The sequence below is a fragment of the Tachyglossus aculeatus genome, chromosome 5 (genome assembly GCF_015852505.1).
Source record: "Tachyglossus aculeatus isolate mTacAcu1 chromosome 5, mTacAcu1.pri, whole genome shotgun sequence".
In the NCBI taxonomy this organism is placed as follows: Eukaryota; Metazoa; Chordata; class Mammalia; order Monotremata; family Tachyglossidae; genus Tachyglossus; species Tachyglossus aculeatus.
The window spans coordinates 86,946,583-87,201,058 of NC_052070.1; the positions used below are offsets into that span (position 1 = coordinate 86,946,583).

Genomic DNA, 254,476 nt, shown 5'->3' on the forward strand with positions numbered 1-254,476 from the left:
AACCAGCCCACGTTGCACTCTGCCCTTCTCCCTGGGGCAGGTCAGAGGCCCTCCCCTGCTCCCCCCTGCTCCACAAAGTCACGCTGGTGGAGTAGTAAGGCAACCTGATGACCACGTACTTGGGAAATAATAACAATGATGGCATTTATTAAGCGCTTACTATGTGCAAAGCACTGTTCTAAGCACTGGGGAGGTTACAAGGTGATCAGGTTGTCGCACAGGGGGCTCACAGTCTTCATCCCCATTTTCCAGATGAGGTCACTGAGGTCCAGAAAAGGGAAGTGCCTTGCCCAAAGTCACACAGCTGCCAAGTGGCGGAGCCGGGATTTGAACCGATGACCTCCGACTCCAAAGCCCGGGCTCCTTCCACTGAGCCAAGCTGCATTGCACTCACAGAGGTTCCCGCTCGCAAACTAACACGGACAGAGTTTTTCAAATCATGTGAAGGAGGGAGACAAGCCACGGTGGAGGGGGGCAACCCTCGAACACTAACACAGACCGAGTTTTTCAAATCATGTGAAGGAGGGAGACACAAGCCACGGTGGAGGGGGGCGACCCTCGAACACTAACACGGACAGAGTTTTTCAAATCATGTTAAGGAGGGAGACACAAGCCACGGTGCAGGGGGGCGAGGCAGGAAACCCTGGGCAAAGCAGAGGCACGAAGGGGAAAATGTAGATCAGGTGCCATCGGCAGCCCAAGCAACTCCAAGTCACTCCAAGTCTTGGCAGTTCGGGAACTCTGTGTACCCGAGTCTCTTAAATCCCAATTTCCTCCCCAGCGGGGGCACCATCCTTCTCAGAAGGGAAGATAAGGGGTATACGGCTCCATGCTGGGTGGGGGTCGGAGGGAGCGAAAGGAAGGAAGGAGGAAAGGGTGCAGCTCGGTCCTCCGTGTTTCCACTCCTGCCCCTTCTGCTTTTCCTGCGAGGCCCCCCGCGGTGAGGGGGAGCCGGCCACTGAGGCATCTGCCTTCAGCTCCTCTAGCTGTGGATGGGAACGACGGACGAGTCGCGAAGCCTCTGAAGGAGCTGCCTCCTCAGGTCGTCCTCCTCTACTTGCCACCAGCGGAAGCCGTCGCCCCGCACGCCGGGGGGCTGGTGCGGGGCTCCCGAGCTCCTGTGGGTCACGGCCACCAGCACGTTCAGGCAGAGGCCGTCCGCCCGCTCCTTGCCCAGGTGCTGCAACCCCAGCACCCCCAGGGTCTCCACCACCACCTGGGACGGCACCAGGCACTCCTGCAGCAGTCGCAGCACGGCCGCCGCCACGCCGCCCCGTTGCTCTGAGGGGGTCGTGCCACAGGCCGTGACGGGCAAGTGGGGGCCCCCCGCGGTGCCCGCCAACACCCACGCATTCTGAGCCCCGGCAAAGACCGCCACTAGCCGCTGGAAGATGCCGCTACAGGGCAGCTCTTGGGGTAAGGTGGCGGGGTGGTCGGCGTGCTGGTGGTAGCGGGCACCCAGCTCAATCAGGGGCAGGATATCCTGGGCACGCAGAGGTGACGGCAGTGAGGCTCGGGGGTACCAGCCGGCCTGTAGAGACTCTTCATCTGCCTCAGCGGGGGTTTTAAGCAGCCCGCCTGGGTGGAAAAGGGAGGAAGGGAGCAAAAACTAGTCTTGGGGAGAGGGAGGCCCTGTCTGGCCCCACTCTGCCTGATTTGGTCCCATGCCAGGGGGTCCCCGGGGCATCCAAGTGGGCACCTCACTCATAGAGCCCACCTTGGGGAGCAGTGGGGAGAGATGGCCAGTGCCCACCGCCTTCCAGCCAAGGGAGCGGAGGAGGAGGATGGTGCCGAGAGCTTAGTACGGTGCTCTGCACAGAACAAGTGCCCGATAAATACCACTGACCAAAGCAGGTGGGGGGGGAGAGGTACCTGTAGGGCGAGCGAGGAAAGCAAAGCGGATCCAACGGGGACCTCGCTCCTCCAAGGCCAGCAGTGTCAGTGGCTGGCAATCCAGCCCTGTCTCTTCCTTCACCTCCCGCTTCAGGGCCTCCAAGATGGTTTCCCCTGGCTCCATTCGCCCAGCAGGCAGATACCAAGAACCGTGGCACTCTCTTTTAGCTTCCTGGATCATCAGCACTTCATCCTGGGGAGACAGAGAAAGACAGAGCATCCCCCAAACCCTTGCAAGAGGAGGTCAGGTGTCGACTGTGCATCCCCCCCGTCTCCGGAGAGGCCTAGAGTCCCAGTTGTCTCCTGCGGATGGGGAGCCTTCTGCTCCTACCCTGCGCCTTGCGAACACGTTAAAATGATCACCATCTCCCTAAGATGGATTTTCCTAGTGCGGAGCGGGTGGAATGGGTTGAGGGACTGCCCCCCTTTTTTAAATGGTATTCGTTAAGTGGTTACGGCGTGCCAGGCACTATAATAATAATAATGATGATGATGATGGCATTTATTAAGCGCTTACTATGTGACAAGCACCGTTCCTGACTTGTAATAATAATAATGGCATTTATTAAGCGCTTACTATGTGCAAAGCACTGTTCTAAGCAGTGGGGAGGTTACAAGGTGATCAGGTTGTCCCACGGGGGGCTCACAGTCTTAATCCCCATTTTCCAGATGAGGTCACAGAGGCACAGAGAAGCTAAGTATTTATTTGTTGAGCGCTTACTGTGTGCAGAGCACTGTACTAAGCGCTTGGGAAGTACAAGTTGGTAACATATAGTGACTTGCCCACAGTCACACAGCGGCCAATTGGCAGAGCCGGGATTTCAACCCATGACCTCTGACTCCAAAGCCTGTGCTCTTTCCACTGAGCCACGCTGCTTCTACTGTACTAAGCGCTGGGTAGATACAAGTTAATCAGGTTGGCCCCAATCTGTGTCTTAACCACCGTTTTACAGATGAGGTAACTGAGGCACAGAGAAGTGAAGTGACTTGTCCAAGGTCACACAGCAGACAAGTGGTGAAGCCGGCATTAGAATTTAGGTCCTTCTGTCTGCCAGTCCCGTGCCCCCTCCACTAAAACTGTAAGCCCCCTGAGGGCAGGGAGGTAGCTACCAAATCTATTGTAGCGTACTCTCCCAAGTGTCTCTGCGTTACAGCAAACGCTCAATAAATACCCTTGATTGATTGATTGGTTCCAAACATTCCTGATAGTGGTAGAGGTAAAAAAGTAGGTGGGTTCAGTTGGGGGTGCGGGGGGGGGGGGGGGGCGTGGGTGTGTTAGGGGCTGGGCCAGCACTTTGTCTAGAAGGGAAAGACTGTCTAGAAGGAGGCAGGGATAATTAATTGCTAAAAAAGACTGCCAATCCTGTACCGGTTCCCCATCATCCTCCAAGCCAAGCAAGAGCACCTCGTCTCCAAGGCCTCGGGGGCAAGATTCCAGGTGCGAAGCCCAGGTGGTTTAGCAGGGAGGGGGGACAGGGCTGGCTGGGCTGTTGTTGGTCAGGGGGGAGCTGAAGTTTGGGCCCCGGGGGGCCCAGGAGGGGCAGCAGGGGCCATGGGGGTCCTGGCGGCCTCTCACCCGCTCATTGAGGAAAACCGCCAGCACGATGTAGCAGACGCTCTTCCGGATCCGCACCGGTGGGATCTCGGTAGGTCCCGAGTCACAGCCTCGCACCTCCAGGCCCAGGCCCCCCAACACTGCCCTCAGGGCCCCCGTGGGGCCCGCCGAGGCCATCCGCACAGACCCTGCGGACACGGGGAGACCTTCAGGGCCAGGGCCAGGGGCGCTGGGAGGGAAGGGAGAGCTCAGGGAAGAGGGCGATCAGGGCAGAGGCTATGGAGGGAGAGACAAAGAGTGGCAGAAAAAGAGAGATGGTGAGAGGGGCACAGGCAGCAGCAGAGACAGAGACTGGCCACGGCAGAAACAGACAGGCCAGAGACAGGGGCAGAGGCAGGCAGAAGCAGAAACGGGCAGAGACAGGAGGAGAGACAGGGGCAAAGACAGGAACAGGCTCAGGGGCAGGGGCAGAGACAGGAACGGGCCCAGGGGCAGGGGCAGAGACGAGAGCAGACAGAGTCAGAGACAGGAGTTAGAGACAGGGGTAGAGGTAGGAGTAAAGACTGGGGCAGAGATAAGAGTCAGGGATAGGGGCAGAGAGAGATGGGAATTAGGGACGGGGCAGAGATAGGAACAGAGATGGGCAGAGACAGGAGCTAGGGACAGGAGCAGAGATAGGAATAGAGAAGGAGCAGAGACAGGCGTTATAGAGGAGAGATAGGAGTTAGAGATGGGGCAGAGAGAGAAGTAGAGACAGGGGCAGAGATAGGAGTTAGGGATGGGGGAGAGGCAGAGATAGGAGTAGAGACAGGGACAGAAATAAGAGTTAGGGATGGGGCAGAGATAGGAGTGGAGACAGGGACAGAGACAGGAGTTAGAGACAGGGCAGAGATGGGAGTTGGGGACAGGGGCAGAGATAGGACTTAGGGAAGGGGCAGAGATGGGAGTTAGAGAGAGGGGCAGAGATAGGAATAGAGACCGGGGCAGTGACAGGAGTTAGAGACAAAGAAGAGATAGGAGTAGAGACAGGGACAGAGATACGAGTTAAGGACTGGGGCAGAGATGAGGGATTCGGGCAGAGATAGGAGCTAGGGACAGGGGCAGAGATAGGAGTAGAGATGGGGCAGAGATAGGAGTAGAGACGGGCAGAGATAGGAGCTAGGGACAGGGGCAGAGATAGGAGTTAGGGATGGGGCGGAGATGGTAGTAGAGACAGGGGCAGGGATAGGAGTCAGGAATAGGAGCAGAGATGGGAGTTAGAGACAGGGGCAGAAATGGGAATAGAGACCGGGGCAGAGATGGGAGTTAGAGACAGGGGCAGAGATGGGAGTTTAGGATGGGGCAGAGATAGAAGTAGAGACAGGGGCAGAGATGGGAGTTAGGGATGGGGCAGAGCTAGAAGTAGAGACAGGGGCAGAGATGGGAGGTAGGGATCGGAGCAGAGATGGGAGTTAGGGATAGGGGCGGAGATGGGAGTTAGGGATAGGGGCGGAGATGGGAGTAGAGACGGGGCAGAGAGAGGAGTTAGGGACAGAGAAGAGGTAGGTGTTAGGGATGGGGGCAGAGATAGGACTAGAGACCGGGGCAGAGATGGGAATTAGAGACAGGGAAGAGATGGGAGTTAGGGACAAGAGCAGAGATAGGACTAGAGACCGGGGCAGAGATGGGAGTTAGGGATGGGGCAGAGATAGAAGTAGAGACAGGGGCAGAGACAGGAATTAGAGACAGGGAAGAGATGGGAGTTAGGGACAAGAGCAGAGACAGGACTAGAGACCGGGGCAGAGATGGGAGTTAGGGATGGGGCAGAGATAGAAGTAGAGACAGGGGCAGATATAGGAGTTAGGAATCGGGGCTGGGATGGGAGTTAGGGACAGGGGCAGAGATGGGAGTTAGGGATAGGGGCAGAGATGGGAGTAGAGACGGGGCAGAGAGAGGAGTTAGGGACAGAGAAGAGACAGGTGTTAGGGATGGGGGCAGACACAGGACTAGAGACGGGGCAGAGATGGGAATTAGAGACAGGGAAGAGATGGGAGTTAGGGGCAGGTAAAGAGATAAGAGGACGGAGACAGGAAGACGGCGGGGCCCGGGGGCCAGAGGGAGACGGAAGGGTGGGCGGGGGGGATGGAGGGAGGGGCGGAGCGATGGGAGGGCGCGGATCCAGGGATCCAAGGATCCAGGGATCCCGGGATCCCGGAATTCCAGGATCCCCGCTCCCCTGCTGGCCCAACTCACTTGGCGCCGCTGTCGCGCTGGGCCGGCGGCGGCGGCGGCGGCGGCGGCGAGCCCCCGCTTCCCATTGGTGGAGCGTCCCCCGGCCTCGCCCCGGATTGGTCGAGCGGCGGGAGGGGGCGTGGCCTGAGGCTCTTAAAGGAACCCGCCCTCCGCTTTGCGTAGACGTCATGACGTCACGGCGAGGCCCCCTGGGGCCTGTGCCAACCTCAGCCTCTCCAATCAATCAATCAGTGGTATTGATTGAGCGCTTACTGTGTGCAGAGCACTGGGCTAAGCGCTTGGGAAGTCCAAGTTGGCAACATAGAGAGACGGTCCCTACCCACCAGTGGGCTCCCAGTCTCCCCCTAACCCTGGCAGAGCCCCCGCAGGATGGATGGGCAGGGCCCTACTGAGGGAGTGGCAAGGGTGGCGAGTAGCTACTCGCCCCTGGGCGAGTTGGGGCAGGGCACCCCTCGCCCTGCAGCCTCTGCCTTGGCCTCCACACCTTGTCCCAGCTGTGGCAGTCCCTGGGGGGAAAAATGAGGGAGCTGTGCCAACTCCCATGCCCACCCCAGCAGCTGGTAAGGCCTAGCAGTGGTTTCCGGGGTGCCCAATTCCCCCCACTTCGTTGGGAATTGCAGTCCTTCCCGATTTTACTTCCCAAGCGCTTAGTACAGTGCTCTGCACACAGTAAGTGCTCAATAAATTCATTCATTCAATCGTATTTATTGAGCACTTACTGTGTGCGGAGCACTGTACTAAGCGCTTGGGATTAATTTATTGAGCGCTTACTGTGTGCGGAGCACTGTACTAAGCGCTTGGGATGAATTTATTGAGCGCTTACTGTGTGCAGAGCACTGTAGTAAGCGCTTGGAATGAATTTATTGAGCGGTTACTGTGTGTGGAGCACTGTACTAAGCGCCTGGGATGAATTTATTGAGCGCTTACTGTGTGCGGAGCACTGTACTAAGAGCTTGGGATGAATTTATTGAGCGCTTACTGAGGCGGAGCACTGTACTAAGCGCTTGGGATGAATTTATTGAGCACTTACTGTGTGCAGAGCACTGTACTAATTGCTTGGGATGAATTTATTGAGCGCTTACTGTGTGCCGAACACTGTACTAAGCGCTTGGGATGAATTTATTGAGCACTTACTGTGTGCGGAGCACTGTACTAAGCGCTTGAGATGAATTTATTGAGCACTTACTGTGTGCAGAGCACTGTACTAAGCGCTTGGGATGAATTTATTGAGCGCTTACTGTGTGCAGAGCACTGTACTAAGCGCTTGGGATGAATTTATTGAGCGCTTACTGTGTGTGGAGCACTACTAAGCGCCTGGGATGAATTTATTGAGCGCTTACTGTGGCGGAGCACTGTACTAAGCGCTTGGGATGAATTTATTGAGCGCTTACTGTGCAGAGCACTGTACTAAGCGCTTGGGAAGTACAAGTTGGCAACATATAGAGTCAATAAATACGATTGAATGAATGATTTAATAATAATAATGATGATGGCATTTATTAAGTGCTTACTATGTGCAAAGCATTGTTCTAAGCGCTGGAGAGGTTACAAGGTGATCAGGTTGTCCCACGGGGGGCTCACAGTCTTCATCCCCATTTTCCAGATGAGGGAATGAGGCCCAGAGAAGTGAAGTGACTTGCCCAATGTCACCCAGCTGACACTGTTCCTGACTTGTAATAATAATAATGATGATGGCATTTATTAAGCGCTTACTATGTGCAATGTGTTGTTCTAAGCGCTGGAGAGGTTACAGGGTGATCAGGTTGTCCCACGGGGGAGCTCAGTCTTCATCCCCATTTTCCAGATGAGGGAACTGAGGCCCAGAGAAGTGAAGTGACTTGCCCAAAGTCACCCAGCTGACAATTGGCGGAGCGGGGATTTGAACCCATGACCTCTGACTCCAAAGCCCGGGCTCTTTCCATTGAGCCACGCTGCTTCCCACGCTGCGCATTTAGACTGTGAGCCCGCTGTTGGGTAGGGACCGTCTCTAGATGTTGCCGACTTGTACTTCCCAAGCGCTTAGTACAGTGCCCTGCACACAGTAAGCGCTCAGTAAATACGATTGAATGATTTGCTAGCTGATGTGCATACCCACTTCCAAATGCACACCTTACGATCTGGCCCCATATTTCAAAGAGCAGCAGCCCTCCAGCCTCATTTGTTAAGCGCTTACTATGTGCCAAGCACTGTTCCTGACATAATAATAATAATAATAATAATAATGGCATTTATTAAGTGCTTACTATGTGCGAAGCACTGTTCTTAGCACTGGGGAGGTTACAAGGTGATCAGGTTGTCCCACAGGGGGCTCACAGTCTTAATCCCCATTTTACAGATTAGGGAACTGAGGCACAGAGAAGTTAAGTGACTTGCCCAAAGTTACACAGCTGACAATTGGCAGAGCTGGGATTTGAACCCATGAACTCTGACTCCAAAGCTCTTTCCACTGAGCCATGTTGTACTTCCCAAGCGCTTAGTACAGTGCTCTGCGCATATTAAGCGCTCAATAAATACGATTGAATGAATGATGACGGTGTGGCTCAGTGGAAAGAGCGTGGGTTTGGGAGTCAGAGGTCGTGGGTTCTAATCCCGGCTCCGCCACTTATCATCTGTGTGACCTTGGGCAAGTCACTTAACTTCTCTGGGCCTCAGTTACCTCATCTGTAAAATGGGGATTAAGATTGTGAGCCCCACGTGGGACAACCTGATCAGCTTATGTCCCCCCCACATCCGGGTCCTTAGAACAGTGCTTTGCACATAGCAAGCGCTTAACAAATACCATCATCGTTATGATTATGATGGGAACCCCAATAAAACTATCCCACACTTCGCCTCTCAGGCCCCATTGGCTTCAGCTGGAGACCCAGGATTCGTCAGTCTGGACCCGGGGCCCAAAATCCCGCTCTAATCCCTGACACCTGCTTGACTCACTTAAATTACTTCCACTTTCCGACGGCAGCGCGGCCCAGGGTTGGGAAATCCGGACCCTGCGCCCCGAATCCCGCTCTAATCCCTGACACCTGCTTGACTCACATGAATTCCTTCCACTTCCTGGGCCTCAGTAGTCTCATCTGTGAAGCGGGGATGATGACTCCCAGCCTCCTCCTTGCCTCCTAGGGATGATGTGAGGAGAGATGAGATCATGTCTGGGAAGTGGTTTGAGCTCCTCGGGGACAGGCGTAAGATAAACACGAAGTTGCACAAGAGGCTAATTGCCACAGCGTCTTCGTCCAGTGGCGATTGCTCCGGACTTGCTCGCCTCACGCCGCCGCACCAAAAGAATTCCAAGATAACACACCCACCCTTTCTTGCCCGGTTCTGGACACTTGGCGAGCGCCCGATTTCTGAGATTGATGGTATATAGCGTTCGCCAACCGGCTGCTCTGCCCTTGCGTGCAGATTTTGCTGCTGAACTCAGCAAGACGAGGCTGAAAAACCCGGCTAGATGTGCAGGGACCAGCCCAGGTCGGTGACTCACTTGAGAGCTGCCCTTGGTCCCATTCCCAGGTTCGGCGGTTAGCTCCCACATCGGTCCTAATCAGAATGATCTTTTTCTAGTCAGGACGTAGGCAGGGCTGGAGGTCTGGGCCCGGAGGGGAGGATCAAGCTAAACTCCTTTTTCCTGCTCCTTTGTTGAAGGCCGGAGGTTGGACCTCAGCGGAAGGACCTTCCCCGTTGGAGTCTCCCGTGGAGAGATGGGTGATCTTCAGGGCTGTTGGGAGTGATGAGGCATCAATCCAACTTACCACATTAAGGACTAGAATTCCTCGCTGTCTTCATCATCGGCGTTCGCCGGAAGTGGGTAAGTGCTTCCTAGATACCTAAATGAGGATTTTACCCCCGTGAAGTCGTCAACGGGACGAGGGCAGAGGCCCTTCGCCGTCTCCTCCGCTCAGCGTTGTTTGGCTGAGGGATCTTGGAGGTGAGGGGGTCCCAAGGAGATCGGCAGTCGTGGCCCGCTGGTCCTCCCCAGCGGGTCCCCTCACCCCCGGCGGATCCTCTGGTCGTTTGTCTTGGGCGTCCCAAAGGCCTCTCTGAGAAGCTGAATGTTCATCTGCTTTCCGCATAACCAACAGGTAGGGCATCCTTAATAGAGTGCCCAACGAGCACCGGGATAGGCAGAACCAGAGACAGATGGGCCGAAGCCCAGAGACGGAGAGAATTGCGTGCTGAGAGAGAGAATTGGTGGCCCAGGAGAGATCCCTTAATGGAGGGGGAGGATTGGAGAGAGCCGCCGTGTAATGTAATAGCAAAATAGATCTGGGCACAGACAGATGGACGGGCATTCTGTATGAGACGCAAGTCGTGATGATAACAATGATGATGATGTCGACTCTGCCGATGATGGATTGGATCCAGTGCCTCCGCAACGAAGCAGCTTGCTCAGTGTTACCAAACCACTGTGGTAATAACAACCGCCTCTTGACCGTGATCAGAGTAATTATTGTGTTTTTTCGATGTCGGGAATATATTATATGTGAAGGATGAAGTCCAAAAATCCCGTCTACCCCCGCGGCAGGTCCGCTGTCAGAGAATACGCAAAACAAGGGGGGAAGCCCCCGTCCAGTCTAAATGAGCAGTAGAGGGACCGTTTGGAGGAGGACAGAAGCCTGAGGTTAATTTCCGGCGAAAAACATGAAAAACAATCCACAGCCAGTGTGTTACGGGGTTAGAGACACGGAGATGAACAGAACCCAGAGGATGAATCTGCGGAGGCAGATTAAGTAGCAATAACCAGAAACAGGCACCCAGACAGGTTGGCAGGGAGCCTAAGGGAGAGAAGGGCAGATGAGCAGGAAGGTCTGGTTAAGCCACTCACCCAGAGCCGGGACTCCCTCCGCCAAGCCAGCTGGGAAAATAACTTCCCATAATGCCAGACCACTGGGCGGAACTTCCAAGAGCGTCTGGGAATTATCGCCGGCTCACATTGGGTCACTGGGACCGGGTAGAGCTGGAGCGGCCGGCTGACCCCTAGGGAAGGGCAGATTCTAGGTGACTCTTGGTCAGCAGGCAGATGTCCGAGCACAGTTTGGAGGTAGCCTGACCGCTCCACCTATCTGGCCACGCTGCAGATCTTGCCGAGGCCTCAAGAATTAGGGAAGCAGAGCTGACGCCGGAGAGTCGGAAAGGTTGTGGGGATTCTACTCCAAGGGGCCAGGGCAACCTGCCCTGCCCCGTGGATCCCCTAAAGCCAATCCAGCTGGGGCTTTGCTAGAGTGGTGTTTGTGTGTATGGGGGGTGGCCGGTGGCTACCTCGGGTCAGGGGTGAAGTGGTGAAGAGGGCAAGGGATGGCCAGGCTGCAGCCCCGTTTCCCACGGTACCGCCTTCTCGTTCCCAGGGACCTTGGGGAGAGGTATGGGAAGGGCGCTTCCCGGTCTCCTCCATTGCCTCTCTCCAGTCGGACAGCTGAGTCCAATCCGGACCCGCACTGCAGAGCGAGCTACGCCAACCATCCAGACAGGGTTTGCAAAACAACCAATTTTAATGGAAACTGGCGGGGGCGGAAGGGGCTGTGCCACCCGGGGTGGAGGGGGTCCCCATCCTCCCATCCCTGGTCTGCCCTTTTCCCTGGCCCCGATGCCCCTCTGGAAAGTGGGTGGAGTCAGGGAGCTCCCGTGCCCGGCGCTGTCCAGTGACAAGGGTGACAGGAGGTGTGGCCGTCCCAGGGAGAACAGCAGCGATGGGGAGACGGGGACCAGAAAGCTTGTCGTAAGGGGTGGAGCGCAGCAGGCAAGAAGGCAAAGAAGTGGGGGGCGATGGAGCTCAAGCCGGGCTGATTCCCCGAGGGCCCACGTATCCAGGAGGGATGTTCGTGCTACCCCTGACCCGGTTCGTTCTTCTCCGGTGCAGGCGGGTGGAGCGTGGGGCGAACTCCCACCCGTGGACAAGGGCAGACCAGGTCAGCCTCGGGAGAGTGGTAGAATGAGAACAAGCATCAGCATTGGCAGGAACGTGGCTACTGACGCTGGGGCGCAAAGCGAGGGACCCCGGAGGACGGTGCCCCCCTGGCTTGGGCCCTGAGGAGTGCCCACGGAATTGGCAGGCCCGTCCTGAACCGCTAAGCAGCTTCCCCTGAGGGTGCCCAGAGGGTGAGCCACTGGGAGCGACATCCGGCTTACGTGCTGCTCCTCGCCCAGTCCCGCCTGGGCCTCCCGGACGGCTGGGTTCCCCCTAATTGCAGTCCTGTAAGGTGACCACGGCCTCCTTGACTGCTTGGAACATGGCCCGGTCCATCTGAAAGAGGCAGCGAGAGATCAGTTGTCACTCACTCCTGCCCTGGCTTTGGCATCCAAGGCATTTGGGCCCCTCTGCAGGGGCAGCAAACATCACAGAGAGGTGCTGGCTAGGCTTGCCCGCTACAACTCCGCCCTCCCTCTCTTTACCCGGCAGAATTACTTCTTCTCCCTCATCGATTCCACACCCATTGCCCCCAACAATTATTCCAGATCATTAACTCACTCCTGAAGCCGTCAGGGACCCCTTTCGCCCCTGCGTGCTGCCTTGGAGTTTTATTGTTTCACCGCTCCATCGCCAGTCCCCTCTTCCCATTCACATTCTTAGATGGTGAGCCCCTCGAGGGCCGGGGACCATGGCTAATTCCCACCTCCATATACTTCCCCAGTGCTCTGCACACAGTGATTCATAAATACTCCCACCACTAACAACCTTGCCTACGACTTATTGACAAAAATCAAACCCATCATTTCCCCCTCGCCTCCCCAGTCAGTCAGTAGTATTTATTGAGCGCTTACTGTGTAGGGATCAGTGTACTAAGCCCTTGGGAGAATACGATTTCAGAATAAACAGACACATTCCCTGCCCACAACGAGCTTACAGTTTAGCCCTCTCCCATGCCCACATCCTTGCTTCTGTCCTTCCCAGCTGGATTCCAAGAGGAAATGGCCTCCTTCCCCCATCTGCGCCTCTGACCCCATCCCTTCTCACCTCCTGAAAACACTCGCACCCCATCTTTTTCCCTCCCCGACTGCCCTCTTCAACGACTCATTCCCCATTGGCTCCTTCCCCTTGGGCTTCCAACACGCTCACCTCAAACACCAAAAATGTCATCCCCTCTAGCCTGTAAGCTCATTGTGGGCAGGGAATATGTCCACCAACTCTGTTATGGTATACTCTCCCAAACGCTTAGTAGAGTGCTCTGCACACAGTAAGCGCTCAGTAAATACAATTGATTGATTTTCTCTATGGATCTATTGGACCCTCTTGCTATTGCGGCGTTTCCGTTCAAGCTCCTTGAGCGGGTTGCATCCACCTACTATCTCCGCCTCCTCCTTGACCCTCTATAAGCTGGTCTCTGCCCCCTTCCTTCCCTTGCGACTCTTCTCCCCAAGGTCACCCCAGCTTTTCCTTGCCAAATCTGAGGGACTCTACTCCGTCCTAATCCTCCTCGACCTCCCGGCCACCTTCATCTCTGTGTACCACTCCCTTCTCTCTTTTTCCTTATGGCATTTGTTAAGCGCTCAGTACGTGCCGGGCACCGTACTAAGGACTGAGGTAGATCCGGGCTAATCGGGTTGAACACAGTCTATGTCCCATGTGGGGCGTCGCGGTCTTAATCCCCATTGTACGGGTGAGGTAACTGAGGCACAGAGAAGTTAAGTGACTAGCCCAAGGGCACGCAGCAGATAAATGGCGGAATTAGAACCCAGGTCCTCTGGCTCGAGGCCCATGCTCTTTCCACTAGACCTTGCTGCTTCTCCTGGAAACACTACCTGACATTGATTTGACTAACACAGTTCTCTCCTGGCTCTCCTCCACCCTCTCTGGCCTCTTCTTCTCCATCCCATTCAGCACTTCTAGAGGTCCCTCAGCGCTCAGTTCCCGGTCCCCTTCCCTTCTCACTCTATACTCTCTCCCTGGGGGAGCTCATCCGCTCCCACAGTTTCAGCTCTCACCTGTATAACGAAGACTCCCAAATCTGCCTCTCTAGCCCTGATGTCTCACCTCTGAAATCTCACATTTCCTCTGGCCCCCAGGACTTGAATGTCCCGCCTGCACCTGAAGTTCAATTTGCCGAGACTGAACTCCTCCACCTGTCTTGCCCATCTCAGTTGACAACACTGCCATCCTCCCTGCCTCTCAAGCCCAAAAGCTTGGGGTGATCCTCCATCCCTCCCCGCCTTTCCACTCCCATAGCCCCACGTTTGGCCTGTAGCCAAATTCTGTCATTTCTCTCTCCACAACATCTCCAGGATCTGCCCATTTCTTCTCCGACCAAATGGCCACTCTCCTGGCTTAACTAACGAATCAGCGGCGTCACGAGTCACCCTGCTTCCAATCTCTTCTCTCTCCAGGCTCCGCTTTTTAATCAGTGGTATTCATTGCATGGCACAGTATATAGAGCTTGGGCTGGGAGTTAGAAGGTCAGAGGTTCTAATCCCAGCTCCACCACTTGTCTGCTTTGTGACCTTGGGCAAGTCACTTCACTTCTCTGCGCTTAGTTACCTCATCTGGAAAATGAGGGATTGAGACCGCGAGCCCCACATGGGACAGGGACTGTGTCCAATTCGATTTGCTTGTATCCACCCCTGTGCTTCGTACAGTGCCTGGCACATAGTAAGTGCTTAACAAATACCATCATCATTGACTACTTATTTTGCGCAGAGCACCGAACTGAGCACCCAGAAGAGTACTCTCCAGTTGGTAGTCATGATCCCCGCTCTCAAGGGAGTTTATAATCTAAATCTATAATATAAATCTCATATAATCTCTCTGGATCATTTTTCTAAAATGTCATTTTGTACCCATCTCCCCACTCTTCTAAACCCTTTAGTGGTTATTCCATTTCTTTCAGCATCAGACAAAAACTGCTGACCATTGACATCCAGCTCTTCCCCTCCTACTTATCCATTCTCTTCTCCCACTGGGCCCCAGCTGCCCCTCTTTTTTCCTCTCAAGCTAATCTACTCACCAAGTCTCATTGTTGCCTCTCCCTCCTGAAATTCTTCCTTCAAACCTTTCCTCCCAGCCTGGAATTCCGTCCTCCTTCATCTGCCGAACTACAGCTCTCCCATCTTCAGAGTCCTTTTGAAATCTCTCCTCCTTCAGGGAGACTTCCCTGATTAATGTTCCTTCTCTCTGGGTCATCTTCCCCCAACCACCACCTCAGCGCTTCTGTGCAATTCTGTACATATTGACTTACATATCCTACTATTTAAATGCTTCCTCATCTACATAATGGTTTTTCTTCCAAGTTATTTCGCTTCCGTCTCCTCTGCTAAACTGCGAGGTCTTGTGGGGAGGGATCGCATCTCCGCACTTTACTGTACTTTCCCAGGCACTTAGTACCACGTTCTGTTCACGGTAGGTGGTCAATAAATACCTGCCAACTCCCACACCCAGCCTTGGGGAAAACACAACATCACACTCCCCGTCCAGCTGGCTTGCCAAGACTCTCACAGGCTTCAACGCTCACCTGGGCATACAACTGGCGGGCTTCGGGGGGCAAGCTGGGAGCCTGATGGCAGAGCTGGCTGGAGAGGGCAATGCTCTCGGGTGACAGGAAATACTGGGTCACACTGACCGTGCTCACAAGGCCTTGGACCTGTGTCAGGGAGAAGAAGGCTAAGAAGGGCGAGCACCCAGCCTGTCACGGTGAGAAGCCACTATGGGGACTGGACTGAGGAAACTTTGAGTTTGGTGAGAGAGAGCGGGTCCTCTCCTCATCATGTACCACCTCATACTGGAAGCCAAATGGCAGGAACAGCAAGTGTATGTTTTAAATAATTCCTGCACAGTGGGCGTTCTGTAGACATTGGCTGCCACAACCTGCGGATGCCTTGGGATTAGCGGACACGAGGTCCGATACACCAGGGAAGGTGGATGCGGAGGTCAGAAGGATGTGGGCGTGTTTGTTGGGGGTGGGAGGGGGTGCCTCTTCACGTAGAGAGGGCCACATCAGGCCTTGGTGCACAGGACTGAAGGAAAGCAGGGCTGCGCTTCCTCCCCAACAAGAAACCCAGGCCCACGCACACCCCTCCGGGAAACTACATCTGGTGTTGAGACCCCTGAGCGTAGCTCCAAGGAAGGGCCCTCCCCCCGTCATATGCCACCACAGACAGGAAGCCCTAATGGCGTGAACAGCAGGACCGTAAGCCCGTTACGGGCAGGGGATGCGTCTGCTGATTCTGTTGTGTTGTACTTTCCCAAGTGCTTAGTACAGTGCTCTGCACAGAGTAAGCACTCCATAAACACCATTCATTGATTGAAAAGCAGATGCTCTGCATGGTGTCTATGCTGAGTGTGGGCATTCTGAAGACATTTGGCTGCTGCATCCTACGGATGCCTTGCAGTCTGAGGGCAGGAGGTCCAGAAGCTGGGATATGAGCGTGCTGTGGGGAGGGAAGGTGTCTCCACCACATAGAGAAGGCCACAACAGGGCTGCGCTTCCTCCCCAACCCGCCGACACCCTCCCCCCCACCCCCGGTCACCCCTCCAGAGAAGCCGCACCTGATGAGGAGCCCCGGCAGGCACTATCACAGCCTCGCCGGGCGACTGCAGCAAGGTCCAGCCATTGACACCCCACTCCTCCCGCAGACGTCGCCGCAGGCCGGCATCCAGGTAGCAGCTCCCGGGAACCCCTGGGTCCAGAGTGCTGGCCCCAGCGGGGCACACCTGCGGGGAGATGGACCGTCGGGTGGGGAACTGGGGGGGCGGGGGGCCGCACTTCGGGAAGGGAGACAAACCGAGGGGGTGGGAGGCTCAGGTTAGGAGAATGGGGGTGGGAATTGAAGGAGGAGGAGGAAGGAAGGAGGACGAAAGAGAGAGAATGGAGGAGGAGAAGGGAAACAGGAAGATCACCTCTCCTCATCTTAGACCTGGACCCTGGACCAGGCCTAAATGCTCTTCCCCAACGGGTCGGCCACCTCCCCCACATCTTGGGGGGCATTCTGTGGGGGTGGCCAAGGGGACTGGGATTGAGCGGGGGTCTGTCTTATCTCGTCCGTGAGAAGCAGCATGGGTTAGTGGATAGAGAATGAGCCTGGGAGACAGAAGGACCTGGTTTCTAATGCCGGCTCTGCCACATGTCTGCTGTGTGACTTTGGGCACCCTGACTTCTTCTCTTAACTTCTCTGGGCCTCAGTTACCTCATCTGTATAATGGGGATTGAGTGTGAGCCCCATATGGGACAGGGACTGTGTCCAACCTGATTAACTTATATCTACCCCAGTGCTTAGAACAGTGCTTGGTACATAGGAAGGTGCTTAACAAGTAATAATAATAGTAATGATGGCATTTGTTAAGCGCTTCCTATGTGCCAAGCACTGTTCTAAGTACTGGGGGGTTACAAGGTGATCAGGTTGTCCCACCGTAATGATAATAATGATGATAATAATAATAATAATGTGAAACCAGTTCAGGGGCAAAGCTAATGGAGAGTTGGGGGTGCACTCTGGTAGGGGCGTCTGGGGACTTGGGGTGGAACTGCAAAGCCAAGGCAACCGAGAGCCGTATCAACCTCCATATCTCACCCCCTTCTTCTCTTCTGCTTGGGCTCCTGGGTCTCTCCATTGCTGGTCCTTGCTTGCCTTGGCAATGGTCCCTTTGGCCTGCCCAGCCCCACCCCTCAGTTGAAATGCGTGCCCCTCTAAACCCATCTCTTCCAGGCAGTCTACGCTAATTAATGGGAAGAGAGGGAAGGAGTGGGTAGGATGTGATCCAAGACAAAGCATGGCCACACGTGGGTGTGTCGGCTGAAAGGTTTTCCGTCAACTGGCTCTTCTTTCCCATCTGGTCTCTTCTCCCATTCTACCCCACTTCACCCATCCCAGCTCTCTTCTGTTTATTCTTGTAAATAATATTCATTTATTCATTTAGGCCTGTTGTTGACTCCTATTCTCTAATATTCCTAACCATGATATATTCACAATAATGATAATTGTGGTATTTAAGCGCTTACTATGTGCCAAGCCTGTACTAAGCATCGGGGTGGATACAAGCAAATTGAGCTGGACACAGTCCCTGTCCCATGTGGGGCTCACGGTCTCAATCCCCATTTTACAGTTGGGATAACTGAGGCTCAGAGAAGCGAAGTGACTTGCTCAAGGTCACACAGCAGACAAGTGGCGGAGCCAGGATTAGAACCCATGGCCTTCTGATTTCCAGGACCATGCTCTTTCCACTATGCCACGCTGCTTCATCAATTTACGTCTTTGATCTCCTCCCTTTTAACTGTAAGTCCCTTGAGGGCAGAGATCCCATCTTTTGCTGCCTTTATACATTTCCCAACCAAATCCAGTTCTCTGCCCCATGAGGCCCTCAATAAATATTCATTGATTCATTCATTCCCTAGTATCATCATCAATCGTATTTATTGAGCGCTTACTATGTGCAGAGCACTGTACTAAGCGCTTGGGAAGTACAAATTGGCAACATAGCTACTGAGTGTGCAGAATGTGATACTAGTTCCTTGGCTGAGTACAGGAAAAGTACAAGAGGAGGCCTCTGTCCTTGAAGGGCTTATGATTTACTGTTGCCAGTGATACATATATGCCCTCATAGAACTCCTTTTCCATCTCATTCATTGAAAATTATCCTCTTATCCACCCCCCCGGAACACCCAAGAGAAAAATGCTCATTGCACCTCAGTGACTGTCCACCCTAGGGTGCTGGGTCCTCCCAAGGTAAAGATTCTGAACATTATCCGGGACTCTAGGCAGTCGGTCAACACTAAGAAGGCAGTCCGTGGCGAAGGAAGAGCTAGGGATTCGGAGGGCAGAGAAAAGGGACTGGTTCTTGATCAGGCCAGGCTGCCCCACGCTTACCATCTGGAGGAAGCGGCGGATGCGTTGGGTGTCCTGTGCCCGGTATACGTGCCACACCATGCCAGCTTGACTTCCTGGAGCCCACAGTTCCTCCCCATCGGGTGATGTCAGGAGCTCTGAAGGTGTGTGGGAGAGAGAGAGAGAGAGGGAGGAGTGGGTGGGAGTGACCTTTCAGCCTCTGTCCCCTCCCCCCTAATTGCTGCAGACACCCACCTTTCTGGGCACGGTGCCAGCCAGGGAGGGATGCTTCTGCGTGGACCAGGATGTTGACAAAATCCGTCACCTCCACGGACAGGTTCTTGGTCCCCAGGTGCCCACGCTGAGGGCTCACACCTAGCATTTAAGCCGGCAAGGATCAGGACCCAAGGAGTGTCCCGAAATGCACCCCAGGCAGGAAATCGGGGCCGGGTGGGAGCGCCAAACCCAGTGGGAGCCTCCCAGGTGGACAACACAGAAGCTCAGAGAGCAAGTCAGTGTATCCTTGGAGGAGCTGCATCAGATACAGGGATCTGGAGACCTGAGTGAGAGGGGTAGGACGGATCAATCAATCAATCAATCAATCGTATTTATTGAGTGCTTACTGTGTGCAGAGCACTGTACTAAGCGCTTAGAGGGATGGGATGGGTACGGGCAGGGAAAAGAGGGCCCAGACTCACCGTAGGCCGCACAGAGCCGTGGCTCCAGCCAGCGGCGGCCAGGGCCGGGGAGGAGGTAGGATGCCAAGTTGAGCTGCCCGTGATGGCCGCAGTACTCCGGGAGTGGCAGGCTGGCAGCCAGGTTCTCCGCCCTGGGTGAGAGGGCAGGAGTCCATCACATCCGCCCCGCCTATCCTGAGCCTTTCCCGTCCCCACACAGACCCGCGAGGTCCTGACCCGGAGAGACACGGAAGGAGTGGGGCGGGCTTCGAGGAGGTGATGGGTAAGGGGAGAGACGAGGGCAACGAGGGGGCAGGTAGTCTGTGGGCTCCGCGCCTACCTGCCCGTCTCTGGATCCCCCAGATCACTCTCCAGCATCAACAGGGACCCCTCGTCTCGCTCCAGGTGCGCTGGGGGAGGAAAGAGCCAGTCGGAGGAGGAGGAGGAGGAAGGCGTTCACTCAGGCCCCTCTGCTTCTCCGACCCGCCCCGGCCTCCCAGTCTCACCCTTTCGGGGTACTCACCCTCCAGGCGAGCAAAGCCATCCCAGAACGTCGTGCTGCCCAGGCCGGATGGCCGGGGGGGCCCTCGGGGGCTCAGCGCCTGCACTTGCCCCCCCGGGGCCCCCGGGGCCCCCAGAGCCTCCGGCCCCCACAGACTGCCCCGCAGCGTCCTCTGCAAGCCCGACACCAGCACTGGCTGTGAGGGGGAGAGAGAAGGGGTGGGAGGGACCTGAAGCCAGTTTTGGAGTAAGGGTCGAAAGTGGATGGCAGGCTGGAGATTGGGGGCGAGGGCAGGCAGCTAATACGTTGTTAATATTTTGTTAATATGTTTTGTTTTGTTCTCTGTCTCCCCCTTCTAGACTGTGAGCCCACTGTTGGGTAGGGACCGTCTCTAGATGTCGCCAACTTGTACTTCCCAAGTGCTTAGTACAGTGCTCTGCACACAGTAAGCGCTCAATAGATACGATTGAAGGAAGGAAGGAAGGCGGCTGCATCTCGGGGAGAGCCGAGGGCGCGGAGGGAAGGAGCGGCAGGGGTGAGGGAGTTCCCACCTGTCCCTGCCTCCAGTACTCCTGGAAGAGGTGGTAGCCCTGTTCGGGCCGGGGCTCCTGAAGCCAGAGCAGACCCCCGCGCTGAGGCTGGCCTGGAGAGGCCCGGGGGGTGGCAAGCCCCAAACCTCCACGCAGTCCTGGGGCTCCCCGCAGCCCCGGCCCTAGGGCCTTCTCCTGGATCTTCCTCTCCACCACCTGCGCGATGATGCTGTCCAGGATGTTGGTGATGCGGTCGTCCTACGAGACGGGGACGACACTAGTCTCCTCCCCCGGCTCCTTCCTCCCCACCATGCTGGCTCTCCGAGCTCAGATCTTCCATCTCCCGGGTGGATGTTCTCTGTCTCTCCGCCGCCCCTACCCGCACCCCCCCCAACCCCCTCACCGGCTCTTCCTCCCTACAGCAGGCACTCACGCTAGACAGGGCCGGGGTGACGGGGGCGAAGGCCATGTGGACCCGGTTATGGCCCAGGCAGAGTTTGACGGCCGTGGAGGCGAGCAGCTCACAGAGCGAGGAGCACGGCAGTGGATCTCGAGGCCTCTGCTCCTCCCCTGGGGGCTCGGTCGAGTCTGGGACCTCTGCGGGGGGTGAGCAAAGTGGGGGCCTCCTGCAGAGCATCCCTCCTGATGGTTCCCTGCGGCCTCCCGCAGCCCTCCCAGTTCTCTGCCCATCACACATAATGATAATGTTAATAATAATGTTGGTATTTGCTAAGCGCTTGCTGTGTGCGAAGCACTGTTCTAAGCGCTGGGGGGGAATACGAGGTGATGAGGTTGTCCCACGTGGGGCTCACAGTCTTCATCCCCATTTTACAGATGAGGGAACTGAGGCACGGAGAAGTGACGTGACTTGCCCAAGGTCACACAGCAGACATGTGGGGGAGGCGGGATTCGAACCCATGACCTCTGACTCCCAAGCCTGCGCTCTTTCCACTGAGCCACGCTGCTTCTCTACACATGCACATACATACACACATACGTGCACGCACGCTCGCATGCATGCTGTAGAACCACTTCGCCACTCTGCCCAGGGCCGCTTCCCTCCACCCACCCTGGTTTTGGAGATTTGGGCTGAGAGACGGAGAGAGCCTCATCTCCCCCGACCCCGACTCACGACACAGGGGATTTACCTTCTTTGATTCCCTTGGTCCTGTCAGCGTCTCCATTGCAGGAGGACTGGGTGGTAGGGGGTCTACTCCGCACTGCTTCCTTCTGCCAAAAGCCACCCACATAGACGTCTTAGAGATGGGGTAAGAGAACAGACTCGCCCCACCAATCCGCTCTCCCTTCCTGTCAGTCGGTCATATTTATTGATTGCTACTGCGTGCAGAGCACTCAGGAGAATACAGTGTAACAATACACAGACATATTCCCTACCCACGACAGCCTTTCGATCTAATTCATTCAATCGTATTTATTGAGCGCTTACTGTGTGCAGAGCACTGTACTAAGCACTTGGGAAGTACAAGTTGGCAACATATAGAGACGGTCCCTACCCAACAGTGGGCTCACAGTCTAGAATGTTCATCTGTTTTCCCCAGACTAGAAGATGAGAGCTTACAGTTTAGAGGGGGGACTTAGGGTATCCACCCCCGGTCCGGAAGGCAGGAGCAACAGCGTGGTTTCACTCTCTGCTCCAGTACTTATCAGGGGCCACTGGTCCACCCTCCTGCCCAGCTCCAACCCACCTCCCCTGCGTCCTCTACCTGTTTTCCTCCCTTGATGGGGGCCCATGCCCGGGCATCGACTTGGCAGGGGCAGTATCCTCGCAGATCAAGCCTGGCCCGGGCCTGATGCATCGCGGTGCCCAGCTCGGTCAGAGCTGTGGGGGAGAGCGGAGGTTTGGCTCCCGGGTCCGGGGATGTGGAGGGAGAAGGAGCCAGAGGGGTCCAAGATGTGGGGAGGGGCGTGGGGGTGAGGTCCCTCGAATTTCCGGCCCAGAGGGGCACCTTGGCATGGGAGACGCCTGGGCGTGACATCACACCACCCCCGGGTCCCCCACTTCAGAGGCCCTTGTCCTTCTAAAATGCTCACCCCGGCCAGGGACAAACTGGGTCAAAACCAGTGAGCGGGTTCCATGCTCGGAGCCGTGGGCGCAGCCTTCCTGGGGTCGCTCCGGCTGGCCTGGGTAGAATGGGAACAAAGAGCCCAGGTCAGAAATCGAAGGAGAGCAGCCGCCGAGGGAACCCAAGGAGAAGGGGGACTTCTCTTGGGGAGCCTCCGAACCCCTCTACTGGCCCCATACTGGTCCCCAATTCAGAGTTGAAAGTGAAAATGCGGCCCCGCTACCTCCCAGATGGAGGAAGCCGTGGCACAGTCATGAGAGGGTGGGCGGGATGGGAGGAGAGAGAGTGGGTTGGGGAGTTTCACTCTCCCCAGTCCCACCCCTGACTGACGGGCCGCCGGGTGATGGAGTGGCTGTCAGGGTCTCAGCACAGAGAGTCGAGCCCTGCAAGGACAACAGGCTAACCCCTTTTAGGCCCGGATTCTTATGATTTGACACATTCCTCTCCACGCCCAACGAATCAACAGTTTTTAAGCCAGATGAGCTTGGGAGGGGACTCTGGGTTGCTTTTTCAGTCAGGCCCCAAGCCCCTCCAAAGTCTCGAGCGCCTGGTTCAGCCCAGCCCCATAAATACAGGCCTGACTTGGTTAGGTTCGGGGCTACCCCGGGGTTCCAACTCTGCCCCAAGTCGGACTCTGGGACCGCGGACCAGCCCCTCCCAGCGGCTCACGTCCAGACTCGGTGCCCAGAGAGCCTCTGCCGTGCGAGGCGGGCGGCGGAGGAAGTTGGAAGGCCCGGGTGGCACAGAGCCGCCCCGAACCTGCCCCGGCCCTGACCCCCCAACTCCTTACCTGGTCTGTCTCCGGTCTTTCCGGCACCCCCGCTCCTCCCGCAAGCTGCACACAGCCGGTAGCTGCAGAAAGGGCAACTCCAGTGGGTGTTGAAGAGACTGTGCCGGCAGCGGCCGCAGCAGTGGGTGGCCCCAGAGTCCTCCTGGTGGATGGGCACTTCTAATGTGACCCCCCAGAGAGAAGGAGGAAAGTTAGAGTTGGCCCTCGTGGAATCGTGGAGGGGATGGAGGGAGCGGGGGAGAATCCCTTCTCTCTGGGCTCCCCCTCAATCAACAGCATTCATCAAGTGTCTGCTGGGCACTGTACAGGGTGCAGTTAGAATTAGCAGAGGTAACCCCTGCCCTCAAGAAACAGCCTAGTCGGGAAACACACAACGCTAAATTTCAGAGAGGGGAAAAGTGCTAGAGGGCCTAAGTGCTCCAGCAGGAGTATTGAAATGTTCAGGAGGTGTGAAGGCTCCGGCACGGTAGTTGGGGGAACGTAAGGTGAGGCGGAGAGAAACGAGTCGGAGAAGGCTCCCCGGAGGAGTCGTGATCTCAGAAACGATGAAAACGGGAAGAGCTGTGGTCAGTGGGACGTGAAGGGGAAGGGAGTTCTGGCCAGTGGGAGGATGTGAGCAAGAGGTCAGCAGTGAGAGAGACTAGAACAAGGCCCAGGGAGAAGGTTATTTGGGGCAGAACAGAGAGTGCGAGCTGGGGTGCAGTGGGAGAAGAGAGTGGGTAAGGAGGAGGGAGAGAGCGGACAGTGTGCTTTCAAGCTTGATGCAGAGAGGCATGGGTAACCACTGGAGGCTTTAGACGAGTGGGGAGGAGTGTGTAGAACAGTGTTTTGGAAAAATAATCCAGGCAGCAGAATGAAGTCCGGACTGGACAGAGCGAGACTGAAGGTAGGGAGATCAGCAAGGAGTCTGATGGAGTTAGTCACGCTGGGGGCTGGGGTCTGACGAGTGCCTGGACCAGCGGGGTGGCTGTTTGGACAGAAAGGAAGGAGTGGACCTGGAAGTGAAGTGGAGAAAGAACCAACAGGATGTGGTCACAGACTGAATGAATATCAGAGTTGAAAGAAGAGGGAGGATCATGTCAAAGTTATGGGGTGTGGCTTAGTGGATGGAGCACAGGTGTAGGAGTCAGGACATGGGTTCTAATCCTGGCTCCACCACTAGTCTGCCGTGTGACCTCACACATGTCATTTCACTTCTCTGTGCCTCAGTTTACTCACCTGTAATAATAATAATGATAGCATTTATTAAGCGCTTACTATGTGCAAAGCACTGTTCTACGCACTGGGGAGGTTACAAGGTGATCAGGTTGTCCCACGGGGGGCTCACAGTCTTAATCCCCGTTTACAGATGAAGTAACTGAGGCACAGAGAAGTTAAGTGACACACAGCTGGCAACTGGCCGAGCCGGAATTTGAACCCATGACCTCTGACTCCAAAGCCCGGGCTCTTTCCACTGGGCCATGCTGCTTCTCACAGGGAATAAGACTGTGAGCCCCATGTGGGCAGGGACTGTATCCAGCCCAATTTGCTTGTATCCACCCCAGTGCTCAGCACAGTGCCTGGCACATAGTAAGCGCTTAATGAATACCACTATTATTATCATCATCGTCATCATCGTTGTTATCATTATCATTATAATTGCAGGGTGGAGAGCTTGAGAGGTGGTGGTATTGTCAACTGTGATGGGAAAGTCAGGTGGAGGAGAGGATTTGGGAGGAATGAGGAGTTTGGTTTTGGACCCAACAAGCTTGAGGTTCTGGTGGGTTATCCATGTTGAGGTGTCCTGGAGGCGGGAGGAATTTTTTTTTATAGGATTTGTTGAGCACTTACTACATGCCAGGCACCATACCTGACGCTGGGGTAGACACAAGCTAACTGGGTTGGACGCAGTCCCTGTCCCACATGGGGCTCACAGCCTCATTCCCCATTTTACAGATGAGTAAACTGAGGCGTAGAGAAGTGACTTGCCCAAGGTCACACAGAGGGCAAGCGGCAGAGCCGGGTTTAGAATCCAGGTCTTCCGGCTCCCGGGCCTGTGCTCTTTCCACTAGACCACATGCAGATTGCGGAGGAGAGAAGGCAGTGTCAACAAGGTTGATTTGGGAATCATCTGCGTAGAGGTGGTAGCCGAATTCTTGGGAATGTATAAACTCCCCGAGGGAGTGAATGTAGATTGAGAAGAGAGGGGGACCAAGAAGTGAGTCCTGTGGGACACCCACAGTTAGGGAGTTGGAGGCAGAGGAAGAGCCAGCGCAAAAGAGCTCGAGAAGGATCAGCCAGAGAGGTAGGTGGGAGGAAAACCAAAGAGAACTGTGTTGGAAAAACCAAGATTAGACAGTGTTTCTAGGAGAAGGGAGTAGTCCACAGCATGGAGAACAGCCGAGAGGTTGAGGAGGAGGAGTCCGTTCTATTTGGCAAGAAAGGGGTCATTGGTGACCTTGGAGAGAGTGGTCCCGGTGGAATGACTGAGGCGGAAACTGAAAAGAGAAGAAGCAGAGGCCACTGGTGAATATGACTTGTTCCAAGAATTGGGACAGGATTGGTAAGAGGGAGAATAGAGGGGTGACCAAGTGATGCAGTAGGGTTCAGAGGCCTTATTTTTTTAGGGTAGGGGAGATGTGGATTATTTGAAGGCCAAGAAGAAGGATTATCAGAAAATGAGTGATGGAAATTGGCAGATCCAGAGGGAAGAAGAATAGGCACGAATGTTTTTTGGAAGTGAGAAGGGATGGGATCGGAGGCACAGGTGGAAGGGCGAGATTTTGAAAGCAGGCAGGTGATCTCCTCTTGAAAGGCGGTGGAGAAGGAGCTCACACCTGATGGTCATCAAAATTGTTGGCCAAATCATCAGGAGCTAATGGAGGAGGCAGGGCACTGGGGACTTCAGCGGGGAGCTAAAGGTCTGCAGTAACTGGTGGGGGCAGCGATCGTGGGAGTTGAACCGGGAGGCTTGTTGCCGAGTAGGGGAGAGGACCGGGTTGTAGCAATTAAGAGTGTGGGCAAAGCAAGGCTTCACCGGAGGCCGTGGGGAGGCCGAGGAAGTTGGCTGTGCACTCAGCATCTCCCCAGGAAACTCATCTGCAACAGCGTGGCCACCACCCAACCCTGGTCAGGGCCAAGAACCTTGCTAGGGATGCAACCGGGAGAACCCTGGCTGCAGAATACCCCGCTCCAAGCCAACCTTACAAAAAGTTTCCTCCCTTCTCTCCCTGGCTGCAAATGCCCCTCATCCCAACCCTAAAGGAGACCACCACTCCTCACCCCCACCCCAGAGGAGGCCGCCACCCCTCACTCCCACCCCAGAGAAGTCCGCCGACCCTCCCCGCCCCCATCCCAGAAGAGGCCACCACCCCTCACCCCTGCCCCAGAGGAGGCCACCGTCTCTCAACTGGCTCCTGGTTTTGTGAATTCACCTATCCCTGGCATTGACCCATCTCTATAGGGACACTCTCCCCACTCAGCCGTCCCCCAAGCACCCCGCGAACACCCAGAGGTTCCAGGATGACCTCTCGATGACCTCCACCCCCTGCCCCCGCTCCTGGTCACCCACAGCCCTCAGTTACGTCAGTAACTCTCCCGACTCGGCGGCCCAGGGAAGGGTCCCCTCAGCTCACCTTCCCTCTGGGCCCAGGCCAGGGTCTCCCGCTCCCGGCGCAAAAGGCGACACAGACGGTCCCCTAGGCTGCCCAGCAGGTACTTGGCAAGACCCCACCTCAGCCTGGTCTCCGGGCCAGGCCCTTCGCCCTCCTCGGGGCTGCCGGCTAATCCCTCTGCCAACCTGCGGGCAGAGGAGAACGACCAGATGGGAAAGAATCCCAGGAAGGCATACCGGGGATGGGGCACAGAGAGCAAAAGAGACCCAGACCCACCTCCTGACATTGAGAAAACAGCAAGCCGGCTCCGCAGAACCTTCACCCTCCCCTGGCCCACGGGCACAGCTAGGGCAGCGGGAGACTCCCGTCGGGAGAGCCGTGCACGGCACGCTCTGGAGTCCAGGACCCCGAAGCCCGGTCCCGCTGTCCGGTTGCCCTGCGAGAACAAGATGGTCTGTAAGACAGCCGCTCTCCAGCCCACAGCCCCGTTCCCCAGCCCAGCCCAGGGAGCATTGAGGGGCCACTCTCAGCCAGCAGGTATGAGGCAGGCCGGAAGAGGTCAAAGGGCCTGGGGGCCAACTGGCAATATCAGGTCAGGGGGCTGGGAGAAGAGGGGAGGGCTAGGAAATGAGTCCGGACTCAAACGTGGCGATCCAGCCGGCGAAAAGATCGGATAGTTCCAATGTGGGAGTAGCAATACCATTGGCGAAGGGATGTGACCGTCCCAACGTGGAAATAACGATCCTGTAGGAGAGGACGCCCGCGGTCCCAGAGCAGGTAAGACGATGTGGGAGAGGCCAGTGTCCCAAGTCGGCTGAAGCGATCCGGAGGGTGAAAGAGGATGGGCAGTTCCAAGGCGCGCGCAGCGATCCGCGTGGGGGAGAAATGGAAGAGTCTCCATGTGGGTGAAGCGATCCAGAGAGACGGGTCAATGGGTAGCAGATGAGGCTGAAGTGTTCCAAAGCATCCGTAATCCGTCAGGGGCAATGCAGAGTCTCAATGTGAGGGGCCAATGTGAGGGGTCGGGAGTCCCCTAAGTGGAGGACTCTCAACTAGCGAAGAGAACTGCGAGTTCCGAGCTGCCCACGTGCCGGGCCCCGGCCAGGAGACTCAGTAGGAGGGGCTGGAAGATCCCAACACGGGGATAGAGAGAGAACTTGAGCTGAGGCGAGACTAGGCCCAGGATCAACCCAGGAGGGCAGTCACCACACAGAAAGGCTCCACTCCCTCAGCGTGAGCCCAGTGAGATAACCTACTGCCACTGGCTAGTTCTCAAGAGCAGGCCCAGTGACCTAGCGGGTCAAGACGGCGGAATGGCCCTCCCCGAGAGAGTGGGGTGCAGTGCTGAACGGTCCGGGCAGTTCCAAGAGAGGCAGAGTGATCCATTTGGAAAACAGTTCTGGCGCCGGCGTAAGAATCCACCGGGAAGGGACCTGCTGAGTGCGTGACGGGGTCGGTGCTCCCCGCTACCTCGGCCCCTGCCCCTGCCTCCCCCAGCTCCAGCGGTCTCTGTTTCCCATCCCTCCCACCACCCAACCCGTCAGCCTCCTCACCTCTCTGGCCGCCGGATTCCTCCACCACCGCCTTGCTTCCCGTTGTTGGTCCCGGGGCCTCCTGCCAACCCTCAGGCCCCTGCCCCTTTCCGCCCAAGACCCGGGTGGCGACAACAGGGAAAGGGCCAGGGGGTCGTTTGAGGGCTGGACTTCCAGCCGGGCCCCCCACCTCGGGGCTCCCCTCCCTCTTGAGAGCCCGAAGTTGGGGGCCAGGGACCATCTCCTCTCCTGAGCACCCGGCCGGGCACCCAAACTGCTCGGAGTGCCGGGTGAGCCACGTCTTCTTCAGTTTGGTGTGATAGCTCGGGGGGCAGGCCCCGGCCCCGGAGTGTTTGCCCGCTTCCTCGCCGGAGCCCCCCGGCCCACTGGCGCTGCTCTCGGTGCCCACGCAGCACCTCCCGCAGCAGCTCGGACCCCCGTCTCCGGCAGGTGGGTGGGATGCGTGGCGGCCCGCCTGAGAGGCTGGCTGCCCAGAGGAAGGGCATGCTGACCCAGAAGGCGATCCCGGTGGTGGGTACCCCGGACTCCCATTTCTAGGCGTGGTCCGGGCAGGGCCGAGAGCGTGGGCCAGGCCTGGAGGGCACGTGGGCCAGGAAGACTTGGAGCTGGCATCTGGCTGCCCCAGGAGCGGTAAGCGCGAGTTCTGGTCAGCGCCGGCCCCCGGCACCCCGTCCTTCCCGGTGGTCAGGGCACGCTCCGCTTCCCCGGCTCTGGGAAGATGCCCCCCAGGGGCTCTGCCCAGCAACCCGGGTTCAGCAGTGGCCAGTGGCTCCTTTGCCAGCTGGGGGATGCCTAGATCCTTGTGATAAAATCCCTAAGGGAAGAAGAAGGAGGGTAAGGCTGGGCATCGGCTCTGCCTCTTGAGAAGGGGAAGTTGATCGGGGTGGGATAGAGGGCAATCTACCCCCTGGCAGGTTCGACCTCCCAGGTGCAGCTGGGCCTGGGTGCTGCCAGAGAGCGGTCAGCACGAGCTGGGGGCACTAGTTCCCGGCTCTCTGTCCTCCACTGTGGCTTGGAGTGAGATAAGGGCCAAAAAAGGGGAAGAACAGAGGGTTTACCTGGGGATTGACCCCAAGCTTACGGTTCTCAGTAGAGGACTCTTGGTAGGGAACCGTGGCCCAGCACGGCCTCTAATCTGGATGTGGTCTTTCTGCCCAGAAGGCCAGGCATGGGGGCGGGAGGGAGAACTGGGCGGGTCACGATCTTGGGAGTCAGAAGGTCATGAGTCCCATTCCCAGCTCCACCACTCGTTTGCTGGGTAACCTTGGGAATATCACTTCACTTCTCTGAGCCTCAGTTACCTCATCTGTAAAATGGGGATTGAGACTGCGAGCCCCACGTGGGGCAGGGACTGCGTCCAACCCGATCGGCTTGTACCCACCCAGTGCTTACTACAGTGCCTGGCACATAGCAAGTGCTTAACAAATACCACAGTTAATGAAAACCAGTGGCCTGAGGTACCCAGACCGCTGCCACAGATGGGGGCTGTTCCTTCCCAAACACGGAGCAAGCGGCTGCCCTTGCCCGGATCCCTCCCCGGGCTCATGTGGGCTCTGCTCCCGGGCAGGCCAGGCCACAGAAAGACCGGGGCCCGGGCAGCTGAGGGCCCAGACAACCCAGGGCCCGGTCACTCACCTTGTTCCCTGAGCTGAAGGCCAGAGGGCCCTTGGGCTGAATCCCTGGATATGCCCAAGGGTAGGGAGCCAGAGGCCAGTCAGAGTGGTGCTCAGGTGGCAGGCCAGGCATCAAGTAGGGAGGCAGGCAGGTGGGCACCCAGAATGGGGTATGCTCCAAGAACTTGGCCTCCAGGAGGAAGGGGCAGTGCACGGGCCGGAAGGCCAGCGGGTCACTTTTTGGGGGGCCACCCTGCTCAGGAGGCAGGAGTCCATAACGAGGTGGGCCGGGCTGTCCGCAGAGTGCCAGCTGGTGGGCCACTACTGCCTCCTTCCACCGCAGACCCTCTTTGCCCCCCAGCCACCCGGGCTTCCCCTCCCCATTCCGGGTTCCCTCGCCCCCCCAGAGGGGAAGGGGGTCCTTGGATCCCTGAGGAAAACCGGGAAAGAACCAGGAATCTGAGCTTCCCGGGGCCCCCCTCCAGAGCGGGGCGGGCTCCCCCAAGCACAGCGGCCCACAGTTCAGGGTGCCAGCCCCCTGCCCCATGCCGCTCTGTGATGCCCGCTTCTCCCAGCTGGGCGGGTCCTGGGGGTAGCTGGGCGAGGTCTCCATGACGTGCCCGCCCTCATGGGGCTCTCACGGGGCTCCCTGCAGAGAAACACCAAAGGGTGGATTCAAGCGCCTGCCCTGGGCACCTCTTCCTGGCATCCGGGAGGCCCCGCCCCGGCGGCACCAAGGCGGCACAAACCGGTAGGGCAGGTAAGAGCCCACGCTGGGCCCTGAGCTGCCCGCCCACACACCGGCCCAAGGTTCCCTTCCCAGGCCAGAAGATGCCCCTGCGGTGAGACCGCCCCCCGGAACACGTTCCCTTGGTGACCCCCTGGGCACCAAATTCTCAGCTTCCTGGACAGTCCCAGATGGATGGAGGGAGACAAATCCAGGAGTGAAAGAGAGGGCTGAGACATCCCCCTCCATCCTTCTCCCCTGCTGGGTCCCAACTGCCCCACGCCGGCCCGTCTAGGGGGTGGCCAGGACAGTGCCAGCCAGGCTGGCATGACCTGGGAAGGAATGTGCTGCGGACTCCTGGGCACTGCAGGCGTCCCAAGCGTCATGGGCACTCTCAGTCTGGCACCTTGCCTGGCACCCCACGCCCAGCAGAAGCTCTGCCTCTCCTTGGCTCCGGCAAACTATTTAGAGGGCGTGGGGGACCCACTAGGAGGGTCCTGGCAGGAGGTTAATAATAATAATGTTGGTATTTGTTCAGCGCTCACTATGTGCAAAGCACTGTTCTAAGCGCTGGGGTAGATACAAGGTAATCAGGTTGTCCCACGAGGGGCTCACAGTCTTTATTCATTCATTCAATCGGATTTATTGAGCGCTTACTGTGTGCAGAGCACTCACTGTCCTAAACGCTTGGGAAGTACAAGTTAGAGACGGTCCCTACCCATAAGCGGGCTCGGAGTCTAGAAGGGGGAGACAGACAACAAAACATATTAACAAAATAAAATAAATAGAATCAATATGTACAAATAAAATAGAGTAATAAATGCATACACACATATATACAGGTGCTGTGGGGAGGGGAAGGAGGTAAGGCGGGGGGGGGGATGGAGGGGGAGAGGAGATGAGGGAACTGAGAAGTGAAGTGACTTGCCCAAAGTCACACAGCTGGCAAGTGGCGGAGCCGGGATTTGAGGTTCTCCCTGTGGCTTCTCTCCAGCCCCAGGGAACCACCCTGGGTGGGGCCGATCTCCCGGGGACCATCCTTGGAAGTGAGGGGAATGCCAGCGGTCTCCCCACCGTCTCCCCGGAAAGCAGGTCCCAGCTCCCGGGGAGCCCAGCGGAGGGAAGTTGGCCTCCCTGAGGGAGAAACTGAGGCTGGCTGGGCCTAGTGTATCCAGGGACGGTGGCAGAAACCCGGCCTTGAGAGTCAGAGGTCACGGGTTCTGATTCCGGCTCCGCCACTTATCAGCCGTGTGACCTTGGGCAAGTCACTTCACTGCTCTGGGCCTCAGTTCCCTCATCTGGAAAATGGGGATTAAGTCTGCAAGCTCCACGTGGGACAACCTTCTCTCTACCCCCGCGCTTAGAACAGTGCTTGGCTCAGAGTAAGCGCTTAACAAATACAGTCAGTGGTAGTGTGGGAATGGGGGTTCTGAGACCCGGCTCTTGCCTTCCGTGACCTCAGTTCCTTTAAGTGACTTCGCCTCTCCAAGCCTCAGTTATCCGCGTCGCTGAAATGGGGCAAAGCCCTGGGCTCGCTCCGCCCTTCCCTTCCCTCCTCGGACCTCGAGTCCCGGGGGGGGGGGGGGGGGGGGGGGCGCGTTGGAGCAGCGTGGTTCAGTGGAAAGAGCGCGGGCTTGGGAGTCAGAGGTCATGGGTTCGAATCCCGCCTCCCCCACATGTCTGCTGTGTGATCTTGGGCAAGTCACTTCGCTCTTCTGTGCCTCAGTTCCCTCATCTGTAAAATGGGGACGAAGACTGTGAGCCCCACGTGGGACAACCTCATCTCCTTGTATTCCCCCCAGCGCTTAGAACAGTGCTTTGCACATAGTAAGCGCTTAACAAATACCAACATTATTATTATTATTATTATTATTATTATTATCATTATTATGACCCCAGACCCGGCTTAGCGCTAGCGCAGGTTTCGACCCGTCGGCGACGTTTAACCCGATGCCAACCCGGCTCCGACTTCCAGGGCGCATCGAGTCGGGGGGCGGCCCGGGGGCTTCCCCAGAGCCCCGACACCTAACCACAGGCCCCATGACGACGACGGGATGCACTAAGCGCCTACTAGGAGCAGCCGCCTGCCCTAGTGGCCAGAGCCCGGGCTTGGGAGTCCGAGGCCGTGGGTTCTAATCCCGCCTCCGCCACTTGGCAGCCGTGCGACTTCGGGCGAGTCACTTAGCTTCCCTGCGCCTCAGTTCCCTCGTCCGGAAAATGGGGATTAAGAGGGTGAGCCCCACGTGGAGGGGCTCTGAGAACAGCGCTGGGCCCCTAGTGAGCGCTTAACGAATGCCATCATTATCATTATTAGTATTAGAACTAATACTATTAATACTAATACTATTATTAGAACAATGCTTGGCCCATAGAAAGCGCTTAACGAATACCGTCATTATTATATCTCCCCCAGCGCTTAGAACAGAGCTTGGCCCCTAGTAAGCGCTTAACAAATACCATTATCATTATTATGATGCTTGTATCTCCCCCAGCGCTTAGAACAGTGCCTGGCCCCTAGTAAGCGTTTTAACGAATACCCTCATTATTATTACGACTGTATCTCCCCCAGCGCTTCGAACAGCGCTTGGCCCCTAGTAAGCGCTTAACAAATACCCTCGTGATTATGATGATGATGATGATGATGATTATATCTCCCCCAGCACTTCGAACAGTGCTTGGCCCCTAGTAAGCGCTTAACGAATACCATCATTATTATGATTGTATCTCTCCCAGCGCTTCGAACTGTGCTTGGCCCCTAGTAAGCGCTTAACAAATACCATCATCACTATTATTATAACTACTGTATCTCCCCCAGCGTTTCAAACAGTGCCTGGCCCCTAAAGCGCTTAACAAATACCCTCATGATTCTGATGATGATGATTGTACCTCCCCCACGGCTTCGAACAGTGGTTGGCCCCTAGTAAGCGCTTAACAAATACCCTCATGATGATTGTGATGATGATGATTGTATCTCCCTCAGCGCTTAGAAAAGTGCTTGGCCCCTAGTAAGCGCTTAACAAATACCGTCATGATTCCGATGATGATGACTGTATCTCCCCAGCGCTTCAAACAGTGCCCGGCCCCTAGTAAGCGCTTAACAAATACCATCATCACTATTATTATTATTATGACTGTATCTCCCCCAGCGCTTCAAACAGTGCCCGGCCACTAGTAAGCGCTTAGCAAATACCCTCATGATTCCGATGATGATGACTGTATATCTCCCCAGCGCTTCAAACAGTGCCTGGCCCCTAGTAAGCGCTTAACAAATACCCTCATGATTCCGATGATGATGACTGTATATCTCCCCAACGCTTCAAACAGTGCCTGGTCCCTAGTAAGCGCTTAACAAATACCCTCATGATTCCGATGCTGATGACCGTATCTCCCCAGCGCTTCGCACAGTGCCTGGCCCCTAGTAAGCGCTTAACAAATACCCTCATGATGATTGTGATGATGATGAAGATTGCATCTCCCCGAGCGCTTAGAAAAGTGCTTGGCCCCTAGGAAGCGCTTCACGAGTACCGTCATGATTCCTCTCTATATGTTGCCAAGCGCTTAGTACAGTGCTCTGCACACAGTAAACGCTCAATAAATACGATTGATTGATTGATTGACTGTATCTCCCCAGCGCTTCGAACAATGCCTGGCCCCTAGTAAGCGCTTAACAAATACCCTCATGATTCCTCTCTATATGTTGCCAAGCGCTTAGTACAGTGCTCTGCACACAGTAAACGCTCAATAAATACGACTGATTGACTGTATCTCCCCAGCGCTTCGCACAGTGCCTGGCCCCTAGCAAGCGCTTAACAAATACCCTCATGATGATTGTGCTGATGATGATGATTGCGTCTCCCCCAGCGCTTAGAAAAGTGCTTGGCCCCTGGGAAGCGCTTCACGAGTACCGTCATGATTCCTCTCTATATGTTGCCAAGCGCTTGCACACAGTAAACGCTCAATAAATACGATTGATTGATTGATTGATTGATTGTATCTCCCCAACGCTTCGAACAGTGCCTGGCCCCTAGCAAGCGCTTAACAAATACCCTCATGATGATTGTGCTGATGATGATGATTGCGTCTCCCCCAGCGCTTAGAAAAGTGCTTGGCCCCTGGGAAGCGCTTCACGAGTACCGTCATGATTCCCCTCTATATGTTGCCAAGCGCTTGCACACAGTAAACGCTCAATAAATACGATTGATTGATTGATTGACCGATTGACTGTATCTCCCCAGCGCTTCGAACAGTGCCTGGCCCCTAGCAAGCGCTTAACAAATACCCTCATGATGATTGTGCTGATGATGATGATTGCGTCTCCCCCAGCGCTTAGAAAAGTGCTTGGCCCCTGGGAAGCGCTTCACGAGTACCGTCATGATTCCTCTCTATATGTTGCCAAGCGCTTGCACACAGTAAACGCTCAATAAATACGATTGATTGATTGATTGATTGACTGTATCTCCTCAGCGCTTCGCACAGTGCCTGGCCCCTAGCAAGCGCTTAACAAATACCCTCATGATGATTGTGCTGGTGATGATGATTGCGTCTCCCCCAGCGCTTAGAAAAGTGCTTGGCCCCTGGGAAGCGCTTCACGAGTACCGTCATGATTCCTCTCTATACGTCGCCAACTTGTACTTCCCAAGCGCTGAGTAGTAAGCGCTCAATAAACACGATTGATTGATTGGTTGATTGATTGACTGTATCTCCCCAGCGCTTCGAACAGTGCCCGGCCCCTGGGAAGCGCTTACCCTGGTGAGGCTTCCGACGCTGGGGATGGGGATCACCACCATCATCATCAATCGTATTTATTGAGCGCTTACTGTGTGCGGAGCACTGGACTAAGCGCTTGGGAAGGGGATGCCGTCGGAGGGAGCTGGGGATGGGAGGGAGGGTGGTACCTGCGGTGGCTGGAGGCGCGCTGCCCATGGGCCGGCCGTCGGTCGGTCGGTCGGTCGGTCGTTCGTTCGGTCGGTCGGTCGGTCCTCGGGGCGGGCCCCCCGCTCTAGGGCCGCAGGTTGGAGGGGTCGGACTCCGGGATCTGCAGGATGCGGCACACGGCGCGGATCGGCCGCACCAGCTTCTGGGCCGAGGCCGTGGGCTGCGCCATGGGCCGCCGGGACTCCGTGCTGCGCCGGGGAGAGCCGCGCCGGGGGCTCGGACCCACCGATCGACGGACGGACGGGCGGACGAGGACGAGGAGGACGGGGAGGACGGGGAGGACCACCACCAGCACCACCACCACCAGGAGGAGGAGGGCGGCGGAGAAGGTGAGGAGGACGGGGGCACGGCGAGCCCAAGGGCAAGGCTAGTGCTCGGGGGGCGCAGAAGGGCTGCCAATCGCCATCGCCAGGCGCGCAACTGGAGAGCCGGGAAAGCCGGTTCCTCCTCCTCCTCCTTCTCCTCCTTCTTCTCCTGCTTCTCCTGCCGCCGCCGAGCCCTAAGGGGGAGGGGGGGAGGACGGGACAGCAGCCCGTGAGCCCGGCGCCCCGCCCGGGCCTGCCCCCGCCCCCGCCCCCGGGGCGTCCTGCCAACGCCCGGGCCATGCCCCCGGCCGCGCACCGGGGAGAATCAGCCCTTTGTTCCGCCCCCCCCCCCCCCGCCCCCCGAGAGGCTCCCCAGCCGCCCTGCCCTCCCGTGGGCACGGACCCGGAGCCTGCCAGGCGGGCAGCTCCCCCGCGCCCCGGTGCCAGCTCGGGAACTGGAGCAAAGGGCGAAGAGGGCCGGGCCGGGGGGTGCCAGGGCGGAGCCGGCCCCCCGGGGGGCAGGGCCGGGGCTGGCGAGGGCAGCCGGCCTCTCACAGGGCACGGTGGGGGCGGTCGGGACCCTCCTGGAGGCTGCCCCGAACCCACTCTTCGGGGTCCAGGCGCGCACCACCTTCTCCCCCCCTCCGGGCCCGGGGGTCCCCCTCTCTCCCTTCAGCCCCCCACCTCTCCCCTGCCCCTCGTTGGGCACTCGGGTGTTCGCAGCGGCCCCCGCCCAGTCCCGGGAGGAACAGAGGAAGAGGCTGCCGGGGAGGAGAGGAGGAGGAGGAGGAGGAGGAGGAGGAGGAGGACCAGCCCAGAGCCAGGGCGTGGGAGAGGAAATAGGAAAGTGAACCCCCCCCCCCGCCCCCCAGGAAGGGGCTGGGCTCCTAGGCGGGGTGCTGAGTGAGCCCCAGACGTACCCGCCCCAGACAGATTCAGACACACACAGACAGATTCAGACACACACATGCCACCCCCGCGCACAGACAGGTACGGGACCATCCGACGCGCTCACACGCCCGGGCGGGCACGGCCGGCCGAGCCGGGGAGCCTTTTCCGCACTTCCAGCACTTTGCTCCACCTCTTCCCTTCTCGGGGTGGAGGGCTGGGAATGTCCCTCCGCCCTGCCCAGGGCTCCCCCGGGGGCAGGGCCAGACGGGGCTGGAGTCGCGAACCCTTGGACGGCCGGGTCGCGGGGGCCGCCCGCTCGCCTGGAGAGCCCGGGGAGGCAGGGGGAGGAGAGAGAGCCAGAGGCTGGGCCAAATGCACATCTCCGATCAGGAGGTGGAGGGAGTAGGGGAGGTGCAGGGGGAGCAGGGGGGGTGGGGGCAGGGCGTCCTGCTTAGAACAAGGGTTTCCGCACCAGAGCTTGTTGGCCGTTGATGCCAAGTTGGGACTCTGTCCTCTACCCACTAATGTGGCTTCAGGCCCCTACCTTCTGAACTAGGGTGGACTAAGACCCCTTCCCTCTGAACTAGGGAAGGATCAGACCCTTAACTTCTGAATCAGGGCAGGCTCAGACCCCTCCCCTCTGAACTAGGGCAGGCTCAAGCCCGTACCTTCTGAACTAGGGTGGACTAAGACCCCTTCCCTCTGAACTAGGGAAGGATCAGACCCTTAACTTCTGAATCAGGGCAGGCTCAGACCCCTCCCCTCTGAACTAGGGCAGGCTCAAGCCCGTACCTTCTGAACTAGGGTGGACTAAGACCCTTTCCCTCTGAACTAGGGAAGGATCAGACCCTTAACTTCTGAATCAGAGCAGGCTCAGACCCCTCCCCTCTCAACCAGGGCAGGCTCAAGCCCGTACCTTCTGAACTAGGGTGGACTAAGACCCTTTCCCTCTGAACTAGGGAAGGATCAGACCCTTAACTTCTGAATCAGGGCAGGCTCAGACCCCTCCCCTCTGAACCAGGGCAGGCTCAGATCCTTAGCTTCTGAACTAGAACAGGATCAAGTCCCTACCCTCTGAACTAGGGTGGATGGAGACCACTACCCTCCGAACTGGGGCAGCCTCAGCCGCCCAGCCCCTCAACTCGGGCAAATTTAGGCCCCCACTCTCTCAACTAGATAGGGCTGCCTCAGGCCTTTAGCCTCTGACATAGGGCAGGCCTGGTCCATTACCTCCTGAACTAGAGAGGGCCCAGGGCCCTACCCTCTGAACTAGAGTGGGATTAGACCCTTACCCTCTGAGTTAGAGCAGGCTCAGACCCCTAACCTCTGAACTAGGGCAGGCTCGGGCCTACTAACCCTAACCTTGGGTCTGGCTCCCTGGGGGTTGGCGGAGCGGAGGGGGCCCCTGGTGCTCAGCTGCTTTCACTGAATTATTCTGTGACCGTTCTGAGCCACTTTTGGAACTAGAGATCCCACCTCCCCTGGGCACCCCGCGCCTACACTCTCAGAGCTGTAAGCTATAAAGAGAGCTTCTCTGGGAGGAGGAATGGTGGGGTTTGCACACTGGAAAGGAGTGAGTAGGTGGTGCAGAGCTTGACTTTGGGGGTTCCCCGGGGTCCTTGGGACTCACTTCTCCGATCCTTAGGGTGAGTCAGAGTTAACCCCCCCCCCCCCACCATCCGGAGAGGAAGGACGATGGAGGCCAGGCCTCAGGAGCCAGTTACCTCACTGCTGCCCTCCCTTTACAACTTGCGTCCCTTACACAGGGATCTTGGGCGCAAGCAGGCCTCTGCAGGGGCAGGGAGGTGGAGAGGAGGCAGTAAGGTGGGCAGAGTCTCCCCCAGCGGAGTGCTCTTCCAACTTCTCCTTCCTGACACCCATCCCACCCTCCTCACTCTTAGCGTCCCTCCTGTCTTCACCACTGTTCCGACACAGTCCAAATCTTTAGAGGCAATAGTTCCTTGCCCGGAGACAGAGGAGCTGTGGGGCCACTCGGCATGTGTCCACACGCGCGTATACACACGCACACACAATGGACACACCCAGGCCCCCACAGACAGACAGCTACAGGCCAAGGCCCGTTATGGCTACCAACTCGGGCTCGCTAGCCCAGGGACCATCAACACAAATAGACCCCCCCTTAGTGTCCCCTTCCATTCCCCCTTCGACATCCTCAAACCCTTCCTTACCTGAGCCCCTCGTGCTCCCCTCTGTCGGAGCCGACCCCGGCCCACTGTGGGCGGAGGGGGAGGGAAAGGGCAGGGGAAGCGGCCCTGCAGAGACAGGCCAAGCTGCCACTGATCTGGGCAGGAAAGGGAGAGCGGGGAGGAGGAAGGGGGGGGCACCCACGTCAGAGCTGGGACTGCCGGGCGGAGGGCATCCGAGGACATCCCCTCCCACACACGCGGCTGTCTGGGCACCTAGCCCTGCTTCCCCAGCCCCTCCGTCCCCCAGACAGCCGGGGCTGGGCTCTCTGTCCTAAAGGACAGGGGAGGGGAGAGGGCAGGGCACCCCAGCGGGGCAGGGGAGTGGATTCCAGGGGACGAGTGCTGGTCCAGGAGAGAGTGAGCAGCTCTGGAACGAGCCCCACCGTGCTTATCACCCGCTGATCTCTTGAAACTCAGCTCCCCTTTTCTCTCCGCCCGCAACCCAGCTAACCCCCTCCGACCCTCCGCCACCAAGAGTCTATCCTCGGGAACTTGGTCTAGAAAGATGCATTTCTCAGGTGCAGCACTCAGGGTCTCCTACCCCCTTTTCCAGGGCTCTCCCTGCAGCCTTCAACTCCTCCCCTGTGGCCTTCATCTCTCCCCCTGCGGCCTTCATCCATCCATCACTCAGATGGAGGGAATCGGCCCGTCTCTCATCACCAACAGGGGGCGCCATCCTCCCGGCCCTGCACTTGGTAGCCGGCCGAAGCCCGCCCGGGAGGCCTGGGTCCCTGGCATGAGGGAGGGGGAAAGGGAAGACAGGAAAGACGGTACCCTTTGGGAAGGCGCACCTGGATGCCGACAGGGTCGAGGCTGAGTGAAAGAGAGAGGCGAATTACTTTGGGCAGCTATAACTACAGCGGCGGGACCCCGAGCGAGATACTAAGAGACGGGGGAGAAGGGAAAGGAGTTGAGAGGAAGAGAAAAAGGATGGGGAGAATCAGGTGGGGTGAAGGCGAAAGCGATGACCGTCCGCAAGCCAGTCCTGTTCCACCCAATCCCCTCGGGCTCCGGGACTGGCCAGTTCCTGGCCTCTCCCAGGTGGTCAAGGCCTACGATTAAGACTGGGAGCCCCATGTGGGACCGGGACTGGGCCCACCCGGATTAGCTTGTATCTACCCCGGCGCTTAGAACAGTGCCTGGCGCCTGGTAAGCGCTTAACAAATACCACAGTCGACATCATTATTTGTGTCCAAGATCATGGCCCCGGGGACCCAAATATCAGGGGATCAGGGAGATGACACCCTGTCCTCCCCACGCCATGTCAGGAAAGAGCGTAGCCCTGGGAGTCATAGAAACTGGGCCGTAATCCCAGCTCCCCCTCTTTTCTGCTGCGTGACCTTGGGCAAGTCACTTGACTTCTCTGTGCCTCAAGTACCTCATCTGTAAAATGGGGATTGAAACCGTGAACCCCATGTGGGACACGGACTGTGTCCAATCTGATTAGACCGTATCTACCCCAGCCATTAGTACAGTGCCTGGCACATAATAAGCACTTAACAGATACCATCAACATAAAATATCATTTTAAAAAAAAACACTCATTCGGGGGGAACTGGATTCACTGGAGGTTAAAAACGGCAGGAGGCTATTTGGTCACTGGCTTCTGACTAGCGCAAGGGAGAAGGACAAGGAGGGAGGGATAGCAGGAGGGAGCTAGACGAAGAAGAAAAGGAAAGAGGGAAATCAGAAAATAGGAGTGGCGAGAAGGGGTTGAGAGAGGACATGGGAGGATTTAGGGGAAAGAAAAGGATGAGCTGGCAACTCCCACCTCTAGACTGGAAGGGGAGTAAGGGAAGCCAGGACCACCAGAATGGGGGGCTGAAAGGGGCCATGGCTGCACCCCCTCCACCTCAGGAATACCCTCTATAGGTGTCAGGACAGATCCTCCCTCAACCCCGCTACCTCCACCATTGCTGGTCAAGAGGAGCCTTAGGTGGGTCAGGAGAGAGAGCCCCTGCCCAGAAGCGAGAGTCTGAGGAGGGCGCAAAGAGGCACCCGAGTCTAACAGGGCCTTCGATCAGGCCACTGCCAGAATCCACCCCTTCCTCTCCAACCCCAAAAGCCACCTCACAGTCTAGGCATTTGTCATCTCCCAGTTTGACCTCTGCATCAGGCTCCCTGCTTCTTGTCTCTCCACTCTCCAGTCCAATCCCCCGACTGCTGCCCGAACCGGCTTTTTAAAACACGGTCCAGCGCAGGCCTCCCCACCTCCTCAAAAGCTTCCAATGGTTGCCTGCCCCTCCCACGCCAAGCAGAGATGCCGGACTCTTGCTTTCAAGGCAGCTCTCAGTCAGCTCTCTCCCTCCCACCTAAACCTCGCTCTTCTCCCACTACAACCCAGCCCACACGCTTGGTCCCTCGCAGGCCTATTCCTTCTTCTTTTCCGTCATTTTAGTTTCTTGCCTCCCCACTAGATTGTAAATTCTTGGAGGACAGGGATCATGTCCGAGTGGATCGTACTCTCCCGTGCGTTTAATCCAGTGAGGACCGGGTATGCAGTAGGTGCTCAATAAACATTATTCATTGACCGATTCCATCCAGGCCTTATCCACCCCAACGAGACCTGTAACTGATGGTTTTATCTACGGGAGTAACACAAGTAGGGCATAGATGGATCCAAGTTAGCCTGGTAAACGCTGCCTGGGGGAACAGGACTTTACTACTCTGCAGCCAAGTCAGTTGAGGAAGCAAGCACACCTGAAACCCGGCAGATCAGCCACCAGCCGAGAGGACCCCAATCCACTTTCCAGATGCCAAGGACTGTGAGCCTGATCTAACCCAGGTGGTGTGAGAAGGCCCCGGGATGCCTGGATCCCGGTTCTTCTGGGTGCGAGTCACTTTCGGTCAGCCTCCTCCGCCTCCCAGTTCCGAGCCCTCGCCCCTCCATGGCAGTGGGCAGAGAGGCATCTCTCCTGGAAATGGCTGAAATTCTTGGAGGGCAAGAATCTGGCCTCACCTGGCAGGGCAGAAAGCCACCAAGTCAGGGCTCCCTGCCTAGCGGGAGTGGGTGGTGGCATTGGGCTTGACTCCAAGAGTCTCCCTCCACTCCCACCCTCGGCCCGGGAAGGCCTCCTAAGCAGCTTGGCAGGATTAGGTGGCCCACTGCCCTGCTCCCCGCTAATCGCCCGCAAGTGCCGGCTAATCCCTGTCACCGAAGGTCAAGTCGCTCCCATCCTGGCCTCTCAAGCCCCCAGAGGAACTTGACCACGTTTGAGGTCCCCTTATCCCGCCCGCTGACTCCTCCCTGCGCTACAATCCGGCATCGGGCTTCTAAGAGAAGCACTGACTCTGGGTTCAGGCCCCCGTGGCCCCGCCTCCCCCTCTTGGGCCTCACGCTGGGAGCTCAGGACAGACCTTGGCTTCCGGCCAGTGGCCATCCAGTCGCCTAAGTCCCTTGGCTCCCACGGGGACTACCGATGCCAGCCGCCCCTAGGGCCGGCTGTGTCCGTGAAACACACGGCCCAGGCGTACGCAGGTTTCCCAGCTTCTTTTCCCTGAAGTTAGACCGACTCGGAGCCGGTGAATCTCAGCCTTTTGGCTCCTCTGCGATGCCCAAATCTGGGGAAGGGTGGCAGAAGGCAATACCTCGGAGGATGGGGATGGCGGTGCCCTGGTCTAGGACCCAGGATAGGGGGGCACGTGAGGGCGGGAAGGTCAGGGCAGGTAGGGCCGCGGGGAAGAGAAAGATGACCAGGAGCAGGCTGAGGCTTAGAGATATAGGAGGGATCGTATCCGGCCCGGGGATTAGAAATAGAAAATCCAGGGCAGAGCCGGGGTGCGGGGTGGGGTCCCGGGGTGGGCAGAGAATCAGGCTGGATCTGAGAGGCTAGTCACTCTCTAGACGCCAGCCAACTGCTGGGCTTAAACCCCGGGGGAAGGGGAGCGGCCACGAACCCGGAGAGCTTAGAGGCCCAGAATGGGCTTTCTTCCTGCCGGGGACATCCGGCAGGGTGGAGTTTGAGATAACTAGCGTTAGTTGCAGCCATGCCCAAGTTCTTTCCCCTGGAGTTCCCTAGGGCCCCCCAATCCCTGGCCAGGGACAGGGGCTCCGGGCTGGGCCAGCTCCAGCCAGCTCAGGTTGCCATCCAGTGGCCTCTGGCTAGGAGTGCTGGGCGACTAAGCTCCCAGCAGCAGCAGGGCGGTGCAGCCATGCAGGCGGAGCACAATCCCTGGGGCGGGCAGGGTGCCAACCTCCCTCTGGGCAACAAGTATCCCGGGGAGGACCCGGGCTCACTGAACAATCAATCAATCGATCGTATTTATTGAGCGCTTACTGTGTGCACAGCACTGTACTAAGCCCTTGGGAAAAATACAACAGAGTCGGTAGACACATTCCCTCCTCCTTGCTCCGAGACCCAACCCCCTACAAGGGTGCCCGATGGAAACATCGCGGCCTGTTGGGGAAGGAGCTGCTGAGACCAGGAGATGAACGAAAAGACAAGACGGAAGAAACGGGGATTAAAAAAAATCCATGAATTTATTTATCAGAAGACAAAAATCCAGTTAGTCATTCACACACTGGACACACACAATGAACACACACACATATATATGCATACGCACGCACACACAAAGGTGTAGAAGGAGGACCAGTCAAGTATCTGGGGAACAGGAAGGAAACCAGGGGCAGAACGGACAGAGCTGGACCTGGGAAGAGAGATTGAGTTGCCAGGAGCTGGAGGACTGCTGGCACCACGCTGGAATTGGGGTTCACGTCTCCCATTGCCCTCAGGTGGGAAGGTGGGGAGGGAGGAAGAGAGAGGGTGCCGGGAGAGTGGGTAAGGAAAGGCAATAAATAGCCCCCCCCCAAGGAAAGAAGCTGTGGGGGGAGAGCTGCTTTGGTATCATCGGAGCCCTTGGTGGCCCGTGAGAACCCCCCAACCCCAAAGGGCCGGCGGAAGAAATCAGGCGGCAGGGACCTGGGGGATTAGAGGCTGCGGGCTGACCTGTGGCAGGGAAAGAAGGGGGCCTGGGACTCAATTCCCTGCTGACACTCCAGGGCAGGAGTTGGGGTTCCCTCAGGCTGTCAGAGGCCAGGGGTAGCCCGGGGATCAGCTAGGGCTGGAGCCACTGCCCCGGAGAGCCGGGAGTGGTGGGGACGGAAGCGGAGAAGGGGGACGGGACACAGACATCGGGATGGTCAAGAGCTCAGAAAATCTGCTTCACACCATCAGAGAGAGACCACCTCTTTTTGCCCAATCCGGTCCTCCAAGGGCCTGCCCCGGGCTGCTGAGGGCACACAAGAAGCCAAAGGAGGAAGAGGAGGAAGGGCACAGGATACCCTCAGAGTAAGAGCTAAAACCGGATGGAGCTAATTGTCCAGTTCTGACGGGACCACCTTTCTCCGCGTCCGACTCTTCAGGGAGCGTGATGTAGTCTGTGGAGAGAGGATGAGAGAGACAGAGAGAGTGTGAGTGTGAGCATGTGTGTGGGGTGTATTTGTGAGGTGGGGGTGGGGGGCAGGGCACAGCTCACACCGGCGGTGCCCGGCCCCACACTCGCCCCCTTCCCCGGAGATCAGGCGGGGCCTGCAGTGCTCACCTCTCTCAACGTGGGCTTTTTCTTGCCCACCCGCAGACTCTGGCTCCGGGCCAACGGCTTCTCCCGGGGGCGGGGTGGAGGTTGGGAGGAGACCTCAGAGTCCGACCAGCATTCTTCCTCGGAGTCACTGTCCGGCCCGAACCGCAACCCTCGCGCGTGGTATCCTGACGGGGCGAGGGGAAAGAAGGGCCCGTCATCGGCGGGCAGAGGGATCCCGTATCAAGGAATCCCACGCGCCCCTCTGCCCCTTGAGCTCGCTTCAGTCTCAGAAAGACCCCGCAGACCCCGGACGTCGGGAGACGAGGCCCGCTCCGCTCCGGCCAAGGGCAGCCCCCGGCCCCCACCCGCCGCCCGGCCCTCCTACCGATGGGAGGTCTTGGGTCCGGCTCCTGGTCCTCCAGGTACAGCGGATCCCGGTAGGCGGGGACGGGGTCACTGGGGATGGTCCGCAGATCCTGCATGGAGAAGCTCCGCAGCCGTCCGGCCAGCGCACCCTGGCTCTGTGGGAGGGAGAGGTGCTCAGCCCGGGATGGGGGGCCGTGGGGAGGAGGGCCGCTCCCAGCCCTGGTTCCTCCCGGCAAGAGAGGAAGGGGGAAGAGGGAGTAATCTGGGGGACAGGGAAGGTGGGCCGTGGGAGCTACGATAGGGAAGGGGCGCACGCCTGTCCTATTTTCACGTCCCGGAGCCGAGGGGGTCCTGACGAGAAGGCTGGGGACTCCCGTGGGCCAGGGCGGGCGGGCGGGCACCTTGGCGGCAGCCTGCACAGCAGCCGAAGCGGCAATGTTGAGCCCCCGCTTTCCGAAGCTCAGCACGGTCTCATAACTGCGCTCCTTGGCCCGCACGATATACGAGTCGATCTCCTGCAGCACGGGGAAGGCAAGGGTCATCGGTAGAGGGACCAAGGTGGGGGGGTCTCCGCTGCTTGGCATTCGTCCCTCCCTCCATTCCCTCCAGGCAGGAGATCACGGCGGGGGAGATGGTCAGCCCTGCTCCGTTGCCTGCAGTCCCTGCCCTGTTGCTTTTAATTTGTTTCGCTTTTTACGGTATTCGTTAAGCGCTTACTACGCGCCAGGCACCGCACTAAGCGCTGGGGTAGATCCAAGCTGATCAGATTGGGCACGGTGCAGGTCCCATACGGAGCTCACGGTCTTAATCCCCGTTTTACAGAAGAGGTAACTGAGGCCCAGAGAAATTAAGTAATTTGCCCCAGGTGTCACAGCATACAAGTGGCAGAACTGGAATAGAAACCAGGTCCTCCCGACTCCGAGGTCCGTATTCTTTCCACTAGGCCACGCTGCTTCCTGCTTCGTGTAACTCCATAAATGAGCGTCCACTATAACCTGGGTCGTCCTCAAAGAAGCAGCTGTCCTGTTGGAAAGCAAACGGTCTCCTGGGAATCAAGAGACCCGGGTTCTAATCCCGGCTCCTCCCCTTGCCCGTGGTGTGACCTTGGGCAGATCACTTAACTTCTCTGGACCTCGGATTCCTCATCCGTAACACGGGAGTAAAGTGACTGTGCTTCCTCCCTCTTTGTGTCTGTTTTGACAATCTAGCACAGTGCTCGGGCTAGAGTGAGCAGTTGAATACCACAACTATTGTCCACTCCGCTCAGGTCCCGCCCTCTAGGCGCTTCCAATCTAAGCTTTAATCAGAAACCCTGCTCTGCCCTCTCCCATCAAATTCTGTTGCTCTTTGCCTCCATTCCCCCCACCACCCCCGGCCCATCTCCATTTTAGGGAGGTCACACCTAATAGTTTCCATTTTCTCTTCGCCCCGGCCCACCCGCCTCCCTTTCCCCGCCCCCAGTCTGCGCCTCGGGTACCTTCTCCCGGCGAGCCAGGGCTGGGTGCACAAACTTGCGATAGAGCAGGCTGGCGCCCTTGGTGTAAGGGGACAGCAGCCACACCACGAATGCCATCTTGATCTCATAGTAGAAAGGGAACCTGTCGGGGGGCCGAGGAGGAGAGCCGGTGAGCCGACGGACACCTGGAGCCCTGCGCCTCCCCCTGCCCCCCGACCCCACAGCCCCCGGTCTCTACCAGGAGATGAAGATGTCTGTGAAGGTTTCGATTGTCATGAAGAGGGCAAAGACGATCCAGTACATCATCCAGCGGACCTAGCGGAGGAAGGGGCGGGGGACGGTGGCGGGGGGTGGCCTGCTCCCCTCCCCCTGACCCCCTTCCCCTCCTTCAGCCACACCGTTCCCACCAGCCTCAACCTGGCAGAGAGATCCCGGGAATCCCACCCAGCGGCATTCCCCCAGCCCCGCCTCGGTCAGCCCCTCGTCCCGCAGCCATTCCCGAGCGGTCCCTGCCTTCGGGAGGGGGGCAGTGCCCATTTACTCGACCCCCTCCGGGGTGACTGGGGAGGAACGAGGCCGCCCACACACAGAACACACCCAAGATGGGGACAGGGCCAGAAACCCCGGCGGGTCCCACCGCCGGCCCCCAGTCGCCCGCACCCGGTGGCCCCCGTCGCCACCCCGGGCTACTCACGTATTCCCGAATGTTCTTGGTCTTCACAGCCTTATATGAGGCATAGGCAGGATACAGCATGCCAAATACCAGCCTGGTACAGGGGGAGGGGCACAAAGAAAAACCCAATAAGACCGAGTCAAGTGGGGAATGAGGTAGGGGATGGGCACTCGGGCGGGCTGATGGACGGGACGGGCCCCTCAGAGGAGCCCTGGGTGGGAACCCCCGGGTCCCCCCAGCCCTGTGGCCTCTAACTGGCAGAACTCCGGCTTCCTGCTTGCTCAACAGACACCTGAGTCAGCGCCCTCAGGAACCTCTCTCCACCTCTTACTAACATCCCCAAGCCTGCCCCAGCCTGCCCCAGCCACCCACGGGGGGCAAGAGAGGGGCAGCACAGTTCAGGGAGGGGAAAGGAGGCGACCATCCGGGCACGGGAAGCGTCCAAACTAGCGGTCCCTCAACCTCCTCACACACTCGGCTTCACCTAGACTTTGTAAGGGAAATAACAGGGGGCCGGGAGGCGGCAGACCCAGGTTGATGATTATGGTATTTGTTAAGCGCTCGCTATGTGCCAAGCACTGTTTTAAGCGTTGGGTTCTAGGTCCAGCTGTGGGACCCTGGGCAAGTCACATCACGTCTCTGGACCTCTGTTTCCTCATCTGTATAATGCGGATGAGACACCTTCTCTCCCCAGCCCCACGGGGGCCAGGAACAGCGTCCAAACTGACTATTTCTGCATCTACCCCGGTATGTAACACAGTGCCCTGGCCCATAGAAATAATTTAATACTATTACGATGATGAAGGCCAACCCTGGATTTCTAGGGCCCCAAACTGAGAATGGTGTGAGCCCGCTGTTCGGTAGGGACCGTCTCTATATGTTGCCAACTTGTACTTCCCAAGCACTTAGTACAGTGCTCAAGCGCTCAGTAAATACGACTGAATGAATGAATGAATGGTGGGCACTCTCGGGGGGCGGGGAGGGGGGATTTGTCCCCTATATCCGTAAAGGTTACGTAATCCTGGTTCTAATCTCGGCTCCGCCTCTAGTCTGCCGCATGACCTTGGCCAAGTCACTTCCCTGTGCCTCGGCTACCTCATCTGTAAAATGGGGATTAAGATTGTGAACCCCACGTGGGACGGGGACCGGGTCCAACCTGATTGCCTCGTATCTACCCCAGCACTTAGAAAAGTGCCTGGCACACGGTAAGCGGTTAACAAATACCAATAAAAGTAAAAAAAAAATAGACAGGAGGAAGGGAGGTAGGATTGACGTGGCTGCCTGGGCAGGAAGCTGGCACGTGGTCCCTCCAACCACAATGTGCCATTCTCCCTTCCTCGACTTCCAGCCTCCCCCACATCTGTGGTAACCCCCGAGTTGGGCCGGGGCCAGGACTCCTGGCCCTCAGTGGCCCTTGGGGTTATTCTCGGGGCCTGAATTTCTTGGACCGGGGTGGGTGGGTGTCCTGGGGGGCATCACTTGGATGAGGGCTGGTGGCGGGTCCCTTCCAGAGTCCGGCCATGCCCTAGGGGAGCGGATAAGAATAGTAGTAATTATGGTATTTGGTAAGCGCTTACCATGCGCGAGGCAGGGCACTAAGCGCTGGGGTGGATACACGCAAATCGGATCGGACACAGTCCCTGGCCCACACGGGGCTCACGGATGAAGGTGGCGGGGGGCGGGGGGATGAGAGAGGTGGCCGGCCGGGTCCTGTGGCTCAGTGGAAAGAGCCCGAGCTGGGGGGTCAGAGGTGGTGGGTTCTAATCCCGGCTCTGCCGCTTGCCTGCTGTGTGATTTTGGGCAAATCACTTAACTTCTCTGTGCTTCAGTTCCCACATCAGTCAAATGGGGATTAAGGCTCTGAGCCCCACGTGGGACAACCTGATTACCTTGTATCTCCCCCAGCATTTGGCCCATAATATACGCTTAACAAATACCATTATTACTATTATTATCGTATTTACCCCAGTGCTTAGAACAGTGCCTGGCCCACAGTAAGCGCTTAACAAATACCCTTATTATTATTACTGTATCTCCCCCAGCACTTCGAACAGGGCCTGGCCCCTACTAAGCATCTAACAAATACCATTATTATTATTATTATTACGACTGTATCTCCCCCAGCACTTCGAACAGTGCCTGGCCCCTAGTAAGCGCTTAACAAATACCATTATTATTATTATGGCTGTATCTCCCCCAGCACTTCGAACAGTGCTTGACCCTAGAAAGCGCCTAACAAATACCCTCATTATTATGACTGTATCTCCCCCAGCACTTCGAACAGTGCTTGACCCCTAGTAAGCGCTTAACAAATACCATTATTATTATTATGGCTGTATCTCCCCCAGCATTTCGAAGAGTGCTTGACCCTAGTAAGCGCTTAACAAATACCCTCATTATTATGACTGTATCTCCCCCAGCGCTTCGAACAGGGCCTGGCCCCAACTAACCGCTTAACAAATACCATTATTATTATTATTATTATTATGACTATCTCCCCCAGCGCTTCGAACAGAGCTTGGTCCCTAGTAAGTGCTTAACCAGTACCATTATTATTATAACTGTACCTCCCCCAGCGCTTCAAACAGGGCCTGGCCCCTAGTAAGCACTTAACAAATACCATTATTATTGTTATTATGACTGTATCTCCCCCAGCACTTCGAACAGTGCCTGGCCCTAATAAGCGCTTAACAAATACCATTATTATAATTATGGCTGTATCTCCCCCAGTGCTTTGAACACTGGTTGGCCCCTAATAAACGCTTAACCAATACCATTATTATTATAACTGTATCTCCCCCAGCACTTCGAACAGGACCTGGCCCCTAGTAAACGCTTAACAAATACCACCATTATTACTATGACTGGATCTCCCCCAGCGCTTCGAACAGGGCCTGACCCTAGTAAGCGCTTAACAAATACCCTCATTATTATGACTGTATCTCCCCCAGCACTTCAAACAGGGCCTGGCCCCTAGTAAGCGCTTACCAAATACCATTATTATTATTATTACGACTGTATCTCCCCCAGCGCTTTGAACAGTGCCTGGCCCCTAATAAGCGCTTTAACCAATACCATTATTATTATGACTGTATCTCCCCCAGCACTTCGAACAGGGCCTGGCCCCTAGTAAACGTAACAAATACCACTATTATTACTATGACTGTATCTCCCCCAGCGTTTCGAACAGGGCCTGACCCTTGTAAGCGCTTAACAAATACCCCCATTATTATGACTGTATCTCCCCCAGCACTTCGAACAGGGCCTGGCCCCTAGTAAGCGCTTTAACCAATACCATTATTATTATGACTGTATCTCCCCCAGCGCTTTGATCAGTGCCTGGCCCCTAATAAGCGCTTTAACCAATACCATTATTATTATGACTGTATCTCCCCCAGCACTTCGAACAGGGCCTGGCCCCTAGTAAACGCTTAATAAATACCACTATTATTACTATGACTGGATCTCCCCCAACGCTTCGAACAGGGCCTGACCCTAGTAAGCGCTTAACAAATACCCCCATTATTATGACTGGATCTCCCCCAGCACTTCGAACAGGGCCTGGCCCCTAGTAAGTGCTTTAACCAATACCATTATTATTATTATTACGACTGTATCTCCCCCAGCGCTTTGAACAGTGCCTGGCCCCTAATAAGCGCTTAACCAATACCATTATTATTATGACTGTATCTCCCCCAGCACTTTGAACAGTGCCTGGCCCCTAGTAAGCGCTTAACCAATACCATTATTATTATGACTGTATCTCCCCCGGCGCTTCGAACAGGGCCTGGCCCAAGTAAGCGCTTAACAAATACCATTATTATGGCTGTATCTCCCCCAGTGCTTCGAACAGTGCCTGGCCCCTAGTAAGCGCTTAACCAATACCATTATTATTATGACTGTATCTCCCCCAGCGCTTCGAACAGGGCCTGGCCCCTAGTAAGCGCTTAACAAATACCACTATTATTACTATGACTGTACCTCCCCCAGCGCTTCGAACAGTGCTTGGCCCTAGTACGCGCTTAACAAATACCCTCATTATTATGACTGTATCTCCCCCAGCGCTTAGAACAGTGCCTGGCCCCTAATAAGCGCTTAACCAATACCCTCATTATTATGACTGTATCTCTCCCAGCGCTTCGAACAGTGCTTGGCCCCTAGTAAGCGCTTAACCACTACCATTATTATTACAACTGTATCTCCCCCAGCGCTTCAAACAGTGCCTGGCCCCTAGTAAGCGCTTAACAAATACCATTATTTTTATGACTATCTCCCCCAGCGCTTCAAACAGTGCCTGGCCCTAGTAAGCGCTTAACAAATACCATTATAATTATTATGGCTGCATCTCCCCCAGCGCTTCGAACAGTGCTTGGCCCTAGTAAGCGCTTAACAAATACCCTCATTATTATGACTGTGTCTCCCCCAGCGCTTCGAACAGTGCCTGGCCCCTAGTAAGCGCTTAACCAATACCATTATTATTATTATTATTATTATGACTGTATCTCCCCCAGCGCTTCGAACAGGCCCCTAGTAAGCGCTCAACAAATACCATTATTATTATTATTACGGCTGTATCTCCCCCAGCGCTTCGAACAGTGCCTGATCGTAGTAAGCGCTTAACAAATACCCTCCTTACTATGACTGCATCTCCCCCAGCGCTTCGAAGAGGGCCTGGTCCCTAGGAAGCGCTGAACAAACCCCCTTTTGAAGGTGATGATTATAGTTATGCTGATGATGACTACTCACACCACCAAGCGGCAGATCATCCAGGACACCATCCCGCCGGCTGGAGGCCCGGAGTGGGGTGGGGGTGGGACCCCTGGGCTGGTGGGGAGGGGGGGCTGGTGGCCGGGCGACCAAGGACCAATCTGGGCGACCAACTTGAAAGTTGCACTGAACAGCAGCTGCCCAACCCCAGGGCTCCGGCCCACTGCGCAGGCGCCAACCGCCGCCAGGGGGCGCGGCTTAAGGACCTTACAGCACCGCCCCCCCCCGGCAGGAGTTCGCGCATGCGCCACCCAGCGCCACCTAGCGGACGGCGCCGAGCGGCAACCGGGGACAGGAGGTAAGGAAAAGTTGAAGAAGGGATGGAGGGTGGGGGAGAAAGGGAGGATCAATCAATTAATCAATCAATCGTATTTATTGAGCGCTTACCGTGTGCAGAGCACTGGACTAAGCGCTTGGGAAGTCCAAGTCGGCAACATATAGAGACGGTCCCTACCCACCAGTGGGCTCACAGTCTAGAAGGGGGAGACAGGGAACAAAACCAAACATATGAACAAAATCAAATGAATAGATATGTACAAGTGAAATAAATAAATAAATAAATAGAGTAATAAATATGTACAAATCAATCAATCTTACTGTGTGCAGAGCACTGGACTAAGCGCTTGGGAAGTCCAAGTCGGCAACGCATAGAGACAGTCCCTACCCATCAGTGAGCTCACAGTCTAGAAGGGGGAGACGGAGAACAAAACCAAGCATACGAATAAAATAAATAGAATAGATAGGTACAAGTAAAATAAATAAATAAATAACTAGAGTAATAAATCTGTGCAAACATATATACATATATACAGGTGCTGTGGGGAAGGGAAGGAGGTAAGATGGTTGGAGAGGGGGACGAGGGGGAGAGGAATCAATCAATCAATCAATCGTATTTATTGAGCGCTTACCGTGTGCAGAGCACTGGCTAAGCGCTTAGGAAGTACAAGTCGGCAACACATAGAGACAGTCCCTACCCAACAGCGGGCTCACAGTCTAGAAGGGGGAGACAGACAACAAAACAAAACATATTAACAGAATAAAATCAATAGAATAGATAGGTACAAGTAAAATAAATAAATAAATAACTAGAGTAATAGATATGTACAAACATGTATACATATATACAGGTGCTGTGGGGAAGGGAAGGAGGTAAGATGGGGGTTGGAGAGGGGGACGAGGGGGAGAGGAAGGAAGGGGCTCAGTCTGGGAAGGCCTCCTGGAGGAGGTGAGCTCTCAGTAGGGCCTTGAAGGGAGGAAGAGAGCTAGCTTGGCGGATGGGCAGAGGGAGGGCATTCCAGGCCCGGGGGACACACAATATAATCACAATTATAATTTAAAAAAAGTCCAGGTCATTCATTCATTCATATGTATTGAGCGCTTACTGTGTGCAGAGCACTGTGCTAATAATAATAATAATGATGGCATTTATTAAGCACTTACTATGTGCAAAGCACCGTTCTAAGTGCTGGGGAGTTTACAATAATAATAATGATAATGGCATTGGTTAAGCGCTTACTATGTGCAAAGCATTGTTCTAAGCGCTGGGAGGGAATACAAGGTGATCAGGTTGTCCCACGTGGGGCTCACAGTCCTAATCCCCATTTTACAGATGGGGCTCAGAGAAGTTAAGTGACTTGCCCAAGGTCACACAGCAGACACGTGGCAGAGCCGGGATTCGTACCCACAACCTCTGACTCCAAAGCCCGGGCTCTTTCCACTGAGCCAGGCTGCTTCCCCATAATAGTGGCGTTTATTAAGCGCTTACTATGTGCAAAGCACCATTTTAAGCGCTGGGGAGGTTACAGTGTGATCAGTTTGTCCCACGGGGGGCTCACAGTCTTCATCCCCATTTTACAGATGAGGGTACTGAGGCCAGAGAAGTGAAGTGACTTGCCCAAAGTCACATAGCTGACAAGTGGCGGAGGCGTCATTTGAACCCATGACCTCTGACTCCAAAGCCTGGGCTCTTTCCACTGAGCCACCATGCTTCTCTAAAGGTGATCAGGTTGTCCCACCGGTTGGGGGAAGGCTCACAGTCTTCATCCCCATTTTACAGATGAGGGACTGAGGCCCAGAGAAGTGAAGTGACTTGCCCAAAGTCACACAGCTGACAGTTGGCAGAGTCGGAATTTGAACCCATGACCTCTGATTCCAAAGCCCGGGCTCTTTCCAGGGACCCACGCTGCTTCTCAATTTGGGGGGAACAAGTTGGCAACAGCAGGCTCACAGTCTAGAAGGGGGAGACAGACAACAAAACAAAACATATTAACAAAATAAAATAAATAGAATAAATATGTACAAATAAAATAAATGAGTAATAAATACGTACAAACATATATACAGGTGCTGTTGGGGGGAAGGAGGTAAGGCGGTTCATGTCTCCCCACTCCTCAAGAATCTTTTTTTGATGGCATTTATTAAGCGCTTACTATGTGCTAAGCGCTGGGGAGGTTACAAGGTGATAATAATAATGATGATGGCATTTATTAAGCACTTACTATGTGCAAAGCACCGTTGGGTAGGGACCGTCTCTATATGTTGCCAACTTGTACTTCCCAAGCGCTTAGTCCAGTGCTGTGCACACAGTAAGCGCTCAATAAGTGCTTTGCCATAGTAAGCGCTTAATAAATGCCATTAAAAAAAATAAGTACGACTGAATGAATGAATGAAAGCACTGTTCTAAGAGCTGGGGAGGTTACAAGGTGATAATAATAATAATAGTGATGGCATTTATTAAGCGCTTACTATGTGCAAAGCACTGTTCTAAGCGCTGGGGAGGTTACAAGGTGATAATAATAATAATAGTGATGGCATTTATTAAGCACTTACTATATGCAAAGCACAGTTCTAAGCGCTGGGGAGGTTACAAGGTGATAATAATAGTAATAATAATAATAGTAATAATAATAGTGATGGCGCTGGGGAGGTTACAGGGTGATCAGGTTGTCCCACAAGGGGCTCACAGTCTTCATCCCCATGATGATGATGATGATGGTATTTGTTAAGCGCTTACTATGTGCGAAGCACTGTTCTAAGTGCTGGGGAGGTTACAAGGTGATAATGATAATAATAGTGATGGCATTTATTAAGCACTTACTATGTGCAAAGCACTGTTCTAAGCTCTGGGAAGGTTACAAGGTGATAATAACAGTGATGGCATTTATTAAGCGCTTACTATGTGCAAAGCACTGTTCTAAGCGCTGGGGAGGTTACAAGGTGATAATAATAATAATGATAGTGATGGCGTTTATTAAGCGCTTACTATATGCAAAACACTGTTCTAAGCGCTGGAGAGGTTACAAGGTGATGGTGATAATAATAATAATAATAGTGATGGCCTTTATTAAGCACTTACTATGTGCAATGCACTGTTCTAAGCGCTGGGGAGGTTACCAGGTGATCAGGCTGTCCCACGGGGGGCTCTCAGTCTTCATCCCCATGATGATGATGATGATGGTATTTATTAAGCGCTTATTATGTGCAAAGCACCGTTCTAAGCGCTGGAGGGATACCAGGTGATCAGGTTGCCCCACGTGGGGCTCCCAGTCTTCATCCCCATTTGACAGATAGGGTAAGTGAGGCCCAAAGAAGTGAAGTGACTTGTCCAAAGTCACACAGCTGACAATTGGTGGAGCCGGGATTTGAACCCATGACCTCTGACTCCAAAGCCCGCGCTCTTTTCCACTGAGCCACGCTGCTTCCCTCCCTCCGCACATCCGCCAAGCTAGCTCTCTTCCTCCCTTCAAATAATAATAATAATAATAATAATAATAATAATAATGGCATTTGTTAAGCGCTTACTATGTGCAGAGCACTGTTCAAAGCCCTACTGAGAGCTCACCTCCTCCAGGAGGCCTTCCCAGACTGAGCCCCCTCCTTCTTCTCCCCCTCCCCACAGCACCTGTATATCTGTATATATGTTTGTACATATTTATTACTCTATTTATTTTACTTGTACATATCTATTCTATTTATTTTATTTTTGTTAATATGTTTGGTTTTGTTGTCTGTCTCCCCCTTCTAGACTGTGAGCCCGCTGGTGGGTAGAGACCGTCTCTAGATGTTGCCGACTTGGACTTCCCAAGCGCTTAGTACAGTGCTCCGCACACAGTAAGCGCTCAATAAATACGAGTGAATGAATGAATGAGCCGCCCATGGTCGCCCACCCACCCCCGCATCAAAGAGAAACTCCTTACCGCGGGCTTTAAATAACAATAGCGATGGCGTTTGTTAAGCGCTTACTAGGGGCCGAGCACTGTTCTAAGCGCTGATGATAATGATGAGGATATTTATTAAGCGCTTTATGCTGAACACTGTTCTAAGCGCTGATAATAATGATAAGGGTATTTGTTGAGCGCTTACTTTGGGCCGAATACTGTTCTAAGCGCTGATGATAATGATGAGGGTGTTTGTTAAGCGCTTACTAGGGGCCGAGCACTGTTCTAAGCGCTGATAATAATGATGAGAGTATTTGCTAAGCGCTTACTTTGGGCCGAGCACTGTTCTAAGCGCTGATGATAATGATGAGGGTGTTTGTTAAGCGCTTACTAGGTGCTGAACACTGTTCTAAGCGCTGATAATAATGATGAGGGTATTTGTTAAGCGCTTACTTTGTGCCGAGCACTGTTCTAAGCGCTGTTAATAATGATGATGGTATTTGTTAAGCGCTTACTGTCTGCCGAGCACTGTTGTAAGCGCTGATAATGGTGATGGTATTTGTTGAGCGCTTACTAGCTGCCGAGCCCTGTTCTAAGCGCTGATAATAATGATGATGGTATTTGTTAAGCTCCCTGTGCTGAGCACTGTTCTAAGCGCTGATAATAATGATGAGGGTATTTGCTAAGCGCTTACTAGGTGCTGAACACTGTTCTAAGCGCCGGTAATAATGATGAGGGTATTTGTTAAGCGCTTACTAGCTGCCGAGCCCTGTTCTAAGCGCTGATAATAATGATGATGGTATTTGTTAAGCTCCCTGTGCTGAGCACTGTTCTAAGCGCTGATAATAATGATGAGGGTATTTGCTAAGCGCTTACTGTGTGCCGAGCACTGTTCTAAGCGCTGTTAATAATGATGATGGTATTTGTTAAGCGCTTACTGTCTGCCGAGCACTGTTCTAAGCGCTGATAATGGTGATGGTATTTGTTGAGCGCTTACTAGCTGCCGAGCACTGTTCTAAGCGCTGATAATAATGATGAGGGTGTTTGCTAAGCGCTTACTAGATGCCGAGCACTGTTCTAAGCGCTGTTAATAATGATGATGGTATTTGTTAAGCGCTTACTGTGTGCTGAGCTCTGTTCTAAGCGCTGATAATGATGATGGTGTTTGTTGAGTGTTTACTAGGTGCCGAGCACTGTTCTAAGCGCAGATAATAATGATGAAGGTATTTGTTGAGTGCTTACTAGGTGCCGAGCACTGTTCTAAGCGCAGATAATGATGAGGGTATTTGTTGAGTGCTTACTAGGTGCCGAGCACTGTTCTAGGCACAAATAATAATGATAAGGGTATTTGTTGAGCACTTACTAGGTGCCAAGAGCACTGTTCTAAGTGCTGACAATAATAATGAGGGTATTTGTTAAGTGTTTACTGTGTGCCGAGCACTGTTCTAAGCGCTGATAATAATGATGATGGTATTAGTTGAGCACTTACTAGGTGCTGAGCACTGTTCTAAGCGCAGATAATAATGATGAAGGTATTTGTTGAGTGCTTACTAGGTGCCGAGCACTGTTCTACGCGCAGATAATAATGATGAGGGTATTTGTTGAGTGCTTACTAGGTGCCGAGCACTGTTCTAAGCACAAATAATAATGATAAGGGTATTTGTTGAGCACTTACTAGGTGCCGAGCACTGTTCTAAGCGCTGACAATAATAATGAGGGTATTTGTTAAGTGTTTACTGTGTGCCGAGCACTGTTCTAAGCGCTGATAATAATGATGATGGTATTAGTTGAGCACTTACTAGGTGCTGAGCACTGTTCTAAGCGCAGATAATAATGATGAGGGTATTTGTTGAGCGCTTACTAGGTGCCGAGCACTGTTCTAAGCGCAAATAATAATGATAAGGGTATTTGTTGAGCGCTTACTAGGTGCCGAGCACTGTTCTATGCGCTGACAATAATAATGAGGGTATTTGTTAAGTGTTTACTGTGTGCCGAGCACTGTTCTAAGCGCTGATAATAATGATGATGGTATTAGTTGAGCACTTACTAGGTGCTGAGCACTGTTCTAAGCACAGATAATAATGATGAAGGTATTTGTTGAGTGCTTACTAGGTGCCGAGCACTGTTCTACGCGCAGATAATAATAAGGGTATTTGTTGAGTGCTTACTAGGTGCCGAGCACTGTTCTAAGCGCAAATAATAATGATAAGGGTATTTGTTGAGCGCTTACTAGGTGCCGAGCACTGTTCTAAGCACTGACAATAATAATGAGGGTATTTAAGTGTTTACTGTGTGCCGAGCACTGTTCTAAGCGCTGATAATAATGATGATGGTATTTGTTGAGTGTTTACTAGGTGCCGAGCACTGTTCTAAGCGCAGATAATAATGATGAAGGTATTTGTTGAGTACTTACTAGGTGCCGAGCACTGTTCTAAGCGCAGATAATAATGATGAGGGTATTTGTTGAGTGCTTACTAGGTGCCGAGCACTGTTCTAAGCACAAATAATAATGATAAGGGTATTTGTTGAGCGCTTACTAGGCGCCGAGCACTGTTCTAAGCGCTGATAATGATGATGAGGGTATTTGTTAAGCGCTTATTAGGTGCCGAGCACTGTTCTAAGAGCTGGGGTAGATACAAGGTAATCAGGTTGTCCCATGTAGGGCTCACAATCTTAATCCCCATTGTGCATATGAGATAACTGAGGCCCAGAGAAGTTAATCAATCAATCAATCGTATTTATTGAGCGCTTACTGTGTGCAGAGCACTGTACTAAGCGCTTGGGAAGTCCAAGTTGGCAACATATAGAGACAGCCCCTACCCAACAGTGGGCTCACAGTCTAGAGGACTAAGTTAAGTGACTTACCCAAAGTCACACAGCTGATAAGTGGCGGAGTCAGGATTAGAACCCATGACCTCTGACTCCCAATCCCGGGCTCTTTCCCCTCCCTAATCAGCTCTCCCCATCTCAGGATGGCACCTGGAGGGTTTCCAGGACTCCACCACTCTCGGCTGCGAGAGGGAGGGTCAAGGGGAGGCCTACCCATTCCATTCCTCGGTTGGCCAGTGGCTAGTGAGGGAAAGGCAATCTGCTATGAGTCCAGCGCTCAGAACAGTGCTTTGCACATAGTAAGCGCTTAACAAATACCAACATTATTATGATGATGATGAGTCCAAACTCACCTGTGCCGGGCAGCAGCAGCATGGGAGAGAGTGGAGGGCGGAGACCCGTGAGCCCACTGTTGGGTAGGGACCGTCTCTATGTGTTGCCAACTTGGACTTCCCAAGCGCCTAGTCCAGTGCTCTGCACACAGTAAGCGCTCAATAAATATGATTGATTGATTGATTGACTGCGCAGAAGAAGGCAAAGGTAAACCATTTCCGTATTTTTTACCAAGAAAACTCTATGGATAAACTACCCGAACGACCGCAGCTGGAGAGTGGGGCATTTGGGGAGATGTGTGTGTCCGTGGAGAAGCAGCGTGGCCTAGTGGAAAGAGCTTGAGGACCTGGGTTCTAATCCCGCCTCTGCCACTTGTCTCCTGTGTGACCTTCCTCCCTTCAAAGCCCTACTGAGAGCCCACCTCCTCCAGGAGGCCTTCCCACACTGAGCCCCCTTTTTCCTCTCATTCCTTCAATCGTATTTATTGAGCGCTTACTGTGTGCAGAGCACCCATCCCCCCCACCCTACCTCCTTCCCCTCCCCACAGCACCTGTATATATGTTTGTACAGATTTATTACTCTATTTTACTTGTACATATTTACTATTCTATTTATTTTGGTAATGATGTGCATCTAGCTTTACTTCTATTTATTCTGACGACTTGACACCTGTCCACGTGTCTTGTTTTGTTGTCTGTCTCCCCCTTATAGACTGTGAGCCCGTTGTCGGGTAGGGACCGTCTATATGTTGCCAACTTGTACTTCCCAAGCGCTTAGTACAGTGTTCTGCACAGAGTAAGTGCTCAACAAATACAACTGACTGAATGAAGGAATGAGTGACCTTGGGCAAGTCGCTTAACAGAGAAGCAGCTTGGCTCGGTGGAAAGAGCCCGGGCTTGGGAGCCAGAGGTCAAGGGTTAGAATCCTGGCTCCGCCACTTGTCAGCTGTGTGACCTTGGGTATGTCACTTAACTTCTCTGAGCCTCAGTACCCTCATCTGTAAAATGGGGATGAAGACTGTGAGCCCCACGTGGGACAACCTGATCACCTTGTATCCCCCCCAGCGCTTAGAACAGTGCTTCGCACATAGTAAGCGCTTAACAAATGCCATCATTATTATTATTATTAACTTCTCTGTTCCTCAGTTTCCTCATCTGTAAAATGAGGACGAAGAATGTGAGCCCTAGTGGGACAGGGACTGTGTCTGAGCCGACTATCTTGGCTGTACCCCAGTGCTTGGCACATAGTAAGAGCTTAACAAATAGCATAATTATTATCATTATTATTATTAGGGAGTCACTGTAGGTCACAGATGACGTGACAGCATAAGATAAGGATCAGCTCACCCTCTCCTATCTTACCTCACTGATCTCCTACTACAGCCCAGCCCACCCACTTTGCTCCTCTAATGCCAACCTACACACTGTACCTCAGTCTCATCTGTCTCAACACTGTCCCTACAACCTCCTTCGGGTCTGGGACTCCCTCCCCTTTTATATCTGACAGACCACCACTCTCCCCATCTTCAAAGCTTTACTAAAATCACATTTTCTCCAAGAGGTCTTCGCAGAAGCCCTCATTTCCCCTACTCCCTCTCCTTTCTGGATCTGTGTCCTGGAGGCCCTCGATAATCACGCCCCCCCACAACCCTACAACACTTATGTTCAGGTACGTAATTAATTCTGATGTCTGTCTCCTCTTCCAGACTCAAAGCTCTTTGTGGGCGGGGAATGTGTTTACCAACTCTGTTGTGTCATAATCTCACAAGTGCTTAGTACAGTGCTCGGTGCAGAGTAAGCGCTCAATAACTACGATTAATTGATTGCTTGATTGGAAGGCAGGGGGGATGAGGGCTGTGAGCCCACTGTTGGGTAGGGACTGTCTCTATATGTTGCCAATTTGTACTTCCCAAGCGCTAAGTACAGTGCTCTGCACATAGTAAGCGCTCAATAAATACGATTGATGATGATGATGATGAGGGAAAGAAAAGGAGGGGGGGAGAAAGAAGAAGAAAATAAGAAAGAGGGGGAGAGGTGAAGGAAGGAAGGAAGAGAGAAAAAGCAAGATACAAAAAACAAAGTTCAGGTTTCTCCTTTCTTCAGTCTCAGCAGCTGAATCGCCTTACGGCTCAGAGTTCCCTTTCTCCTTTCTCTCAGCGCAGTAATAATAATAATAATGGCATTTGTTAAGCGCTTACTATGTGCAAAGCACTGTTCTAAGGGCTGGGGAGGACACAGGGTGATCAGGTTGTCCCACTTGGGATTCACAGTCTTAATCCCCATTTTACAGTTGAGGTAACTGAGGCCCAGAGAAGTTAAGTGACTTGCCCAAAGTCACACAGCTGACAATTGGCAGAGCCGGGATTTGAACCCATGACCTCTGACTCCAAAGCCCAGGCTCTTTCCAATAAGCCACGCTGCTTCTCTGTAGCAGGAAGCAATGGATGGCGGTTGGTTTATTACTAAGAAAGGGACATTATAACCTTTCTACCAGCCTACCCTCAGTAGACTAGCCCTCCCAAAAAGGCAGGCACCTGACCATCCAGAATATGGGGCTCCATCTTGGGTAGTGCCCAAGGCTATCACTGAGGGCTTTTGGTTTCTGGGCTTGTCGCTAAGGTCTCGCTGCCACGAAGTCCATGGGGCAGGAAGACTCCCTGTGCCTTTCTCCCCTTTTACCTTTAAAGTCTAAGACATTGCTCCAATTTGAACAGGGAGTTGCTTGGAGACTCTACCCCCTACTCTTTTCCCTCATCCTCCCTCAAAATTTCGGTCTTAAGCTAGAAAGCTGTCCATCTGAGAGATGGACTTGGTGCCCTCCTCTTTTAGTGCCTCCGTTTCTCCACTCTGAAGAATGGGGGGAACGGGCCCTTTCCTCCCATCCGATGCACTAGGACATGCCAAAGGCGAGTGAGATCGTGTTTCCGAAGGGGTGTCCGCTTCCCAGAGTGAGGCCAAGATAAACAGAATCATTAACAGTTTTCATTAAAGTAATATTTAACGCCCACCTAGGGCCTGTGGGTGGAAGAGCTAATGAAGGGGAAGCAGCGAATGCTGCTCATTGAAGGGGCTACGTAAACACGCATAGGAAGGATCACACCATTAACATTAATTATCGTTATCATTTTTATTGGTATTACTGAGTGTGAGAAACAGCTGGGAAATAGGGGGAAACTGACCAGGGGGCCTGACATTCCACCGGCCTCGTACCGGGCCAATATCACCGACTAAAGTAGCCGAGTGCTCTGACCGAGCGGCCTTGTTGCCGAGCCTTGAAGTAAACTCTCCAGAAAAGTTTTCCCATCCCAAGCCGACGAACCCAGACTCTCTCATCTTATTCTAGAATATGGCATAGTTGGCTGCGTCCTCAAGCATCGCAAAAATGGAGATTTTTTTTTTACTGTATAAAATGACTTGAATTCAGAAGGATGAGGGGGGTGGGGGATGGGTGTTCACGTGTCCCTTTGGTTGAGGCCAGGGCAGTGGACTCTGCCTTTCCGAACCGTCGATCCTGAGGCTGTTGACACAGTTGCCCGGATACCCTGGCGTTGCTAAGCTCCCCCGTGGTGGCCCAAACAGTCGGGCAGGCCTGCAGCGGGCCCCCGGCTCCCCTCGGCCGTTGGAAGCCGAGCCCGGGACTCCACGGAGAAACAGCGGGCAAGGTGGCGCTTGCCCTCCTGCCTGGCAGCGTGTGCTGTTGCTTTGGGGTGTTGGCCCATTTCCCTGGCCACCCCCTTCCCTAGAAGTACGAGGTGCGAGGGGACTAGTCGGGCACGAGGCTTCGGGCAGGCCGGCGGGACCGGGGAAGACGGCCGACCGGAAATAGCGTGTGTGGCAGGGGCGGGAAACTGGGCAGATAGGAAGAGGAGGGGCAAGGAAGCCGAAGAAAGAGGTGCCAAGGATCTGGCGGGACCATCTAGGGGTTCTGGTCGCTCCCAGAAGATAGGAAAGGTTTGTGCCGAGGGTGTGTGGCTCATGGGGCCGCAGTCCTAAACCAAGGCCCGGGACCTTAAGAAACGTGGACAGGGATTTATCCTGGGCCCACGAATTGCTGAACTGAGCATGTTTTAAGTGGCCCTCAGCCCTAAGAATGGGGCCTGGGTATTGGGGATACAGGGCTGAAGGTCTCCCCTAGGTCCGGCCCTTTCCCGGACTACCTTGGTTCCACTTGGACCACGGGCATGCCCTCCACTCTTTTCCCACCCCCTCCCTTCCTATCCCCTAACTAGCTCCCTCGGCCTTCGTTCAACCTTCCCCACCGCTTCAAGTTTCCTTTTCATCTCCTAGAAGGCACCTCTTGGTCTCTCTCCCAGCCCCAGTCTCACGAGTCGCCCCTCCTAACCCTGTCAGTGCAGGAAAATGCACAGCAAACCCCGTGAGTCAGGCCCAGGCGTTGTCAACGAGTCACGGGCATCTGGGTTGCCACATATGAATTCCTCCTGGCCCGAAGTTTGCCAGCCTCCAGGAAAGACAATCTGGAAGGTATTTCCATTCCTAGCTCTGGGATTGATGGGATGCTAGAGGTTTAGTAGAGGCTTAGGAGAGACTGCTGCTGTTTTCTGATGGTGAACATCATCATCATCTTCAACGGTGGCATTTACTGAGCGTTTAACTGCGTGCAGAGTGCTGTACTAAGGGCTTGGACGGGGACAGAGCAGTGTGTCACTTCCCCGGCTCAGTGAGTACCCCTGAAATTGCCAGCTGGGCGAGGGAGCGTTAGTAGGAGGCATGGGACTTTCAGGAGTAGACGACTGCTCCCCAAGTCCCTCCAGAAGTGGACAGGTCTCTGTGAGGGCCCCTCTGCAGTGCTCTGTATTCTCATTCCTCAGCAGATGGCAGCCCAAGCTTTGCCCTCGAAGCCTCCAGAAGACTGCCCTCCTCTCCAGCCTGCCGCAGACCGTTTTATTGGGGCATCCTGGGGGTGAATGGGTGGGTGGGTAGATAAAGGAGTGTGTATGTATATGTGGGAGGGAGATATTGATAAGAAATGGCACGGTGGGATGAGACCAGGACATATTTCCAGGTCAAGACCTAACAGAGGTGGAAATAGACCCCAGAATATCTACAGCTGTCCCCCTCTCGGCTCTCCCTCTCACTCAACATAGAGCCGTTCTGCTCTGATCGGCTCAGGGTGGCCCCCCTGATGGACAGCAGAACTGAGGATGGGGCTGAAATGTCACAGATTTCTCTCTGCCAGCCAGATTCTCCTCAAAAGATATTCCCGGGGGGAAGGAGGGGTGCTGGGGCCGGGGGAGCCAAAGCGGGGGGTGGCGGGGAGTGCAGCCCCAGGCCTTTAGTTTTCTTATTGCTTTGGAGTCGACTCTTTCCGGGGAAGGAGAGGAGGTTGGTTCGCAGGGATGGGCGCCCGGATGGGCCCAGATCCTTGCTCAGGTCAGGGACTAAAGCGGCTCAGATGAGCAAAAGAGGAGAGGGTGATAAATCCGATCTACAGGAAAGCGGAGGGAGAGCCCCCGAGATGGTGCACGCGGGCACCAGCTCAGAGCGAGAAACGGTAGACTAGGAAGCGAATGTCCACCAAAGGGCTGAAATGCAAAGTCACGGATGTGAGTCGAATGCTCCGCAGCTCCGGAAGGAAACGCCGTGAATGCTAGGAAAAGGAGCAGCGGGCCTTGGACACAGCTGGAATCCAGGGGGGTCTCGAGAGGCCCACTGAAAGTGGGGAGAGTACACGGGTGCAGGGGCTGAAAGTGGGGAGAGTACACCGATGTGGCCTTTGAAAGAGGGGAGCGGACAGGGGCACGGGCGCTCAACGTGGGGAGAAGACTACATGGGTGTAGCCTCTGAAGACACAGCGGGAGGGCAGCAGATGGGGGAGAGGGCGTCCTGTTGCGTGGGCGGAGATGGCAGCCACACTTACGAAAGTGCCCGTGTGCGTGCGTGTGAGAGACCGGTAGTTGTGGGCGTGTTGGCCGCGTCGACGCTTATTGCACGTATCTTCCGGGTGACCACCCCGTGTGTATTTCAGCCGGACGGCACGCGCGTCTGTGTGCGTCGTCCCCCGCCCCGCATCCACGCTGGCTGGTCTCCTTCCAGAGGAGTCCCGGGGTCCAGGGCGGCCCCTCTAAGCGCTGAGATCCACCACCACATGGCGATACACCAGGGTCTGCCCCTTGAAGCTGGGGGCCAGCAGCAGCTGGGCATCGCCGGCGGGCACGTAGCAGAAGGCCCGGGGGGCCTGCACCGCCAGTTCCTGGAAGCGCACGAACTTCTGCCGCCCCTCGTCCCACAGGTAGACCTGGGTGAAGGAGAAGTCGCTGCCCAGGGCCAGGTAGCGGCGGCCCCCCACCAGGAAGGGCTGCAGGGCCAGAGAGCCGCGGGAGGGCAGGGCCTGCACCTCCGAGAAGCGGGCGCCCTCCCAGCGCAAGACTTTGGAGTCGCCGATGTAGCGGCTGAGGCACAGGTAGCTGTCTCGGCCCGCGCGGAAGTGCTTGACGGCCTGGGCGTCGGGCACCTGGCTCACCTCGCCCTGCGCCACGAACTGCTTCTGGGCCCGGCTCCACTGGTAGATGACGGGGGCCTGCGAGCTGCTGGACACGATGAGCCGGGGCTTGCCCTCCCCGTCCACGAACTCCAGGTCCGTGTCTCGGTGCCAGGCGTGCAGGGCCTGCTGCGAGTAGAAGCCGTTCTGGTGCCAGCGGTAGAGGCTGGTGGCCCCGGCCTTGGAGCTGTCGGCCACCGCGAAGAACCAGTCGCCGTCGATGCGGAAGGCCTCCAGGTCGTTGGGCTTGCGCACGCGCTGGGGGTCGATGTCCTGCAGCTTGGAGAAGCGGCTGGCGTGGGCGTCCCAGCGGTGGATGTAGGAGCCGCCGAACAGCTGAGCCACCACCACGTACAGCTGGCCTTCGGCCACCAAGGGCTTGCAGTACACTGCCGAGGGGGCTACGGGCGGGGAAAAGAGGCTGAGGCGCCGGGGCGGGGCACGGCGGAGACCTAGCCGCCGGCCTCGCCGCCTCCCCTGGGCTAGGGGGGACGTCTGCCGGGAGGGAGGGATGGGAAAGAGGACATCCGGGGGGCGGGAGGGGAGAGACCGGCCTTGAGAGCCCACGAGGAGGAAGCTAAAGAGCCCGGGCTTTGGAGTCAGAGGTCAGGGGTTAATTAATTAATTAATGTTGGCATTTGTTAAGCGCTTACTATGTGCTAAGCACTGTTCTAAGCGCTGGGGGGATACAGAGTGATCAGGTTGTCCCACGTGGGGCTCAAAGTCTTAATCCCCATTTTACAGATGAGGTAACTGAGGCTCAGAGAAGTCAAGTGACTTGCCCAAGGTCCCACAGCAGACATGTGGCGGAGCCTGGATTCGAACCCATGACCTCTGACTCCAAAGCCCGTGCTCTTTCCACTGAGCCACGCTGCTTCCCGGCTCCGCCAGCTGGCAGCTGGGTGACTTTGGGCAAGTCACTTCACTTCTCCGGGCCTCAGTGACCTCATCTGGAAAATGGGGGTGAAGACTGTGAGCCCCCCGTGGGGCAACCTGATCACCTTGTAACCTCCCCAGCGCTTAGAACATCGCTTTGCACATAGTAAGCGCTTAATAAATACCATTATTATTATTATTATTGAGGTCTGGGCCGGCCCAGGTGCCCGCGTATGTGCGCCCACTCATACACACTCACACACATGTGCGCGCTTTACCTCCCCCCACCCCCGCAGCAAAGATTCACTCTGGAGGCCTGGAAACACAGAAAGACACCCATCTGCCAGCACACCTGCACGTACAGGAGAATGAAGAAACATCGCCACAGCCGAAACCTGGCTTACTCACACGGGGCTCCGCATACAAATCCGCTGACCCTCACCCTAGGCCTCTCACCCCTTCATCTCCCTGATGCCCAAAGGCACGCCAGGGCAACCCCCTCACCCACCTTTCCCTTTCCAAGTTCCGCTCTCCTTCCTCCCCCACACTCCCCCACATCTTTCCTGCTTGCTCGGTGCTCCTGCTCTGCCTCTCATCTCTCCTCCCCGGGCGGGGGCTCAAGAAAAATCACCTCCCTCCCAGAGGGACCCCACCGCCCATCCTACCCAATTGCCCGGTTCCTCCCTCCCTCCCTCCTTCTGTTCTTTGGTTGGGAGGACCCCAGCCTGGCAAGCTGCCCCCCTACCTGGGATGCGATCGTAATCCCGCAGCTGCCGTTCCACATAATCCCACTTGAGGATGGTGCAGGAGCTGGCGCTGGGCTGGGCCAGAGCCACGTAGAGGTCGCTGGCATAGAAGAAGGGCTCAGCAGACACCGCAGGGAAGGGCAACGTCTGGTAAAGCGCGAAGTCTGCAGGGGTTGGACGGGTTGGCGGGGGCGGGCAAGGGGGAGAGAGCTGGTAAGTGAGGAGGGAGTGGGGCGGTGGCGGGGAGGGAGGGAAAGGGAGCTGAGGGCCCGGGGCCAGAGTGACATGGGGTGGGATCGGGTGGATCCCCAAATGGCTTGGGACCAGGGCACCACTGATGGGTGTGCCAGGGGGAGATGCCCAGGGGCAGGGGTGGCTGGGGCGGGGTGGGCGAGGAGGGTCACCCCGTACCAGTGGTAATGCAGTCAAACTCTCGCAGGGGGAGGTCCTGAACCTTGTGCCCCTGGAAGCGGGGCGGGCTGGCACAGTAAATGGGAGCGACAGTGGTGTTGGTCTGTGCCAGCCACTCCACCAGCCATTTCACCTTGCAGTCGCAGTTCAGAGCGTTGCCCCGCAGGTCACTGGGCCCGGCAAGTCGGGAAGGAAAGAGAGAGACCACTGGCCTTCATCCGTACCCACAAAGCACTTTAACACTCCCCTCCGGCCCCCATGACACTCGTGGACATCCTGTTGCTTCCCCCTACCTGTAATTTATTTCAATATCTGCCTCCCCCGCTCAGCTGTAAACTCCTAGGGGGCAGGGATCGTGGTTACCAATTCTCTCGTGCTCTCCCAAGCACTCAGCTCAGTGCTCGGCAGACACAGCGCTCAATAAATACCGTCATCAGCCCATGTCATCCCCAAGGTCCCCTCACCCTGTAGCTCTCACTAGTCAGGGAAACCTTTGAGCCTGCCTTTCAAAAGCGAGGTCCCTCCCCTCCGGGCCCCAGGAACCAGAAAGACGAAGTCGGGGTCTTACAGATCACTCAGGATGTCCAGAGGCCTGAAGACATCTCTGGGCAGCGTCTGCAAGTTATTATTGGCCAGTGAGCTAAAAGGGAAAAGACGCCAGGGTCACCCACGGATAGCTGGGGAGACCAGAGTCCCGCATCAGGGTCCTGACTGGACGCCTTGACCCGATTCTGACACCCCCCTCCTGACCACCCTGTGGTGGTGGGGGTATTTGTGTGCCTGTGTGAGAGTTGTCTGTACTCACAGGTGTGTCAGAGACTTGAGCCCTCGGAAGGTGAACTTGGACAGGGCCCAGATGTCGTTGTTCTCAATGAAGCTGTGGGTAACGAGATCTGGCTCAGAGCCCCTCCAACCCTGCCCCACCAGCCTTCCAATCCTAGTCAAATACCCCACCCTACAGCCCCAATCCAACCCCAAACCACTGTGCGAAGAAAGCAATGGAAACTTTCTTCCCTGGTGGGTACTCCCAACTCCCCCTCCAACCTCCATCCCAATCCCAGCCTTTTCCCATCTCAGCCTCCCTCCATTCCCCCTTCTCCCCCGGCTGGCCTACAGGTATTGCAGGTGAGAGAGTCCCACGAAGGCGTTGTCCCCGATCAGAGTGAACTTGTTGGAATTGAGTAACCTGGCGGAGGAGAAGAGAAGGGAGAGGATTCAGGGCCCCAGGGACGCACCCGGGGTGTTATCACGGGGCCCTGTCCCTTCCTCTCTACGAGCCCTCCCCCAGCTGAAGGTGGGTCTGGGCGACTGACAGCTGACAGAGCATCAGCGCCAACAAGGCCTTCCAACGGGGGCAACGTTTCTAATCCATCCTGGCTCCGCCACTTAATGTGCTGTATGACCTTGGGCAAGCCACTTAACTTATTGTCCTTATTATGTATTGATGATACTATGTGCAAAGCACTGTTATAAGCGCTGAAGCACTGATCTAAGCACTGGCAGGTGGGGGGGACCTGGGTTCTAATCCTACTGAGAGCTCACCTCCTCCAGGTGGCCTTCCCACACTGAGCCCCCTCCTTCCTCTCCCCCTCCCCGCCCTACCTCCTTCCCCTCCCCGCAGCACCTGTATATATGTTTGTACAGATTTATTACACTATTTTACTTGTACATGTTTACTCTTCTATTTATTTTGTTAATGAGGTGCATCTAGCTTTACTTCTGTTTATTCTGACGACTTAACACCTGTCCACATGTTTCGTTTTGTTGTCTGTCTCCCCCTTCTAGACGGTGAGCCTGTGGTTGGGTAGGGACCGTCTCTATATGTTGCCAACTTGGACTTCCCAAGCGCTTAGTGCAGCGCTCTGCACACAGTAAGTGCTCAATAAATACGATTGAATGAATGAATATTTACTATTTTATTTATTTTGTTAATGAGGTGCATCTAGCTTTACTTCTATTTATTCTGATGACTTGAAACCTGTCCACATGTTTTGTTTGATTGTCTGTCTCCCCCTTCTAGACTGTGAGCCCGTTGTTGGGTAGGGACTGTCTCTATATGTTGCCAACTTGTACTTCCCAAGTGCTTAGTACAGTGCTCTGCACACAGTAAGCGCTCAATAAATACGATTGAATGAATGATACTAATTGTGTCAGTTGGTAAGCACTTAATATGTGCCAAGTACTGTACCGTGTCTGAATAGACACAAGTTAATCCGGCCCCACATGGGGCTAACAGTCTAAATCATCACCATCATCATCAATCGTATTTATTGAGCGCTTACTATGTGCAGAGCACTGTACTAAGCGCTTGGGAAGTTAATGGGAAGAGGTCTGCTGTTAAGTCTTCAGGGTTCAACCTGGCAGTAATCTGTGGGGGGTTGGGGTGGGCAACCTCCGTTATGGGAAAGAGAAGAGGACCGGGAGTCAGGAAACCTGGTTTCTGGACCCGATGCTGCCGTTCGCTTTCTGGGTGAGATAACAATTCATTCATTCAATCGTATTTATTGAGCGCTTACTGTGTGCCGAGCACTGTACTAAGCGCTCGGGAAGTACAAGTTGGCAACACGTAGAGACAGTCCCTACCCAACAGTGGGCTCACAGTCACACTTCCCCCCCTTCAAAGCCTTACTAATCAATCAATCAATCGTATTTATTGAGCGCTTACTGTGTGCAGAGCACCGTACTAAGCGCTTGGGAAGCACAAGTTGGCAACATGTAGAGACAGTCCCTACCCAACAGTGGGCTCACAGTCTAGAAGGGGGAGACGGAGAACGAAACCAAACATATTAACAAAATAAAATAAATAGAATAGATATGTACAAGTAAAATAAATAAAAAAATAGAGTAATAAATATGTACAAACATATATACATATATACACCTCCTCCAGGAGGCCTTCCCAGACTAACCCCCCCTTTTCCTCTGCTCTCCCCCATCGCCCCGACTCACTCTCTTTGTTCCACCCCCCTCCCCTCACTACAGCACTTGTGTATATATGTACATATTTATAATTCTACTTGTATTAACAATGTGTAGATATCTATAATTCTACATATTTATAGTGATGCTACTGATGCCTGTTTATTTGTTTTGAGGCCTGTCTCCCCCCCTTCTAGACTGTGAGCCCGGTGTGGGCAGGGATTGTCTTTGTTGCTGAACTGCACTTCCCAAGCGCTTAGTACAGTGCTCCGCACACAGTAAGCGCTCAATAAATGACTGAATGAATGAATGAACGAATGGGCACGTCACGATTTCTCCCACTCGGGCTGTTCATCTGTAAAAGGGGGATGAAGTGTGAGTCCTGTCTGTGACGGGGACTTTGTCCGACCGGATTGTGTTGTATCTACCCTAGCGTTTAGCACAGTGCTGAGGCGCTTCTCTGGGCCCCAGTTACCTCATTTGAAAGTGGGAATTAAATCCTCCCTCTCACCTAGCCCGTGGGCCCCACATAGGACAGGGACTTTGTCTAAACTGATTATCTTTATTATTTTTATTAAGTGCCGTCGAATCATTTCCGATTCATAGCGACTCCATGGATCTACTTTCTCCAGCACGTCGTGTCCTCTGCCGTCATCTGCAACCTTCCTAACGATTCTTCCGGTCTCATTGTTATGGTTTCCATTAATCTAGCTGCCGGTCTGTCTCTTCCATTTTTTCCCCTGACTTTTCCTTGCATTAGCGTCTTCCCCAGAGAATCGGTCCTCCTGATGATGTGTCCAAAATATGCTAATCTAAATTATGTCATTTGGCTCCCCTGCTGAGAGCTCACCTCCTCCAGGAGGCCTTCCCAGACTGAGCCCCCTTTTCGTCTCCTCCTTCCCCTCCCCACAGCACTTGTATATAGATTTGTACAGATTTATTCCTCTATTTTACTTGTACATATTTACTATTCTATTTATCTTGTTAATGATGTGCATATTAGCTTTAATTCTATCTGTGTGATTTTGGGCAAGTCACTTCACTTCTCTGTGCCTCAGTTCCCTCATCTGGAAAATGAGGATTAATTCTATGACTTTGACACCTGTTTACATGTTTTGTTTTATTGTCCGTCTCCCCCTTCTACACTGTAAGCCCGTTGTTGGGCCGGGACCGTCTTTATATGTTGCCAGCTTGTACTTCCCAAGCGCTTAGTACAGTGCTCTGCGCACAGTAAGCGCTCAATAAATACGATTGAATGAATGATTGAATGGCCTTCCATTATCTTTATCAGCTGGAAAATGGGAATTAAGACTGTGAACCCTAAGTGGGACAGGGACAGTGTCCAACGCGATTAACTTGTATCGACCCCAGCACTTAGAACGGTTCCTGACACATAGTAAGCACTTAACAAATACCACAATTATCAAATACCACAATTATCATCTTTTATCTACCCTAACGTTTAGCCAGGGCTTAGAACAATGCTTGGCACATAGTAAGCACTTAACAAAAAGCAGTGTGGCTCAGTGGAAAGAACCCGGGCTTGGGAGTCAGAGGACATGGGTTCTAATTCCGGCTCCGCCACTTGTCAGCTGTGAGACTTTGAGCAAGTCGCTTAACTTCTCTGTGCCTCAGTTCCTTCATCTGTAAAATGGGGATTGACTGTGAGCCCCCTGTGGGACAACCTGGTTACCTTGTAACCTCCCCAGCACTTAGAACAGTGCTTTGCACATAGTAAGCGCTTAATAAATGCCACTATTATTATTATTATTATTATTACTTGTCAGCTGTGTGACTTTGAGCAAGTCGCTGAACTTCTCTGTGCCTCAGTTCCCTCATCTGTAAAATGGGGATTAAGACTGTGAGCCCCCCGTGGGACAACCTGGTTACCTTGTAACCTCCCCAGTGCTTAGAACAGTGCTTCACACATAGTAAGCACTTAATAAATGCCACTATTATTATTATTATTATTACTTGTCAGCTGTGTGACTTTGAGCAAGCCGCTTAACTTCTCTGTGCCTCAGTTCCCTCATCTGTAAAATGGGGATTAAGACTGTGAGCCCCCCGTGGGACAACCTGGTTACCTTGTAACCTCCCCAGCGCTTAGAACAGTGCTTCGCACATAGTAAGCCCTTAATAAATGCCACTATTATTATTATTACTTGTCAGCTGTGTGACTTTGAGCAAGTCGCTTCTCTGTGCCTCAGTTCCCTCATCTGTAAAATGGGGATTAAGACGGTGAGCCCTACGTGGGACAACCTGGCATCTCTCCCAGCGCTTAGTAAGCGCTTAACAAATACTATAATAATAATTATAGTAACTATTAAGTTAAGTAAATTAATTATTAATTAAATTATAGTAAATAATAATTATTATTACAGTGCCTGGAGCCTAGCAAGCACTTAATAAGTAGCGTTTTAAAACAAGCAAACAAACCCAAGTCAGGGCCTCCTGAGCCATGCCACAGAGAGCTGTGCAGGGCTTTCTCCACCCCCCGACCCCCACCCCAGGGCTGCCCCCCGTACGGGACCCCCATCCTTACAAGAACTGCAGGAGCGGCAGATGAGAAAAGGCTCCATCGTGGATCTCCGAGAAGGCAGCGTTAACCAGAGTCCTGCGGGGAGACGGTGGTGTGATTAGTGCCGGGGTGAAATCGGGGCGAGGCCTGGGTCTACACTGAGTGGGTAAATCTCTCCTTTATTCTCTCCAACAGCTTCTCCAGCCCCTCTGCAGACTAAGCCCCCCTGTTCCTCTGCCGCCCCTCCCCATCGTCCCCACTCAAGCACTGTACGTATTTATAATTATAATTCTATTGATTTTTATTAATGATGTGTATCATAATAATAATGGCATTTATTAAGCGCTTTACTACGGGCAAAGCACTGTTCTTAGCGCCGGGGAGGTTACGAGGTGATCCGGTTGTCCCACGGGGGGCTCGCAGTCTTCATCCCCGTTCTCCAGACGAGGTCACTGAGGCCCGGGGAAGTGAAGTGACTTGCCCAAGTGAAGCTGACCTTTGGCTTAGTGGAAAGAGCACAGGCTTGGGAGTCAGAGGACGTGAGTTCTAATCCCGCCTTTGCCACTTGTCTGCTGGGTGACCTTGGGCAAACCACTTCACTTCTCTTAGAGAATCAATCAATTGTATTTATTGAGCGCTTACTGTGTGCAGAGCACTGTACTAAGCGCTTGGGAAGTACAAGTTGGCAACATCTAGAGACAGTCCCTACCCAACAGTGGGCTCACAGTCTCTTAGAGAAGCAGCGTGGCTCAGTGGAAAGAGCCCGGGCTTGGGAGTCAGAGGTCATGGGTTCAAATCCCGGCTCCGCCAATTGTCAGCTGTGTGACTTTGGGCACTTCTCTGGGCCTCAGTTACCTCATCTGTAAAATGGGGATTAAAATTGTGAACCCCCCGTGGGACAACCTGATCACCTTGTAACCTCCCCAGCGCTTAGAACAGTACACATAGTAAGCGCTTAATAAATGCCATCATTAGTATTAGTATTCTCTGGGCCTCAGCTACCTCATCTGTAAAATGGGGATGAAGATTGTGAGCCCCACGTGGGACAACTTGATTACCCTGTATCTCCCCCAGTGCTTAGAACAGTGCTTGGCACATAGTAAGCGCTTAACAAATACCATCATTATTCTCTGTAATTCCATTGATTTAGAATGATGCCACTGATGCCGCTTTACTTGTTTTGATGTCCGCCTCCCCCGGTCTAGACTGTGAACCCGTTGTGGGCAGGGACTGTCTCTGTTGCGTGGCCCGGTGGCAAGAGCCCGGGCTTTGGAGTCAGAGGTCACGGGTTCAAATCCCGGCTCCGCCAATCGGCAGCTGGGTGACTTTGGGCAAGCCACTTCACTTCTCTGGGCCTCAGGGACCTCATCTGGAAAATGGGGATGAAAACTGTGGGCCCCACCGTGGGACAACCTGATCACCCTGTAACCTTAGAACGGTGCTTTGCACATAGTAAGCGCTTAATAAATGCTATCATCATTATTATTATTAATTGTACTTCCCAAGCGCTTAGTCCAGCGCTCTGCACAGAGCAAGGGCTCAACAAATACGACTGACTGAATCAATCAATCGTATTTATTGAGCGCTTACTGTGTGCAGAGCGCTTGGGAAGTCCAAGTTGAGCGCTCACTGTGTGCAGAGCGCTGTACTAAGCGCTTGGGAAGTCCAAGTTGGCAACATATAGAGCCAGTCCCTCATCATCATCATCATCATCATCAATCGTATTTATTGAGCGCTTACTATGCGCAGAGCACTGGACTAAGCGCTTGGGAAGTACAAATTTGCAACCTCTAGAAACAGTCCCTACCCAACAGTGGGCTCACAGTCTAAAAGCTACTGGTTTTCCGGGGCTCCCTGCCCCTCCCTCCTTGCTGCAGACCCCCGGCACCTCCCTCCTCCCCCAGTCCTGCCTCCCCCGGGGGTTGGAGGCAAGCGGCTGGTGCGGCAGAGGGGCGGGCAGCATCTGCAGGGCACCGGGCCCACCTCGTCGGAGGGAAGCCCGGGGACCCCCTTCTCCCCGCTCCCAGGGGTGCGAGCCCCCCAACACAGGGCCTCCCCACCCATTGGGGCAGGTGCGCATCTCCCCCGGGGTGCCCCCGGCTCGGGGCCCTCCTGCACCAGCCCCCCCTCCCAAAACTGCAGCCTCCTCTCCCCCAGCACTCACAGAGAGATGACTTCACTGGGCAGATTCCTGGGCACCGCTTTGGACTCCACGCAGAAGGCGGTGTCCCTGGTGCAGGAGCAGCTGGGCGGGCAGGGGGGCGGCTTGGGGGCTCTCTTGGGGGGCCCCGGAAACACCAGGCAGGGCCCCAGCAAGGCCAGGGCGAGCAGGCCACGCCCGGCCCCCCCAAACCGGCCCATCCCTCCTCCCCGGGGGGCAGGACCACCCTGCAGCTGCGATGCCCACCCACCCCAGCTCCCGGATGGCTTCGACCCCAGCTCCTCCTCCTCCTCCTCCTCCTCCTCCCTGGGTCCAGGACAGCCTCTGCGTCGCCTTCCTGCAGCCTTTTCCCTCCTCCCTCCCTGTGCCTGCCCAGGATGAGGAGTGGGGAAACGAGAGGGAGATGCCCCCTCCCCATGCCAGGCTGGGCCCGGAGTGTGGGCAGGGACTCCAGTGGGGAGGGGGTGGCCTTGGAGCCTGGCAAGGCTTCCCTTCCCCACAGCACCTGTATATATGTTTGTACATATTGATCACTCTATTTATTTTACTTGTACCTATCTATTCTATTGATTTTATTCTGTGAGTATGTTTGGTTTTGTTCTCCGTCTCCCCCTTCTAGACTGTGAGCCCACTGTTGGGTAGGGACGGCCTCTGGATGTTGCCAGCTTGGACTTCCCAAGCGCTTAGTACAGTGCTCTGCACACAGTGAGTGCTGTGAGCCCACTGTTGGGCTCTGTATGTTGCCAATTTGTACTTCCCAAGCGCTCAGTACGGTGCTCCGCACACAGTGAGCGCTCAATAAATACGATTGATTGATTGGCAAGGCGGGGGGGGACAGGTTGGAGCAGAGCTCTGCAACCTCGTGACAGTGCGGGGGTCTGGGTGTGTTGCCTGGGGATTTGGCACGTAATAATAATAATGATGATGGCCTTTGATAAGCACTTACTATGTGCAAAGCGCTGTTCTAAGCTCTGGGGGGGATCAGGTTGTCCCACGTGGGGCTCCCAGTCTTCATCCCCATTTGACAGATGAGGGGACTGAGGCTCAGAGAAGTTGAGTGACTTGCCCATTCATTCATTCATTCATTCATTCATTCAATCATATTTATTGAGCGCTGACTGTGTGCAGAGCAGTGTACTAAGCACTTGGGAAGTACAAGTTGGCAACATAAAGAGGCAGTCCCTACCCAACAGTGGGCTCACAGTCTAACAGGGGGAGACAGACGCCCATCTGAGTCTGGGCCTGTCGTGGGCTCCCATGCCCATCCTTTGCTGTGTCTGAACGTGCACGTGTGTATTCATTCATTCATTCATTCGTATTTATTGAGCACTTACTGTGTGCAGAGAACCATACTAAGTGCTTGGGAAGTACAAGTTGGCAACATATAGAGACGGTCCCTACCCAACAGTGGGCTCACAGTCTAGAAGGGGGAGACAGAGAACAAAACCAAACATATTAACAAAATAAAATAAAATAAAAATAAAATAAAATAAAATGTGCGTGCACCTGGACTATTGGTATCATATCCCATATCCAGGGGGATAGCCTTGGGCCTTGGGCTACCTGGGTTTGTCGATGCACAATGTGCATAGTAGAGAAGCAGCGTGGCTCAGTGGAAAGAGCACGGGCTTTGGAGTCAGAGGTCATGGGTTCTAATTCCAACTCTGCCAATTGTCAGCTGTGTGATTTGGGGCAAGTCTCTTCACTTCTCTGTGCCTCAGTTCCCTCATCTAGAAAATGAGAATTAAGACTTTGAGTCCCCTGTGGGACAACCTGATCACCTTGTAACCTCCCCAGAGCTTAGAACAGTGCTTTGCACATAGTAAGTGCTTAATAAATACCATTATTATTATTATTATTATTCTAATCCCAACTCTGCCAATTGTCAGCTATGTGATTTGGGGCAAATCACTTCACTTCTCTGTGCTTCAGTTCCCTCATCTGGAAAATGGGGATTAAGACTGTGAGCCCCGCCATGGACAACCTGATCACCTTGTAACCTCCCCAGCGCTTAGAACAGTGCTTTGCACCTAGTAAGTGCTTAATAAATACTATTATTATTATTATTCTAATCCCAACTCTGCCAATTGTCAGCTGTGTGATTTGGGGCAAGTCACTTCACTTCTCTGGGCATCAGTTCCCTCATCTGGAAAATGGGGATTAAGACTGAGAGCCCCGCCATGGGCAACCTGATCACCTTGTAACCTCCCCAGCGCTTAGAACAGTGCTTTGCACATAATAAGCTCTTAATAAAGGCCATTATTATTATTATTATATTGGTGAGGTGTATGCTAAAGCTCTTGGGGCACATCTACTCGAGAGAGTTGGCAGGGGGAAGGTGACACCACATGCCAGTGAGGGGGTGTTTGTGTGGCTAGAGCTGCCAGGGAGCGAATGCTTGTTGAGGGCAGGTGTCTCTGACCGGCCCTTGGCTGCATATATGTGACTGCAATCATGGATGTATCTGAATGCACCCAAATATGCCTAACTGTCTTTATGCAGAATTGAGGGGAATATTAAGTTGCAGATATGGAGTGGATGATACCTGGATTAATTCTAAACCACAAATTTCAGATATTGACCCTTAAGAAGGAAGAGCGGCCCAGTGGAAAGAGCATAATAATGATAATAATGGCATTTATTAAGCGCTTACTATGTGCAAAGCACTGTTCTAAGTGCTGGATAGCTTGGGCCTGGGAGTCCGAGGACCTTTGTATGGTTTTCGTTAAGCACTTACTATGTCCCAGGCACTATTCTAAACTCTGAGGTAGACACAGACTGATCAGATTGGACACAGTCTACATCCCACTTGGGGCTCACAGCCTTAATCCTCATTTTACAGATGAGGTAACTGAGGCACAGAGAAGTTAAGCTACTTGCCCAAGGTCACACAAGACCTGGGAACTAATAATAATGATGGTATTTGGGCCCCTACTGAGAGCTCACCTCCTCCAGGAGGCCTTCCCAGACTGAGCCCCCTCCTTCCTCTCCCCCCTCCTCCCCCTCCACATCCCCCCCACCTTACCTCCTTCCCCTCCCCACAGCACCTGTATATATGTATATATGTCTGTACGTATTTATTACTCTATTTATTTTATTTGTACATATTTATTCTAATTATTTTATTTTGTTAATATGTTTTGTTTTGTTGTCTGTCTCCCCCTTCTAGATTGTGAGCCCACTGTTGGGTAGGGACCGTCTCTATATGTTGCCAACTTGTACTTCCCAAGCGCTTAGTACAGTGCTCTGCACCCAGTAAGCGCTCAATAAATATGATTGAATGAATGGTATTTGTTAAGCGCTTACTATGTACCGAGCACTGTTCTAAGCGCTGGGGTAGATACAAGGTAATCAGGTTGTCCCACATGGGGCTCACAGTCTTAATCCCCATTTTACAGATGCGGTAACTGCGGCCCAGAGAAGTGAAGTGACTTGCTCAAAGTCACACAGCTGACAAGTGGCGGAGCCGGGATTAGAACCCACGACCTCTGACTCCCAAGCCCGGGCTCTTTCCACTCAGCCATGCTGTTTCTGCTTCACCCCTTGCATGCTGTGTGTCCCTGGGCAAGGCACTTTACTTCTCTGTGCCTCAGTTTCCTCAGCTGCAAAATGGGGATTAAATACCTGTTCTTCCTGCTACTTAGGTTATGAGCCTCATGTGGGACAGGCACTGTAGGATATCCTACCTCATTAGTGTGTATTACCCCAGTGTTTAGAACAGTGCTTGACACAAAGCAAATGCTTAGTAAGTACCATAAAAAAGAAAGTGTGGCCAAGTGAAAAAAAAAAAAAAACGCAGGCTTGGAAGTCAAAGGACTTGGGCTCCAATCCCAACTCTGTCATTCGCCTGCAGTGGCAACTTGGGCAAGATTTGTAAAATGATGATGGCATTTGTTAAGCGCTTACTATGTGCAAAGCACTGTTCTAAGCGCTGGGGAGGATACTGGGTGATCAGATTGTCCCACGTGGCGCTCACAGTCTTCATCTCCGTTTTCCAGATGAGGGAACTGAGGCCCAGAGAAGTTATTTATTTTATTTTATTTTATTTTTTTATTTTATTCTATTTATTTTATTTTGTCAGTATGTTTGGTTTTGTTCTCTGTCTCCCCCTTCTAGACTGTGAGCCCACTGTTGGGTAGGGACTGTCTCTATATGTTGCCAGCTCGTACTTCCCAAGCTCTTAGTACAGTGCTCTGCACACAGTAAGCGCTCAATAAATACGATTGATTGATTGATTGATTGATTAAGTGACTTGCCCAAAGTCACACAGCTGACAATTGGCGGAGTCTGGATTTGAACCCATGACCTCTGACTCCCAAACCTGTGCTCTTTCCAGGAAGCCATGCTGCTTTGGATTAAATAGCTCTTCTCCCTCCCTACTTAGACTGTGAGCTTACGGGACATGTGTCCAACCTGCTTATCTTGTATCTACCCCAGCGCTTAGTACAGTACTTGGAACATATTAACACAACACTCTACTATAGTTATTATTATTACTAATACTAATTACTAATTAATAACAATAACTAGAGTAGTGTGTTGTGTTAATAATAATGTTATTAATTATTAATTACATAGTACATAGTAAGCACTTAACAAATACCATCATTATTAATAATAATGTTAATTAATCGATATGTTATTATTAATAATCATAATTTTAAGGGACTACCCAGGACCCTGGAGGCAGGGTATCTGTCTTCAACTCGAGAACAGTTGCTTCTGAGTAGGCAGGTACGACCGATCATAAACACTGAAATTGGGGTTCAGGTTCTCTAGTTCTCCGGTTCGGATCTTTTGGCAGCTTTGTCCCAAAGCTGTCTTGGAGGTGCCAACGTCTATTGAGTATCTGTGCGTGTGTGGTGCGTGTGTACACGTGGCGGGGGGAGTGAACGTGTGCGTGACTGTCATGTCTTGGCATGAGTGTGTATCTGGTGATGCGCACTCATCTGTTCCCTCTACAGCAACATGGACCAACAGGGTAGTGGAGGGTGGCGGGGGGTTTGGTTGGGGGGAGAGGCAGCTGGGCTGCCTGTCTCGTCCCTGGCACCACCCTCCCCAGCGCACAAAGGGCAAAGTGAGAGATGCCAAACGCCCTGCAGCTGGGGGAGTCAAGTGGGGGGGGTGGGCACTCCCCTAGATCTCCCTCACCCCAGACAGAGCACGGAGGAATCGACACAGACCAAAACAAACCACGGTACAGCATTTGCGGGCCAGGACTCCTGAGTTCTAGTCACAGCTCTGGGAGAATGGTGGAGCAAAAGCCGAGCTGGGAGCCAGGACTCCTGGATCTCCTTTGGGTTAGAAAATCAGAGGGGATCCAGTCCTCTTCCTCTGACACCAACCACAGGCACCCTGCCCCACCTTATTTCTTGGACCCAACAGAAAAAGATAAAGAGATCCGGGATCAGAGCCTGATTCTCTCTCTCTCTCTCCAAGTGAGAGCTCAGAGCCAGGGGTCAAGAGGCCTGGATTCAGTCCTGGACTCAATACAGAACATCTAACATTCATTCATTCATTCATTCCATCGTATTTATTGAGCGCTTACTGTGTGCAGAGCACTGTACTAAGCACTTGGTAAGTACAAGTTGGCAACATATAGAGACGGTCCCTACCCAATAGTGGGCTAGCAGTCTAGAAGGGGGAATTACAGTCTATTACAGTTTATTAGTGCTGTACTTTTCCTCCCCTCCTCTTGCCTGAAGATCCTTACATTCCTTGAACAGATTCGCGGCAGAGTTCAGGACATCATCATCATCATCAATCGTATTTATTGAGCGCTTACTATGTGCAGAGCACTGTACTAAGCGCTTGGGAAGTACAAATTGGCAACGTATAGAGACAGTCCCTCCCTGTTTCCATACCAGCCGAAGGGGTGTTCCTTAGTCTCGTCTCCCAGCGACCCCACGTACGAGGCCACCGATCTGAAAATCTAGGCTGTCCTCCTCAAACCCACTCCGTGCCTCTTTAATTTACGTCCTACTTGGGATTTGAATCTCTGTCCCATCTGGGAGGAAAGGGATGAGAAAAGTAGCCTTAAATGAGGCAGTGCTTTACCGTGAGGGTGGTGGTAGGGTCAGGACCCAGAGAGCTTGGGTTTCCCGACTTCCATTCCCGGTTGCAAAGTCAAAAGAGGCTGTATTGCCGGGGGTGTCCCTAGAGTAAGGCCCTCTGACTCCAGAGATGCCCATAGAGCCTCAGAAATGCCCGTGGTCCTTCTCCTTGCTTCTTTCACTGGCCCTGATCCTCCTGGATGTGTTCCAGTACCCGTGAGCCAGTTGGCCAATTCCAGGCTTGCCAAGGCAAACAGAGGCAGGGGCGGGGATTTGGCAGGGACTGGCACTGCAGGTGGGAAGCCTTCCGAGTCCTGACACCTGGGCCCATCTGAGGTGGGAAGGGGTCAGATTTGGTGCCAGGGTGCCTTCCCTACTTCTTCCTCCCTCCGGGATCACTCTCCGGTTTAAGGAGGTAGGCAAACACTCCAGAGACACCTGGGAGGGAGAAGGAGGGCGTTGGCCCAAGAATCAACCCCTGGCACATTCTCCTTCCAAGGACAAGAGGTCCTAGAGCCACTCAGAAGCCTCTCAGAGGCCTATATCCTCTCAGTTGCATAATCCACGACTGAATTAGAGGATTCTGGGGCTGCAGTTCAAGGATGGAGACAGGTTGGGGAATAAGAGTTCTGGTCTGGGGTTTGGAGGAGAGCCGGGGGAAGTTGCGGGGTGCCAGAAGCTAAGGTTCAGGAACAGTGCGAGGGTTGGAAGAGTATGTTAGATGGGGAAGGAGGGAAGTGAGGGGCAAGGGAAGTGCGAGGTAAGTGAGATCTCCAGGGGTAGGTACTTGAACATCTAGAGTTAAGGGATCAGGGATTGGAGTGGGGGAACTGAGAAAGAGAGAGATTAAGGGTAGGGGGTATAGCTGGTGGTGAAAAGGTCTGGTGAACATCTCTAGAATCAGGAGAAATGGGGAGAAAGATGCAGAGGGGAATAACGTCGCCTAGTGGATTGAGCATGGGCCTGGGAATCAGAAGGACCTGGGTTCTAATCCTGATTCCGCCCTTTTTCTGCTGTGTGACCTTGGGCAAGTCCCTTGACTTCTCTGGGCCCCAGTGACCTCATCTGTAAAATGGGGATGAAGACTGTGAGCCCCTCGTAGGAGAGGGACTGTGTCTAACCCGATTAACTTGAATCTGCCCCGGTGCTTAGTAAAGTGCCTGGCACGGTGTAAGTGCTTATCAAATGCCATAAAAAAAAAAAAGACGGTTAGGGGAAATGAGAAGCGAAGAGCCAGGGGTACATTCGGGTTGAGGGCTGGAGGAGTTGGAAGTCCGGAAATAGAATGGAGTGGAGTCCCGAAAGATGGGGAAGGCTCGTTGTGGGCAGGGAATGTGTCTGTTCATTGTTACATGGTAGTCCCCCAAGCACTTAGTACAGCGCTTTGCACACAGTAAGCGCTCAATAAATACGACTGAATGACTGGGACAGCTTTAGGGCTCCAGCAAACAGATCTGAAAAGGCAAGGGGAAAGTGACAAAGGGCTCGAGGGAGAACAGGGAGGGAAGACCTACAATCTGGTCCGTTCCCCACCGTACACATCCCTCCAAGAAAGTCAGCACTCAGTCAGTTCCAGAGTCTCCAAAACTTGCTCCCAGTGCTGCACTCCCAGTGCCCACCTCCCTTTCCAGGGCAGAGCAAGTGACTGAAGGATAGAGCCACTGACAAAGGGCATGGATAGGCCATTTTGCCCCAGGCGGCGTGGCAGAAAAGCAGAGAGCTGTTTCCGAAGGGCAGCGGGGCGTAATAGCTTCCAGCCCCAGGCAGACTTGAGTTTGCCGAGAAGTTGGAGGCTACCACTCGGTAGTGGTGAGAGGCTCAGGTGCCTGGGAACAAGGGCCCTTTGGCGCTCTCATGCACTGGCTTATCGGGGCTGTGGTTCTGGAGAGTCAGGAACAAACAGACTTCAAAATCAAGGGCTTGGCTAAGGGACCAGACCTCCCCCCGGGCCCCGCCACCCACTGATCCTTATAAATCCCTCAGCAGGCCGGGGGCTACCCGTCGTGCCAGGGCTGGGCCGCTCAGCGAGATGGATGCCAGCAAAGAAGTCCTGATGGAGAGTCCGCCGGTGAGTAGAGCTGTGCGTAATGGGGAGGGGGTTCCTCTGCCTGTCACGCTCAGAGATCATTTAGTCTCCAAACCCCCTGGGGCTGAGAGCACAAACTCAGTGGGGTGAGGGCGGTCACTAGCAGCTGGTACCCCTGGATGTTAGTCTCCCCAGCTCGGCCCCAGCAGGTGTCCTCTTTTGGGAGTGCCCTCGCCCGGTGGCACGGCTGAGTGATGGTGTCCGGCTGGGGATGAGGGGAGGGAGGGCGGCCTTCTCCTTGTCCCGCCCCGACCGTTGTCTCCCGCCGCGATCCCCCCACAGGACTACTCTGTGGCCCCCCGGGGCCGGCTCGGGATCCCCTGCTGCCCTTTCCACCTCAAGCGGCTGCTCATCATCGTCGTGGTGGTCGTGCTCATCGTGGTGGTTGTCCTGGGGGCCCTGCTCATGGGACTGCACATGAGCCAGAAGCACACGGAGATGGTGAGTTGCGCAGAGGGCAAGCGTGGCAGGCAGAGAGGGGGAAGGTGCCAGAGGAGAAGGGGGTCCGGGAGGGCGTGAAGGGATGGGCCCACAGGAGGATGAGGAAAGGGTAGCGGAAGGCCGGGACGGGAACACGGGAGGGAAATCTACGTGCTGGAGGCCCGATTGGGTCAGCTGGTCGGGGAATCTGATCCCGAAGAGAACTGGCATCAGCTGAAGACTGGCAGACAGGCACCCTCTCACATTAGCCCAGCCGGCCCAGTCCCTTGGCATTGCTGCCCATTCTGGGGGATGTGCACTCTTGGGCACTGGGGATACCCAAGAAGTGGGGAATGAATCAGCCAATCAATCGATGGTATTTACTGAGCGCTTACTATGTGCGGAGCACTGTTCTATGCGCTTGGGAGAGTACCAGAGAATAAGCAGATTCATTGTCGTATTTGTTGAGCGCTTACTGTGTGCAGAGCACTAAGCACTATAGAACACATCTGTACTAAGCCGATGTGTTCCCCTCCCATAGCGGGCTTACAATCTGGATGGGGGGCAGACATTACTATGAATAAAAAATTTATAATAAATAATTTAGAAACATGTAAATAAGTGCTGGGGGGCTGGGAGCGGAGTGACTATCAGATGTCCAAAGGTCGCAGATTCAAGTGCATAGATGATGCAGAAGGGAGAGGGAGCTGGGGAAAAGAGGGCTTAATCAAGGGACGGGGGGAAATCCGAAAGGGTTTGAATAAGATTAATGGCTTTGTCCCCCGTAGGTCTTGGAGATGAGCATTGGGGGGCCAGGGGCCCAGCAGCGCCTGGCTCTGAGTGGCCACGAAGGCACCGCCACCTTCTCCGTGGGGGCCACGGGCACTGTGGTGTATGACTACTATCGGGTATGGAGGGGCATGGGAGTGGTGGAAAGGGGTTAGCGACACAAAGAGTGAGCAGAGTTTATCATCATCATTAAGAGCGATAGATCAGATGCCTCCAGTAGCTCCCGTACTAGCCGTTGAGACATACGGACAGGATCCCTGTCATCAAGGACCTAGCGGTCCTGGAGCTTCTGCGGCTAAATTCACTCTTTCATCCGTTCGGTTGTATTTTTTGAGCGCTTACTGTGTGCAGAGCACTGTACTAAGCACTTGGGAGAGTCCAGTATAACAATAAACAGATCCATTCCCTGCTCTCAATGAGCTTACAGTCTAGAGGGGGAGAGAGGCCTTAATGTAAATAATGTAAACAATGTAAATCTGTAAATAAATTACAGATATGTACGTTAAGGGCGCTTCCGGGTGTTAGGGCTTCCCTCAGAGCCAAGCAGCCAACCTGGCTCCTAAAGAGGGCTGAAACCTGGCCCCACAGCACGACTATTCTTTAACTCCACGGCTGCATCCATTCCCAGCACGGAGAGAGAACACTCTAAACCCCAACCTCGGTTTCTTCCTGGAGGGGAATAGGCCCAGGGTCCAGGCTGGTGGGTGGGTAGGGATCTGGAGGAGGGGAGGGCAGAGAGATAGGTTCAACCCAGACCAACTCTGCCCGTTCTGTGCCCAGCTCCTCATTGCGTACCAGCCCTCCCCGGGGGCCACCTGCTACGTCACTAAAATGGCTCCGGAAAATATCCCCAGCCTGGATGCCATCACTCGTGAGTTCCAGAGCTACCAGGTGGGCTCACTCTTCTTTCCCCATAACTTTACCCGGAAAACGCCCCCGAAGTGCCCAGTCTCCTTTCTGATGGGGGGTGATGGGGGAACCTCCGTCTGTTTTCAGGCCAAACCCTCCATGCCAGCCGCAAAGGTGGAACAAGAAGAGACCAAGGACGCTAGCCCCACGGCCCTGGCAGATCGCTCCCTCCTGAGTACCACAGTGAATGTCCTGTGTGGTGAGGTGCCCGTCTACTACATCTAGAGGGCATCAGGTGAGCCAGGGGAGTGGGCGCGCATCGCCGAGAGGCCTGGGAAAACAGGGGTGACTAGGATTTTCATAGATGCGATGGCCTTGGAGGAGCGGGGGGCACAAGGCCTTTCAGGAAGGGAAGGATGGGGGCCGTGGGCACCCAAGGGACACCGCTTCAGCATCGGTATCATCCCCTTACTCTTAGGAAGCATGCATGGCCTAGTGGAATAATAATAGTAATAATAATAATCATAATAATGGTATTTGTTAAGCGCTTACTATGTGCAATGCACTGTTCTAAGCGCTGGGGAGGTTACAAGGTGATCAGGTTGTCCCACGGGGGGCTCACCGTTTTAATCCTCATTTTACAGATGAGGTCACTGAGGCCCAGAGAAGTTAGGTGACTTGCCCAAAGTCACACAGCCCCATAGGCTATCCTATAAGGATTCTTCCTCCTGTTTGGAGGACAGAAGAATATTTTTTAAGAAGATACATAAAGAGTGCCCCATGATGAGGATGATAATGATATTGAAAGTAATGATGATTCATGCCCAGGTCAGTCTGGTCATAACAAAATATCCTTGAAATCAGACTTTCAAAATGACCTCAGTAGTCGTGGGGAGAAAGATCAAGAAACAGCACAGGCCTGAGAGTAAGACACAGGTTCTAATCCTGACTCTGCCATTTTCCCCCGGGTGACCTTGGGAAAGAGACTTAACTTCTCCGTGCCTCGGTTTCCTTATCTGTAAAATGCAGATTCTGTTCTCCCTCCCATTTAAACTGTGAGCCCACTGGGGGAAAGGGGTCGCGTCTGACCCGATTATCTTGTATCTTCCCGAGTGTTTGGACTTTCCTACCCATCTCATGCTCTTTTTTGCTTTGCAGGTTCCCTGGAGGAGGCTTAGCTGGGGCAGGGAGGACTCTGCCAGCCAGGGAATGGCCAGGGGACGGCCTGGGAGAAAAGCGGCGCGCTCCGGGCTGGGGGGGCGGATCGCAAGGAGTTGGGGTGGGTGGGTGGGGGGCACGGTGTTAGGGGTGTGTGGGAGATGGACCGATTGTTGCGGATGCTACCGAGGAATAAAGTTCCCAACTAACAGAGTGTCCGGCTGGTGACCCCAACCACCCCAAGACTTGGGTGGCGGGAAGGGAGTGAAGGTGTGGGAATGGGTGGGAATGGGTGGGAATCCCCAGGGGGGAAAGGATGAGGCGAAGGCCCACCAACTAGGCCCTGCAGCCCCTGGGGTATCGGCTTGGCCAGTGCCCGGGCCTGGATGGGCAGGGGGTTTTAGGGGGTCGGGAATTGGGGGGGGGGGGGGGGGGGGGGGAATTCGGCAGTGGTCCCTGAGCCCAGAGCGCCCTCCAGCGACCGTTCCGGGGACAGCTCCTCTTCTATGGAAAAATTATTCATCGTCTTGATTGAGCGCCGACTGTGCGCAGAGCACTGGGCTAAGCGCTTGGGAAGTACCACTCGGCAACAAAGAGGGACAATCCCGCCAGTGGAAAGTGTGTGTGTTTTGTTGTGTGCATCCATCCCCGTCTCCCCGGTCAATAAATGACTGCAAATTGAAACCTCCTAGGTCGGTGACCGGTGTTAAACACTGACCAGCACCTGTATATATGTATATATGTTTGTACGTATTTATTACTCTATTTATTTATTTATTTCATTTGTACATATTTATTCTATTTATTTTATTTTGTTAATATGTTTTGTTTTCAATCAATCAATCAATCAATCTTATTTATTGAGCGCTTACTGTGTGCAGAGCACTGGACTAAGCGCTTGGGAAGTCCAAGTTGGCAACATATAGAGACAGTCCCTACCCAACAGTTGGCTCGTCTCCCCCTTCTAGACTGTGAGCCCACTGTTGGATAGGGACCGTCTCTCTCTGTTGCCAACTTGGACTTCCCAAGCGCTTAGTCCATTGCTCTGCACACAGTTAGCGCTCAATAAATGTGAATGAATGAATGAATGACTGGTCCTCCGCCTCCTCTCGAATGGCTGAAGGGGGAGGGGGGTCAGGGAAGTCATTCATTCAGATCGTATTAATTGAGCGCTTACTGTGTGCAGAGCACTGGACTAAGCGCTTGGGAAGTACAAGTCGGCAACAGAGAGAGACGGTCCCTGCCCACAGCGGGGCTCACAGTCTAGAAAGGGGAGACGGACAACAAAACAAAACAAGTAGACAGGTGTCAAAACCGTCAGAATGAATAGAATTATAGCTATATGCATATCATTAATAAGAGTAGTAAATATGTACAGATAATGTCCTTCTTCCTCTTCCTCAGGGCAGGTGAGGAAGGGGAATCTGAACGGGGGCGGGGTGGCACCGGGGTCATAATAATGATGATGGTATTTGTTATGTGTTTACTGATTTACTGTAATAGCTTCTGTACTCTGTGGAGAAGCAGCGTGGCTCAGTGGAAAGAGCCCGGGCTTGGGAATCAGAGGTCGTGGGTTCAATTCCAGCCCTGCCACTCGTCAGCCGTGTGACTTTGGGCAAGCCACGTCGCTTCCCTGGGCCTCAGTGGCCTCATCTGGAGGCCGCGTGTCCCACGTGGGACAACCTGATCCCCTGGTATCCCCCCCCCCAGCGCTTAGAACAGTGCTTGGCACAAAGTAAGCGTTTAATAAATGCTATTATTATTATTATTATTATTCTATCCTCCCCAGCGCTTAGAACAGTGCTTGGCACATAGTAAGCGCTTAATAAATGCCATCATTATTATTATTATTCTATCCTCCCCAGCGCTTAGAACAGTGTGCAGTTTGGCACATAGTAAACGCTTAATTCATCCTTCGTAGTTAATTCATCATTCGTTAATCCATCATTCGTTAATGATATTCTAGGCGCTGGGGGAGGGAAGGGGCTGAGGATGAACCGCTGGAGGGGGGGATTCATCAGGGGGCGAGGGCTGGCCGAGGGACCCTCCCCTGCCCGCTTCTTGGCCTGACCCCCCAGGGGGCAAGGAGGGGAGGGGAGCCCGGAGGGGGTCAGCAGCCTTGGTCCTAAGGGGAAGGGCCGAGAGCTGCCCCTTCCCCATCCTCCCCCTTCCCCCCCCAAACCCAATCCTTCCCGGCTCGGGGGAATCCCTGGAGCCGGCCGGGCCCCCGGGTCGGTCCTGCCCGGGCATCCCGGAGAGCACCGCCCCCCGCCCCGCCTCCCCCTGGCCCCATTCCCGGCCCTGAGCACAGCCCCGGCCCAAAACACGCCCTCCAGCGAGCTCATTTCCCTAGGAGAGGAAAAAAAGAGAGGAGAGAGAGGGAGGGAGAGAGGGAGGGAGAGAAGAGGGGAAAGGGAGGAAAAGAGGGAGAAGAGGGGGGCGAGAGAGGGAAGGGAAAAGGAGGCAGGCGAGGGGGAGGGAGAGAAAGAGAGAGAGCCGGAGACAGGGAGGGAGGGAGAAAGAAGAAGAAGAAGAGGGGGAAAAAAATCCCTCCCATCTCCAGCCATTCCTCTGCACCCCTCCTTCCCCTCCCCGCTCCGGTTTTCCCGGCCCTCGGAGCCCTGGCCCCTGGCAGCATGCTGGGCCCGGCCCGCTTCCCTCCCCTCCTCCTTCTCCTCCCCCTCCTCCTCTTCCTCCTCCTCCTCCTCCTCCCCCCCCAACTCCCGGCTCAGGCGCCGGACTTGGCCCATCATCACACCTATGACCTGGGAGAGGAGGAGGAAGAAGGCCCGGAGCCCCTCAACTACAAAGACCCCTGCAAAGCCGGTAAGGGGCCCGGAGTGGGGGGTCGCGGGGGGCGCAGGGTTGGTGGGGGGGTGGTGGTGGTGGTGGGTGGCCGGGCCCCGGGGAGAGGAAGGGTTGGAGGAGGGTGAGGGCTGGGTTAGGAGAGGACAGCGCACTGTGGGAAGCCAGAGCTGCCTGGTTGGCAATGCAGTGGGGGAACAAAAGAGGGAGAGAGGGAGGGGGAAGTTTTGCGGGACTTGAGGACAGAAGTTTTGCTGCTGCTGCTGCTGCTGCCGCTCCTCCAATTCCCTGGAAATCCCTCCTGCTGTCCCCGGATCCCAGAAATGCCGGGAAGCGGGCTCTCCTTTATGCGGGAAAACTTTACGGGCCCAACTGGTGTTTCCTTCCCTTTCCCTCCCTCTCTTCCCCTCTGCTCCCCCCTTCTCCTCCCTCGAAGCTGTTGATGTTTTCCAGTCTGTCTGTCTGGGCCGTCCCTGGGGCTGTCTGTCCGCTTAGTCAGGGAAGGATCATATGAGTTGGGGATGGGGGGAGGGGAAGAGAGGGAAGGGAGAGGCCCCACTCTGGATAATCTCCCCTTCCCCCTCTTAGGGGTTCTAAAAGGAGAGTTTTTAAGGGGCCAGGTGAGATTTCTCTTTCCCTAAGGGCACTGTAAGGATCCTCGAACCTCAGCTGTCAAAGTCACCAAGGCACACACCCCCCCCCCCCCACCTCCCCCTCACCTTCAGGCTCCTGAAAACCCAAGTGCTGGAAGGAAAGAGAGGGGAGACACAAAGAGAGCTCTTAGCCAAAATATAAACCTCGCTCACCGTAGCCGCCCAGGCAGGAGGTCACACCGTGGACTCCAGGAGGCTAAGTCCCAGAGGTCAGGACCATGCGTCTGTGTCCCTGTTGTCCCTCTTGTGTCCCTGTTGACCCCTGTAATAAGCCTTCCCCCAGATGGCAGTTGAGGAGGGAGGAAGGGGAGGGCTCTGCTATTGGGAAGGAGGCAGATGGCCCCGTGTCCATTTGTCTAAGAAGATGTTCCAGACGGGTTGCCCGGGGACATGAGTCCCCGCCGACACCCACCTCAGGTTCTGCCAACTCTCTTGACCTGGGTTCCAGCATGCACACCCCTAAAGCAGAAGTGGTGGGTGACCTGGGTTTCGTTACTGGAGTCCACAGGGTTTGGGGAGAACTTCACCCGTCCCACCCAGGAGTCCCCAGATGGAGACCCTCAGACACGTTCCCCTTAATGATGGCATTTATTAAGCGCTTACTATGTGCAAAGCACTGTTCTAAGCGCTGGGGAGGTTACAAGGTGATCAGGTTGTCCCACGGGGGGCTCGCAGTCTTAATCCCCATTTTACAGATGAGGGGACTGAGGCACAGAGAAGTGAAGTGACCTGCCCAAAGTCACACAGCTGACAATTGGCAGAGCCGGGGTTTGAACCCATGACCTCTGACTCCAAAGCACGTGCTCTTTCCACTGAGCCACACTCCCAGACAGGGTTCTTTGGGGTAACGGACCAACAGTTGTCCCCTTGCGAAGACCTGCTGTGTCTGGCTGGAAGGATCTGGAAGGATCTGCTGGGTCTGGAAGGATCCAGGAGAGACTCCCCCTTGCCTGCTTCTGCCTTCATTACTTGTCCTGCCATCCTGCCACCCTGCCACACCGACTCTGCATTCATTCAATCGTATTTATTGAGCGCTTACTGTGTGCAGAGCACTGGACTAAGCACTGGCCCTGGGCAGTGCCTAGCCCCCCTCTGGGTCTTAGTCTTCCCCTTCGTTAACTCCTGGGGTAACAGGGGCTTTGTGTCTCCCCGACATGCTGGGAGACTGGGGAAGCCCAAATGATCAGCTTCCTTCTTGTTTGGATTAAATTTCCCTCTCCATTTCCTTCCCCTGCCAACGTCTCCACCAGTTCTTGCCCCTGCAAGACTTTCAGATAGGGCATAAAACCTCCCTGTCCAAAGCCTGGGGTTCCAAACCCGGGGCACTGGCGGAGAAAACAGCTGCTTTGGAAAAGCCACTGCAGGAAGGTACCAGGACATCCTGGCTGGACTGCTACCCGGGGCTGGTTGGTTGAGAGACAGTGCTCGCCTTCTCCTGTCAATCAATCAGTGGTGTTTATTGAGTGCTTACTGTTTGCTAAGAACTTGGGAGAGTCCAGTACAATGGATTTGGTCCATACGTTCCCAGCCCACAACGAGCTTACAGTCTAGAGAGGGGAGACAGGTATCAACATAAATAAATAAGTTATGGATGTGTACATAGGAGCTGTGAGGCTGTGCATGGGGTAAATACACCAAGCGTCCAAAGGGTATTCTCCTGCCAGCCATTGAGGTTTGGAGATCTGTAAACAGGGCCTGAGGAAACTGAGGCATGGTGGAAGAGTTCAGTACCAGCCCTGACACCCAGGTCCCACTGCTCAGTTCTAAAAAAGCCAGGTGACCCCTCACCCCACTGCATTCCCTCCTGCCTGCCTCCCTCCCTGCCTCTCCCTCCCCGGCTCTCCTGACTCGCCAGAGCTCCGATTCCCAGAACAAGTCAAATTAATGCCTGCCTTTCCCACCCATTTAGCCTCTCCCCCACTTCAGCCTTGACCTTGAGATATGATCAGAGAGGAGGAGAAGAGCCAGTGATTCCTGCAGCTGCCCAGTGGGTTGTTTAGGCAGCGACTCACCTCCCCTGCTGAGAGCAATCTGGGACATTTTTTTTCCTCCCTCCGCACCCAAACCCGGGCCCAAGCCTCTAAACTGGAGCTGAGAGCTTTTGGGTGGCTGAGGTAAATCCTCCAGTTCTCCAGGGTGCCCTGGGACTGAGCCAAGCTGGTGACTGTTGCCATGGAAACAGTCTTATAATAATAATAATAATAATGGCATTTATTAAGCGCTTACTACATACAAAGCACTGTTCTAAGCACTGGGGAGGTTACAAGGCAATCAGGTTGTTCCATGGGGGCTCACAGTCTTAATCTCCATTTTACAGATGAGGTAACTGAGGCCCAGAGAAGTTAAGTGACTTGTCCAAAGTCACACAGCTGACAATTGGTGGAGCCAGGATTTGAACCCGTGACCTCTGACTCCAAAGCCCGGGCTCTTTCCACTGAGCCATGCTGCTTCTCTTGGGCACCGCCTCCACCACCTCCCCCAGCCTCAGTAGTGATGAGCCCCTCTGTTCCACAGGGAATGAGCCCCATGAATGGTCTCCTGCCTCTCAGACTTTTGGTGATTCCAGGGATTCTAGGACCTTCTCCCAGCCTGGGGTCTGTCCCCACAGGACCTCCAGGCCTTGGGGATCTGGAGCGTGAGGGGAGTTATCTTACTACCCGCAAGTCCCTCAGGATCGGTGCTGCTCCTCCGGGAGACCCTCGCTGTTTCTGGTCGAGAGAACCAGGGACAAGATTCTGGAGAAGGGATGTGGAGCCATTTGGCCCTGGGCTGACTCAAGAGGAAGGTGGGATTCAAGAAAAGCGGGCTGGTCACCCTCCCCAACCCCCTGGCCCTGCCCACCTCCAAGTCCACATCCAGCTCGCAGCTCTTTTTCTTCTTCCCAGCTTGTTCTCTGTGGCTCGACATTCATCTCACCCTCATCCCCACAGCACTGATACATTTCCATAGTTTACGTTAATGTCTGTCTCCCCCTCTAGCTTGTAAACTCCTTGTAGGTGGGAAACATGTCTACCAACTCTACTGTACTCTTCCAAGGTCTGTGTACAGCGTTCTGCACACAGTAAGCTCTCGATAAATACCATTGATTGATTCTTGCCCTGTCCTGGTTGCCCTCTTGATAAAGTGAACTGGGCCCCCCTCATCTGTCCAGGGGCTGGGGTCCTTCCTCAACTGCCTCCTGACTCTGCTTCAACTGCTCAGCTGCTGTCCATGCTGCTGGGAGCTGGGCAGGGGCATGTTCTAGAGGAGGGAGAAGTGAGTAAACTCCCACCGAATCTCTGTCCCCTCATCCAGCTCACCACCTGGGTTCTCCTGGAGATCTATCTGAGCATTATTCTCCTCGCTCTTTCTCCGATCATTTTTATCCATGGGGGCTCCTTGGAGTTTGCTCTAGAAACCACTGGTAGTAACTGATGACTACTGTTGCCTCGGAGGAGAATGACCTCTTAAATTCCTGGCTGACTCCTTGTTCCCAGAGATGCTGTTCAGCTCTCCTCTCAATCAGTGGTGCTTATTTAGCGCTTGCGGTGTGTCAGTGCATGGGCGAGTACAACACAGTAGAATTGGAAGGCACAGTCTCCCCCCAACAAGGAACTTACAGTCTGGAGGGGGAGACAGATGTTCAAGTAAATTAGGTTGGGGAAATGGGACAGTGTAAGTGTGAGTGCTGTGCGTCTGAGGGTCCTTAAGGAGCACAGATTCATTCATTCAATCGTATTTATTGAGCGCTTACTGTGTGCAGAGTTCCGGCGCTTCGAATAGTCCTTTGCACATAGTAAGCACTTAATAAATGCCATTTTCATTATTATTATAAGGGATACCAACAGGGGAATTGAAGATTTAACTGGGGGTGGCCTCTTAGAGGAGATGTCATTTTCAGAGGGTTTTAAAGGTGGAGGGAGTGGCGATCAGTCAGTCAGTCAGACATATTTATTGAGTGCTTACTACGATTGGAGCACTGTACTACGCTCATGGGAGAGTACAATATAACAGAGTCGGTAGACATTCCCTGCTCACAAGGAGCTTACAGCATAGAGGACTACAGGTCTGTTGGTTATGCAGGGGTCTGGGGTTCCAGGCCAGAGGGAGAACGGGGACAAGGGTTCGGCAGCAAGATAGACGAGATTGAGGAACAGTGAGTAGGTCAGCGTTAGCGGAGTCCATCTGATCCGCAGCTCCGGAAGAATCGAAGGAGTGGGAAGAAATCTGTTAAGGATTTGTGGAGAGAGGGGGGAAAGTCTCCACAAGGAGGTGCCAATTTCTTGCTTGCATGCGTGGCCTTTGGATGTGCTCTGATTGTGGGTGTCTGACCGGCCCAAGTACGCCTTTATGTGACTGTACAAGAGTGTGTACCTGAAAGTATGCCAGGGCTTCAGGCATCCACAGGCAAGTTAGCCCCTCCAATGGGGGCAGCGGGAAGGTACGGCTAGTGCGTACCTGTGACCAGAAGTGTCTTTGCATCTCAGCCCAGCTCTCTCCTCCAGCCCCCCTCCCAGCTGGGGATCCTGCAAGGCCCCTACCTCCAAGCAGAGCTGAGGCCTCTCAAAGAGGGACGTGCCAAAGGAAAGACACTCCTGTGGGGCTCTGAAGCCCCCCAGTCCCCAAGCAGCTGGAGTTGTAGCTCTCCCGTTTCCCTCCTGCCCGGAGGCTTGAGAGCCACCGGGACTTCTGGCCCTTTTTACTGCCGGAAAAACTTTTGATCCCAAGTTGAAAACAGCCACCACCCCGACCCTGACCCCAGGGCTTCCTTCCGGGCCCAGCTGAGACGTCAGCGGTTCCGCAGCATCCATCTTTTCCAGGCCCTTTGTCCCCAGGCAGGGCTGCAAAATTGGGAAAAACCCATGCAATGGCTGAAATTCTCTAATGGGTGGGGCGTTCTTGCCCCCGGATTCAGGGCCCCCCGGCTCCGTTTTCCCAGGCATTCTTCCTCCATGACATCCCATCCCACTGAGCTCTCCACTCCGCCAGCCACCGCCTGGCTTCTTCTGCCGGAGACTCTCTGGATCCAGGAAGCCCTATCGGGGAACAACCCCCCGCAGGTCCCGGCCTGCTCCGGGATCATTCCCACTGCCTGGTCTTTCCTGGTCTTCCCTGGTTCTGGGTCCCTGATCCAGAAGTATTCTCCGGCCCCCCAGTTCTGATTAAGACTGTGAGCCCCATGCGGGACAGGGACCGTGTCCGACCTGATTACCTTTCATCTATTCCAGTGCTTAGAACAGCGCTTGATGCTTGATAAGTGCCTAGCAAATATCACAATTATTGTTATTATTATTGTGGTTCAGATAATAATAGCGATAATAATAATTATGGTATTTAAGCACTTACTATGTGCCAGGCACTGTACTAAGCGCTGGGGTGGATACAAGCAAATCGGGTTTGGACACAGTCCCAGTCCCGCGTAGGGCTCACAGTCTTATTCCCCATTTTACAGATGAGGTAACTGGGGCACAGAGAAGTGAAGTGACTTGCCCAAGGCCACCCAGAAGACACGTGAGGGAGTCAGGATTAGAACCCATGACCTTCTAACTCCCAGGCCCATTCTCTGCCCACTGTGCCATACTGCTTCCCATCCATCAGATCACTCCTGCCCTCTGCCATCCCTAACCCCGGGTCCTCTCAGAGATTCATTCATTCGATCGTATTTATTGAGCGCTTACTGTGTGCAGAGCACTTGACTAAGCGCTTGGGAAGTACAAGTCAGCAACAGATAGGGACGGTCCCTAACCGACAAATGGGCTCACAGTCTAGAAGGGGGAGACGGACAACAAAACAAAACATGTAGGCAGGTGTTAAAATCTCTTCATCACGGCTCTAGTTTGGAGAAGCCTTAAAAACACAGTCCCTGGTCCTCCTCCCACCACTTCATTCATTCATTCAATCATATTTATTGAGCGCTTACTGTGTGCAGAGCACTGTACTAAGTGCTTGGGAAGTACAAGTCAGCAACATCTAGAAACGGTCCCTACCCAACAGCGGGCTCACAGTCTAGAAGGGGGAGACAGACAACAAAACAAAACATATTAACAAAATAAATAGAATAAATGTGTACAAGTAAAATAAATAAATAGAGTAATAAATACGTACAAACATATATACAGGTGCTGTGGGGAGGGGAAGGAGGTAAGGCGGGGGGGAATGGGGAGGGGGAGGACTTGCCCAAAGTCACACAGCTGACAATTGGCGGAGCCGGGATTTGAACCCGTGACCTCTGACTCCAAAGCCCAGGCTCTTTCCACTGAGCCAAGAAGCGAAGCGACTTGCCCAAAGTCACCCATCTGACAAGTGGCAGAGCTGGGATTAGAACCCACGACCTCCGACTCCCAAGCCCGGGCTCTTTCCACTGAGCCACGCTGCCTCTCTATCCCGGCAGGACCCGGGCTTCTCGACTGTATGCTGCCGACTCGTCCTCTCCCAAGCGCTTAGTCCAGTGCTCGGCACACCGTAAACGCTCAATAAATACGATTGAATGAATGGATGACTGGAAGCTCGTGGCGGGCAGGGAGTGGGTCTGTAATGGAGCTGATGTCAGCGCTTAGAACAGTGCTTTGCACATAGTAAGCACTCCGTTCTCCCCATCTCTACTACCCCTCCTTAGCTCTTAGCATTCGCTAAGCAAGGTTCATTCAGCATGGCTATCAATGTGAAGACTTCGTAGGGTGATGGGGGGTTGAATGTGCGCAGAGGTCCAGACCTGTATATAGAGATGTGAGGATACACTTGGAGGAGGCGAAGACTAATTCATTTTTGAAGGAGTGTCTGTATCTGTGTCTGTGTGTGTTTGGGGGTTAGGGGGCGGCTAGTGGTGCACACACCGGTGTGCATTCATGTGTCTGCATCTGTGTCTGTGTGTCTGTGTGTGTATGTGTGTATGTGTCCCAGCAGAGAGCTCCGGAATTCCAAGCACCGGGGTCCCCCTAGGAGCGACAGCTGGAGCCGAGAAATGTGTGCAAGGCCTTGAGGTTAAAGCAATTTGTACAATGCGACAGCCAAGCCTGAGACGGAACCTGGCTGAGGGATGGGAAGCAGATGTAACCGCTCCATCCCTTTCCCCCACCTCCCACCTCCTGAGCCCCCTCGCCCCTTGGGACTGCCCGTTTCCTGCTGCTTCCGGGGTCAACTCAAAGTCTAGCCTGCATTTTCCACCTTCCGTTCACTCATTCATTCATTCAATCGTATTTATTGAGCGCTTACCGTGCGCGGAGCACTGTCCTAAGCGCTTGGGAAGTGCAAATCGGCAACATATTGAGACGGTCCCTACCCAACCTTCCAGTTAGCCTGAGTGGACAGACCCCTTCCTAGCTTTACCCTCCTGGCCACAAGCTTCCCCATAAGAAGCCTGACTCTCTTGGCCTGAGAATTCTCCCTTCTAATGGAAAACCTCTGGAGTCCAGAGGCTGCTCCAGGACCCAGCCCCACTGCCTAGAGAGGAAATCCAAAGGACCCAAGTGCGAAGGAGTGAGAAAACTTAGGAATTCTATTTCCCACTTTGCCAGCTCATTCCACCGAATGCCCCAGCTTCCCCTGTCTGTCCATCTGGGTTCGAATTCTACTCACTTGCCACTCTCCTAACCAGCTCACAGGGTGCCCTAGGATCCCCTGCACTGCTGTTGCTGGCCTATCTCATTTTCTCTAATGATTAGCTCACCGGGCACGCTCCCGTAGGATGGGGTAGAAGGGCCACGTCTCTTCTGGAATCCATGGGACATTGTGTCTGTGAGCTGGGCGACCCTGGGTTCTAGCCTGCAGTCATGGAGGGGAATGGAAACTAGGTCCTCCTGGGGACCCTCAGCTGAGCAACAGGATTTAGAGGATGCCAGTTAATCCCCCCCTCGCTCTGTTCAGCTGCCTTTCTAGGGGACATCGCTCTGGACGAAGAGGACCTGAAGGCCTTCCGGGTGGAGAGAGTTCTGGATTTCACCAGGCAGCCTGGCCAGAGGTTGCCCAGCAAAGCTTCAGGTACTTTGGACGATGCGGTTTTCGGAGGCAGCCTTGTGGGCATCTTCCCCAGGGTGGGTACTGCCCCACTGGTAACTGCTCTAGGCCCTCTGCCAGGAACTGTGAAGCCCTTCCACAGCCAAAGTGGTCATCATCTTCTGGCTTATAGGGGAGAAGCACCAATTCTTCCCCCCTACTCCCGGTTCCCTCTCCCCAGTGCTTCCTGGGCCCAGAAGAATAAAGCAGACCCCCTCCATTCATTCATTCATTCATTCATTCATTCAGTCGTATTTATTGAGCGCTTACTGTGTGCAGACCACTGTACTAAGTGTTTGGGAAGTACAAGTTGGCAGCATAGAGAGACGGTCACTATCCAAAAGTGGGCTCACAGTCTAGAAAATCCTGAGCACACAATCCTGAGCACGAGAAGCAGTGTGGCTCACTGGAAAGAGCCCAGGCTTTGGAGTCAGAGGTCATGGGTTCAAAGACCGGCTCCGCCACTTGTCAGCTGTGTGCCTTTGGGCAAGTCACTTCACTTCTCTGTGCCTCAGTTCCCTCATCTGTGGAATGAGGATTAAGACTGTGAGCCCCACACGGGACAACCTGATCACCTTGTAACCTCCCCAGTGCCTAGAACAGTGCTTTGCACATAGTAAGCGCTTAATAAATGCCATTATTATTATTATCATTATATTATTACGTACCAGGTCTCCACTCCCAGACACTGCCTTCTTCCCACACACCCCTCTAACCCCAACACTGCAGTCTGAGTCCTGGGGCTAGCCTGGTTTGGGCAGGGATAAGCTGGGCTGGGTTGCATCACTTATCCTATCCCACCTTGATTACCGTACCAGCGGACCTCCAAGCTCCCTGTCTCTCCCCACTCCAGCCCATTCTTCACTCTGCTGCCCGAATCATTTTTCTGCAAGTTCAGGCCATGTTTCCGCACTCCTCAAGAATCTCCAGTGATTGTCCATCGAACTCCGCATCAAACAGGAACTCCTCACCTTTAAAGCACTCAATCACCTTACCCCCTCCTACCTCACCTGCTGCTCTCCTACTACAACCCAGCGCGCACACTTTGCTCCTCTTATGTTGACCTTCTCACTGTACCTCGTTCTCATCTATCTTGCCGCCCATGTCCTGCCTCTGGCCCGGACACCCTCCCTCCTCAAATCCGACAGACATTTACTCTCCCCCGCCTTCAAAGCCTTGCTGAAGGCACATCTCTTCCAAGAGGCCTTCCGTGACTAAGCCCTCCCTTCCTCTCCTCCCGCTCCCTTCTGCGTCACCCTGCCTTGCTCCCTTTATTCGTCCCCGCTCCCAGCCCCACAGCGCTTATGTACATGTCTGTGATTTATTGATTTATATTCATGTCTGTCTCCAATCGAGACTGTATAAGCTCATTGTGGGCAGGGAAAGTGTCTGTTTATTGTTGCATTCTCCCAAGCTCTTAGTACGGTGCCTCGCACACAGAAAGTGCTCAATAAATATGATTGACTGACTGGACTGGACAAGACGAGGCTGTGCTAAGCTGAGCTGTGACAGGCTGGACTGGCCTCTGGAGACCATCCCAGGGTTGCTCCCCCAGTAGCTGGCCTCCAGCCACTGGTAATATTGACAGGAGCTGGAGGCAAAGGTGACCCTAAGCTAGAAGCTTCTTTAACCCTTTGCCCTCAAGCCCTCTGGCCTCTCCGATGCTCCTGCTTGAATCCCGTGGGGTGTCCGCCTCACCTCCTCAGCCGGAGCCTGGCGGGCAGAGCCTGGGCCGTGGTGAAGGGCTCCTGTCCTCCCTGGAGCAGGCTTTTTCAGCTGTGGGTGCCAGGAACCAGGCAGCACTGATCTCCAAGGCATCTGGGGAACATCCCTTCCCCCAGGGCCTAAGGCTTCCCTGTTTGCTGAAACAATAAACTAACCAGGATAATTAAAGGAGGATAATTAGGGCCCCGGGGCAAGTCCTTTCCAGCCTCCAAACCATTCTGGAGCAAGGTAGTGTTTGAGTTGGGCCCACGCAAAGCTTCCCTGCTGCAGGAGCTCTAACCACTGGTCCGCCCCATTCCGTGCTCAAACCGCAGCCCAGCGATGATAGCTCTCTATGTTGCCAACTTGTACTTCCCAAGCGCTTAGTCCAGTGCTCTGCACACAGTAAGCGCTCAATAAATACGATTGAATGAATGAATGAATGATGAGGCACGGCTTAGGGAAAGTCCTGCTGCGGGCGACCTAGGGAATGGAAGCAACGCTGGTGGGGCACTGGGGGAGTTTTAGGAAGCGGAAATTCCTTCCATAACCAACCCCTCACCACCAGGCACCCCCACCACCCTGTTGGAGAAGAAGCATGGCTCAGTGGAGAGAGCTTGGGAGTCAGAGGTCGTGAGTTCTAATCCCGGCTCCGCCACTTATCGGCTGTGTGACGTTGGGCAAGTCACTTCTCTGTGCCTCAGTTACCTCATCTGTAAAATGGGGATTTAAACTGTGAGCCCCATGTGGGACAACCTGATTACCCTGTATCCCCACCTCCCAGAGCTTAGAATGGTGCTTGGCACATAGTAAGCACTTAACAAATGTCATTATTATTATTATCATTATTATTATTATTATTATTATCCCGACTCTGGTCAGCCTCCGGAGGCGGAGGGGGGTGCTGCGTGGCTCAGTGGAAAGAGCATGGGCTTTGGAGTCGGAGGTCGGGGGTTCAAATTCCGGCTCCGCCAATTGTCAGCTGTGCGACTTTGGGCAAGTCACTTCACTTTTCTGTGCCTCAGTTCCCTCATCTGTAAAAATGGGGATTAAGACTGTGAGCCCCCTGTGGGACCACCTGATCACCTGGTAACCTCCCCAGCGCTTAGAACAGTGCTTTGCACATCGTAAGTGCTTTATAAATGCCATCGTTATAATTATTATTATTAACGATTCCGATGTGGTCCCCAGTGGGTCCCCCACCACCCTCAGAAAGACGGAGGGGACGGTGGGGCTAAAGGCTCAGCCGGCTTGGCTCTCCCATCCCCTGTCACCTCCACCTCATCACTTTCTCCCTACAGGAAACAGCTCCGACCCCGGCAGCCCACACACAGGTGGGCAGCAGCTGAGGAAGTCCCGGGGGAGACCAGGCAGCCGGTCCCGCAGCCGCCGAGCAGCCACGTCCAGAGCAGAGAGGGTCTGGGTGGATGGCGTCATCCCCTTTGTCATCAGTGGGAACTTCACCGGTGAGTGGGGGCACAGACAGGGCAGACGCCGGTAGGGTTGGGGGGCAGGTAGGGGCATCTGCCTGGCATCGAGCACCAATCCTCAGGCAGACAAGTCTGCCGGGCAGACGGACTGGTAGGCCGAAAATGCCCCCAAACCAATCAGGTCTCTTCCATTCCAGCCAACGATTGGTATTGTTCATTCATTCATTCATTCAATCGTATTTATTGAGCGCTTACTGTGTGCAGAGCACTGTACTAAGCACTTGAAACTGTTAGCGTGGCTTAGTGGATAGAGCACAGGCCCGGGAGCCACCGGGACCGGGGTTCTAATCCCGGCTCCGGCACGTGTCTGCTGGGTGACCTTGGGCAAGTCACTCCTTTGTGCCTCAGTTACCTCATCTGTAAAATGGGGATTAAGAGTGTGGGCCCCATGTGGGACTGTGTCCAACCTGATTAACTACTATCTGGCCCAGCACTTAGAACAGTGCTTGGAACAGAGGAAGCGCTTACCAAGTGCAATAATCATAATAATCAATGTTGTGAAAAGCAGTGTGGCCTAGTGGAAAAAGCATCAGCCTGGGAGTCAGAGGACCTGAGTTCTAACCCTGTCTGCTGTGTGACCTTGGGCAAGTCACTTAACTTCTCTGGGCCTTCATTTCCTCAACTGTAAAATGGGGATTAAATCCCAAACCCTCCTACCTAGCCCGTGAGCCCCATATGGGACAGGGACTGTGTCCAACATGATGGTCTCGTATCTACCCCAGCACTTAGAACAGTTCTTGGTGTACAGTGTTATTATTTTTATTACCAATTGCACTCTTTAAAACCCTTCCGCAGCCCAGAATGCACCTCTCTTCTCTCCAGAAACCAGCAGGGGCCAGGATATAAAAATTCCCGGGATCTAGTCCCATCCCTACCGTGAGCTTGCAGCGTGGCACTGTCCCAGCTTCAATTTCCCCACCGCTTCCCAAGGGGAAGAACTAGTCCCGGCCTCTCACCCCGATGGCACTTCTGGCTGCCTGTCCTGAGATCCGTGGTCCCGGAGTCCGTCTTGACTCCAGCCCGGGGCCCCGGGCCGGCCTCGACCCTCTCCCCCAGGCACCCAGCGGGCGGTCTTCCGGCAGGCCATGCGACACTGGGAGAAGTACACGTGTGTCACCTTCTTGGAGCGCAGCGACGAAGACAGCTACATAGTCTTCACCTACCGGCCCTGCGGGTGAGCTGGAGACCTTGGCGTGTGGGCATCACCCCGGGTACGGCCCTTTCTGAAATGGGCCGTTATTTGGGGCGGGGGCCCACTCCAGGCCGCTCCCTAGGTTATTTCTCCGTCTTCCCCTTCATTCAGTCATTCATTCGATCGTATTTATCGAGTGCTTATTGAGCGCAGAGCACTGTACTAAGCCCTTAGGAGAGTACGGTATAACAACAAACAGACGTATTTCTTGCTCACAATGAGCTTACAGCCTAGAGAGGGAGACGGACGTTGATATAGATAAATAAACGACAGATGTGGACATAAGTGCTGCGGGGTTGGGGGGGGGGGGATGAACAAAGGAAGTGAGTCAGGGTGACGCAGAAGGGAGCGGGAGAAGAGGAAAGGGGGGCTTAGTCAGGGAGGGCCTCTTGGAGGAGATGGGCCTTCAATAAGGCTTTGAAGGCGGGGAGAGTCACGTCTGTCGGATTTGAGGAGGGAGGGCTTTCCAGGCCAGAGGGAGGATCATCATCATCATCAATCGTATTTATTGAGCGCTTACTATGTGCAGAGCACTGTACTAAGTGCTTGGGAAGTACAAATTGGCAACAAATAGAGACAGTCCCTACCCGACAGAGGATGTGGATAAGGGGTCGGCGGCGAGACAGGGGAGATGGAGGTACAGTGAGAAGGTTAACATTAGAAGAGTGAAGTCTGCGGGCTGGGCTTCTGCCCCCCTACCCCCAAGCTACTGTCTTTCCCAGAGCCAAGTCAGTCACTTATATATATTGAGCACTCTCTGTGTGTAGAGCATGTACTGATGGCTTGGCGGGGTACAATGCAGCAGTACAACGGACACATCCCCTGCCCACAACGAGCTGACAGTCTAGAGCGCGCTTCCCCCGCCCCCTTTCCTCGCAGGTGCTGCTCCTACGTGGGTCGCCGAGGCGGGGGCCCTCAAGCCATCTCTATCGGGAAGAACTGCGACAAGTTTGGCATCGTGGTGCACGAGTTGGGCCACGTCATTGGCTTCTGGCACGAGCACACCCGGCCCGACCGCGACGGCCATGTTTCCATCGTGCGCGAGAACATCCAGCCAGGTAACCGGACCGCGCGTCACGCCGATCTACCCCACCCGCCATCTGTCCCTTCGGGGTTCCCCTTTTACAGAATGCAAGAGAGGGAGCGACATCTCCATCAGTCAATCATATTTATTGAGCGCTTACTGTGTGCGGAGCACTGTATTGAGCATTTGGGAGAGTACAGTGTAACGGAGTCGGTAGACACGTTCCCTGCCCGCAGTGAGATTATAGTTTAGACATATCTCTCCCACACCATCAAGGGTCAGAGTGGGGAGGTCTGTGCTGGTCTGGAGTGACCCGAGAACCCACCTTATCTCTAACTTGTGCTCAACTCTACCTTAAGTATTGAGGTACTCACGCCCTGCCCCCCACGCACCAACCGAACTCTTATAGCTATATCTTTAAACATAATTAATAATAATAATAATAATAATGGCATTTATTAAGCACTTACTATGTGCAAAGCACTGGTCTAAGTGCTGTGGAGGTTACATGGTGATCAGGTTGTCCAATGTGGGGCCCACAGTCTTAATCCCCATTTTACAGATGAGGTAACTGAGGCCCAGAGAAGTTAAGTGACTTGCCCAAAGTCACACAGCTGACAAGTGGCGGAGCCGGGATTTGAACCCATGACCTCTGACTCCAAAGCCCGGGCTCTTTCCACTGAGCCACGCTGCTTCTCACGTTGCTTCCTCTTACCTGTAATTTCTGCTAATGTTCATTCATTCATTCATTCAATCGTATTTATTGAGCGCTTACCGTGTGCAGAGCACTGTACTAAGCGCTTGGGAAGTCGGCAACGTATAGAGACAGTCCCTATCCAACAATGGGATCACAGTCTAGAAGGGGGAGACAGACAACCAAACAAAACATGTAGACAGGCGTCAAAATCGTCAGAACAAATAGAATTATAGCTATATACACATCATTAACAAAATAAATAGAATAGTAAATATGTACAAGTAAAATAAATATAGTAATAAATCTGTATATCTATATATAAGTGCTGTCGGGAGGGGAAATGTCTGTCTCCACTTTCTAGACTGTGAGCTCCCTGGAGGCAGGGATCGGGTCTACTTTTTTTTTTAATGGTATTTGTTAAGCGCTCACTATGAGTCAAATACTGTTCTAAGCACTGGAGTAAATGCAAGGTTATCAGGTTGGACACAGTCCATATCCTACACAGGGCTCACTGTCTAAATTGAAGGGAGAGAGATTTAATCCTTATTTTATAGATGAGGTAACTGAGGCTCTGAGATGTTAAGTGACTTGCCCAGGGTCACATAGCAAGCAATTGGCAGAGACGGGATTAGAATCCAGGCCCTCTGACGCCCATGGCCATGCTTTTTATTGTACTCTCCCAAGCGTTTAATATGGGGCTCTGCCCAAAAGTAAGTGCTCAATAAATACAATTGATTGATTGATTGATTGATTAAGGCCCGCCCCCCGACACCTCTACCTGCTATCTGGAGGGTCTTGTGACCCCATGTCATCCCAGAACCACTTTTACAAGTCAGAGTCACCCTAGATCCAGGACAGATTTTGAAATCTGACCCACCCAGGGCAGACTGTAAGCTCACTGTAGGCAGGGAACGTATCCACCAACCCTGTTATATTGAACTCTGTACACGGTAAGTGCTCAATAAATATGACTGATTGATTGATTGAGATCAGCACCCTTGGTTTAGCTCAGAAGGAAGCTGGCTTCTTGCCTGTGGGTGGGGAGGTTCTGGCTACTTTTCCCCCATTTTGTGTTGGTTTTTTCTAAGTCCAAATATTTCCTTTCTGCCCCCTCCTTTTCTCTTCCCTCCTGCCACTGTTCCTCTCCCTTTCCCCCAATTTCTCTGGCTCTCTCATCATCTTTCTCCCTCTACCACTTCCTTTCGTTCTCCCTGTTTTCACTGTCTAGCCCTCAGTCAATCAACCTATCGTTTTTATGGAGCACTTGAAGTGTGCAGAGCACTTGTACTAAGTCCATGGGAGAGTACAATACAACAGAGTTGGTAAACACTCCCCCTGCACATGAGTTTACGGTCTAGAGGGGGAGATGGACATTAATATAAATAAATAAATTACAGACATGTAACCCATGGGCGGTGGGCCCGAGGGTGCAAATTCAAATCCAAGGGCAAGGGAGAGGGAGAAGAGGAAATGAGGCTTAGTCGGGAAAGGGCTCTTGGAGGAGACGTGACTTCAGTTCGACTTCAAAGGTGGGGAGAGTGATCATCTGTTGGATGTGAAGAGGAAGGGAAATCCAGGCCAGAGGCAGGACTTGGGCAAGAGGTTTGTGGCGACTCTCCCTTGCCCTCTTTTACTCTATTCTTCTGACTCTTCCTATGGCTGTCTCCTCACCCTCTTTCTCCTCAGGTCCCTCTTCTCCTCACCCCCACTTCCACCCCAAAATCTCTTTTCTTCCTGTAATTTCCCAAGGCACCCTGTGTGGGGGCAGAACCAGCCCCTCTCCTTGATCTCTCCACCCGGCTAAGCTAGACAAGGCTCACTTGGTCTCTGGCCACCCAGACTCAGTGACCCCGGTGGCGTCGGAGCTGGGCCGCGGCCTGTGCCCTCCTCCTCCGCATCCCCTCTCTGCTGTCTGCAGGGCAGGAGTATAACTTTCTGAAGATGGAAGACGAAGAGGTGGAATCCTTGGGGGAGAACTACGACTTTGACAGCATCATGCATTACGCCCGCAACACCTTTTCCAGGTGAGAGCTGGGACTTGGGGGGGGTCTCCTGGTGCCAGCTGCTGCAGAGGTCTGCGCTTGGCCAGCTTGGAGCAGGGACAAGCCCCTGGGTGTGTCCTGCTGCAAGCCAGGGAAAGAAGCCGGTCCCTTTTCCCACCGGTTTGGCCCGGAAGCCATTTTAGAGCAATAGGATGATTCCATCTACTCCTGGTACAGTATGTGACCTGCCCTGCCCTGGCTCCAAACTCCATCTCTCCCAAGCTTTCCCTCTCCAAGCCTGCTTCCTCCTCCTCGTATCTCTGTCTCTTCTTCTCCTCTCTCCACACCTGTCTCCCCTCATCCTCAGACTCTGTCTTCCCCACATTTGGCCCTTTCCAGCCCGGGGCTCTTTCCAGAACCTGAGAAAGCAGGGACTGGGAAGGTGAATGAGGTCATTCACCCACACTCCCACTCCCACCCCCCAGCCAGAGAGCACGCTCCCATTCCCCTCTGCTTTCCCACCCATCCCTCCCTGCTTTCCCACCTATCCCCCCACCCCCCAGGCTGCACTCATTCCAGCTAGACATGAGTCAGGGAGCCCTGGGGAGACAGGGGGGCCCACCCGCCCACCCTTTGCTCCATCCCTCCTTGTTGTCCTGGCGGAAACACCCAGGATCCAGTCATTCCCCTATCCCTCCTTCCCGCTCTCCACCCCCTCCCTCCTTCTCCCACCACCAAAGGTCAGGAGTCCTCCAGGCATCCCTTCTAGCTAAGGGAGGCAGAAGCAGCTAGGCAGTAATGATGGCATTTGTTAAGCACTTACTATGTGCGAAGCACTATACTAAGCTCTGGGGGGTGCAAGGTGATCAGGTTGTCCCACGGGGGGCTCACAGTCTTCATCCCCATTTTACAGATGAGGGAACTGAGGCTCGGAGAAGTGAAGTGACTTGCCCAAGGTCACACAGCAGACATGTGGCGGAGTCGGGATTAGAACCCATGACCTCTGGCTCCCAATCCCGGGCTCTTTCCACTGAGCCACCCTGCTTCCCAAGCAGCTGCTTGCTGCTTCCCAGGCAGTAGTGTCTGGCTGGCAGCAAGCCTCTCTAGAGAGTAAGAGGGAGGGAGGGAAAGGTGACCTTGACCCTGACCCTGACTCTGGACTCCTCCCGACTTCCCAGGGCTGACCGGGGAACTAATAATAATAATCACGATAGCATTTATTAAGCGCTTACTATGTGCAAAGCACCGTTCAAAGCACTGGGGAGGTTACGAGGTGATCAGGTTGTCCCATGGGGGGCTCACAGTCTTAATCCCCGTTTTACAGATGAGGGAACTGAGGCGCAGAGAAGTGAAGTGACTTGCCCAAAGTCACCCAGCTGGCAGTTGGCGGAGCCGGGATTTGAGCCCGTGACCTCTGACTCCAAAGCCCGGGCTGGTGAATGGGTGGTGGTTACACGGGGTTAGAGCCCGTCCGGGGCTTGAGGGTCATGTAGAATCACACGAGGCTGGGATCAGCCCACTCTCATACCCAAGTGCTGAGCTGCCTTTCTCCCCATCCCCCCCGGGCCTGGAGCTGTCCCCCCACAAGCTGTCCGTTGGTCCCTACCTCCAGCTGCCCCGGGGCGGGGTTGCTGGGCAGCGGGCATGGTAATGATAGGGTGAACTACCTCCACCCAGCCTGGACCCCACCCAGGAATGTCTGGACTCAGCCAGAAGGCCCGGCCTCTCTGACTGGCCTCCGGGACCATTGCTCCGTGGTATAGCTCATTCTGGCCGACACTGCTCTCACTCACTTGCTCACTCAGCCTCCCTCCGCCCCCACTCCCTGGCTTTGGCTCTTCCCTCCAGGGGCATCTTCCTAGACACCATCGTCCCCAGATACGATGTGAACGGGGCCCGGCCTTCCATTGGCCAGAGGACCCGGCTCAGCGAGGGAGACATTGCCCAGGCCCGCAAGCTGTACAAGTGCCCAGGTGAGCCCCGGTCACAGGGCCAGGAGGTGAGGACGTCCGGGCCGGAGTCGGGACTCAGGGGTCGTCGCCGGGAGGTGGCAAGAAAGGCTAAGGGAAGAGGAAGAGGGAGGCTGTGAGGGCCTGAGTGATGAGGCGGGGCAGAGGCGGTGATGCCCGCCAGGCTGCCAGGGTGCCAGGGGGGCAAGAGGTGGGGGAAAATGATGGGAGAGAGCTAGAGGGAGCATCCCGGTCGGACAATGGAGCTGAGCCAAACGAGGGAGCAGGAGGATGAGGGCACAGCTTGGATCAAGGTAGGGACTCCCTCCTACTTAGTCCGTGAGCCCCATGTGGGACACACGGGATGGATTCATCTGTATCTATCCCAGCGCTTAGAACAGTGCTTGTTGATACATAGTAAGTGTTAAACACCATAAAAAGAGGTGGGAGGGCCGGGGGTGGTGGGGGCAAAAATGAGATGGGAATAAACCCTGGGATTAGGTAAGCCACTGAGGGCTGTAGATGCCGACCAGACAGGCATGGGACTGGCTCTAAATTCCAGACGTCCTGCCGGTGGCAGGCTGGGATTATGGAGGTGGGAGGAAATCTGCAAGTTGGGAACAGGGGATCCATGGAACTTCCCCATCCAGGATCCCCTGGTGGATTGGGATCTGATGTCCATTGCTGGCAGAGGGGATCCAGACCAGAGTTTGGCCTCCACTGCTGGAACCCCATGTTGCCGTGGCAACATAGGACCGCTGGTTGCCCTGGCAGCTGGATGCAGGGAGAGGTAGGATGGTGTTGGGGAGGGGGCGGGGGGCATATTTTAAAGGGACAGTGCCGTTCCCCGGGCCTCTCTGCCACTCATCCTGACACAAAGAACTAACCCTTGGGATTTGAGGTTCAGGGGGTCCAGAGCTGGTCAGAGGAGGGAGGAGAGTTGAGCAGAAAGAGAGGAAGGTTAGGTGGGGCTGGGGCTTCAGCCAGCTGCAACCGTCTCCCTTTTTTCCACAGCCTGTGGAGAGACCCTCCAGGAAAGCACTGGCAATTTCTCCTCCCCGGAGTTCCCCAATGGGTACTCTGCCCATAAGCACTGTATCTGGCGCATCTCCGTCACACCTGGAGAGAAGGTAACCGCCCCCAGGCCTCCTGCCACCCTTTTGCTCTTTTCCTTTCCCCTCCCTGTCCACTCTTTGGGCCCTCTCATCTCTGCCAGTCTCTCTGTACCCTCCTTCCCCATCTCGCTTCTTGTGGGAAGGGATCCTATCTACATACTCTGTTGAAATGTACTCCCCCCAGCGCTCAGTACAGTACCCTGTGTGCAGTCAGCGCTCCATAAATGCCATTGATTGTATTAATGGTATTTATTGATCCTCCCATTTCTGTCCCACCCCCTCACCCCTTCTCCAGCCTTTCCCCTTTTGTCTCCTCCCATCCTGTGTGGGGAAGAAAGATCAGCCCCCTCCTCTGCTCTGGCCTTCTGCAGGTAGATCGAAAGCTTTTTCTAAGGCTCTTACTCCCCTGGCTGGGCCGCTGGCCCCGGGCGGAGCAAGGTATCTGTCTGGCGGTAAAAATCTAGATCTGTTCATCTTCCCCGTTAGATCATAAGCTTTTGGAGGGCGGGGACCTGACTTCTTCTGTGTTGTACGCACCCAACTGCCAAGTCGTGTGCCCAGCACTCAGTGGGCGCTCACTAAATACGGTTAATGGTGGTGATGGTAAGAAGGAGTGGGAGATGGAGGTGGGGAGAGGGGAGCATCATCTCTCTCCACCCCGCCATTTTTCCTCCTCCCCACCCACAGATTATTCTGAATTTTACATCCTTGGACCTGTACCGCAGCCGGCTGTGCTGGTATGATTACGTAGAGGTTAGAGACGGTTTCTGGAGGAAAGCCCCACTTCGAGGTAACCCGTTCTGCTGCCACAGAGGCTCCCCCTGCCCCCGCTTTCTCCCCAGAATCAAACACAGCCCCTCAGGTCCTTCTGTACCATCAGTCCCAATGTCAACCTGGCCAGCCTCCTTAGGGTCCACCCTTCATTCCTTCCCCCATTCCATGAGACTTTCCGGTCCTTGCCGGCCTTATCCCCATGGCCCCAGGCGATGGCTGACCTCAAGGTGAAGAGCAGTCCTGGGGGAACCAGAGGATAGGAAGTCCTGGGCCGATGGCCAGATGCCTGCGACTCAAGGGAGGGCCTACCTTAGGAAAATGACACCGAAGGGTTGGCTTCTTTGGGTACCGCAGGGCAGAGCGGGTGCCCTGGACCTGTGGCGCCTAAGAATCATGAGGACAGGATGGGAGAGGAAGTGGGTGGGCCAGGGTGGGAGAGAGGAAAGGAGGAGGAGGAGGAGGATGGGGGAAGTAAAGCTCTGCCTCCCTACTCCTTGTTCCCCACAGGACGGTACTGTGGAAACAAGCTCCCTGAACCCATCATCTCCACCGACAGCCGTCTCTGGGTCGAATTCCGCAGCAGCAGCAACTGGGTGGGGAAGGGCTTCTTTGCTGTCTATGAAGGTACTGGAAGGGTCTGGAGAGGGATAGGGATCGGAAGGGACCATTAGGGGAAAAGAGAGGAGAAGAGAGGGGCAGGAGAGTCCCAGGCAGTGGGAAGAAGATTCAGTCAATTAATCGACGGTACCTGTTGCGCGTTTACTGTGTGCAGAGCACTGTACTGAGCTCTTGGGAGAAAACTGTAAAATAGAGTTGGTAAACAAGTTCCCTACTCACAAGGAGCTTAGGACTGTAAGTTCCTTGAGCAGGGATCACGCCTCGGCTTAGTGGAAAGAGCACGGGCTTGGGGGTCACAGGTCGTGGGTTCTAATCCCAGCTCCACCACTCATCAGCTGGGTGACTTTGAGCAAGTCACTCAACTTCTCTGCACCTCAGTTACCGCATCTGTAAAATGGGGATTAACACTGTGAGCCCCACGTGGCACAACCTGATGACCTTGTATCTACCCCAGCACTTGGAACAGAGCTTGGTACGTAGTAAGCACTTAACAGATACCATCATCAGCATCATCATCATCATCATTGTACTCTCCCGAACACATGGTTCAGGGCTCTGCACAGAGTAAGCGCTCAGTACAAACTACCGATTGACTGATTGAATGATTGAGGAAGGGGTTGGTGCCAAGCAAGGAGTTGATAAGTGGGGGCAGGGAGTGTGGACCAGTGGGGAAAAAAGAGAAAGAAGAAAAAGAGAAAGCCCAAGAAGAGGCTGGAGAGAACTGAAGGGAGTCCTTGGAGAAGGGAGGGAGAGGAGGGTAGGAGGGAGTCAAGAAGAGAGAGGTGTGAGAGGAGAAGAGAGAGTCCTAAGTGGGGTCGGGAGGGAGCACTTCTGAGAGAGAGTTCGGCAGGCAGAGGTACTGAAGGGACGGTGGGATGTAGAGGAGGGAGTGAGGAGCGAGAAGGGACCGGAGGAGCGTTGGGGCCCTTCCCGGCTCTACCGAGTTGGAGTGGGATTGCCCCTCACTGTTCCCCTGACAGCTATCTGTGGAGGAGATGTGAAGAAAGACAATGGCCACATCCAGTCACCCAACTACCCCGATGACTACCGGCCCAGCAAGATCTGCATCTGGAAGATCCAAGTGTCAGAAGGCTTCCACGTTGGCCTCACCTTCCAGTCCTTCGAGGTACAGTGGCAGCACTTGAAACTAGGAGCGGCAAGATGCCGCTTGCCCACATCCACCCTCCTCCACAGGGCCCCTCTGCTCCCCTCATCCAGTCACCCCACCTCCCCTAACCTAGCCTCACCCTGGGCCGCCGGAGCTCGGTCTTGGGGTGGGGAGCGGCCCCCCGCTCCTCACCCACGTCCTCCCCACCAGATTGAACGCCACGACAGCTGTGCCTATGACTACCTGGAGGTCCGGGACGGGAACACCGAGAGCAGCACCCTCATCGGCCGCTACTGTGGCTACGAGAAGCCGGAGGACATCAAGAGCACCTCCAACCGCCTGTGGCTCAAGTTTGTCTCCGATGGCTCCATCAATAAAGCCGGCTTTGCCGTCAACTTTTTCAAAGGTGGCCACCTCAACCCGCCTCCTCCGACACCTCCCTGGGCCCCCAGGCTTCTTGGTCCCTTTCCCTGGCTTCAGGCCTCTCCCCTTCCAGACTTCCTGCCCTCTGTCTCTTGATTTCCTGACCTCCCTGAAGGCTTCCCCTGCCCCTCCAGGAAGCCAGCCCCAACCTCCCCGGGGGCCCTTTGACCACTATCCCTTCCCCGCTGTGGGATGAGATTCTCTGGCATCCCCTTCTCAGGCATCCCCTGGGAAGCCAGGGCGAGCCCCCCGCTCTGGGGCTGTGGGGTCGGGTAGAGGGTTGGTGGGAGAGGCAGACAGGAAAGAATGTGGAGGCTGTGGAGAAATGAGGTGAATTCTCCGGGGATGTGGATGCTTGAGGGCAGAACGGATTCTGGGGAGGGTGAGTCAGAGGGTGAGAAGGATGAGGGAGGCTGACCAAAGGCCGACGGTGGAAGGGACTGGGAAGGGGTATCACGGTGAACCCTTCAGGAAGGCTTACTGACCACGCCGATTCCCTCAGAGGTGGATGAATGCTCCCGGCCCAACCGCGGAGGCTGCGAGCAGCGCTGCCTCAACACTCTGGGCAGCTACAAGTGCAGCTGTGACCCCGGCTATGAGCTGGCCCCAGACAAGCGCCGCTGCGAGGGTGAGCCCCGGGGACTCCCCCTCCCCAGTGGGGCTCCCCAACACCCCAGCCCCGGCTTCCCACCATCCCCTCTAACCTGGACTCCCCTAAGCCCGTCCTCTCTGGCCCTCCTGGGGCTCTAGTTCTGTCCCCGAGGTGGGCGCGACCGAGCTAGAAGCGCCTTCCCTGACACGCTCACCCCGGAGCTCACCTTGTCCCTCCCCGCTGGGCAGTGCCATGGACAGACCCCGAGGGGCCCCAGGCCTAACTCCTCTCTACCCCTCACTCTCCGGCCCCGGTCCCACCCCGTCCCCGACAGCTGCCTGCGGCGGGTTCCTGACCAAGCTGAATGGCTCCATCACCAGCCCGGGCTGGCCCAAGGAATACCCTCCCAACAAAAACTGCATCTGGCAGCTGGTGGCCCCCACCCAGTACCGCATATCCCTGCAGTTCGACTTCTTCGAGACCGAAGGCAATGACGTGAGTGCCAGGGCCCGACCTCGGGCCTCCCCTTCTCTAGACCCTCATCGTGCCTTTCCTCCTGCCCCATATGGAGAGGTTCTGGCGCAGACCCCCTTCGGAAGGCCCGGTGGAAAAAGGACACCTCAAGTGGCCCCTGCCTCCATGTAGTATTGCCATTTACGTCCCCCACCTCTCTTAACCTTCCCCTACTCCACCCAGGACGGAGAGTTGTCTGATTGCCTTTTAAAGCCCTCCAGAGATAAGTTGGCCACGTCCCCTCCCTCCATGGTAGCCTTTTCCGGCAACAGGGAAGGTCTTCATTACGTCCTCCTTCTGAGAAACTGTGTGGCCTAGTGGAAAGAGCATGGCCTTGGGAGTCAGATTCTCATCCCGGCTCCACCGCTTGCCTGCTGAGTGGCCTTGGCCAAGTCACTTAACTTCCCTGTGCCTCAGTTTCCTCATCTGTAACATGGGCACTCAATACCTGTTCTCCCTCCTACTTAGACTGTGAGCCCCATTTTAGTATTATTATTATTATATTTGTAAACACTGTCCTAGGCACTGGGGTAGATGTAAGTTTATCAGGTCAGACAGTCTATGTCCCACATGGGGCTCACGGTCTAAGCAGGAAGGAGCTCCAAGAGGGATGGAGACTGTGTCTGACCTGGTTATCTTGACTCTATCGGAGCACCTAGAACAGTACTTGGCACACAGTGTTTAATGAGTATCACAGTTATTGTCTAAAGAAACTGTCTCTGCTGCAATTTAAGCCCATTTCCTCTTGTTTGCTCCCCTCTGGAGATGGGGAGCAGCCGATAATAATAATAATAATAATAATAATAGCATTTATTAAGCGCTTACTATGTGCAAAGCACTGTCAAGCGCTGGAGAGGTTACAAGGTGATCAGGTTGTCCCACGTGGGGCTCACAGTCTTCATCCCCATTTTACAGATGAGGTAACTGAGGCCCAGAGAAGTGAAGTGACTTGCCCAAAGTCACACAGCTGGCAATTGGCGGAGCCGGGATTTGAACCCATGACCTCTGACTCCAAAGCCCGTGCTCTTTCCACTGAGGCATGCTGCTTCTCTAAGCCGATCAGAGCCACCTCACAATCACCTCTGAGACACCTCAACCTCCCTTCAGCCTTCTCTTCTAGTGGCCAAACAACTCCAGTTCCGTAACAGCGGCGACGTTTTCCAGCCCCTTACCTGATTTTGCCCTCTCCTCTGGGCTGCCGTTAGCCTTCCTCGGGCTGCAGACCAGAATTGCCTCTCCGCCGTCTTGAAGGGGGTAGGGGAGAGTGCCAGTTAACATACTGGCCTGGCCCTGGAGCACGGCCCGGGAAAGGGTGTACATGGTAAATAAACACTTAGCCGGCAGTCACATGCCTGCCCAAGCGCTTAGTACAGTGCTCTGCACACAGTAAGTGCTCAATAAATACGATTGATTGATTGATTGATTGATTGATGCCTGAGCCGTGGGCATGCCGACCCTAAGCAAAGAGCCCCAAGGGAGCCCGGCCGATATGGGGCCAGATCAGAATTAGCCCATATTTTGCCAGATCTCCCACCGCCCAGCTTCCTTGCCTCGTCCCTCAGATGGGCTCTCCGTGCAGTCACATATGTCATCGGCTCCTTCCCCTTGCTTCTCGGAAGGGCTCTCCATGCAGGCACATGTGTTGTGTGGAGGAGGGTGAGCCCTTTTACCGCCTGCCTCTGAGAGCTACTACTTGGTAGGGAGTGGAAGTTCGCCTCTCCTTTCCACTCAGGTAGCCCACATTCCCCAGGCAAGCGGGGAGAATCAAACTGAGCACTCTAACAGAATCAGTGGAAAGAGCCCGGGCTTGAGAGTCAGAGGTCACTTAGCTGTGTGACCTTGGGCAAGCCACTTAACTTCTCTGTGCCTCAGTTACCCCATCGGTAAAATGGGGATGAAGACTGTGAGCCCCACGTGGGACAACCTCCTCACCTTGTATCCCCCCCAGTGCTCAGGACTGTGCTTGGCACATTGTAAGTGCTTAACAAATGCCATCATTGTTATTAACAGGGTTTTCAATCATTTTTTTTTGAGAATCCAACTCAGTTGGGTTTGACTCCTGCCCTGGACTCCCGGAGGCCTCTAATGGGAGGTTGGAATTGCTGGGAGAGCCAGAATGGGGAAGTCAAACATGTCTTCAGCAATTTTAAAAGGAAACGGCTCCCCAGCGATTACCTAGAGTCTTCCTGTCCCTCTCCCCCTGTTTCCTCCTCTTCTTCCTCCTCCTCCTTTGCCACCGCCCCCGAGGTAGAGCATCACCACCAGTACAGAGGAGAATAGCTGGTGAGCGTAGGCTCGGACCAGCTAGTGAATCCCGAGCTGCCCTGGGCCTGACCGTCCATTCATTCATTCAATCGTATTTATTGAGCGCTTACTGTGTGCAGAGCACTGTACTAAGTGCTTGGGAAGTACAAGTTGGCAACATATAGAGACGGTCCCTACCCAACAGTGGGCTCACAGTCTAGAAGGGGGAGACAGAGAACAAAACAAAGCATATTAACAAAATAAAATAAGTAGAATAAATATGTACAAGTAAAATAAATAGAGTAATAAATACGTACAAACATATATACATGTATACAGGTGCTGTGGGAAATCAATCAATCAATCGTATTTATTGAGCGCTTACTGTGTGCAGAGCACTGTACTAAGGGAAAGGGAAGGAGGTAAGGCTGGGGGGATGGAGAAGGGGAGGAGGGAGAGAGGAAGGAGGGGGCTCAGTCTGGGAAGGCCTCCTGGAGGAGGTGAGCTCTCAGTAGGGCCTTGAAGGAAGGAAGAGAGCTAGCTTGGCAGATGTGGGGAGGGAGGGCATTCCAGGCCAGAGGGATGACGTAGGCCGATGGTCGACGGCGGGACAGGCGAGAACTAGGCACGGTGAGGAGATTAGCGGCAGAGGAGCTGTGGGTGTGGGCTTGGCTGGAGAAGGAGAGAAGGGAGGTGAGGTAGGAGGGGGCGAGGGGATGGACAGCCTTGAAGCCCAGGGTGAGGAGTTTCTGCCTGATAGGAGTTTCCGCCTGATAGGAAAGTTAGCTGCGATTTCCGGAAGTCTCCGCCTCTGGGAGGAGAGCGGTTTCTCGGGTCATCTGGTTCAGGGATCATAGTGTTCTGATAGCTTTTTCAGTAACATTGCTGACTCTTGTCCAACCCGTGGTCTTCCTGGGCCTCCTCCCTCCAGCGGGAGCTTCCTTACAACGGTTCATGCTCTTGGGCCCTCAGGAGTCTGATTCTAGCTGCTCAGCTTCCTCTGTTCAGTACCCTGAGCAGTGCCCCTGACCAGCGCCCAAAGGAGTTTGCTTCTAGCTGCCCCGCTCCCCCAATCAGTGCCTTGATCGGTGTCCACAAGAGTTTGCTTTTAGCTGCCCAGCTTCCCCTGATCACTGCCCCAGTGCTTGGACCAGTGCCCAGGGAGGCCCTAGCTGCCCCAACTTGATGCCCCGTGTCTGGGCAGGTGTGCAAGTACGACTTCGTGGAGGTGCGCAGCGGGCTGACGTCCGAATCCAAGCTGCACGGGAAGTTCTGCGGGGCCGAGAAGCCGGAGGTGATCACCTCCCAGTACAACAACATGCGGGTGGAATTCAAGTCCGACAACACCGTCTCCAAGAAAGGCTTCAAGGCCCATTTCTTTTCAGGTAACTCAGCGGGGCCCTGCCCCCGTGTCCGGCCTTCTCCTCCACCTTCTCCTCCCTCGCCTCCTCCTTCTCCTCCTCCACTGATGCCTAGAGGGTGCAGTTCCCTCCCCACTCCCTCCCACCTGGTCCTAGCCCCCTCCACCACTGGCCAAGGCTCTCGAGTGGTCTTCCTTTCCTGGGCACCAAAACAGGCCAACCTTGTGCAGAGCCCCCACCAGGGGACTGGCAGGCCTCTTCCCCAGCCCCCCTTCTTCCCGCTCCCTCCTGTACCCCGACAGTATGCCGGAGGGCAATCCCTTCCCTCCTCTCGGTCCCCCCGCCCCGCCATTTTTGGATCACCCCCTTTCTCAGCCAGACCTGAACCAGCGGAGCTGACTCTCTCCGGCATTGTAAAAGGGGAAAGAGAGAGGATGCTCCTGCTCACCTGGCAAGATGCCTTCCCCACCTTGTATTGCCATTGCCTAGGGAGACTTCCCCATCTCCGGCCCTCTCGCCCGTCTCGTCAAACCGAGCCACCCTTCCCCCATCCTACAGTCATCAGAGAATCCGGTTGCCAGGGGTCCCAGAACCCCTCCTCATTCCATGCTCTTTCCATCATTCCCTGTCCCGTACATCTGTTTCTCATTGCTCTGCCCCCAATCCCCACAACCTCCCCGCGGAAGCAGAGATTGCCCAGAAGGAGTCGGTGTGCATGTGCGTGTTTGCCCTGGGCTCCACCCTCTTCCAAGAGGTCCGGAGAGACAAAGGAACCTCAAGGGCTGTTGCTGGCACCCGCCCAGCCCCTTTCTGGCCTTGGGATGTCCCGTGGCCCCTCCTCAGCCCACCTGCCTCTGGGGCTCTTGGGCACTGCATCCTCGGGCATAGCCCAGTGGCTGCCTGTTCCCCAACCCGCCCCCCACCAACCTCCCTCGCCTGTCCCCTGCCATGCATCTACTTCTTAATCCCGCCCTCCCGCCTGGCTGTGCTTGAAGACCGTACCCCTCACTCCTGACCTCAGCTCTCCTGGCTTGCCCAGCTAGGTCCCTAGAGTGGCATCAACCCACCTCTTCCCCGCTCCAAACCAGTTGCCAGATCGAGCTGGAGGCATTATCCGGGGCCCCTGAGGCGGTCCGACTCTGGGGGCCTGTGGGCAGGGGGTGGGCACCTGGGAAGAAAACCATTACCTGCTTACTCTGTCTCTCTCCGCCTTTCTCTGTCGCTGCGGTCTCTTGAAACCGGGGAGAGGGGGGTCCCCAAAAGCCTAAATCCATGCTGACTCCGGATGCCCCTGCCACTTGACACGCTCCGTGGCAAGAGAGACGAGCAGAAGAGCCTAGCCAGGAGGCTCTAGGCTCTGGCACCAGGGTGGTTGCAGGGTGTCTGCCCCTGGCTCCCTGAGAGAGGGGCCGTTTCGGTCCCTGGACACTCACGAGGAGAGAGACTAGGCCGAGAAGCAGAGGACCTTGGAAGGACTCCGGTCAGAACCCAGCCAGCTGCCAGGGGGAGTGCGGGCCTTTCAGGGTGAGTGCCCTCTCCTCCCTACCCCCGTGCTGCTCCCACTGTTCCCTTTTCCGGCCCAGAGCCCGGGTTCCCCCAGGGCAGTTTCCAGCCAGCGGGAGCTGCCTCAGTCCTTCCTCACCCCCATCCCAGCGTGGAACCCCAGAACGGAGGTGCCGGGGTCCCTAGACTCGACTGGAGGACGGGCGAAGAGAAGTGCCTGGGAGCACTTCTGCTTCTTCCAGCCCCGTCAGTCCAGGAAACCTCTGCTGGGTCCAAGGTGGCAGCATGGCCAGCTGTTCAAGAGAGGGAACCCTTGTGACTTCCTGCCCGGGGTGGAGGCCTCGGCTTCCCTGCCCCACTTCTCCAGCTGGGCCCCTGCTAAGGGGTGACACGTCCCTGGCCTCATCCCTGGCCTCTGGGGCTGAGCGAGGACCTCGGGGTTGGGAGGCAGGCGGGGCTTTGTGGTAGATTGGAAGGCCGGGGATTGGCAGGCAGGGGGTCGGCGAGTGGGGGATTGACAGGAGGGGGATTAGCGGGTGGGATTTTCCAGTAGGGGATTGAAAGACAGGGCATTGGCAGGTGGGTCATTGGCAGGTGAGTGGATCGGCAGTGGGGGGTATTAGCAGACAGGGGAATAGGCAGGTAGGGAGGATTGGAAGATGGGGAATTGACCCGCGGGGGAATGTCAGGCAAGGGAGTGGTCCACAGGGCCTTGGCGGCGGGTGAGGGATTCTGAACCCTGGAAGGGCTCCGCTCTTTGAAGGTTTCTGTCCCCAAGGGAGTCAGGCCCTAGGGTCAGGGAAGCCACTGTGCAGAAGCGAGTGTCGCTGTTGGAAACACCGCACACCCTTGCTCTCCCTGGCTGAAGAATAATAGCTCTGATCCCAAGGCCTGGGAACTGAGAGCCACGGCGCCCCTCCCCGACCCTCGACCCCCAACCCCCGTCCCTCCACCTCTACCTCCAGGGCAGGAAGTTTCCCCATTTGGCTCTTTGGCCCCTGGGATCCAGTCAGCATTAGACAGTTCTCTGAGGAACGAGGTGATTATCTGTGTGGGTGGGGAGGGGCCGGGGGGCACGTGTGTAGATGTGTGTGCGTCTGTGAGAATTTTTATATGAATGCGTGTGAAGATGAGTGTGAGAACAGGTATTGTGTATGCCTGAGTCTGGGAGGGTTTAGGAAACTAGCACGTGGACTAAATAAGAGAAAGGATTACCCATCCCCGAAAACATCTCTCCTTATTTCCCTCCTTTCCCTTTCCCCAGACCAGTGATTTCTCCTCTCTCTCCCTGCCTTCCCCCACCGGCTGCCTGGATCACCGGTGGGGTTGGTCTCCCGTGGACGTCTCCGTGGGGTTGGGAGGGTGGCAGGTATTTTTGGGTGCTCAGGGAATCGCCCACCCCCTCCCCAGGGTCTCTGTCCTCCTCTCGTGGTGGCTGCGCCCCTCGCTTCCGCCCTCTGACCTGGCTGCCGGTCCCGCCCGCTCCTGAAAATGGCCATCCCGCATGTCTCCCCCAGCCCCTTAACGCGCCTCCGAGACCCCAGCTTGGTTTTCACTGGCTGTCCCTCCCTGCCCCCCGCCACTCCCCTTGGTCCCTTCTCTCCTTCTTCCTCTCTTTACAGAGAAACGGCCGCCTCTGCAGCCCCCCCGGGGACGCCTCCAGCAGATCAAATACCGAATGCAGAAAAGAAACCGAACCCCTCAGTGAGCCCAGTGGGGGCCACCGGCCCCATTCGTTACTCAGGAACTTCACCTCGGACGGCTTGGGGGCCCCAGCGTCCCCCTCCCCAGCCCCTTCCCCCTTGCCACTCCGGCCTGCTCCCCCTCAGCCGGATCGAACTGGTGCTGTCCTCTTCCTCTTCATCCTCCTCGTCCTCCTTCCCCCTCCACCTCCCCCGACATCATGGCCTGGGGAGCCTCCCGGTCACCGCCCCCCGTCCCGTTTTGATGGTGTCTGTGACATTTCCTGTTGTGAAGTAAAAGAGGGATCTTCGCATCCCACTTCTCTCTCTTGCAGTCTGCTTGTCCGTGTGTCTGTTTTTCCACTTGCTCCTCTGTCCGGTAAGCAGGTAATGGTAGGGGTCCCTGCGCCGGCCACTGCCCCCCGCCCCTCCCATCACCTTGGGGGCCTCAAACAGCGGCCGGCTGCTTGAGGCTCCGACCCTTTCCCCCCGTTCCTCCGGCCCTCCTCCGCCAGCACGGCCCCACCTCACCCCCGTCTCTCCGGCGGAGACGTCCCACCGCTGGCTCCCCTTCCCTCAGACGGGACCCCGGCCGCCCTCGTCCACTTCCCCGGCCTGTGCTCGCCATGTGGGGGTTTGTCCTCTGCTTGCTGTCTCCCCCGCTGCAGACAAGGACGAGTGCTCCAAGGATAACGGCGGCTGTCAGCAAGACTGCGTCAACACCTACGGGAGTTACGAGTGCCAATGCCGGAGTGGCTTCGTCCTTCATGACAACAAACACGACTGCAAGGAAGGTAAAGGCCCGGCCCAGGCGTCCCTCCGCAGGCCCCCGGTTGTCGGGCCGCAGCTGCTCTCAGGCCAGCGAGCAGGATGAGGAAGCCTGGCATCTGTTAACGGCGAAGGAAGGACCCAGAGAGAGACGTTGGGTAGCCATCAGTCCCTTCCTAATTTCCGAAGGGTTTAGTGTTATTATTAATAGTAATAATAATAATAATCGCGGTATTTGTTAAGCGCTTACTAGATGGCAGCGCTGCAGTATGTACAAGGTAATTGGACTGGACACAGTCCCTGTCCCACAAAGGGCTCACAGTCAGTCAATCAGTGGTATTTACTGAGCACTTACTATGTGCAGAACTCTGTACTAAGCGCTTTGGAGAGTCTACTATGACAATAAAGAGACTCGTCCCCTGCCCATAACAAGCTAGCAGTCTAAAGGGACAGGCATGAATATGAATAAATAAGTGACTTATCTGTATAACTCAAAGACATGTACAGAAGTGCTGTGGGCTTGGGGGTGGGGTGGACATTCATTCAATCGTATTTATTGAGCGCTTACTGTGTGCAGAGCACCGTACTAAGCGCTTGGGAAGTACAAGTTGGCAACGTATAGAGACGGTCCCTACCCAGCAATGGGCTCACAGTCTAGAAGATCATACAATGTCCAAAGGTCCCAGATCCAAGTGCACGGGCGATGCAGAAGGGAGAGAGAGCAGAGGAAAAGAGGGCTCAATTTGGGGAGAATCAAGCAGAAATTCCTCACCAGCGACTTGAAAGCCCTCAATTAGCTCTCCCCCTTCCACCTGGCCTCCCTCAACTCTCACTCCAACCCAGTCCCGCACTTCGTTCCTCTCCTCTGACCTACTCGCCGTCCCTCGCTTTTAGCATTATTAAAGTCACATCTCCTCCAAGAAATCTCAATCCCCATTTTAGATGAGGTAACTAAGACACAGAGAAGTAAAGCGACTTTCCCAAGGTCACGCAGCAGGCAGGCAGCGTGGCCTAGTGGATAGAGCACGGGCCTGAGAGTCATAAGGATCTGGGTTCCAATTCTGGCTCCACTTCTTGTCTGCTGTGTGACCTTGGGCAAGTCACTTCTCTGTGCCTCAGCTACCTCATCTGTACAGGGGGGATTAAGACTGTGGCCTCCAACAGGGACTGTGCGTCCCATCTGATTAACTTGTATCTACCCAGTGCTTAGTACACTGCCTGGCACATAGTAAGCGCTTAACAGATACCAGGAAAAAAAAAAGGGTTGAGTTCCCCAAGGAAAGGAAAGTCAAGGAAGGATTGGTCAGAGGGAAGAGAAGGTGAAAGCATTCCAGAAGCAGTGAGTATTGAGGCGGGAAGAGCAGGTGAAGGCATCCCAGAAACATTGCATGGTGAAGAGGGATTGGTTGGAGAAGGAATAGCTTTGTGATATGTATATATCTGTATATATATTTGTACGTATTTATTACTCTATTTTATTTGTACATATTTATTCTATTTATTTTATTTTGTTAATATGTTTTGTTTTGTTCTCTGTCTCCCCCTTCTAGACTGTGACCCACTGTTGGGTAGGGACCGTCTCTATATGTTGCCAACTTGTACTTCCCAAGCCAAACGCTTAATACAGTGCTGCACACACAGCAAGCGCTCAATAAATATGATTGAATGAATGAATGAATATGGAAGGTGGGATTTTGTCCTTAGCATACGGTGGGTGACACAGAAAGACCCAGAAAGAGAAGGTAATAGATGAGGTGGAGGAGAAGTAAGTGGTGGAATACTGGAGTAGGAGGAAAAGGGGTAATTGGGAAAACTCTAGGAAGCAAGGATGAGTTCAGATGGAGTCAGAAGGCAAAGACGAGCCAGAGATGAGCCAGGAGAGGAGGGCAGAGGAGAGGAAGTAGAGGGTGGCTTAAGAGGGACACGTGAGGGAAACAGATTTGAGGAGCAGCGTGCCTTAGAGGATAAAGCACAGGCCCGGAAGCCGGAAGGACCTGGGTTCTAATTCTGGCTCCGCCACTTGTCTACTGTGTGACCTTGGGCAAGTCACTTAACTTCTTTGTGCTTCGGTTACCTCATCTGTAAAATGGGATTAAGACTTCATATGGGACATGGAGTGTGTCCAAGTTGATTACCTTCTATCTACTCCAGCACCTAGTAGAGTGCCAGACGCACAGTAACGGTTTAACAAGTACCACAAAAAAATAGATCCCCATCCCACTAAATCCCTCCCTTGTCTCCCAGAGCCTTTTCTCTGGAATACCCTGTGCTGAGGGTGGGCAGAGGGAAACCCTGGAGAGTGGAAGTGGGACTCACACCCTCTCTCCCTCCACCCCTGCCCTTCTCCCCTCTGCCCCCGACCCCGCACCATTCATTAATTCATTCATTCAATCGTATTTATTGAGCACTTACTGTGTGCAGAGCACTGTACTAAGCGCTTGGGAAGTACAAGTCAGACCACTCTCCTCCTCCCACAGCTTTCATTAATTCATTCATTCAATCGTATTTATTGAGCGCTTACTGTGTGCAGACACTGTACTAAGAGCTCGGGAAGTACAAGTCGGACCAGTCTCCTTCTCCTCCCACAGCTGGATGTGATCACAAGGTGACGTCCACCAGCGGCACCATAACCAGCCCCAACTGGCCCGACAAGTATCCCAGCAAGAAGGAGTGCACCTGGGCCATTTCCAGCACGGCTGGCCATCGAGTCAAGCTGGTAAGGGGGTTTTCTTCCCCCGATGAGGTCTCCTCTCCAATCCCCCGGGCAGCCCGTTTAGGCCTCAGATACGGTGGCCAGGACCATGCCCGGGAAGGGGGAACCGCCCCGCTTCAGTTGAGGAGATTCACTTCCCCGATCAGACAAGCTTCTTCCCGGACCCCTCGAGCTCACAGCCCCGCCGATCACTGGTTCGCAGAGCTCTGGGCATCTGCCAGGGCTCCCGACCCTCCGCCTGATGTGCCACAGAGCTCCTGCCAGTTCATCTGCTCCGGGGCAAGCGGAGAGGCCCGATGGAGTGAGAGTCCTGTTTCTGTTCTTCCTTTTCCTCGTCCCCCTCATCTTCTTTCTCCCCCTTTCTCCTCTTCTTCCTCCCTCCCCACTGATCCCTTCAGACCTTCTCCGAGCTGGACATTGAGTCGCAGCCAGAATGCACGTACGACCACCTGGAGGTCTACGACGGGCGGGACGCCAAGGCCCCCGTGCTCGGCCGCTTCTGTGGCAGCAAGAAGCCGGAGGCCCTGCTGGCCACGGGGAGCCGCATGTTCCTGCGCTTCTTCTCTGACAACTCCGTGCAGAAGAAGGGCTTCCAGGCCACCCACTCCACAGGTAGGGGAGCCAAGGGCTTGGGCGCTTTTGCAGCCGGACTCTGACCAGGGCCCGCCGGCCGCGGAGGACCTCAGAAATGGGGGAGGTAGACTTTGCCCGTTCCTTTTCCCTCACCTCTCACCATCATCATCGTCATTATTATCTTCAGCTGTATTTATTGAGCCATTACTGCGTGCGGAGCAGTTTACTAAGAGCTTGGGAGAGTACAACAGAGCCGATTTGTACTTCCCAAACGCTTAGTACAGTGCTCTGCACACAGTAAGCGCTCAATAAATACGATTGAATGAATGAACGAGTTGGTATAGACACATTCCCTGCCCACAGTGAGTTTACAGTCTAGAGGATTCCCTCACCTTATTCCGGGCTCACTTCCACCCTGGCATTCATTCATTCAATCGTATTAATTGAGCGCTTACTGTGTGCAGAGCACTGTACTAAGTGCTTGGAAACTGCTTATCGCACATCGGGTGCCCCTGCTAGTTCTTCGCCTGCCCCACGCTTCAGGACCAGTGTCTCGGGCAGCAGGGTAATAACCGCCATCCCATTTACACATGGGTATCCCTCCCCTCTCAATCAGTCAGTCAATCATATTTATTGAGCACTTACCGTGTGCAGAGCCCTGTACTAAGCGCTTGGGAGAGTACAGTATAATAACAGACACAATTCCCTGCCCACAACGAGCTCCCCTTCCCCTCCTCTTCCCCTCCCGCACCTGCCGCGTACAGAGTGCGGGGGCCAGGTGCGGGCGGAGGTGAAGACCAAAGACCTGTACTCCCACGCCCAGTTCGGAGACAACAACTACCCCGGGGGGGCGGACTGTGAGTGGGTCATTGTGGCGGAGGAGGGCTATGGCGTGGAGCTCGTGTTCCAGACTTTTGAGGTGGAGGAGGAGACGGACTGTGGCTACGACTACATGGAGCTGTTTGACGGCTACGACAGCACGGCGCCCCGGCTCGGCCGTTACTGTGGCTCTGGGGTGAGTGCCCCCCGACGCACCCACCCCGTACCCCTTCCTCCCCGGCTGGCCCCAAGCTCCACCCCGTCTTGGGATGAAGAGCAGGAGAAACGTTTGAGAAAAACCCATTTGGATGAACACGGTGGACCAAGTGGACACCACTTTGTTGGTTGACCGATTGACTGTTCATTGAGAAGCTCCTCCTGTCTGCCGCTGAGCTCGGAGGGGTATAAGATCATCAGGTCAGACAGTCTCTGTCCCCAGAAGGGGCTCACGGTCTAAGAGGGAGGGCAAGCAGGTATCATCCCCACTTTACAGATGAGGAAACTGAGGCATAGAGGGGCTAAGTGGCTTGCCCAAGTTTGCACAGCAGGCGAGTGGTGGGGTTTTCATTCATTCATTCGTTCAATCGTATTTATTGAGCACTTACTGTGTGCAGAGCACTGTACTAAGTGCTTGGGAAGTACAAGTTGGCAACATATAGAGACGGTCCCTACCCAACAGTGGGCTCACAGTCTAGAAGGGGGAGACAGAGAACAAAACAAAACATATTAACAAAATAAAATCAGTAGAATAAATATGTACAAGTAAAATAAATAGAGTAATAAATACGTACAAACATATATACGTATATGCAGGTGCTGTGGGGAAGGGAAGGAGGTAAGGCGGGGGGGATGGAGAGGGGGAAGGAGGGGGAGAGGAAGGAGGGGGCTCAGGGTGGGAAGGCCTGCTGGAGGAGGTGAGCTCCCAGTAGGGCCTTGAAGGGAGGAAGAGAGCTAGCTTGGCGGATGGGCAGAGGGAGAGCATTCCAGGCCAGGGGGATGACGTGGGCCAACGGTCGACGGCAGGACAGGCGAGAATGAGGCATGGTGAGGAGATTAGCGGCAGAGGAGCGGAGGGTGCGGGCTGGGCTGGAGAAGGAGAGAAGGGAGGTGAGGTAGGAGGGGGCGAGGGGATGGACAGCCTTGAAGCCGAGGGTGATTAGAACAGGGAAGCGCTTAGAACAGTGCTTTGCACATAGTAAGCGCTTAATAAATGCCATCATTATCTTTACTAAATCATGTTGCCTCCCTCCCCAAGCCCAGAGCACCCTCTCGCTCCCAGAAGCAAGTTTGGTATGAGGCTTGTCCTGTGGGTTATGAGCCCTCTGTATGGGCTCCTGGACAGGACCCCCAAGTCATCCCCAACTGGCAGACTCAGGGATGCTAGGCCTGTCTGGGGGCTGGGATCTCTATCTGGGAGGTGGGGCAGACTGGAATGGGCCATTCACGACTTAACTTCCTCTGGGTCTCTGCTTTCTTATTGATCAATCAGTGACTGAGTGCTTATTCTGTCCGGAGCACTAAGCACTCGGTAGAGTTGGTAGACACAGTCCCTGCCTTCCAGGAGTTTTACAGTCTAGTCACATTTCTGTAAAATGGGGATTCAACAATGGCTCTCCCTCCTCCTTGAGACTGTGAGCCTCCCCTGATACAGGGACTGTGTTGAATCCGATGATCTAGTGCCCATCCCAGTGCTTAATACAGTGCATGGCTCCCGGTGCGCGCCTAACAAGTACCACAGTTATTATTAGTACTTGATTGTGTGCCTGGAGCCAGTCTGAAAGCTTGGAGTTAAAGTGCTTAGTACAGTGCTCTGCACACAGTAAGCGCTCAGTAAATACGATTGAATGAATGAATGAATGAACTAATCAAGTCTGAGGGGTCGGGAAGCCTGGGGACCCTCCTACCAGGGTTTAGCCGAGAGTCAGCCCAGACAGGTTCTGAGAGGAGAACCGGAGCCAGGAGCCCTGAGGGTTGAGGAGTGAGGGGCCAGGGATATTCCCATCTTGGAGAAGGGGAGAGGCCTAGCCACTTGACTCTGCCCTCCATCTCCTTCCACAAACACATGGAAAAGGTCTTTCGTTTCCCAGTTCGTCTCTCCTGGAGGTCTGCGCGTGCTACTGCCGCCGGATGGTTTCTCCAGCAGGAGCTGGCAGCCTTCTCATGTTTTCTCTTTTTTGGGCCTTTTCCCGGTACCCGTCATGGGGTCCTCCAGGGCCAGCTCAACTAACCCCCTTCCCTCTCCCAGCCCCACTCCCGGCGGCTCCTCCTCTCCCTCCCACTCCACGGGCGCTGCAACAGCTGCCTGGGCTGGTGTTGGCCGGGCCCCCCCGGGAAGGAGTTGCCAGGGAGTTTGGGGGCAAGATGACGGAGCGGATCTCCGCTCCCCGGTCTGGTCTCCCCTGACTACCCATCTCCTCTCCCTCTCTCCGGCCCTCTCTCTGCGGGCACCCAGCTGAAGAATTCGAGTGCTCTGTGATTCCGTCCCTTGGCTCCCTTCCTCCATTTCCAGTGATCTTCCCTCGGAGCCCCCTCAACCGAAGTTGGAAATGGGGGCTAACCCGGGAGGTTGCCCCTCGAGGGCCTCCGGCACTCCAGCAGTTAGCATTCCCGACGAGCCAACTCCACTCTAACTCAGCCTCAGAGCTCGGGGCTGAGCCCACGAGAGGCAGAGGGAGGAAGGGAAAAAGAGAGAAAGGAAGTATGGGGGACCGAGACGATGAGGACCAAAGCTCCAAATGCAATAATTGTGGTATTGGTTAGCGCTTGCTATGTACCAGGCACTCTACTAAACGCTGGGGGTGGATAGAGAAGCAGCGTGGCTCGGTGGAAAGAACACGGGCTTTGGCGTCAGAGGTCACGGGTTCAAATTCCGGCTCCGCCACTTTTCAGCTGTGTGACTTTGGGCAAGTCACTTAACTTCTCTGTGCCGCAGTTACCTCATCTGTAAAATGGGCATTAAGACGGTGAGCCCCACGTGGGACAACCTGATCACCTTGTAACCTCCACAGCGCATAGAACAGTGCTTTGCATGTAGTAAGCACTTACTAAATGCCATTATTATCATTATTATACAAGCAAATCGGGTTGGACACAGCCCATGTCCCACATGGGGTTCACAGTCTTAATCCCCATTTTAAAGATGAAGGAATTGAGGCACAGAGAAGTGAACCGACTTGCCCAAGGTCACAAAGGAGACAAATGGCAGAACCGGGATTAGAATTTATGAAATCCTGACTCCCGGGCTGGTGCTCTATTCACTAGCCGTGCTGAATTTCGGCTCCCGTGGGCCTCCGCCCTTGGGCCTTTGGGCTGAGGGAAGAGGAATTCCAGCACGGAAGCCAAACTCGGAAGTGGGAACTGTTTTGCATCCTGCAAGAATGAGGCTCAGAGCCCCAGGGTCTTGTCACTCGTGGGTGGGTTGCCCCGATCTTCAGGAAGATCCCCCAGCCTCCCCTGGGGTTCTGCCCCGCAGGGCCTCCTCTGATCCAAGAGAAGCAGCGTGACTCAGTAGAAAGAGCCCGGGCTTTGGAGTCAGAGGTCACGGGTTCAAATCCCGGCTCCGCCACTTGTCAGCTATGTGACTTTGGGCAAGTCACTTCACTTCTCTGTGCCTCAGTTACCTCATCTGTAAAATGGGGATTAAGACTGTGAGCCCCCCGTGGGACAACCTATTCACCTTGTAACCTCCCCAGTGCTTAGAACAGTGCTTTGTACATAGTAAGCGCTTAATAAATGCCATTATTATTATTATTATTATTATCCAAGAGGATGGAGGGATCTGGGGAGAGGATGTAGTTTCTCCTATTGAATCCATTCTGTCTCCTGCCCTTTCTGCCACAGGCAGCATGACTGAGCCCTGAGTGAGATAGGGACTGAATCCTACTTGATTATCTTGTGTCTGTCCCAGTAATTAGTACAGTGTTTGGCCTGTAGTAAGTGCTTAAAAATTCCACAATGATCGATCCATCAATCAATGGCATTTACTGAACGCTGACTATGTGCCAAGCACTGTACTAAGTGCTTGGGGGAGTGCAGTGCAACAGAATTGGCAGATAAATTCCCTATTTATCCCTCCCTGTAAGGGATAAATTCCCTCCCTGTAAGGAGCTTACAGTCTAGAGCTGGAGACAGACATGAATAAAAAGAAATAATTTATAATATATGATTTGATTATAATAATAATAATGATGATGATGGCATTTATTAAGCACTTCCTATGTGCAAAGCACTGTTCTAAGCGCTGGGGAGGTTACAAGGTGATCAGGTTGTCCCACGGGGGGCTCACAGTCTTAATCCCCATTTTACAGATGAGATAACGGAGGCACAGAGAAGTTAAGTGACTTGCCCAAAGACACACAGCTGACGGAGCCAGGATTTGAACCCGTGACCTCTGACTCCAAACAGATCCAAGTACATAGACAATGCAGATGGGAGAAGGAGTTGGGGAAAAGAGGGCTTTATCCCGGAAGGCCTCTTGAAGGAGATGTGACCTTAATAAGGCTTTGAAGCAGCGTGGCTCAGTGGAAAGAGCACAGGATTTGGAGTCAGAGGTCATGGGTTCAAATCCCGGCTCCGCCAAATGTCAGCTGTGTGACTTTGGGCGAGTCACTTCACTTCTCTGGGCCTCAGTTACCTCATCTGTAAAACGGGGATTAAGACTGTAAACCCCCTGTGGGACAACCTAATCCCCAGCGCTTAGAACAGTACTTTGCACATAGTAAGCACTCAATAAATACCGTTATTATTATTATTATTATTATTGAAGGTGAGGAGAGTGGTGGTCTGGCTAATATGCAGGGGGAGGGAGTTCCAGGCTCGGGGTAGGATGTGGGAAAGAGGTTGGCAGCAAAATAGATAAGATCGGGGCACCGTGAGTAAGCTGGCGCTACAGGAGCAAAGTGTGCTGGCTGGGCTGGAGTGGGAGATCATCATCATCATCATCATCATCAATCGTATTTATTGAGCGCTTACTATGTGCAGAGCACTGTACTAAGCGCTTGGGAAGTACAAATTGGCAACATATAGAGACAGTGAGGTAGGAGCCGGGAGAGCTGAGTCCCTCAGAGCCTCAGGTAGCAACCCCAGGTTGTGGACGCCCTGAACAGAGCAGGGGGAGGAGAGGGAAGGAGGGAACCCCCCGCCCTACCTCCCTAACCCCAGTCCCCGCCATCTTCCTCCAGCCCCCCGAGGAAGTCTACTCGGCCGGTGACTCGGTCTTGGTGAAATTCCACTCCGATGACACGATCAACAAGAAAGGGTTTCATCTGCGCTACACCAGCACCAAATTCCAGGACACGCTGCACAGCAGGAAGTGACCTGCCCCACCACCCGGGCCCCGGGGGGCCTGCTCCCCTCGTTCGCCGGACGACCCCCCCCAGTAGCCACGCAGACTCGAGGGGGGGAGAAGAGCCCCTCGTCCACCCGGGCCTCCTGGCCTCCAGAGCGGGCAGCTCTGACCCCTCCGAGGTACCCGGGACAGGAGGGAACCGGACGCGTTCATCCCCACTGTCCCGTGTTATCCTCCTCTCCTGTCCCGGCCCCCCTTCTCCCAGCCACCCCAGGAGACGCGGGCAGATGGACTTCCTTGAAACACTTGAAGCCTCGCTGTTCTCCGGACGGTAGGAGAACGGGTTGTGTTATCGGCTCCTCCTGCCGCCCTCTCCCTCCACCTTGTATTCTGTATAGTCAACGGCATAATCCTCAATGTAATGCACCCACAACCCCCTCCGCACCCCCAGCTCACCCACCCTGGATTTGGTTTCCAGTTTCCCTCCCGAGAGCCGTGGGCCGAGTGTCACCCACCTGGTGGAAGAAGCAGAAGGGGAGGCCAAGAGGGGGGAAACACGTGGAGGGGGAGGCGCGGGGGTTGGGGGGAAGGGTCAGCCATCCTGGGGGCCCCCGGCCAATAAACCGAAAGTGTTACAACCCGTGTGGCTGGCGGCTGGGCCAGACGTGCCCCTCTCTTCCGTGTGCGCTGGTGAGCTGGCCGATTCCAGATGTGCTGTCACTGCAGGCTCGGGTTGTGTGTATGTTGGCTGCAGGCCGGGAGCCAGGACACCTGGTTTTGCTGGCTGCCTCTGCTTCACCCCTGGGCTGCCTGAGGGCGTTAACTTCACACAAATGCACACACGCGTGTGCACACACACACAGATACCCACACTCCCCACCAGTTCCCTGCTTCCCCACTCTCCAGGTGGGGTTTCAATCACAGTTCAGTCGCATTTATTAAGCACTTACTGCGTCGACAAGATTTTGTCCCTGAGAGGTTGCGAAAGAATGAGAGGCAGATTTTGTCTTCCCTGCTGGGTTTTCCCATCCCGGCTCCTCGAGTCTCTTGGAGAAGGGGGTTGGGGGTTAAGAGAGGTGATAGCCCCGGCCACAGTCATTAGAGAGGAAGGGAGACAAAAGCAGAAGATAAACTTTAGGATTGCTCCTTCCCCAAACAACGTCTGGGACGATCCGGTGACCTCATTCGGGCCTGGGATTTCTGTTCCAGGTCCCGAGGCCCAGGATGCGGCTAAGGCCTCTCTTCCTCTTGGGTGGTAAAGAGGTAAACCCAGACACTCCAGCCACAGGGTAAACATTCCAGTCCAGGCCCCCTGGCGCCCTGGCCCCCTGGCCCTCCAGCTCCCTGGGAGACCCAGGGCCCAACCTCTGCCCCTCCCCTTCTCTGGCTGTCCCAGCTCCCTAGGTCGGGGGAGGCTTAGGCCCTGGGCCAGACACTGACCTCACTCCCCACGTCCGGTGGGGAACGTCGATCGGAGACCGGATCGGAAACCACATCCATCCCCTTTACCTCAGGAAGTCACTCTCAAAGACCGAATCCCAGGGGAGAGATCCCAAGGAGGAGAGACCAGGAGGACTTCCTCAGCAATCTCTTTCCCCTTTCCTCCCTCCCTCCTTTCCTTTCTCCCTCCGTCCCTTCCTCGATTGCCTCTCAGTCTCATGGCTCCCTGAGCAGCCCCCAGCCGGCTCTGGGGTGAAACCGAGGGAGTCGAGTCCCTAAATCCGCTGAAAATAGCCTGGTCTGTGACCTCACTGGACCTTGTGATGTCACAGTCGTTGATGTTGCTCCCCTCCTACCGCCCTCCTGCCATCCTGCACTGAGGACACCATGCCATGGGGCAGCCCGAAGGATGGCCAGGATGACGGATGAGGCCCCCAACCCCTGGGGTAAGCTAGGCCTCTCCCCAAGACAATTTGCCAGGAAGATTGGAGTCACCTACTCTATGGCCCAGTTTATAGTCGAGGGTCACGAACACCGTGCCGTTTCCTGCCCCCCACACCTCCCCTCCGACCACCGGCGCTCTGCCTCCTTAGGCTGCTGCTGCCCACCCTCCGGTTGCCACCTCCACCCTCCCTCCTTCCACGGCCGCTGTCACGTCCCCTCCTGCTGCTCCTGCTGCCCCCTCTCCTGCCACGCCTCTGTCCACCGCCCCCCCGGGTGTCCATATGCCCGAGACCAGGCTTCCACAGGCCATCACGGCAAGCCCGGGCGAGCAACCGGGCGCCTGTCCCGTGACGGTACCAGTGGGGCTCATCTCCAGCGATGGGGGTCCCGTTCCCACCCCCCTCCCACCATCTACATCCAGGGAAGAGACAGAACCCGAGACACGACACGAGGCAGGCAGCGGGCTCCCGCGGCCGGCCAAGACGGAGGCCTCGCCGCCCCCGCCTCACCAAACGGGCCCCGTTGCGGCGGGCCCTCAGAGACCACAGACCTGGCCGAGCCCAGGAGGCGGTCAGGGCCCTCCGTGCCAAGACCCAAGAGGACCCCGGGCCCAAGAAGGAAACCTGCCCGGAAGCAAGCGGCTGGCAGGAGGCAGGCCAGTGACACTTCGTGGCCCCGGGCTCGGGGCCAGACTCGCTCCCACAGGAAGGGGAGGAGGAATCAGAACTCAAACAGGCAGACCCGGCAGGCCTTTCTCCGACAAGTTGATGCAGCAGTCCAGGTCTCCTTCACTGATGCCGCCAGGACCGCCCCGGCGAGCCACGTCCAACCAAGGGACTCTCCCCAGCAGGCCGGGAGGCAGGGATGGCCCCTGGGGGAGGAAGAGGAGGAGGAGAGGGAGGAGAAGGAGGAGGAGAAGGAAGGCCGGATCCTCTTGCCAAAGGGGGCTGAGGTCACTCAGACAGGGCAGCTAACCAGGCAGCGTCCGGTGGCCGAACAAGAAGGAGCCAAGGTGGCCGAGCGGTGCACAAGGAAGGAAGTGGGGAGGTCACCGGAGGAGAAAGCAGGAAAGCTGATTGCGGAGAGGGCAGCGCGGGAGCAAATGGCCTTTCCAACCAAGAGTTCCAACCTGACAGACGGCGAAGAGGCAGAAAACAGGGTGGGTGAGCCGGAATCCACCTCCTATGGCTGGTGGGACCTGTTTTACAATTGGATCATATCTTTTAAAACTCTTTACATAATTTAATAAAAGAACAGGTTCCCCAGCCACGTGGCCTGCTGTCTGGTCCCTCCCTGACCCTTTCGTCACGCGCATGAACCACCCCAACCTTAAAAGCCAAACCCCTCAGCTCTAGAGAATGAAAGCCTACCCCATGCCTCCTCCGGAACCTGGGGTCTAGGGGTCTATGTTCGGGGCTCCTGAGTTCTTTGGAATAATAATAATAATAATAATGGCATTTGTTAGGCGCTTACTATGTACAAAGCACTGTTCTAAGCACTGGGGAGGTTACAAGGTGATCAGGTTGTCCCACGGGGGGCTCACAGTCTTCATCCCCGTTTTACAGATGAGGGAACTGAGGCACATAGAAGTGAAGTGACTTGCCCAAAATCACACAGCTGACAGTTGGCGGAGCCGGGATTTGAACCCATGACCTCCGACTCCAAAGCCCGGGCTCTTTCCACTGAGCCACGCTGGAAGCGGCCAGAGAGAGATATGCGGCTCTCCCAAGCAGAAGCAGTGCAGCCTGGTGGAAAGAGCACTGGCCTGAAACTCAGAGGACCTGGGTTCTAATCCTGGCTCTGCCACTTGTCCGCTGGGTGACTTTGGGCGAGTCATTTAACTTCTCTGTGCCTCATCTGTAAAATGGGAATTAAGACTATAAACTCTATGTGGAACAGGGGTTGTGTCTGACCTGATTATCTGGTAGCTACCCCAGCACTTAGTACAGTGCCCGGCACCCAAGTAAGTGTTTACCCAATACAATTAAAAAATAATAAGAAAAAAAGAAACTGCCTACAGAAACCTGTGCCCTCACTCCCTGCAGTTAGGCACAACTCCCCTCTGGACCCGAGAAGAATGACCCACCGTCAAACCCACGTTCTGGGGGACTGCAAGAGTGATGGACACCCTCCAACCACCTCCAGGCTCCTTCCACGGTCAGCAAGCGCACCCGGAAAGCTGACCCTGAACAGGAGCCAAGGGTGCTGCCCAGGTAATAATAATAATAATGGCATTTGTTAAGCGCTTACTATGTGCCGAGCACTGTTCTAAGCGCTGAGCACTGTTCTAAGCGCTGGTGAGCCAAGGGAGTGGGGAATCATGTGACAGGCTGGGCTGGGGAGAAAGGCTCCTCCAGAGAGATCACGGCGTACGGGCCTTGAGGTCAGAAGGTCATAATAATAATAATGATAGCATTTATTAAGCGCTTCCTATGTGCAAGGCACTGTTCTAAGCGCTGGGGAGGTTACAAGGTGATCAGGTTGTCCCACGGGGGGCTCACAGTCTTAATCCCCACTTTACAGATGAGGGAACTGAGGCCCAGAGAAGTGACGTGACTTGCCCAAGGTCGTGACTGCTGCCCCCAGCTCCGCCACTTGTCCGCTGTGTGGCCTTGGGCAAATCATTTCACTTCTTTGTGCCTCGGTTACCTCCTCTGTAAAATGGGGATTAAGACTATGAGCCCCGTGCAGGACAGGGACTGTCTCCAACCTGATTTGCTTATATCCACCCCAGTGCTTAGGATAGAGCCTGGCACACAGTAAAGGCTTAACAAATATCACAATTATTATTAGTAGTAGTAGTACTTTTAGACTGTGAGCCCACTGTTGGGTAGGGACTGTCTCTATACGTTGCCAATTTGTACTTCCCAAGCGCTTAGTACGGTGCTCTGCACATAGTAAGTGCTCAATAAATATGATTGATGATGATGATGATGATAGTAGTATTCCTTGCTGATGGTCGCTCTGGCCACCAGAGCCCCAAATGCTGCTGCTGCTCTTGCCTTGTCTCCCTCCACCTCAACCTCCCTTCCCTCCCTTTTCCCTCTCTCTCCTTCTCCCTCCCCTCCTGTGCATCTGGAGCTAATCTATTCCAGATGCAGTGGCCTAGCTTTTTACGGCCAGTTGCCTGTGGAGGCTTCAGTTCTGCTTCCTGAGGGCCCCCATCCCAAGGGATGCCCCTTCCCACCCCCTTCCACTCCCCTGTGTCTCCCTTTCCCTTAGCAGTGAGGAGGAGGAAGAGGAGGAGGAGGAGGAAGACCAAGAGGAGGAGGAAGAGAAGCAGTGAGGCAGGCAAGATCTAGCAGAACTGGGTGGGGGGCTAGTGAGGGGAGGGTGTGGAGACCACAGGCTTCCCCTTAATAAAAGGAGCCCAGAAGATAGTAGAGAAGCAGGGGGCCTAGAAGAAGTAGCGTGGCCACATGGAAAGAGAACCGTCCAGGGAGTCAGAGGACCTGAGTTCTAATCCCAGCTCTACCAGATGCCTGCTGGGTGACCTTGGGGAAGTCACTTCACTTCTCTGGGCCTCAGTGCCCTCACCTGCAAAATAGAGATTCAATCCTTTTCTCCCTCCTACTTAGACTGTGAACCCCATATGAGACCTGATTATCTTGTATCTACATTTAGTCTAGTGCTTGGCATATAGTAAGGACTTAACGAAAGCCATCATCATGGTTATTATTTTGAAAAGAGCCGAAGACTAGGGGGAATTCTGGTCATAGACCATCTAATCGCTGAGTACAGAGGTGAATGGGGAAGGGATTCTGGTGTATTGTTGGGAGTGTTTAGTACAGTGAGCCCCACATGAGACAACTTGATCAGCTTGTATCCTCCCCAAGCACTTAGAACAGTGCTCTGCACATAGTAAGCGCTTAACAAATGCCAATATTATTATTATTATTATTATTATTATTACAGTGCTCTGCACACAGTAAGCACTCAATAAATATGATTGAATGAATGAGAGTGAAAGTGCGAGGAAATGGCGGGTCAATAAGTATATGTGATCTAGTGAAACGTGAGCGTGTGTATATATGTGGGTAAATGGGTGACTTTTTTGTATTGGTGAGCATGTTTATGAGGGTGTGAACAAATATGGGTCAGTGTGGAATTGTCAGTGAACGTGTGATTGTAACTGTGAGTTGATGTGTGTAAGCGAATGTATATGTGGTACTAAGTGCACTATATGTGTGGTGTTGAAGTGTAAAGGAGAGGGGGTCCAGATCCTCCGTTCACCCCTTGGTCCCCTGTTCCATTACTGTCACTTCACCACCTCCAGTCTCCCTACCTGGGCTGAGAGGAAGGGTACACAGGCCAAGAGCAGCTGCAGTGGCGAGGATAGTCTCAGGTCAATCAATCAATCAATCATATTTATTGAGTGCTTACTGTGTGCAGAGCACTGAACTAAGCGCTTGGGAAGTACAAGCTGGCAACATATAGAGACAGTCCCTACCCAACAGTGGGCTCACAGTCTAGAAGGGGGAGACAGAGAACAAAACCAAACATACTAACAAAATAAAATAAATAGAATAGATAAGTACAAGTAAAATAAATAAATAAATAGAGCAATAAATATGTACAAACATATATACATATATACAGGTGCTGTGGGGAAGGGAAGGAGGTAAGATGGGGGGGATGGAGAGGGGGACGAGGGGGAGAGGAAGGAAGGGGCTCAGTCTGGGAAGGCCTCCTGGAGGAGGTGAGCTCTCAGTAGGGCCTTGAAGGGAGGAAGAGAGCTAGCAGCCATTCCACAATGCCTTTAGGTTGTCCACATGTTCATATGGATCACAGTGGAAGTGAGGAGAGGGGAGCAGCAGGGGAGAGAGTGTGAGAGGGATGGGCTGTAAGCAACCTGGAGGACTGGGAATGTGTGTCCCGTTTCTTTATTTTGTACTCTCCCCAAGCACCGGTTACAGTGCTCGGCACGCAGTAAGCATTTGATAAATGCCGTTGACTGGTTGACTGATATTGAGAGAGAGGTGGAGGGGATTAAAAAAAAAAGTCAGTCGCATTTGATAAATGCCATTGACTGGTTGACTGATATTGAGAGAGAGGTGGAGGGGATAAAAAAGAAGTCAGTTGCATTTGATAAATGCCATTGACTGGTTGACTGATATTGAGAGAGAGGTGGAGGGGATAAAAAAGAAGTCAGTCGCATTTGATAAATGCCATTGACTGGTTGACTGATATTGAGAGAGAGGTGGAGGGGATAAAAAAAGTCAGTCGCATTTGATAAATGCCATTGACTGGTTGACTGATATTGAGAGAGAGGTGGAGGGGATAAAAAAAAAAAGTCAGTCCTTACGCAGGCGCGAGTGAGAAGATCAGGCTTAGTCTGGATTTGGGCCAGGTGGGGGGCTGCTTATGGGCCCCCTCCCCTCTCTTTCCTCCCCCCTCACCCCAACTGCTTCATGGCCCATCAGGCTGCAGAGATCAGTGTCCTCAACAAGGCTGGTGAATGCAGCCCCTCAGGAATCTCAGCAGTGCATGGGGAGAGCGCACCTGTGTGATGCGTCATGCTTGGGCACATCACCATCTTTCTTCCCTGCCAGCTTCCCGGGGGTTAGCACAAGCCCCAAAGACAGGAGCAAAGAATGGGTAGGGACTTGGCTTGGGAGGAGCCAGACCAGATGAGGAAGGAGGGAGAGAGGAGTGGTCTGTTCGGACTGAGGATGGTGGGGCGGGGGGCAGAGTGGAGGGGTATAATAATAATAATAATAATAATAATAATAATAATAATAATAATAATGGCATTTGTTAAGCGCTTACAGTGTGCCAAGCACTGTTCTAAGTGCTGGGGGGGATACAAGGTAATCAGGTTGTCCCACATTGGGCTCACAGTCTTAATCCCCATTTTACAGATGAGGCCACTGAGGCCCAGAGAAGTGAAGTGACTTGCCCAAAATCACACAGCTGACAAGTGGCGGAGCCAGGATTAGAACCCCTGGCTCCCAAGTCCAGGCTTTTTCCACTGAGCCACGCTATATGCGGGGGCGCTTGGGGGATAATAATAATAATGATAGCATTTATTAAGTGCTTACTATGTGCAAAGCACTGTTCTAAGCGCTGGGGAGGTTACAAGGTGATCAGGTGGTCCCACAGGGGGCTCACAGTCTTCATCCCCATTTTACAGATGAGGTCACTGAGGCCCAGAGAAGTGAAGTGACTTGCCCAAAGTCACACAGCTGACAAGTGGCAGAGCCGGGATTAGAACCCATGACCTCTGGCTCCCAAGCCCGGGCTTTTTCCACTGAGCCACACTACATGTGGGGGCGCTTGGGGAATAATAATAATGATAGCATTTATTAAGCACTTACTATGTGCAAACCACTGTTCTAAGCGCTGGGGAGGTTACAAGGTGATCAGGCTGTCCCACAGGGGGCTCACAGTCTTAATCCCCATTTCACAGATGAGGTCACTGAGGCCCAGAGAAGTGAAGTGACTTGTCCAAAGTCACACAGCTGACAGTTGGCGGAGCCGGGATTTGAACCCATGACCTCTGGCTCCCAAGCCCGGGCTTTTTCCACTGAGCCACACTACATGTGGGGGCGCTTGGGGAATAATAATAATGATAGCATTTATTAAGCACTTACTATGTGCAAAGCACTGTTCTAAGCGCTGGGGAGGTTACAAGGTGATCAGGTTGTCCCATGGGGGGCTCACAGTCTTAATCCCCATTTTACAGATGAGGTCACTGAGGCCCAGAGAAGTTAATTGACATGCCCAAAGTCACACAGCTGACAAGTGGTAGGGCCGGGATTTGAACCCATGACCTCTGGCTCCCAAGCCCGGGCTTTTTCCACTGAGCCACACTACATGTGGGGGCGCTTGGGGAATAATAATAATGATAGCATTTATTAAGCACTTACTATGTGCAAACCACTGTTCTAAGCGCTGGGGAGGTTACAAGGTGATCAGGCTGTCCCACGGGGGGCTCACAGTCTTAATCCCCATTTCACAGATGAGGTCACTGAGGCCCAGAGAAGTGAAGTGACTTGTCCAAAGTCACACAGCTGACAGTTGGCGGAGCCGGGATTTGAACCCATGACCTCTGGCTCCCAAGCCCGGGCTTTTTCCACTGAGCCACGCTATATAATAATAATAATAATGATGGCATTTATTAAGCGCTTACTATGTGCAAAGCACTGTTCTAAGCACTGGGGAGGTTACAAGGTGATCAGGCTGTCCCACGGGGGGCTCACAGTCTTCATCCCCATTTCACAGATGAGGTCACTGAGGCCCAGAGAAGTGAAGTGACTTGTCCAAAGTCACACAGCTGACAGTTGGCGGAGCCGGGATTTGAACCCATGACCTCTGACTCCAAAGCCCGGGCTCTTTCCACCGAGCCACGCTGGAAGACTGTTTACCCTTTGTATTCAAGAGGAGAAAACAGAGGATTGGTGAGTTACACCCTGGCTTGGGAAGACCCTGGACACAAACACTCAGAAAATCCCGTTAATACCTGGGGATGCCCTTAATGAGTGGGACCCTGGGAGCTGAAGACTCAATTATCTCGGGAAAACCCTGCGGACCATCTCTACATGTTGCCAACTTGTACTTCCCAAGCGCTTAGTACAGTGCTCTGCACACAGTAAGCGCTCAATAAATACGATCGATGATGATCTGTGAGTCCCACCCCCTCAGGACTCAGGCCCTGGAGGAAGACCAGGAATTCCCAACTCCAGGAATGGGGATACAAGGTGAGAAAGACGGGCGCTGGTGGACTTGAAGGACTTTCACGAAGGGTGCGGACATCGGCGGAGGAAGTAGCCTGGCCTAGTGGGTGGAATATGGACCCGGGAGTAAGAAGGACCGGGGTTCTGATCCCAGCTCTGTCGCTTGCCCACTACGCGATGTTGGGCAGGTCACCTGACTTCTCTGTGCCTCAGTTACCTCACCTGTAAAATGGGAATTGAAACGGTGAACCTCATGTGGGACACGGACTGTGTCCAACCTGATTATTTGGTGCCTACCTCAGTGCTTAGTACAGTGCCTGGCGTATAGTAAGCACTTCACAAATACCATTAAAAAAAGGGCCGTGAAATGAAGGGCGGACTGGAGGCTGAGGCCAGAATGGGGACCTTGCTGAGCTGACTGCCATTTAGAGAGGGGGCTGCTTTCTGTCGGTGAAGCCTGAAGAGAAGCGGCGTGGCTCAGTGGAAAGAGCCCGCGCTTTGGAGTCAGAGGTCATGGGTTCAAATCCCGGCTCCGCCAACTGTCAGCTGTGTGACTTTGGGCAAGTCACTTCACTTCTCTGAGTCTCAGTTACCTCATCTGGAAAAGGGGGATTAAGACTGGGAGCCCCCCGTGGGACAACCTGATCACCTTATATCCCCACCAGTGCTTAGAACAGTGTTTTGCACATAGTAAGCACTTAACAAATGTCATTATTATTATTATTATTATTATTATTATTATTCTCTGTGCCTCAGTTACCTCATCTGTGAAATGGGGATTAAGACTGGGAGCTCCCCGTGGGACAACCTGATCACCTTATATCCCCACCAGTGCTTAGAACAGTGTTTTGCACATAGTAAGCACTTAACAAATGTCATTATTATTATTATTATTATTATTATTATTCTCTGTGCCTCAGTTACCTCATCTGTGAAATGGGGATGAAGACTGGGAGCCCCCCGTGGGACAACCTGATCACCTTTTAATCTCCCCAGCGCTTAGAACATTGCTTTGCACATAGTAAGCGCTTAACAAATACAATCATTATTATTATTATTATTATTATTATTATTCTCTGTGCTTCTGTTACCTCTACTGTGAAACGGGGATTAAGACTGGGAGCCCCCCGTGGGACAACCTGATCACCTTTTAATCTCCCCAGTGCTTAGAACAGTGCTTTGCACATGGTAAGCACTTAACAAATGCCATCATTATTATTATTATTATTCTCTGTGCCTCTGTTACCTCATCTGTGAAACGGGGATGAAGACTGGGAGCCCCCCGTGGGACAACCTGATCACCTTTTAATCTCCCCAGCGCTTAGAACAGTGCTTTGCACATGGTAAGCACTTAACAAATACCATCATTATTATTATTATTATTTTCCCAGGACCGAGGCTCACTAGGTGGTAAATCAACCTTAATGAGCCCCATCTAGGACAGCCGCCTGTCAGATTAGACTGTGAGCCCACTGTTGGGTAGGGACTGTCTCTATGCGTTGCCAATTTGTACTTCCCAAGCGCTTAGTACAGTGCTCTGCACATAGTAAGCGCTCAATAAATACGATTGATGATGATAGAGTGTTGGTGAGGGCCATTTTTGGGGAAGTCCCGGGCTTCGTGTGTCTTGGGTCAGAGAAAGAAAGCGTGTCAGCATTCCCTTGGTTAGAGGCAGATCCCCCTGGACACCATAAAAAGGGAAAAGGGAAGCTCTCTGTGTCCATCCTCCTCTGCCTCCTCCTATCTCAACCCGGGGAGCCTTCATCCCGATTCCCCCGAGAAGTCACGGCGTAATGGACACAGCAGGGGCCTGGGAGTTGGAAGGTCACGGGTTCTAATCCAGCTCCTCCAGTGCTCTGCTGTGTGACCTTGGGTGAGTCACTTCACCCCTCTGGGTCTCAGTTACCTCATCTGGAAAATGGAGATTAAGACTGTGAGCCCCAGTTGGGACAACCTATCTTGTGTCTACCCCAGTGCTTACAACAGTGCTTGGCACAGAGTAAGCGCTTAACAAATACCATGATTATTAGTATTATTTTTAAGAGAAGACTGAGAAAGGTGGGAACTGGTCCCTTGAAAAGGCAGGGAGGAGGGAAACTGTCTTTCTAAAATTTTTTTTGATGGTATTTAATGATGGCATTTATTAAGCGCTTACTATGCGCAAAGCACTGTTCTAAGCACTGGGGAGGTTACAAGGTGATCAGGTTGTCCCACGGGGGGCTCACAGTCTTCATCCTCATTTTCCAGATGAGGTCACTGAGGCCCAGAGAAGCGAAGTGACTTGCCCAAAGTCACACAGCTGATAATTGGCGGAGCCGGGATTTGAACCCATGCCCTCTGACTCCAAAGCCCGGGCTCTTTCCACTGAGCCACGCTGCTGTATTTGTTAAGCACTTAATATGTGTCAACTACTGTTCTAAGAGCTGGGGGTAGATACAAGTTTTGCCCTGTTTCTCTCTTGCTGATCACCTCTTTGTGTAGCTATTCAGAGCCCAGGCTCTCCCACATGAGAGGGTAGGGGCCAAGCCAAGGATTCCAGGGCTCATAATAGGCTCCCAAACCAGAGGGGACCAAGAAAGCAAACAGTGAGCTCAAAATGTAACCTCCTGAAGGGTTCTTAGACACAGGGAGAGGCTAAGGCAGTCTTGGGCAGTCTTGCAAAAGGATGGATTCCTGCTGTCTTGATGGAATGACCCTGCCTAGAGGCAGAGGGATGGACACGATGACCTCTCAAGCCTCATCCTAGCCCGGGAATTCTACAATAGAGTCGGAAGATTCTGAACCCTCCGTCCTTTCCCGATGAATCCCCCCACCCCCAGCTCCCCGTGGTGCTAGCTTGCAAGGTTCCCGCTCAGGCTCTGGGCTCCGCTCTGGGAAACGGTCGTGGGCACAGCTGGAAAAGAGATCCAAGGCCTTTCCAGGTGCTTGGAACATGAATCCGCCCAGCCCCAGTCCATCCTTTTCCCCAGATCATTCGGTCACCCTGTGGCACTCACACAAATGGGTCTTCCAGCCTTCCAGTTGCCTCTCCTGGGAGGCTATCCCAGCCTCATGGGGAACTGGCCATCTCAAGGTCCTCTGCCGCTTCATTTCTCCTGAATTAGGCCCTAGGAATCACTGGATTCCTTGGCTTTTTTCGGGGGAGGGGTACGGAGAGGGGGTTCTGTTCAAGCTGAGAGATCATTTTAGTCACTTCACACTAGTAGACGTGGGAGGGATTCGGTACAACAACCGTGCAGTCGTGCCGAGGGGAGAGAGGAGAGGGGAGAGGGGCCCTGGTGGGGCATTCCTAGCTCCTCTGCCCCTCTTTCCCACCGAGGGGAAGCAGCACCCTCTGTTCCTTCCCCTCCCCAAACCTCACCTCCGCCAGAGAGGTGACCTGTGGGTTAGTCCCAGACTCCTCCCTGACCCCTCGAGTCCCACCCGACTCCTCCGTCCGAGCCCCCGCGTCCTCCGTCTTCCCGCCCTCTGCCCAGCCCAGTGGCAAGGAAAGGAAGAGGGGCGGCGGGGCTCAGGCGGTGGTGGTTTATTGACGCATATTGTAAGCACAGCACAGTCGGCCATCAGCGCAGGCCAGACACGCGGACTGGGGAGGGAGAAGGGGCCCTCGCCGGCATTGCTGGAAGCAGGCGGAGGGGGACGGGCCAGAATTGCCTGTTGCTGCTTCTTCTCCTCCATCTGTCTCCTCGCCAGCCTCCTCCACTCCCCCCTTTGCCCTCGGCCCCAGCCCGGGGACAGCTTTCTCTAGATCCCCTCTCTTTCTCGGTGAAGGGGGGAGGCCCTCTGGCTCTATCTTGGCTTCCCCGTTCTGCGACAGCCTCCCGTTCCAGCCGTCACTCCCTCCTCGGTCGCCTGTTCTAAGGAAGGCTGCCCGTTACCCCGAAATCCACACCACCTTCTGATCGGTTTGTCACTTCGTTGCCTTCCGGACTGCCTCGTCTGCCGGTCTCCCTCCCTGCCTGCCTTCCTGCCTCCATCTTGTCTGCATCAAACTCCCTCTGAGCACCCCCCAGCCCTAGCTTCTGGTTTCAAAAATGGAACTTTTACCCCCCCTCTCTCTTTCTCTTTCTTCGCCATCCTGCCCCCCCCCCCCCATCCCCCATCTGCCTGGAATTCTCACCCACTTTCTACGTCACCCTCGCCGCCTCGTTCCTAGGCAGCCCACCCGCTCCAACCTCCGCACGACCACACTAAAACGACAAATACGGGAAATCGTTGCAGGGGGCAGGGGGCGGGCCTTGAGGGGAGGCTCCGGCTCCTCACCGGAGTCCCGAAACCCCCCTACAACATGGGAGGCAGCTGGGGGGTGGCGGGGGGAGGCGCTTTACCCAGCAGGTGCCTGCTTGGGCAAAATCCACCGAGTCTCTGGGGGCAATGCCAGGCCCCTGCGGGTGGGCAGGACGCCCCAGGGCCGGGGTAAAGGGAGAAGCTCAGTCCGACTCACGCACGGGCACAACACGGGTACGGCACCAGGGTAAAGAGAGCGAGCAAAGCATCATAGCTGAACACTGTGCCGGGGGGCCGGGGTGGGGCACCATAGCCGGCTCCAAGCCGGTCCTCACCAGGCTGGGGAAGGGGCTCTCCTGGGTTCCTTCTAGGTGCCCCTTCCCTGCCCCCCTCCCCCTCGCCGCACTTCCCAAACCCAGACTGAATTCCACCGCTCTAGAGAAGGGCGTGGAAGAGTCTGAGGGCCCTCAGCTCCACAGAAAGAAAACAACTCCGGCAGCCAAGGCCAGGAGCCCTCCAGGCGGGAAAAAGGAAGAGAGGGCAGCCATTCTGCAGCTGGCCATCCTAGAGAGTGTGAAGGACAGGGTAGGTTGTGTGTGTGTGCGGTGGATTGGGGGGGCGTCAGCCATGCCCGGGGGCAGCTCTCCCCATGCAGGAGATACAGCGGGGACAAGGGGCAACCGAAGATTACATTATCATCGCACGGGGACTATTTCTAGGGGGCTTCGGGCTCAGGGGTGGGAGCGGCCTAGGGAGCGGGCCTCAGAGCACCCAGCTCCACGGGAGAGATGGAAAAGTGTGCAGCCCCCTCCCCACGCCCTACCCCTACCCTTCCCCCCACCCTGCTGCATGTCCACCTAGAGTCCCGCCGTGAGAAGATCGAGGCCCTCCAGCCCGTGGCTGCCGGGCACCGAGGTCCCTTCCCTTCCCCAGAGGAGGGCAGGGCCCTCTGGGACAGGAACGGTGCCCCGCAGGGACTAGAGGGACATGGAGACTTCAGGGACACTAACACAACCCCTCCCACCCGATAGCTTTGCCCAGCCAGTCTGGCACAGCCCGCTCAGCCAGAACCGCCACCACAAGGGAGGGTCTTTGTGATTTGGCTCAACTGCGAGGGAAGCGCCAAGGGCCTCGCCGGTCGGTCAGGAGGCCCGAGCCCTCCCTCGATCCCTCCAGTACCAGCGGGGAGGGAGGGAGGGAGAGAGACAGAGAGACAGACGAGACGCACGAAGACGGAACAGGGGGTGGGAAGAGAAGGAATGGCGGGGGAAGAGAGAGAGAGAGAGGGAGGGAAGGAAAGGGGGGGAGAGGGAGAGAGAGAGAAAGAGAAGCCTCGCTCCTGGGGCTAGTCCCGTCCCATCTTCCGCTCCGGCGATGTCCTCCTCGCTGCCCACCTCCAACCCATCCGGCCCCTCCAAGTCCCTAGCGCCCCACACTGATGTTGCAGGTCTTGCAGCTGGGGTCCTTCTTGGCGTCGGCAGTGGAGAGGCTCATGAGCTGGTGGCCACTGATCTCCCCCAGGGTGCCCAGCGACAGGTCGACGGGCTCCGTGTAGATCAGCTCCAGGATGAGATCCTGGGCGTGGCGGAAGACCAGCTCCCCTTCCTCTACGCTGCAGGTCAGGAACTTGTTGCAAGCAAGGTCCAGCAGGGGCAGCCGGTCCCGGCAGAAACGGTCACCCGGAGAGCCCTTGGGGGCCAGCACCAGAATGGCGTAATGGTAGGCCGTGTACATGCAGTAGAAGTCCGCAAAGTAGAGGTTGGTGCTGGGGTTGAAGAGGCGCTGGGCGGGAATCTGGAAGCGCCAGCGGCCGTAGGGGGAGTCCTGGGGGGGCTGGCCGGTGTTGAACTCGGTGTTGCAGCTGAAGAAGACCCCGTGGAGCATACCGCTGGTGGGAGAGCCGTGGCTGCCGCTGTTGTCCTTCAGATAGGGTTGCAGCATGTTTCCGCAGTGAGTCCTGACCGGCCAGGGAACGGGGGGGGGGGGAGGCGGAGAGGATTGCAGCCGGTCAGTCTGCTGGGAGGGGCCGAGGGGTCCGCTTCCCGGGGCTCCCTGCTGCCCTCCCGGATGGGTTGACACTCCCGCTCCTCCCCAACGGGGTCCTGTCTCAGCCAGCCCCATGCCCGCTCCCCGAGCCGGGGCCCATCTTGTCTCTCTGCTCCCCTTCTCCACGGGGCATTCCTGCCCCCCTCCCGCCTCATCCTTCAGGGGACCCCGGGGGTCTCAAATGCCAACCCCAAAGCACCGAGACATCGTCGTGTGGGGCGCGTGGGGGAGAGCGGGCATCCCCAGCTTTGGGTGGCCATGTCCGCTTACCCCGGGGCGGAGAACGGGCCCAGAAGGAGGAGGGCTCACCAGAGGGGGGATGGAGAGCTGGGGTGCGGGGGCATTTGAGGAAAGCTTAACTTGTGGGGAGAAGTGGGGAGGGAGCCCTTGGGCCCTAGGATCCCATACCTAGCATGCTGGAAATACTCCTTGTTCTGATTGCGGTAGAAGACGGAGAAGCGAAGCATGCGGCCGGCAATCTGCTCTGCTTTCTCCTGAAGCTGGGCCAGATGCTCCTTGGCGTAATCTGTGAGGGTCCAAAGTGGACATGATCACAGGGCTGGCTGGCAGCCGCAGCCCCTCTTTCCCACTCTCCCCAACCCGTATTTTCCCAAATCTCCAGAAATCCCCAGCCCAGGGAGCACGGGGAGTAGAGCTGGATGAGTCTGGAGGTGAGTAGGGCAGACCACCCCTCCCAGAGGGTTTGGGTACCAGAGAGGGAGGCCAGTCAGGCCGGCGTCCCGGGCCCTCTTGGAAGGCTGGGAAGTGGGGATCAGGTTGGGAACTCGGGGGGATCTAGTTTTCGCTTGAGGGAGGAAAGGAGACTGGAAATTTGGATCGTTGGATTTCGGCCCAAATGGTGTGTGGAAGAGAGACTTTGGACCCCCTGGTTCCCACTGTGGAAGGTTCAATCTGTCAGTAGCAACAGTAGTGGTTGAGCACCTCTTGTGTGTGGAGCACTGATTCGTTCATTCATTCATTCAATCATATTTATTGAGTGCAGAGCACTGTACTAAGCGCTTGGGAAGTTCAAGTGGGCAACATAGAGAGATGGTCCCACACCCAACAACGGGCTCACAGTCTAGAAGGGGGTGCTTGGGAAACAGACAAAGAAATAAAATCCCTGTTCTCCTTCCCTGTTAGACCATGAGCCTCAGGGGCACGGGGACAGTGACCGGCTTGCTTATCTCCTCTAATAATAATGATGGCATTTATTAAGCGCTTACTATGTGCAAAACACTGTTCTAAGCGCTGGGGAGGTTACAAGGTGATCAGGTTGTCCCACGGGGGGCTCACAGTCCTAATCCCCATTTTACAGACGAGGTAACTGAGGGACAGAGAAGTTAAGTGACTTGCCCAAAGTCACACAGCTGACAATTGGCGGAGCCGGGATTTGAACCCACGACCTCTGACTCCCAAGCCCGGGCTTTTTCCACTGAGCCATGCTGCTTCTCGTGCTGCTCTCTACCTCAGCGCTCAGCACAGTAAGTGATCAACAAATGTCATTATCATTATTGTAATTTTTTATCATTATTATTGTCATCCCTGCCATCTGGGAAACAGATATAAATTGATGAATGACCAGGAAGAGTGTGTGTGTGTGTATGTGTGTGTTTGTGTGTGTTGGGGGGTGTTAATTAAACAGATAAGCAATGGTATTTACTGAGCGCTTCATGTGTGCAGAGCACTAATAGCCTGGAAAACTCTACAACAGAGTCGGTAGACACAAGCCTCGCCCGTAAGGATCTTACAGTCTACAGTGGGAGATAGACACTAAAATAAATTACAGAAAGGGGAAATGGGAGAGTATAAGTGCATGTCTACAAGTCGGGTGGGGCTGGGGGTGGGGCGACCATCAAAGTGCTTAAGGGGTACAGATCAGGGAATAATCACGGAATACCTCCTGCAGGAGGTGACTTTGGGGGAGGACTCCCTCTGAAAAGAGGGAAGGGCTGTGGTTTGGTGAAGCTGAGCAAGGAGGATGTGAGGAGGGGGAAAAAAGTGAGAACTATTCTATTGAGGAAGATACTGGGGTTAGGACCGAAAGCAGGGGCATCTGGGGCAGCGCCTTTTTCAAGCACAGAGAGAGGCAGCGTGGCTTAGTGGAAAGATCCCAGAACTAGGAGTCCGGCGGCCCAAATCCTAATCCTGGCCCTGCCATTTGTCTGCTGGGTGATCTTGGGCAAGTCATTTCATTTCTCTGTGCCTCAGTTTCCGCATTGATCAAATGGGGATAAAATACCTACCTGTTCTCCCTTCCTCTTAGACTGTGAACACTGGGTGGGACTGGCACCGTGTCGTATCTGATTATTTTGAACCTACCCCAGGGCTTGGTACATAGCTCACTGTGGGCAGGGAACGCGTCTGCCAACTCTGTTGTACTGTACTCTCCCAAGCGCTTAGTACAGTGCTCTGCACATAGCAAGCCCTCAGTAAATACCACTGATGATGATAGTGAGCACTTAGTAAGTACCTCTATTATTATAATCATTGCTATATTTCATTATAAGTAATAATAATAAGCCTAAGGACTACAGGCTGATGAGCAGAGGTGGTAGGAGGGGTCTCTCCAGTGAGACACTCTTGGGGCAAGAGGGGCTCGGCGAGAGACAGAGGCCTCTGGCCCTTACCTCCGGTGCAGAACTCGACCGTCTCGCTCCAGCCAGACACCAAGTACTCTCCATCGCTCTGCTTCACGGCAGTCTGCACTGCTACGCTGTACTCGGTGCGAGGGCTCAGGAACCAGTGGCCTCGCACCGTCATGGGCAGGGGGACCGCCTTGGCCACCAGCTTGGTGGGGACGTCCTACGGGACGAGGAGAGAAAGGGAGGACGCCGGTGAGCTTCCCAGGGGCCAGGCCGGATGACCCAACGACCCTCGGAACTGGTCTAGGTGTCTCAGGCATCATGGCACTCTCTCCTTCTCGTAGGACAACCAAAGCCCCAACCGCTGCTGGTGGCCATTTTCCCACCCCGCTTCCTCTCTCCCAGGAGGGCCTGCCAGAGCAGCCCCAAACCTCCTCGACAACTGCCCTCTGAGGGTTCCCCTGAAACCCGCTTGCTTTAGAAGAAGAGGGAGGCTGGGGAGAGCCCGCCTCCCCACCCCGAGGCTGGGGGCGTCGAGGCCTTTGTTTTTTGAGGGAGATGTTGCTGAGAGCACTCCGCACTGCAGAGCCATCTCCACGGCAACAGCAAATGCTGAGAAACCGGGGAGGAACGAAAAAAAAAATGACCTTTTTTTTTGGGGGGGGGTGTTAAACGTTAGTGTTACCATGGCAACTGGCCTGCCAAAAGGCGCCCAGATTGGGTTGCCAGTTTCGGAGAAAGATGGTGAGTAACCCACGCTGATGTGGTCGTCGTGGGAACCAGCTACTTCCCACCTGGTCCTCCTCGCTTCCTTCTTCCTGACCGAGGAAGGCAGGAGCGCTCCCTCCACCGAGGTTGCCCAGACACCCTGGTATTCCCCCGACTCTCTTCTCCCATGGAAGCGCTCTGCCCTAGGCCTTGGGTCCCGGGGTACCGTGCCAAGACTTCTTCCCAATCTGGGTGTGGGGCAGAAGGCGGACGGCAAGGACAGGTTTGGGCAGAGGGCAGAGATGGCCCAGGTTTCCGTTCACGTGCAGGGTCAGATTTCGCGATCGAGGCCAGTCAACTGCTTCAACCCCAAACCTCCCTGCCAAAGGGCAGCTTCCCGTGATCCCTTCTGTGAATCCGAAACCCCAGAAACCGGGCTGCCCTGTTGGAGGACGCCCAAGGAGTGGCAGAGCACCCACTCACCCTATGCTTGAATTTGTTGGAGTTTTTATTCTCCTTCTTGTTGAGGTCGATGAAGTAGTGGGTGACCCGTTCCAGGTCACTACCCTCCATGGCCCAAGAGATGCGGAAGGAGTCGCAGGTGATGTTGTTGATCTCTATACTGTGAGGGGTGGACAAGAGCAGCTCCATTCTCACCTCCGGCTCAGTTCCTGTCGGGAGGGAAGAGGGAGAAATCAATACCATCCACCGGATTGAGGCTCTGCTGAGCTGACGGGGCTCCTCCACTGACATCCACTGGCCCTTTCTTCCGGGTGAAGCCCCCCACCCCCCAACCTCGAGACTCTCCGGGTTGTTTTTAGCCTCCTTGGCTGCTGCAGAGGAGGTAAGATTGGAGGGGAAGGAGAAGGATGGGTTGGAATGGCCTCCACGGGCCTCCGTCATGGTCATGGTTGCCCTCCCCAGAGAGGTGGATCTGAGGCAATTTTCACAGTCTACCGGTGGTAGCCCAGCGCCCACCCCCCTAGGTGGGGTCCCTAGAGGCCTCGTCCCAACGACAGAGGCCCAGTGACAGGTAGAACCGTGATGGCCACGCTGGGCCTGCCCCCTCCAACCGTCCCCACCCACTCCCGAAAGGCAGATCTGCCTAGAGAGGAGTGTGAAGGACCCAGGGATCTACCCCAGCCCCCCAGCCTGGGAGGTAGGCGAAAGGAGGGGTGTCCGGTCTCCCCACGCGGCTCTCCGCTCACAGCCCAGAAGGAGACTGAGGAGCAGACGGCCCCTGGCAGGTGGCAGGTGGCTCGGGCAATGAGAACGCTGAAGCAGGCACCCAGGGGGACGGAGTCACAGCAGATGGAGTCAGAGATGGAGGGGGATCTGGGCCAGCAGGCATGGTAGGACCAAGGTGGGAGGGACGGGGAAAGAGGAGGCACCTGTTTGAGAAGGTGGCCGGGGGAGGGGAAAGGGAGGAGCTCCTGAGGCCTTGGTGGCAGGGAGCTTGGAGAGGAGAAACAGACATCGTGATCTCTGTCTCCGTTCTCCCTAAGAGATTTCCCTGAAGCCCAAATCCTTCAGGAAGAGTGGAATTCTGGGTCTCAGATTAGTCGCTATCATCTTCTTGCCAATGTTACGGGCATCTGGCATGTGTTTGGGCATCTTGGGTGGACACGAGGCAGGTGTGGTGAAGGCCATAACTTTCTTCTCAACCTGAGCTCTGTTGTCTCTCCCTCTTGTTCACCGCAGCCTTTTTCCTCTTCCTTTCGTCATTCGTCCCTCTCTCTTGGTAGCTTTCCCTCTCCCTCAGTCACCCTCTCCTCCATTCATTCTTCTGTTCTCCCAGCCTTCTCTCCTTTCCTTCCTCTCTCACGTTAGGACTCTCTCGCGTGCTAAATCTCCCACCTTCCATTTTGTCTTCAAGCACGCTCGCCCTCTCGCTTTCCTTCCTTCCTTCCTGAACCCAGCTCCCTTGATCAGAGTCCCCGTGGCTGGTCCTCTCCAACGTGGCCAATCGATGCCAGCTCTTCTCCTCTCCCCATTTCCCGGGAATTTTAGGGGGAGCGGGGAACAAGGGGAGAGGACCACCTCCCCAAAACACCTTTGTGCCTGAGAGTACAGGTGCCTTTATTTATAGCTACAAGAAGTTCAGGTGCAGCCTACACCTTCCCCTTCAGTCAAGATTGCTCAGAGCTTGGCACTTCCAAATTTAACTCTGTGATACACTGGAAACAGGTGTAGGGGGAGGAGGCGGTGTCCCCCGGGACCTGGAGATTGGGGGTGGGGGAAACGGATCTTTCAGGGCATAATCGACATTGATAACCAGGATGGCCTAGTGGAAAGAGCACAGGCCTGGGATCAGAGGACCTGAGTTTGAATCCCGGCTCCGCCACTTGTCTGCTGGGTGACCTTGGGCGAAGCCACTTTACTTAGTGCCTGCGTTTCCTCAACTGGAAAATGGGTATTAAATCCTCCTCCCTCCTACTTAAACTTTGAGCCCTATATGGAACGGGACAGTGTCCAACCTGATTAACTCGTATCAGGCTTAGATGAGTGCTTGACACATGGTAAGCACTTAATAGATGTCATTCTTCTGGTTATTATAATAACCATTCCCATGTTCCACGTACTTCCTATATTTCGTAGGCTCAACTCGAACCAGTGAGAGGTTTTGTATTCATGGCAGTCTTAGGGATTGGGCCACAGGAAATCACCCAAGCACCCGAGCAAAGTCCGCTATCTGGGTGCAACCCAAATATCCCACTCAGGGATGCACTGGGCTGGCCCTGAGCGTCCCTCCCCCGGCCCTCTCCATGTACCCGCGGGGGCAGGGATCCGCCCATGCCCACTCCAGAGATGCCCGTAGGCGGGCCTACTGCGGGGCGGGCAGAGGAAGCTCTCTGGAGTCCGCGAGAGCAGCGTCTGCAAGGTTGCAGCTTGGTCTTGGCTCGAATCTAAAAGGCACTCTCACCCACCTAGGTGCAGTGGCACGCACACCGGTGCTTAGGAGGTGTGAGGGCATGCGTGCACATATGGGCACGCACACACTGTAAGCTTGACGCCTACAGTCTTGCGTCCTTATTATTAGGTTCCCTCGTGAAACAGCCACCGGGAAGACGAGGAGGAGACGAGATCTGGGGGTCCCAGGGGCTGACAGTCGGGGAGCGGGCTGCTGGGGTCTCCTCCGTCTGGGCAGCTGCCCTACTTTCACCCCCCACAACCCCCGCTCCCCACCCCCATTGTTCTGCGTGAGCTGAGATTCTTCCCCCTGGCCTGGTAGCGTGAGAATAATTGATAAGCAAGAGAGAGATGAAGCCGGTTTCCTGTGGACCAAGGATGAACCCCGGAGTTCTTCAGCCCAGCTGAGCCAGGGAGGGGAGCAGGGTGTGAGGGGGCAGGCTGAGACAGCACTGGGGAGAAACGCCCATCCCACTGTGTCAATAAACAGACATCGGCGCATTCACACACCCTCCCTCTTACATACACCTGCCTGTACACGCATACGCCCCCACACGCATGCATTCCCCGCACACGTATGCGCACAGAGCCGGGCCCCCCATGTATACCCACTCTCCCACAGGAATAACACAGCCTGAACACACTTGCGCTCACGCCTACTCGCATTCCCATCTCCGTCCGACCACTCTCACCCACGCCTGGTTTAGGTATGCCCTCACAAACCTTCGGCAGGTAAACACTGCCTCCCACATGCTTGCCCCAAATACAGGAGCACCAGAGTCCCATGTCCACCCAAGCACGCACCAAAGAACGCAGCGGGGACATCATCCTTCCACCCCCTTAGAGACAAGCACCCATGCATTCGCACACATGCACATTGCTCTCTCTCCCTCTCTCTCTCTCTGTAATATGCCTGTCTACACTTACATGTGTCTAGACGGGCTCATGCATCCTTCAGCATACGCATCTGACCACAAACACAGGATCCTCCACACCGCCCCACAGCAGTTCAGTCACAGGTATCCATCCGTCCCCCCACCCCGGTTGTTGCCTCTGGGTGGATTTTAATGCGGCATGTATGTGGCAAAACATACACAAGTTCATACGCCCGCTTAGGTCTTCATACGCACAAGCGCACGGTCTCCTTCACTACTGCACTCATGACGCCAGGGATACCCCCCGACATACATACGTACATAGCTGGCCCTCCCTCAAGAGGTACTCCCCCGCACACACATGTAGGTATGAACATGTTCACACGGCCAGCAAGGCAGCTCAGTGCGCATTCTACCACGTGGGCACACCCCCACACATACCAAGTCATGCCCACCCATAGCTGCCCACATGCGCCCGCACTTCAACATGCACCTGTACATATTATACATTTCACATCCAGACACGCGTCCACGGACAGGCGCCTCCAGTCCCCAGCAACCATGAGCAGCAACGCGTCCGCTCCTTCACGCGTGTTTCTCCGCGCCCTGCACACGCATGTACATGGCGCACCAATACACCCGCACGGGAGCAACCCAGTTGCAGAGGGAAACCATTCCTCTGCTGCGGCAGGACAGTCACGGGGTGACTAAGCCGTACGGCGCCCCAGAGCTCGGGTCCAGCTTCCAGCCTCCCCAGAGGCCCCAGGAGCAGGCAAGGTTGTTTGTTCTTGGGAAACACGGGAACATTTTCCAGAGGGTGGCCTGCCAGGTGAAAGATTGTCGGCGCCTATCATGCCATCTGTCCCAATCCCTCCTTCCCCTTGCCTCCCCGCAACCCCAGGGCCGCAGGATGCCCCTTACCTGGCTCTCCCGGGGACCACAGAGGAAGAGGACCAAGAAGAGAAGGAGGAGGATGCGGCCTGGGTTAGATCCCAGGACAGGGGGTGATGCCGCCCGACTTCTGGGTCACTGGCCGCAGAGCCGGCTCGCTCCTATCCCTGCAGCCACGGTGCCGTCTTCCATGCGAGAGCCTTCCCTGGCAGCTCCTGTCTCTCCCTGCGGCACAGGCTGTCTCCTACGAAATGTTCCTCGGCGGCTCCGAGAGGGGGGAGAGGGAAAATCAAAGCAGCGTGGAAGAGAGAGGGAGGGAGGAAGGAGGGACTAAGGGGTGGAGGTGGTGGGAGGAAGAAGGGAGGGAGAGAGAGAGGAGAGAGATGGGGGAGGGAGAGAGACAGGCGAGGAGAGAGTGGGAAGGTGAGGGAAAGAAAGCGAGAAATGGAGATGGAGAATCTGACTGCACCAGTGGCTGCAGGGCAGTTGATGATAAGAAAGTCCTGTCTCGGATCACCCTGGGGCAGAACCGGAGTAGGAGAGAGTTGGAAGCTGAAGAGAGAGATGCCCTTGACAGTTTCTAACCTCCTGGGCTAAGCAAGGCGCTCCGCTCAAAAAGTCACCGGCTGTTGGAATCTGATTTTGCCACAGTCCCTAAACTTGAGGATAATGGCATCCTATCCCTCTAGGTTGTAAGTTCATTGTGGGCAGTGGATGTGTCTGCCAACTCTGTTGTGACGTACTCTCCCAAGCGCTTAATATAGTGCTCTGCCCCTAGTAAGTGCTCAGTAAATATCGTTGACGACGGTGATGATGATTGATGATATTGGGAGATAGGACCAGGACAGCAGAGACCTGGTTCTGAAGTGGAATTTGGAGAGGGAAATTTTGTCCATTGCTCGGAGTGGTGGGTGGGGGGCTAACGAGAAGCAGCAGGGCTCGGTGGAAAGAGCCCGGGCTTTGGAGTCAGCGGTCATGGGTTCAAATCCCGGCTTCGCCAACTGTCAGCTGTGTGACTCTGGGCAAGTCACTCCACTTCTCTGTGCTTCAGATCCCTCATCTGTAAAATGGGGATTGAGACTGTGAGCCCCACGTGGGACAACCTGATCACCTTGTAACCCGCCCAGCGCTTAGAACAGTGCTTTGCACATAGTAAGCGCTTAATGAATGCCATTATTATTATTATTATTGATGGATTCCTGGGTTCTAGCTCAGGCCCTGACCCTTTTAGGACTTGAGGTCATTTGGCTAGGTGGCGACTCAGTTTCCCCTTCTGAAATACCGATGGATGCAAGCTTTCTTGATGTTTGTCAGGTAATTGGGGATTCCCCAGTGGAAGGGGTAGGGAAAAGGTTAAGAAATGAAGGGCGCAGAGAACACACACATGCAGTGAGAAGCCCCTCAGCCCTGCTGATGTGCGAATGTACAGTTAACTTTGTCCACCAACACCGCCAGTGAAAATCTTCAAGCAAAACAATACTAATTAGAGACACAGCGTGGCTCAGTGGAAAGAGCCCGGGCTTTGGAGTCAGAGGTCGTGGGTTCAAATCCCAGCTCTGCTAATAGCCAGCTGTGTGACTTTGGGCAAGTCACTTAACTTCTCTGGGCCTCAGTTACCTCATCTGTAAAATAGGGATTAAGTCTGTGAGCCCCCCGTGGGACAACCTGATCACCTTGTAACCTCCCCAGCGCTTAGAACAGTGCTTTGCACATAGTAAGCGCTTAATAAATGCTATCATTATTGTTACTAATTGTAAAGCACTTAGTACGTGCCAAGCACTATATTAAGCAGTGGAGCAGACACAAAATAATCCAGGTTGGTCACAGTCTCCGTCCCACATGAGGCTCACAGACTAAGGGGGAGGAAGAACAGGTATTTCATCTCCGTTTTACGGATGGGAAAACTGAGGCACGGAGAAACTAAGTGGTTTACCCAAGGTCACCCAGCAGGCAAGTGTCAGAGTCAGGATTAGAAGCCAGTTCCCATGCTCTTTCCACTAAGCCACACTGCTTCTCCCTGATCAGAAAAGGGCAAGCGGAGATCTACCTCAGAGTCCAAAGTTGCTTTGGATGTTATTGTCCACTTTGAACGTCTCCCAGTGACATGGAGACTCGCCACTCGATCCTAATGCTGGCTAAAGAGTTCGCACCTCACTCAGGACGCCTCTGTAGACCCAGCTTTCTTTGTCACCGCTCCCCTGGGTGACAGGTCCCGGAGAAGGGAACGCAGTGCCTCAGCAGGAAGGGTGGAGAGGAGGAGTTTCGGGGTCCCCAGCAAAACACTCTGTGTTCTGGGGGCTTCCGCTAAATGGTTACATGTCATTGCATAATCGGAGTAGAGCTCTGTCACTGCTGGGTTCATTCATTCGTTCATTCAATCGTATTTATTGAGCGCTTACTGTGTGCAGAGCACCGTACTAAGCGCTTGGTAAGTACAAGTCGCTAGAGACGGTCCCTACCCGACAGCGGGCTCACAGTCTAGAAGGGGGAGACAGACAACAAAACAAAACATGTGGACAGGTGTCAAGTCATCAGAATAAATAGAAATAAAGCTAGATCATCATCATCATCAATCGTATTTATTGAGCGCTTACTGTGTGCAGAGCACTGTACTAAGCGCTTGGGAAGTACGAGTTGGCAACATATAGAGACAGTCCCTACCCAACAGTGGGCTCACAGTCTAAAATATGTACAAGTACAATAAATAGAGTAATAAATCTGTACAAACATATGGGGGGGGGGGGAGAGGTAGGCGGGGGGGATGGGGAGGAAGAGAGGAATGGGGGGGCTCAGTCTGGGAAGGCCTCCTGGAGGAGGTGAGCTCTCAGTAGGGCTTTGAAGGGAGGAAGAGAGCTAGCTTGGTGGATGTGCGGAGGGAGGGCGTTCCAGGCCAGGGGGAGGACGTGGGCCGTGGGTCGACGGCCAGACAGGCGAGAACGAGGCACGATGAGGAGGTTAGTACAGAGGAGTGGAGGGTGCAGGCTGGGCTGGAGAAGGAAAGAAGGGAGGTGAGGTAGGAGGGGACGAGGCCAGGAGGAATCCCATCATTTCGAGGGCTGTTAGTGGCCACCTTCAGCTGGGCCCGGAGGAGGGAAGGAGCGGGACCGAAGGACGTGGTGGACCTTTGGAGGGCCAAGGTTACGGAAGCAGGGAGACAAAGCCGGGGCAATCACTGGGGGCTCTCTTTGGAGAAAGGAGTGGAAACGGAAACGGGGAGGGGAGGAGAGCACGGGAAAGCGGGAGTGCTCATTGGGTGGAACGAAGAGGCATTGATAGCGGCCTAAGAGGGTTAGGGTGGGTGCCAAGTGAACGATTACTGGAACAAACGCACGAGACAGACAAGAGCCAGCCTTACCTCAAGTGGGTGGAGAAACTAAGCATGTTTCGTCAGATCTCGAACCACAGAACGCGGTGCAGTGACGAAGGACGAAGCACTCCCTCAGCCAAAGAAAATCAAGTCCCACCCCACACACACCTGCATGGAGACAGGGAAATCCACAGACTAAGGGCCAATTCTGATGGAATGGATACAGGACCTGACTGGGTCTCTTCCACCATTTTTTTCCATGGCCTATGGCAAATTCCATTCCCAATCTGTACATTGGGTTCCCCTTTCGGTAAAGTCTTCTAGATTGTGAGCCCGCTGTTGGGCAGGGACCGTCTCTATATGTTGCCAACTTGTACTTCCCAAGCGCGTAGCACAGTGCTCTGCACGCAGTAAGTGCTCAATAAATACAACTGAATGAATGAATAAATGCAGAGAAATGCCTTACTCCTTCCAGGAGTTCTCATGAAGCTACTACTACAAATGGAGAGAGTTAAGTTGGGGCCTTAAAATCTAGCCCCCTGCAGAGCTCTGAAGTCCCGTGTTTCTACTGGCCCTTTGCTTCAGTCTTCTCTTAGCCCAGTCCTCTCTGGCTGCTTGCCTTTCTGACTGGCTTTCCTTTCTGCCTTTGTTCTTTCTTTTTTTCTTCAGGTTTTTTTTCCCCCCAGGTCATACATTTGCATTTAACCTTCCAGCCTCTCCAGCCTCTCCGTTGCTTATAAATGCTCAGAGGAGGCCCAACTGAACTGCTTCCATTTTTGGAGAGAGGTGGGGTGCTTCTCCACTAGCCACCCCACTTTATACATCTGTTCTGCCCTGTAGACTGTGATCTGCTTCTGGGCAGGATCGCCTCTAAGCTCTCCATCACCTTGCCCCTTCTTACCTCAACTCCCTTCTCTCCTACATCGCAGCCCGCCCACTCTGCTCCTCTGGTGTTATCCTTCTCACTGTGCCTCGTTCTCTCCTTTCCTTTCCTTTCCTCTCCTTAACCCACGTCCTACCTCCGGCCTGGAATGCCCTCCCTCCTCAAATCCGCCAGTCACTCTTCCCCCCTTCGAAGCCCTACTGAAGGCTCACCTCTTCCAAGTGGCCTTCCCAGACTAAGCCCCCCTTTTCTTCAGCTTCCCCTCCCTTCCGTATCACCTCGACTTTGCTCTACCCCCTCTCTCCCCGCCCCTGGCACTTATGTATATATCGATATCTGCATATAACTATAATTCTATCCATTTATATCGATGCCTGTTTGCTTGTTTTGATGTGTATATATCATCATCGACCGTATTTATTGAGCACTTACTATGTGCAGAGCACTGTACTAAGCGCTTGGGAAGTACAAATTGGCAACATATAGAGACAGTCCCTACCCAACAGTGGGCTCATATCTGTAATTCTACTTATTTACATTGATATGTTTACTTGTTTTGATGTCCCTCTCCCCCCTTCTAGACTGTAAGCTCGATGTAGGCGGGGATTGTCTCTGTTTATTGCTGAACTGTACTTTCCCAAGCCCTTAGTCCAACGCTCTGCACACAGTAAGTGCTCCATAAATACCAATGATCGACCGATTAGGCGTGAGGAAAACTTTGAGCTACACAAAGGCGAATGCTGTACCTCAAATATTTGAACAATGATTGTATACGATGTTTTTGAGCCTGGATAGGATGCTGAAAGTGGGGCCTAGGGTACATTCTCACCCACAAGGCAGGTGGCAAAAAGGTTTAAAAAGCTTTAAAAGTGGGCCGGGGGACGAGGGGGTAGGAAGGTGGTGTGATGGTGAAATGGTCAGATGTTATTTCCCCGTCTGTGGAAGGTGGAGAGACAGGGTGTGGGAGAAGGGAACAAAGCTTGCAGAGAGAGATTCACCGGCCTGGAGACGGCGGCGTAAGCCCGCCAGCGACGACCTTCAACACTCAGATTCAGTAGGAGGTTTGTCACAACCGGGTTGTAGTAAGGTTTATTTGCGAGCTGGTGTTTACAAAAGCAGTCTTAAAGCGTGGACCATACCCTACGCTGGGCAGCAGGAGATAGGGCAAGTGGCAGAGCAAGAAATGTGGCTGGTTTTGCCTCCCGTCTTTAGAGACCACACTTTCCACGCACACGCTCTTCTCCTCTGTGGTCTCAGGTTTTCCTCCTGGAGGTAGGTTCTCAGTGGCTTCAGACACCCGCACCTCATTGCTCCCTTGTTGACTCCTTGGGAATGCTTTGCACTGCCTTTCACATCTTGTTATCTCCGTCCCTGGATGTAAATAGACCTGGGCCGTCTTCAGGCCAGAGGGACCCGACGCCCCGCAGAAGAGATGACTGAGCCATCAGTACGCACTCCTGGTATTCTAGATAATAATAATAATAATAATACTGGCATTTATTAAGCGCTTACCATGTGCAAAGCACCGTTCTAAGCGCTGGGGCAGTTAACAATAATAATAATAATAATAATAATAATAATAATAATAATAACGGCATTTATTAAGCTCATACTACGTGCAAAGCACTGTTCTAAGCGCTGGGGCGGTTAACAATAATAATAATAATAATAATAATAATAATGGCATTTATTAAGCGCTTACTATGTGCAAAGCGCTATTCTAAGCACTGGGGCGGTTAACAATAATAATAATAATAACAACGGCATTTATTAAGCTCATACTACGTGCAAAGCACTGTTCTAAGCGCTGGGGCGATTAACAATAATAATAATAATAACAATGGCATTTATTAAGCACTTACTATGTGCAAAGCGCTATTCTAAGCACTGGGGCGGTTAACAATAATAATAATAATAATAATAATAATAATAATGGCATTTATTAAGCTCATACTATGTGCAAAGCACTATTCTAAGCACTGGGGCGGTTAACAATAATAATAACAACGGCATTTATTAAGTGCATAAATCAGCTGTTAGCAGGGGGTTTTGGAGGTGTAAAATTTGTGGGGGTTTAAGGCATCACCTTTCATTTGCCTGGCAAGACCCTAAACAGAATACACCCTCCCTTCCCCTTCCCTCCGTGCACACACCCATCCTCTGTAGGTGTGCTGGGAGTCTTTTTAAACTGAATTAAATCAGCAAATCTTAAGTATAAAAAAAAACCCCAGCAGTGAGACTCCAGTATTTTTTGGATGAAATAAAAACCAGAAGATATAAGCTAGCTAGCTAGAAGCCAGAGGGTAAATATAGTGGCAGACTCCGCTCGGGTTTAAGTCCCGAGGCCTGGGGCAAAGCTAACTCAGGCTCCAGAGTACGGCCACCCATTTAGGATATGTAGGATTTTCACCATTTACTCAGGGCATCCCATAAACCAGTGCTTAGTACAGTTATTGACATGTAGTAAGGGCCTAATAAATACGATAATAAGGATGATGATAATAATAATGACATCAGCAGCAATAATAATTACAACTTTTTTTGTTCAAGTCCCCCGAACTGGGGACTGGGGTATTGTCATGGCAACAAAACGCAATGATGCGATGAGGTGGCAACAGGGATTCATTCATTCATTGTCGTATTTATTGAGCGCTTACTCTGTGCAGAGCACTGTACTAAGCGCTTGGAAGCAGCAACAGATAGAGACAATCCATTCATTCATTCATTCATTCATTCATTCAATCGTATTTATTGAGCGTTTACTGTGTGCAGAGCACTGTACTAAGCGCTTGGGAAGTACAAGTTGGCAACATATAGAGATGGTCCCTACCCAACAGTGGGCTCACAGTCTAGAAGGGGGAGACAGAGAACAAAACAAAACATATTAACAGAATAAAATAAATAGAATAAATATGCACACGTAAAATAGAGTAATAAATCCGTACAAACATATATACATATATAAACATACATATATAATATATCATAACATAACATAATACATAATATAATATAATATAATATAATGTGATATAATATAATGTGATATATAATGCAATATAATAAAATATAATAATAGAATATAATATAATACAATAATATAATATAATATAATATAATATAATATAATATAATATAAAACATAATATTATATAATATATAATATATAATATAATATATAATAATATATAATCCAGTGCTTAGAACAGTGCTTCGCACAGAATAAACGCTTGTGAGAAGCAGCTTGGCTTTGTGGAAAGAGCACGCGCTTGGGAGTCGGAGGTTGTGGGTTCTAATCCCGACCCCGCCACTTGTCAGCCATGTGACTTTGGACAAGCCACTTCACTTCTCTGGGCCTCAGTTCCCTCATCTGTAAAATGGAAGTCAAAACTGTGAGCCCCAAGTGGGACAACCTAGTAACCTTGTATCTATCCCAGTGCTTAGAACAGTGCTTGGCACATAGCAAGTGCTTAACAAATACCAACATTATTATTATTATTGATTACCATGACTATTATTATTATTACCCAACAATGGGCTCCCAGTCTAGAAGTTTAAAAGGTCAGAACGCAAAGGGATCCGATCAGCGTGGCTCAGTGGAAAGAGCCTGGGCTTTGGAGTCAGAGGTCATGGGTTCAAATCCCGGCTCCGCCAGTTGTCAGCTGTGTGACTTTGGGCAAGTCACTTCGCTTCTCTGTGCCTCAGCTACCTCATCTGTAAAATGGGGATGAAGACTGTGAGCCCCCCCGTGGGACAACCTGATCACCTTATATCTATCCCAGAGCTCAGAACAGTGCTTGGCACATAGTAAACGCTTAGCAAATACCAACATTATTATTATTCATTCATTCAATTCATTCATTCAGTCACATTTATTGAGCGCTTACTGTGTGCAGAGCACTGGACTAAGTGCTTGGGAAGTGCAAGTTGACAATCTCCCCCTCCCGCTTTACTTCCTTCCCCTCCCCACAGCACCTGTATATATGTATATATGTTTGTACGTATTTATTACTCTAATTTGTACATATTTATTCTATTTATTTTATTTTGTTAATATGTTTTGTTTTCATGTCTGTCTCCCCCTTCTAGACTGTGAGCCCGCTGTCGGGTAGGGACCGTCTCTAGATGTTGCCAACTTGGACTTCCCAAGCACTTAGTACAGTGCTCTGCACACAGTAAGCGCTCAATAAATATGACTGACTGACTGACTGACTGAATGAATGAATATAGAGACGGTCCCTACCCAACAACTGTCTCACAGTCTAGTAGTTTAAAAGGTCAGAACGCAAAAAGATCCGACTCCCCCTCTCCTTCCCGAGCCGGCATTTTCCCAGCTAGGGCAAGAAGTCTTCTAGACTGTGAGCCCGCTGTTGGGTAGGGACCGTCTCTCTATGTTGCCAACTTGTACTCCCCAAGCGCTTAGTACAGTGCTCTGCACACAGTAAGCGCTCAATAAATGCGATTGAATGAATGAAGTGGGAGGAAGACGGGCCAAAACCCAAGGAGATGATGCGGCCCCCTCAGCCTGTTTCCACCCTTTACGAAGATGGCGGCCGGGCCCTGCATTCATTCATTCATTCCATCGTCTTTATTGAGCGCTGACTGTGTGCAGAGCACTGGACTAAGCGCTTGGGAAGTCCAAGGTGGCAACAGAGACTGTCCCCTACCCAACAACGGGCTCACAGTCTAGCGGGGCCCGCCCTTTACGAAGATGGCGACCGGGTCCTGCATTCATTTATTCATTCCATCGTCTTGATGGAGCACTGACTGTGTACAGAGCACCATCCGCCAAGCTAGCCCTCTTCCTCCCTTCAAGGCCCTACTGAGAGCTCACCTCCTCCAGGAGGCCTTCCCACACTGAGCCCCCTCCTTCCTCTCCCCCTCACCCCCCTCTCCATCCCCCCGTCTTACCTCCTTCCCTTCCCCACAGCACCTGTATATATGTTTGTACGTATTCATTACTCTATTTATTCATTTATTTTACTTGTACTTATCTATTGTATTTATTTTATTTTGTTAATGCGTTTGGTTTTGTTCTCTGTCTCCCCCTTCTAGACTGTCAGCCCACTGTTGGGTAGAGGACTGTCTCTGTATGTTGCCAACCTGTACTTTCCAAGCGCTTAGTACAGTGCTTTGCACACAGTAAGTGCTCAATAAATACGATTGATTGATTGACTGATTGATTGCTTGGGAAGTCCGAGTCGGCAACAGAGACGGTCCCTACCCAACAACGGGCTCATAGTCTAGAAGGACCCGCCCTTTACTAAAATGGTGGCCGTGTCCTGCATTCATTTATTCATTCCATCGTCTGGATGGAGCTCTGACTGTGTGTAGAACACTGTATTAAGCGCTTGGGAAGTCCGAGTCGGCCAGAGAGACTGTCCCTACCCAACAATGGGCTCACAGTCTAGCAGGGCCCACCCTTTACTAAGGTGGCAGCTAGGTCCTGCATTCATTTATTCCTTCCATCATCTTGATGGAGCACTGACTGTGTGCAGAACACTGTACTAAGCGCTTGGGAAGTCTGAGTCGGCAACATAGAGAGACGGTCCCTGCTCAACAACAGGCTCATAGTCTAGCGGGGCCTGCCCTTTACTAAGGTGGCAGCCAGGTCCTGCATTCATTTATTCATTCCATCGTCTTGATGGAGTGCTCACTATGTGCAGAGGACTGTACTAAGCGCTTGGGAAGTCCTAGTTGGCAACATAGAGAGATGGTCCCTGCCCAACAACGGGCTCACAGTCTAGCAGGACCTGCCCTTTACTAAGGTGGCAGCCAGGTCCTGCATTCATTTATTCATTCCATCGTCTTGATGGAGTGCTCACTATGTGCAGAGGACTGTACTAAGCGCTTGGAAAGTCTGAGTCGGCAACATAGAGAGACGGTCCCTGCCTGACAACGGGCTCATAGTCTAGCAGGGCCCGCCCTTTACTGAGATGGTGACCGGGTCCTGCATTCATTTATTCCTCCCATCGTCTGGATGGAGCGCTATGTGCAGAGCACTGTACTAAGCGCTTGGGACGTCTAAGTGGGCAACAGAGACGGTCCCCACCCGACAACGGGCTCACAGGCTAGAAAGGCCTGCCCTTTACTAAGATGGTGACCGGGTCCTGCATTCATGTATTCCTTCCATCGTCTGGATGGAGCGCTGACTATGTGCAGAGCACTGTACTAAGCGCTTGGGAAGTCCAAGTAGGCAACAGACACTGTCCCTACCCAACAACGGGCTCGCAGTCTAGAAAGGCCTGCCCTTTACTAAGATGGCGTCAGGGCCCGCCCTTTACTAAGATGGCGACCGGGTCCTGCATTCACTTATTAATTCCATCGTCTGGATGGAGCGCTGACTATGTGCAGAGCACTGTACTGAGCGCTTGGGACGTCTAAGTGGGCAACAGAGACGGTCCCCACCCGACAACGGGCTCGCAGTCTAGAAAGGCCTGCCCTTTACGAAGATGGCGTCAGGGCCCTCCCTTTACTAAGATGGCGACCGGGTCCTGCATTCATCTATTCCTTCCATCATCTGGATGGAGCGCTGACTATGTGCAGAGCACTGTACTAAACGCTTGGGACGTCTAAATCGGCAACAGAGACGGTCCCCACCCAACAACGGGCTCACAGTCTAGAAAGGGCTGCCCTTTACTAAGAAGGCGTCAGGGCTGCCCTTTACTAAGATGGCGGCCGGGTCCTGCATTCACTTATTAATTCCATCGTCCGGATGGAGCGATGACTATGTGCAGAGCACTGGACTAAGCGCTTGGGAAGTCCGAGTCAGCAACATTAGAGAGACGGTCCCTGCCCAACAACGGGCTCATAGTCTAGCAGGGCCTGCCCTTTACTAAGATGGCGTCAGGGCCCGCCCTTTACTAAGATGGCGACCGGGTCCTGCATTCACTTATTAATTCCATCGTCTGGATGGAGCGCTGACTATGTTTAGAACACTGTACTAAGCGTTTGGGACGTCTAAGTGGGCAACAGGGACGGTCCCCCACCCGACAACAAGCTCGCAGTCTAGAAAGGCCTGCCCTTTACTAAGATGGCGTCAGGGCCCGCCCTTTACTAAGATGGCGACCGGGTCCTGCATTCACTTATTAATTCCATCGTCTGGATGGAGCGCTGACTATGTTTAGAACACTGTACTAAGCGTTTGGGACGTCTAAGTGGGCAACAGGGACGGTCCCCCACCCGACAACGGGCTCGCAGTCTAGAAAGGCCTGCTCTTTAGGAAGATGGCGGCCGGGCCCACTTCCGGTCGGCGCTGAGGCGGCCATCGGGGGCGTGGGCGGGGTTAATGGGGGAGGCCCGGGCGGCCGGTGGCGTCCATCGAGGTAGTGGTGGTGGTGTTTCCCCCAGTGCCCCCCCAAGATGTCGGAGGGCAGCTGTGGCGGGGATGCCCCCGCCCCTGCCCCTGCCCCTGCCCCCGGCCTGGTCCGCCCGGCCTTCGTCCGCCGCCCGGCCCCGTCCCTCCCCCCCGGCCGCCTGCCCTCCATCCGCTCCCGCGACCTCACCCTCGGAGGGGTCAAGAAGGTAAACTGATCCTCCACCAGCGGGGGACCCGCTCACTAACCACACTCATCACGGCGACCGCATTTACTGCATTTAAGCGCTTAGTACAGTGCTCTGCACATAGTAAGCGCTCAATAAATACGATTGATTGATTTACTAAGCGCCTGCCCTTACCTCCTTCCCTTCCCCACAGCCCCTGTATGTATGTTTGTACATATTTATTCCTCTATTTATTTTACTTGTACCTATCTATTCTATTGATTTTATTTTGTTGATCAATCAATCAATCGTATTTATTGAGCGCTTACTGTGTGCAGAGCACTGCACTAAGCGCTTGGGAAGTACAAGTTGGCAACACATAGAGACAGGCCCTACCCGACAGCGGGCTCACAGTCTAAAAGGGGGAGACAGAGAACAGAACCAAACCTACCGACAAAATAAAATAGGATAGAAATGTACAGGTAAAATAAATAAATAGAGTAATAAATATGTACAACCATATATCCGTATATACAGGTGCTGTGGGGAAGGGAAGGAGGTAAGATGGGGGGATGGAGAGGGGGGAGAGGAAGGAAGGGGTCCGGTTTTGTTCTCTGTCTCCCCCTTTTAGACTGGGAGCCCGCTGTTGGGTAGGGACTGTCTCTTGTACTTCCCAAGCGCTTAGTACAGTGCTCTGCACGCAGTGAGCGCTCAATAAATACGATTGATGGTGATGATGCTCTGTGCACAGCACTGAGCCCGCTGTTGGGTAGGGACCGTCTCTCTATGTTGCCAATTTGTACTTCCCAAGCGCTCAGTACAGTGCTCTGCACACAGTAAGCGCTCAATACATACGATTGATTGTTCTCAGTGCTCTGCACACAGTAGGCGCTCGCGCTAAAGACGATTGACTGCCGTCTTGTACATCCCAGGCGCTTAGTACAGTGCTGTGCATACAGTAAGCGCTCAGTAAATACGACTGATTGATTGATTGATTGTTCTAAGTGCTCTGCACACAGTAGGCACTCGCGCTAAAGACGATTCACTGCCATCTTGTACTTCCCAGGCGCTTAGTACAGTACTCCGCACACAGTAAGCGCCCAATAAATACGATTGATTGATTGTTGTAAGTGCTCTGCACACAGTAGGCGCTCGCGCTAAAGACGATTGACTGCCGTCTTGTACTTCCCAGGCGCTTAGTACAGTGCCCTGCACGCAGTAAGCGCTCAATAAATACGATTGATTGTTCTAACTGTTCTGCACACAGTAGGCGCTCGCGCTAAAGACGATTGACTGCCGTCTTGTACATCCCAGGCGCTTAGTACAGTGCTCTGCACACAGTAATAATAATAATGGCATTTGTTAAGCGCTTACTATGTGCCAAGCACTGTTCTAAGCACTGGGCGGGGGGGATACAGTGTGATCGAGTTGTCCCACGTGGGGCTCCCAGTCTTCATCCCCATTTTTACAGAGGAGGGAACTGAGGCTCAGAGAAATGAAGTGACTTGCCCAAGGTCACACAGCGGACTTGTGGTGGGGCCGGGATTCGAACCCATGACCTCGGACTCCAAAGCCCGGGCTCTTTCCACTGAGCCACGCTGCTTCTCAGTTCTAAGTGCTCTGCACCCAGTATGCGCGCTAAAGACGATTGACTGCCGTCTTGTACTTCCCAGGTGCTTAGTACAGTGCTCTGCACACAGGAAGCGCTCAGTACATACGATTGATTGTTCTAAGTGCTCTGCACACAGTAGGCACTCGCGCCAAAGGCGATTGACTGCCGTCTTGTACTTCCCAGGCGCTTAGTACAGTGCTCTGCACACAGTAAGCGCTCAATAAATACGATTGAATGCGCTTAATAGATACGAATGAATGAATGAATGAATATAAGTATATATGTTTGTACATATTTATTACTCTATTTATTCTACTTGTGCATATTTATTCTATTTATTTTATTTTGTTAATATGTTTGGTTTTGTTGTCTGCCTCCCCCTTCTAGACTGTGAGCCCGCTGTTGGGTAGGGACCGTCTCTGTGTTACCGATCTGTACTTCCCAGGCGCTTAGTACAGTGCTCTGCACACAGTAAGCGCTCAATAAATACGATTGAATGCGCTTAATAGATACGAATGAATGAATGAATATAAGTATAGATGTTTGTACGCATTTACTACTCTATTTTATTTGTGCGTATTTATTTTTATTTTGTTAATATGTTTGGTTTTGTTGTCTGTCTCCCCCTTCTAGACTGCGAGCCCACTGTTGGGTAGGGACCGTCTCTCTGTGTTGCCAACTTGGACTTCCCAAGCGCTTAGTACAGTGCTCTGCACACAATAAATACGATTGAATGAATGAATGACAATATGTATATATGTTTGTACATATTTACTACGCTATTTTATTTGTACATACTTATTCTATTTATTTTATTTTGTTAATATGTTTGGTTTTGTTGTCTGCCTCCCCCTTCTAGACTGTGAGCCCACTGGTGGGTAGGGACCGTCTGTGTTACCGATCTGTACTTCCCAGGCACTTAGTACAGTGCTCTGCACACAGTAAGCGCTCAATAAATACAATTGGATGCGCTTAATAGATACGAATGAATGAATATAAGTATACATGTTTGTACGTATTTACTACTCTATTTTATTTGTACATATTTTTATTTTGTTAATATGTTTGGTTTTGTTGTCTGTCTCCCCCTTCTAGACTGTGAGCCCGCTGTTGGGTAGGGACCGTCTCTCTATGGTGCCAACTTGGACTTCCCAAGCGCTTAGTACAGTGCTCTGCACACAGTAAGCGCTCAATAAATACGATTGAATGAATGAATGACCATATGTATACATGTTTGCACGTATTTACTACTCTATTTTATTTGTACATACTTATTCTATTTATTTTATTTTGTTAATATGTTTGGTTTTGTTGTCTGCCTCCCCCTTCTAGACTGTGAGCCCGCTGTTGGGTAGGGACCGTCTCTGTGTTACCGATCTGTACTTCCCAGGCGCTTAGTACAGTGCTCTGCACACAGTAAGTGCTCAATAAATACGATTGAAAGAATGAATGACCATATGTATATATGTTTGTCCGTATTTACTACTCTATTTTATTTGTACATACTTATTCTATTTATTTTATTTTGTTAATATGTTTGGTTTTGTTGTCTGCCTCCCCCTTCTAGACTGTGAGCCCGCTGGTGGGTAGGGACCGTCTCTAGATGCTGCCAACTTGGACTTCCCAAGCGCTTAGTACAGTGCTCTGCACACAGGAAGCGCTCAATAAATACGATTGAATGAATGAATGAATGAATGAATTAATTAATTAATTAATGGGGCCCGGGTCGAGACGGGCTGCCACGCCGCTTCCAGGGCCCCCCCACATATGTCTCGGTCCCGCCGTCCTGTGTTAAGCGTTTACTATGTGCCAAGCACTGTTCTAAACACTGGGGCAGACACAAGGTGATCAGGTTGTCCCACGTGGGGCGCACAGTCTCAATCCCCATTTTACAGATGAGGGAACTGAGGCCCAGAGAATAATAATAACGGCATTAATTAAGCGCTTACTATGTGCAAAGCACTGTTCTCAGTGCTGGAAGGGAAGTGACTTGCCCAAAGTCCCACAGCTGCCAGGTGGCGGAGCCGGGATTAGAACCCATGACTCTGACTCCCAAGCCCGGGCTCTTTCTACTAAAGCCACGCTGCTTCCCCTGTACTAGACGCTGGGGTAGAGCCAAGCGTGGCTCAGTGGAAAGAGCAACGGGCTTTGGAGTCCGAGGTCATGGGTTCAAATCCCGGCTCTGCCACTTGTCAGCTGTGGGACTTTGGGCAAGTCACTTCGCTTCTCTGGACCTCAGTTCCCTCATCTGGAAAATGGGGATGAAGACTGTGATCCCCCCTGGGGACAACCTGATCCCCTTGTAACCTCCCCAGCGCTTAGAACAGTGCTTTGCACATAGTAAGCGCTTAACAATACCATCATTATTATTATAGAAGCAGCGTGGCTCAGTGGAAAGAGCATGGGCTTTGGAGTCAGAGGTCATGGGTTCAAATCCCGGCTCCGCCACTTGTCAGCTGGGTGACATTGGGCAAGTCACTTCACTTCTCTGGGCCTCAATTACTTCATCTGTAAAATGGGGATTAAGACTGTGAGCCCCCGTGGGAAAACCTGGTCACCTTGTAACCTCCCCTAGCGCTTAGAACAGTGCTTTGCACATAGTAAGCGCTTAATAAATGCCATCATTATTATTATTATTATTGGAACTTCCCCTAGCGCTTAGAACAGTGCTTTGCACATAGTAAGTGCTTAATAAATGTCATCATTATTATTATTATTATTATTGTAACCTCCCCTAGCGCTTAGAACAGTGCTTTGCACATAGTAAGTGCTTAATAAATGTCATCATTATTATTATTATTATTGTAACCTCCCCTAGCGCTTAGAACAGTGCTTTGCACATAGTAAGTGCTTAATAAATGCCATTATTATTATTATTATTGTAACCTCCCCTAGCGCTTAGAACAGTGCTTTGCACATAGTAAGTGCTTAATAAATGTCATCATTATTATTATTATTATTGTAACCTCCCCAGCGCTTACAACAGTGCTTTGCACGTAGTAAGCGCTTAATAAATGCCATTATTATTATTATTATTGTAACCTCCCCTAGCGCTTAGTACAGTGCTTTGCACATAATAAGCGCTTAATAAATGCCATCATTATTATTATTATTATTATTGTAACCTCCCCTAGCACTTAGAACAGTGCTTTGTGCATAGTAAGCACTTAATAAATGCCATCATTATTATTATTGTAACCTCCCCTAGTGCTTAGAACAGTGCTTTGCACATAGTAAGCGCTTAATAAATGCCATCATTATTATTATTATTATTGTAACCTCCCCTAGCACTTAGAACAGTGCTTTGCACATAGTAAGCGCTTAATAATTGCCATCATTATTGTTATTGTAACCTCCCCTAGAGCTTAGAACCGAGCTTTGCACATAGTAAGCACTTAATACATGCCATCATTATTGTTATTATTATTATTATAACCTCCCTTAGCACTTAGAACAGAGCTTTGCACATAGTAAGCGCTTAATAAATGCCATCTCATAATTATTATTATTGTAACCTCCCCTAGCACTTAGAACAGTGCTTTGCACATAGTAAGCGCTTAATAAATGCCATCATTATTATTATTATTATTGTAACCTCCCCTAGCACTTAGAACAGTGCTTTGCACATAGTAAGCGCTTAATAATTGCCATCATTATTGTTATTGTAACCTCCCCTGGAGCTTAGAACCGAGCTTTGCACATAGTAAACACTTAATACATGCCATCATTATTGTTATTATTATTATTGTAACCTCCCCTAGCACTTAGAACAGAGCTTTGCACATAGTAAGCGCTTAATAAATGCCATCATTATTATTAGTAGTAGTATTGTAACCTCCCCTAGCACTTAGAACAGTGCTTTGCACATAGTAAGAGCTTAATAAACACTATCATCATTATTATTATTATTGTAACCTCCCCTAGGGCTTAGAGCAGTGCTTTGCACAAAGTAAGCGCTTAATAAATGCCATCATCATAATTATTATTATTGTAACCTCCCCTAGTGCTTAGAACAGTGCTTTGCACATAGTAAGCGCTTAATAAATGCCATCATTATTATTATTAGTAGTATTGTAACCTCCCCTAGCACTTAGAACAGTGCTTTGCACATAGTAAGAGCTTAATAAACACCATCATCATTATTATTATTATTGTAACCTCCCCTAGCACTTAGAACAGTGCTTTGCACATAGTAAGCGCTTAATAAACGCCATCATCATTATTATTATTATCGTAACCTCCCCTAGCGCTTAGAACAGTGCTTTGCACATAGTAAGCGCTCAATAAATACCACCATTATCATTATTATTATTATCCAAGCCAGTCAAGGTTGGGCACTGTCCCTGATCCACGTGCCGCCTACGGTCTCAGTCCCCGTTTTATAGATGAGGCGTCCGAGGAGCGAAGTGACACGGTCACGTGGCAGGCAGGTGGAGGAGGCAGGATTAGAACCCAGGTCCCCGCCACCCAGGGCCTGTGATCTACCCATTCGACCGCGTTGCTTCTGTCTCCTCTTCTGGAGACAGAAGAGGACTCCAGCGAGAAGAACGCCGCTTTTAGGACTCCTAAATTCCCCGTTCTGCGATTGTCCCTTGAGAGATTGGGTGGTTTCAGTCCCCTTTGGAAAAATCTCCATCGCGGGAGGGGAACAGATGGAAAAGGCCACCTGATAAACACTTAATAATAATAATAATAATGGCATTTATTTATTTATTTATTTGTTTGTTTTGCTTGTATATATCTTTTCTATTTATTTTATTTTGTTAGTATGTTTGGTTTTGTTCTCTATCTCTCCCTTTTAGACTGTGAGCCCACTGTTGGGTAGGGACCGGCTCTATATGTTGCCAATTTGTACTTCCCAAGCGCTTACTACAGTGCTCTGCACACAGTAAGCGCTCAGTAAATACGATTGATTGATTTGTTGAGCGCTTACTATGTGCAAAGCACCATTCTAGGCGCTGGGGAAGGATAGAAGGTGATTAAGTTGCCCCACGGGGGGCTCACGGTCTTAATCCCCATTTTACAGATGAGGGAGCTGAGGCCCGGAGAAGCGAAGTGACTTGCCCAGAGTCACGCAGCTGACAAGTGGCGGAGCCGGGATTCGAACCCAAGCCCGGGCTCTTTCCGCTAAGCCACGCTGCTGCTGCTGTGGTGGTGGTGTTACTCCGTATTTTGCAGGTGTTACTTCTCAAGTCAGTGACCCTGTTGTGTTTTATTTTCAGAAAACCTTCACTCCCAACATCATTAGTCGGAAGATCAAGGAAGAGTAAGTGGCGGGACTTTCTTGGGTAGCCTTTGGGTGTGATTTGCTTTGCTTATTTCCGGGCTCTTGGGATCCCGAGGCTTCTGAGAGTGGCTCCAATAATAATAATAATAATAATAATAACAATAATAATAATAATAATAATAATGATGATGGCATTTATTAAGCGCTTACTATGTGCAAAGCACTGTTTTAAGCGCTGGGGAGGTTACAAGGTGATCAGGGTGTCCCACAGAGGTGGCTCCAATAATAATAATAATGATGATGGCATTTGTTAAGCGCTTACTATGTGCAAAGCACTAAGCGCTGGGGAGGTTGCAAGGTGATCAGGTTGTCCCACAGAGGTGGCTCCAATAATAATAATAATAATAATGATGATGGCATTTGTTAAGCGCTTACTATGTGCAAAGCACCGTTCTAGGCGCTGGGGAGCTTACAAGGTGATCAGGTTGTCCCACAGAGGGCTTACAGTCTTTATCCCCATTTTACAATTGAGGTAACTGAGGCACAGAGAAGTTAAGTGACTTGCCCAGTCACACAGCTGACGGCTGAGCAGGATTTGAACCCACGACTTCTGACTCCAAAGCCCAGGCTCTTTTCACCGAGCCACGCTGCTGCTCCAACACCTCTCGGTGTTTGTGTGCTGTGCTTTGCAAGTGAAAGGGCTCCTAAAATCATTATTATTAATCATAGTAACAAGAATAAATTGTGGTATTTAAGAGCTTTGTGACCCCTTTTAGACTGTGAGCCCACTGTTGGGTAGGGACTGTCTCTATATGTTGCCAACTTGTACTTCCCAAGCGCTTAGTACAGTGCTCTGCACACAGTAAGCGCTCAATAAATACGATTGATTGATTGATTGCCAGGCATTGTACTAAGCACCGGGGTGGATATAAGCAAATTGGATGGAACACAGTCCCTGTCCCACATGGGGCTCACAACTTACTCCCCATTTTACAGATGAGGTAACGGAGGGCCAGAGAAGTGAAGTGACCCGCCCAAGGCCACACAGCAGACAGGTGGCGGAGTCAGGATTGGAACCCATGACCTTCTGACTCCCACGCCTGTGCATTACCCACGCCGCGTGGCTCAGCGGAAAGAGCCCGGGCTTTGGAGTCGGAGGTCATGGGTTCGAATCCCGGCTCCACCACAAGTCTGCTGTGTGACCTCAGGCAAGTCACTTCTCTGAGCCTGAGTTCCCTCATCTGTAAAAATGGGGGTTAAGACTGTGAGCCCCACGTGGGACAACCTGATCACACTTTATCCCTCCCAGCGCTAAGAACAGTGCTTTGCACATAGTAAGCGCTTAACAAATGCCATCATCATTATTATTATTATTATGCACATAGTAAGCGCTTAACAAATGCCGTCATGATTATTATTATTATACTGTGGGTCCGTCTCAGTGCAGTAGCCCCCTGCGCTCGACCCCAGAAATAATTCAGTGAGGGGAACAAATTCAAAAGCGCTGCTTTTCAGCAAATACTAAGAAACGAGAGAAGACCGCTGTACCCCGCTACCGCCCGACGGCCCCGGGTGAAGTCGTCTCGACCCGCTCTGGGTGTGGTGTGCTTGCCCAAGCACTCTAGGACAGCGCCCTGCACATAGTGAGCGCTCATTAAATGCCACTGCTTGGGAGGTGACGGTTCTGGCTCTCGTCACTCCAAGATGATGGAGTCCCCGGGTTGTAGGTGGGCAGAGGTTCCTCCGCCTTTGAGGGCAGACTTTCACCCTCGGCCCCTCGCCCTCCCTCTAGGCCCAAGGAGGACACCTCGGTCAAAAAGGAGAAGCGAGAGAGGGACCGAGACCGCCAGCGCGATGGCCACGGACGGGGACGGGGTCGGCCGGAGGTGATCCAGTCCCACTCCATCTTTGAGCAGGGGCCCGCGGAGATGATGAAGAAGAAAGGTGCCGAGGGCGGCGGCGGGTGGGAGGAGGCCTCGATGACCTCCCTTGGGTTCTCCTAGACTGTGAGCCCACCGTCGGGTAGGGACCGTCTCTATATGTTGCCGACTTGGACTTCCCAAGCGCTCTGCACACAGTAAGCGCTCAATAAATACGACTGATTGATGGATGCAAAGCCCCGGGAAGCGTGCCGGAGGAGAGAGCATCCTAGGTTGCCTCCCCCCGGACGGCTTCCCCTTCGTGACCGGGCTCGGCGTTCTCCCGTCTCCCTCCAGGCAGCTGGGATAAGACGGTGGACGTGCCGGACTTTGGCCCATCCCATATCATCAACATCAAAAAGGAGAAGAGGGAGACCGACGAAGAGACCAAACAGATCCTGCGCATGCTAGAGAAGGACGACGTATGTAGCAAGGAGCGGTAGTAATTGTGGTATTTGTGAAGCGCTTCCTATGTGCCAGGCACTGTGTTGAGCGCTGGGGTGGATCCCAGTCGCTGTCCCACGTGGGACTCAAGTCTCAATCCCCATTTACAAATGAGGTAACCGAGGCCCGGAGAAGAACTCAGATCAGACCCCCTGACCTTCCGACTATCCAGTGCGCCATCCTGCTTCTCAGGTGTAGGGTGGGAGAGCGCTCACTCTCGGGGAAGAGATCCTGGTTAGCAGTGGATCCTCTGTAGGCTCAGCCCTTGGAGAGGGAAACAGATTGGAATTCATTTTCCGGGTCGGGGCGAGGGGAGGTCCTCCTCTGCTTGGCCAGCTTCCAGCGCCCTTCCACCTCTTCCTCTTGCAGTTCTTGGATGACCCCGGCTTGAAGAACGACACTCGCAACAAGCCCGTGCAGCTGCCGCTGGCCCACTCGGGCTGGCTGTTTAAGGAGGAGGGCGAGGAGCCAGATGCCCAAGCCTCGCCGGGGAACCCCAAAGAGGAGGACATGGAGGTGGATGCGCCCACCGTAAAAGGTATCGGATGCCCCCCGCCGGCTTCCCACACTTCCCGGGCACATCAGGCCCAGAGCCCCCCAAGCTGCCGTCCCTAGGCGGTCCTGGATCTTTTTATCCGAATCGGCCGAGCTTCGAGACCGGAGCTCCAACCCCAACCTCGTTCTGGGAGGCGGGAGATGGGGTCACGCGCGGGACCTAGTGGAAAGAGCGCGGGACCGGGAGTCAGAAGGACCTGGGTCCAAATCGGCTCTGCCGCTTGTCTGCCGTATGGCCTCGGGCGAGTCGCTTCACTTCCCCGGGCCGCAGTTTAACTCATCTGTAAAATGGAGATGAAGACTGGGCCCCGTGAGGGACAGTGACCATATCCAACCAGTTTCGCATGTGTCCACCCCAGTGCTTAGTACGGTGCCTGGGGCATTGTAAGCGCTTAACAAATACTGCCGTCGTCATCATTACGGTTGTCACACTCATGATGCTCCCTGGGGGTAGCTACACATTTGCCAATGAACCAAGTGAGCACGGAGGTGACTTGCACGCCGACTGCATCCTGGTCCTCTTCCTTTCCTTCCTATCCTGATCGTCGTTATCATCATCATCACTGTCACGATCCTCAGTATTTGGGTACCTACTGCCCCCAGGGAGCTTACAATCCCCTCCCTCCTGGACCCAAAACAGGGTTGGGGAAAGCCCGGTTCATGTTTTTTGAGGGCTTTTTCCCCATTACCCGAGCAGCACGACCAGGCTGTGATCCCTCCCCCTCTGCCAGCCACGGGAAACGGAGCCTAAAAAAGGCGCTAGTTAAATCTCAGATGCTCCTTAGGACCCGTTGGCTACAGTGCTTGCTTCTGCCTCGCTGGCATTTTCGTGCCTGAAACCTTTCCGAAGAGAAGCAGCATGGTCCAGTCGATAGAGCCCAGGCCTGGAAGTTAGAAAGACCTGGGCTTTATTCCAGCTCCGCCACTTGACTGCCGCGTGACCCTGCAGAAATCACTTTAACTTCTCTGTGTCTCTTACCTCATCTGTAAAATGGGAATTCAGACTCTGAACCCGATGTGGATCGTGTCCAACCTGATTAGCTTGTGTCTTGCCCGGTGCTTAGTTCATGCCTGGCAAAAGAGTAAGGGCTTAACAAATACCGTCAAATTTTTTTTAAAAAATGTCCGGTTGAGCCTTCCCCGGGCCGTCTGCTGGCTGAAGCGGGGGGGATCCGAGGGTGACTCTTCTCCCTGTCACCACCTCTGCGACCTTAGAGTCCGAGTTGGGCGGGGGCGTGGGGCAAGTGCAGCTGTACTCCAGGAAAACCGCAATCTCTTTATGTCGTGCTCGGGCCACAGTCAAGGAAGAACCTCGAGATGAGGGTGAAGAGACCAGGGCAGAGGGGCCTCCTAAGGCCGCCAGGAAGGCGCCGGGACTCCCTCGGGATGTGTCCGTATCAGAGCTGCTTAAGGAGTTGAGCCTGGCCAAGGAGGAGGAGGAGTTACTCTTCCTGCAGCTCCCGGACTCGCTTCCCGGCCAGCCTCCAACTCAGGACGTGAAGCCCGTTAAGACCGAGGTGCAGGGCGAAGACGGACAGATGGTGATGATAAAGCAGGAGAAGGACCGGGTAAGGAGTGGAGAAGGGGGAGAGAATTGGGGAGTGGGGAGGGAGCCGTTGGTGGGCCTGGGACTGCAAGCGGAAAACGATGGGGCCACATTGACTTGGACCTAACTAATCCCTGCATCAGAAGCAGCGTGACCCTGTGGACAGAGTCCGGCTTGGGAGGCAGAAGGACCTGAGTTCTAATCCCGGCTCGGCCCACTGTCTGCTGCGTGGCCTTGGACAAGTCACTTGACGTCTCTGCGCCTGTTACCCGATACGTCCAATGGGAATTTAAACCGTGAGCCCCGTGTGTACACCCGACCTGGTGACCTTGGATCTACCCAGCGCATGGTACGGTGCCTGGCACATAGCAGCGTGGCTCAGTGGAAAGAGCCCGGGCTTGGGAGTCCGAGGTTATGGGTTCGAATTCTGGCTCCGCCGCTTGTCAGCTGTGTGACCTTGGGCAAGCCACTTAACTTCTCTGTGCCTCAGTTACCTCATCTGTAAAATGGGGATGAAGACTGTGAGCCCCCCGTGGGACAACCTGATCGCCTTGTAACCTCCCCAGAGCTTAGAACAGTGCTTTGCACATAGTAAGCGCTTAACAAATACCACCGTTACCATTATTATTATTAAGTGCTTAACAAATAGGAGAGAATGAGAGAGAGAGAGAATGAGAGTCTTCTGGAAATATTAGCTCCCAAGTGACCTGCCTAACTTAGCTGTTATTACTTGGGAGTTGTTTCTCCCCCTGACCCGTTATGGGCAGGAAACGTGCCTGCTAATTCCGTTGCAGCGTACGCTCCCGAATGCTTAGAACAGTGCCCTGCACATAATAAGCGTTTAGTAAATACCGTGGATGGATTGGGAGGGGAAAAGGGTTGTTGCACTGGGGGAGGGAAATGGGAGACTGAGGTCAGTCTGCGTATTTCCTCATATCTCGCTTTCCCTTCTGTCCCCAGGAGGCTAAGCTGGTGGAAAACGTGTGTACCCTGAGAGATCTGTCAGAAGGCCAGGTGGGAAAGCTGCTCATCCGCAAGTCCGGGAAGGTGCAGCTGCTTCTGGGCAAGGTCACCCTGGACGTCACGATGGGCACTCCCTGCTCCTTCCTGCAGGTACCGGCCAGCGGGCCGAGCCCGTGGGTCGGGGGTGGCACTGGGGTCGGGCCGCCGCCCCGGGGAGATGGGCTGGGGGGACAGCGGCGAAGCCCACAGCGCGAGGCGCCCTGCTGAATCCTCACACCGCCCTTTCTGGTCTTTGGCAGGAGCTGGTGTCCGTGGGCATCGGGGACAGCAGGACGGGTGAGATGACCGTCCTGGGCCACGTGAAACACAAGCTGGTGTGCTCCCCCGATTTTGAATCCCTCCTGGATCACAAGCAGCGATAGCCAAGAGTCGGGAGGAGCAGAGACAGTACCGGAGCTGCCCTCGGGCCCAGGAGTCCCGTTCCCCAGCAGCCAAGGAACCAGGAGGCGTCTCCGGACCGAACTGTCCGTCTCTGCCCCCGTCCCCGTGAAGCCCGGAGGGGCCCTGTGGCTCCCTCTCCCAGCACGTGGTGGTCGGCTCGGTGGCTCCGTAGACCTGACTGGGGACGGGCCCTCCCCGCTCTATTTATTGTATTTATGTTTTTCTGGTCCTTTTGGCTCGTCATCATCAATCTGCAGATATTCACATCTGATGGAGACTGGGTGGCGGGAAAGGCCGAAGCAGGGGTAGAACCCAATTTTGGAAAAATAATGGTGGTCACTCTCCTTCCTGTTGGCTTTGTTCCCAAGAAGGAAAATAGAAATATCCTCTCTGTCTCCTCCTTCCATGCACCCATCAGAGCTTCCTACCCCTGTGATGTACTTTGGTGTTTTACTCCATCCCTCCTTCTACCTCTCAGACAAACGTGCTTACGGTTAGAATTTTTATACTCCTCTCTTCTCCCGAGTGAGAACCTCTAACTGTACACGATTAAAATGCTTCTCTCCATCCCCAGCCCCGTCCTTCCAGAGGCTCTGAGCTCCAGGCTGTCTTCTCACTGACTTTTGGGGCCTAACGGCAACCTTTTCTTCAAGATCTGTAGTCCTGGCATCCTGGTTAACCGTTTTGCTGCCCTCGTTTGTACAGTAGTGTGCCGTCCCCCCACCCCCGAGTGCCGGGGAACGTTGTTGTCACCGTGAGAGGACTGAACAATAATAGTGGTGGTGTTTGTTAAGCTCTTGCTATGTGCCAGGCGCTGTACTAAGCGCTTGGGTGGATACAAGCAAATCAGGTTGGACACAGACTGAAGAGGAGGGTTCTGCTGTAGAGAAGCCAGAGCTGTCTTGGCTTTGTGGTTTCGTGGACGTGGGATCAGTCGCTCAATCCAGTTGTATTTATTGAGTGCTTCCTGTGTGCAGAGCACTGTACTAAATACTTGGGAGGGTACAGGATAACTGTAAACCAAGTTCCCTGCCCACAAGGAGCTAGTCATTCATTCAATCGTATTTATTGAGCACTTACTGTGTGCAGAGCACTGTACTAAGCGCTTGGGAAGTACAAGCTGGCAACACATAGAGACGGTCCCTACCCAACAGCGGCTATCAGAGTGTTAGGTAGGAATGTGCCTTCAATCAGTCCATGGTATGAATTGAGTGCTTTCTGTGTGCAGAGCAATCAATCAATCGTATTGAGCGCTTACTGTGTGCAGAGCACTGTACTAAGCGCTTGGGAAGTACAAGTTGGCAACATTTAGAGACAGTCCCTACCCAACAGTGGGCTCACAGTCTAAAAGGGGGAGACAGAGAACAAAACCAAACAGAATAAAATAAATAGAATAGATATGTACAAGTAAAATAAATAGAGTAATAAATATGTACAAACATACAGGTGCTGTGGGGAAGGGAAGGAGGTAAGATGGGATGGAGAGGGGGACGAGGGGGAGAGGAAGGAAGGGGCTCAGTGTGGGCAGGCCTCCTGGAGGAGGTGAGCTCTCAGTAGGGCCTTGAAGGGAGGAAGAGAGCTAGCTTGGCGGATGGGCAGAGAGAGGGCACTGTACTAAAAGCTTGGAGAGTACAATACAACAGAATTAGGAGACCCGTCCCCTGCCCATAATAATTGTGGTGTTTAATAATAATAATAATGGCATTTATTAAGCACTTAACTATGTGCAAAGCACTGTTCTAAGCGCTGGGGAGGTTAAAAGGTGACCAGGTTGTCCCACGGGGGGCTCACAGTCAATCCCCATTTTATAGATGAGGTAACGGAGGCACAGTTTGTCGTGCCAGGCACTGTTCTAAGCGCCAAGGTGGATATAAGCAAATCAGGTTGGACAGTCCCTGTCCCACGTGGGGCTCAGTCTCAATCCCCTTTTTACAGATGAGGTAACTGAGGCCCAGAGAAGTGAAGCGACTCGCCCAGCCCACACGTCGGGCAAGTGGCGGAGCTGGGATAAGAACCCATAATCTGACTCCGAGACCCAAGCTGTATCCACTACGCCACGCTGCTTCTCATGGTTGTACATATTTATTACTCTATTTATTTATTTATTTATTTTACTTGTACATTTCTATCCTATTTATTTTATTCTGTTGGTATGTTTGGTTCTGTTCTCTGTCTCCCCGTTTTAGACTGTGAGCCCACTGTTGGGTAGGGACTGTCTCTATGTGTTGCCAATTTGTACTTCCCAAGCGCTTAGTACAGTGCTCTGCACATAGTAAGCGCTCAATAAATACGATTGATTGATTGATTGATTGATTGATTCTCATAGCGAGCCTACAGTCTCAGAAGCCTTGAGGTTGACCGGCCCTCCTTCGTGTACCGCCTTTCTCCTCGGGACTGCCACGGCGGCCCGCTCGGGGCATCTTGCCTTTCAGCCCGCAGGTCCGGTGCAGTTGTCCTCAAAATCAATCAATCGTATTTATTGAGCGCTTACTGTGTGCAGAGCACTGTACTAAGCGCTTGGGAAGTACAAGTTGGCAACATATAGAGACAGTCCCTACCCAACAGTGGGCTCACAGTCTAAAATCCGGGCCGTTATGCATTTGGGCCCCTTGAGGGATACGGTACCCGAGTGAAACGCTCACCGGCAGGAATTAGACCCTGCTGAGGCCTGGTCCAGCTGGGCTAGGCTTCCCCGCCCAGGGTGAGTTGCAGTAAGAGCAGCAAAATTGCACTTGGTTGGCTGCAGGGAATCAGGACCCACAACCCTCATGATGATGATGATGAAGGTATTTGTTAAGCGCTTACTATGTGCAAAGCACTGGGGAGGATACAGGGTGATCAGGTTGTCCCACGTGGGGCTCACAGTCTTAATCCCCATTTTGCAGATGAGGGAACTGAGGCACAGAGAAGCTAAATGACTTGCCCAAGGTCACGCAGCTGACAATGGGCAGAGGCGGGATTTGAACCCATGACCTCTGACTCATGGACCGTTAAGCCAGGGCTGTGCTTACCACTCAGTCACTCCTGTTGGTTTCAGAAGGGTTTTGACTGCAATGAGAGAGACAGAAATGTCCCTAAACTCCTTTAGACCGTAAAATCATTGTGGGCGGGGAATGTGTCTGTCCCTGGGTTAGTCCTCTCCCAAGCGCTTAGTACAGTGCTCTTGCACACAGTAGGCACTCGGTAAATACGATCGATTGGATCTGATGCCCTGTTGATCAGGAATATTTGTTCAGTGGCTATTGCATTCAGGCTACTGTTCTGAGCTTCGGGGGGGAGTATAATTCATGTAGGAGAGGTGATCCCTGTCCTCAAGAAATGGGGGAGACAAGGATTTATAGATAGCCAAGGAGAAGTGCATAAGTAGCCGAGTTTATAAGTCAATATATACCAAAGTGCTAGGGGAGGTGGTGCGTACTTAATAATTACGGTATTTAAGTGAAGCAAGATATTCGGGTTGGGCACAATCTCTGTCCTGCTTGGGGCTCACAGTCTATAGGGAGTAGGATTTAATCCCTGTTTTACAGAGGGGGAAACTAAATTGCAGTGACTTACCCAAGGTCACACGGCAGACACGTGGAAGGGTGGGGATTAGAACCCAGGTCCGTGCTACTTAAGGGCTGAGGTGATCAATCAATCGATGGTATTTATTGAGCACTTACTGTGTGCAGAGCACTGTGCTAAGTGCTTGGGAGAGGAAGACGCAACAGACACATTACCTGCCCACAAAGAGGGGGAGACAGACATTAACATGAATGATCCTCGTTGGCCATGGAGATGAAATTGTTTCACTTTTGCTGTCGTCGTCTTGCAGGAAGCTCCCGGTCTTTGTGCTCTTCCTCCTCGGCTTTCCCAGGGACTAATTCCCAACCCATCCCGAGGCTGGTAAGGGCGTGGAAGTGGGGACTCTCCAGCCCGTAGGACCTTTAGACAAAGCCGTCGGCTAGTACGTGTGGGCCTCAAGCCGTGGAAGGACGGTTTTGGTCGCTTTTTTCGGGAGGCCAAGGAGGCCAGGGTACCCGGTGCTCATCTTCACAGGATGTGACCGCGCGGCTGGATCCGACAAGGCAGCTATCTGCGTAAGTGATAGAAGAGGAAGGCCTCGTTAGCCCTGCCATTCCCAGCTACTCTTCCTCTCTCCGGTCCTTGAGGGGTTCCCTTACCTTCCTCTCTGCAAGGTTTGTTTGCCTCTTGATGAAAGTTTGACTCCTCCGTTGCAGAAGATTCAGCAAAGGCCTCTGCGCGGTAGCCGACCGGATTCTGCTAAGCCTCTCATAATAATAATAATGATGGCATTTATTAAGCGCTTACTATGTGCAAAGCACTGTTCTAAGCGCTGGGGAGGTTACAAGGTGATCAGGTTATTCCACGGGGGGCTCACAGTCTTAACCCCCCATTTTACAGATGAAGGAACTGAGGCACAGAGAAGTTAAGTGACTTATCCAAGGTCATACAGCAGGCATTTGGCCGAGGCAGGAGTTGAACCGGTGACCTCTGACTCCAAAGCCAGGGCTCTTTCCACTGAGCCACGCTGGGGTGGGGGAGGAAAGAGTCAAGACCGCTCCCATCTTCCCTGTCCCCTTCCTGGCGATCCCACTCGGGTTCCCCTTTATCAAAGCACAGATTCGGGGCGTCAAGACGTGATGGGGAAGGTATGTCCGAGGCCTGGGATTGACTGCTGAGACCCATTTGCACCTTTTGAGAAGGAGCGTGGCCTAGTGGTTAGAGCATGGACTTGGGAGTTAGAAGGACCTGGGTTCTAATTCCATTGCTGTGTGACCTTGGGCGGGTCATTTCACTTCTCTGTACCTCAGGTACCTGATCTGTAAAATGGGGATTAAGACTGCGAGCCCCTTGTGGGACACGGACTATGTCTAACATGATTAGATTGTATCTACCTTGGCGTCTAGTACTCTGGCACAAAGTAAGCAGTTAACAAATTACCTTTTGAAAAAAAAAACACAACTGGAAGTCAGGAAACCTGGTTTCTAGCCTCGCCTCTCCCACGTGCCTGCTGTGTGACTTTGGGCAAGTCTCTCCACATCTCTGCTTCAGCATTCTCCTCTAAAATAGGGGTAAGATACCTGCTCTAACTACCGCTTTAGACTATGAGCCCCATGGGAGACAGGGACTGTGTCCTATCTGATTATTTTGTATCCACCCCAGTGCTTACCACAGCGCCCAAGCGCATAGTACAGTGCTCTGCACACAGTAAGCGCTCAATAAATATGTTTGATGATGATGATGATGATATAGAGTAAGGGCTTAATGCCAACATTATTCCTTAGAAGGCGATTCCTCTGTGCCTGTCCTATCTGGAGTGTTATCCCAGAGATAATCTGGTTAGGGAGAGGGAGCTGGTTGGAGCTGAGATCTGTAAATGAATTGGAAGAGGATCAAAGAGCTGCTCTTCGTGGTCCCGAAGGATGCAGGCTTTTCCGTTCCCTAAGAACCAAGGGTCTGTGCTGCCCTGAAAGCCCTCCAGAGTTTGGTCATCTCCATTTGTTTTAACCCAGAAGGGTTGTAAAACCAGTGAGAATTGAGAAAATGGGTTGACACTTTAGTAGTATTCCCTGCATTGATGCAGTGCTTTTTATTTGTTTAAACGAGCCATGATGCTTCTTTTTTTATTTAATGAGATTTGTTAAGCACTCACTATGTGCCAGGTACTGTACTAAGCACTGGGGTAGATAAAAGGTAGTCAGGTTGTCCCACATGGGGCTCAGGCGAAGTCTTCAAATTTTTTTTTTCAACTCATAACACTGCTTCCAAAACCCTGCTTTAAAAAGATGATGCAGAGCTGGGTATCAACTAGAGAGAGGGGAGGCTGGCCGGAAGCAGGGAGATTCAGTAATCTAGCTGGGTATGAGTCACTTGGGTGTTAGCAGCTGGGATGGAGAAGAAAGGATGGGCCCAGGGAATATTGTGGAAAACTGGAAGGATTCAGCGACAGACTGTGGGAGGTGAAAGAAGGTGAGGAATCATCATCAATAGTATTTATTGAGTGCTTACTATGTGCAGAGCGCACTGTAATAAGCACTTGAGAAAATACAGTACAGCAGTTGGTAGACACGTTCCCTGCCCGCAATGAGTTTACCGTCTAGAAGCGGAGACAGACATTAATATAAATAATCTGTATTAATTTATAGGTAGTACATAAGTGAATAGACAACATAGAAGGGAGAGGGAGCCAGGCAAAAGAGGGCTTAATTGGGGAAGGTCTCTTGGAGATGTGATCTTGGTAAGGTTTCCAAGGTGGGGGGAGAGATGGCCAGGCATATGCGGATGGGGAGGGAGTTCCAGCCTTTGGGGAGGATTTAGGGAAGGGGTTGGTGGCAAAATTGTTGAGCTCGGGGCAGAGTAAATTGGCTCTAGAGGAGAGAAGCAGCTCCACTTACCATTCCCCTCCAAACTTCTTGAGAGAGTTGTTTACACCTGCTGTCTCCACTTCCTCTCCTCCAATTCTCTCCTTGATCCCCTCCAATCTGGTTTCTGCCCCCCTCACTCCATGGAAACAGCGCTCTCTAAAATAACCAGTGACCTTCTTCTCTCAGATGAGGGCCACTTGTCTATCCTCATCCTAATTAGGTTTCAGAATAGTGGAAAGAGCATGCTTAGTGGAAAGAGCACAGGCTTGGGGGTCAGAGGACGTGGGTTCTAATCCCGGCTCTGCCACTTGTCAGCTGTGTGACCTTGGGCAAGCCACTTAATTCTCTGTACCTCAATTATATCATCTGGAAAATGGGGATTAAGACAGCCCCACATGGGACAACCCGATTACTTTGTATCTACCGCAGCTTACTTGGCTCTATGTGCTTGGCCCTTAGTAAATGCTTAACAAATGCCGTAATTATTATTATTATTAGAAGTGTTCAGGCCGGGCTGTAAGTAAGATCAGTAAGGTGAGCTGATTGAGTGCTTTAAAGGCAGTGGTAAGGAGTTTCAGTTTGATGCAGAAGTGGATGGGCTACCATTGGAGGGTCTTGGGTGAGATGTGGACTTAACTTTTTGTTTTAGAAAAATTGTGATGTAAGGAATGGAGTAGGGAGAGACAGAGACAGGAGGCAGGGAGGTCAGTGAGGAGGCAGGTGCAGTAATCAAAGTGACATAGTACTTGGATCAGCATGGTAGCAGTTCGCATGGAGAGGAAAGAGTGAGGTAGAACAGACAGGATTTGGTGACAGACCGAATATAGGTTACGGGCTTGTGTGATAGGGAAGATAGTTGTATTGTCTACAGTGATGGGAAAGACGGGGGAGGGAGGGATTCAGGTGGGAAGATAGGGACGTGTTTTGGGCATGTTAAGTTAGAGGTGTCGGTGGGACATCCAAGTAGAGATTTCCTAAAGACGGGAGAAAATGTGAGACTGCAGAGGAGAGCGGTCAGATCTGGAGAGATAGATTGGGGAATCATCCACACGGAGATGGTGGAGCCTTGAGGGACCCTCACTGTCGGAGGGTGGGAGGCAGAGGAGGAGCCTGCAAGAGAGACTGAGAAGAAGCGACAGAAGGGGAACCAAGAGAGAACAGTGTCAGTAAAGCCAAGGTTAGATAAAGTTTCAAGAAGCGGGGGTGGTCTACAGTGTTGTAAGTAGCTGAGGGGTCCATGAGGATTAGGATGGACAAGTGGCCCTCATCTGAGAGAAGAAGGTCACTGGTTATTTTAAAGAGCGCTGTTTCCATGGAGTGAGGGGAGCGGAAACCAGATTGGAGGGGATCAAGGAGAGAATTGGAGGAGAGGAAGTGGAGACAGCAGGTGTAAACAACTCTCTCAAGAATTTTGGAGGGGAATGGTAAGAGGGAGATGGGGTGACAACTGGAGGGAGCTGTGAGACCAAGGAAGGATTTTTATAGGATAGGAGTCAACGATAGTACCAAAATTGCAGGCTTTGGAGACTGGAAAGATAGTAGTGTTGTCAGTTGTGATGGGACAGTTCGATGGAGGAGAGGATTAAGGAGGGAAGATGAGTTCTGCTTTAGGCATTCTCTGTGCATCTCCACCTGGAGCTGCCCTTTAGGCCAGAGGAAATGAGAGGTTGTAGAGGGTGTGGCTAATGAGAGATTAGGGAGTCAACGCCACAGAACTGGTGGCTGAAGCCAGGTGGAGTTGATAAGCGCCCTGAAGGAATAGAGTGGGAAGACGAGGGGCCCAGGCCAGAGCCCTGAGGGACCTCTACAACAAGCCAGAAGAGCCAGTGAAAGAGTCTGAGCATCCAGAGAGGTAGGAGGAAAACCAGGAGAGGTGGGTGTAGGTAAAACCGAGATTAGACAGTGTTTACAAGAGAAGGGAGGGATCCACTTTGTCAAAAGCAGTTGAAAGGTGAAGGTGGTTTTCAACAGTTATTACTTTCAACGAAAAGCTCACCGATGACCCTGGAGATTGTAGTCTCAGTGGAACGAAGGAATGGAACCAGATTGAAATGGGTCAAGAACCGAGGTGGTGGAGAGGAAATGGAGGTAATAATAATAATAATGGCATTTGTGAAGCACTTACTACATACAAAGAACAGTTCTAAGTGCTGGGAAGGATACAAGGTGATCAGGTTGTCCCACATGGGGCTCACAGTCACAGATGAGGTGACTGAGGCACAGAGAAGTCGTGACTTTCCCAAAGTCACACAGCTGACACTTGGTGGAGCCGGGATTTGAACCCATGACCTCTGACTCCCAACACCGGGCTCTTTCCACTGAGCCACACTGCTTCTCAAGGTAGTATTTATTCTATTTATTTTACTTTGTTAGTATGTTTGGTTTTGTTCTCTGTCTCCCCCTTTTAGACTGTGAGCCCACCGTTGGGTAGGGACTGTCTCTCTATGTTGCCAACTTGTACTTCCCAAGCGCTTAGTACAGTGCTCTGCACACAGTAAGCGCTCAATAAATACAATTGATTGATAGTAGGCGTCCACAACCCACTTGAGATGTTTGGACAGAAATGAGAGCAGGGAAATGGGGTAGTAGCTGGAAGATTGAAGAGGGCTCCAAAGAGGCCTTTTTTAGCAATAATGATGATGATGGTATTTATGTGCTTACTACGTGTCAAGCACTGTTCTAAGTGCTGGGGTAGATACAAGCTAATACGGTCGGACACAGTCCCTGTCCCACATAGGGCTCATAGTCTTAATCCCCATTTTACAGATGAGGTAACTGAGGCACAGAGAAGTGAAGTGACTTTCCCAAGGTCACATAGCAGACATGTGGCGGAGCCGATATTAGAATGCAGATCCTTCTGACTTCCAGCCCGGTTCTCTGTACAGTAGGTCACGCTGCTTCTATAGTATAGAAGAGATTAGAGTACGTTTAAAGGAGTCTTCAGTGAGGGGACAGTTGAAGATGTGGTGGCTCGGAATGGAAGGAGGTATGAACAAGTGTTTTTAGAAGGATAGGATCACACATCCTTGCGTATTTATATTCTTTCTCAAGTGGGACTCACAAAAACATCAGCATGTCAATCGGATCCTGAACTGTGGTAGCGGAAAAAAAAATGACACTTGAGCTGGCTGCGTCTTGAAGGCCAACTGATAGATGTGGTTCTTTGCTGGAATTCAAAATTATTGTGAGCAATCTCTAAATTCATCTAATTTCAACTATGTTTTAGTATATTTGTAGACGCTAGTGGTGGGAAAAGTCCGGGGAAAACGTGGAAGAGGCAGACTAGCAGCTAGATGGATAGAGACCACAATAATGATAATGGAAGAGCCATTAGAAAGGTTGTGGATTATGGCAGAGGACGGGACGTTCTGGAGAAAGTATATCCATGGAGTCACTATGAATTCATTCATTCATTCAATCGTATTTATTGAGCGCTTACTGTGTGCAGAGCACTGTACTAAGCGCTTGGGAAGTACAAGTTGGCAACAGATAGAGACGGTACCTACCCAGCAGTGGGCTCACAGTCTAGAAGGGGGAGACAGAGAACAAAACAAAACGTATTAACAAAATAAAATAAATAGAATATGGACAAGTAAAATAGAGTAATAATGAATATGAATATGACTCGGAAATTACTCAACGGCACTTAATAATAATTTAGTATATTTGAGGGCTAACCTTTGGATTGATTATGGGTTGGGACTAGAAATTTTGTTTTCAAATTTTGAACAATACTTCATTCACCTATTATCTTTCTGGCAGAGTACTTTTCCTTACCTTGGTGTCGCCTAGCAGATAGAGCACTGGCTTGGAAGTCAGAAGGACCTGGGTTCTAATTCCGGCTCTGCCGCTTGACTGCTGTGTGACCTTGCTCAAGTTACTTAACTTCTCTGTGTCTGTTACCTCATCTGTAAAATGGGGATTCAGACTGCGAGCCCCACGTGGGACAGGGAATGTGTCCAGTCTGATTAGCTTGGATCAGGGGCGGAGGCGGTCAGACTGGCGTCTCTGAGGTGGAGCTGCTCGTGTCTCCCGTGGTGGTGGAGAAGGAGGCAAGGTACCTTTCATACATTCATTCATTCAATCGTATTTATTGAGCGCTTACTGTGTGCAGAGCACTGTCCTCCTCTGGCTCCTCTCTACATCATTCACCCCCTCTGCCTTTTCTTTGTTCCTTGTAACAATAATAATAATAATAATAATTGTGGTGCTTAAGTGCTAACTCTGTGTCAGGCACTGTAATTCACCTGTCTACTCGTTTCTTTTTGTTGTCTGTCTCCCCCTTCTAGGCTGTGAGCCCATTGTTGGGTGGGGACTGTCTCTGTATATTGCCGATTTGTACTTCCCAAGCGCTTAGTACGGTGCCCTGCACACAGTAAGCACTCAATAAATACGATTGAATGAATGAATGAATCTATCCCAGTGCTTAGAACAGCACTTGACAAGGAGTAAGCACTTAACAAATACCACCATCGTTATTATTCTCTAAGGATCACCTGTTTTCATTTTCCTCCCAAGCGCTGAACTGTCTCTGTTTCACTGGTCTCAAATTTAGAGGGGCAGCAGACTGCCCAAACAGCTGCTGTATGGTGGGCTGATATTGGGAAAACAAAAGCAAGGAGGCCAGAGGAGGTGTTTTTACGGGTAAGATGAAACAGAGCCTCAGACAATGCTGCTTTTCAGCTAAAAACTGGGATTCAGTTGCCGCGGTTGGACCAGCAAGATGCACTGAAATCAAGAAAAGAGTGTCTCTTGCTGAGCAGAAGCTTTGGAAGGCTTGAGTAGCAGGCAAAATGAAAACATGATTCTTTTCATTCATTCAATCGTGTTTATTGAGCGCTTACTGTGTGCAGAGCACTGTACTAAGCGCTTGGGAAGTACAAGTTGGCAACATATAAAGACGGTCCCTACCCAACAGCGGGCTCACAGTCTTGATCACATATGCAGACAGATGAATTTCGTATGCAGACATAGATGAATTTCACCATCCGTGGCATCTTGAAGTGTGAAGGATAGCTTTTTAAATATAATCTAGGTTGCTGGGTTTTCTTTTTTCCCCTCTGAAAAATTTCTCAGCATCTGTTTTCTGGAGAATTTTTTGTTGTTGTTCCTTCATCGCACTTTTTCAGTCTATTTTTCCTTCCCGAGTTGGTCCCTTTCCACTCAACCCTGCAGATAGTTTCCTTTAAGTCACACCTCTCCCTTTTTATATTAAACCTCTCCTTTTCCCCTTCCTTAACAGTGTCCCCTTCATGTCAGCCTCCCTTTCGGTTTGTTTCTTTTCATTTTTTTTTAACAAATCATTCAGTCTTTTGCACCCTGAAATCTTTTCTTCATGGGCTTAGAAGAGTGCCCTGCACAAATAAGTGCTCAAATACACTGTTTGTTTGGCTGATTCTTCCCCATCCCAGATATCCTTTTGCTCCCACGTTTTCCAACTCCTTGCCATGGTTACAATGAGACACAATTGGAGGATTCTGCCATATTTCAACCTAATCCTCTCCTAGGACATATGAAACCTAGTTAGAATCTCGGGGCTTTATATGGGAGAAGTCATAGGTTTTGGAAGCACTGGGTAGTTGGAGCTGAAATATGTCACATTGTTTTGCCCCTCTTTTGCTTCCTCCTATCCCAACTCAGTATCTACTTATGTAAGCCACTTTTTCTCCCCTTCACAAAGAAAAACAACAGGAAAAAGCCACTGGTGCGCGCCTATGTATTTGCATTTCGATTTCTGTATGTCTTTTCTATTTTCAAATAAAAATATTTTTATGTACTTTTCCAGAATTCCCTCACATGGTGGGCACTGAGTCAATTTTAAATTATAATTTTCCCTCCGTGATACTTTCTGTGGATTCTGACAGCCGAGATCAGTCAGCTGCGAATAATGCTCAAGTTCGAATCGAAGAGGGAGTGAATCATTTTCTTCACTGGGACTCTACTTCAGAACATTTTGGAAAAATTATTTCTATGGTATTTATTAAGTATTATGTTCCAAGCACTGGAATGTATATGAGATAATCAGGTTGGACACGGCCCCTACTCCCACACGGAGATCACAATCTCAAAGGAGGGGAGGGGCGAATGTCTGAACCCGATTTTATAGATGAGGAAATTGAGGCCCAGACAAGTGATTTGCTCAGTGTCACACAATTGGCCATTACCAGAATTAGAACCCAGGTCTCCTAACTCAACTCTGCTATTTCCACTAGGTCATGGTGTCTCCTTGGCTTCTGACAAAATCCATGATTATTGATTGACCTGTTCGTGGTAGCAGAAGACTTGTGATCACCTTTAAACCATTAATGATTGGTTCACTTAAAAAATGCCACCACATCTAGGGCCAAGTGAGGTCGGATGACATGTTGAACGCCCAGTTACCCACCTAGCCATCCTAGTGTTCAAATTGATGTCAATCTGTCCAATTTTTGGCAAGATTCTGCATTGGCAGAAGAGAGGAAAGGTCCAAAAGATTAAGAACTGAGCTATTGAAGATTAAGGTCTGACTATTGGAGGATGAGAAAGGAGGATCTCAAAGAACAGACTATATTTATCTTCACATCACCAAATTGGTAAAGGAAATTTGCCATTATTTCTGGGTTAGGGGGAGAAAGGAAGGATGTGTGTGTTGGTCCGAGGGGGGAATATGGTGTTTCTTTGAGGGGCTGTCTTTATACAGAAGCAGTGTGGCTTAGTGGAAAGATCACGGGCTTGAGAGTCAGAGGTCGTGGGTTCTAATCCCGGCTCTGCCACTTGTCAGCTGTGTGACTTTGGGCAAGTCACTTCTCTGTGCCTCAGTCGCCTCATCTGTAAAATGGAGATTGAGACTGTGAGCCCCATGTGGGACAACCTGATTACCTTGTATCTACCCCAGTAGTTAGAATAGTGCTTGGCACATAGTGCTTAACAAATACCTAAATAATAATAATAATAATTACTATAATAATAATATAGTACATAGTAATAATAATAATAATTATTATTACTTTATTATTGATAATGACAGAATGAACCCTCCTAATTTGCCTGGCTAGGTCTCTTGTCAGACATAGATCGATTTTGAGAAGAGGCATCTCCAATTCATTCATTCAATCGTATTTATTGAGCGCTTACTGTGTGCAGAGCACTGGACTAAGCCCTTGGGAAGTACAAGTTGGCAACATATAGAGACGGTCCCTACCCAACAGCGGGCTCACAGTCTAGAAATTCCAAATTCCAATTCCCTTCTTTTCTGGACCTCTGTGGTAATAATAATAATAATAATAATAATTATTATTATTATTATTGTGGTATTCCCTTCTTTCCCGGACCACTGAGGTAATAATAATAATTGTGGTATTTGTTACATGCTTACTATGTGCCAGACACTGCACTAAGCACTGGGGTGGATACAAACAAACGGGGTTGGACACAGTCCCTGCCTCACGTGGGGCTCACAGTCTCCACCCCCATTTTACAGATGAGGTAACTCAGGCCCAGAGAAGTAAAATGACTTGCCCAAGGTCACACAGCAGACACGGGGGTGGAGGCAGAATCAGAACCCATGACCTTCTGACTCCCGGGCCGGCTTCACAGTAGTCCAATCAAGGAACTCATTTCATGAACATGGTTGTTTGAAACGTCCTCTACGTCGGTATGGTGTTGTTACAGGAACAAAGCAGAGCCCAGGCTTGGGAGTCAGAGGTTGTGGGTTCTAATTCCGGCTCTGCCACTTGTCAGCTCTGTGACTTGGGGCAAGTCACTTCTGTTTGCCTCAGTTTGCCTCATCTGTAAAATGGGGATTCAGACTGTGAGCCCTATGTGGGACAACCTGATCACCTTGTATCCACCCCAGTGCTTAGAGCAGTACTTGGCACATAGTAAGCGCTTAACAAAGAAGCAGCGTGGCTCATGGAAAGAACACGGGCTTTGGAGTCAGAGGTCATGGGTTCAAATCTCTCCGCCAATTGTCAGCTGTGTGACTTTGGGCAAGTCACTTCTCTGGGCCTCAGTTCCCTCATCTGGAAAATGGGGATTAAGACTGTGAGCCCCCTGTGGGACAACCTGATCACCTTGTGGAGAAGCAGCGTGGCTCAGTGGAAGGAGCCCGGGCTTTGGAGTCAGAGGTCATGGGTTCAAATCCCTGGCTCCGCCAATTGTCAGCTGTGTGAGTTTGGGCAAGTCACTTCACTTCTCTGGGCCTCAGTTTCCCCCATCTGGAAACTGCGGATAAAGACTGTGAGCCCCCTGTGGGACAACCTGATCACCTTGTAACCTCCCCAGTGCTTAGAACAGTGCTTGGCACATAGTAAGCGCTTAACAAAATACCATCATTATTATTATTTTATAATGGCATTTTATAATTTTATAATGGCATTTATTGTTATTAGAACAGTGCATGGCACATAGTAAAAGCTTAATAAATGCCTTTATTGTTATTAAATATATATCATCATCATCATCTCTTCCCTCAAAATCCTCCCTCCCTCCCAACCCCTTCTTCTAGGCCTATTTTACCTATACATATTTACTATTCTATTTTATCTTGTTAATATGTTTTGTTTTGTTGTCTGTCTCCCCCTTCTAGACTGTGAGCCCGCTGTTGGGTAGGGACCGTCTCTATATCAATCCATCAATCAATCAATCGTATTTATTGAGCGCTTACTGTGTGCAGAGCACCGTACTAAGCGCTTGGGAAGTACATGTTGGCGACACATATGTCGCCAACTTGTACTTCCCAAGCGCTTAGTACGATGCTCTGCACACAGTAAGCGCTCAGCCCCCTGTGGGACAACCTGATCACCTTGTAACCTCCCCAGTGCTTAGAACAGTGCTTTGCACATAGTAAGCGCTTAATAAATGCCACTTAATAAATAAATAAATAAATAAATAAATGAATGCGATTGAATGAATGAATGAATAAGTAAATAAATATGAATGAATGAATAAATATGAATGAATAAATAAATATGAATGAATGAATAAATAAATAAATATGAATACATGAATGAATGAATGAATATGAATAAATAAATAAATATCAATACATGAATGAATAAATAAATATGAATAAATAAATATGAATGAGTAAATAAATATGAATGAATGAATATGAATGAATGAATGAATATGAATGAATGAATAAATAAATATGAATAAATAAATATGAATGAGTAAATAAATATGAATGAATGAATATGAATGAATGAATGAATATGAATGAATGAATAAATAAATATGAATACATGAATGAATAAATAAATATGAATACATGAATGAATAAATAAATATGAATAAATAAATATGAATGAATGAATGAATAAATATGAATACATGAATGAATAAATAAATATGAATAAATAAATATGAATGAATGAATAAATAAATATGAATACATGAATGAATAAATAAATATGAATAAATAAATATGAATGAATGAATGTGAATGAATGAATAAATAAATATGAATGAATGAATGAATAAATATGAATGAATGAATGAATGAATGAATGAGCGAGCCCTCCCCCACACTCGGTCCGCCCCGAGTGGCGGGCAGGGCTAGGAGGGAAAGCAGGGCGCCCCCTGCCGGAGGCCCACGGGGAAGGGCCGATTGATTGAGTGGCAGGGCAGCGGACCAATCGGCGGAGCGCTTGCGGGCCCAACGGCCACCCAGGGGGCGGGGTTAAGGGGAACGGGGACCAATGGGGACGGTTCTTCGGGCTGGGCGCCCCCGCCCAGCGCGTGAGCGAGCGACTGAGTCTGCGCGGCCCGGGCGGGGCCGGTGACGTCAGCGGGGCACGTGGCCGGGCGGGGGCGGGGCGCGGGAAAGAGGGCAATCGCCTCAGGACTGGCCTCGGGCGGGTGGCCACTGGCCAGGCCGGGTGGGCTACCAACCCGGGCCATCGGAGGCCGGGCAGGGGGAGGGCGGCAGGAAGCGGACCCTTGGCCTCTGGTAAAGCCGTAGATTGGACAGCGGGCCCGGGAGGGAGAAGGCCTTGGCCGCCCTCCATCCAAAGTGGATCCCACTGTCAACTGGGGCTGACTTTGGCCAACTCACCTCACTGGGCCTCAGTCAGTCATTCCTTCGTCTTTATCAATAATCATCATTGTAGCACTTATTAAGCGCCTACTGTGTGCAAAGCACTGTTCTGAGCGCCGGGGAGGTTTCAAGGTGATCAGGTTGGCCCACGGGGAGCTCACAGTCTTCCATTGTCAACTGTGGGTGGCTTTGGCCAACTCACCTCACCGGGCCTCAGTCAGTCATTCCTTCGTCTTTATCAATAATCATCATTGTAGCACTTATTAAGCGCCTACTGTGTGCAAAGAACTGTTCTGAGCGCCGGGGAGGTTTCAAGGTGATCAGGTTGTCCCTCGGGGAGCTCACAGTCTTTCATTGTCAACTGTGGGTGACTTTGGGCAACTCACCTCACTGGGCCTCTGTCATTCATTCCTTCGTCTTTATCAATAATCATCATTGTAGCACTTATTAAGCGCCTACTGTGTGCAAAGCACTGTTCTGAGCGCCGGGGAGGTTTCAAGGTGATCAGGTTGTCCCACGGGGAGCTCACAGTCTTCCATTGTCAACTGTGGGTGGCTTTGGCCGACTCACCTCACTGGGCCTCAGTCATTCATTCCATCATCTTTATTATTATTATTATTATTATTATTAATAATAATAATAGCATTCATTAAGCACCAACTGTGTGCAAAGCACTGTTCTGAGCACTGGGGAGGTTTCAAGGTGATCAGGTTGTCCCACGGGGAGCTCACAGTCTTCCATTGTCAACTGTGGGTGGCTTTGGGCAACTCACCTCACTGGGCCTCAGTCATTCATTCCATCATCTTTATTATTATTATTATTATTATTATTATTATTAACAATAATAATAATAATAGTAGCATTTATTAAGCACCTACTGTGTGCAAAGCACTGTTCTGAGCGCCAGGGAGGTTTCAAGGTGATCAGGTTGGCCCACGGGGAGCTCACAGTCTTTCATTGTCAACTGTGGGTGACTTTGGGCAACTCACCTCACTGGGTCTCAGTCATTCATTCCATCGTCTTTATTATTATTATTATTAATAATAATAATAATAATAGCATTTATTAAGCACCGACTGTGTGCAAAGCACTGTTCTGAGCGCTGGGGAGGTTTCAAGTTGATCAGGTTGGCCCACAGGGAGCTCACAGTCTTCCATTGTCAACTGTGGGTGGCTTTGGGCAACTCACCTCACTGGGCCTCAGTCATTCATTCCATCATCTTTATTAATAATAATAATAATAATGATGATAGCATTTATTAAGCACCGATTGTGTGCAAAGCACTGTTCTGAGCGCCGAGGAGGTTTCAAGGTGAACAGGTTGTCCCACGGGAAGCTGACAGTCTTCCATTGTCAACTGTGGGTGACTTTGGGCAACTCACCTCACTGGGCCTCAGTCATTCATTCCATCATCTTTATTATTATTATTATTATTATTATTATTATTATTATTATTAACAATAATAATAATAATAGTAGCATTTATTAAGCACCTACTGTGTGCAAAGCACTGTTCTGAGCGCCAGGGAGGTTTCAAGGTGATCAGGTTGGCCCACGGGGAGCTCACAGTCTTTCATTGTCAACTGTGGGTGACTTTGGGCAACTCACCTCACTGGGTCTCAGTCATTCATTCCATCGTCTTTATTATTATTATTATTAATAATAATAATAATAATAGCATTTATTAAGCACCGACTGTGTGCAAAGCACTGTTCTGAGCGCTGGGGAGGTTTCAAGGTGATCAGGTTGGCCCACAGGGAGCTCACAGTCTTCCATTGTCAACTGTGGGTGGCTTTGGGCAACTCACCTCACTGGGCCTCAGTCATTCATTACATCGTCTTTATTATTATTAATAATAATAATGATACCATTTATTAAGCACCTACTGTGTGCAAAGCACTGTTCTGAGCGCCGGGGAGGTTTCAAGGTGATCAGGTTGTCCCACGGGGAGCTCACAGTCTTCCATTGTCAACTGTGGGTGGCTTTGGGCAACTCACTTCACTGGGCCTCAGTCATTCATTCCATCGTCTTTATTAATAATAATAATAATAATAATAATAATGGTAGCATTTATTAAGCAACGACTGTGTGCAAAGCACTGTTCTGAGCGCCGGGGAGGTTTCAAGGTGATCAGGTTGTCCCACGGGAAGCTCACAATCTTCCATTGTCAACTGTGGGTGACTTTGGGCAACTCACCTCACTGGGCCTCAGTCATTCATTCCTTCGTCTTTATTAATAATAATTATGATAGCATTTATTATGCACCGACTGTGTGCAAAGCACTGTTCTGAGTGCCGGGGAGGTTTCAAGGTGATCAGGTTGTCCCACGGGGAGCTCACAGTCTTCCATTGTCAACTGTGGGTGGCTTTGGGCAACTCACCTCACCGGGCCTCAGTCATTCATTCCATCGTCTTTATTAATAATAATAATAATGATGATAGCATTTATTAAGCACCGATTGTGTGCAAAGCACTGTTCTGAGTGCCGGGGAGGTTTCAAGGTGATCAGGTTGTCCCACGGGGAGCTCACAGTCTTCCATTGTCAACTGTGCGTGACTGGGTAACTCACCTCACCGGGCCTCAGTCATTCATTCCATCGTCTTTATTAACAATAATAATAATAATGATAGCATTCATTAAGCTCCTACTGTGTGCAAAGCACTGTTCTAAGCGCTGGGGAGGTTTCAAGGTGATCAGGTTGTCCCACGGGGGGCTCACAGTCTTCATCCCCCTTGAAGCAGCGTGGCTCAGTGGAAAGAGCCCGGGCTTTGGAGTCAGAGGTAATGGGTTCTAACCCCGGCTCTGCCACATGTCTGCTGTGTGACCTTGGGCAAGTCACTTCACTTCTCTGCACCTCAGTGACCTCATCTGTCAAATGGGGATAAAGACTGGGAACCCCACGTGGGATAACCTGATCACCTTGTATCCTCCCCTAGAGCTTAGAACAGTGCTTTGCACATAGTAAGTGCTTAACAAGTGCCATTAATATTGTCCAGCGCTTAGAACAGTGCCCAGTGCTTAGAACAGTGCTTTGCACATAGTAAGTGCTTAATAAATGCCATTATTATTATTATTATTTTCCAGCCATCATTATTATTATTATTTTCCAGATGAGGTAACTGAGGCCCAGAGAAGTTGTGACTTGCCCAAAGTCACACAGCTGGCAATTGGCGGAGTCGAGATTAGTAGTAATAATAATTATAATAATAATGTTGGTATTTGTTAAGCACTCACTATGTGCAAAGCACTGTTCTAAGCTCTGGGGAGGATACAAGATGATCAGGTTGTCCCACATGGGGCTCACAGTCTTAATCCCCATTTTACAGATGAGGTAACAGGCCCAGAGAAGTGAAGTGACTTGCCCAAAGTCACACAGCTGACAAGTGGCGGAGCCGGGATTTGAACCCATGACCTCTGACTCCCAAGCCCGGGCTCTTTCCATTGAGCCACGGATTAGAACCCATGACCTCTGACTCCAAAGCCCGGGCTCTTTCCACTGAGCCACGCTGCTTCTGTGTGCAGAGCACTGTAGTAAGCGCTTGGAAAGTACAAGTCGGCAACAGAGCGAGACAGTCCCTACCCAACAACGGGCTCACAATCTTTTAGACTGTGAGCCCGCTGTTGGGTAGGGACTGTCTTTATATGTTGCCAACTTGTACTTCCCAAGCGCTTAGTACAGTGCTCTGCACACAGTAAGCACTCAATTAATACGATTGATTGATTGATAGAACGATTCCCTCATCTGTAAAACGGGGATGAAGACTGTGAGCCCCATGTGGGACAACCTGATTCCCTTGTATCCTCCCCAGCACTTAGAATAGTGCTTGGCACATAGTAAGCGCTTAACAAATACCATCATCATTATTATTATTATTATTATCATTTGTATTTAGTGGGGCCAGAAGGTGCCCCAAGGCTGTGAAGGACCGGGGGAGCTTCCAAAAGGGTTACTGGGGAGCATTCATTCATTCAATCGTATTTATTGAGCGCTTACTGTGTGCAGAACACTGTACTAAGCGCTTGGGAAGTACAAGTTGGCAACATATAGAGACGGTCCCTACCCAACAGCGGGCTCACAGTCTCAATGGAAAGAGCCCGGGCTTGGGAGTCAGAGGTCAAGGGTTCAAATCCTGGCTCTGCCAATTATCAGCTGTGTGACCTTGGGCAAGTCACTTCACTTCTCTGTGCCTCAGTTACCTCGTCTGTAAAATGGGAATTAAGACTGTGAGTTCCCTGTGGGACAACCTGATCACCTCGTATCCTCCCCGGCGCTTAGAACAGTGCTTTGCACGTAGTAAGCGCTTAACAAATGCCATCATTATCATTATTTTAAAAAAGCCCCAGTATTTAAGCCCGCCAACTTTCCGTGATTCTCTCCCCCACCAGTGTATTCAGTCAATGGCATTTATTGAGCACTGTGTTCAAAGCACTGTGCTAAGCGTTTGGTAGGGTACAGTGCAGCCGAGTTTAACAGGCACGTTCCCCGCCCACAGTGAACTTACAGTATAAGTTATAAGTAATTTATAATATGTAATTTAAAAATATGTGCATAAATGCCGTGGGGTTAAGGGGGTGATATTCGTTCAGTCGTACTTATTGAGTGCTTACTGTGTGCAGAGCACTGTACTAAGCGCTTGGAAAGTGCATTTTGGCAACAAATAGAGACAAGGCCAACCCAACAACGGGCGCACGTGGCAAGAAGAGATTTCTGATGGCAGGAGCATAGCTAAGCTTGGGGAGAAGCCCTCGATTGTAATCAAGGGCTTAGTACAGTGCTTTGCACACAGCACCCAATTAATGCGATTATTATCACTACTACTAATAATAATCTATTCCAGGGCTGGGCCCCATAATGATCCATTTAGTGGCCAGTGCTTAATTTACCTGTGACCTGTTTTTCTGTTTGTATTTTGCTTGTTTTTAATTCTAAAGAGCCCAGCCTGACTTCTTTCAAGTACTTGATCCGTGTTACTATGCTTTCCTGCTTCAGAGAGCTGTCAGATCCCGGAGTGATAAGTTAAAAAAGCCTGGAGTTTTCAGAGGCAAGTGGGAGATGTGTCTGTCTGTCTGCCAACCTGTCGGTGAAAGGGATCCCTGGTTGGGAGGAGAGGGGGATCAATTTGCAGCAACTGGATGGACACCCCTTTAGCAGTAAAAGTATTTATTGAGCCCCTACTGGATGCAGTACTTGTGAAGGGTGCCCCCAAGGAGCTTGCACGCTAACGGGGCAAGTGTACTTAAAAATATTTACAAGGGAAATCGAAACGAGCCATTGAACGGAGAGTTGAGTAAAAGCGTACGCAGAAATATTGAAGGAGGGGCGTGGAGGGCGCATTGTGGTCTGAACGATTCGGGGCAGTAATTCCAAGCTGGGGGAACAGTTTGAGTGAGAGGATGGAGGCAGGAAGGTCAAAGAGGGGGAGGAATGAAGAGAACAAGGTGGGAGAAGTGGGAGAAGAGAGCAGATAGGAAGCCGGGAAGAGTAGGTGGAAAGCCTAGATGCCAATCTGAGGAATTTTGGCTCGACAGAGGGAGAATGGTAAGCCACTGTAGTGTTTTGAGGAGTGGTGAGGTGTGTGTTGAAGGAAATGATCCTTGTGGCGGCGTGAAGAACGGATAGAAGAGAGGACCAGAAAGCCGAGTGATAAAAACAATCGAACCTCGATAGGGCTAGAGGCTCGGCTGAGTGGTAGCCGTTTAGAGGAGGGTACCTATCCTGAAGATGTGTCGTGAGAACTGTCTGGTTCTGGTGGTAGATTGAATATGGAAGGTCTTGCATTTGGGGCAAAAAATCAAGGAGAGGAATGGTTGCTGGTTTCTTGGAGTGGAAAATGGGAAGCAGTTTGGAGTTCCAGAAACAGTCCATCAATTGTATTTGAGTGCTTACTGTGTGGAGAACATGGTAGTAAGTGCTTGGAAATGCTATTTATTTTGTCAATGATGTGCATCTAGCTTTACTTCTGTTTATTGTGATGACTTGACACCTGACCACATGTTTTGTGTTGTTTTCTGTCTCCCCCTTCTAGACTGTGAGCCCGTTGTTGGGTAGGGACCGTCTCTATATGTTGCCGGCTTGTACTTCCCAAACACTTAGTACAGTGCTTTGCACACAGTAAGCGCTCAATAAATACTATTGAATGAATGAATGAATGGAAGAGTATACTATCAAAGAGTTGGTAATAATAATAATGGCATTTATTAAGCACTTACTATGTGCATAGCAGTGAGTGCTTGGCACATAGTAAGCGCTTAATAAATGCCATTATTATTATTATTCTAAGCGCTGGAGACATGTTCCCTGCCTACATTGAACTTACAGTCTAGAGGAGGAGACAGGTAGTAAATAAATAAATTACAGATCTGCACGTAAAGGCTGTGGGGCTGAGGGAAGGATGAATAAAGGGTGCAAATACAAGGGCCAGGGTGATGCAGGAGGGAGTGGGAGAAGAGGAATGAGGATTGTCGGGGTAGACCTCTTGGAAGAGGTGAGCATTTAATAAGTCTTTGAAGGTGGGGAGAGTGACAGTCACTCTGGGCATTGCAGGCCAGAGGCGGGATGTGGAAAAGGGGTTGGTGAGATAGAGGCACAGTGAATTGGCTGGTGAAATGTGTAGTCTGGGTTGCAGAAGGAAACCAAGGAGGTAAGATAGGAGGGGTGATTACTTTCAAGCCAATGGTAAGGAGTTTCTGTTTGATGTGGAGGCGGTTGGGCAACCACTGGAGGTTCTTGAGGAGTGGGGAGACATGGACCGAACAGTTCCAGAGGGAAGTCCGGACTGGAGTGGGGAGAAGCAGGCTCAGGTTAGCAGGAGATTCCCGGAAGAGAGTAAATTCTGGCAGCTTGAAAAAGTTGGCCCAATTGGGTGGGGGTGTAGGGGTGTCGGGGGAGGTGTCATCGCTCCTCTTCAGAGTAGTGACGGATGAGTAACCAGAACACTTTTCCAATCAGTCTCATCCACAGCCTTCAATGGATCCTTTGAGACCTTCATTCCGGGGCAGTGCCCTTTCCCACCTGCCTGCGGGTGTACGGACGCCAGGATCTCTGCCACAGGTTCCAACAGCCCAGGGGGTGGCTCTGGGCAGGGCAGAGCTCTGTGCGGGCCCTACAACTTTCACCCCCAAGTGTGGGCCGGCGCCTCAGGTAAGAACACAGCCAAGCAACCTAGACCTCCAAGTAGGTTTAGGTGTTTTTCAGATCCCAGAGATGACTCACACACGGCAAAACGCCTCCCGAACTTTGTGGATAAGGAAATGCATTTCCTTTCTGGCCGTTTGGTTCCCCTTCGCAGCTTCCCTGAGAGGAAATGCTACGAGGAGAGGACAGGCGAGGCCTCTCTCTGCTTTCTAAGCATTCCTGTTTTAGCGGTGTCAGCAGGAAATCTTGCCTCCAACTAAAACATCAACATGGGCGTGGGGGATGGGGGCACTGTGTCGGCCTGATTCCTTTGGCGTGGCTCTTTACGCTAATCTCCTCTACTGTACTAACCCAGCAAGGATGTTGGTTGGTGATCCGAAATTCCGACCAAGCGGTATCTCCCCCCGGGGCCATTCCCTCCGAGGTGTGCCAGAAGGGCTGAGGAGAGAGCCAACGTGGGGGAGCTCTGGAGACGAGGAGGCAGAGGGACACGGAGGGGGAAGTCAAGGAGGTTTTTTACCTGGCTTGTCAGGGAGGCCAGAGAGAGAGACTGGCAGAATCAGGAGGAGGCTGGGAGAGGTTGGCGTCCCATCCGCCTCTCTTTGCCCATATCCCATCCGCTGCACGGCTCTCTGGCTATTTTAACTGTCACATTTCCTGCTGTTTCCACCTTACCCCCGGTCACCTCACCCTTTCTCCACCTTCGCCCCCAACCCCACCTTTTTGAAGCACACGAGAGAAAGAACGCCAAAGCCGCCACCGCCACTCATTTGAAGCAGTGTGGTCTAGTGGAAAGAGCATGGTCCTGGGATCCAAAGGACCTGGGTTCTAGGCTTTGCCACATACGGGCTGCGTGACTCTGGGCAAGTCACCTAACTTCTCTGTGCCTCAGTTCCTCGTCTGTAAAACAGGGAATCCAAAACCTATTCGGTGAATCCCATGTGGGACAGGGACTGTGTTTGACCCAACCATCTTGTATCTTCCCCAGCGCCTAATGCACTTCTAATACACGTAGTAAGGTCTTAACAAATACTAATTTTATTATTGATTATTATTAGTCATTATTATGCGTTTGGTTCCTTATTAGCCAAGTCCAGCGTGGTTTGACCTGTAACCCGTCACTTATCGTTCCTCTTCGTATTTTGCAGGGTTGTCCTAATCAATCAAGCTCAGAGAAATAGAGATTTACCCTTTCCAGCCAAACCCGATTCATAGTTGTAATATTATTTAGTGAGGACAAGTCAGATGTATAATAGTTAAGCAAGAAGATAAACACTTGCCAGGGATTTCTGGTTTTTATCCAAACGCACTGCTTTGGTCTGCGTTAGTAACGGTCTTCAGATTTATGTGGCTCCGGATGTTGGCGTCACAAGCAGCAGTAGAGCGCACGTAACCCGAGACTTGAAGTCCAGGCCGCTCCAGGAAAAGCTTGCAGAGGGGAGGAATTGTGAGTTTTTTTCGAAAAAGAAAAATGAAAGCTCCTCCGGTGTTTTTAGAAAATACGGTTTGGCTGAAAAGCTGCCACCAAATGCCAGAAACTTTTCCCCCGTGCTCAGTAGTACGGTCAGTTTTCGCGATGGCAGGGATTCCGAAAATGTGCCAGTGACAATGTGGTCTGTGTTTACCTTCTTCCCTTCCCCGAGTAGCTCAGAGCATTTTGCACATAGTTTTTTTTTTTTTTCCATCTGGACCCTGGGCAATGAGAAGAGAGCAGTTGGTATTGTGCCTCTTTTTCCCATAGAGAGCTGAGGATCAGAGAAGTAAATTAACTTTCCCAAATCAATGGGCGAGCCAGAAGTGGTTTCCAAGTTTCCTCACCCTCCACTCAGTGCTCTTCATCACACTGCCTCTCCTTTAAAATGCTTTTATCCAGTAGTTTCTTCCACTGCCAGCATGCTGAACAGGAGATAGAATGCTTCATCTGCCTGAAATTCCACTGCCGTCCTTCCAGATTGGAAAAAACGCCTTCAATGGAATGATAGCCGTTTATCCTTTGGTTTTTTTCCAGGAGACTGCGGGCTTGTCTTCTCTCTTCCGTGGGCTGGGGCTTGAGACGGTGCCTCGGGCCCCATTAGGACGAGGGATCCCAACTTTAGGTAAGAGAGGAACGGGCCAGAGTGGTTTGCTCGCTCTCGTTTTCACCTAGACGTGCCAACTGCCTTTCCTGCAGCCAATATAGCTTGGGCCCAAGCCTCGGCGAGGGCCACTTGGAATGGAAATGAAAGACCGTAAAGTTCTGAACTCTCTCACGAGCGGGGCTTGAGGTAGCAGGGGAGTGTCGGGAACGTAGAATTGAACAAACGCGGCAAAGTAAGCGGCCGAGCGTTTCATCGAGAGGCCTTTCGAGCCACATTTCCCTGCCTCCCCCGCTCCCCCCGGTTTTGTTTTTTTTTTTAATATCCCTCTTCGCCCCCACACCCTCCCCTCTCCTCCCTAAGGATTCCTGGGGTGACCCAGATGGAATCTGGACCAGATTGTGCTGTACAAGATCGTTCTATTTGAGGTTTCCTTCATCCATATAAATATCTTGCTTTACCAACTGTCAGTACCGCTTGCTGTTACTAACATTTCCTGGGCACCTATAATGTGCAGAGCCCTATCCCAAGGGCTGGAAAACTAGATAAAAATCAATGTAGACATGCTTCCTGGCCTCAGAGTTGGGGAGGGCAGACGCGTAGCACAATACCAGAATCCAGTTGACCGCAGAAGCATTCAACAGTTAAAAAATAGCAGGCGCTTATAGATCTTGACGGGATTTGACGTTCCTTTACAGGGAGAGGCATTCTAGGTAGAGGCCTGCAACGTGCCCAGGAGTCCAAGGATGATGAAAAAGAGCTTCCGAGCGAGCCACCCTTCTCCTTCCCCGCAGCCATGGCAGCTGGCGACAGCAAGATCGTCTCGCTTGGCCGGAGCAGGTGAGCGAGGCAGTTGTCTTTGCACGTAAAACTCCGTGGCAGGATGATTTTCTGGTTGCCTTGGAGCCTCGGCAGCAATTCTGAGAGATGCCCGGAATCTGTGGGCTGAGAAACGGGAGAGGAGCATGTACACAGGAAGATGCCGCGGTTGGTTACGGAAAACACCGGCCTGGGGACCGGTTTTCTCGCAGGTACAATGTTGTAAACGGGGGATGAGTTCAACAAGCGAGACCAACTGGCCCTTTTTTATTAAAATGCCCCAGAATTGGGTACTCAATGAACGATGAGTAATGTAGCTACATTAATTCAGTGTATACTGTATAGTAATCCTTTTGATTTAAAAATCATATCAAAACTCAAAAACACAGTATGTCGAGTAACATAGTTCAGTACTGTTGGTCAGTGTGCATCACCCCATCTACCACAGATGAGCTAAAACACATAGAGAACTTTTAACCCCTTCCCCGCCATTAAACAGTGACCCAAAACAAGCTCATGAGTATGTCTGATTGGGCAAAGTTGCCAGGGAGTTTTGAGGTGATTTGGAGGGACTTTTTGCAGGGTTCTTAACTGGAGTCTTCTCGAGCACCCTGGCCGTTGGTTTCCCAGGAATCTTGTCCCTGTTAGGAGCTCCTGAGGAAGTAGCCGGCCTCCTCCATGGGCTCGTGGCCTGCATGCCCTCAGGCTGCAGTGCTGGGGGTCTAGAGCCTGGAGTCCCAAAGTTGGATTTGATGCCCAAAACTTGCAGTTCTGTGAATCCAGAGATGTTGGGAATACTTTCCATCATCACTTCAATCGATGGTATTTATTGAGCGCTTACCCTGTGCAGAGCACTGTACTCAGCGCTTGGGAGAGGACAAGGCAACAGAGTTGGTAGATGCGTCCGGCGATCCCAAACCAAGGGCTGCCTGGAATGTGATTACTATTAGTGAGCATTTCCTAGCTGATTGGTATTTTTTCTCCCCAGCTACTACCACCTGCAGCGCTTTTGAACACGGAGACCCTTCTCTACCGTTTAAGCTGTTACTCATCCAGATGTTTACCTTTCCATTTTCTTCTTCCTCCGGTCTGTAAATGTGTTTTGTGTCTCTCTCCCCTGTTAGATAGTAAAGTCCTTGAGGGCAGGGATCATGTCTTCTGACTTCCTCGTATTCTCCCAAGTGCCTCGTGCAGTGTTCTGCACACAGGGGCTCAACGATGCTGTTATTTGATCGATTTCACGTGGCGATGACTCTCTGTCCTCACGCGACAGATGAGTCCGATACTTGTTTTTTAGGAGTTGCCTTCTATGACTGGCTTCACATCAGCCCGGCAGAGATCACTTCCTGTCAAAGCGAGGGCCGCTTGGGTCTCTACTTGTGTGAATCTGCCAGAAAAGTAGCTCCTCATTCCTCATTCCTCCAGCTTTCGGCTACTCCCCCCCACCCCCCAAACCCCGGCCTCTCTGTTCTAAGTCTATTCTTTTAACTGATTGATTTTTTTTTTCCCAGTTCCAACGCTGCCGGATTCCCTTGGGGCCTCCCCGCTCCTGCCAGGACTCCCCCTCATCCCCCCTGAGGCATTTCTCCAGCTGGCCATCCACCTCCCAGGGCTACAAAGCCAGGGAGCTGGGCCAGACCTGGGGGCGGTGGCGGAGGCGGAGAAGGAGGAGTGGGGAAAAGGCTCGATCCCTTCCTCTCCCCCTCCAGCTTTCGCAACCCAGGAAGGCAGGGACAGTGGCAGCGGGGAGCAGCCGGGACCCTTCGGAGACCCAGCAGCGTTGGAGCTGCAGAAAATAAGATCAGCCACGGGGCTAGGTTCGGAACACCAATTGATCGATCTGTGGTATCGACTGAGCACCTTCTAAGTGGGAGGCACTGTACTAAGCACTTGCAGGGATTCAGCAGCAGCAAGAAACCAGGAGCTGCTAGGAAGATTCCAGTCAGTGCGGGAGACAGACCAAAAAAAATGTAGAAATCGGGTGAGCAGGAGGAAGCAGGGATGCCCACTCATAGGGAGCGTGAAAGTGGATCTGTGAAGAAGAAAGGAGGAAGAGGAAAAGGGATAGAAGAAGAGGAGAAAAATGGTACTTGCCTTGGCCTTTTTGCGTAGGCAGTTTGGGGGAGAGTGAGCAGAGTGAGAGCCCTGTGGGGCTGTTGGGGTACACTGGGCTAAATAGCCATTTCTGGTTCCCCTGCTCTAATAATGATGGCATTTACTAAGCGCTTACTATGTGCAAAGCACTGTTCTAAGCGATGGGGAGGTTACAGGGTGATCAGGTTGTCCCACGGAGGGCTCACAGTCAATCCCCGTTTTACAGGTGAGGTAACTGAGGCCCAGAGAAGTGAAGTGACGTACCCAAAGTCACACAGCTGACAGTTGGCGGAGCCGGCATTTGAACCCATGGCCACTGACTCCAAAGCCCGGGCTCTTTCCACTGAGCCACGCTGCTTCTCTAGTTCCCTAAGCGGGGGTGGGAGGAGAGCTGCCTGCCCGGTGGGCACTGCCACAAAAACATGGGCATCCTCGAGCAGCATTGGTTCTGGGAGGCTGAACAGCGTGTTGGTCGAAGCTACTATGGAAGCAGTCATTACCCAGGGCCCTGAGCACCCCCACAGCCCCAGCTACCTGGACCAGGGTTAGGGCGTAGATGACCCCTCCTCACAGGGCCCTGGTGAGGGGAGCAGGGAACGGCTTGTCTCAGCCCCGCCAAGAACCGGAAAAGTGGCAGCAGCATCCTCCGCCACCGCTGCCAACACCCCTTCATTTGCCCAGGCAAGACCGGAGCCCTATTCCCTTCCCTGGCTGCCGCCCACTATCCGTGAGCAGTTCCGCCATGGCTGGCCTACTTTCGGCACGGCGACCGCTTATTGCCGGTAGCGGGCCTGCGGGAAGGGGGAATGACGAAGGGGTTGGCTCGCTCCCAAAGATCCCCAGGCCAGGGACCCTATCATTGAGCAGAAGTCCCATGTTGGCTTCACCGCCAGCTCCTTCCCCGCTCCGAGAGGCAGGAAAAACTAGCGTCACAAGTTGCTGAGGGGGGCGAACCTGATAGTGTTACCTTCTGGAGTTGGCACCTATTGAAGGAAGAGCGAAGATAGAGTTGGAAGCAGGATGAAATGGCTGAATCAGTAACTGAATAATCAAGTGGAAATGTCTGAATATTTGTTCCTAAGTGCGCGGAGACTCGCCGGGGGCACAGGGAGCGAGGTGGGCGTGCAGGGACACGGGACAGAAGGGCTCAGGAAGGAGGTGGAGGGAGCTTGGTGGAGTCTAGAGACCTGGGTTCTCATTTCCAATCTGCCACTGGCCCTCTGCGTGGCCTTAGGCAGGTCACTGAACTTTGCTGTACCTCTGTTTCCTCATCTGTAACACGGGGATCAAATACCTGTTCTCCCTCCCGTTCCGAGCGTGAGCCCTATGTGGAGCAGGGACTGTGCATGATTCCCTTATATCACGCCAGCACTTAGTAGAGTGTTTGGCACATAGTAGGCACTTAATAATGCTCAAAAGTGGTATTATTATAACCGTGGTATTTGTTAAGCGCTAACTCTGCGCCACGCACTGTACTAAGGGCTAGGTTATTTTACGTACCGTAACCGGAAAGAGGTCATGTGGGTAACCTCCGAAGGGCCCGTGCCGCACCGACAGGTAACGCCGTGACACTCTCATTTAGTTGTCTTTGCAGGTGCCTCCAGAGGAGATTTTAGAGCCGGAGGCAAAGAGAGGAGAAAGGAAAACGGTGACTTCTCTCCTTTTTATTTGCACTTCTCCAATTCAGGATTCTCGGATGCGGAGTCAAGGGTGCTCCTCGGCTCCCTTTTGGAAGAGCAATGGTCGGATTAGGCGGAGCGTTTCATAAAATCCACAACGACGTTTTTATGCCTTCTTTGACTTCTACGCCGTTATTACTACCCCGACCCCGATCCTCCCCGCTACCGTACCTCGGGAGCCTTCCAGCCAGTCCCCTTGAAGAGAAAGAGAAGACGTAAGTAAGGAGCGTTGCTTGAGTTTTGAAAGAGTTGGTTGGCCTCTTGGCTGCCTCCATATCGGACGGCGTTCTCGATGGAGGGCGGACGTCTGGTGTTCCGATGGGGAAAATCGGTGCCACGGTTTCTTATCAAAGAGGAGCTCGGACCGTTTGTAAAGGGAATTACAATTATTATGGCGGCGGCAGCAGTCAGCCTCCAAGCTTTACAGCGAGTCCGGCCACAGTCAGGCGGTCTCCGTTTTGATGATGCCGAGTCCCTCCCAGCTCTGGATGCAGAACAAGGTTTCAAAACGGTATTCGGCTCTCTCCCCGGGCAGTGATGGGTGGGGGGAAGGTTGTGCCAGAGCAGATTTCAAAGAGGCCCTCGGAGAGCATCCTAGAACACAGGCAAGTGTATAGTGCTGCCTTCCAACTGTGTGCAGGAAGAGAAGACCACCTGTATTCGTCCCCAAAGTTCTGGGCTTTGATGCAGGGAGCTGGTTTTAATGGACAGAGCACGGGCTTAGGAATCAGAAGGTCATTCATTCATTCAATCGTATTTATTGAGCGCTTACTGTGTGCAGAGCACTGTACTAAGCGCTTGGGAAATACAGTTGGCAACAATATAGAGACGGTCCCTACCCAACAGCAGGCTCACAGTCTAGAAGGGGGAGACAGAGAACAAAACAGAACATATTAACAAAATAAACAGAGTAAATATGTACAAATAAAATAGAGTAATAAATACGTACAAACATATATACAGGTGCTGTGGGGAGGGGAAGGAGGTGGGGCGGGGGGGATGGCGGGGAGAGGAAGGAGGGGGCTCAGTCCGGGAAGGCCTCCTGGGAAGGTCATGACCTCTAATCCCAGCTCTGCCACTTGTCTGCCGCGTGACCTTGGGAAGTCACTTCACATCTCTGTGCCTCATTTACCTCATGATAATAACAATATTGATGGTATTTGTTAAGCGCTCACTATGTGCCAAGCGCTGTTCTAAGCACTGGGGGGGGGGGGAATACAGGGTAGTCAGGTTGTCCCACGTGGGGCTCACAGTCTTAATCCCCGTTTTGCAGATGAGGCGACTGAGGCCCAGAGAAGTGAAGTGACTTGCCCAGAGTCACACAGCTGGTAAATGGTGGACCTACGACTTCTGACTCCCAAGCCCTTGCTTTTCCACTATGCCACACTGCTTCTCATCTGTAAAATGAGGATTGAGACTGAGCCCCATGTGGGCCTGTCTCCATATGTTGCCAACTTGCACTTCCCAAGCACTTAGTACAGTGCTCTGCACACAGTAAGCGCTGGCTGAGAAGCAGCGTGGCCCAGTGGAAAGAGCCCTGGCTTTGGAGTCATTCATTCATTCGTTCATTCAATCGTATTTATTGAGCGCTTACTGTGTGCAGAGCACTGTACTAAGCGCAAGTTGGCAGCATCTAGAGACGGTCCCTACCCAACAGCAGGCTCACAGTCTAGAAGGGGGAGACAGACAACAAAACAAAGCATATTAACAAGATAAAATAAATAGAATAAATATGTACAAATAAAATAAATAGAGTAATAAATATGTACAAACAAATATACAGGTGATACATAACCCAGGCCTGTATTCAATCCATTAGACTACAACTGTTTACATAGGGAGAGTAGAATTGAGGCAGCGGGGGGGCGAGAAACTTCCTAAATAAAATCCTATGCTTTCCTACAAGCAAACACTAAAATTTGAAAAAGACATGGAATCAACAGTGTCCTCAGTAGCCACCTAAAAGGCAAGCACTACGGGCGTGTTGACTTGTTTCCACGGGACTCACTTGTAACCAGTAATCATCCACAGTCCATATCCTGCTGGCAAACTCATTTGAGGCTGCTGAGAGGTGAGCCAGCACTATCAAATTCAGTGTTTATAATTCCTGCATTATTGCCGGCAAAGGAGCCCTTTAACTCGCACCTATCTCCAAGTACTTCCCAGAGTCAGAGGTCGGGGGTTCAAATCCCGGCTCCGCCAGTTGTCAGCTGTGTGACTTTGGGCGAGCCACTTCACTCCTCTGGGCCTCTGTTACCTCATCTGGAAAATGGGGATTAAGACTGTAAGCCCCCCGTGAGACAACCTACTCACCTTGTAACCTCCCCAGCACTTGGAACGGTGCGTGGCACATAGTAAGCGCTTAATAAATGCCATCATTATTATTGTTAATAAATACGATCGAATGAATGAATGAATGGTACAACCCAATTTGCTTGTATTCATTCATTCAGTCGTGTTTATTGAGCGCTTACTGTGTGCAGAGCACTGTACTAAGCGCTTGGGAAGTCCAAGTTGGCAACATATAGAGACGGTCCCCACCCAACAACGGGCTCACAGTCTAGAAGGGGGAGACAGACAACAAAACAAAACGTGGACAGGTGTCCAACCCAGCGCTCAGTACGGTGCCTGGTACATAGAAAAAGCTTAACAAATACCAAAATAAAAATAATTATTATTACTATTATTGGAGCTGGAAAAGAAGGGGTTTCTATATTCCCTCTCTCCTCTCCTCCAGTCCCTTCCCTCCCCTCAATGTTTTTCCCTACAAGCCTTCCACTCCTCATCCAGAGTGAGTTGAAAGCATAGAGACGCACCCTGTACGGTGAGGTGGGAGTGGGCGATCAGCCCCTGGGTCCATTTCTGTCATGGGGCCGCCTTGCCTACCGTTTTCGTCCAAATTAGAGGACGTGGGCTTAGGGCCCTAGCAACAGTAGAGGGGAAAAAATTAGGTAAGGGAGCATACTATGTAGTTCCGTCTTCTTAGTGTTTCCTTGGTTTTGGATGCCCGGAAGCCCCATCATTGTTTTGGTGGAAATGGAAAAGGTTTAGAGAACCCTGCCTCACCAAATGGCCCAGTGAGAAGGAGACCCCCAGCCCGGGGTCGGAAGCATGCCCCTATCCGGGATCGCGTATGTCTGAGCCAGATCCGGAAAAGTGGCTTTTGTCATTGCCGTGATTTCTTTTTGGCTTTTTCCAGGCAGGCTCTGAAGAAACATGGATGCAAGGGAACATCCAGCCCCCTCGGCCTGAACCTAATCAAAATACACTGCCAGAATGAGGCTGTGTATCAGTACCATGTGACTTTCAGGTAGGAGTCGGCTCATCCCTCTTTTGAGAGGCACGGTGTAAGAAAATGATGCCGGGCGGACTGCGCGGCTCCCCTCGGCCTTCCTCTGCCTCAGGTTTCAGGTTTGACTGCGGAGTAAGAGAAATAGAAACCAGAGCTTGATCATTATTATTTTTTTGAAGAATCAGTAAATGCATCTTGGTCTTTGTGCTGCGCCAACAGCCCTACTTATTTTGCAAGAAGTTTAACATTCACCCTCAAGGTATTCTCAGGAACTAAAGGGAGGATAGGAGCCATTATATCTGTTTCTTCCCTGACCAAGCTCTCCTTTCCTCTTCTCCCACTCCCTTCTGTGTCGCTCTGACTTGCTCCCTTATTCAGCTCCCCCCCAGCCCCAAAGCACTTATGTACATACCTGTAATTTATTTATTCATATTACTGTCTCCCCCTCTAGACTGTAAGTTTGTGTGAGCAGGGAATGTGTTTTGTTACTTATAACAGTGCTCTGCACGCAGTAAGTGCTCAGTAAATACGATTGAATGATTGAATGAATGCACTGAGTTGAGTGCATTCACTCGTAATCATTTAGCAAATCTGACCAAACCAGGGCTGGAACCTTGTCCTAATGCCCGCTTTCCCGTTTAGGTATCTTCCTCTGTTTCTGTCACTCTTAGTGCTCTTCTTCATGCTCCTTCGCAAAAGGCTCCTTGAAGCAATTGAGCCATTTAGGAAGACCGGGGTTTGTGTGGTTGTGACGCCAGCACAGAAGAAAGATGAAAACCTTTTCTCATCCTTCAAAGTATCCCTGCTATAGGAAACCATCATACTGGGATATGAGGCTCTTTCTTGCTGCCTTTAAGTATCACTTGGTGTTTTCCATCGTATTTCGACCCAGCCTGGATCTTGTTAGGTGTCTTTCAGACCTTAAGTGTTACCATCTCCTGGCTGTAAGTCAGGTAGTGCAGTAGAGGCGTGCTCAGAGGTGCCGGCTTTTCAATGGGAGTATGAAGGCAGAAGGGGGAAGGGATTGTGGGCGGCGGGAAGAGGGGGGATGAGGACTGGGAGGGAGAAGCTTCAAAGAGGCAGTAGATCGGAAGGCCATCAGTTTGGGTCTCATCAGCCCTGACTGGTCACTCTCAAATCTTACCAGAGGGAACAAAGCTGCCAGTCCGGCTCAAAAGCCCTGGGGACCATTGCCTCAGATGCCCTTCCCAAGCACTTAGTCCAGTGCTCTGCACACAGTAAGCGCTCAATAAATACGACTGAATGAACGAAACGCCCGATTGGAGGGCTTTAACCCTTTGGCACCAAGGGCTCTTAAGAGGCCCTCCTGGACTGATTCACAAACTTCTCCGTGACCACGAGAAGGCCTCAGGGGCGTAATGGCTAGAGCACAGGCCTGAGATTCAGAAGGTCATGAGTCCTAATCCCGGCTCCACCACTTGGGCAAGTCACTTCGCTTCTCTTAAAACGGGGAGCGAGAACGGTGAGCCCCACGTGGACTGTGTCCAACCCAATTTGCCCGTTTTCCCCCCGGCGCTTCGTACAGTGCCTGGCACATAGTTATCGTTTAACGACTACCATAGCAATAATAATAATTATTATTATTAATATTAAGGTACCGCAGGGAGACTCTTGTTCATACTTTTGAAGACATCCACTAGATGGGGCAGCAGTTACGAGCGTGACTGACCGGGTAGCCGCCGTGGCGACTTTTCTCTCGAAACTAAACGCGCCTCTTTTGCCTTGCTGTCCAGCCCCAGTGTGGAGTGCAGAAGCGTGCGGCTCAGCATGCTGAAAGACCATCAGTCTGTCACCGGAGACGTCACCGCTTTTGACGGAACGATCCTCTACCTGCCGGTGAAACTGCAGCAAGTGAGACAACCGGGCCGTCGGTCCCCCCCGTTTGGGCTCATAGGCCTCTCGGTTGTTGCCCCTAAGTCTTTGTTTGTAGCCGTTTTTAAACTGTTACGTTGGTGCCGGAACTACGACGGGCCAAACTAACCTGGTTGAGGGGTCATCGTAAAATTCGACTGAAATCAATCAATCAATCAATCGTATTTATTGAGCACTGTACTAAGCGCTTGGGTAGTACAAGTTGGCAACATATAGAGGCAGTCCCTACCCAACAGTGGGCTCACATCCGAAATGACACACCTGTGTTTGGTACCTTTCGATTTATTCGAATGTTTGTGTATCCATATCTTTCCTGTCTCTCCGTTTAGATTTTAAGCTGAAGGATAGAGACGGGGTCTTTGTAACTCCTCAAAGTCGTCGAACAAGGCTCTGCAGGCAGAGGCCCCTCAGTCAAGGCTATTAACTGGCAGGGGAGCAGTAATGTAATATATTCATTCATTCATTCATTCAATCGTATTTATTGAGCGCTTATTATGTGCAGAGCACTGTACTAAGCACTTGGGAAGTACAATTTGGGAACATGTAAAGACGGTCCCTACCCAACAGTGGGCTCACAGTCTAGAAGGGGGAGACAGAGAACAAAACAAAGCGTATTAACGAAATAAAATAAATAGAATAAATATGTACAAATAAAATAAATAGAGTAATAAATACGGATAAACATATATACATATATACAGGTGCTGTGGGGAGGGGAAGGAAGGGGCTCAGTCTGGGAAGGCCTCCTGGAGGAGGTGAGCTCTCAGTAGGGCTTTGAAGGGAGCCCTTTATTTTTGTGTGGGTGGTTTTCGTGGAGGTCTCAAGGACACAGCTCGGGCAGGTGAAGGGATGGGTGGGATTTTTGGATTTGGACTGTTTTCCGATTTTCCCCCGTCTACTTCCCTGCTAGGCTGTTGAATTGAAGACAGTGAGAAGGACCGATGGAGTTGAAATCACCATCAAGATTCAGTTGACGAAGATCCTTGAGCCCAGCTCCGATTTGTGCATTCCTTTCTATAATGTGGTCTTCAGGCGGTAAGGAGGCGCCGGGAAGCCAACAGGGGAAGGGTTGGGCTACCTGGCCACTGTCCGTTTTATTGTTTTACTTGGGAGCCCCATTCTAAGTTGCTAATACGCTCCAGAAGGCCTAGGAATGTAGGGCTGGATCCGTGGAAGGAAGAGGAGGAGACAGGGTAAAGGAAAGAGTCTTTTGGGGACTCAAACAAGTCCGCAGTAAACTCCTTGGAGAAATTGGGGAACTTTTGAAACTATTCAACTTGCGTAGGGAAAGCCCGGTCCTATGTTCAAAGGTCTTTGGGGAGATAACGTGTAGAAAACATTCTCTTCAGGCCTAAGAGATTCTGGGTGGTCGCCTTCAAAATGTTCTTACTCTTTTGCCAGGTACTGTGTAATTTTCCCAAAGCCATTCTGCCCCCCGGGTCCCCTCCCTCCCTTCTTTTTTTGTGGAACTTTACGTCCAGCCTCTACTTCATTTGATTCCAGCTGTCTTTGTTGGGGAAACAAACCCAAGGGATGAGGCGTACCAAGGAGCACAGTCCTTCTCCCTAGTCCCCATCTCCTTCCCAAGCAGGCGCGCGTGGGCCGGGGAATACACTCAGACCTCTTCTCTCACCCTCTTTGTCGTCCTCCTTCCTCGGGCGTGAAAAGGTGGTAATTTGCACGATACGGGGAGTGCCCCAGGAGTACTTCCCGGCCTGACCCATAAAAGCCCCTGTCAGGCCCCGCTTGCCCGGGCGAACCTGAAACCTCACGGGGTTGTGTTGCAGACCGGCTAGCAACCGCCGCACAGCCCGGCTGCTCAGAAGAATGACATTTTAAAACCCAGAAAAGCGCCTCCCATTCAGGCCTGTCTCTTCATATGCTTTAACGATTCCAGGGAATAAACTGAATTTCCCTTTCGTTTCATTAAGAAGGGAATTGTAGTGAGGTGGTCAGTGCAGGTATGAGATGGTCATTCTTTATGACAGGTTTATTTCAACTTTGTCGAAAAAATAGATTGATCATGCAGAAGGTCCCTCGCTTGGGGGTCTTTTAAGGCTCAAGGCAAGTAATCAGAATGCTCAAGGGCCTCCTGAGCTTTTATCTTTCAGACTGAAAACTCATCCTGGGTGTCTCTTGCAGGGTGATGAAACTTTTAGATCTGAAGCTGGTGGGGAGAAATTACTACGATCCGACAAATGCGATGTTTCTGCAGCAGCACAGGTGGGTGCCCCAGATTTAATAATAATGATTGCGGTACTTGTTGAGCGCTTACTGTGTGTCAGGCGCTGTAGTAAGCACCGGAATAGATACAGGCTGATCAGGTTGGACACAGTGCCTGACCCACTTGGGGCTCACGGGTCTAATCCCCATTTTACAGATGAGATTACCGAGGCACAGAGAAGTAAAGTGACTTGCCCACAGTCACCCGGTGGAGCCAGGATTAGAACCCAGGTCCTTTTGACTCCCAAGCCTGTGCTCTATCCGCTAGACCACGCTGCTTCTCAGCAGTAATTATGGCATTTATTAAGCGCTTATTACTAAGCACTGGGATGAATACAAGCAAATTGGATTGGATACAGTCCCTTGTCCCACATGGGGCTCACGGTCTCAATCCCTATTTTACAGATGAGGTAACTGAGGCCCAGAGAAGTGAAATGACCTGCCAAAGGTCACACAGCAGACAGGTGGCAGAGCCGGGATTAGAACACATCACCTTCTGACCCCCAAGCTTGGACTCACAATTTTGTCCTTAAGATGATTTTTGTAGTTGTCGTCACTGAGACGACGACCGGTGCCATTCCAACTTCGAGTCTGTGTCACGACTGATCGGCGCCTGCTCGGTTCTCCCCGATCAGAGGAGCGCATCCGGGCGTTTTCCCAAGAACAGCGAGTGACCTCCTCTCTGGTTTAAGGTTACAGATCTGGCCGGGCTATGCCGCGAGCATCCGAAGGACAGATGGAGGGCTCTTCCTGCTAGCCGACGTCTCCCACAAGATCATCCGGAATGACTGCGTCCTAGATATCATGTGAGTGATCGGGCGGCGGGATCTGGGTTGAACATCCTCCCCGGATGCCCTGGACGTCCGGTGACAGGCGGGCTCCTGCCGAGAGGCCGAAGGGCCGATGAAATGTGTTCCCCTTTCCCAAGGTTCAGATAAACAGCACCAAGACTGTGGCTTGAATCGAGGGGAGTTGCGGTGCTCAGAGCACCGTTCGGTATCTTGCGTGGGGCACAGCGGTCTGTGTCCCATAGCACAGTGAGTGGGTCCGCTGACCTCTGCTGACTCTTTTATTCTTCATCGAACGGTTGGGAAGACGGGTGAGTAGGAAAAAAGAGGAAGACGGAGAAAAAACCATTTTTAGCAGAGCCCTAGTAATGTTTCACTTCAAAAATTGCTGGAAGGGAGACTCCCCCCTTCTATTAAGAGCCCTGGAAATTGCATTCAGGTATGCTGGTTGAAAGGAGATTTAGAGAGAGAGAGAGAGAGAGTGCGTGCGTACGTGTGCTCCTAACTATCAGTGTACCCAAAAGAGGGACCTTTTTAGGCATATCCTCCTTTTCAAAAAGTTGCAATTTAGTCATACATTCCTTGTGAAATCGTCCTACCGGCTCAGTGGAAAGAGCCCGGGCTTTGGAGTCAGAGGTCAGGGGTTCAAATCCCACCTCTGTCCATTGTCAGCTGTGTGACTTTGGGCAAGTCACTTCGCTTCTCTGCGCCTCAGTTCCCTCATCTGTAAAATGGGGGTTAAGACTGTGAGGCCCCCCGTGGGACAACCTGATCACCTTGGAACCTCCCCAGCGCTTAGAACAGTGCTTTGCACATAGTAAGCGCTTAATAAATGCCATTATTATTATTATTATTATTATTATTACTGCGTATTATTAAAGAAAGAAAGCAACTTTTCTTTCTATTCTCCCAGATACGGTGCTATTGGATGGTGACAGTAGACCAGATTTAGGTCCAAAATTAATAATAATAATAATAATGATGGCATTTATTAAGCGCTTACTATGTGCAAAGCACTGTACTAAGCGCTGGGGAGATTACAAGGAGATCAGGTTGTCCCACGGGGGGCTCACAGCCTTAATCCCCATTTTACAGATGAGGGAACCGAGGCCCAGAGAAGTGAAGGGACTTACCCAAAGGCACACAGCTGACAATTGGCAGAGCCGGGATTCGAACCCATGACCCCCGACTCCAAAGCCCGGGCTCTGAGAAGAAGGCAGGGAAAGGTTAAAATGAAAATGTCCCAGGAACAGACTGAGGCAGGCAAGGTTGAAGGACACCAAGAACCCCGGTGCTACCCTTTCTCTCCCCCGGCCCCAACACACACACAAAAAACACATCCCCCTTCCGTCACACTTCCGCAAACCTCATGTACTCACATGTGCCCACGCCGACACATGTGAACTCAGGTATATGAGTGTACGTACGTATGTGTAGACACACACGTGCACACCCCTGCTCCCCGCAACCACCTCTTCCACCCAGACGATCTTTCCATTTGTCAGCAATAGAAACTGACTCTGCAGAGCAGACCGGCTCTTCCCTCCAGCCCGGAGGAGCTGCTGCTGCCTCGGCCCTCCCGATTTCTGGCCTGGGAACGGGGCTGAGCACCAAACATCCCCCGCGATCCCAAAGAGCGGCGGCCGGGTTAGCAACAGCCCTTCTGTTCGGACCAGGAGCGAGGGGGCTCTGCCTGTTTCTCCTCCCGATCCCTGCTGTGGCCAGGTGTCCTACGTGATGCAGATAAGCTCACGGTGACAAGCAGTCCTTAGGCGGCAAGTTGGAAATGCCTAGTGAAGAAGCTTTTCCCAAGCTAGCGGGGAACGGGTACCCTTGTGATTCATTGTGCTTGGACAGACAGCAGACTTCCTGGGCCAGTTGCTCTTCGGTTTCCTGTTCCCTGCTTCTTCTCTTTGGATGCAGAGAAACGTGATTTAACGAGTGCTGATCAAGAGCTCTGCCCCTGTGATAATGTAATAATGGTGATTTGGTAGCATATTTTCTCCACGAAGCTCCAAGAGCTTAGTAGATTCAAAATGTAGTGTAAAGCCAATTAATCGTCGCCATTTGTAGGTCAGGCGGGGTAGAGGAATATTGTTTCCGTTGGAATAATGATAATGATGGTGGTAATTAAGTGCTTACAGTGTGTGAGGCACTGGGGTAGATACAAGCTAATCGTGTCGGACACGTCCCATGTGGGGCTCACAGTCTCCATCCCCATTTCGCAGGTGAGGTAACTGAGGCACAGAGAAGTGAAGTGCCTGGCCCAAGGTCACACATTAGACAAGAGGCAGAGCTGGGATTCGAACCCAGGACCTCCTAACCCCCAGGCCCGTGCTCTAGCTTCTCGTGGCCTTTGGGAGAACCGAAGGCCAAAGAGGCTGGCTTTCCTAATGTTATATCAGCGAAGTTGGTGGGAGAGCTGAGGCTAGACGGTAGGTTTCCTGACACCTGGTTGACTGCCCCCAGCCCCGTGTGTGCCGCTCTGTTTGTGTGCCGCCGCTCCGTGTGTGTTGTAATCCAGAAGACTTTGATCCTTTCTTCCCCAAGGCAAGCTTTATGTCAGCAGAACAGAGGGAACTTCCAGGATGAATGCACCAAACTGTTGTGTGGCCATACTGTCATCACCCGTTACAATAACCATACCTACCGCATCGATGATATCGACTGGAGTAAGACACCCAGAAACACTTTCATAATGTCTGATGGGAAGGAAATCACCTTCTTAGAATACTACAGGTAAGAGAGTTCAGAAGTGGCTTTGGGAGAGGTTGGGTTTGGCCCTTCAGGAACTGAAGAGATGTCCTGGAAGGACGCACAACCCGATGGATGTTCTTTGGAAAGGTAGTTCATTGGTTGAGTTAAGAACGCGGGAACTGTGAAAGACTCATCACAACTCTTCCTGTGTCTCCTTTAATGTAGTTTGTTTTGGGTATTTCTTGTAGTCAGTCCGTCATTTCCCTTCAGCCATGTCAAACTGCACGGATGGCTTAAAGAGAAGGTTAGATAGCGTTGAATTTGGGATCCTTGACTTTTCTCCAACTTCTTTTTAATGTTTGTCAAGCGCCTACTCTGTGCCAGGCACTGTGCAAAGCAATGGGGTAGGTATGAGAAAATTGGGTTGGACACAATCCCCGTCCCATGTGGGGCTCACGGTCTTAATCCCCATTTTACATTGGAGGAAACTGAGGCACAGAGAAGTGAAGTGACTTGACCAAGGTCACACAGCAGAGCCAGGATTAGAACCCAGATCCTCTGACTCCCAGGCATGGGCTCTTTCCACTAGACTCTGCTGCTTCCAGTATGTCTTTATTACCTTGAGCTGTCAGCCTGGTGGCTGTAGGTCTCCTCCCTGAGGTCTTTCCATTCATTCATTCATTCATTCAGTCAGTCAGTCAGTCATATTTATTGAGCGCTTATTGTGTGCAGAGCACTGTACTAAGCGCTTGGGAAGTACAAGTTGGCAACATATAGAGACAGACCCTACCCAACAGCGGGTTCACAGTCTAGAAGGGGGAGACAAACAACTAAGCAAAACATATTAACAAAATAGAATAAATAGAATAAATATGTACAAGTAAAATAAATAGAGTAATAGAGTAATAAATATGTACAAACATATATACATATATGCAGGTGTATATATATGTACGTGAGACTATATATATCCCAGACTAAGCCCCTCCTTTCCTCTTCTCCCACTCACTTCTGAGTCACCCTGACTTGCTCTCTTGGTTCTTCCCCACTCCCAGCCCCACAGCACGTATGTACATATCTGTAATAGTAATAATAATAATAATAATGGTATTTGTTAAGCGCTTACTATGTGCAAAGCACTGTTCTAAGCGCTGGGGAGATTATGAGGTGATCAGGTTGTCCCATGGGGGGGCTCACAGTTTCAATCCCCATTTTACAGATGAGGTAACTGAGGCACAGAGAAATTAAGTGACTTGCCCAAAGTCACACAGCTGACAGTTGGTGGAGCCGGGATTTGAACCCATGACGCCTGACTCCAAAGCCCGTGCTCTTTCCACTGAGCCACGCTGCTTCTGTGTAGTGTATTTATTTGTATTGACGTCCATCTCCACCCCACCCCAGACTGTAAACTCATTGTGGGCGGGGAATGTATCTTTTTTTTTTTGTTGTGTTGTACCCTCCCAAGTGCTTAGTGCAGTGCTCTGCACACAGTAAGCGCTCAATAACTACGACTGAATGAATGAATTGAATTTTTCTCCAGGTTGTTAAATTAGTGCAACTGAAAGGAAGTTATATAGAGGTTCGATCCTCCTTTTCCCAGTTATTAGTACATCGTGGTCCATTTCTGTTGCTAAGCATCAAAGGGTTTCATACCACCGTGCTGGGTACGATACTCAGGAGACCGTTGCTATCGCTTTCCCGGCGCTAGCGCCTCTTTTGAAAACTCCTTTCCTTCCCGTGTCTTGCTCCAGCAAAAACTACGGGATCACAGTCAAGGATGAGGAGCAGCCCCTGTTGATCCACAGAGCCACCGGGAAGCGGAATGTCCCCGGGAAGGTGAGCGGGTTGCGTTGCCGGTGTGCAGGTCTGTAGGTCCGTGCTGGCTTCATGGCAACTCTCGGCCTGGGTTGGCTCTCGAAGAACCGTGGGTTTTTCTATTGCCACAGGGAGCAGTCCAGAAATCATCAATCGTATTTATTGAGCGCTTACTATGTGCAGAGCACTGTACCAAGCGCTTGGGAAGTACAAATTGGCAACATATAGAGACAGTCCCTACCCAACAGTGGGCTCACAACCGGATGCTATTTTACATGTCAGATTGAGGCCCTTTTCCTTTGAAAGGCCCAACATTTTAGTCAGTCAGTCAATCAATCGTATTTATTGAGCGCTTACTGTGTGCAGAGCACTGTACTAAGCACTTGGGAAGTACAAGTTGGCAACATATAGAGACAGTCCCTATCCAACAGTGGGCTCAGTCTAAAAGGGGGAGACAGGGAACAAAACCGAACATGCTAATAAAATAAAATAAATAGAATAGATATGTACAAGTAAAATAAACAAATAAATAGAGTAATAAATCTGTACAAACATATATACAGGTGCTGTGGGGAAGGGAAGGAGGTAAGATGGCGGGATGGAGGGGGGACGAGGGGGAGAGAGACGTGACTTCTGTTGTGAACGTTCGTGAGTGAAGGTAACTAGCAACACAAGATTAGGTCAAATGGAAGACATTCCTGAAAGTGAGTGTTTAAACATCAGGTGGTCTCACCGTGGAGGTTGTGCAGTCTTCTTCTGCTGAAGTTTGGTTGTCTTACGGCCCCCGTGAAGTGCTCACTATGTGTTAAATTTGGTTCTAAGCGCTGGGGTAAGTACAAGTTAATTAGGTCAGACACAGCCCCAGTCCCTCAGGGGGGTAATGGTTTTAAGTAGAAGGGAGAACAGGTAATGAATCCCCATTTTACAGTTGAGGAAACTGAGGCGCAGGGAAGTTAAGTAACTTGCCCAAGGTCCTTTAGCAAGCAGTCGGCAGAGCTGGGATTAGAACCCAGTCCTCTGACACCCAGTTCCCACTAGGCCACGCCGCTTCTTTAGGAAAGATATCTCTCTCTCTACCAACTTTCAAAAGGCACCACACCTGAACACCAGAATGCTGAAGCTAGCCGGGGGATGGCCAGCCAGGCTCCTGGACGCCCAAAGGGATATGAGTCTCTCAGTCAATCAATCGATCAATCGTATTTATTGAGCGCTTACTGAGTGCAGAGCACTGGACTAAGTGCTTGGGAAGTACAAGTTGGCAACATATAGAGACGGTCCCTACCCAAGAGCGGGCTCTCAGTTCTTTCTCACCTGCCGCCTCCTCTCCCGACCGTTTCAGCGATTCTCTCCCAGTATATATAGACAGTTTAAGAAAATTCGATTCCCCTGACATAGCGAGAAACAATCACAAGATATACCTGAGATTCAAGTGCTGCGATATCCAATTGGATTTTACATCTCCATGGCACAGACACACTGCCTTCAATCACTGATCAGTCATTGAGCATTCAGTACAGTACTATGCACAGAATACATGCTCAATAATAAATACCATTGACTGAGGGGAACGGTAATGTGTCCTGTCGAGTTTTCTCCTCCGCCCCCCCTGCATCTTCTTCACTCTTCCTGTTTTTCTTCCTCCAGCCGCTGTTGACAGAGATCCTGCTCCTGCCGGAGCTGTCGTTCATGACCGGGATCCCAGAGAAAATGAGGAAGGACTTCCAAGCCATGAAGGTAGGAATTGTGCCGTGCTTGGCCCCTACGTTACCATCGGTGGCAAGGAGCGGGAAGCAGCTACATTCAGGAACTACTACTTATGAACTACTATCAATCAATCGATCATATTTATTGAGCGCTTACTATGTGCAGAGCACTGTACTAAGCGCTTGGGAAGTACAAATTGGCAACATATAGAGACAGTCCCTACCCGACATTGGGCTCACAGTCTAAAAGGGGGAGACAGAGGAAAAAAAAACCCAAACATACTAACAAAATAAAATAAATAGAATAGATATGTACAAATAAATAAATAAATAAATAGAATAATAAATATGTACAAACATATATACATATATACAGTTCATACAGTCAACTACTAGTTCATAAACTACTACTTGCAGTTACTAGTTAGGAGTTTGAACACTTCTCTCTGGCCCTGTGTTTCCCCTCAGAAAGCTGAAGGATAATCCTTGACCATGCTCCCTTTCCACCTTCCCCTATCATGACAGGAATGCAAAAGATCAAGGGTAAGAAGAGGCTTGAGTTTCTTGGAGAAAAATGCTAGAGAAATAGGACGATTATGTGATTAAAAAAAAAAACCTACCAAAAAAAGCTTGCCCTCTCTGAAAAAGGAGCGTTTTCAAGTAACTGTTATCTGGTCCATGATTTATAGATAGCAGCTTTTCAGAGCCCTGAGAATTCTGACTTTTCTCGGAGGCTTTGGTCTATTCCCCCTCTAGGCTGTAAGCTCATTGTGGGCAGGGAATGTGTCTGTTCTACTGTAACCCCCCCCCAAGTGCTTGGTACAGTGCTCGGCACACAGTAAGCGCTCAATTAATACAATTGACTGACTGACTGAAGGTCTTGGGTGACTAATGTGGAAAAAGATGGGTGGCAGAGGGAAATAATAATGGCATTTATTAAGCGCTTACTATGTGCAAAGCACTGTTCTAAGCGCTGGAAATCGATTGGTGCTATTTATTGAGTGCTTATTGTGTGCAGAACTCTGTACTAACACGTGGGAGAGTACAATATAACAGAGTTCGTAGACAGGTTTACTGCCCGTAAGGAGCCTATGGTGAACCTGCTCTCCTCCCCTGCCTCCAGGAAACAGAGTTGGGTGCCACGGCCTTGTGGATGGAGACCAATCAATCAATCAATCAATCGTATTTATTGAGCGCTTACTGTGTGCAGAGCACTGTACTAAGCGCTTGGGAAGTACAAGCTGGCAACATATAGAGACAGTCCCTACCCAACAGTGGGCTCACAAGTCTAGAAGGGGGGACCTTCAGTTAATCAATCAATCAGTTGTATTTATTCATTCATTCATTCATTCAATCGTATTTATTGAGCACTTACAATGTGCAGAGCACTATACCAAGCATTTGGAGGAGTACAATACAAGACAATTAGCAGACATGAAGCGGAGCCTCCATGCAGACAGCTCCACTTACCACGAGCGGCCACCCTTCGGTTCTAGGGGACCAGTCAATCAATCAGTCAATCAGTCATATTTATTGAGCGCTTACTGTGTGCAGAGCACTGTACTAAGCGCTTGGGAAGTCCAAGTTGGCAACATAGAGAGACGGTCCCTACCCAACAGCGGGCTCACAGTGGAAAGAGCCCGGCTCCAAAGACGTGAAGCCCACTGACGTGGGCGGAGACCACATATCCACTTTGCAGCATGCTGGACCCCTGCCCACATGCTCACTCACTGCGCTCCGGGCCCAGCGAGAACACGATTGGCAGGAACGAGAGCGAGGGGGGCACCGTGCAAGCCACTGTTGGTGTGATCAATTCCTCCACGCGGCAGGTTCTTGGTCCGCAAATGTCGGGACTGAGGATCATCCAACGTTCCCGATGGGAGGCTCCATCTGAGGGACGAGACAGGCATTTTTGGCGGGGGCAGTCGGCCCCCTTTAATCTGTGGAATTAATGTCTCTGAGTAGGAGGGTGGAGTCCGACATCCAGTGTGGGGGAAAAGGGATCGTCCTGGCACCTCTTCTTCAGTTCCACTTGGCAGCTGCCATACCAGAGGCCAAGCCAAAGTGTGTGGGTTAGCAGCAGAAAGCTGGCCATTTCAGCCGTTTAGCCGCACCAGGGTGCCAGACCTGAATGAGAGCCTGAGAGCAGTTTGGGCATTGTTGTCCTGTATTCATTCATTCATTCAATCGTATTTATTGAGCGCTTACTGTGTGCAGAGCACTGGACTAAGCTCTTGGGAAGTACAAGTCGGCAGCATATCAAGACGGTCCCTACCCAGCTACGGGCTCACAGTCTAGAAGGGGGAGACAGATGACAGACGACAGAACCAAACACGTGGACAGGTGTCAAGTCATCAAAATAAGTAGAGTTAAAGCTAGATGCACATCATAGAATAGTAAATATGTACAAGTAAAATAAATAGAGGAATAAATCTGTACAAACATATATACAGGTGCTGTGGGGAGGGGAAGCAGGTAGGGTGGGGGGATGGGGAGGAGGAGAGGTACTGTTTCAAGCGCTTAGTACAGTGGTCTGCACACAGTGAGGGCTCAATAAATACGATTGACTGACTGAGTTGCCCATCAAAGAAGTAATCACTACTTCCTTCTCCTCACTGACTTTCCTTGTAGATCTGCAACAGCAGCAGAAAGGGGGAGCTGAGCTGGAGGAAGGGACAGTGGGGAGGAGTCACCTAAGGCTAAATACTTTTTAAAAAAAATTTTATGGTATTTCTTAAGCGCTTACTGTGTGCTAGGCACTGTCCTAAGTGATGGGGCATATACAAGACAATCGGGTTGGTCACAGCCCATCTCCCATACGGGGCTCACAGTCTTAACTCCCATTTTACAGAGGAGGTAACTGAGGCCCAAGTTAAGTTAAGTGACTGGCCCAAGGTCACACAGACAACTGGTGGAGCTGGGATTAGAACCCAGGTCCTCACTCCCAGGCCCAAGCTTTTTCCACTAGGACATGCTGCTTCTTAATTGCTTATTTGCACTTAGAGACCCTCAATCTATGAGCTCCCACTGCTACAGGCTTTGGGAATATTTTGAGAGATTCGGCCCATAGAATTAAAAAGAAGGAGAGAGATTCCCAGCCCTCCTCTAAAAAGCATCACAGGTGAAACTTTGCAAAGTCCTGCCACTTGCCTGTTCCCCTTCTCTGTCAGTGCTGTATCCCAGTCCCTGGGTGGGTATTATTTCACTGGTAGCCCGCAGCACTTGGGTTGGGGGGTGACGGACACCTCAGAAGGGTGACCAGTGCATTCCGCGATTCCGTCAAGGTGCAGCTTGATTTTTCAACCACGTTGAGAGCCCCTACCACCCTATATCCTGCTCCAGGGCTTCTCTCTTTCGAGCTTTCTTACAGTGGACAGACCTCCTGGCAAAATGGAGGAACCTACTGTTTAACTGCCTTGAAAGTAATAAGATTCATCCCATTCCATCCCAACTAAGTGTGTAGTACAGTGCTGTGCACACGGTAGATGCTCAGTAAATACCCCTGATTGACTGATCCCAACCGCTTATAACAGTTTCCACCGAGTGTCTTGCACCTTCTGAAAACTCCTCCATACTCCTCCTCTAGACTGTAAACTCCTTGTGGGCAGGGATCGTGTCTCCCCAACTCTATCGTATTGTGCTTTCCCAAGCGCTTCTTTCAGTGCTCCACACACAGTAAGGACTCAATAAATACCCCATCAATTGATTGATTGATGTGAACCCCATCACACAGATATTTTCGGTCGTCATATGCCTCGTATTGGATTTGTTGATTTTTATGGAGAGAAATGGAAGGAGTTTGGTTTAGAATCCCAGTATAAGACAGGGTTTACAACAAGGTGGGGTTGGCACATTCAGTTTTTCAGTCGTTAAATGGGAATAATTCATCTCTGATGCAGTGAACTCTTCAGCTAAACAGCTTAACCCAGGTGGAATCTTAGAAGAGCTTTAGTTTCGGGGCTGGGAACGTGGGGTGAGGTGTGTGTGTGTGTCTTTAAATGAATTTATGTGGACTTTTTTTAATTAAAAAAAATTTAGAACTAAATTTTAGTGAGAAAAGGTCTGCCTCTGCTTATCTCTTCGGGAAGGTGAGGGTGGAGGAAGTCAAGTAAAATGTACTTGAAGTTGCTTGGAAATGGGGCAGCATCAATTCCAACGAGCATTTTCATCTGTGATTTTTGTGGGTTCGGCGTTCATAATATGCCAGTCTTTTAAAAGTGGAAGGCTCATCTAGCCCTAGATTAGTTAGGACACCAGCATGACTCCTCGTTCATTTTCTTTACTCCATTTAGGACATGACCCAGCAGATCAACCTCAGCCCTAAACAGCACCATATTTCACTGCAAGTCCTGCTGCAAAGAATCACCCAAAACGAGGCCGCAACCCACGAACTGACACGCTGGGGCCTGCGCCTAGATAAAGATATATATAAGGCAAGTAGAAGGATGGTGGAAGTGGGGAAATAGGCTTGGAAACTGTGGTATAATGCTGTGTATGCTACCTTTGAAGCTGTGTAAATGTTGTTTTTCCCTTTGTCATGTTCCCCTTCATTTCATTTCCTGATGACTTTGACAGAGTTTCCCCAGCCCCAGGCCGGCGATATTCAGTTGTCAGCCAGTAGGTCCCAATTTGGCATCTGATTTATGTGGGCCTTAAGATTTTTTTATATAAATATACCCCTCTCCCAATTCCTCTCCATTCCACTTTCCCTCACCCCACTCCTCCCCACACACACCTTGTCACACCCCACGTTCTTTGATTCTCCTGCTATTTTCAGACCCTTGCTCTTTCTTCCCCAAGACATTGCTGGGTTCCTTTCAGTGTCCCCTCAGGCCGTTACTCCTTTCCTTGCATTATTACCTCAGGGATCAAAGCTTGAAGAAAATCTAATAATAGTAATGATGATGGCATTTATTAAGCGCTTACTATGTGCAGAGCACTGTTCTAAGCGCTGGGGAGGTGACAAGGTGATCAGGTTGTCCCACGGGGGGCTCACAGTCTTAATCCCCATTTTACAGATGAGGGAACTGAGGCCCAGAGAAGTGAAGTGCCCAAAGTCACACAGCTGACAGTTGGTGGAGCCGGGATTTGAACCCATGATCTCGGACTCCAAAGCCCGGACTCTTTTCCACTGAGCCACGCTGCCTAAGAAACTCTTGCCATTTCTCTTTTGCTTATTTTCCCCCCTTTCAATGTATTTTCTTCACAGAGTTTTTCTTTCTCCTAAATCTTCAGTAGAGCTGGGCTACATCATCAGCTTTTGTCTTCTGTGTCGTTAGTGGTAACTGAACCATATTGGCAAAGGTGTAGTGGAGGGTGTTTGTGTATATGGGGTCCTTTGCCGTCTTTCCCCCGCTTCCACCCAAAGATCACAGATGATCTCTGGGGACACAATGGGGCAGCATTGGGGGCGTTCACTTCTTACCATCAGCTGGGGGTGCCCACCACCTATTACGGTGTCACCCAAGAGTATGGCATTCCCTTGGCACAGCTGGACTCCGAGATAGAAGTTGGCTCGTCCCCATTAGTTGCCTGGAACCAAGCATTATCTGATCCAAATGACCTGATTTTCCAAACCACACTGTTGAAGACCTCCCTCAGCCTTGGAATACCCCCTAGAGATTCTTCCTGCATTTCCTGCCCAAATGGGCACAATTTTTCTCCGTCTCCGCGTTGACGTGAACTGTTAACTACATTGTTTCCCTGACCCCTGACACCTATACTTTCCCCGAGATGGCATTACTCAACATACGAGTGAGGGCAAATCCTGGCAGTCGAGCGATGTGATAAGGTCACACCACCCCTGGAAAATAGAGGGCTGTGGTCTTAGGGGATCAAAGGCGTGATTTTCTCTCCCGGGTTTTTAATTCGGTCTTTAGACAGAAGGGCGACTTCTCCCAGTGGAAAGAATCAACCTGCAGAGGTCTTCGTTTATCCCATCCCAAGATTTAAACTGGACCAAGGAGATAACGAGAGAAGCGTCCATCTCGACCGTAAGTGGTTATTTAGCAGTCACGAAAATGCCGCGATCCCTCCAGGTGGGCGGAGAAACCGCAAGAGGATTCTAATTCCTCCTTTTTATGACAAGGGACATCTACCCAAAGTGTGTGGGGTCAGCGATCGCAGTAATTCAAGCGCTTAGTACAGTGCTCTGCACACAGTAAGTGCTCAATAAATACGATTGAATGAACGAATGAAGTGGAGTCAGCTAGTCTGGGAAAGGGGATGATTCCTGTTTGTCATCTGTGAGTTAGCAACAGGTTTGTTTAATAATAGACTCGATTTACATTAGCAGATTTTGGGCACATCATCAGGAGAAGGAATTCTCTGGAGAAGACAGTAATGCTAGGAAAAGTCTGGGGAAGACGTGGATGAGGCAGACCAGCAGCCAGATGGCTAGAGACCATAACAACGATAATAGAAGAACCATTAGAAGGGTTACGGATTATGGCAGAAAACAGGATGTTCTGGAGGAAATAATAATAATAATTATTATGGTAGCTGTTAAGCGCTTTTTACGTGCCAGGCACTGTACTAAGCTCTGAAAATATGTCCATGGAGTCGCTGTGAATCGGAAACGAATCGACGGCACTTGATAAGAATAACAGACTGGTTAAGTTTTAAATTAAGCAGGGTAATATTATGGTATTTATTAAGTGCTTACTATGTGCCAAGCACTCTTCTGAGCACTGGGGTAGAGACAAATTAATCAGATTGGACACAGTCCCTGTCCCACATGGGACTCACAGTCTTAATCCTTCATTTTACAGATGAGGTAACTGAGGCACAGAGAAGTGACTTGCCCAAGGTCACACAGCAGACACATGGTGGTGGAGGCAGGATTAGAACTCAGGTCCTTTTGACTCTCAGCCTGATCTTTATCCACTAAGGCATCCTGCTTCACCAAAGCGGGGGCAAATGGGAAGTATATTCTTGGGAAGGGACCATGGGACCCTGGGGCTGAAAGGGTAGCTCAAAACAGTCGGTTTGGAGCAGTCCGGCATCGGTGGGGTCTGTCTATTATGGGGCCGGGGTGAGTGGCTCTGTTGTCCTAAAAGAACTGTGACTGTATTATACATTATTTATTTATATAAATGTCTGTCTCCTGTTCTAGACTGTAAGCTTGCTGTGGGCAGGGAACGTGTCTACCAACTCCCTCCTCTCCGAAGCACTTTGTACAGTGCTCTGCCCACAGTAAGCGCTCAGTATATACCGCCGGCGACGGTGGTGATGATGATGATGATGACTGTCCGCAGGTCCCCTTGCATTTCTGGACACTGTTTTACCCTAAACGAGTAGTGGATCAAGCTCGCGAGCTGGTCAGCATGTTAGAGAAAGTCTCCGGCCCCCTTGGCATGCAGATGAGCCCCCCTGCCTGGATAGAGCTGAAGGATGAACGGACTGAGACCTACGTCCGGACCATCAAATCCATGCTGGGAGTTGAGGTGAGTAGGTTGGGTCAATCTGAGTAAATTCAGGAAAGCTGGGCAAGAGAACCGGCTTTCCCACACTTGATGGGCGGGATGAAGTTACCAATCCTCCAGAAGCTGGCCGCCGCTCGGGGGAGGGAGTCACACGAAGGATCGTGGTGCTAGGTCCCGGCCCGTTAACCATCCTTTCCCACTGAGCATCTCGAGTTGTCCTCTTGGATTTTCCCTTTTGTCCCTTTCCTTGGGGTCTCCTGACCTCAGTGCATGTCATCCCGTTCTTGCAGGGGGTGTCATTGCACGTCTGGCTCTTAGTCTGGGTTGTAGAAGCAGCGTTTTTGTGCCGGGATCCACCCTGTTAATGTTCAGTTTCCAGCTCCTTGGACCCGAGTGTCTCTACCCGGCCTGGTCGAGGATTTATATTCCAGTCGCCCTGGTGCCAGGCTTGATGATGATGATATTTGTTAAGCACTTCCTATGTGCCACAAGCACCGTTCTAAGCGCTGGGATAGATACAAGGTGATCAGGTTGTCCCATTTGGGGCTCACAATTCTCATCCCCGTTTTCCAGATGAGGTAACTGGGACCCAGAGAAGTGAAGTGACTTGCCCACGGTCACACAGCAGGCAAGTGGCGGAGCTGGGATTAGAACCCGTGACCTCTGACCCCCAAGCCCGGGCTCTTTCCACTGAGCCACGCTGCTTCTCCGTCTTGACTTCTTCTACTTCTTGACAGAGTCCCCGTCAACTGAGGGCTCTGACAGTCATCTGGGTTCAGTGGGGTTGGGCGGGTCGGAGCAATTAACAGCTCAGCAATTCAGCTCGCCAATTTGTGTCTGTTTCTAAACAGTGGGAAGGGGGTTGGGTTTGGGACAGAGGGAGAGAGAGGTTTCCAGAAGTGGCTGACATGCTAAGTAAGGAGCCAACCCTGGAATTCTCTAGAAGGTTGCAGTCACACGCCTTTTCTGCGGCACTCTCGATGACAAGTTTTGTGTCACGGCAATTTCTGATGCCCCACGGAGACTAGTCTCATATAAAGACCCTTTATAGAATAGGAGCATGTTTGCCTAAGCTGGTCCTTCTGCTATCCCTTAGAATAGCAGCTTGGAACTGTTTTTTGTTTGATTTTTTTTTTTTAATCTTGGGAAAATTCACTGAACTAAGCTGATACGCCTTTTGGATGAGTGTTTCCTTGGAAACTAAAATGCTCTTTTCCCCAGTTGCGGCATTTCTCTGGTCAGTAAATTCTAACTCAGTAAGGTGTGGTCGCCTTGACATGGCAGAGGCGGGAACCCGTCCTGTCCAGATCCAGCCCCCCAAGTAAGCCTGACTTGTCTGTTCTGCTTCCTGAAGGGGAAGGTGCAGATGGTGGTTTGCATCATAACTGGCTCAAGGGACGACCTCTATGGAGCCATCAAAAAGTTATGTTGTGTGCAGAAACCGGTACCCTCACAGGTGAGCTGGGATCGGGACGCATGCAACCCGTTCGAACTCCTCGGAATGGAGGAAGAGGCCACAGGGGTCCGAGCAGGGCTCGAAAAGTTTTGTCAGAAGGCAGCTACGTCTGGGCACCTCAGGGACTACGACTCTCCATTTCGTTGTCCCAAATGTAACATTTGCAACAGATTCACAGATTTATTTTCTGTGCCTAGCATCTCGAGCCCTTTATTCATCCCCCAGCACTTACGTACATATCTGTAATTATTTATATTAATGTCTGTCACCCCACCACACACACTATAAACTCGTTGTGGCCAGGGAAAGTGTCTGTTTATCATTATAGTGTACTCTCCCAAGTGCTTAGGACAGTGCTCTGCACGCAGTAAGCCCTCAATAAATATGATTGAAGGAATAAACGAAGCCCTTATTGGGCTTACTTTGAGGGAGGAAGGCGAATTCTTTCTGCTGGGATTATTTACCCCAGAGTATTTCCCCTATCCTAGTATATAAAACCAAGTCAATCACATAGAGATCTGTTCCCATTTCCAGAATAAGTTGGTAGCCCGCTTTCCCGGTTCTCTTTTGGTCCCTTCTTCGCAGGTCATTAATGCCCGAACCCTAGTCCAACCTACCAAGCTCAGGAGTGTGGCTCAGAAAATCCTGCTGCAGATTAACTGCAAATTAGGGGGAGAGCTCTGGAGCCTGGACATTCCGCTGGTGAGTGGGCTGAGACCATCCCCGCCGCCCCTTTCCTATCCCACTTGTGTTTTCCCTCCCCAAGCTCGACATGGTCTCTTCCGCTGCCCTTTGTGGGGAGTAAAATCCAGGGAAGGGACCTGCCCCGCCTTGACAGTCTTCCCTGGGCCTTTTTTTGAGGGGAGGAAGTGCTAAACTATCTTACTTCTTTCATAGAAACAACTGATGGTGATTGGGATGGATGTTTACCATGACCCCAGAAAGGGCATGCGTTCTGTGGTTGGCTTTGTCGCGAGCGTCAATCCGTAAGTGCTCCCGGTCCCCTGGTCCCACTCTGTCTTTTCACTCGATTTCCCAATGCCGTCTCCCTGGAAACCCACACATACCTTAGGGACACTCATTCCCTAAGGTAATGTGGCGGTTGGTATTCTGCTGCTATTTAAGGCGGGACCCTCATCTGTTACGGTTCAGGGTTTCTTTCCCAGACCCAACAGTCCAAACAGTTTCCAAACATGATTTGGAGATCGGGTAGCATATTTTTGAGTCCGTCGCGTGGGGCTCTCTCCAAGTCGTCGGCAGCCGGGAATTGGAAGGTTGAGTTGTACTCCTAGGACTGAGAGCGTCGTGAACAGTCAGTCTGTCAGTTAGAACAACGGATTCGGTCAATCGATAGGATTTATGGAGTGCAGAACGTGGTACTGAGCAATTGGAAGAGCACAGTAGGGGTCGTAGACACAATCCCTGCCCTCGAGGAGCTTACAGTTCAGCAGGGGAGACCGACCTCAAAACAGAGACGTTTGGAAGAAGAAATGTGGGTATATAGGTGAGTCAGAGCTTAAGTAATAGGCTGTTTACAAAAGTGCTACAGGTGTGGGGAGCATACAAGTGCGTGGAAGGCGCTGAATGTTGGGCTGTTAATTGTGGAGATAAAAATAGGGGAGAGGAGAAATTAATTAGGGAAGACTTCCCAGAAAAGATGAGGTTTCAGAAGGGCTTTGAAGATGGGAAGAGCTGTGATCGGGTGGCTGTAAAGGGGGAGCTAGTTCCCGGCTGGAGAAAGGATGTGAGGAAGGGCTCAGAGGTGGGCAAGACACATGGAGTAAGTTAGCTTGACGGGCATGAAAGATAGCGCGTGGTGGGAGAAGAGGATGGATAAGCACAGGGGTGAGACCTGCTCGAGCGACTTAAAACTCAAAGCAAGAGTTTCCGTTTGTTGTGGTGAGCAGTGGGTAACCACTGGAGGTTTCTGAGGAGAGGCGCAGAAAAACAATCTGGGCAGCAGGATGAAATATGGGCTGAAGAGGGGAAAGACTGGAGGCAGGGAGACCAGTGAGGAGGCTGATAAAATAATAAGACTGGCAAACGGCAAGTGGAAGTGTAGTGGGAGAAAAATCAACCAAGCTTTAGCACCAGACTGAATGTGGAATTTGAAAAAGAGGGTGGAGTCAAGGATGATGTGAGCCTCAAAGGTGGGAAGGATAGTGGTTTCGTCAACTTCGATGGGAAAACTAGATAGAGGAGAGGATTGGGGCGGTAAGAAGAGAGATTCGGTTTTAGACCTGTTGAGCTTGAAGTGTTAGCTGGGCTTGGAGATGTTCTGGAGGCAAGAGGAAATGTGAGATTTGGTGGTGGAGATGGTTAGCTAGCGAGGCTAGCGAGGTAGATTTGGGAAGTCATCTGCGTAGAGGTTCAAGCCAGGAAAGAGGTTGAGCTCCCTGAGAGAGGGCCTGTAAAGTGGATGGAAGAGGGGACCCAGGAAAGAGCCTGGAAGGGTTAGTCAATCAATCAATCAAGTAATCAATCGTATTTAATGAGCACTTAGGGTGTGCAGAACGCTGTACTAAATGGTGGGGAAAGTTCGGCACAATGGAGTTGGTACACGCAATCCCTGCCCATCATCGTATCATCTACAGGATGCCCACAGAGAGATGAGATCAAGGAACAGTGAATAGGTGGTCATTAGAGGAGGGGAGTGTGGGGGCTAGATTTAAGTAGGAGATGAGTGAGGTAAGGGGGTGAACTGATGGAATGCCTAAAAGTCAATGGTAAGGAGTTTCTGTTTGATGCGGAGATAGATGGGCAACAGTTGGAGATTTTTCAGGACCAGTCATCAAAGTTGGAATGTGTGTGCTCCCATTTCATTTCCTCTATCTTTCTCCCCTTCACAGGTCCTTCACCAAGTGGTATTCCAGGGTGGTATTCCAGATGCCGCATCAGGAGATCGTGGACAGTCTGAAACTGTGTCTGTTGGGAGCTTTGCAGAAGTTTTACGAGGTGAGGGGACTAGGAACTCTCTAGTTGGAAGATGTCTGTGAACTCCTCATGCATCCTCCATAAATTCCGACAGGAAATCTGATTTGATGACAAGAGTCTCAGGTGGAAGGTGTTTCACCTTTTCAACGAGCTCAAAGTCCGGCAGTCGCTGCTGAACAAGCAGCATAAAACCAGATGCTTCCACACCTCTGCTGGAACTCTGCTCCGCTCCTCGAGCCGGTGATACCCTCCAACTCACTTTCCTTATCTGGGGATCTGGGAGGGGAATTTCAGCAATCAAAGGGATTCCTGAATTTCTCTGACTCCTGAACATCCTTATCTTTGCTGGCTCCCTACTTCTCCTCTCCCTCGGAGTCTTCCCTGAACAGGAACTCTAGGAATTCTTGCTCCAAGACATGTCTGGCCGTGGGGTTTGGCACTTAGTTCTCATTAAGCTAATAATTGCGTCTTGGCCCTGAAGGCGAGAGAGCGCATCTTGGCCAAAACTTGAAAAAGCAGTGTGGCTTAGTGGATAGAGCACTGGTCCGGGAATCAGAAGGACCTGGATTCTGATCTTGGGCTCCACTACTTGTCTGCTGTGTGACGTTGGGATAGTCACTTCACTTCTCCGTGCCTCACTTACCTCATCTGTAAAATAGGGATTTAAGGCTGTGAGCCCCATGTGGGACAGGGACTGTGTCCAATCTGAGTAGCTTGTATCCCAGCGCTTAGTACAGTGTCTGACACATAGTAAGTGCTTAACAGATACCATTTTTTAAAAAAACAGTCTCCGGAGGGAATCCTGACTCTGTGGTTTTCAACCGTTGCCAGCAGAGCAGGTGAAGCGCTCTAGTCCAGTGCTCTGCACACAGTAAGCGCTCAATAAATACGATTGATTGATTGATTGATTGAACTTGCTGCCATTGTCTTTCCAGGATTGAAATTAGTCTCTCTGGACTTCCGTTTCATAAATCTCTGAAGAGGTCCTTTCCCACTAACCCCCCCGCACCTTGCCTCGAACCCCCCGAGACAGTTTTAACCCCATTCTGGTAGGTGTGGTTAATTTCAGCAGCCGGGAATGCAGCGTGGCCTAGTGGATAGAGCACAGGCCTGGGAATCAGAAGGACCTGAGTTCTAATGCCGCTCCTGCCTCTTGTCTGCTGTGTGACCTTGGGGAAGTCACTTCACTTCTCTGTGCCCCAGTTACCTCATCTGTCAAATGGGGATTAAGAATGTGAGCCCCATGTGGGACGTGATCCGCGTCCAACCTTGTATCTACCCCAGTGCTTAGTACGGTGTCTGGTACATAGTAAGCGCTTAACAAATGCCACAAAAAAAAAAGAGATGACGTGAGAGCAACCTGACAGGAGGCACTAATAATGGAGAAGCCCCCTGGATGTGAAATTGAGGCTCCTGAATTTTACTTCCTGCTCTGCCGCTGAAGTGCTGTGTGACCTTGAAGGAGTCATTGCCCACTCTGTGCCTCAGTTTCTCCCATTTTACCTTGGGAGAAAATAGACCCTCACCTTAGATGAGGTGTAACAACTTTTCATTGTACTTAGTGCTAGCAGATTCCTTGTAAAGGGCAGTTATTTTTCATCCGTGTCTTGGGGTAATGCCCTAACTTCATTTATGATGGGCGGAAATGGGGTATATTGTTAAAGCTAGGCTCTCAGTTATGGGGAATTTGAGCCTCTTACTTTATGCTCGCTCTCTTGAGGAGGTCATCTTGCTCACCTAAAAAGGTGAGGACCTGTGGAAGCGAACATCTGGGTATTTCTAGGGTGTTTTACTGAAATATCCTGTGACCACTTCCAATTTAATATGCCAGAAAGGGAATTCTTATCTGCCCAGCTAAACCTTCTGTTTTCAAATTTCCTGTAATATCTCTTTCTTCCTCGTCTCCTCCGCCTCCTCATCAACAGCAGCAGCAGCAGGGCCTACTGCGTTTATTGTGGGAGGAATCCACAGAAGTACAAGATGTGGGCACAGCCCCCGAGCTTACGATATCGATCAGTCAGTTCTCTTTATTGAGTGTTTACTCTGTACAAAGCACAGAGTGCCGGGAAGAGGACATTGTAACAGTATAACGTACGTTCCCTGCCCACAGCGAGCTTTCAGTCTAGAGGGGGAGACAGTTAAAGAAATTACGGATCGGTACATAAATGCTGGGGGGCTGAGTTGGGGGGTGAATAAAGGTGTGACACAGAACAGAATGGAAGCGAAGGAAACGAGGGGTTAGTCAGGGAAGGCCTCCTGGAGGAGATATACCTTCATCATCATCATCATCATCAATCGAATTTATTGAGCGCTTACTATGTGCAGAGCACTGTACTAAGCGCTTGGGAAGTACAAATTGGCAACATATAGAGACAGTCCCTACCCAACAGTGGGCTCACAGTCTAAAAGGGGAAGACAGAGAACAAAACCAAACATACTGCTTTGACAGGGGGAGGGTAATTTTCTGTCGGATGGGAAGAGCGGGAGGGAGTTTCAGGCCAGAGGCAGATCGTGGGCGAGCGAGATAGGACGAGATCGAGGTGCAGTGAGAAGATTGGCGTTAAAGGAGCGCAGTATACAGGCTGGGCTGTAAGAGAGTAGTGAGGTGAGGAAGGAGTGGGCAAGGCAACTGAGTGCTTTAAAACTAATATAAAGCCAATATAAAAGAGGGGCCCAGCGGACAAATCCACTCAGTTCTCCTACAGTGCGGAGGTTGTGTTCTTTCAGAACCTCGCCTGCTGGAAAACACAATGTAAGACTCGCTCCATGCCCAACCTCGCCTTGAAGCAGCGTGGCTCAGTGGAAAGAGCACGGGCTCTTTCCCGTTTCCCGTTTCAAATCCCGGCTCTGCCAACTGTCAGCTGTGTGACTTTGGGCAAGTCACTTAACTTCCCTGTGCCTCCGTTACCTCATCTGGAAAATGGGGATTAAAACTGTGAGCCCCCCGGGGGACAACCTGATCACCTTGTAACCTCCCTGGAGCTTAGAACAGTGCTTTGCACCTAGTAAGCACTTAACAAATACCATTATTATTATTATTATTATTCTGGAAAACACAATGTAAGACTCACTTCACATCTGACCCCGTGCGTCCTTCCCACCCCGCAGACACGCACGTTGTCGGAAGCACTTTCTCTGGTTCTCTCGGGGTCAGTCTGCAGTGTGTCGTAAAAGCTTGTGTCCTGGTGGAACCGAGTGGATGAGGAAGAGCGTAAATCCAGCAAACGATTAAAGCAAGAGTAAGCAATTGAATGCCAAAGAGAAATACAAGAGTGCGAAGGTGGCAGAACGGGCGGCCTGATCAGGGACGTAGGGGATTGGTGGGGGAAGGAGGTGGCTTTTGAGAAGGGCTGTTAAGGAGGGGAGGGACACCTGATGCAGTGGATTAGAGAACCTTGAGCACCACGGTACAGTTCGTGAGTTATCTTGGAAATCAAATCAGTTGTGTTCACTGAGCACTTATTGGGTGCAGAGTGAAAGAGCATAGAGGGAGCCGGGGATAGCTGAAGGCAGCAGACTCGCAAACTCGGGGTGATCTTTGACTCCTCTCTTCCCTTTGTCTTCCCCAGTCAACCTGGGATTAAGTCCCTGATCCTTCCTCAAGAGTACTTCATTAATCTGTCTCTTTTTCTCTTCACTCCTCAAGCACCAATCCTAGAGTGCCCCTTTGCTGATCTGCCTGCCTTTCCTTTCTCTCCTTTTCAGAACACCGGTCAATAATAATAATAATAATAATAATAATAATGGCATTTGTTAAGCGCTTACTATGTGCTGTATATATGTATATATGTTTGTACATATTTATTACTCTATTTATTTTACTTGTACATATCTATTCTATTTATTTTATTTTGTTAGTATGTTTGGTTCTGTTCTGTGTCTCCCCCTTTTAGACTGTGAGCCCACTGTTGGGTAGGGACTGTCTCTATATGTTGCCAATTTGTACTTCCCAAGCGCTTAGTATAGTGCTCTGCACATAGTAAGTGCTCAATAAATACGATTGATTGATTGCAAAGCACTGTTCTAACCGCTGGGGGGGATACAAGGTAATTAGGTTGTCCCACATGGGGCTCACGGTCTTAATCCCCATTTTACAGATGAGGGAACTAAGGCACAGAGAAGTGAAGTGACTTGCCCAAAGTCACACAGCTGACAAGTGGCGGAGCCGGGATTAGAACCCATGACCTCTGACTCCCAAGCCCGGGCTCTTTCCACTGAGCCACACTGCTTCTCTACTCTCATCGCGCCCCTCCCCAACATCTTTCAGGTACTTCTCCTCGCATCCAGCCCCCAGCTCTCAGCCATTGGTTTTTAGGCTTTTCATCCGTGGGCTTCCTGTCCTTTCCCACCACGTCTCACACGATGCTCTCTGTTGCCTTCAAGCCAACAGCCTCCGCATCCTTTGCACTCGAGTCTCATTGCTCCCACCGTTCTTCCCACCTAAAATACTCTTCTCTCTCACTTGGCCAAATAATAGTAATAATAATGTTGGTATTTGTTAAGCTCTTACTACGTGCAAAGCACTGTTCTAAGCGCTGGGGAGGTTACAAGGTGATCAGGCTGTCCCACGGGGGGCTCACAGTTTTAATCCCCATTTTACAGATGAGGTAACTGAGGCACAGAGAAGCTAAGTGACCTGCCCAAAGTCACACAGCTCACCCCTTTCCCTTCTTTCACTACCCTCCCCTGAATCCACCTCCTGCCCAGAGCCTTAACTAACGAAGACCCCCTTTCTTTTGGTCATGCTGTCTCCTCGTGTAAGTACCTAAAACTCTTGGTATATATTGGAGTTATTTGAACCCCTGCACTGGATCTGATTGCATTTCTGATCCGTCACATCGTTTTTCTTCACCGCAGATTATTAGCTTCTCTAGGCTAGGGACCCGGGCTCTTTATTCTTTTGTCATTTCCCCACAGCACTTAGTACAGTACCTCGCACAAAGTAGGCCCTAAAGTCATCCTTTTAACAGTGACGATGATAAATCTTCCTCCTCCTCTGCTCTTCCCTCCCTTTTCTCCTCCCTCTTTGCCCTCTCTTTTCCTCAGCGCTTAGAACAGTGCTTTGCACATAGTAAGTGCTTAATAACTGCCATCATCATCATCATCTTCCCCAGCGTGGCTCAGTGGGAAGAGCCCAGGCTCGAGAGTCAGGGGTCGTGGGTTCTAATCCCGACCCCGCCACCTGTCAGCCGTGTGACTTTGGCCAAGTCACTTCACTTCTCTCTGCCTCAGTTCCCTCATCGGTAAAATGGGGATTAAGACTGTGAGCCCCATGTGGGACAGCCTGTTTATCGTGTATCTACCCAGCGCTTAGAACAGTGCTTGGCACATAGTAAGTGCTTAACAAATACCAAAATTATCATTATTATTATTATTATTATTATCATCACCCCCTTACCTGGGAGCACATTACCACCTCCCTCCTTTTCTGGCCACATCTGTCACCTCCTGTTCTTCTGCCCTGCTGAAGATGAAACTGAACCGGACCCACTCCTGCTCTCTTTCATCTTTACCTCGCTTCACGAGCCGCCACTTCCGTGGCCACTCGCTTCCACAGCCAACTCTTCTCCTTCCCCAACTCCTGTTTCCCCCAGCAGCTGCTCGCCCCACCATCTCTGCAGCCAGGTAGGATCTCAGCTGCCACATCACTTTACCACCCCTCGGGAACAGGAGAAAAGGACACTACTGTACCACCATCGCTGCTTCGGAAACCTGAGCACCCCCAAGCTCAAATCCTGGAAAAGGGAACAAGGAGTTGGCTGTCGGGTGCAGTAGGTCAGTGTGATGTTGTGGGAGAACCAGAGAAGCTCAGGGGAAGAAGAAAGAGCAGGAAGTGGAGGCGGGGGGAGGAGAAGGAGCAAGGTTTTTTTTGTGTATTTGTTAAGTGCTTAATTTGTTGGGGTAAATATAAGCTAATCAGGTTGGACGTAGTCCATGTCCCACGTGAGTCGTAATCCCCATTTTACAGGCGAGGGAACTGAGGCAGGGTAAAGTTAAGTGACTTGTCCACGGTCAAACAGCAAACAAGTGGCAGAGCCAGGATTAGAACCCGGCTCCTTCCGACTCCAGTCCCGCTTCTCAACCTGGCTGTCTGGACTGGAGAGTGGCCTCACACTGCAGCGTCATCATCATCATCAATCGTATTTACTGAGCGCTTACTATGTGCAGAGCACTCTACTAAGCGCTTGGGAAGTACAAATTGGCAACATATAGAGACAGTCCCTCCCCAACAGTGCCCACTCGTCAGGGCGGGGAACAGCTGTCTGAACTCTCTCTTCCATGGTGCCCGGACTCTGAGCAGCAGGTTGCCACGGTGCTGTCGCCCCGCTGCCTTTGCAGGGGTCCCATCTGCACAGAAGCAGGAAATCGGAGGTGCAGTCAGCTGAATCCCAAACCTTAGGCGGGCTCTCCGAGCTACCGCCTCGCTGCCTCCTGGTCGTGGGAGAGGGAGGGCAGGGGCCTGGAGAAGCAACGGGGGACTCTGGGAGAGAGGGCTGGCAGCTGCAGGGTAGGCTGCGCCTTGAGATGCTGCCCCGGAGGGGCAGGAATAATAGTGGTGTTTGGTAAGCTTTGGCTTTGTGCTAAACACTGAGGTAATTACAGGATCATCAGACCAGACCCAGGCCTTGGCCCTTGTGGTGCTCGCAGTTTCAGCTGGCCGTGGGATTAGCTATTTAACCCCCATTTTACAGCACCAAGAAATGATTCAGACTGTGAGCCCCATGTGGGACAGGGACTCTGTCCAATCTAATTATCTTGGATCTGCCCCAGGGCTTAGTACAATGCTGGGCACATGATAAGCTCTTAACAAACACTCCAGGGATAATTACTGAGTTAAGTGACTGGCCCAAGGTTGCATATGAGAGCTGAGATTACAACATGGGTCTCCCAGTTTCCCCGCTGTTTCCACTAGGCCACGCTGCGGTATTTAGGTTTTTGATGCCGCAAGTATAAATCGGTTTCTTTTGGCCAGCTAGTTTCCCCCGGGGCCCACGGCAGCTGGAGCAGTTCTGTTGTCCAAAGCCTAAAGCGGTAAACTCTGAGTCAGAATTTGGAGGTAGCATTTAGCCCCTTCTTTGATCTCTCCGGCTCGCCTCCTCAGCCTTTGGATATTGATCCCGAGCAAAGTCTAGAGCTGGAGAATCAGGGGCCAGAGGTGAGAACTGTGGGTTTGTGGCGCCGTGAGGCTCGCGGGCCCTGTGATCAATACCCACTTTTGTTAGCCGGGAACATCTTCTGAGAGGAATCAACGACCATTCCTACGCCTGGATCGAACCCCGTCACGCCTCGCTGCGATCACCAGGCCGTACGCCTGAACTCTGACCCGTACTGATAACAAGAAGGAGCGCTTTCACAAGGGCCTAGACAACACGTACAAGCTGGTTCCGTAACAGGACGGCCTCATTCTAGGTGCCCTCCGTCCCGGGAGTTGGTTGCCAATTGGAAGCAGACCTCTCTGCCCTGTTCATAGCACTTTTTACACGTGGATTGCCCCTTCGATCAACCAATCAATCGAATTTATTGAGTGCGTAATGCGAGCAGAACACTGTATTAAGCTCTTGGGAGAATACAATATAATAATGAATGGATACATTCCCTGCCCACAATGAGCTCACGGTCTAGAGGGGGAGACAGACATTAAAATAAATAAACTTTGGATGTGTACTCAAGTGCTGTGGGGCTGGGTTTGGGGGAGAATAAAGGGAACAAATCAGGGCAGCGCAGAAGGGAGTGGAAGAAGAGGAAATGAGGACTTAGAGAAGGCCTCTTGGAGGAGATGTGCCTTTAATAAGGCTTTGAAGGTGGGGAGAGTAAAAGTCTTGCAGATATGAAGAGGGAGGGCTTTCCAGGCCAGAGGCGGGGCATGGTGGTGCTGCTTATAGTGACAGGAAGAATGGGGAGGACAGGGTTTGGGAGGGAAAATAAGGAGTTCTGTTCCGGATATGTTAAGTTGGAGTTGTCGGCAGGACATCCAGGTAGAGATCATCATCAGTCGTATTTATTGAGCGCTTACTGTGTGCAGAGCACTGTACTAAGCGCTTGGGAAGTACAAATTGGCAACATATAGAGACAGTCCCTACCCAACAGTGGGCTCACAGTCTAAAAGGGGATGTCTTGAGAGCAGAAGGAAATGTGAGAGAGAGCAGGGCTGGAGCTGTAGATTTGGGAATCATCTGCATAGAGGTAGTAGTTGAAGCCGTGGGAGCGAATGAGTTTTCCGAGGGAGTGGGTGCGGGAGGAGAATAGAAGGGAACCCAGAACCGAGCCTAACTTTCCTTCCGGGCAACGTGGCTTTGAGAAGCAGCATGATTTAGCGGGTAGAGCACGGCCCTTGGAGTCAGGAGGACCTGGGTTCTAATCCCGGCTCTGCCACATGTCAGCTGTGTGACCTTGGGCAAATCATTTCACTTCTCTGGGCCTCAGTTATCTTTAAAATGGGGATTAAGAGCGTGAGCCTCGTGTGGGATAGGTACTGTGTCCAACCTGCTTAATTTGTATCGACCTCAGCACGTAGTAAGCACTTAAAGAGTACCATAATTATTATTATTAATGATTAGTCCAAGCTTTTTAAGAGTTGGGACTGAGCAGGAGCTGACTTTTGGCAAACCTGACCTCCAGGATCCCAGTTGGGTTCAGACACCCAGTGCTTAGAACAGTGCTTGGCACATAGTAAGCGCTGAACAAATACCATCGTCATTATTGTTATTACTTGGCGGCCCCAGCCCAAGGCAGGCAGGCCTGCATCAGTCTCTCTACAGACTTCAGTCCGGCTGTCCCTTCACCCCTAGGCCGAGGCCCTCACCTCGTGTGCCGTTTTGTTTCAGATGAACCACTGCCTGCCGGAAAAGATTGTGGTGTACCGGGATGGGGTGTCAGATGGCCAACTGAAGATGGTTGCCGGTTACGAGGTCCCCCAGCTCCAGACGTGCTTCAGAGCTTTCGATAATTACCAGCCTAAGATGGTGGTGATGGTGGTTCAGAAGAAAATCAATACCAACTTGTATTCAGCCACCACCGAGCACTTCGCGACCCCGGCCCCGGGCACCGTGGTGGACCACACCATCACCTGCCGTGAGTGGTGAGTGAGTGGCCCTCTGCCTGCCTCTGGAGGGGCACTTAGCTTGGTATATTGGGGGAGGGAGGGAGGTGGTGGAAATCGATCAATCAATCAATCGTATTTATTGAGCGCTTACTGTGTGCAGAGCACACAGAAACCAAGCAGTTGCCCTGAGTTACACCATCCAAGGGTGTACCTCCTTCTCTGGGTGCCGCCCTACCCATGCTTCACCCTAGGCCCCCTAATCCAACCCTGGTCACCAGCTTGGACGTTCTCCCCTCCAGGGTGGACTTCTACCTGCTCGCCCATCACGTCCGGCATGGCTGCGGCGTCCCCACCCATTACGTCTGCGTACTCAACACTGCTAACCTGAGCCCAGACCACCTGCAGAGGTGAGCCGGCGGAAAGCGTGCCTCCCTCGCTTTAGCCGTAGCCACGGAGTCAGCTAGGAGCCCGCCAGAACCGAGTATTTCCCCGTTGCATTTCGCAGGGGCATCCTTAGCGGGCCTCCAACCCGAGGCAGGGCCGTCAGGATAAGGGTTTTGTGAGCGAGTGAGGGTTCTGCCCTTAAATCCCTCCTCCGTCTTCAGAAACTACCACCCTCTTCCCCACCCTCACCCGTAGGCCTCCCTGCAGTCCCGAGCCCTGAGCCCTAAGGATCGCCACCACTCCTGTTGGCAAGCGGGACTCTGGGGAACCACCACCACACGGCGCAGCAGCATCATCATTCGTATTTATTGAGCGCTTACTATGTGCAGAGCACTGTACTAAGCGCTTGGGAAGTACAAATTGGCAACATATAGAGACAGTCCCTACCCAACAGTGGGCTCACAGCAGAAAGAGAGGGGTGATTGGGAAGGGTGCCAGGGACTCTCCTGGGGCATCCCTGAGGCACTGAGAAGCGGCGTGGCTCAGTGGCAACAGCCCGGGCTCGGGAGTCAGAGGTCGTGGGTTCTAATCCCGACTCCGCCACTTGTCAGCTGTGGGACTTTGGGCAAGTCACTTTGCTTCTCTGGGCCCCAGTTCCCTCATCTGTAAAATGGGGGTCAAAACTGTGAGCCCCAAGTGGGACAACCTAATAACCTTGTATCTATCCCAGCGCTTAGAACGGTGCTTGGCACATAGCAAGCGCTTAACAAATGCCATCATTATTATTTTTATTATTATCCCTCCAGACTCCTGGTGGTCAGGCGGGTTGGGCCCCCCCTCACCCTAAGCTGCATCATCGTCATCATCATCAATCGTATTTATTGAGCGCTTACTGTGTGCAGAGCACTGTACTAAGCGCTTGGGAAGTACAATTTGGCAACAGATAGAGACAGTCCCTACCCAACAGTGGGCTCACAGTCTAAAAGGGTCTAAAAGCTGCAGGGTCGGGGCAGTTGCCAGGTGGATGGAACGGCTCTGGTTTCTTGAAGTCTCTGGGTGACAGGGTTTACTTTAGGAGTGGAAAGAAAATTTGGCTACATGGGGCTAATTCAGCCTTCCCAGCGACCTGGTCAGCAGCCCTCCAGGCTACACCCGAGGTGGCCAAGCTCTCAAACTGAAGAGCCACAGATCCAAAAAGGATTCCTTTAACTGGATCAGCGAGTGGGGTGCCATGGAGAGGGATCGGGTGGGAGGGTGGTGACGAGGGGCAGCCAGGGTTGGGGCCGGGTGTCGCCACCGCCCAAAGAACTGGAGCTGTAGATAATAAAACTGAACTGGAGCAAGTGGCCCACTGTGAGAGAGCTGTGAAGATCTGCGGTTTCACTTCCCTTTGTTTGACCAGTGCTCCTGGCTTTAATTGCCCACCCTTTTCCACTTCAGCCCCGGGCCTACCCTGACAGGGGCCTTACTCTGCCCCTGGTTGGGTTCTGGCGGAGGCGAGCCGGAGACCCCGGAGGCGAAGGGGCTCACCCCGAGCCGCTGGCTTCGGTCAGTTGGAAAACCGGAAACCTTTCCACTCCAGGGGCGATCGGCTGTGAGCGCCTTAGCGGCTTTCCCTGAGCTCTTCCGCTTGCTGGAGTCGAAGGGAACGGGCGTTGTGCTACCCGTTCCCAAGCGGACGGGGAGCCCGCCCACGCCGGAGATTTTTCATCGTTCTGTTCTGTTTTTGGCCTCCAGGTTGACTTTCAAGCTTTGCCATATGTACTGGAATTGGCCCGGCACCATCCGGGTCCCAGCCCCCTGCAAGTACGCTCACAAGCTAGCTTTCCTGTCCGGCCAAATCTTGCACCACGAACCAGCCATCCAGCTGTGTGATCGGCTCTTCTTCTTATAATGCAGAGAGCCAGTCATCGATTGGGAAGGCACGGTCAGTCTCCGTCCTGGGCTTGAGCAGGGACCCTCAGTTACTCTTCTTCCATGAAAATCAGAGACTAAAGGATTGAAGTTGGGTGAATCAATAACTTTCCCCTTTCGTCCCCAGTAGCCCAGTGTTTTACATTTTATATTGGTCTTATTTTTAACCTCTTACTCCGGAAGGACACCGGGCTCATTTTCAGCCCTAAGAATGTGCTCCAGGAGCTACTGTGTCCCGTGGGAGAGTCGGGAAGGAAAAGGAAAGTGTGGGCCAAAGTGAGTGGAAAGAAAATTTGGCTACATGGGGCTAATTCAGCCTTCCCAGTGACCTGGTCAACAGCCCTCCATGCTACACCAGAGGTGGCCAAGCTCTCAAACTGAAGAGCCTGCCCTGGAAATTTCCCCTCCCTCTCTTGTCACCTCTGATGCCTCAGGCAGGAGCCAGGGGAAGTGCTTTACACGCAAGGGGGAAATGGCCAGTTGGAAGAGGAGGAAATGAAGCCAATGAAAGCCGAGTTTCCTGAGGAGGCAATTGCCCGCAGTGGCAGGTGGAGAAACCGGTACGTCGGCTGCACCGGTCGCTTCACGGTATCCGGGACTTGACCACATTTAGGCCTAAGCGTCAGAAAAGGCAGGCTGAAAAATCCTAAAGAAGGCGGGTCATCCAGTTCTAGTTCTGGGATGCCGGCCTGCTGAGCCAGCCTCTGTTGCGTTCGGTTCCTGGTCCAAGGGTCATCTGAACAGGAATCAGAAGCGCGTTCATCCTGGAAGTCTCCTCTTCCGTTTCCCACCTGTCAGCCAAGAGTAAACAGCAAAAAAAATTCCCATTTCAGTGCACGGCTCTACACACCTACTGAGAAACTCAGCAGCGAACCGTGACTCTGCCGCACGTATGTTTCAGCGGGGTTTGCGAACCCATCTGCATATTGACCCACGTCACTACGGTTCGACCCACCGTCCCTGCTGCCGGGCTTGCCCGTCTGCCACCTTGCACAATGCCCCCGCTTCCCGGATGTTGGGTATCTTTGCTAGGAACCCTTCAGTAAGCTGATTTTAGCAAGCGCGGTGTTCATACATATCAAAGTCCAGGCATTGCCAGGAAGATGGGTGTTTGTCTTCTCACAAAAATTAGGGACAGCATGTTCCCGCTGGCGAATGAGTTCCTCTTAAATTAGGTTCGGGTTAATTCCCCTAAGAGGAGGGCCCAATTTCAGAAATCTGTCCCCAAAATCCTGCCTCTAGCACTTTCCCCTCCCTCTTCCTCATTTTAATTTTCTCCATTTAAAAGAAAAATGTTATTTAACTCTTGGGGGTAGGAGAGCGAGGAGGGAGGGACCTTTCGTTTGCCAACATGTTGAAGGGAAATTTGGGGCAGGGAAAAAGCATAACCAAAAAAACTTTAGGGTTGGAGCACAGGGTCCACAGGAGGATGGGAGATGGAAACACTTCCGTTCCTCCAATACGTTTCTGGTTTATTTGTTTTTTGGGGGGAAGGAGGTGACCTAGAATTTTAAAACTGTTCAACCACAAACATGTGGAGTGGCAAGGGTGTGACATACCAATTTTCTTCTTCTCCCTGCAAACATTTTGAATTTTCCTTTCGAGGTGACATTTCCTGAACTGTTGTCTGTCCGTCTTGGGTTCCCTAAGTAATGCGAACACTTTCCTGCTGTTTAGTCTTAGTTTTAATGCTGAACGATTAGGGGCTGGCGGGGGAAGAAGCCCACAACAAAAACCATCTGAAAAATGTGCAGTTCTACTCAGTAAAATGATGATGTGTCTTTACTAGGGTACTTTCCCTCTGGCAAGCTCAAGAGTTTTGGGAGAGTCCTCTATTTATTGTCTTCCCCGGAGGGTTCAGTCTTTCCTTAGCTGCCAGGGTGGTGTGATTTCTCAGAAAGTGCCCATGGCAAGTGCCTGGGCACAAAAGAGCCTGTATTTTTCATCTTCCTCCCCAACAGGCAGCAATTTTCACTGAACTAGGGAAGAGCCAGCTTCGAAGACACCTGGCCCTTCTTTAACTTTGTCGCCTGTTGGATCTCAAAGTACTTGACAAACGTTAACCCTCCTCTTGATTCAGTATTTCTCATCTCGTTTTCCAAAGCTTTCTCCGGGAGGTCTGACATCGCTGACCATTAGTTTCAAAGTCTTCGGGTTCTAGGCTGCCCAGAGTGGAGTCAGCACTGTTCTCCCAGGTGTTTTCAGTGTGCGGTTTGGATAACACGCCGCGGAAGGATTCGGGAAAACCTTCTTCCCATCACAGGTCTGCTCCAGTATAACAAGATTTTCATGCTAGTACAAGTAGATTTGGTGTAATGTAAGGAGAAATGGTCACCTGCCCTGGCGTGGAGGTAGGAAGCATGGGACCTTGTTGCCTCAACAGTATTTTGTTTGCGCTTTTGCAAGTTGACAGTATTTTAAATACAATGAAATAACAGTGAGTGGCAAGCATTCTGCTAGTGGTGGGCAAAATAATACAGGCATTTGCTCCAAAAATATCAGTCACGGAGGTAGCTCTGAACCATCTACAATACCCGTTAATTCTCACTGAACCAGTGGTTACTAGAACACAATTTTCCCACACCTGGAAAAGCAGAAGTTAAAGTAGAAATAACGACAACGCTGTTAAGTATTGCCATTAAGAGTTCGTTTTTCCTTGAGTGACTCCACCCCACAGTTTCATTCTTAGTATGAAAGGGAAGGCAGAAGGCGGAGCCCATCTGTGTAGTATGCTGAGCGTGAGACATTTCTATCCCTATATGCCGATGAAAAATAATACAATAGAAAGATTCTGAAACATTTCTGACAAATTTTAAATTTCATTGTAGCCTGGGCTGCAAAGCCGATGGCCTGGTTCAAATTGAGGAACTTCAGGGAGTGATTTTCTCTCCCTGTCACCTGTGTTTCTCCCTCTGCAGGGTAAGGGAAATAGCCTCTCCCCCTCCCTGTTTCTCAGGACCGATGGGGAATGAAACTCCTGAGGATGATGGATGAGTCTTAATCCTAGTTCTTAAGGGATGAGCAAGAGAAATTAGGTAGAGCGCTTTGAGCTCCTAGGAGAAGAGAGCATTTCTGACGTCGAGTTCCTTGTGGGCAGGGAATGTGTCTACCAATTCTGTAGGATTGTACTCCATCAAGCCCTTAGTGCTGTGCTCTGCACATACTAAGCACTCACGCTCCGCGCTGATGGATCAATTTCCTGATGCTGTCAGGAAGCGATTTGATTTTAGCCTTGGTCTTGTTGCGGTTCAATTGACGATCACTTATTCTCAAGGAATCAGCCAAAGTCTAGGCTGTCTGTGTTTTTGGGTTGTTTTTTCCCCCCATTACAATGGTGATAGGAACAAGGGGCAGTTGTCTAGGCCCCTTCTGCTCCGGAAATTTGTGTTCTCTTGTTTTGGCCATTATAACGATGCGAAAGGACAGATTGCTTGCTTGGCCTTCCCCCGAAAACCCTTCAAGCTGCTCCGTGGGGAGTGGAGAGCGAGTTAATCAGACAGTGGTGTTTACTGAGCACTGTACGAAGCGCTTGGGAGAGTATAGTACAGCCGCGTTGGGAGACATAGTGTTTGTTCCCTGCCCACAGGGAGCAGCGCCTGTTGGGACAGCCTTCCCTCCGTGGGCTTGCCGTCTGCAAGGTCAGGCCAGGGGGGTCCCACATAAGGGCAGACCAGGGGGCCCGACGAAAGAGTCATGGCAGGAAGACTGAACAACGCAGAGCTGAACAATTGGAGCCACGACCCGATCCCCAAAGCAGCTGCCTTCATCAGCCCTAGAGAAGGGCTGCCTCTGGAAACTCATGGAGGGCTCTCTGCGGGGTGGACAGCTGCTGCCGTTTCCCTCCCCCCACTCCCGCTCAGCACTGCACCGAGATTATCTTGGTGAGCTGCACCTGCCCGGTGCCCACGTAGGTCTCCTTTTCCTGCCATTTTTCCCCCCACCTTGGAACACTTGACCTCGCCCCGTCGAAGGCCCACCCCCGGTCGAACTCTGTCAGGAAATCTGGTCCTGGGTACTGGGGCAGACGCTCGAGTGGGGCAGATGGGGTGAGGTGAGGGGAAGCTAGCTTTCCTAGAAAACCACTTCCCTTATAACGATTTGGCAAGAGAAGCTGGGCCTGCACCGCCGGGCCCGCTTTGGGAAGTGCTGAGGTCATCTGAAGCCGACCGGGCCGGGAGCCGGGGCGGTGATTTCGGGGAGGAAGGGACTCCAGCCCTCAGGCAGTCACCTGGGGCGGAGGGCGGCAGCCGTTTGCCCCTTCCACCCAAGTCCTGCCAAAGCAAACCTCCATCCCCAACTTCACCACACAAAGTCAAGTGTTTCGGGGGTTTGTGTGTGTGATTAAAGCGCTTACTATGTGTCAAACACCGTTCCGAGCGCTGGGGTAGATACAAGTTAATTAGGCTGAATGCAGTCCCCGTCTCACATGGGGCTCCCGGCCTACCTAGGACCGTCGCCCCGTCCTCACCTGCGGTATGAAAACTTGCACCGTGCCTCTTTTGGCAGCTTTCGGATCAAGCGGAGGAAAGCAAACCAAAACTTCCAACCTTTGCGCCTAAACATTGCGCAGCGTCGGATTCTTGGCAGCGTGTTTAACGGTACAGATGGTGGACTGTAGAGGCATCAAAGATGCACCGAGCCAGGAGTTCTCGTGCCCGTAAGTAGTAGTGAGAGGGTAGGTATTTCAGCAGGAAGGCTGTAAGGAGAGTCCCGGAAGGGACAGAGAGAGAGAGAAAGAGAGGAGTAAAAGAAGGTGGCCATTAGGAACCAGGACTCCGTGTCCCTTTTGGGTCTGATATGTTGTTAATGATTGATTGTATTCTCCTACGGGATTACCGATAGAGGCTTATTGACTTTGATCGTCTTGTCACACACTGCCTGTGTGGACTTTGGCAGCTCTTGCCACAGCCTGGTTGCGAATAACAAGCAAAAAACCATTGAGAGGCCTTTACGGGGAGCTGTGGCCGTGTCCTGTCCTCCCTGTACTTTGGACCATCACCGTGGCAGATGCCTCTCTTCTGAGTCCACCCCCAGCCCCCGACCCCTCCGCTTGGGTCGCCCCTGCCTCTCAGGAGGGAAAGCAGGGATGGGTCGGCTCCGGCAGCGAATGGCCCAGCTTTAAAGGATGGAGAGCAAAACTCTTTGGAACAGAGATCCCGTCCAAGTTCCAAGATCCCCGGAGCTGAATTTTGCCGGGAAGTGGGTTTGAAGCATCCCCCCCGACCTTTAGATCTCCTAGGTACCAGAGCGAGCCTGCCTGTAAATGGCTTGCGCACTCAGTCTTCGACCAAGGCCGAGCAGATTGCAAGTGGGAGAGTGATTGGAGAGAGCCTTTGACCGGGCTGTAGGACTTCCTTTTCACTAGGAGCTCAGAGCCCGGATAATCTGGTCAGGATAAGCTTAGTCTCTGCACACAGGTGGCAAGCGTTACTTGGGCCCAGAATTGCAGACCAGCTGAAAATCTGGAGCCGTGTCTGGCCAGAGGTACGCATAAGGCCCTAAAGGCTCTTCAGGGCTTTGTAGGGACTAAATGGGGCTAGCGTCAAATGGCAAGGTAAGTGCAGGTTTGGGGTTTTTTTCTGGGTGCGAAAGGCACGTGACCTCGCTGTCCAAGAACAGAAATCGTAGCAAGCTAGATGATTTTCAAGGCCTCGTCACCCAAAGCCAAGCACGCTCAGCGTCTCTGGGTAGCAGAGCTAGAGTAAGGCGGTGTCCCGAAGGTGATGAAACTGAGCCACGGAGAAACAGGAGGTGCCGGAACACAGCTTCTAAGGATGCTCTCCAGTATCTCCAGGAGCTGGGACCTCTATAGATGTCCTTCCTCCTCCAAGAAGCCTTCTCTGATGAAACCGTCTTTTCCCCTACTCCCTCTCCATCTGTGCCCTTGGATATGTACCCGTTAAGCACTTGCTATTCACCCCGGGGCACTAATGTACATGTTCTGTATTTATATTAATGTCGGTCTCCCTCACGGCCCTCTAGGCCGTAACCTCGTTGTGGGCGGGGAACGTGTCTGCCGACTCTGTTGTATTGTGTTCTCCCAAGCGCTTAGTATAGTGCTCTGCGCATAGGAAGCGCTCAGTAAATACCACTGATTGATTGATTGAGTGATTGACCTCCCCCATTAGATTATAAGCCTGTTGTGGGCAGGGAACATGTCTTCCAATTCTGTTGTATTCTTCCAAGTGCTTTGTTACGGTGCTTTGCACAACCAGCACTCAATAAATACCACTTGATCGACCGACCGACTGATGCCGCGTCATTCTAGAAGCTTCCCCGCCCAGAGAGGGGAAACACAGTCCTTTCTGTCCAAAAGACCAGAGGTGGCTAACGTTTAAAAGGCCAGTGTGGGGGTGGGATTAAGAAAAAGAGCAGCTTTTGTCACCCACCAGCCTTGGTACGGGCAGGAAGCACCGTTGGACCCACGGAGCCCGGCACCCTTTGGCTGATCGCCTTCTCCGGGATCCTGCGCCAGCGGACGACGAACTCGGCCCGGCCTGGTGCGTGGGCGGGAGCGGGAGCCTGCGCGCTCCACTCGGGTCCTTTTTGGAATCCCATTCCCGATCCGGCGCCCACCTCCCAGAATCCGTCGCTCTCTGGAACGAGCAGAGGTGTTCCTTGGAATTATAGCCCCAGCCCTGGGACCGTCTCTATAGGTTGCCAACTTGTACTTCCCAAGTGCTCTGCACACAGTAAGCGCTCGATAAATACAATTGATTGATTGATTCCCAGATTTCCCAGTGTGAGGGATGTGGGGTTTTGAGAAGCCGGGTGGGAATGCTCTCATCCGGGGGGCTCCTTACTAGCGAGGCCTGCCCCGTCCCGTGGGGTCACGCTCTGCCACTTGTCCACTGTGTGACCTCGGGCAAGGCGCTTCACTTCTCTGTGCCTCAGTTACCCATCTGTAAAACGGGGGTTGAGACCGTGAGCGCCATGTAGGGCGGGGACTGCGTCCAACCCGATTCGCTTGTTTCCATCCCAGCGCTCAGTACAGTGCCGGGCACAGGGTAAGCGCTTAACAGATACCGCAATTATCGTCATCATCATCAATCGTATTTATTGAGCGCTTACTATGTGCAGAGCACTGGACTAAGCGCTTGGGAAGTACAAATTGGCAACATCTAGAGACTGTCCCTACCCAACAGTGGGCTCACAGTCTAAAAGGGGGAGACGATTATGATTATGCAATTATGCAATTATGATTAGACCGAGGCACAGGGAGACCAGCGCACTTAGAGAAGCAGCGTGGCTCAGCGGAAAGAGCCCGGGCTTTGGAGTCAGAGGTCATGGGTTCAAATCCCAGCTCTGCCAATTGTCAGCTGGGTGACTTTGGGCAAGTCACTTCTCTGGGCCTGTTCCCTCATCTGTAAAATGGGGATTAAGACTGTGAGCCCCCTGTGGGACAACCCGATCGCCTTGTAACCTCCCCAGCGCTTAGAACGGTGCTCTGCACATAGTAAGTGCTTAATAAATGCCATCATTATTATTATTATTATTACTAGTGTGACCAGAATGACTAGTGGGCACTGAGACTAGAAGCTGGGGTCCTGGCACCTTCTAGAGCTCTACTCCCCGCAACTGGAAAATCCTTCTCCGGCATCCAGGGTTGCCCTCTGGCCTCTTACACCAGTAACCCTCCCCTACCAGCCCACGGCGATGAAGAAGGAGCCCAAGACAAGTAGATGCAAGTCAAAAGAAGTAGCGTAGCCTAATGGACCGAGCACGGGCCCGGGAATCAGAAGGACCCGGATCCTAATCCCAGCTCCCCCGCTTATCTGCTGTGTGATCTCGGGCAAGTCACTTCACCTCTCTGTGCCTCGGTTACCTCATCTGTAAAACGGGGATTAAGACTGTGAGCCCACTGTTGGGTAGGGACCGTCTCTATATGTTGCCAATTTGTACTTCCCAAGCGCTTAGTACAGTGCTCTGCACACAGTAAGCGCTCAATAAATACGATTGATGATTGTATCTACCCTAGGGCTTAGCACTGTGCTTGGCACATAGTAAGCGCTTAATAAATAGCATAAAAAAGAGGGAATACTAAGAGCATGTGGAATGCAGAGAGGCTATGCTCTGCCCTCTCTTGGGTAAAAGGGTAGGCCCAGAACTAGCCCCCTTCCCCTGGCATCTTTGAAATGTTTTTATTTTTGTCGGTCACCCCCAATTTGAACCGTTTATTTAATCTATGTGAGTTCCACAGGGCCCCCATTTAAATTTCTTACTCCTGTGCCCTGCCCGGCTCTAAGTGGGTAGCCGGGCCTTCCTTTCCATTAGCGGGGATTGGTAGGAAAGGGTTCAGAGCCTCTTGCTCCGAAATGCGGAGAAATCTAAACTGGGAAAACCGATTGAGGTGTTGTCCCGCCCAGAGGCAGGGGAATGGACTAGATGGCCTCAGGTGATCTCTCCCTCCTGGAGGATTCATAAAGTGTTGGTGGTGGGAGAGAGAAAAATAGAGGGACTTGTTCTCCCCCGTCATTCCCGCTTCTTGCTGGGACTAGTGGAGTCTTTGTTTTCTTGAGAAGCAGCTTCCCTCAGACCCTGTAATTAAGGTGAGTCAGGCAGGCTGG

General features: G+C 52.2%; 9 protein-coding genes across 14 annotated transcripts; 4 read left to right on the forward strand and 5 right to left on the reverse strand.

Annotated features, from left to right (window-relative positions):
- Window positions 1-327: 327 nt before the first annotated feature.
- Window positions 328-3,781, reverse strand: NUDT18 (nudix hydrolase 18). Its single transcript, XM_038746912.1, has 3 exons — window positions 3,470-3,781; window positions 1,873-2,086; window positions 328-1,578 (listed from the first exon to the last, which is right to left on the reverse strand). The coding sequence occupies exons 1-3, from the start codon at window positions 3,623-3,625 to the stop codon at window positions 983-985; spliced, it is 966 nt and encodes a 321-aa protein (XP_038602840.1). The 5' UTR covers window positions 3,626-3,781; the 3' UTR covers window positions 328-982.
- A 7,402-nt stretch (window positions 3,782-11,183) lies between these two features.
- On the reverse strand, window positions 11,184-38,897 carry HR (HR lysine demethylase and nuclear receptor corepressor). Of its 3 annotated transcripts, none has more exons than XM_038746370.1 (20): window positions 38,811-38,897; window positions 35,386-35,924; window positions 29,786-30,412; window positions 28,151-28,964; window positions 26,874-27,033; window positions 26,619-26,782; window positions 23,005-23,163; window positions 22,183-22,272; window positions 21,855-21,970; window positions 21,279-21,360; window positions 20,564-20,727; window positions 20,152-20,388; window positions 19,622-19,796; window positions 19,439-19,508; window positions 19,120-19,250; window positions 18,677-18,796; window positions 18,464-18,579; window positions 16,149-16,313; window positions 15,115-15,243; window positions 11,184-11,915 (listed from the first exon to the last, which is right to left on the reverse strand). In XM_038746370.1, the coding sequence occupies exons 3-20, from the start codon at window positions 30,374-30,376 to the stop codon at window positions 11,853-11,855; spliced, it is 3,546 nt and encodes a 1,181-aa protein (XP_038602298.1). In that variant the 5' UTR covers window positions 30,377-30,412; window positions 35,386-35,924; window positions 38,811-38,897; the 3' UTR covers window positions 11,184-11,852. The 3 variants fall into 3 exon arrangements, with proteins under 3 accessions (XP_038602298.1, XP_038602300.1, XP_038602301.1); XM_038746372.1 differs by lacking the exon at window positions 38,811-38,897 and adding an exon at window positions 36,134-36,198; XM_038746373.1 differs by lacking the exons at window positions 26,619-26,782; window positions 26,874-27,033.
- Window positions 38,898-43,289: 4,392 nt separating this feature from the next.
- On the reverse strand, window positions 43,290-51,740 carry REEP4 (receptor accessory protein 4). Its single transcript, XM_038746374.1, has 8 exons — window positions 51,593-51,740; window positions 46,868-46,940; window positions 46,412-46,488; window positions 46,195-46,315; window positions 45,119-45,232; window positions 44,737-44,872; window positions 44,373-44,536; window positions 43,290-44,208 (listed from the first exon to the last, which is right to left on the reverse strand). Exons 1-8 carry the CDS (start codon window positions 51,622-51,624, stop codon window positions 44,143-44,145), a joined length of 783 nt encoding a protein of 260 aa, XP_038602302.1. The 5' UTR covers window positions 51,625-51,740; the 3' UTR covers window positions 43,290-44,142.
- A 13,048-nt stretch (window positions 51,741-64,788) lies between these two features.
- LGI3 (leucine rich repeat LGI family member 3) lies at window positions 64,789-75,261 on the reverse strand. Its single transcript, XM_038747006.1, has 8 exons — window positions 75,065-75,261; window positions 72,925-72,996; window positions 68,578-68,649; window positions 68,269-68,340; window positions 68,032-68,103; window positions 67,464-67,633; window positions 67,052-67,216; window positions 64,789-65,831 (listed from the first exon to the last, which is right to left on the reverse strand). The coding sequence occupies exons 1-8, from the start codon at window positions 75,259-75,261 to the stop codon at window positions 65,014-65,016; spliced, it is 1,638 nt and encodes a 545-aa protein (XP_038602934.1). The 3' UTR covers window positions 64,789-65,013.
- A 7,843-nt stretch (window positions 75,262-83,104) lies between these two features.
- Window positions 83,105-85,549, forward strand: SFTPC (surfactant protein C). Its single transcript, XM_038747091.1, has 5 exons — window positions 83,105-83,182; window positions 83,483-83,641; window positions 84,409-84,528; window positions 85,190-85,300; window positions 85,406-85,549. Exons 1-5 carry the CDS (start codon window positions 83,144-83,146, stop codon window positions 85,541-85,543), a joined length of 567 nt encoding a protein of 188 aa, XP_038603019.1. The 5' UTR covers window positions 83,105-83,143; the 3' UTR covers window positions 85,544-85,549.
- Window positions 85,550-88,941: 3,392 nt separating this feature from the next.
- Window positions 88,942-130,540, forward strand: BMP1 (bone morphogenetic protein 1). Of its 3 annotated transcripts, XM_038746366.1 has the most exons (20): window positions 88,942-89,242; window positions 97,717-97,830; window positions 100,851-101,015; window positions 102,096-102,213; window positions 103,111-103,289; window positions 105,871-105,976; window positions 107,783-107,907; window positions 108,898-109,013; window positions 109,686-109,788; window positions 110,280-110,396; window positions 111,371-111,516; window positions 111,709-111,904; window positions 112,424-112,549; window positions 112,848-113,008; window positions 116,475-116,655; window positions 120,485-120,610; window positions 123,173-123,300; window positions 123,696-123,909; window positions 124,635-124,885; window positions 129,870-130,540. In XM_038746366.1, the coding sequence occupies exons 1-20, from the start codon at window positions 89,053-89,055 to the stop codon at window positions 130,002-130,004; spliced, it is 2,997 nt and encodes a 998-aa protein (XP_038602294.1). In that variant the 5' UTR covers window positions 88,942-89,052; the 3' UTR covers window positions 130,005-130,540. The 3 variants fall into 3 exon arrangements, with proteins under 3 accessions (XP_038602294.1, XP_038602295.1, XP_038602296.1); XM_038746367.1 differs by lacking the exon at window positions 129,870-130,540 and having other exon boundaries at window positions 124,781-124,873; XM_038746368.1 differs by lacking the exons at window positions 120,485-120,610; window positions 123,173-123,300; window positions 123,696-123,909; window positions 124,635-124,885; window positions 129,870-130,540 and adding an exon at window positions 119,757-120,150.
- Window positions 130,541-143,046: 12,506 nt separating this feature from the next.
- Window positions 143,047-154,086, reverse strand: LOC119928934 (phytanoyl-CoA 2-hydroxylase interacting protein). 2 transcript variants are annotated; one of them, XM_038747481.1, is made up of 5 exons: window positions 153,809-154,086; window positions 149,586-149,773; window positions 148,440-148,614; window positions 146,218-146,335; window positions 143,047-145,720 (listed from the first exon to the last, which is right to left on the reverse strand). In XM_038747481.1, exons 2-5 carry the CDS (start codon window positions 149,751-149,753, stop codon window positions 145,186-145,188), a joined length of 996 nt encoding a protein of 331 aa, XP_038603409.1. In that variant the 5' UTR covers window positions 149,754-149,773; window positions 153,809-154,086; the 3' UTR covers window positions 143,047-145,185. The 2 variants fall into 2 exon arrangements, with proteins under 2 accessions (XP_038603409.1, XP_038603411.1); XM_038747483.1 differs by lacking the exon at window positions 153,809-154,086 and adding an exon at window positions 152,980-153,091.
- Window positions 154,087-165,330: 11,244 nt separating this feature from the next.
- On the forward strand, window positions 165,331-178,724 carry POLR3D (RNA polymerase III subunit D). Its single transcript, XM_038747342.1, has 8 exons — window positions 165,331-165,492; window positions 172,285-172,328; window positions 174,082-174,233; window positions 174,506-174,630; window positions 175,022-175,190; window positions 176,507-176,775; window positions 177,714-177,866; window positions 178,016-178,724. Exons 1-8 carry the CDS (start codon window positions 165,331-165,333, stop codon window positions 178,136-178,138), a joined length of 1,197 nt encoding a protein of 398 aa, XP_038603270.1. The 3' UTR covers window positions 178,139-178,724.
- A 22,778-nt stretch (window positions 178,725-201,502) lies between these two features.
- On the forward strand, window positions 201,503-247,694 carry PIWIL2 (piwi like RNA-mediated gene silencing 2). The gene is made up of 22 exons (XM_038746698.1): window positions 201,503-201,682; window positions 203,685-203,772; window positions 204,450-204,591; window positions 208,352-208,558; window positions 211,543-211,653; window positions 213,390-213,507; window positions 214,439-214,563; window positions 215,671-215,751; window positions 216,444-216,557; window positions 219,090-219,278; window positions 220,988-221,072; window positions 222,696-222,785; window positions 227,047-227,187; window positions 228,634-228,747; window positions 230,011-230,199; window positions 231,533-231,634; window positions 232,220-232,336; window positions 232,532-232,620; window positions 234,484-234,589; window positions 243,394-243,647; window positions 243,911-244,018; window positions 245,733-247,694. The coding sequence occupies exons 1-22, from the start codon at window positions 201,509-201,511 to the stop codon at window positions 245,887-245,889; spliced, it is 2,901 nt and encodes a 966-aa protein (XP_038602626.1). The 5' UTR covers window positions 201,503-201,508; the 3' UTR covers window positions 245,890-247,694.
- Window positions 247,695-254,476: the final 6,782 nt, after the last annotated feature.

Excerpts from the sequence above, each read along its gene's own strand:
- NUDT18 (XM_038746912.1), bottom strand. The coding sequence starts at position 3,625 with ATGGCCTCGGCGGGCCCCACGGGGGCCCTGAGGGCAGTGTTGGGGGGC. Across the intron at positions 2,087-3,469 it reads CGGTTTTCCTCAATGAGCGG|GATGAAGTGCTGATGATCCA; the intron begins GTGAGAGGCCGC and ends CTGTCTCCCCAG. Across the intron at positions 1,579-1,872 it reads TTTCCTCGCTCGCCCTACAG|GCGGGCTGCTTAAAACCCCC; the intron begins GTACCTCTCCCC and ends TTTTCCACCCAG.
- HR (XM_038746370.1), bottom strand. The coding sequence starts at position 30,376 with ATGGAGACCTCGCCCAGCTACCCCCAGGACCCGCCCAGCTGGGAGAAG. Across the intron at positions 26,783-26,873 it reads TGTTTTCTCAATGTCAGGAG|GTTGGCAGAGGGATTAGCCG; the intron begins GTGGGTCTGGGT and ends CTCTGCCCGCAG. Across the intron at positions 18,580-18,676 it reads CTGGCACCGTGCCCAGAAAG|AGCTCCTGACATCACCCGAT; the intron begins GTGGGTGTCTGC and ends ACACACCTTCAG.
- REEP4 (XM_038746374.1), bottom strand. The coding sequence starts at position 51,624 with ATGGTGTCCTGGATGATCTGCCGCTTGGTGGT. Across the intron at positions 46,941-51,592 it reads ATGATCTGCCGCTTGGTGGT|GCTGGTATTTGGCATGCTGT; the intron begins GTGAGTAGTCAT and ends CCCCTGTACCAG. Across the intron at positions 44,537-44,736 it reads GGACCCAAGACCTCCCATCG|GATACCACGCGCGAGGGTTG; the intron begins GTAGGAGGGCCG and ends TCGCCCCGTCAG.
- LGI3 (XM_038747006.1), bottom strand. The coding sequence starts at position 75,261 with ATGGGCCGGTTTGGGGGGGCCGGGCGTGGCCTGCTCGCCCTGGCCTTG. Across the intron at positions 67,217-67,463 it reads GTTTGACTGCATTACCACTG|ACTTCGCGCTTTACCAGACG; the intron begins GTACGGGGTGAC and ends CAACCCCTGCAG. Across the intron at positions 65,832-67,051 it reads GGATTACGATCGCATCCCAG|CCCCCTCGGCAGTGTACTGC; the intron begins GTAGGGGGGCAG and ends CCCCGCCCGTAG.
- SFTPC (XM_038747091.1), top strand. The coding sequence starts at position 83,144 with ATGGATGCCAGCAAAGAAGTCCTGATGGAGAGTCCGCCG. Across the intron at positions 83,183-83,482 it reads TCCTGATGGAGAGTCCGCCG|GACTACTCTGTGGCCCCCCG; the intron begins GTGAGTAGAGCT and ends ATCCCCCCACAG. Across the intron at positions 84,529-85,189 it reads TGGTGTATGACTACTATCGG|CTCCTCATTGCGTACCAGCC; the intron begins GTATGGAGGGGC and ends TTCTGTGCCCAG.
- BMP1 (XM_038746366.1), top strand. The coding sequence starts at position 89,053 with ATGCTGGGCCCGGCCCGCTTCCCTCCCCTCCTCCTTCTCCTCCCCCTC. Across the intron at positions 107,908-108,897 it reads CAAGCTGTACAAGTGCCCAG|CCTGTGGAGAGACCCTCCAG; the intron begins GTGAGCCCCGGT and ends TTTTTTCCACAG. Across the intron at positions 113,009-116,474 it reads TCGAGACCGAAGGCAATGAC|GTGTGCAAGTACGACTTCGT; the intron begins GTGAGTGCCAGG and ends GTGTCTGGGCAG.
- LOC119928934 (XM_038747481.1), bottom strand. The coding sequence starts at position 149,753 with ATGGAGCTGCTCTTGTCCACCCCTCACAGTATAGAGATCAACAACATC. Across the intron at positions 148,615-149,585 it reads CCAACAAATTCAAGCATAGG|GACGTCCCCACCAAGCTGGT; the intron begins GTGAGTGGGTGC and ends CTCGTCCCGTAG. Across the intron at positions 145,721-146,217 it reads GAGTATTTCCAGCATGCTAG|GACTCACTGCGGAAACATGC; the intron begins GTATGGGATCCT and ends CTGGCCGGTCAG.
- POLR3D (XM_038747342.1), top strand. The coding sequence starts at position 165,331 with ATGTCGGAGGGCAGCTGTGGCGGGGATGCCCCCGCCCCTGCCCCTGCC. Across the intron at positions 174,234-174,505 it reads GGAGATGATGAAGAAGAAAG|GCAGCTGGGATAAGACGGTG; the intron begins GTGCCGAGGGCG and ends GTCTCCCTCCAG. Across the intron at positions 176,776-177,713 it reads TAAAGCAGGAGAAGGACCGG|GAGGCTAAGCTGGTGGAAAA; the intron begins GTAAGGAGTGGA and ends TTCTGTCCCCAG.
- PIWIL2 (XM_038746698.1), top strand. The coding sequence starts at position 201,509 with ATGGATCCTTTGAGACCTTCATTCCGGGGCAGTGCCCTTTCCCACCTG. Across the intron at positions 211,654-213,389 it reads CAGTACCATGTGACTTTCAG|CCCCAGTGTGGAGTGCAGAA; the intron begins GTAGGAGTCGGC and ends CTTGCTGTCCAG. Across the intron at positions 213,508-214,438 it reads TGCCGGTGAAACTGCAGCAA|GCTGTTGAATTGAAGACAGT; the intron begins GTGAGACAACCG and ends CTTCCCTGCTAG.